The sequence below is a fragment of the Drosophila persimilis genome, unplaced genomic scaffold (assembly GCF_003286085.1).
Source record: "Drosophila persimilis strain 14011-0111.01,24,50 unplaced genomic scaffold, DperRS2 tig00000000-arrow-pilon, whole genome shotgun sequence".
Classification (NCBI taxonomy): domain Eukaryota; kingdom Metazoa; phylum Arthropoda; class Insecta; order Diptera; family Drosophilidae; genus Drosophila; species Drosophila persimilis.
Window position 1 is genome coordinate 10,965,394 of NW_020825288.1, and position 281,914 is coordinate 11,247,307.

The 281,914-nt window shown below is 45.0% G+C and overlaps 25 protein-coding genes and 2 long non-coding RNA genes across 40 annotated transcripts; 15 read left to right on the top strand and 12 right to left on the bottom strand.

Moving 5' to 3' along the window:
• The first annotated feature begins 4,893 nt into the window (after positions 1–4,893).
• LOC6587281 (E3 ubiquitin-protein ligase complex slx8-rfp subunit slx8) lies at positions 4,894–5,737 on the top strand. Its single transcript, XM_026995325.1, has 3 exons — positions 4,894–4,991; positions 5,051–5,218; positions 5,275–5,737. Exons 1-3 carry the CDS (start codon positions 4,901–4,903, stop codon positions 5,616–5,618), a joined length of 603 nt encoding a protein of 200 aa, XP_026851126.1. The 5' UTR covers positions 4,894–4,900; the 3' UTR covers positions 5,619–5,737.
• Positions 5,738–6,231: 494 nt separating this feature from the next.
• Positions 6,232–7,055, top strand: LOC6587409. Its single transcript, XM_002013218.2, is given in 4 exon segments — positions 6,232–6,437; positions 6,519–6,623; positions 6,625–6,715; positions 6,775–7,055. Coding segments are annotated over 4 exon segments (645 nt in total). The 3' UTR covers positions 7,018–7,055.
• Positions 7,056–7,237: 182 nt separating this feature from the next.
• On the top strand, positions 7,238–8,455 carry LOC6588645. 2 transcript variants are annotated; one of them, XM_026995186.1, is made up of 3 exons: positions 7,238–7,490; positions 7,564–7,705; positions 7,836–8,455. In XM_026995186.1, exons 1-3 carry the CDS (start codon positions 7,267–7,269, stop codon positions 8,034–8,036), a joined length of 567 nt encoding a protein of 188 aa, XP_026850987.1. In that variant the 5' UTR covers positions 7,238–7,266; the 3' UTR covers positions 8,037–8,455. The 2 variants fall into 2 exon arrangements, with proteins under 2 accessions (XP_026850987.1, XP_002013255.1); XM_002013219.2 differs by having other exon boundaries at positions 7,241–7,490; positions 7,564–7,768.
• On the top strand, positions 8,453–15,324 carry LOC6587314 (facilitated trehalose transporter Tret1-2 homolog). 2 transcript variants are annotated; one of them, XM_002013220.2, is made up of 6 exons: positions 8,453–8,513; positions 12,601–12,715; positions 12,776–12,970; positions 13,531–13,716; positions 13,773–14,017; positions 14,089–15,324. In XM_002013220.2, the coding sequence occupies exons 1-6, from the start codon at positions 8,487–8,489 to the stop codon at positions 14,857–14,859; spliced, it is 1,539 nt and encodes a 512-aa protein (XP_002013256.1). In that variant the 5' UTR covers positions 8,453–8,486; the 3' UTR covers positions 14,860–15,324. The 2 variants fall into 2 exon arrangements, with proteins under 2 accessions (XP_002013256.1, XP_026850986.1); XM_026995185.1 differs by lacking the exon at positions 8,453–8,513 and adding an exon at positions 11,947–12,263.
• Positions 15,325–17,434: 2,110 nt separating this feature from the next.
• On the top strand, positions 17,435–21,803 carry LOC6587433 (facilitated trehalose transporter Tret1). Of its 2 annotated transcripts, none has more exons than XM_026992872.1 (4): positions 17,435–17,487; positions 20,005–20,177; positions 20,250–20,663; positions 20,723–21,803. In XM_026992872.1, the coding sequence occupies exons 2-4, from the start codon at positions 20,033–20,035 to the stop codon at positions 21,637–21,639; spliced, it is 1,476 nt and encodes a 491-aa protein (XP_026848673.1). In that variant the 5' UTR covers positions 17,435–17,487; positions 20,005–20,032; the 3' UTR covers positions 21,640–21,803. The 2 variants fall into 2 exon arrangements, with proteins under 2 accessions (XP_026848673.1, XP_026848669.1); XM_026992868.1 differs by lacking the exon at positions 17,435–17,487 and adding an exon at positions 19,344–19,422.
• A 3,743-nt stretch (positions 21,804–25,546) lies between these two features.
• LOC6587226 (farnesol dehydrogenase) lies at positions 25,547–26,360 on the top strand. Its single transcript, XM_002013222.1, has 2 exons — positions 25,547–26,119; positions 26,184–26,360. The coding sequence occupies exons 1-2, from the start codon at positions 25,547–25,549 to the stop codon at positions 26,358–26,360; spliced, it is 750 nt and encodes a 249-aa protein (XP_002013258.1).
• Positions 26,361–27,797: 1,437 nt separating this feature from the next.
• Positions 27,798–28,799, top strand: LOC6587539 (farnesol dehydrogenase). The gene is made up of 2 exons (XM_002013223.2): positions 27,798–28,391; positions 28,456–28,799. Exons 1-2 carry the CDS (start codon positions 27,819–27,821, stop codon positions 28,633–28,635), a joined length of 753 nt encoding a protein of 250 aa, XP_002013259.1. The 5' UTR covers positions 27,798–27,818; the 3' UTR covers positions 28,636–28,799.
• Positions 28,800–29,461: 662 nt separating this feature from the next.
• Positions 29,462–30,334, top strand: LOC6587439 (farnesol dehydrogenase). The gene is made up of 2 exons (XM_026991676.1): positions 29,462–30,053; positions 30,118–30,334. Exons 1-2 carry the CDS (start codon positions 29,481–29,483, stop codon positions 30,295–30,297), a joined length of 753 nt encoding a protein of 250 aa, XP_026847477.1. The 5' UTR covers positions 29,462–29,480; the 3' UTR covers positions 30,298–30,334.
• Positions 30,335–30,556: 222 nt separating this feature from the next.
• LOC6587293 (protein dispatched) lies at positions 30,557–36,561 on the bottom strand. Its single transcript, XM_026994852.1, has 7 exons — positions 36,099–36,561; positions 35,012–36,013; positions 34,863–34,954; positions 33,465–34,016; positions 32,764–33,402; positions 31,718–32,704; positions 30,557–31,658 (listed from the first exon to the last, which is right to left on the bottom strand). Exons 1-7 carry the CDS (start codon positions 36,252–36,254, stop codon positions 31,421–31,423), a joined length of 3,666 nt encoding a protein of 1,221 aa, XP_026850653.1. The 5' UTR covers positions 36,255–36,561; the 3' UTR covers positions 30,557–31,420.
• On the top strand, positions 34,061–34,898 carry LOC6587459. The gene has a single exon (XM_002013226.2). It carries the CDS (start codon positions 34,097–34,099, stop codon positions 34,832–34,834), a length of 738 nt encoding a protein of 245 aa, XP_002013262.1. The 5' UTR covers positions 34,061–34,096; the 3' UTR covers positions 34,835–34,898.
• Positions 36,562–37,130: 569 nt separating the features above from the next.
• LOC6587592 (evolutionarily conserved signaling intermediate in Toll pathway, mitochondrial) lies at positions 37,131–38,424 on the top strand. The gene has a single exon (XM_002013227.2). The coding sequence runs from the start codon at positions 37,140–37,142 to the stop codon at positions 38,394–38,396; it is 1,257 nt and encodes a 418-aa protein (XP_002013263.2). The 5' UTR covers positions 37,131–37,139; the 3' UTR covers positions 38,397–38,424.
• On the bottom strand, positions 38,422–42,105 carry LOC6587202 (GTP-binding protein 2). Of its 3 annotated transcripts, none has more exons than XM_026994368.1 (4): positions 41,951–42,105; positions 40,003–40,676; positions 39,071–39,939; positions 38,422–39,015 (listed from the first exon to the last, which is right to left on the bottom strand). In XM_026994368.1, the coding sequence occupies exons 2-4, from the start codon at positions 40,670–40,672 to the stop codon at positions 38,743–38,745; spliced, it is 1,812 nt and encodes a 603-aa protein (XP_026850169.1). In that variant the 5' UTR covers positions 40,673–40,676; positions 41,951–42,105; the 3' UTR covers positions 38,422–38,742. The 3 variants fall into 3 exon arrangements, with proteins under 3 accessions (XP_026850169.1, XP_026850170.1, XP_002013264.1); XM_026994369.1 differs by lacking the exon at positions 41,951–42,105 and adding an exon at positions 41,058–41,291; XM_002013228.2 differs by lacking the exon at positions 41,951–42,105 and adding an exon at positions 41,013–41,291.
• Positions 42,106–43,208: 1,103 nt separating this feature from the next.
• On the bottom strand, positions 43,209–132,527 carry LOC6587254. Its single transcript, XM_026994772.1, has 18 exons — positions 132,344–132,527; positions 115,546–116,310; positions 78,260–78,392; positions 69,331–69,469; positions 69,182–69,251; positions 68,927–69,037; positions 64,847–65,053; positions 64,594–64,739; positions 64,201–64,351; positions 62,742–62,872; positions 62,487–62,646; positions 57,257–57,505; positions 56,664–56,789; positions 54,284–56,539; positions 52,279–52,413; positions 46,037–46,195; positions 45,669–45,937; positions 43,209–45,597 (listed from the first exon to the last, which is right to left on the bottom strand). The coding sequence occupies exons 2-18, from the start codon at positions 115,736–115,738 to the stop codon at positions 44,926–44,928; spliced, it is 5,307 nt and encodes a 1,768-aa protein (XP_026850573.1). The 5' UTR covers positions 115,739–116,310; positions 132,344–132,527; the 3' UTR covers positions 43,209–44,925.
• Positions 132,528–134,005: 1,478 nt separating this feature from the next.
• LOC6587261 lies at positions 134,006–134,797 on the bottom strand. Its single transcript, XR_003409436.1, has 4 exons — positions 134,566–134,797; positions 134,423–134,502; positions 134,204–134,360; positions 134,006–134,139 (listed from the first exon to the last, which is right to left on the bottom strand). It is a non-coding gene; the product is annotated as an uncharacterized LOC6587261 (long non-coding RNA).
• A 9,946-nt stretch (positions 134,798–144,743) lies between these two features.
• On the bottom strand, positions 144,744–147,314 carry LOC6587284 (general odorant-binding protein 83a). 3 transcript variants are annotated; one of them, XM_026991191.1, is made up of 5 exons: positions 147,239–147,314; positions 145,441–145,693; positions 145,292–145,367; positions 144,962–145,218; positions 144,744–144,897 (listed from the first exon to the last, which is right to left on the bottom strand). In XM_026991191.1, the coding sequence occupies exons 2-5, from the start codon at positions 145,612–145,614 to the stop codon at positions 144,880–144,882; spliced, it is 525 nt and encodes a 174-aa protein (XP_026846992.1). In that variant the 5' UTR covers positions 145,615–145,693; positions 147,239–147,314; the 3' UTR covers positions 144,744–144,879. The 3 variants fall into 3 exon arrangements, with proteins under 3 accessions (XP_026846992.1, XP_002013268.1, XP_026846995.1); XM_002013232.2 differs by having other exon boundaries at positions 147,235–147,312; XM_026991194.1 differs by having other exon boundaries at positions 147,249–147,272.
• Positions 147,315–148,026: 712 nt separating this feature from the next.
• LOC6587641 (pheromone-binding protein-related protein 6) lies at positions 148,027–148,665 on the bottom strand. The gene is made up of 3 exons (XM_002013234.2): positions 148,576–148,665; positions 148,443–148,518; positions 148,027–148,387 (listed from the first exon to the last, which is right to left on the bottom strand). The coding sequence occupies exons 1-3, from the start codon at positions 148,648–148,650 to the stop codon at positions 148,110–148,112; spliced, it is 429 nt and encodes a 142-aa protein (XP_002013270.1). The 5' UTR covers positions 148,651–148,665; the 3' UTR covers positions 148,027–148,109.
• Positions 148,666–163,552: 14,887 nt separating this feature from the next.
• On the top strand, positions 163,553–164,460 carry LOC6587394 (akirin). The gene has a single exon (XM_002013235.2). It carries the CDS (start codon positions 163,712–163,714, stop codon positions 164,285–164,287), a length of 576 nt encoding a protein of 191 aa, XP_002013271.1. The 5' UTR covers positions 163,553–163,711; the 3' UTR covers positions 164,288–164,460.
• A 9,005-nt stretch (positions 164,461–173,465) lies between these two features.
• LOC6587713 (ATP-dependent RNA helicase p62) lies at positions 173,466–181,023 on the bottom strand. Of its 3 annotated transcripts, XM_026984269.1 has the most exons (6): positions 180,980–181,023; positions 180,453–180,752; positions 177,420–178,559; positions 177,124–177,362; positions 174,523–174,701; positions 173,466–174,456 (listed from the first exon to the last, which is right to left on the bottom strand). In XM_026984269.1, coding segments are annotated over exons 2-6 (1,776 nt in total). In that variant the 5' UTR covers positions 180,455–180,752; positions 180,980–181,023; the 3' UTR covers positions 173,466–174,240. The 3 variants fall into 3 exon arrangements, with proteins under 3 accessions (XP_026840070.1, XP_026840068.1, XP_026840069.1); XM_026984267.1 differs by lacking the exon at positions 180,980–181,023 and having other exon boundaries at positions 180,453–180,902; XM_026984268.1 differs by lacking the exons at positions 173,466–174,456; positions 174,523–174,701; positions 180,980–181,023 and adding an exon at positions 175,206–176,511 and having other exon boundaries at positions 180,453–180,902.
• A 501-nt stretch (positions 181,024–181,524) lies between these two features.
• Positions 181,525–181,892, top strand: LOC6587774 (probable small nuclear ribonucleoprotein G). Its single transcript, XM_002013238.2, has one exon. It carries the CDS (start codon positions 181,593–181,595, stop codon positions 181,821–181,823), a length of 231 nt encoding a protein of 76 aa, XP_002013274.1. The 5' UTR covers positions 181,525–181,592; the 3' UTR covers positions 181,824–181,892.
• Positions 181,893–181,956: 64 nt separating this feature from the next.
• LOC113564909 lies at positions 181,957–182,463 on the top strand. The gene is made up of 3 exons (XR_003408378.1): positions 181,957–182,083; positions 182,144–182,395; positions 182,449–182,463. It is a non-coding gene; the product is annotated as an uncharacterized LOC113564909 (long non-coding RNA).
• A 113-nt stretch (positions 182,464–182,576) lies between these two features.
• On the bottom strand, positions 182,577–183,585 carry LOC6587700 (low choriolytic enzyme). Its single transcript, XM_002013239.2, has 2 exons — positions 183,471–183,585; positions 182,577–183,405 (listed from the first exon to the last, which is right to left on the bottom strand). The coding sequence occupies exons 1-2, from the start codon at positions 183,568–183,570 to the stop codon at positions 182,600–182,602; spliced, it is 906 nt and encodes a 301-aa protein (XP_002013275.1). The 5' UTR covers positions 183,571–183,585; the 3' UTR covers positions 182,577–182,599.
• A 28,900-nt stretch (positions 183,586–212,485) lies between these two features.
• Positions 212,486–214,888, bottom strand: LOC6587834. Its single transcript, XM_002013240.1, has one exon. The coding sequence runs from the start codon at positions 214,886–214,888 to the stop codon at positions 212,486–212,488; it is 2,403 nt and encodes an 800-aa protein (XP_002013276.1).
• A 16,180-nt stretch (positions 214,889–231,068) lies between these two features.
• Positions 231,069–232,602, bottom strand: LOC6587848 (putative odorant receptor 83c). The gene is made up of 4 exons (XM_002013241.2): positions 231,800–232,602; positions 231,551–231,740; positions 231,335–231,490; positions 231,069–231,283 (listed from the first exon to the last, which is right to left on the bottom strand). Exons 1-4 carry the CDS (start codon positions 232,600–232,602, stop codon positions 231,230–231,232), a joined length of 1,203 nt encoding a protein of 400 aa, XP_002013277.1. The 3' UTR covers positions 231,069–231,229.
• A 9,386-nt stretch (positions 232,603–241,988) lies between these two features.
• LOC6587776 (protein obstructor-E) lies at positions 241,989–253,817 on the bottom strand. Of its 2 annotated transcripts, none has more exons than XM_026994396.1 (5): positions 253,667–253,817; positions 247,179–247,388; positions 246,918–247,106; positions 246,636–246,846; positions 241,989–242,719 (listed from the first exon to the last, which is right to left on the bottom strand). In XM_026994396.1, exons 1-5 carry the CDS (start codon positions 253,707–253,709, stop codon positions 242,665–242,667), a joined length of 708 nt encoding a protein of 235 aa, XP_026850197.1. In that variant the 5' UTR covers positions 253,710–253,817; the 3' UTR covers positions 241,989–242,664. The 2 variants fall into 2 exon arrangements, with proteins under 2 accessions (XP_026850197.1, XP_002013278.1); XM_002013242.2 differs by lacking the exon at positions 241,989–242,719 and adding an exon at positions 246,175–246,329.
• A 6,674-nt stretch (positions 253,818–260,491) lies between these two features.
• On the top strand, positions 260,492–261,520 carry LOC6587734. The gene is made up of 3 exons (XM_002013243.2): positions 260,492–260,622; positions 260,680–261,009; positions 261,104–261,520. Exons 1-3 carry the CDS (start codon positions 260,572–260,574, stop codon positions 261,449–261,451), a joined length of 729 nt encoding a protein of 242 aa, XP_002013279.1. The 5' UTR covers positions 260,492–260,571; the 3' UTR covers positions 261,452–261,520.
• On the bottom strand, positions 261,425–263,148 carry LOC6587684 (general odorant-binding protein 99b). 3 transcript variants are annotated; one of them, XM_026994412.1, is made up of 2 exons: positions 262,643–263,148; positions 261,425–262,216 (listed from the first exon to the last, which is right to left on the bottom strand). In XM_026994412.1, exons 1-2 carry the CDS (start codon positions 263,129–263,131, stop codon positions 261,521–261,523), a joined length of 1,185 nt encoding a protein of 394 aa, XP_026850213.1. In that variant the 5' UTR covers positions 263,132–263,148; the 3' UTR covers positions 261,425–261,520. The 3 variants fall into 3 exon arrangements, with proteins under 3 accessions (XP_026850213.1, XP_026850203.1, XP_002013281.1); XM_026994402.1 differs by lacking the exon at positions 262,643–263,148 and adding an exon at positions 262,275–262,325; XM_002013245.2 differs by lacking the exon at positions 261,425–262,216 and having other exon boundaries at positions 262,489–263,011; positions 263,075–263,148.
• A 9,540-nt stretch (positions 263,149–272,688) lies between these two features.
• LOC6587653 (V-type proton ATPase subunit F) lies at positions 272,689–273,500 on the top strand. 2 transcript variants are annotated; one of them, XM_026994424.1, is made up of 5 exons: positions 272,689–272,742; positions 272,794–272,875; positions 272,940–273,145; positions 273,205–273,414; positions 273,473–273,500. In XM_026994424.1, exons 1-4 carry the CDS (start codon positions 272,689–272,691, stop codon positions 273,235–273,237), a joined length of 375 nt encoding a protein of 124 aa, XP_026850225.1. In that variant the 3' UTR covers positions 273,238–273,414; positions 273,473–273,500. The 2 variants fall into 2 exon arrangements, with proteins under 2 accessions (XP_026850225.1, XP_026850230.1); XM_026994429.1 differs by having other exon boundaries at positions 273,205–273,418; positions 273,473–273,488.
• Positions 273,501–281,914: the final 8,414 nt, after the last annotated feature.

A 281,914-nucleotide genomic window follows, 5' to 3' on the forward strand; every position in this document is an offset into this window, starting at 1 on the left:
ACATCACACGCATACATACACACATAAAAACAAACAAATACATGAATTTATTGACGAATCGATGTGCTTAGTTTTTGGTATGAAACAAAGTCTGATATACACACTAATATACAACAATACAGTATAATATTTATAAACATTTAAACATAATTATACAAACGATGGAAAAAACCGAAAACAAACAAACAAAAAAAGAATACAAAACTAAAAAAAAAAACAAAACTAAAGTTATATATAACTATACAATAAAGTAATAAATTAAAACACGCTTTGCGATTAAGGGACAGATTTTACATACAGCATTTATGTTTCCAAAGCTTTTTATATAATGTATGGCCAACTGTGCTTAATCTCAATCGTACTATAAAAAATCTATACAATATATCAAATATAATACAATAGAAATTACACCCCGAATTAACGAATGCTACGAAACTGTAAATACCCACAATTACATTGCAATGTAAGAGTACTTAAAACGTTTGTGCTTTAGCTAGAGTATCATCAGTCAGTCGGTCGGTTAGTCAGTTAGTCAGCTAGTCAATGTTTGCCAGTTCAAGAAGATAGTTTCTAGTCATAGTCATAGCAACCTATTCGTACGAGTATATACACCTAGGCTTATGCGCAGGCATTGCAGATATATATAAACATACACTAAAGCATAGAGAAAATATTATCATTTAAACTAGGCCAGTCAGGGAGAGATCTTAAGCAATAAATAGCAGATTAGCAGGCTAGCAGGAAAATCGAAGTATATATATATGTATGTATATGTATTTGTGTTGGCTACCAAAAAAAAAAAAACAAACAAAAAACACCAAGCATAATCATTCGTCTTCATGCAAAGTACAACTTCCTACAAGAACCCAACCACAAAACAAACGAAAATAACAAGCTACCATTCATATACGGAATTCAAGTTCAAGTTCAGATTCAAATTTCAAATCAATTATTAGAATGGTATTAATGTAAACCAATTCATAACCAAGATTGTGCATTATTTGATTTTAAATTAAAATACTGATTCAAAATATTGATCAAAGTGTTGCTGATGCGAAAGAGAGAAAGAGAGAGCTAGCGATAGATGAGGGGAAGCGTTAAGATTTTAAATAGATAAATATTCGGTTACTTGTTGTCAGATTTATTTTATACTGGAGAATGGAGAAACAATTCAAGTGTTACACATGATTCTCGAAACCAAAGAGTTATAAACCACAGCATAGGCAAACCAAACATATAGTTGAGGCAAATTGATTTTTATATAGTGAATTGTTAATTATTGCATATAGAAAGTAGAGTTTTTAAAAAGCAACAAACGTCAGAAAAGATAATGCAGACGAGGAGCAATGTTCATTTGTAGAGAGGCCAAGTGGGGCCAGGGCCGGGACCATCTCCGAACCGACCTAATAGCTGCCCATTGCCCATCCTGGTTATTGATTTTAGGATTTTAACGTCGTACGATTATTACATACCAAAGAAACGTCAATGTTACTACAGCTGTCGCCTTCATTTTAAAAATATTATATAGATACATACCTATTATATATAGATACCAGTACCCCAACCAGTTCTCTTGATTTGTTACCCCAAAAGCTTTAATCGTTGAACGACCCAAAGGTTACAAATTCGAAACATATTCTACATAGACGAGTAATAATACCGAATACTAGTAGAGGACAAACTGTACTTTGGTGGGAGATATCACAAGTACATACTTAGGACAAAACTTCAATTGATTTGCGAATCGTTGTGGCTTCTTAGTTGTAGTTAGCTTAGCCTTAAGATGTGGTGGCAGGGGGGTGGGGGGGAATGGAGGTGGAGGGACCTAGCGGTGGAATGATCAGTTAAGGTTTGGTGTTGGAATGAAACGGAAGCGGAAATGGAGATTGGTGTGGGTTTGGGTGTGGGCGTGGGTGTGGGTGTGAGTTGGGCTGCGTGGCATTTGTTCTTGCTTGTGCCGCTTGTGCGTGTGCTCTGGGCTGAACCCTGTTCGATATGTATTTGTACTTGTACTTTAGAATAACATATACTATGGAATATATATCACTGTGTCATATCGTACATTTAAACAAGTAAAGCAAAACCAAAATCCAAATTGACGCTGAATGGGATATATTGTTAATGCAAAAAGTATTCACGTATAGAAAAGTATGTATACAAATCTAAACCTAAATTAATAGCGGCAGAGCAGCAACTACATATAATATACATATACATAGTTACATACTAAACTAAAACTAAACAAAACATGATTGGCAGGCAACCAAGTACTACAAATTGTATATGCATTTAACTTAGAGTAAATACCTAATTCTAAAACAAACTAAAATAACTGACAGACAAAGCCATCTGTTAGCTGGCAAATGATGACAAAGACAAAGAACAAGAATATGTTGAGCAAATATGAATTGAATTGATAATTATGCAGATACACAGAGCGGCTGAGCGTTAGGAGTGATTGAAACAGAAGTGGAACGAACTAATTTACCGAAATGTATTGCACAATATCGAACACTCATTAATACGAGTATTAGCGAAAGTAACTAAAAACAACAACAAATTATATAGACTCGAATCGAATCGACTACGGGAAATATTGGCAGCAGCGCTAGACAAGACACACACAGATTCCGATAATATTCATGTTTCAAGGATCAGTTGTATTGCGGTTTGGATAAGTTGGATAAAGCGTATGCCTAAGTACTATATAAAACGAATATGTGAATTTGTGTATGTATTAAATGTGCCTAAAATTTCATTTACTTTTCTAGACCACTTTTCCACTGACTTTGAGAACCCTCTCTGACGCTTTACGGGGATTTTGTTTTGGGTTTTAAAGCAATTTCAAACAAAACACTTCTGTCGAACTTAACAAGTAAATGGAGACCAAATGCTCAGGGCGTTAGCGAGTTATAATAAGCATAATATTAACAACCAAAACAAGGGGAAACGTACTTAAGAACTAAGTGTAACAAATCATGAGCATGCTCCATCAAATGTTAGGCCAATACGAACCAACATTTTAGTTGAAAACCCGTAGCTCTTTTCATCAGGCAACAACACCGAAAGGATATCAGCAACAACTAGAAAACAAAATACACAGCCACAAGAACAATCCAGCAAACAAATTTACAAAATCCAAGCAATCAATTTGTTGAAAAGACTGAAAACCAAACAAAACTAAAACATAACGAAGCGAAGCGAAACGAAATCAACAACAAAACACTCCCTAAGCAGAAAAGGAGAGTTTTCATAGCAATCGACACACCAAACTACAGACATATTACATAAATAGTGTATACATGTTTCGGAATCCCATCCCCCAGTCATGAAATGTCTCAGAGTTTACTTTTATTGTTTTGATTTTTTTTTTTAACTTTGTTTCAGTTAAAACCTTTTCTAGCGCGTCATTGAACATAAACGAAGTAATAAACCAAACCTTAAGGTAATAGTGAAATATTAGCGGAAATAATACAAATATTACCACCAGCATTTTGCTACCTACTTAATATGCAAATTAAATAATAAAATGGAAATTGAAATGGTAAATGGTAAATGGAATAGAAAATAGTCTAACGAATAGTTAAAAATGTGCTGAGTGCAGATAGCGAATAGTGTTTTCAAGTAGTTTCAAGGTCAGCAGATGACTGTATGAACGAAACAGAACACAACAAAATGAATACCGATTACATTTAACTTTGAAATAATTTTCTAAAACCCACCATAACACGAAGCGGAAAGAACAAACTAAATTTAAAGTGTAATTTAGAATGTTTTAGTTTGCTAGAACTTCTTCTTTTTTGTATCCTCTCCATTCCAATTGCAAATATAGAGAAAACCCAAGCAAATTAAGCATATAATAAACTAACATATGTATATATCTATCTATATTGCGTATACCTACATACGAGTATGCATATACGCAGACGCAGCAGACAGACGGACAGAGCTAAACCGCAAAGGAATCCAAAAAGAAAACAAAAAACCCATACCTAACCAATCTGTAATGATCGAGTGTTTCGGGACAACATCAGCGAGAATACGTTAGAACGGTACTCTGATAATACTCTACTTACCACTGCCACAGAGAAACAAGTAATTTGTAACGTTAATATAGACATAATACAGCCGGTAACATACACATAAAATATATACTTTGCCTATGTACATCGTAAACTATACGATATACGCGTATTGAGAGGTGACTATTTCGCATAGAAAAGTGCATTGCAATTAAACATAACATATGCGTCGTCGACATGACATGACATGACACGTGTGTCATGGCCTAACGAGCAAGAGTAAACTTAACTTATTATTTATTCCAAACAAAATAACAATAAAATTATCTCATAATTATGAAAAGCAAAAGCAAAAACAAATACAACCTAAAACCGAAATCGTTCTTTGCGTGGGAATAAAGCGATGTTAAATTATTTAATGAAAATATATATACATATAAATACAAATATTTATTCGCAATGCGTTTTATTTACTAGCTGTTAACACATTGTACACTTCATCACACAGAACAAGAGCCTTGATTTGGCTTCTTATTTTGCGAATGTCTACAATCATATTCAGTCGTTATCAGTCGAGGACCTGGGCCACTTTTTGTGAAAAAGCAACAGCCAGAAAGCAAAATTGGATCTGAAAACTGCAAAGTTTCTTTGGCGATAACTTTATCACCGATAACGATAGCCCAAATAAATTTAAACATGGCCAGATGTTGCTTTCCAACACTGACAGATAGAAAGTTCGGCAACATTTCCTTTTATGTGTCAGTGCGAGAAGGAAAAAATATTATTCATTAATTTTTCAACCAAACTAGTCAATTGTTCGTTTCCTGGAAAGTTTTAGAATGAGTGATAATATAAATAATAACGAGCAAAATCGGGACATGAACGATAGTCAAGACGTGCCAAATCAGGCAAACGATTTGGTCGCTGAGGAACCTATAAACGCTGAAGATCTGAATCCGAACGATGAAGGTATGTAATGTGAAGACTGAAGTGAGATGTTTTCGTGTCAAAATGTCTTTTATTGCCAGCTCCCAATGAAGCAGCAGGCAATCATAGTACTTTACAGCAACCAAACTATTCTGCAATCGTGGACTATTATTTACTCAACAAGAACATACCCCAACGACCGATTGGGATGGACATCAACATGACCCACAAAATTGAAACTGGAACACCCATAACAATTTCATTCATTAGTAAGTAAACATGTGTAAAGGTATTGTAAGACGTGCTGAGTTTTTCTGGTTTTCAGGTGGTGACGTTGTCTCGATTACTACAACAAGCAACCAAGCAAGCATAAGTCTCAGGCCGCCTCATGATCCAGGCAGGGTTCGTGTGCACATCAATTCGCTTGAACCAACTCCTCGATTTCCGGTTGATCCTTGGAGTTGTAAGCCTTCCGGTCAGTTCCGCTGCGGTATATGCCTTATTGAAATTAACCACTTGGAGAATACACGCTCCACCACTTGCGGCCATATTTACTGTGACAGTTGCCTGCAACAGGCTCTGCGCGAGAATGGCTACTGCCCCATTTGCGGAAAATCCCAGGAATATGAGAGTTCCATACGTTTGTTTTGGTGCGGGCATTCTCCCTGAGGTCCAGCATCGCTTTCCTTGCATAAGCAGAAAATAAAGGCCAGTTAGAGAAAACGGCACATAACAATTCTTAGCACTGCCTACTGCATTACCGTATGTACTGTTTACACAAAACTACAATATACAATATACATATATCAATACAATCATTTGTATGTACAATAAAATGCACTCTTCAGTGTTGGCTTAAGAGACCACCAGATCCGTGTTTTTTTAATGTTTTTGAACGTTGATAAAAATGATTGCACCTAATAAAAGAGACCAAAATAGGGAATCGTACGATAATTAGTTTAGTTTCTTTTCCACCTTGTTGCATTTTATGAAAGCTGTAGAAAATTCTCTATTAGTTGCGAGAGAGTATACAATGCGTATATTGTTCCTCCAATAATTAAATTTCCAACTCATTTCCACTGAGCCCCACTGTTTAAGGTGGAGATATGCGATCCAGTTATGAGACACTGCATCCCGAACTACCCGGGAGTTTATAGAACCCGATGGTTCTATAAAAATGTTTATATTTTTGTTTCAAATTTATTGTTTAGAGTAGGCTATGGAATTAAAATAAAATTACATTACGAATATGTAGGAAAAACCAAAACACAGTCATTTAAAAATGGGAAGTCAAATTAATGTTGAGTTATTAGAAGAACAAAGGCCAACTATCGTTTTGCCCGTGTACCCAAAGCCACTGCCGGAGCGGGATATCAGCTATAAGCTTGATGATAATGGCTTTAGTATTTTGGAGAAGGCTGCACTGCGCAATGCTTGGCGTTTTATTGAGCCCTTTCAACGTCGCTATGGGCAGAACACATTTTATGAGTAAGCTTCAATATGCTTTGACAATCTTGTCGCATTGTCTTAACAATTAACAATAACAATTACCCATCATTTATGAACCAGCTTTCTTACGGAACATGAACTGCTGATCAACACCTTTCGACAACAGGGAAAAATCAGCATGAGTAAGCTTCACGGTCATGCCACCGCGATGATGAGACTTGGATATAACCTTGGATATGAATCTGCAGTTTCGCTCGAGCCTGGATGAGAATCTGCCGTTTCATCTGAAAGCCGACATCGACCTCGATGACATGAAGGTAAGAACCGTATGGAAAGTGCACTAAGTACATTTTGATACATATTTATCGTTGCATAGATGTTGGCAAATGCTTTGAAGGATTACTTGCTGTCCTCTCCGGTCATAGAAAAACACAACTCCTGCACTCTGACGACTGCCCTTGAAAAACTGGTGACAATTGTCGGTGGATATGCTGAGGCCGAAGAAGCCCGGAAAAAAGCCATGTCTGGGTTCTACCGAAACACCAATACCAGTGGCGAACCTAAAAGCGAAAGGGCATCCAGTGTTAAGTCAGCTAAGAAGTCTCTAATAATGGATTAACTCAGAGATAAAACAAAACCAACCAAAAACGGAAAATATAGTTCTTTAATTTAGTAATAAATTTTTAGCAACTTTATGAATGAATATTTTCTGAGAATGTTCTAGCATGCTGTGGAAAATCCACATGGAATAAATCACAATGTAAATATATTTTTCTGAAGCTTTATTTTTTCCGTTCCTTACACTTTATTCCGAGTCCTGTTCTGGATTTAGTTTTTCTTATTTATGAGTATTGATCAAAATTAATCCATGGCCGATATCGACGAGATCCCCAGCAAAATACGTTCTTCATCTACATCTTCAATACGTTACAATATTGCCAAACAAATATATCCGAAGCAATTGTTAACAATAAAGGCGGGGCCTATTAAGGATGAGCTCGGATTTACCCTCTGCGAAAAGGTGGCTCTGAGGCAGGCGTGGAACTTAATCAGACCTCGAGAGCGACGATTTGGCCAGGATGTATTCTATACGTAAGAAATGAGATTTGGGATCCTCTCTGATGCATAAAAATGTAATATTATTGGAGTATTCTATAATCTGCAGCTTTCTGAACGAGTGGTATTGGTCCATCTCTAAATTCAAACAGGGTGAAGATATCAACATTGCCCTCTTGCACGGTCATGCTCTGACATTTATCCGCTTTGTGGGCGCTCTAATCAATGAGTCGGATCCGATCATGTTCCAGGTGATGTTAAATGACAATAACCAAACGCACAGCCGCTGCAGAGTGGGTGGGGATTACATTGCGGTGGGTGTCAGGTTCAGTTTGATCTCTCAAATCTGTCTGACCTCTGTATCTGCCTCTGTCCCACCAGATGCTGGGCCAAGCCCTAACGGACTACATTCTCAAGGTACTCGACAAGGTCAGATCACCATCGTTGGAGCAAGGGTTGCAGCGAATAGTTGAGAAATTCAAGTCCTATCAGGATATCCAAACGGACAGATCCAGAACGAGCTACAGACGTGGTTTAAGCAAGAGTAATTTTAGCTTGCACCAGATCACAACCAAAAAATGAGCAGTCTGACCCTTATTGATTTCCATTTGGCACCATTCCCTCATCCAAAATTGAATGCGAGTGGTTCTCCAATCAGCAGGGACGTCATAGATTCGCCCGCTCGAATCCATTCCAACACCAACAAGGCAAATTCGAAATTATATCGTATACCGTATACGGCTGCGCTGCTGCCACTGTCACTGCTGCCGTCACAGTCGCCGTTGCTGCTGGCGTCGCTGTGGCCATCGATTTCGTTTCGATGTTAAGCGCGTTTCCTTTGAGAAATTCAGTTTTGCTCGGACGCTCAACGCGCATTCGCACGTTCCAGTAGTAAAAGCGCTTCTACAGAACTGGAGCCGATCACAATAGTTGTAAGAGCACTACCGAGTTATATACAAATCCCGAAATAATATAGCCGTAAATACGGCCTAAGAATTTGATTTTGTTGTTGTTTTTTATTCAAACTGGAACATGGTTGCCAGCGAAGACATTAAAAAGGTAAGAGCAGGTGGAATATGTATTGTAATATACGAATTTTACGTACACCAAATTATAAGAAAAATCACGATGATTTTTAAACGGAATTTTAAATCAACACTTAAAACCGGTAAGGCGTGTGAAAAATAAGAGCTGTTTTCTAGAAAAATACATTTTGTGTTCAACTAATGCAGACAAGATTGGGGAGCACCATTGATTATAAGTCAAGCCAATACAAGTCAAGAAAACTATTTCCCGAAGCAATCATTTCAGCATTTTTGGTTCTATATTAGAATTTCTAATGCTTCCATTTGGACAATCCACATCACGTGATACGTAATTATGTGTATAAAATAAATTATAAAATGCGATCCCCATTGGCGCTTGAGTACATTAGAACTCATATGTTCCATACTTTTTCGGACTAGATTAGTTAAAACAAATAATTATGGCTTGCTTAGACCTATCTTTCAATATGCGAACTATGTAATTTATTAGCCCCTAATTGCAAAATACCTAATCAGTATTTTGGGCTGCGTAGAAATGTACACAAAACATAAGGATTTATACAAGCTACTTCTACACATGAACAGCTCTCTTAATGATTTAAACCGTTTTCAATAGGCTGAGAAGGTTGCCAGGCCGAGTGTTTGTGCTATCAGAGGCCATAAACCAACGATTAGGTCTAGCAGAGGGTATCACAGCATCAAGAGTTATGTACTTAGGAAGTGTAGCAATTCGGGGGGTAGATTACTTCCCACTCAAAACTCGGCCAGGACTACCAAATAACTTGATTGGGAATTAGGCATCTATAGAGTCGATTGAGCACGGGGCCAAAAGATTCTTATCAAAATGGGGCGCTATCAAGGCTAACAGCAGACTGGCAGGTGATCGCCGTGCGGGTCACGCAGTCACTAACTGTTTTCGATAATGGCCAATTAAGTGTTTAACTTTGAGCGTGACACTGGACTCTTCAATTTGAGATTTTAGGCAAACGATTGCCAATTGCTTAGCCCACACTCGAATCGACTAAATGATTCACATGCACTCCAGCCCCCCAGATAATGGTCCGAAAAATGGCCTTATTTCGGCTAGTGTCCCCTATCGCATATATCACGTTATCACGTCGGGACAGTAAAACAATAAATATAACCAGAGCAGCAATATAATATTACGATAATGTACATACAGTAGTTTTTAGTCGCGTGCCCATCAGCCTCTGTATATTTACACGAGCTTATCTTTTGCTTGTTTCCAACTGTCGGGCAATCTGCAGTGCACAAATAATAATATTTACATATCAATATTTTCTGGCATTCAATGACCACTGCATCCGCCATAAATGATAAATACAAAACTATGAAACTGCCAAAGAATTTTTAAAATATTGCCGAAACTCTTTGAAGTGATTTTATGAATCATTTCATCCAAACCTCTTGTGATTCAGTTTAGTAAATGTGTTTCTTGTATTTCAAGGAAACTTGAGCAATGTTTTCCAGATATTTCATTAAGTACAAAAGACTTTCTTAAGAGAGAAAATGCATCACTCCTTTTGATTACGAGCGTAGAGAAAGACTTTGCACTGTACATATGGCTGTATGCAGATTAACCAGTACTCTTGTTTTTGTGAATAATAAAATTAATAAATAATATGATGAATAATGGAAAGCATGACTGAAACTATGTAAGTTGCTCACCTCGAAGAATCAGTAAAACCTGTTGAAAATTTTGTTTCAATTCCAAATATTTTGTATCCATTTAGATTATAATTTGGTATCGGAAGGGCAAATTCAAAGTATACATTTAGGCTCCTCAGAAAACCCCACCCTCCACACATACATAGATACTGCATTCATACATACATACATACATATATACATGCGAATGAATGCAAAACACACCTTGATGTATCCGCTGGTATCCCCACAACAATATCATTTTAATTACCGAATGGGCAATGGACTTGAGCGAATTAAGGGCATGCCGTCAATAAAAGAAATTGTCTATCGCCGACTGCGCTGCAATATGGAAAACAATAGAGACAAGAAAAATGTGGGCGTGTAAGAGGAAACATTGAATATTAAACGAACGGCCCCACGGGGCACCTGCTCAAATTTATGGGAACAATCCTCTCGAAGCCGAGCACAAGGCACAAGGCGATAGCTGAACTTGACATCGGGAAAACGACAAATGGCACTAAGCAATACGAAGAGAAAAATGATAACACCGGCAACCGAAGCATTGCATACTCTGTAGTCTGATAATTATAGCGATGTTATGTGTGAATAAGTCGCAAGCTGATCAGTTCTGTCTATTCGTAAGGTATAGCTTATCGCAGAAACAAGAAAACATATGAACCCACTTCTTCGACTGTGTGGCAAATGTATTATCATAATCATCATACCCCTTGTGGTATGGTATTAGAGAGCAATGCGAACAGAGCAAAACAAATGACGCCGACTAATTAGCATGTGATGGGGATAAGATGAGCCGAGCCGAGCGCGCCTCTATCAGTACGGTGGGTGTGTCTGTTTTCTTGCTGACTCTTTCTGGCGATCTCTCTCGTGCTCGCTCACTCGCTCTCTCTTTCTCTCACTTCCTCCAACCAGATGTGTATGCCTGTGTGACTTGTTTGGGTGTGAATCTGGCGACAGGTTTCTTTTGGCATGCACTTGACGCCATTAAGATTTACGTGTTTTATTTTCCAATTAAACATTCCGTTTAAATTACATTCTAAACGCTCGCTTGCACTCCCCCAAGGATTCATCATTTTCATAAGGAATGCATTTCCAAACATCGTAGTCGTCGTCTAATCGGAAACAAAAACAAGTTTCTATTTATAGCCGGGGCACAGCTGATAGATGCGGGTCGGTATCTTTCCTGGCATTTGGCAAGCGAGTGCAACGCATCGAAATGCATTTAGCAATTTAATTTTAACTGGCAAAAACATTGTCGGAAGTATTGCTGGCTTGTACTTTGTTCGGTTCAGGCGCGGGGCGTATGCTTAATATGTGCGCAGAATGATCTGTGGCATAGCTTTAAACTTCTTTATATTGGCTGACTATTGACCCGACTACTATGATATGCTAATAGATAAAGGTTCAATAGATTTATGTGACCCCAGTAAGACCTCTTAGCAGCATTACGATTAAAGATCCGATAGTTTCATGCGTCTTCTCCAACAGGTTGCCATAGTATTCTGGTGGCCTTCTTGACAAGCCCACCTTTACCCAATTCCTAAAGATATTTCATCTGTTTCTGACGTAAAACGTAAGATTCGTGTGCATCTAATGCGCGTAATCCGTTGGCAATACAATGAAATGCCAACAAAGCGCCAGGCCAAATAAAATAAAAGTTCTATGCAAACTAAAAGAATGTTCGCAAAGAATTGAGATCAAAATACGTTTTTTCGAAGAGTCCAACGATTCAGTCGTCTCGAGGTGGCCGCACGAGACAAACCGCTGCCCATGAGGCTCAAAAACTAAAATTAGTGGACGAAAACAACAAACAGCGAAATATTCAAATACAAATATATACATCTTTCTTAGATAATTAATGACAAGAGATAAAAATAAGCTCAATATAAACCAAAATATACAAACCATAAAGTAGTGTTTTTTAAGAAGAACAAAATTGTCATTAAATTGGGCAAAGTGCGTTTTGTGTGTGTGTTTGACTTACATAAGACGTTGGGAAAGAACAACCCGGAAATCGAGACAGTTTAAAATGGATTCGGAAAAAGTAGTACGCGCCATGGCGCGCTGGTGGCAGGTAAAGGAAAGCACTTGTATTCTCACCATCCGAAAAGAATTGTTTTTCATCTTGCTCACAGCATTTTTTATTGAAAAAATGTCAAATGATTAATTAGTCTTCAGATCATTTGGTTTATACAATGGATACTTTTTTAATGTTTTCCAAATTTCAAAAGTTGCGTGTAATGATTTAAGCCCAGTCCAACAAATTAATTGGACTTTATACACAATGGCACCTGTGGGCAACAGAAATTAAAATAACATTTAAATGCCAATTCAAATCCGAGATGAGCTTAAAATCATGTCGTATATTTTTAGTATTTTCCAGATAATAATTAAATGATTTCCTGTTACAGACTGTCAGTCAAGAGGATGCGGACCCTTCGGCTCGCAACCCAATGCTCTATGACCCACTGCAGGATGGTGTGGTTAAAACTTCGAAGACCCGTCAATATGTGGCTGCCCTGATAAGTGAGTGGAAGACATCATAGTGGTTTTCTTGTGAATCGATCGCTAATGAACAACTTACAGTGTGCTTGGGAGCCGTTGCCGCTGGCACAGCTTTGGCGTGGACCAGCCCTGTGCTAGATCAGATCAGTGTGCACCCGCCAGCTAACACCACAGCAGGGAACTCAACAATGGGGAACGCTACAATTGCCAATGGAACCAGCCCAATACCGTTGCCTCTGCCAAGCGAAGACCGTCTGCAACTGACAGCGGGCCAACGTAAGTAGCTCGAAGTATATTACAATTGATTCCTATCCACACTTTAAGCGAGATAAAAAAGTTGTCTGTCTTATATGATAGTAATTCCACCTGGTACTTATAGATCACAGACAGAGGGGTGTATTCAGTTCGTGTGGTTTCACCATATATTCTTGATCAGCATGAATAGAAAAGTCTGTTTTGATGATCTCAAAAACTATTATAGCTAGAGTAACATGATTTTGTATCCCGATTCATGCAATTTCACACTGAATTACGTTTATTCAGTCAAGTGTTTACTTTGTTTCCAACCTTCCAGTAATTCCTCCTAGAATCAAACTGTTTTCACTTTTGCTTATAGAGTAACAAATAAACAGATATAGTCACTGAGTAACATCTATCTTAATGTGGAAAAGTGTCGCTTTCTATGACTTAAATGGTCTTACTAATCTCTTGAAAAATTGGATGCTATAAACGGGTTTGATAATAAATTATAAGAGCTCGCTTGTTCAGTTCGATTACCGATAAGAGTTGTAGATATTGTTATATTTTCTTTGATTTTGTATTCTTTACATTTTCAGAGACCTGGGTCAGTTCCCTGCTGGCTATTGGCGCCTTTCTGGGAGCCATGCCCACGGGATACATTGCTGATGCCATAGGCCGACGCTACACAGCAATGGTCATGAATGTTCCCTTTATTTTGGCCTGGCTCTCGATTATCTTCGCCAATTCTGCTGGCTGGCTTTATTTTGGGCGTTTTCTGATCGGTAAGTTACTATCTTTTGAAAATAATTTACTGATTGTTAATCTGTGCTTTATCTAGGCATCTCCACGGGCAGCTTTTGCGTGGTCGCACCCATGTACATATCCGAGATTGCCGAGACGAGCATTCGTGGCACCCTGGGCACTCTATTCCAACTGCTGCTCACTGTTGGCATACTGTTCGTGTATCTAGTGGGATCTATGGTGTCCTGGACCACTTTGAGTACGCTCTGCTTGTTTGTGCCAATCTTTCTGTTTTTGGGCCTGCTCATATTGCCCGAGACGCCAGTCTATCTGCTCAAGAAGGTGAGGGAGTGCCCATCCATCCATGCCACACATCTTCAAGCCCCATATATCTCCTTTATCTTACCTTGTAGGGTCAACGGGCCGAGGCCGCCCTCTCGTTGAAGTGGCTCTGGGGTCGCTACTGCGACTCGCGCAGTGCCATCCAAGTCATCCAAAATGATCTGGACCAGGCCGCAGCCGATGCCGGTATCCTGGATCTTTTCAGTAATCGTGGAGCCCGCAACGGTCTGGTCATCTCCATACTGCTGATGTTCTTTCAGCAGTTCTCTGGCATCAATGCGGTCATCTTCTACACGGTTCCGATCTTCCAGTCCGCAGGCAGCACTCTCGATGCCTCCGTCTGCTCCATCATCGTGGGCGTTGTGCAGGTGATCATGACCCTAACCGCTTCGCTGCTGATCGATCGTGCTGGGCGAAAGATCCTGCTGCTCTTCAGCAGCACAGTAATGTCCATCTGCCTGGCCATACTGGGTGCCTACTTCGACATGAAGGATAGCGGCAAGGATGTCTCCTCCATTGGCTGGCTGCCGCTGCTCTGCGTGGTGCTCTTCATGATCACCTTTTCGGTGGGCTATGGCCCCATTCCCTGGCTGATGATGGGCGAGCTCTTCCTGCCCGACGTCAAGGCCACTGCCGTCGCAATCACTGTGATGGCCAACTGGCTGTGTGTGTTTATCGTCACCAAAAGCTTTGGCACAATGATCGAGTCTCTCGGATCGGACGTCACATTCTGGTTCTTCGCCACGTGCATGGCCGCTGCCACCATCTATGTGGCCACAATGCTGCAAGAGACGAAGGGCAAGAGTGCCAGCCAAATACAGTCCTGGCTAAATGGACGCTAATGGACTTTCCTAGTTCTTGTAGATTAGTTTAGCCAGGTGCTATTGTACTCGTAGGTAGATATGAAGTCAAGACCAACCAATGTTGAAAGAAAATTCTCGTCGGTTAGCCGATAGATAAGTTCTGAATGATCTTGCAAACACAAATGTCAAATCTTTTTTTGCAAGGGTATAAACACTTAAATAGATAGATAATATTGAGCAAACTGTACAATTATTCTTATCAATATTGCACAATGTTAATATTAAGTATACACAGTTCAATTAGTTCCTAAGTACCTATCTAGAATGTCTATGTAACGCCTTCCCTTCATTAGATAAGTTGATGGGGGACTTGGGAAAAGACCCTTCCTCGTCCTCTTCAGTATATGTGTAAGTATGGACAGAAGGATGGATGGAATGGATGGCAAAGACATATACTCTTATGTATATAGTTGATAATAAAACTAAACTGTACAGCAATCCCAATCCCAAGTGTATGCATGTTTGAGCCCATTTAGTGATAACGATAACCTCTGGACCCTGGGTACGCCCCTTCAAATGAGAAATTAGAAAATTATCAGGCACTGTCTGTCGCACCAAGCCCCGATTGCAGTCGTACGACTTCGCATTGGAGACAGGCCACGCCTACCTTTGGCGCCAGGGTTTGTCGCTACTCTCTTCGTTTTGTTTCCCTTGAGGCATGGTCAATGTGAAGGTCACCGTCGATTGATTGATTGATCGACATCGAAAGCGACGCACAAAATGTAAATTGAAATCGTGCCAGCAGCAGCTCGCCTGAGTCGAGAGCTGTCGCATTTCCACATTCTACTTCGATCATCGCCTGCCGCATTTCTATGCAAATATTTAATGCCAATTACAGGAAGCCTCCCACAAAGTCCGTATTTGCTTGGATATTTGCTCAGATGCTCGACAGGTTGTTGACAAATATCTATCCATATTTGTGAAAGCAATACTGACTGGTATATGGGAAATATGTTGTGGGAAAATGGATGTATCAATGGGATCGGTATAAAAACTGCCACTGGAGATTATTAGATAGGGGAAACATGTCGCGATAAACGCAATTACCGTTTAATTGCATGTTAAATAAATCGTCTAATACGGATGGATTACGGATAATCCCCTGCGAAAATAAAGTGCACATAAATAAAATAGTAAGAACACTTCTCTATACACGAGACCCAAATTAGATTGTATGCCTGTATGAGTAGATCGCATTCTCAATCTTAAAACATGCAACACTTCCAAATTCTGTTTGACATATTTAAAAACCGCGTTTTGGTGACACACGCTTTCATAATTTTGACTCAGCATTTTGAGCGCCGAAGTTAATATATAAATATTGGATTAAAAAGAAAATTGCCTGACCTTTCATAGGATTTTTTTATTTGTGTCGATTCAAAGGCTATTCCTGAAGACATATAGAGCCAAGATTGAAGTTTTCCACCATTTTTAATGTTTCTCAAACGTTGACCTTTATTTAAAGTTAACAAAAAAAGTTCTTGCAAAATTGAAATTCGAGGACAAAGTATAAATGGAATGCAAGACTCTTCTATACTCTTCTTCGAGTCATAGTTGTATAGCATTAAGATTTAAAAGGATAGAAAGTAGGTGTCAGTAACTATATATTTGTATCAATTGATTTAAACACTATTTGCGACTGTTGTAATACGTTTTATATAAAACAATACACTAAAAATTACCCCTGAAGCACCGTAAAAGCCGGATATTTATGGATCTATAGCAAAACATCAAAAGTGTACGAGTATTCAGCTTTTTAAAATACTCCTAATTAGTATTTGTGTCAGGTTATCTTTAAACGACTTGTTTCGGATGGGGGGAAACACCAACAAGACGCAGTCTCAAAAGACTTAATGTGCCTACCGCAGACACATTTCAATTAGCACGCACGTTAGCCGACTGGCCTAGCGACTTTATTATGTACTTATGTATGTCTTAACTGTATCGATAAGACATCGAAATAAGTCAATCCCCCGGGGAGTGTCCGGTGCATGCTAATGAATTTCCTTGAAGCTGAGTCCGATCAAAGTGAGGCAAAGTTTTCCACAGAATATCCGGAACTAGGGGGTCTTACGTTGCTGCGACATTTTAAGTCAAATACGGCTGCTTTGGAGAGAGCCAGACAATTGTCAGAAAGGCAGACAAAGTGCTGATAAAAATCCCACAAATTCCGAGCTCAGTTCTCTCGGCTCTGCTTTGTTCAATGGTCGCGTCTGAGTGGCTATTCAATGCGATATAATAGCCACGGATATCTGTACTACTAATATGTATGTATTTTCGTATGTGTCTCTCTCTGCTTATTAGTGCTTCGAGCTTGCGAGTATATATATTATATGCTCGGTCTGGCGACTAAGCAGAGAATTTAAATGCGTCTGTCATAATTTCCCGGCTTAATTTTGCATGCCCAATCGACAAAAGCGTCAAAACATTCTCCAATCGACATCATTTCAGTTCCGGCAGCCAAACAAAACTGTTAGCTTTGATCTGTCCATAGCCAGACACCGAGTTATTTTCCACAATACGTATACGCCGGGTATTACTACGAGCTCTAATTTGACAGTGCTTCATTAATTGTGTTCTAATTGAAAATTTCGGCTACCATAATGGGTGAGTGGACCTACTAAATGTGCTTTATCTGTATAGTGTTTTATGTTGTTGCTGTCTGTGATGCATTGCCTCGCTTCCCTGCGCCTAAAAATTGGTCAGAATGTTTACCCTTGAATACCAAATATAATCAAATATTGTTGTGCGTAGATTGGGGAAAAAACTGAACGTATTATCGCAACCACTGATTTCTTAAATCAAAATGGTAGCTTTTCTGTTAGTTTCGATTTGTTGCCGTTGAGTTCGGACCACAAGTTTTACCATTTTGGGCTAAGATCCCTGGCAAGCGAATTGATTTGCTTTATTTTTATTTCTTTGTGAGTAAAACAAGCCGAAATTCATAACCTTTTATTTTAAAGACGTTGTAATGTGCTGAACGAGTGGTTTAAATATGTTTCAAAAATATGGGTTTATATGTTTAACATTAGTCCCTTTTTTTAATTTTGCATTTATTTTCATATCAGATATTATATTAGAGTCATGTGAGAACCTTCAAGGACTTTATGTCCCGTCAACCCACTATTTTTCAGTGAACACCTATCACTCAGTTTGTCAAACCTCTGAATAGTCAAGGTTTGGAATCATATCTGTATTTACTCGATTGCCAAATAATATATAAGTATCTTTTCGTGGCGCCTAAGTACTTCTGACTTATCAAAATTACTTCTATTAAACGTTTGTCGTCTGTGTCAGCGCTTAATTGGAGACCGAAATCAAAAAAATGTTTGATCAGTTGGTGGTAACTAGTAAATAAGGAAAAACCCATGAAGTTCAAATGGAAAGTAAAAAAATAAGGTTGATGGAACGTGTTCAACGGTCTTTTGCGAAGGTGGCAACAATTGTGAATCGGTGATAATCTTTACAGGAAGAAGTTCATAAACTATGTTTTTTAATTATAATAAAAGCTTATCGAATACAAGAACAAGAAGTTTCATAAAAACGTGTTAATTTATGGAAAGGAAATACAAAGTAAAGCCAATACGTATGTATGCGTTTTTAGGGCTGAACTGAAAAAGCGACTTTTCATTTTTGAGCTTCAATCTTTCATTTCGATATGAAGGAGTAAACTTGAGTACCAACTTTTTCATAGTCATATGCGAGAGATACTCTTCCAAGGCAGATAGGGCTCTCCCTGCGATGGTGTCACACTCTATTCACGTGCTGTGCTCCATCTGAGTCAATATTTTCGACTTGTTGAGGCGTAACGCTGCAGAACTGTAATTAGCGGAAATAACTTAAGAACTACTAATCAAAGCAGCTATTTACGCCGTCACTCGGTGGCATTTGATTTGTTTGTCCATGTAATGTGGATATGGTTGGGCTGGTTATGATTAGAAGTGCCAGAGGCTAGTTGATGATTAGAGGTAAGTTCTTGGTATCCCACTCACATCCCCAATCAGCCGCTGGACGCCAATCCATTGAAGTGGGAGGCGGGCGCCCTTTGCCGTCGGGTCGTGTAAGCAAACAAATTGAGATTGGGGCGCCTTCTTTTTGTCAGTTTTTTCGCAGTCTTATCACACAGATGTACATACATACAATATGGGTAAATAGGCCAGTTCAAGTGCAAAATGCACACAAATGGCGCAATTTCAACCAAAACAACCAACGCAACAACAATAATAAGGTTTTGAAGAGAGATTTCGATTCGATTCCGATGCACGGGGGTTCGATGGGAGAGCTAACGCTGATGAATACTAGATGAGTTTGCCATCGAACGAGAGGCGCTGCCCCTGATAAGATAATACACGTGTAAGAGCACTTGTCGATGAGCATTATTGACTGAGTATTGATTTCGAATGCCTGTCATATAAGGCTAAAAATCTTTAAATTCGCGCGATTCGCCGATCCAATCACCATTTCAGTTCTGAGCTGAGAGGCTGACAGTTTTCAAAATCATTTTCCTAGTGCGGATCCTTTTTGCTTGACTAAGAAGGATATGTAAGTAGGGATGTGTAAAAGTCAAAAATATCATCTGACAAATTCCGTATCTGGCTACAACGTGAAATTAATGATAGCCAACAGAAAGTGTCAACAGTGATTGTTAAAATAATTACACAAATATATTCTCTAATGATAATTGCAGAAGAAAACATTTTCAAATTCGACAGACATTAATTTGATGTAGCTTTTTTCGCTGTGCAATAAAATTAATTTTGAATAATGATTACATAGAACGCGACTACTCTTCCGCATGCTATTTTTTTATTTTTTAGTAACTTTACTATTAGCTAATGTGTGAAGATGCTTTGATAATGTGATGAATGAAAAACGACACAGTTAATGTTGAGAAATGTGTAAGAACAACGTGAATGTGAATGGGTGGAACTCTCATATCTGGTTACATGAGTCATGCGCTTTTACAGAATGGACCGTCAACGAAACCATTCAAAACCAAGGGTCAAGTATAAGCCATTTGGACTTACAGGCGATTGAATTACTAATGGGGACAGCATCATTAATCCACGTCCACTGATTTTCTAATGAGATGCTTTCGCTTTTTTTATGGTTGTGCTTTTGCAGCTACTGCTCCACTCGCGAAACAAGCCAGATGCCGTCAGTAGCCCGCGAAGAAGAGACAGGAGTTAAATATTCCTATACGGAAGTCAGTTCTTTTCAGATTAGCGAAGTAAACACGCGAAATATGTCGCCAGAACCAGTCAAGACTGGACGCATTTTTATGGCCGCTGTGGCAGGTGAGTCAAGTTGCGATACATTTGTCTTAAAACATGTGCATAATCTGCATTCTTCGACTGTCCTCCTCTTAGCTAACTTGTCCGCCTTTGTGGTGGGCACCTGCCTGGGCTGGACCTCTCCAATTGGACCCAAACTCAAGACCGAAGATACCTCCGACTCGCCTCTGGACAGACCCATAACATCCGATGAAGATGCCTGGATCTCCTCGCTGATTGCCATTGGAGCGCTCATTGCTCCCTTTGTGGCTGGACCCCTGGCGGATCGCATTGGCCGAAAGTGGGTACTGCTCTCCAGCAGTCTCTTCTTCGTGCTTGCCTTCGGAATTAATATGGGAGCCTCAGAGGTGTGGATCCTATACCTGTCCCGACTGATTCAGGGCTTCGGCGTGGGGTTCGTGATGACTGTGCAGCCCATGTATGTGGGTGAGATTTCCACGGATAATGTTCGTGGAGCTACGGGCTCTCTAATGCAGTTGTTTATTGTGGGTAAGTGTGGATAGCAAGATCTTTGAGCTCGTTTGACACTAATTTATTCCCGCTTTTAGCTGGTATTCTATATGTCTATGCAATTGGTCCCTTTGTCTCGTACATGGCTCTTCAGTGGTGCTGTATTGTTGTGCCGGTGATCTTCGATGCGATCTTCTATTTTATGCCCGAGAGTCCCCACTATTTTGCCGGAAAGGGGCGCAAGACAGACGCACTGCGTTCGCTACAGTTTCTGCGTGGCCAAAGCGCCGAGGGAGTGCACAACGAGATGGCCGAAATACAATCCAGTGTGGAGGAGGCCATGGCCAACAAAGGCACCATTATGGATCTGTTTAAGAACCCCGGCAACCGCAAGGCGCTGTTCATCTGTGCCGGCCTAATCTCCTTCCAGCAGCTTTCGGGAATCAACGTCGTCCTTTTCAATAGCCAGTCGATCTTTGCCAGCGCCAACACGGGACTGGATCCCGCCATTGCCACCATTATTATTGGCTGCGTCCAGGTGGCATCCTCGGGCCTGACGCCCATCGTGGCGGATCGCCTTGGCAGGAAGGTGATGCTGCTGACCTCCGCCAGTGTGATGACAGTGGGTCTGACGGCACTCGGCGCCTTCTTCTACATGCAGCTGGTGGTGGGTGACATCTCCAATGTGGTGTGGATGCCAGTGCCAGCGCTAGTTATCTACAACATAGTCTACTGCACGGGCTTCGGGCCACTGCCTTGGGCTGTGCTCGGCGAGATGTTCCCGGCGAACATCAAGTCGTCTGCCTCGTCCATTGTGGCCAGCACCTGCTGGACTCTTGGCTTTCTGGTTACCTATTTCTATCCTGCTCTGGATGCCCTTGGTTCCTACTACGCCTTCTGGCTGTTTGCCGGATTCATGGTGGTGGCCTTCTTCTTTGTCCTTTTCGTGGTCATGGAGACAAAGGGCCTCAGCCTGCAGGAGATCCAGGATCGACTAAACAGCAAGCGCAACTAAGAGAGGGCCTATTTGTTAATATATGTATATGTGTCGTTTAAGTCCTTAAAGATCTTATATGTATATCTTAGGTCTAAAAGCAAAGTATTTTATTGCATAGTCTTTTAAGCTTAAACTCAATTCTGTTAAACATTTTGCCAAAATACACTTTAGTAATATGAAGAGCAGTGCTGTCTTTTTTATGAGCTTTATGAGCTAAAAGTCCGCAAAGCCACCAAAAACGTTTCGCAGAATATTCAACGAAATAAAAGCTATCTCTTTAAACCACAGAAAAACAAAAATTCTGGTTACAAAATTACGCTTCCATATACATATATGTACATATCTTATGCCGTGCGAGAATGAGGAAATCGAAAATATCAAAATGTTCTTACCCGATACTCAAAGAGTATAGGGGTACAATATATTCGATTTTTGGTGAAAGTGGATGGTTTTAACAGCCAGAAGGAAGCGTTTCCGACCAAATAAAATACATAATAAAATAATATACAAATGTTGTATGCAGACTACTGTGATATCACACTGCATTTTAAAATTTCGCTTCGCCCCGCATTACGTCCAATCGCTTGCTCATTTCCTCTCTCTCAGACACTCGTGCAGTGTGCTCCCTCGGGCGAATGGGGGCGAAATAAAAACTGGCTGAGTATAGAGTATAAAGGTAGAGTCGCGGCTCTAGCTGTGACTCAAAACGTTCCCGTTCGTTAGTTCAGAAGATACATATGAGCCTTTAAGAAACATATACTATATCTTTAAGGTTGAATAATAAGTGAAAAATGTATATTATGATTATCTTTTTGCTTTTTTATTTTCTTTTTTTAAGTATATTCGTTGTTATCAATATTCAATAAAAACCTGTTCTGTTGCATCGACCGTTCTAAAGGAAAATACATCTAATCTAATTTTTTTGATATATTTCAACTTGACTTACCTTTCAAAAAACCACCCCAAAGACCCCCGGAAGTTATTTTTTTTAACAAAAGCCCAACCAGCGATATAACTTATGCCATATCTCTCTTCTGGAGAGATTTACGTGTCGACACCTCGCACACAAAAAAGACGAAAGAAGCTTTACCACGAAGTCCCAACTGTGTGACATACAAGGCTCCGACAGTTGTGCCATTAAATATCCTCCTTGAAACAAAAACGACGTGTAAATATGAAATACATGTATTGTTCCATCATGACACAAATTGACGTATGTATGTTGACTAATACATCATGTATAAAAGCTTCGGCCGAATTTTTTATAAATCATCTGAAAAGTGTGCTCCACTTTGGTGAACTGCTAGTGTAGAACTCATGTACTATGGTGTGCCTGCCCCCCATGTAACTAAAGATGGTATATTGCGGACCGCTTATACAATTTCGGGCAACTTCAAGGACAAAGAAAACAAAGTGTGGAGACTGACGACTAATTATTTCGATTAAATAAAACCCGACGCAAATATAAAATAGCGATTTATAGTTTATTACGCGACATCCAAATTGCAAGTGTAGCTTGCTTGCCCTTTACGTTGCCGCACTGATCGCTGAGCGCAGCTTCGCTCGGCATACATAGATAAGCCAGACACAAAGCGTAGATAACACAGGTAAAGACCGAGCTTCGAGAGAACGCTTAGCAGGGCAAGCAAGCGCGAAGCTTTAACAAACATACTAGTAACAAATAAATTAAATTAGTAGCAAACAAAACAAGCGGCTGAAGGCCAATTCTCTACTATTGGCAAGCAGCTAATCGGCGGGGTTTTGCTCCGAACACAAAGAATAACTTACTTCAAAATATTATAAGCTTTTTAAAAATTGTATTGTATTGGCCAAATCTCTCCAAATATTCACTAGAAAACCCGAACACCAGCACGAAAAACTTACATATACTAATGCTGCAAGTACAAACAAGAGACATTTCTTCGTCAATGTTATTCGCATATGGGATCAGCTTCTGTATCACAAGAAAAAGATAATGAACCTGTCAGGAGCCCACCTAATGGATTAAAAGCAAATTTCTTATGTAACCATAAATCAGAAAGAAAAATTAATTAAATATATTTTTTATAGTTTGACAAAAACCAAATCAATGTTACATCTAGTGACTGGCACTCTAAGGATAAGCCCCTTGCGTGTAGCGCAGAGAATTAAAATTAAGAAAAAAAATGAAGGTAAAAGAAACTCAACAACGGCTGAACCGAATTGGCTGAAAATTGGTGGAGAGGTAGCTTAGATTCAGGAGACTGCTCTAGGATACTTTTTATCCCGTTCCCGTGTGACATGACAAAAACGTCAGCACAGAAGCTGTGTGTCACAGGCACCGACTTGGCTGTGTTTAAGTCCGCAATGGCCAAAGTTATGTCAGCATCGAAAATCATCTGGGACGAATGCATTAGAAGCACTTAACCGAACATTGAAAGATCTACGCAATGCCTCGAGATATTTTGAAGGCACTATGATTCTACTGAGCGGCGATTTCCGCCAAAAACTGCAAGTAATTCAAAGATCAACGCCTCAACGACTATGGCGCTTTGTGAAGAAACTTCAGCTGACAACAAACATGAGAGTTTCAGTGCAAAATGACACATCTGCTGACGATTTCTCAGGGCAATTGCTACCTATCGGTAATGGTCGAGTACCTGCCGACGAATAGAGCGGATTAATTTCATTTCCTCAGAATTTCTGTAACTTTGTCACAAAAAGGAAAAAGCAAAGCTCATCAACAAAGTGTTCCCAAACATCATTTCCAACTACAAAAATAATGAATAGTTGAGTGATCGAGCAATTTTAGCGGCTGAAAATAAAGATGTAAATGACCTTAACTACTTAATTCTGAGCGAGATCATTGGAACAATGCATTTATTCAAATCTAATGGCTGTGTTACAAATGAAGATGAAGCAACCAACTATCCAACTGAATTCTTAAACTCCTTTTTAAACTCACCTCACAATTTGCGCCTAAGGGTTGGCTCCGTAGTGATCATTCTTCGAAACATGAACCAACCAAAACTGTGCAACGGTACCCGTTTGGTGATAAGAAAATTTATCAAAAATTTGATTTGATCGGCGATACTCAAAGGAAAATTCGAGGGTGGAGAAATTCTCAATCCCAGGATTTCGATGATCCCAACAGATATGCCATTTAAGTTTAAAAGACTTCGATTTCCGATATGTCTTGCATTCGCCATGACTATTAACAAATTACAAGGCCAATCCTTGAAAGTATATAGTCTGAATCTGGAAAATTAATGTTTTTCACATGTCCAATTACATGTGACAGGTTCACGGGTCGGAAGACCATCTGCGTTGCTTGTTTTTGCTCCTGAAAATAAAACAAAATATGTTCTGTATCACAAGGTGCTTAACTGAAGAAAAAAAACCTATATAAGTAAAAAAAACCAATTAAAGAATCGTTAAAATAAAAAGAAAAACAGATTAAATCAAAAATCTACTTAATTATTGCCTCTAAGGCGGAAAAAAGTTTACCGGGTCATCTAAAAATTGTTCGCTGTAAATTAGCGACATTTAATTTAGAACATTTTTTTTTTTGCGTGCCAGAATAACGTCTGCTGGCTTAGTTAAAAACAAAATAAAACAATAATCGCCTTTTTTTGCAATTAATTAAAGTAATTTTCTCATGTACAGTATTACATTTAATAGTTTTAATTTTGTAGCCTGGCTAAGAGTGCGATTATGAGTTCTGAAGACTATTTCGATTGTATGAATAAGCATTTTTATTGAGATTACACGGTATACTATGTATAATTATGTACATATTATCTGATATTCTTAATTGACTCTTTTCCTTAATTGGGTGATGGTGTATTAATACCAGCGCGCTTATTGCCGAGAGCTCAGCAACATCGGTAGTCCTCTGATAAACCTACCGTCGAAGCGACAATTACAAAAAAAAACTATTGCCACAATGGATCGTTGGTTGAATCGTGTTGCCGTCGTCACTGAAGCCAGTTCTGGTATTGGATCTGCCTGCTGCAAGGATTTGGTTGCCAAGGGCATGGTCGTTGTTGGACTGGCCCGCCGCGAGGAACGACTTCAGGAGCTTAAGACATCGCTGCCAAAAGACCAGCAGTCCCGTTTTCATGGTCGAAAGTGTGACGTCAGCGTTGAGCAGCAGGTCGTTGATGTATTCGCCTGGATCGACAAGACTCTTGGAGGGGCCGACGTATTGGTCAACAATGCTGGCATCCTTGGTAAGTATCAAATCACAGATGCAGACAAATCTGCCGATCTTCGCGCTGTCCTGGACACCAAAGTCTTTGGAGTTTCGTGGTGCACCCGCGAAGCATTCCTTTCGCTACAGCGCCGCAAAGTCAGCGATGGCCATGTGGTGATCATTAGCAGCATTGTGGGGCACATCGTGCCAGTGGTAGAAGGCCTAAACTGGAACATGTATGTACCCTCCAAGCATGCTATCACCGATCTGACTGAGGTGCTGCGACAGGAGTTTCAGCGTAAAAAGACCGGGACCAAGATAACAGTGAGTGCAGATTTAAAAATTCTTAGGCCAATCAATAATACTAATTTGCGTATGTGCCTCTTAGAGCATTTGCCCCGGTGTGGTCGACACTGAGATCCTTGATATCATCAAAGCTGCAGTGACAGAACGCCCAATGCTCCGCTCAGAGGACGTGGCCGATGCGGTGACCTACTGCATCCAGACCCCACCTGGTGTACAGATTCATGAACTAAAAATCAAGCCAGTGGGCGAAACGTTTTAATTACTTGTATAACAGCAGGCAGTTGGCTGCTTCAACACAAGTTGGGAAGGGATTGCTGTGCTAAACATGCACAAAACACTACAAGATTCCCAAGTTTCATTTCGGTTGTGTAAATAAACGATAAGATTTTGATCAGGCTTCAAGATGTGCACATAAATAAAAGATCGTATCGTTATCATATAATAATTATTTTGGCACTTGATCATTTTTCGCATGATAATATTTACCATCTGCATACATACAGATATATTTAAAATTATATGTATGTTAAATGTACATAAAGTGGCCATTCTAAGTGTAAAGAGAGGCTACATTGATACATACCAAAAGCAATCCCAAACAGTTTTCTATTTCATCACGATGACACGACAATTCCGACAACCAATTATGCCGCAAAGCCAAACTGGTTTTCAGCTAAGAAATACACTTCATAAAAACAACAGAAAATAAAAGTAGAAGCAAATGTTTGCAAATAGACTTAATAATATAAAAAATTGTTTTTCTAATAAATTTAATACAAATTGATTACGAAATACATTTAATTTTTGTCTGAATACATACATAATTAATTGAAGACGAAGCTTTCATTTTGTAGCTGAGTGTTTTGTTTGCTCTCTATCGGCTGACTGCGAAGTACTCGGAGTATCTAAGGGTATACTGGGCTGAGGTTCGTAAATGTACCAGATAAGAATAACTACCGACCTCAAAAAGTATATACTGCCAATCTATCCATCTAAATCTTAGTATCCAGTATATTATAGTCGATTTAGGGTATATTCGATTTGTGGGGAAAATGAATGTGTGTAACGCCCAGATCTTCATCAGCATCAATAGCCGAGTCGTTAGAGCCATGTCTGTCTGTCCGTTTTGTTTGACGCCGAAATTTTGTATCCAGACTCCTGTGATATCAAGTTTGTTTCAAAGATTTACCAAGCCCGTTTTCGCCCCGATAAAAGGCGAAAATCTGTGGCATCAAATCAAAGCAGAAGAATCGTAGAGAATGAAGGTATTTTTTAGACTGTTGAATCTGGATTAGATCGGATATAGCCGTGCGCTTACTAATTCTCTCTCTTGATCTCACACACTCTTCGTAGTCAATGTGCATCTGGCTGAGAGTAGCCACTGTCACTGACTGCGTATCTGGTATAAATTGCGGCCGTAGCGGCGACACAAAACGTTCCCCCTCGTTACTTTTTGAATTGCTTCAAACTCTCGTCGATTCACATAGACAAACTATACACATTTTTTATCATGATACGCTATTCGCACACACATATGTATGTATATATGGAGATGTATCTGTGCAAATGGTTGGTCATATCATCGTGATAATGATGTTCTCTGAAGTTTAAACATTTGACCGGAGCTTTTTTCAAAAGTTCTATAAATAAGAACCTCTCCATAGGCACGAACTCAGTCGTATCGCGAATTCTCTAGAATAAACATACTATTTTCATAATGGATCGCTGGTTAAATAGAGTTGCCGTCGTTACTGGAGCCAGTTCTGGTATCGGATCTGCCTGCTGCAAGGATTTGGTTGCCAAGGGCATGGTCGTTGTTGGACTGGGCCGCCGCGAGGAACGACTTCAGGAGCTTAAGACATCGCTGCCAAAAGACCAGCAATCCCGTTTCCATGGTCGAAAGTGTGACGTTAGCGTTGAACAGCAGGTCGTTGATGTATTCGCCTGGATCGACAAGACTCTTGGAGGGGCCGACGTATTGGTCAACAATGCTGGGATCGTTGGTCAATTACAAATCACAGATCCCGACAATTCTTCCGATATTCGCGCTGTCTTGGACACCAATGTCCTCGGAGTGTCGTGGTGCACCCGCGAGGCATTCCTTTCGCTGCAGAGACGCAATGTCAACGATGGCCATGTGGTAATCATCAACAGCATTGTTGGTCATAAAATTCCTACGGTACCGGGCTTTAACTTTAAGATGTATGCGCCTTCTAAGCATGCTGTCACCGCACTCACGGAGGTACTGCGACAGGAGTTTCAGCAAAAGAAAACTGAAACGAAGATAACTGTAAGTTATATAGTTAATAATTCCAATTTGGCCAATAACTAACTAGTTTCCATACGACCCTTAGAGCATTAGCCCCGGTGCTGTGGACACGGAGATCATTGATGAGAAAATCAAGGAGGCAATGCCAGACTTCCCCATGCTGCGAGCTGAGGACGTTGCGGATGCGGTAACCTATTGCATCCAGACACCTCCCAACGTGCAGATACATGAGCTAACAATCAAGCCCGTTGGTGAAAAGTTTTGAATTGATTCTAGTCATGCAGGAAGATAGATATGATGGCTGCGGCAAACTTACGAAGAAATAAGGCTTTGTGGATGGTAAAACCTCATAGATACAAAGATCCAATGCCGCTTATATGGAATGGATACAAAAATAAGATTTCCGCGTGTGGAATATAAACATTCGAAGCATAGGACTATTATTAAGTGTAAGACTGGGAAGACTGCGGTTCGGAATATTAATTAGTTTTAAATAGAATTCGTTTGATAAATAAAAAAAAATATTTCAACTAAATGATGTAAAATCAATTAAATTTACATTGGTTAAATGATGTGAAATACTTTAAATTTCTGTGTGAACAGATAAAGAAAAGATAAAGAATATCCCAGTGTTTTGCTATCTCTTCTTGGTCTTAATCGGATTTTTACGAGGTACTCGGAGAGTCTGAGGGTATACTGTGTTGACGTGTATAAATGTAACAGGCAAAAGGAGTCACTTACGACCCCGAACAAAATATTTAATCGGTCGACTAAAGTTAAAGTTAAAGTCGACTAACTCATTCTGATTCTTTAAAGTGCCTCTAATTTTCACCGATACACATAGACAATAATTTCATCATGATGCGATTCACATATATGTATGTATGTACTTATTTTACATATGACTATCATCATGATACGCTGGTTCGCACACACCTATGTAAGTGTACGAATGTATATATGCCATATCATCGTGATAACGATGTTCTCTGAAGATTAGTTAAACATTTGACCGGAGCTTTTTTCAAAAGTTCTATAAATAAGAACCTCTCCATAGGCACGAACTCAGTCGTATCGCGAATTCTCTAGAATAAACATACTATTTTCATAATGGATCGCTGGTTAAATAGAGTTGCCGTCGTTACTGGAGCCAGTTCTGGTATCGGATCTGCCTGCTGCAAGGATTTGGTTGCCAAGGGCATGGTCGTTGTTGGACTGGGCCGCCGCGAGGAACGACTTCAGGAGCTTAAGACATCGCTGCCAAAAGACCAGCAATCCCGTTTCCATGGTCGAAAGTGTGACGTTAGCGTTGAACAGCAGGTCGTTGATGTATTCGCCTGGATCGACAAGACTCTTGGAGGGGCCGACGTATTGGTCAACAATGCTGGGATCGTTGGTAAATTAGATATCACAGGAGCAGACAACTCAGCCGATCTTCGCGCTGTCTTGGACACCAATGTCCTCGGAGTGTCGTGGTGCACCCGCGAGGCATTCCTTTCGCTGCAGAGACGCAATGTCAACGATGGCCATGTGGTGATCATCAACAGCATTGCTGGTCATAAAGTGCCAACGGTACCCGGCATGGGCTTTAAGATGTATGCTCCTTCTAAGTTTGCTGTCACCGCACTCACGGAGGTACTGCGACAGGAGTTTCAGCAAAAGAAAACTGAAACGAAGATAACTGTAAGTTATATAGTTAATAATTCCAATTTGGCCAATAACTAACTAGTATCCATACGACCCTTAGAGCATTAGCCCCGGTGCTGTGGACACGGAGATCATTGATGAGAAAATCAAGGAGGCAATGCCAGACTTCCCCATGCTGCGAGCTGAGGACGTTGCGGATGCGGTAACCTATTGCATCCAGACACCTCCCAACGTGCAGATACATGAGCTAACAATCAAGCCCGTTGGTGAAAAGTTTTGATTTTGTTCTAGAAATGCAGAAAGATGGATAAGATAACTACAGCATATATCCACCCGAAAGTCAAGCAAGCTACTCTGTGTAGAAGGCTTTGGGGATGGTAAAACCCTATGGATACGCAAAAACGAATGCAGCTTATGTGGAGTGCATACAAATAAAAGATTTCTTTGGGTGAAATATCGAAGCATAGGACTATTATTATCGCTGATTTTGGGCACCGCTTGATCTGAATATCCCTGGCGATAGTTTTAACAGGGATTCGTTAGAATTTTTACAATTAACATTTATTAAATCACTTCAACACATAAGTTCACTGAAGGAAGTACAGAGCCTTTTAGTTGTAGTTGATTACAATTCGTCATGGTTAGGGGGTATAGTATAACTCTTTGTCTGTATAAACGCCAATTTCTTTAGGTTTCTCATTTTCTGTATCACAGTTACATGGTTATTACAAACGTGAGTGTGTGTATGTGTGTTTGTGTTTTGAACGCATACAACTAGGATAGACAACACATATCGCTGTGGGATATACATATCTCTACTCGTATTACTAGCATAGGCGGGGGGCCCAACTTAACATCTAATAAAAGTTCCGAGTATAAATATTTTTGATTACAGTTAAGTACATAAACAGCATGGAAAACAGCGTGGCTAAAAACTAATAATACCGTCATCGTACAGTCCTACCGACAAAGACGAGCCCAGTACCTCCGCTAATTGCTTCAGTTTACAAATTGTATTCACCTGGCACCACCTGGCACGGAGCATCAAACGTGCAATGTATATACTCGTTCAAGCATGTTGCAACCGTTTGAAGTCTCTTGGAAATAGCACACTAAAGAGAGAAGTTTACAACTATTTCTTCTGCGTTCGCTTTGCTTAAATCTACCAAGTACACAAGTACACATAAAACTAGAATATATATCCATATAGAACTCGCACAACATACATAACATATGTATACATAAATGATATATGCTGGCACATATATGTACATGTATATGCATCTAAATGGGTTTCGGTGGGCAGGGCCTTCGAGCGGCCAAGCCCAGTATATAAAATGCAGTTGCTTCTCTTACTGTTTCCACTGGCAACAACAACTCCCTGGCCGGCAATAGTAACTAACTCAATTAGATGTAGACGGATACGTTTGATATTTGCACTCCCGCAGAGTTTGGAATGAGTGCTCAAAGTCTGTCGGCAGCGAGGCCAATGCATGTGCACTTTCAGTGCCCGAAATAGTTTTGATCAGGCTGTTGGAGTTGAGGGATTCCAATTCGTGTGTCTCCGAATTAGCCAGCTCAACGATGGCCGAACTGGTTGGCGTCAGGAGCTGCTCACTGGCAATCACCTGGCTGGGTTTACTGAAACAAAGAAGAGTTTGGTCAAAATGAGAACGTTTCTTTCTTTCTCTCTTTCTTACCGCTCGTAGAACTTGCCGCTGGCATTGTGACGTTTGCGCCACACGGGCCATGCCAGCTGCAAGAAACCATGCTGCGGTCCTGCCACCCTGAGCAGGCTCATTAGAAAGAAGGTGGCATATAGCCAGCTGATGATCATGACCACCACCAGGAAGACACCAATCTGTATGTAGGGAAGTATGTTCGATGCCATCATAATACCACCGGCCAGGCCCGTTGTAGCCGCCGCCATCACCGTCGGTCCGATAATGCGCGATAGCACAAACTGTGTGGCTGCCAGCCGGTCCTTAATTGGCGACATCCGATAATGAATGCCATAGTGCAAGCTGAAGTCCACCGCCAGACCAATAGCTGTGCTGACAGCTATGCTCTCCAGTATGTTTAGCTGCCATCCGAGGAGAATGAGAACAGCAACGGTGTTGAAAATGCTCAGGGAGACGGTAAGCACGGCGTAGATTGAGATGAGCAGATTGAGGGTGAAGGACAACAGCACAAGCAGTGAGGCGACCATGGCCAAGGAAATGGCCACGATTGTGTCATGAGAAAGCGTGTCCTGCACATTATAGAACTTCAGGTCGCTGGTAAACCATCCGCCACGCAATTCCATGGGCGCTGTGTTTAATTGCAGCTGAAACCAATGCTCCACGGTTTCGTAGAACTCATTGATGTTTGCATAGATCGTGCTGTAGGCTACATTCGACTCGAATTCAATTACCAGCGCCTTGACCGAGAGCGGTATGTCGGTCCCATTGGTGGGGACTGACTCCAAACTATAGTTGCCGCTAATCGCAAAATAATCATCCTCTTCTAGGTGGGTGGTCGCTGCAAACTTGGGTCCCGCCACACCAGGTTGGAAGAACATGGTTGTGTCATAGAGATTGGACACGCTTTGTGGTAGACACAGGTCAAAAATGTGCGGTTCGTACGGAAACTGGGCATCGCAGCAGGGAGAGCGATCCTTCCGTGTGATATCCATGTCATCGATACATCTGGGGACCGAAGTATCTCATAAATATTTCAAAAATTAATGGTTCAACTATACTCTCACCTGCGCTTCATGAAGTCTATGAGGTTTTCAATAAAACAATTGGGCAGCAACATTCCAAAGGTCTCTTGATAAAACGGCTGCTGGCGCACGCTCTGGCAAAAGTCGAGGATCCAAAGCTGCACTGGCTTGCTGGATATACTAAAATTATTGTCATAATGGAGGTTGCCAAGTGATTTGGGATTCGTATAGTCGCCATCGTCCACAGCCTGGACACCCCAAACAAAGTGCATATGCATCTTAAAGTTCTCGTCGACCTGCAGTGGCTTCTCGAACCAAAAATGCTGCTTAATACTGGAATAGACTTCGAACGGATGCTGCGAGACAAATAGCTGGAAATGTGATTTTTCCGGCAGCTGGAGTCCTGGATACCAGAACACAATGATGGCACTAGATGTACCCAAAGCACCAAAGAGCAACAGCCACATGTAGGCATAATTCATGATGCTGTTTGTTATGCATTCCTCGAGTGCTTGACAGAATCGATTAATTGACTTTTTGCAGGAATGCATAAGCCGCTGAAGCAGCGGCTGGCGACAGGAAATTCTGCTTGCAAAAAGGCGCTCCATTATGGAGACGGAGGCGGGCAGCCAAGTGATCATCAGTAAATAGTTTGTCACCACAACTGTTCCTGCAAAGATCCTGAAAAATCCAATTTTGTATTAGTTGAAAGCAAAGGTTTACGATGTGTCCGAACAACTTACCCAAAACACTTAATGGCCGTTATGGAGCTGCTGTAGGAGGCGTAAAAGGCGCCCGCCGTCGTCAGCGATGTGACAAACATGGACGCAGCGGCATGCCGCATTGTCAAGGCCATGATGTTCTCCAACGTTTCCGTATGCTCGCCCTGATCCAATGGTGCTGGCAGTGCACTCTGCGACTGGGCGTTGGTCAATGTGCCGCAGCGATTGCTAAATCTTTCGGCCAACACACAATGCCAGATTTTCAAAAACAAAAACACGTCATCTGCCCCAATGCCAATGATCACAATCACGGCCAGGAGGTTCATGTAGGGAAAAAACGCAAACTCCAGGACTATAGAGTAGACAAAGTAGGCCAGTCCCAACGAGAAGCAGACGGCAATGCAGGACATGGCTGTAATAAAGACGGAACCGGTGTACAGCCAAACGCTGGCCATCACAAATAGGCCGCCAAGCGATACCAGCCAAACGTCTGTCAGCAGCAGCTCGTTGAACAGTTCGTTCTCCAGCCCCAAGTCCATGGCAATCACTTCCACCAGCTCGTTACGTAGGTCTCTGAAAATACAGTCATTACTCATTACCTTACAAACAAACATTAAAGTACACAAATTCTAAATTTAAAATAAGTCAGCGAAATGGCGCCGAAAACGAGGGAAGCACAATTGGCGGAAATGGATCAGATTTTCCTGGAGGATATCCTGCCAAAGTGCCGCCAATGTCAAACCACCACACAGGCGGACTACGTGAATCATAATAAAGCCAAAATGCGGTCACGCGCTAAAAAAATACCGCAAGAAGACCCTTCGCTTCTCTCTGGCCACTATGCGAACAATCTCAAGGTTAACGGACAGGAAATGAAAACAAGGTCCTGGCCCCGTTCTATGGACTGGCGCGAGGAGTATGAACAGTTTGTACGGCGCAACAAGTGGTGCAACGAGGAGATCTACAAGCTGTTCTTTGTGTGCCCGCCCGTGCAGTACAAACAGATCGAGCAATATCTGAAAGACCTGCAAAAGACGGTATATATGTTCGACTACTCCCACAAGGAGTACGTGTCGCTGCTAAGCCAGCGCCGTAAAAACTTGAGCAAAGAAGACACTAAGCGTGACATGAACCACAAGGACTATTGGACAACCTATGGGAATTATTACAATCGCATCCAGGAAACGGAACAATTTCGGGATGCAATCTATCCAGAGCCCAAGCCAAAAGACATGTCGTTGGATAACTTTGCGAAGGCAATGCGTAAACTGTTTACAAAGTACAATCTAACCACCTACTTTGACGAGATATGCGTGCCGGCACTGTTCATGGCCAAGGATGGCATAATGCCATCGGGGCCCATCGATCGCTATACCCTACGAAAGTACTGAGTCCAGTTTCCACATCCACACTACTTACACATCTTCCCATTCATGAAATAGTGGCAGCACACGGTTGGACTGCGCCACAGGCACAAAGATCATAGCGTACTTTAAGTAAACATTCGAATTCTGCAAAATATTCTCATTAAATATTGTTTAAAATTACTAGAATCTAATGCTGCTTACGTTTGGCCTGATAAAACTAAAGTCGCTGAGGAAATTGAGTACGTTGTAGACTAGATTGTGGCGCTTGCATTCCTCAGGCGCATAGCAGCGAGAGTACTCATTGCAGTTGTTGTCTAGCTTCAGGTCGTGAAAGTATTCATAGCAGCCCACCAGCAGGGACTGCAGCGAGCTCACATCATCGGTCGTTAGGTCGAAACAGGAACTTTTGTTGGCCAGCAGTGCGGCGTAGTTGGGTAAAGACCAGGGCCGGCAGCAGTCGGAGGTCGACCTTTCGGGCTCGCAATATGCCTTGTAACTGGGAACGTCTCTAATCTGTTCCTGCAGCTGGCACATAGCCAATAGGCCGTTCAAATCAAACAGCGAGTCGGTGGCATTGGGTCCAATGCGCTGGACCACAAAGTGAGAGTATTCCCTGCGGGGCGACGAATCACAAAAGTATCCTTCTATAGGCTGGCGCAGGTGGGCGTCCGCCCAACTGTCGGTGGGCAGTGTAGCTGCCTGTTTTAGCAGGCGCCAAGTGCTCTTTTTAGTTTGCACGCGCTCGCGGTGCTCCTCCTCATCCACTGAAGTGGTATTATGCCCATACTGGATCTTTTCACTGCGCCGGGTCGGCTCCAGCGGGGAGGAGGCACTGTCGTTAGTTATCTCGTAGTCCCGAAAGACGCCGCTGTCCCCCATCCATGTATCTCGGTCGCCTTCACTTTTTGGGGCACTTGTAGCCTTCAGGCGTTTCTTGAGCAACATAATCTTCTCGGCCACCTCTGAGTGCTCGTGCCTCTTCTGATCCTTTCGTCGCTTATTCTTGTTTTTGTGCTTCCGCTGGTTCTTGCGGCGCCTATGATTCGGATGCAGTTGGGACACTCCATAACCCTCATCCACTCTGCGCTTTTCCCAGATAACCGACGGATTCGAGAATAGCACGCCATGTCGGTCGGTCTCCTGCAGAAGATTGTACCAGGCAGTCAAACGCTTCCCTATTTTGGTGCCTCGCGTCTCGAACCCCTGAAATGTAAATTGCGGAGTGGGAGTATGAGGATTGAGCATGCGTAGATATGGATGTGCGTGGACCTGCAGCAGTCATACGTACCAAGGTGGGGTCACTGAAGTCGGGCAGCTTGTTGAGGATGAGCGCCACTATTATGCAGGCCACGCAACAGACCGCAATGGAGACCACAACCAGGTACGGACGTCTAGCTAGGACGTGGTAGTACCAGTTCATCTTCTCTGAGTCAAAGCACAGCATGCCGAGGCAGCAGTTCCTTTGAACGTTTCAATAATTGAATCAACCTCTGCTTATTTGCTTATCATAGCGCTGTTGTTGTTCCTCCTAGTCCTCCTCCATCATATTATCGACGGCTGCTTGTGTCTCCGAAAACCAGGGCAGGGTCAAATGCTATTGTTTTGGTTTTGTTATAGATACTGCCTGGGGGTTTTTTTTCGGATTTTCAGGATCAAAAATCCACTTGTTGGCGCTTGGCTTGTGGAATTACATTTTAGCCAGACGAACGAGCAACTAACTTAGGGCTTGGAACTAACTAAAACAAAAAAGGAACCAAAAATTTGCGAACAAGGGTAATATAATATAATGCAGAAAACACTGTGAAATAACAACAAAAAGCCAGGATACGATAGCGCTGCAAAGGAATTTCGCGATAGATCGATGTTTTCTCCGACCATCGATACATCGTTTGTGTGATATCGAAGTCTAGAAGACTAATTATAGCTGTAAGACATTAGATCATGCTAAATTTGCAACTAGATTTTTGCAGCTAGTCAGTTAGCAAAGTCGAATGTCGTACAGCTTTTGGGCGCACCTTAAAATGTGCGAAAAATCATTCACCAGAAAAAAAACAGACAAAAAGAATACATTTTAATAATTTTGTGGGTAAAAGTAACACAAATCTTTATCAATAATTAGAATGAGCTATTTTTTTAGCAAGGAATTTCATAGCAGGATATAGATACGCTCCAATACTGAAAGCGGAAAAGCATTGAAACTAACATTAAAACTGATTTTTATAAATTTTCGATGAATATGTCAAGTTATCGATGGTTTATACCATCCCTAGTCTGCAATGTTTTGTAATCTTATTTACTATAGTTAAATTTTTAGATTTATAAATAAGAAATGCTGCGACGAGCCCAGTGCCTGCTGCGGATGCACAGCACTGGTCGCCAGTCGCTTTGTGCCGGACAACGCGTTCCTGCCGTTCTCCACAGAAACTATTCAGCCGACGAGACTAATTCCAACTCCGGAAATCCAAATGCAAAACGTGCCGGCACAGGTGGCTCAAAGAGCCTGCCCGCTGTGCGTAATGTGTTTGCAGCAGCACAGGACAAGACGAAGGACACCTACCTCACAATGGTGGAGATCTTCCAGGAGCGCGATGTGCATAGGCGCAACCATGTCGAGTTCATCTACGCTGCACTGAAGCACATGCCCGACTTTGGCGTGGAGAACGATCTGGAGGTGTACAAGGCCCTGATCAATGTGATGCCCAAGGGAAAATTCATACCGACGAACCTGTTTCAGGCCGAGTTCATGCACTATCCCAAGCAGCAGCAGTGCATCATAGACCTGCTGGAGCAGATGGAGGACTTCGGCGTCATGCCCGACTACGAAATGGAGGCCATGCTGCTGAATGTGTTCGGCAACAAGGGTCACCCCCTGCGCAAGTACTGGCGGATGATGTACTGGATGCCCAAGTTCAAAAACCTGTCGCCCTGGCCCCTGCCCAACCCGGTGCCCGACGATACGCTGGAAATCGCCAAACTGGCCGTCGAGCGGATGTGCACGGTCGATCTGCGGTCGCAGATTAACGTATTCGATACCAAGGAGCTCAAGGATGCCGTGGACGAGACGTGGATCGTGAGCGGCATGAGCCCGGAGCAGTCGAAGCTGTTGCGCGAGCACTCTCGGCAAAAGGCCCTGTACATTGAGGGCCCTTTTCACATATGGATACGGAATCGTCGCATTAACTACTTCACCCTGCGCGCTGATGCCGACACCGAGTTCCTCGCCCAGTTGGACGAGCGGCAGCTGGACGAGGATGATGTGTCGCACATTGAGGTGCCATTCTTCGGTCGCCCCCCACCGAGACGACACAATCAGCTTGGCAAGCTGCGCTCGGTCCATCAGCAGGACGATGGCACTATTTTTGCCATCTGCGCCACTGGCACCTCCACCAAGGACTCGCTACTCTCGTGGATACGTCTGTTGGAGGCGCATGGCAATCCTTCCATTGGCGAGGTCCCCGTTCTGTTCAGGTTCACATCCACAGTGCCTACCAAGGCAGAAGAGATCGAGGGACCTGCCTGTGTTCCAGCGACCAGCAGTGATAGCAGTAGCCGTAGCCGTAAGGAGGAGGAGCCGAGCGTAAGTTAACTTATTGAATAAATTCATTGTTGAGTAACTTGTTTGTCGTTGTCTTTAATTTGTTGGTTTTGATTAAGGTTTAGGTTAAAGGAAATTAACGATTAGATTACACAATTTCAAATTGTGAAGCCTGTTTGTTGCTGCTGTTGCTGCTGGTTTATATACGAGTATATACTGATCCGAGCTTAAACGAAAAATCACAGAACTCGAAACTAAATTTACAGAAGATCTGATCTGCCTGGGATTTCACGCATCATTTCTCTAACCTCTAATTAAGTATTTACATTTCATCTGAGTTGGAAATATGTCATATATCATAATATCAATATCCGGCGACTTTTCTGCCGGGATCGTTTCACTTTGTGCCAGTTTTGTTGACCGGAAACACCTGCGTGACAACGCCGATGCCCTTGCTGGTGCCCTCGCGGAACAGGATGCGCATGCCGGGACGCACGTATTCCGGATGGCCGACAAACTCAAACATCACGGAGGCGCAATCGTTGGTCCCCAGCTTCTCCCCACCCATTATGCCCCGAATAACGGCAGTCTGACGAATGCTTCCAATGTGCACGGTGGTCTGGAAGCCCACGTAGATGGCCGTGGCATGGAACAACACAGATACCTTGGCCTGCAAAGGAATCGATGCGTTTATAAGGAAGAATCAACACTTTTTGTCGGCTCACCTGAAAGAAGAACGTGCCGTATGGTTCGTCCGGACTGTCGCCCAGCAGTACCATGCCGCTTCGCAGATTTGGCAGCTCCTGGTCCATGGTAAACGAGAGCGAGGCGCTCTGGCCAGCGCGTACCACACGACATGGCGCCTTATTCCGATGGATGGTATTGACGCTGACGGGATGGAAGCTTCCGTTCGGCAGAGGACCTATTTTCAATGGCATATTCTCGGTGAGCACGCCTTGGACCAGGAGACCTCCCACCACGGGACCAACGTCCGTGACCCGAAAAATTTCATCAACCTGAAACTCGCAGGACTCCTGCTCGAGGCGATCCTTCTCGGCATTGCTTATGCCCGGCGATAGGACATAGAGAAACTTGGTGACCAGATTTAGGCCAGTTCCCGTGACATTCGAGACACAAAATATGGGTACAATGTTCTCAGACACCTGATTCGAGCCAGCGGAAATAGCCTCATCGGTATTGGTGACCACGAACGGCACCTTGCGGCACCCAATGTTTGTGAGAAGTGTGCGCAGCTCCTGCACGGTGGCGTCCGGCGACGTAATGTCCGTCTTGGTGACCAAAATGAAGAACGGCATGTCCAGGGCACGCACAATGGCCAAGTGCTCCTCGGTAGTTTCGTTGCAGCCGCTGCCCGCTGACACCACCAGCATGGCATAGTGTGGCGAATAGCCACTCAGCGCTTGGACCGTGGTGCGCATGTAGCGTCGATGGCCTGCCAGATCCATGAAGGTAACGAGCTTGCTGGAGCGATCGCTGATCTCCTCGGCCGTCATCATCTCATTGTACTTGTAGTTGACCACATTCCCCAGCGCATCGAAGCCCAGAGTCTCGTGGGAGATGCAGGATGTGCGACCTGCAGGAGGAGGAGGAGAGGTGTTAGTAAGCGGTAAAAGGTGTTGATATCCATTATGTTTACCGGACTGGATCTCGTGCATATGCCTGAACATGTTGAGCCGCGCTCGACCGTGTCCATTGTCCAGTTCGTCCTGCGTGAGTACGCCCAGGAGCGTGGACTTGCCAGCGTCGGCTCCGCCCAGAACCGCTACCCGCACCTCAATGTTATGCTGATCGTCGGGAATCTTACGCACCAGCACCTCGGCCACTGCCCGTCGAGCGGCGATGGTCTTGCGGCGAAGCACTGAGGTGCTTGCACCCAAGTGATGGGCCATCTGCTTCAGAGTCATCAGCGAGGCATTCATGTCTTTCTCGCTGAGACCCTGCAGATAGCCCGCATCGGACACACCGATCTCATAGATGGCCTCGCCGTTGCCCTCACGCAGACGCCACTTCATCTGTGTGACGAGATGCTCGAAGCGCTGCTTGGAAGGACTCACCAGCTTTAGCTTGTACTCCACATTGCCCAGCTGTGGCTCCGGTGGCAGTATTCCCTGCTCGAAATCAAAGATCAAATTTCCCTTGGCCGTGGCGGTGGTGGTGGCACTGTATGGACTGCACTCATTGGCGTTGGCATCCATCTCGTAGTCGCTGCTACTGCTGCCCCCGCCGCTGGAGTTGCCGTTTATCTCGGGCTCCTCGTCAAAGCCGTCGTCCTGATTGGGATCGAAGAGACTCAGGAAGGACTCCATCTTGCTATAAATATTAGTAGACTTATTGTTAGACAAGAGATAAACAGCAGTAACAAAGAACAATTTTCTATAGAACAAGAGTACAATATTTTGGCGAATTGCGACATTGAAACACACACACAGGGAAGTGTAGAAAAGTTTATACATATGTGCTTTTCGATGTACACATATGTATGTATGTATACACATCATATCTGTTTTTCTTCGTTTTCCTCTTTGACTTGCAGCGAAGCGACCTTGAAACTCTTGTTTATGTTTGCTCCGACTTTATGCAGATACACACAATGGGGAGGGATGACATGGGAGGGAGACCTACGCGGAGGAGTCCACATTTTCTTACCCGAGAATCAAATTATAGCGATATTTATGGTACTTAACGACTCACTTCTACAAATAATTATACACCAAAACTTGGTCGCAATTGCGCGCGACGCGGGTTTGCTGGCACAAATTATCGATTTTGGCTGCGCTTTTGCCTTCACCCAGGTCCAATCTGTTATTTGGCTATATCTCTGGCTGTATCTCTTCTGCTTCTGGCTCTGCTCCCGACTTGTGCTTTTTGTGTTTGGCGGCCAGCCTTTCGATTTTGTTTATAACTTGCTCTGCTTTGTGCTACGACCACGCGTTTAGAACTCGTATACATACTCGTACATGCACACATACATGTGTGTATTCACCCAAATAAAAAAGTTGCCAAAGCTTTTACGATACCCTACTCGGGTAGAGCCTGGAATGTAAGGTGACGAATTAGATTCTCAGGCGACACTTGCATCATTTGAGGCATATGTATATATGTTTTAGCACATCATTTATGAAATTTTATTTCTAAAAACAGTTAGTTGTAGTTGCTCAACTCCTTTTATTTTAAATTGATGATCATGTACACATATTTATTCTGAGGAAGCGCATGCAAATGTCGGTGAATATCGAGCTTTTGATTGTCCCGTATTCTTGTTTGCTTTTCGCATCTTTCTGGTTCTACACAAAACCGAAGGCGGTTTGTTTTGATCGAATCAGCTGCGACGCGCTGATAGCAAACGACGCGAACGATGGCACTATATCTTGAAATTGATGAAAAGCAATTCACGAAAAGCTTTTTTGGGTGATTACTGTTGTACGTGTCAAGTTAAAACGAATTGCAGACGTAGGTTTATTTCTATCATTGCATACATAGCATGTGACGTGTGTGCATATGTTGCACAGTTGCGTGGGCCAATTGCATCATATTATGTGTCCAATATTGAATTAAAATGCAGGTCAACGCACTGTTGCACTTACATTTCACAATTGTTGCAATAGGCCCAGGAAGGCCAGCGGAATATGATGCAATGATGATGCTCCGTTCAATAATGCCAGGATTGCGCGTAAAGAAGCTGGTACTTTCCTTGCTGGGCTGGGGACTGGTCTGGTCACTTAAATGCACTTATTTTACACGGACATATTTAATAGCGACATACAGCTATGTTCTAAACATTAAATTTAGATGTGTGTACGAGCAATCAAATTAATTTGTTTACACTTGTTGATATTTTATATAGATATATCGATTATACATTTCATAATATATCGATATGTTTAAATCGATACTCAAAACACAATATAAGCAGAGGCAAAATTTAAAGGAAAGAGCTTATCGAGGAGTGGCGCCACCTTATATCGATATATATTTTTGTTCATAATATCGGTACTTAGTGCGATACATAGATAGTGCGTCCCTTGCTTAATCTCATGTCAAATAGCTTCTGTCAGGAAGCATTTTAAATTGGAGACAACGGTAATTTTTCAAATTTGAATCGAGTCGTCAGTTGGTAAGTGCATGTAGTTGGGTTTTGTATACTTGTAGCAGAAAATCAACTATCAGAAGAATATCAACTAACCCTTTGTTTTATACCAAGTTATCCCTCCCATAGTCAGGGGTTCCCGATTGGTTGCTTCATTTAAATCAAATTCAGTATAATAATATGTTTACGTTTTATTTCTTATCATTAACATTATTACTTTATCACAAATATTTTAAGCATTTTTACATATGTAGATAGTTACAATGATGTGTATATGTATGGTATGTATGTGGGTTATCCTCTATGCTTGTATGTACAACGACGATTGCTCTCCTTGAGGCTCATAAAATACTTCTAGCACATTACGCGATATGATGCATCTGTGTGTTTGTCTGTGGTGTTTGTGGTGTGTGTAAATGTGTGGCTCTACAGGGTTCGGTTTTTTAAAAGGTTTAAACTACTCGTTCTCATATGGACTCGTTATCGGGGGAAGGATTTCCTATAAACTTGGAGGAAGCTTACGATTTGCTCTATTTACTCTAATTCAGATCAGACAGTTTTCTGGAATGCTACAACTTTTACATTTAAACATTATGACATTACATTGATCTTACTAATTGCTATAATTCATTGAAGATTTTTCATTATTCTTTTGTTTTGTTTTTTCCATTACCATTTTGTTGTTTTGTTTTTGTTTCGTTAGAAAGTCAAAACGTACATATGTATATCGAAAATAACCGAAAATGATATGACAAACTTTTGAACACTTATAGTCGTTTTTAGCCCTTGTCTATGATATAGTTTTTCGTTTTTCTTACGGCTTTAATATGTACTTCTGATATGATAATGCCTTGATAACAATTGCCAATGTATGCAACATTACAATAATCGAAAAAGTGTTTTGTGGCCAACAACTATATGAACTGCCTTGCCACGGTCTAGCCTCTATCCCAACAAAATCTCAATCTCTCATCACCATAAATTCCATAAATGATATTTACATATGTACATATGTATGTGTACCTATGTATGTATTCGTTGTGGCTAAGGTCCAGCTAGTAAGCACACTCCCAAAGACTCTCGGAGGACCAACAATCAATGAAGTGTCTGATGTCGATGCCTGACCAAAATCGTGCTCATCAAATTGTCATCGCCCGGCTGGCCTTGGTTCCTCGCTGTAGGAATCAGCCGAGCTCTGCACTTTTATTTCTCGACCCGCATAAATCATTTTATTAGCTTATTAAAAACTTTTCCATTTATTGTCATCATTTTGCGCTATCGTGCGCACAAATCCGTGCTCCAGCTCTGGGTTCTTGTCGCTGCCGCTTTTATTGTGCTCTATACCCATTCAATCGCTCGTGAGCTTATTATGCTCGGGGTGGGAGCTAGGGCTAGGACTGCGGCTGGAGCTGGAGCTGGAGCTGGGGTTGGTGTGGCGTGGCGTGGTGTGGGGTGTGGAATGGGATGGCTATCGCATATTTTTCTAAACTTTTCTTTATTGCTCACTTGTTGGCTGCCATGGCTGCTATTAGCAGGGACAGGGCGACCGACCGCCCGACCGCCCGACTGCCTGAGTGCCTGAGTTCTGGCTGCTGCCCACTCACATCTCTCGACCGTACCCATTAAATTCAAATCGGCTGCTGTTTTTGGCGCGTGTTTAAAAGTTAAATAATGGCCAGCACAGCAGTGGGCACTGGGCACTGGGCACGCAATGGCGCAAGACGTGTCCAATATAACTTTTCCCGTTTTTGGCTTTCGGGGTGGGGTCGGAGTAGAAGTCTGTTTTCGATACACTTGGCTTTGATCTTGTAGTGGTTGAAGGGGGAGGGGCGGGGCAGTTCAAATAGTTGCGGTTTTCGGTTTCTTTTCCGAGGCATAGGCTCCGTTCTCGGCTAGGCAGGAAGAGGGATATGTTGAGAATATGTCTTTGGCCGGGACACAACAGATTTAACAACGATTTCGATACGTAGCATTTCAACTATAGACGATTACTGTCCAATTAAGAGGCTCTGCTTTCAGCTGGCGTCAGAGTTTGGAAGATTTGTTGGGGTTGTTTGCTCCCTTCGTGACGCTGAGAGCAGGCTCTGTTGTACAGTATTTTAAATATGTATGCATATGTATACAATTATAGCTACGATTACACTTAGTTTAAACATTTACAAACAAACAGAGACACTTACTCACACGCATTACATATACATATACAAATACAATACAAATACGTGTACATATTCGTACTTTAACTAGGGGTTTCGTTTAGGTCTATGAATTTACTGCTAAGCGACGCCGCCGAATAGCCTTCATCCGTTCAAAGGATAGTTAGTGCAGACTACTACTCCTGCCCGCGCGTCCGCTATCATTGTCTTACTTTGAGTCGGCTTCTGATTCGGTTAGTGTTTGTGCGCCAGTCTTTTGTTTGATGCCAGGAATTCGAGTTCGTGCACCCTCATTCGTACCCTCATGCGACCGCGCTTAGACGCAGCTTTCGGGTCCGGGCAAGGTGTCCGTGATGATGTGATTGCGTCCGGCACTGGACTTGTGCGTGATGGTGTTGAGCTGCGACGGCGACAGGCTCGTCCCGGCCATCACCGAGCCCAGGCCCAGGCCCTTGGGCAGCGTCATGTGGGTGGGCATCGCCATCGGCGATCCAGCGGCTGCTGCCTTGCTCAAATTGTAGTCTATCAGACTGCTGGTGGTCAGGTAGTCGGCCAGGGTGAGTGTCGGATCATGGCCTCCCCGCTGCAGGCTGTGGCCCGATGTGGGCTGCTGGGCCATGTTGTGGGGCAGCGTATGATGCAAGTGATGGGCGTAGTGGCTGCTCGAACCTCCCCCTCCCCCTCCCCCACCAGCCGCACCGTTGGCCAGCGCATTACTTGCCGCGTTAACGGTGCTGCTGGCAGAGCTGAGCGTGCTGTTGCTGCCACCACCGCCACCCCCGCCGACAGCATAGTTTCCCATGTTGAGGCCCAGCTGCTCGTAGCGACTGAGCGTGGGCATGGCATCGTACAGGAGCGGGGGAGCCGTAGCCGTCCCACCCAACGATGACGTCTGATACCCCTTGGCAACGCCCGCGGCAGTATCGCTCTCCAGCCGGAGGGTGCTGGACTGGGAGGGCGGGCTGCTCAGGTGCGGTGCACTCACATCCTGCAATAAACAAATGGCAGAGAGTCAGGTTGCAACGCCTCTCCGGCATATATGATGGGCCTCGCACTTACATAATCCGTCGTTTTATGGCTCGCAGCGTTGCCGGAGCTGGGAGCGGCCGAAGCGCCGCCGGCACTACCTCCACCTCCACTGCCGCCGCCCATAAATAAACCACTCGGCCGATTTCCCAGCGGCGACGATGTGTCACTGCCAGTTGCGCTTTTTTGCGCACTCAGTATGTCCGGCTGTTTTTCAATGCCCTGCTTCAAAGTGTAAGCCACAACGAGCCGCTGATGACCAGCACCTGTTTCCAGAGGCGCCGTCACTGTCACATCCATGCCTGCCAAAAGGACGAAGGAGAGCCCAGGAGGACGCGCATTAGCTCCTAACCACCCATCATCTACGAGAATGCATTTCGCTCTTCGGCAGCCTGACTTACCCAAATGCTTGTCCTTGTCGTCGCACATGTTCCGGGCTCCTGGGCCGCGACGCCTACGCACAGCAATGACCACCACGGAGAGCACGGCTATGCCCACCGTGAAGAGGGTTCCGGCAAGCAGAGCTGCGAGGGGTAAGATTGACAGGCCCATGCGTCCGTCTGCAATGCAAAAGGTGGCTGAATAAATGGGGGGAAATTAATGGAAAAAGATGTATGTAACTTCTGCAGCACTTTTTATGCTTCAACTCTACCACGTTTCCAGGTAAACAATCCCAACGAAGAGTCGATTATGAAAGTCATGTTGGTAAGCAAAAAGAAAAGCAGAAAACTGGGACAAAAGAGGAACTAAGTTCCGTGACATTCCTTTCCTTTTTTTTAATATTAAATAACAAAATCTGCTGGCTTAAGACAATATTTCGGATCCAATAAAAGCGAAAATATCAGTAAAGACGTTTTTTAAGGCTATAAATTTATGAACTACTCGTAGTACTGAGACCATCTGGTTCATATATAAAACGCTAGAGTACGAGATACAAATGGAATGATATCTGTTTCATTTTTACTGGCCAGCTAGCAATATTAGGTGAGGGACCCCGACAAATAGCCCTTTGCTCGTTGAGATTCGAATAAACTGGGTGCAGCGGCCACTTGAATGATGCTCGCCAAGCTCTTTTTCAGTCGAGCCAGCATTCATCCGGGCAGCCCCTTCTCCCTCATATTAGGCGCCCATAAAACGCACAACGCATGTCAAGAGGTGGCCAACGGACCAGCGGTCGTTCACTGGCTGCTCCCTCAGTTTTATTGTGTTTTTTTTTTTCATTTGCAAATGCTTTAACATGGGGCGATAAGCATTTCAATTAAAATCCGTTTGACTGTTGCTTGCGTTTTGGGGCATTTCTGGGAAATCGTAATTGAATATGCATTACAAGGCCGCAAACATTGCGTATACGCCTGCCTAAACGATGCGACACGAGCCGTCTCTTTGGCTATATTTAGCATTCAACAAATCATGCCTGCGCCTGCGGATATGCCACACAGAATTTCAATAAGCAAACATCGGCCGAATGGCAGAGGACGAGAGAGTCGAGAAGGCCAGGAGACAGTATAATACCAGAACGACATGCTACCGAAATATAACAGGGAGGCGCATACACAGGGGGCTGTGGGCACTGCGGGAACTCCGACTGTTGCTAATTTATAAACCTGGGCTTGTCAGCTAAACGCCAAAGTTGCAAATCAATAAATATTCTTTTTCCGCTGTGCCAAATGTTGACGAAACAGCGCCGCTGGCGAAATTGCTCATTTATGCATGGCTGCGTCTAAGCGATCTCACACACACACACACTTCCACATCCTCCCAAACGTAGACACACACATCCACACCCCACACGGTACCCGTTTGGGTCCGATTTGTACGTGTGTTGTAATTGCTGGCACATGACTTTTAAAAAAATCGTAAAAATACATATGTATGTATATATTTGCTCATTCGTACAGTGCGTGTCGTGGGTGCAAGTGTTTCAAGTGGATATTTCAGCAAAGAAAGTTTTAGTGCGGAACAGATTAATACATATGTAGTTCCAAAAATGGGAGTGACTATAATTGTGCCAAGGCAGTTATCAGGGACCGTAAAAAGATTAAAAAATAAGAATTATTTTTTGTATTTATTTTAAGCAACATTTTTAAATAAAAATTGTAAATAAAAGTATATTCCGTTTTTGAATTTTTTTCCTAATTTCAATATTGATAAATAAATCAATTATGATATTTTATTTTAATTTACTTATAATTTCACTATACAAATCAAATTTATAAATAATACAAATAATAGCCTATTTTTTTGAACAACTTTTAATTGAATGGAAAAAGTTTCATAATTTTCTTATAAATTAAAAAAATTAGCAAAATAATTTAACAAAAAATAAAATTAATTAATCATAATTTTCGACGACATTAATTCATTATAAAATTCTTTTTCAAAGGACATATTATCAGATTTAGTTATTAATAGCTAATATAAAAAAAATGTTATTTAAGTTTTATATTTGTATTAAGTTGTTGTTATTAATTAAGCGTAGCTTTAAGCAGTTTATCGAATATTTCAATTTACGTTTGTAACGTTTTGTAACACACTGTATTTGGATTAAAAGCCCCATCGCAGCGGAAAAGCTAATAAGATGCAGACAAACAAGGTTTTTTAATTTTAATTCGATTTAAACAGCGCGGTAAATGATTGAATTGGAGCAGAACGAATGATTAGTGATCGAATGGACGATTGGTGATTTAGGACGGACATCAATCGGACTCCTGTGTAGATAATTTATATACCTCTACTATATTGAAATACTGGGACTGGGTGGGATGTTAGTTAGAAATTTCGGAGCTCTTGGTCACACATTCGTTAATGCGCTCCTTCACACAGATAAATAACGAATATTTATTTAATTTATATGCTCATCAAGCGCTTAAGTGATTTATGAATCGATTGGCAGATTGGTGCGGGAATGATTCAAATTAAATTCGAAGTCTATTTGGCTTATTCAATGTCATGCCAATGTGGAAATAATAATTCATTTTAAATTCATCGTGATATGCATTGGTATCGTATGAATATTCATTGATGCACCCACTGCGGATATACATAATACATACATAATTGGTACGTAAAATACTCGTACGAAATGTACTATTTTACTTATGAGCGAACATGCAGAATTGCTTCCTAAGACAGACACCTTTTGGAGCTGTTCCCACATCCATTCCCCGGCATTATACTCTTCAGCATGATCCCAGCCTCCTTTTTCAGCCATCATACGACAAATCCCCAATCGCATCAGCAAACCCAACAAAGAGCATAAAGGAATATAAAACCGAATCGAGCAATCGCTTGCCAAATAAAATATATATTCGGCACCCAGGAAGAAGGCACTTGAAACTGAAACTGAAACTGATGCCGTTGCGAATGCGGATGCGGATGCGGATGCCAGGCGACGGCGACGAGCACATAAGATGAGATGCCAAAAGAAAAAGAAATTTAATTTAAATATAAGCACAGCGGCGTAATGAAATTTTCACACTTGTGCAAATATTTACCAATAAAACGACCTGGAATGGGGTGCCTGGTGGCAGGTGCCAGGTGCCAGGTGCCGGTAGCCGGGGACTCTAGACTATGCACATGCCCCAACATAAGCAGATAAGCTGCCAGCCAACCAACCAACCAACCAGCAACCTGTGCTCACCAGTATACTCCAGTACTGTATACTGTGCTCACCACAAAACCACCGGAGGAGGGACGAGCCTGGTCCTTGCGTGCCCCTCATAAGCCAATTGTTTGCATGAGTTTCATTTGGATGAGTGCAGGACGAGGCCATCCCAGACCATCCCAGACCAGCCCTGAGCAAAGAAGACCCCGGCTATTCTCCTTCCGGCTGTGTCTTCTCATAAGCTTAATTCGATTTAATGCTCCCGTTTGTGATATAAATGATTCGATGAGATGATGAAAAAGTGGATTGGTTAAAATGTATTGGGAATACGTAAGGCAGCGCGTTACGTTGCTTTCTACATACTCGTACTCCCACTCCACCTTCCATGGTTACTCCCCGCCTGTCTTGCTCATGTGGGCTTCAGGTCGGCAATGCGTTTACACAAAGTAAGCATAAATAAAGAAAGCGTTGTGGATGCGATACATGCGATACACGCGATACATTGTGTGGATTCTGGCAAGAGGCAGACACGAAGAAAAGGAGACTGGGAGCCTGGGAGCCGGGAGCCTGTCATCTATTGCAATGGCGGTCACATTTCCGTTCCCGGCCCGGCCCGGCCCGGCCCGGCCCACCACTTCGATCCGCCGTAACATATAATTTTATTTCATTTTACTTTACTTTCTGCACCGTTGTCTTTTGGGGATATTGTATTCAGATAAGACATGTTTAATGTATTTTTTCTTGTCGTACAGTAATCGTTTATATTTTGTGCGCTCGGGATGGCATCGAGCTGGAGCTGGAGCTGGAGCTGGAGCTGTAGCTTTAGCTCCACTGTCTACCTGCCTTCCGCTGCTGTCGTCTGCCTCTGATACGTTGTTACCTTGACGCCCCAGTAGCGACCACAGAGTGTGGGTGGGTCTTATGTGTATGTGCGGGTTCGGGTGCGGGTGCGGGTGCGGGGGTTGGTTGGTTGGTTTGTTGGAATAATGTAACTCCTGGGGAATCTCTGTGTGTCAGTTTAGCATAACAAGATATCTCTTTTCTCTGTTGGGGTTTTGCCTTTCTCTTATTTCTTGCGTGTATTCCTTTTTTTTTGGCTAAAACATGAAATTGATTATATTTACATTAATGTGGCATCAAGTGTTGCAATGTAAAATGCTCCTACCAACGCCGCACCGCCCAAACTCAGTTTCGGCCCCTTCCCCTTCCCGCTGCTGACGAAAGAAAAGCTTTTAAATTTGCCGAGGTGCAAATATTGACACTTGACGTAGGCGGATTGCATCTCTACTTATCCAGATACATACATACATATGTACATATGTGTTGCATGCCTCAGAAATTAGGTCGCCCACTCACGAACCGAGTCTGAGGGCGAACTGTAACCGAACTGACTGAGATGTAATATGCTCGCTCGGCTAAGCTGCCTTGCCCAGCGTTCAATCTATACTCAGACTCCCCAAATAATGGCCTTCTGCCAGTGCCCCCTCCTGTTGCCCTGCCGTCTGTTGGGCTGTTGGGCTGCTGGGCTGCTGGGCAGCTGGTCGTCGTGGGTGTCTGGAGCGCATTAAGGAGATGATTGAGTGGATTTGTTGTTCATGGTGATTGGTAACCGGACCGTACAAATATGCAATTGTGCAGATAAACATTATTGGCTGACCAAGTGCGGACAGCATTAGAACGTAAGTAATACATAACTCAGTGCGGCCCCGATGCCCGCCTGATGCCAAAGATGAGAATGATGATGTTGGTCAGGTGGTGTTGGCACTGGAATTGTTGATTCAATGAAAGTCCCGAATGCTGGCTTCAGCAATCATTGTGCATAATTTGCTCATGATTGAATTAGAGACAACAAATGCAATTTAACCATAATATCAGATGACATAGCATTTGGGAATACAATTATAAATGCCTCTTCCACAGAACGAGAGAACGAGAAGGATGCCTAAGACAAAGACAGGGACAAAGACAGAGCCAGAACCAGAACCAGACAGAGGTGAGGTCAATCGTAATGGAAATCATAGAATTTATATGCAAATAGTGTGTAAAGGGAATGTTTGTAAATACTTCATACTTCATTTCGATTAAGTGAGGCTTAATGAGGCTGACAAAAACTTTGACCGGTCTGAACTTTGTTCTTTTTCGCACTGAGTAATGGCTAGTTGAACCTTTTCTTCAAAGAAAATTGCAGTTTTCAGTCCGAAAGTACCTATAAAATGCCTGCACGTACATATGTCTTTTACCAATGGTTCGAAAATGAATAAATCTCATACTTTTGTATACCTTTTGTTATACCTTAGTTTTAATATCTTAACTTGTATTTACTACAAAACCGATCGATCTTTAAGAGCATCGAATGCTTCGGCTTTTTAAAATGTTTCCCATTTCATTAATTGTTCAGTCAAAAGTGCGTGTAAAACCTGCTTTTCAAATACCTGAACTACCAGCTATAAGACTCGAAAACACACACACACATAACACACAACAATAGTAAACATACACGCACTTTCTCACTTTTTGCCTCAATTGTTGCAAGGAGCGGAAAAACTTTTAAAGAAAATTAGCGTCAAAGCTGAATAACAAAGCATGAATAAGAAATCTTTGTCACTACTTTGGACAGCTCGGGAAGTGGAGTTGGAGATGGAGATGGGACTGGGACTGAGGAGGAGGCGGAGGCGGAGGCTGGAGGTGGGACTAAAGTGGAGTTGCAACGTAAACAAAACTCGTTAAATAAAAGAGCAATTGTACTTACAACAGAAGCAGCAACAACCACAAGCCAACAGAAAAAATGAATGAATGAATGAAAGAAAGAAACTAAAACGGTTAAGCAGAATATGCAAATACTTGAATGACTTTTTAAAGGTGAAATGGTGCTTAAAAAGCAATGAATGTTCAGCTTCTCTCCCTACCCCTGTGTGTGTCCTGCTTCTGCTTCAGGAGAGAAGTTTGCCGCGTCCTACTACCCCTTGGGGAAAACTTTGCAGTTTTTCCCCCGTGTTTTTCCCCGTTTTTTTTTTTGTTTGCGCTCACCCAAACACCTACCTGAACGCTTGTCCGCCTCATTGATGGGCACATTCTCGAGGACAATCGGCTCGGAGCGACCCTTCTGATTGACGCTGTAGACAACCAAATGCAAGGCCGGATGGGCATCGGGAAAGTAGTCCATGGGCATCAGATCTGTGGAGGCAAAAATTCAGAGAAAAATGGTCATGAGACAGTGATAGAGGTGGAGGTGGAGGTAGAGGCAGAGGCAGAGATGACCTGACCCGATCATTAATTTAAAACTTGTATTGCAGTGCAAACTTCATTAGGCAAACAGGCATTTAATTAGCACGTCGCGGTGCGAAACTTCGGCTCCGAGAACGAGAGCGCGCATAAAACTGAAAACTTTCTCCCGTGTGCCTTCTTTTTCTTGTTCAGTTTTTCCCGTTTCCCGTTTCGCGTTTCGCGTTTTCCGTTTTGTTTTTCTATTTTCTGGTTTTTCTTAATGCGCGCATCAAAAGTTTTGTTTGTGCTCTCTCCCTGCACCGATAGCAGCTCATTAAAATGGCAACTACAAGTGCGCTATGCCATGCTACGCTATGGTAGGGCGTAGGGCGTCGGGCGTAAGGCGTTGGGCGCTGGGCGAGGCGTGTCAGAACTAATACGCATACATTGGCAAGCCGCAAGAACAAAAACACTCGGGAAGGGGGCAGGCGCAGGCTCGCCGATGGCTTACCCCGGCATTCCCTCTGACAGCGTCGTTAACACGCCTGTCTAACTAATCGTGACTTTACGCTTCGTTTGACTTTGCAAATATCGTTGGATGCACAGACCCGCGCGTGCCCCCACCGTGTATGGGTGATGGGGATTGGTGCCACTTGCTGGAGTCATCGATAGAGCTTACGAAAAAAGATGCCACTGCAGCACTGGGGAGCAGGGATCAGATCTGTTCTGCCCCACGCCAAGTTGCCAAGTTGCCAACTTTAATAATCCAAAATGTGGCTCATTAACTCGCCTCATTTTCGGTTACTTAGTCGCGGCTCTGCTCGGGCCGGGTTTTTGCACCACAGAATCAAATGTAATATTATAATTTTCGTTTCGCTGTTAGCTCTCAGATAAATCTTGCCGTTTTTTCAACAGAGCGATTCGAGTGTTGGCCACTTTCTGCTACTTCCTTGGCTGGTCGCCGTTGGCGTTGACGTGCCCTGGGGCACCCTGGGGCGCCTGCTCCTGCTCCTGCTTCTGCCAGCCAACGGGAATCTACGAGTATACCACCATCCAATTCCCCACCTCAAAACGCCATTGGCATAAAAGTTTTGCTGACTAGCTGAAATTCATTACAACAAAACAGGCAGCAGCATGTGCCCGCAATGGTCGGGGTGTGGGGCAGGATGAGGTCCTGGCAGCCTCAACTAATTAATCTGCGTACTGCTCTCTGGCTCTGGCTCTGGCTCGGCTCTCCTTTTTGCCCCACGTACTACACTCCTCCCCACCCCCACCCTAGTCCTTGTCTTGAGGCCAACGCGCAATTTTGCCAGCTCAACTTTTTGCTCAGTTTGTTACTTTGATTTGTTTTTGTTTTTCCTGTTGCTATTGCTGTTGTTGCTGCCTGCTCTGGATACTGGCCGCATGAAAGTCAAGTCTTTAGTTTGCGGCTTTCGGCAGAGCACTGTAAATATTGTAGCGCCAACACCAGTGGTAGGACCCGAGACTTCTAAGCCAACCTCATTTAAATATAATAATGCATAAGCATCGTGTAATAAAACAATGCTTGGGGCTGCGTAGGTCGGCGGAAATATTGGATTTCCCCCCTAAACCATTAAAGTCCGAGAGCAATTTAGTTTCCTAGGAAACGGACTGTTTAAACAAGTTTTGTTCAAAGAACATGGATTGCGGATTGCGGATTGCTCCTTGAGGCAGGACAGCTGCTGAGGAAATTCGCATAGGAATCGCTTTTGAAGACCACATCCTCTAATAGTTTAAAAACTCACTGTATCAAGGGATGATTGATGCCTGTGACTGAGCCTTGTGTGCACTCAGATTATATGCTTATCCAATCACTCACCTGTCAGATCGATCCGGAACACTGGCACATCCACGTATGTGCTGCTCATGTTCAGGCGCAGCTTCTTGGTCTTGGAGTCGTAGGCCTCCAGGAAGAACTGCTGCTGCAGTCCCCCATCGTAGCCGGGCATGCACTCCAGCTCCATAGTGGAGTAGATGATGTTGTCGTAATTATCAAAATTGATGGTGCCCCCACCGGACTGGCCATCGTGTGCGGCCGCTGCTCCAACTCCATCGCCACCCCCACCGCCTGCACCAACGCCCAGCAGGCTCTGCGTGACTACGCCATTGCTAAAGCTGTACTCCATGCGTGAATAGTCGAAATGCGGCTGCTGCCACTCGGCGGAGGCGGGTGGAGTGCTGGCCCTCGCCGGCATTGTGGTCACGCTTCTCGTTGGGGTTTTTGTTGTTGTTGTTGTTGTGTCGGAGGTGGAGAGGGCCACGCTGGCCACAAAGTCATCATCGCTAACGTTGTACATATCGTCGTCGATATCGATATCAGCATTGTCACCATCATCCTCAGCATCGACATTATCTTCGAGCGACTGCAGGTCCAGTTGCTGCTCCAGTGACAACATATCCTCATGCTCGACCGTCTCATACTCGGCCAAGTCGCTGGGCCCATCGGCCATGTACTCGGCATCCCTTTGCAGCTCGGCAACATCTTCATCCAGGTCTGCATCGTCATCATCCTCCGGCTCCACCTCCACCTCCACCTCTGCCTCAGCTTCAGCCTCGGCTTCTGTGTCTGCCTCATCATCATCATCATCATCGTCATCATCATCATCATTATTCTCATCCTCCTCGGCATTGTCTTCCGTCTTGGCAGGATCATTAGAGGCTGGCTTGTCTTTGACTTCTACCCGGACTCCTGTTGCTGTTGCTGCTGCTGCTGCTGCTTCTGCTGATGCCGTTGTTTCCTTTACATTGTTGCCGCTAATTGCTGCAGCCGCTGGCTTGTTGCTTATTTGCGGTGCATTTGGCGGCATCGACTGTTGCTGCTGCTGCTTGTTCACCCTGCTGCTGACATTGCTACTGCCAATGATGGCCAAAGATTTGCGTGCCCGTCTCATTGTGGGCATGTTGTCCTCGACTCCAACGCTGCTACTGCTACTGCTGCTGCTGCTGCTGCCTGTGCCCTCCCTTTCAGTTCCTATGGCGGCTGTGGCGGCGGCCCTTGTCGCAGCTGATTTTGTTGTAGCTGCCACTAAAGATGACGATGAAGATGAAGATGATGATGATGCTGCTTCTGCTGATGCTGATGTTGCTGCTGCTGCCACCGTTGCTAAGATGTCATTTGCTGCCTGCCGTTTTCCTCGCTTTGGCGTTGCATAATGATGGATTATATTGCTGTTGTGCTCGTTTACGCTTGCCCCCCGCCTTTGCTGCTGCTGCAGGAGCTCCAGCTCTTTCTTCTGTTTCTTCTGTTCGTGCATGTTTTTCTGTCGCTTATTAAAATACTTTGCTGGCAGTTTGCCATTGTCCCCATCCCTTGCAGCTGCAACTACTCCAGTCCGTTCTACATGTGACATTGATAAATTTGATTTTGCCGCCTGACTCTGGCTCGGCGGCATCTTCTGGCTTGTTGTTATTGATGCCCCGAGCCCAAGCTCAAGCCCGAGTCCGAGCCCGAGCTGGGTGCCGCCTGAATTCAGTTGTTTCTGTTGTCTCTTCTGTTGGCCTTGGCTACTGGCTCGTCGCGTGCGCTGCTTTGGCGACTTGGCCGGCAATCCATCAGCCTGTTTATCGTTGGCCAGTGCCTTGGACGACTTTCCAGTGTTCGCTCCTGGCGGCTGCTGTTGTTGCTGCTGCTGTTGCTTCCTCTGGCGCTGGCTCTCGATGGCTGCCAATGTCTGGGACGGTGTAAATGACGTTCGCTTTTTGAGGCGCTGCAATTGCTGTTGACTGAGGACATATCCCGCTGGCTGTGGCTGTGGCTGTGGCTGCGGCAGTGGCAGGGCCTGTGGTCGGGGTGGTGGCCGTGTCTGCTTATTATTAGATTTCATGTGGCCAGCATTTGTTTTGCCCTTCATATTTTTATTGGAAGCATTGTTCCGGTGGCCAGTGGCATTCTTGCCGCTGTTGTTGTTATGGCGCTCACGTACGTACTCCATATGCGGGTAATTCGACTCATGTCTGCCGTATTGTGTTTGCAACATTTGATTGGCATGCATTGTCGTCTGATTCGATGAATTCAGCGAGGCGGAGGTCACCACATACGGACGCAGCGTACAATTCCGTAATGCCCCCGGCTTGGCTGTGAGTTGATCGAATAAAATAAACACAAGTGGGATTATAAACATATTGCATATAATACGATACGAATGACAACACACATTTCTAAGAGCATACTGAATAAGCAATATAAAGCCGAGACTCACCTGCCGGCACCACCTGAAACAGACACGGGTCCGATTGCTTGCCAATAGCATTCCGGCCGTAACAGGCCAGCGTCCCGTAGTCCCGCTCACCCTTGGGTGTATAGATCAGTTCGCTGACCGTTTCCACTGTGCGAAAAGAACCAGGTAGCAAATGGAAAGTTGCAATTCAGTTTTGGGTATCTCAAATAAATGCCCGTTATTCCCGCATCCCCTTTTCTCTTTTCGGCCAAAGTTAAATGAAATAAGTTCTGCTTGCTTAGGCAGCTCAGTCAAGCCAACTGGGCCACAGCAGCAGATAATCCCATTTGCGATTATACTATGTACCAGTATGTGGCATGGTTTTGATAAAACTCTGCCCACACCAACACCGTACCACAGTCATTGTTCGGTCACACCTCTGGGCCAAGGTGGCTCTGCGAAATGTTAATTTCTAATGCCTGCTCAAGTGCAAGCACATGCAAATGCTTCTCCTCGCCTCGCCCTGGCCAGGACTACCCGTAATGCATACTTGTATGCATATGCATGGCCCTGGACTTGGACCCGGACCTGGACCTGGAGGTAGGCCAAAAACTATTCTAATACTAGACACCTACCATAGCTCTCGAAGTGCGTCTCGTTGGCCTCCACAATGGTGCGCCTCACATCGTTGGTGGTGGTCATGGTGGGGTCCTGTATGGTGGCATAATGTCCAGACGGCACCTCGAAATGCTCGCCGCTGCTTGAGAACGTCCATTCGAAGTCGATTTCGGGCGGATCTGAGTTGACGCGGCACGGTATGGGCACGGCCTCCTCCAGCGAGGCACCAATCACACTGATGCTGCTGCTGCTGCAGACGGGCGCATCTGTTGGAGACACAATTGAGAGATCGAATTCAGTCAGGGACGAGACAGGGAAGGAGAAGCGAACGAAATGCAAAATAATGAGCAGCTGCACTGGTACGAATGCCCGCATTTCTATATCGAGTAGTTATATTGGAAACATTGTGCCCGCCAGCCGAGAGGGGGGTGTCGGGTGTGGGGCGGCAGGGCCATGGCAAAGTGACAGCTCAAATTTTCAATTTAAACTAAACATCTGCCGTCCGTGTCCATGAGCAGGTGTAGGGGTTGTCCGAACAACTTTAAGCTTTAAGATGGAAATTCATGCAACAAAATGCCTCACAGATCCCCATCGTTTGCCCCACAATGTGGCATGACAGTGGTGAAAAGTTTTCCTAATAGCCCGAAGGGCATCCACAACTTGACTTATGATTTATTCAAAGTAAACTCATTTTCCGCTTTTGGTTACAAACGATTGAACTTGAAATTTTATGTCATACACGCGGCGTACTCAACATTTACCTGCCTCCTTCTTCTAATCTCCCACCTTTTCTGTGCCGCACACACATGCAAAAAAAGCAACAACTTTTCCGGAAACTTTTAAAACCTGCGCCAAGTGTGCGCCTCTCGTGCCTCGTACCCCTGCGGCAATGGAATGCTGCTATAAACAACCGCCAAGACAACACAACAGAAGACACAACAGAGTGCAACAACAACAAGAGCCACTCTAAGCACCTGGAGGCATTTATTACCAGAGCCGCAACACTTTTTGTTGCTTTTTATTAAAAATTATTCGAAAAGTTAGTGCGTGGCGTGTCACATGCGTAAGCGGGAAATCGTGTAACGTGTTTGTTTACAAATATTTGTACATCCCTGTCCCCCGCACGGAAGCCGCACGAGCACCCACTAGGCCGAAGTCTTTGATCAACAGTCGGGGGCACATTCTTTGAATGTTTGTAGCAAGTTAATTACTTTTGGCCAAAGGAGTTTGAGCTAAACGCCTTTCGAGGAAATTTTGAACAGTTTTAAATTGAATTTAGTTTGATAAAAAATGTCCTAAAACCGTTCCTCTATTAAACATAGCTTACTGATGTTCTGAGTGAGTGAAATTCTTTACGATCCAACTTATCATGGCACTAAACCCCATTAAAAATGAGCAGAAAAAAAATATGTATACCTATAAAATAAATGATTTAGTTTTTTATATGAAATAAATATATATTAATTGCTTTAGTTTTATCCCAAGAGCTTCGTTGTGGTGTGTTTTATGGGTGTTTTCGAACTAATTGAGTTAATCTTTATGAGCTTTTCCAATACGAATGTCATAAGCATAGACTGGGATGGAAGAATTACTCGTACGATTGTTACCACAGGAAGCACTCTGACATTGTTCTATCACGCGATCCCACGAGAAGCGTTTAATGGCATTATCAGACTGAATTTCTCGAATATTTTCAACTCAAGTTCAAGCCATTATTTGTATGAACTTTCGATGCATGCAAATTGCTGGACTCATGGTTCTGCCGCATAAGTACGCAATTTCGGATTATTATAAACATAATAAAGGATAAAGCTGCAGTGGATTGCCTGATTTTATGAGCTCTTAAAGTTGGATCTGCTCTGCAGTGAAGTGCTGGGTGTTGGCTAGAGCACTCTGTGAAATCACCGTGGTTGTCGGAATCGGAAAACGCACCAAGTTTATGTTTGTGCGTTTGTTTGCACTCATAAATTTTTTATAGCAGCGTCAATTTCACAATCGTAGAACGTCAATTTTAACGTTTGCTGATTAATTTCTGCCAAGATATCAGCCAACTGCTGGCTTCCATAAATCAATTTATCTCAATCATGCCCCACATAAAGAGGAGTGGCACCACCAACTTCCCCCATCCACCCAAGCCAACCACCAGAACACAATCCTCACTATCTCCTCCATATCCAATCAACCATCAATCCCTACACCCCACTCCACTCCACTCCACCCTCCACCCTCCACCCTCGACGGGTATGTAAATGTTTACGTGGCGTATGCGCGATGCTCGTGTAAATAGCCCACGTAGTATTTGCACAGCAGTCGGTGTGGTGTATCCTTATGCATTGTACTTGTATTTACTTTCAATTATCGTAATTATCAAAAAGGGTTACGTTACGGGTATTGGATAGTCGGTATTGGATGTATTCGGGTAACGGGTAACGGGTAACGAGTAACGGATAACGATAATGGCACGGCAGTGCAAACGTTTGCTGATGTCTTCGTTTTTCGTTTTTCTCTTTAACTGTTTTTCCCTTTTCCATTCATTCATTTTCGATTTCATATCCCTCCGTGCTGAGCCAGCAGGAAATGTCTGTTTTCGTCGAACTCTGCCCTGCCAGCTGTGGAGCTACTTATTTGAGTTGGAGCTCGAATCTCAATTCGATTTGGTCCCGCATCAATCCAGCGAGGCGCAAAAATCGGGGATAATTACATTCATTTTCGTGTGTGTGTCTGTGTTTTTTTTAGTTTAATAAACTATGTATAATGTTGTATTATGCTTAAATGGCATCAAAATATTCATTTGCCAGAGCAATTAATTAAATAATATTCCTTAACCTGCCTTGTTTGCATATGGAATGCAATGATTTTTTGCATTAAATATGCAAAATAAAAATTCAATTTTCCCACGAACATACACACATTTATGTATACAGATACAGGTGTGTCTCTTCACCTGACCTGCCGCATGTCCTGCACGTCCTGTCCGGTGCTGGGCTGCTCGCTTGCCTGACCTCACCCATAATTATAAATGGTTTAATAATGACTGTGAGTTTCAATAATAAAAGCAGATCATTCATTTTTATTACCCACCCTATGGCCTGGCCTGGCCTTGCCTGTCCTGGACGCCTCTTGCCTGACCCCCAGCTGACACGTTAAGTTCTGGGGCTAAACTTTTGCCCCCAATGGAACCGCTGGATGGATGGACGATGGGTGGCATACTTTATGAATACGTATGCATATTTATGCACAAACAAACACAAACACGAACACACACTCTCTCTCGTATCCACACTTACACTTACACTTACACACACATATTCATATTCGTATTTAAGCATCATTAATTATTTAGAAATACAGTCGGAAGTAAATGCTCTATAACGGTAATTGAGACATTTTCAATATGTGTACACAAAGGCTCCGAGCGGCATTTATCGTTTATAGTTCATTTATTTTTGTGTCGTCCGTTGTCCGTCGTCCGTCGTCCAGCGGTCGCTTTCAGTCCTGTCTGTCTGTTCAACAGTCCATCCACAAACTATAATTACATACACTTTTGGGCTCGAAAGTGTGAAAAAGCCCATATTGAAACCAGAGCCTGAACTCGACAATAGACAGTAAACGATACAATTAAATTATGTATCAATTGAGTTACCACTTATTTGATTAGGCAATATGGGCGTGTTATTAATATATGTTATTAAGATTGTTATGTCCAGATTCTCATAAAGTGTCTCTTTTTAGTCCATGAGAACTAGGACAGGTGCTTGCGGACACCCTCCGGATTTAAATTTAGCATGGAATGGCTGTAACATTATTCAAAGGTTTTATAAACCAACAAATGTTGAGTGCCATTTCCATTCTCTTTGCGGAAAAAAACAAAGAAATATTCTCATTTATTTAACATACGCGTTGAATGGATCAAGTTCGTAGAAACTTCATAATATCACATTTCACTGCATTCAATATACATACACACATATGTATGTACGCGTATGTACCTAGCACAATTTTTACACCCATTTTGCCATGAATATGAGAATTACCATTTCAAAGTGCATTTTGATGGAATAACCAAATTACAAAAGTGCTACCAAATAAATGGACGTCGTCGCATTACATGAAAACAATACTAGTGGGTGCTGGCTGTCTAAGGCTCAGGCCAGCAAATAGCCGAAACACCCTCAAGTGCATTGATATATTATTATATTATATTCGAAACTGCACGGCACTATGGAAGCCAAACCTTTTATTTAATATTGGTTATATGGGATGAGGAAGTGGGTATGGGATATGGGATAATAGACTTTGCTTTTACGATTGAAAAATTGTAAATTTCTATCTAAAGTTGAAGCCCTTGCTGGCTGCCCTTATCTAAAATGTTACTCCTGCATAGAAAAGTCAAATATGTATTATATATGTACATTTTAAACGCATTTAAACATATTCGAAACTTGGTAGATCACTTTTCATATATATTCATAAACAGAGGACAGAAGATAACACTAATCGGATAGAACTCCTTTGTAGAAAATGAAACGTGGACATGATTCTGGTCAAGTGAGTGCAGGCCCTCTCATAAAGGGTATCCCAGAACTGTGGCCGGCTGTCGGCCCCAATGGAGAATTAGAATTAAAATATTTACGTGCATTGATGTATTGTTTAACCGATGTAAAAATTTGTGAAGCTTGGTCATTTGTTTGATAAAATATCAACTCAAAAAGCAGCAGCCACATACGAGTATATTGTGTACGGGAATATGTACACGCATGACAGCAAAATCAGACCATGCAGCCCCTCTGCAGTGTGCATATTACGGATTTTTGCACAAAATATTCTCTGTCATTTTGGCATACTTTAGTTTTTGGTCATTGTTGCTGTCCATCCTTTGTGTGTGAGTGGTAACAGGCCAGGGGACGGCCGGTGGCGGCGCGATTTTGTCAAGTGCACTGCCGCTGCTGTTATTATTGTGGCAAGCATTTCTCTCTAGTGGGCGTGGGCGTGGGCGTGGGTGAGCCCCAGTCCATTGTCGAGCGTGCGAGCGAGCGGAGAATGGATGTGTAAATGTGGCTATGTGCATGTCTATTTGTGCATAAATTTATGCATATATATTTTTAATGCTCCGCTCGACTGACATCAACTGTCAGCATAATTTTTGGACAATTTTTTGGTTTTCCATTACAATAGTGTTTGTTGGAAATTTTCAGTAAAATTATTGAATATTATTTAAAAATGTTACTAGGGGATATGGGTACTCACAGCGTATCCTCAAACTGACTGGAGCCGACTGCGTCTCACCGCGATCGTTGGCCGCCGAGCAGGCGTAAAAGCCCGAGTGGACGCGTCCCACTCGCTGCAGCACCAAGGAGCGTGTGGATATGATGATGCCCCACGAGACATTCTGGGTGACCGGTTGGCCCTGTAACGAGATTAAGAGGGAGCGCTGATTAATTGCACCTGGCTCTGGCGGTGGCGGTGGCGGGGGCGGGGGCGGGGTCAGGGGCAAGAACCTACGTCATGCGACCACATGATGCGATGCTCCTTGGGATTGGACTTGATGTGGCACTCGAAATAGACGTCGTCGCCTTCCTTGATGTCGTCCGGACGCAGCGTTGAGCCCAGCGACAAGGTGACCTGCGGCGGATCTGCAATGCAGTGAAATGGGAACTTGTTAATAGTTAAGCTCACTTCTTAATTGCTTTTGCTAATATGGAAATTTAGGTTTTATCCTGTGCACTTTATATTCAAATTGCCGCGCTGCCTGTGCAGCCGTGCGACGAGCGACGAGCGCCCGCTGCTCTGATATAAAATATAAAATCGAAAAATATTATTGCATAATAAAAAGCTGAAATGTATGTACCGCCCACCGTTCGTTCCTTGTCGTTCGCCGCACCGAAATCCATAAAAGTTAACAACGGAACGACGGAACCGCGTTATAAACCCCAGTCCCAGCCACAGCACAGCCCCGTCCTGATTCTGATCCGACTACAAACAGGCTACAGGATAACCAATGAGTATGACAAAAATTTTTAAATTAAAATCGTTCCGTTGCTGCGAGCGTCGCCCCAATATCAATGATGGATCATATAAAATATTTAGTACTGTCTCATTCTCTGTTCTTTTTTATTTTTACAACATCATGATTGCGTGCCGAAGGTGGCAGCTACCAAATTGTAACTGTTTTGCAGAAGGGAAATGTCTGCGGAAGGGTTATGAAAAGGGTCTGAAGGAGTAGAAGGTAGTAGGAAACTGTAAAACAGTTGATTTTACGTAGTTGATAGAAATCGAAGTTCTCTTTCCGCTGAAAGACAGGCTTAAGATACAAACTTGTCTCCTTTAAGGTAAAGTTTATTTTTCTTCAAAGTTGGAGCCTCTATGCTCTATGCTATTCATTATTTATGGCTTTATTTAGCATACATTGCTGGGGGATCCATGTGTGACTTTAAAATTCAATAAATTTATGATTATCTAAAAAACACAAGGACGAAAAAACAAAGCGAAACTTCAGAATAAACTAGCCAAAGGGTCTGCTCTTTTTCCTGCCCGTTTTGACCCCATACATAGTTAAAGGGAACAGCAGGAAAAATTGCTTCAGTTGCGATTGCTGGTGATTTTAAATTGATAATCAAATAAAGTAAAATTTATGACATTTCGACGGCGTTGGAGGGGTCGCAAATATACGAAGCGAAGCAAAGCAGGCAACAAATTTTCCGGCAGCTTTTTTATGGCCACGCTAAAAGTCAACGAAATAAATATTGACATACGAGAATGAACGAACGGCAGCAGCCATACAGGACCATAGCTATAGCCTGGAGAAAAAAGAAATATTCGAGTATGTAAATAATGCCCTATAATTTAGACTTATTTGCACAAGCGACTTTGATTTGTGCGCTCGCTGCATTTATGAAAATTCTAATCGATTTTATAGAGTATATGGCTGATGGTTTATGGTTTATGCATTCGGTCTACTTACAAATGACATTCATCATGAGCGAGTCCTCGATGGCTGAGTTCTGCAGGCGTGGATTGGAGCCCTCGCACTTGAGCATCGTGCCGTCGTCCTCAGGTTGTGGATGAAATGTCAATGTGGATATAACTCGTCCATTGCCCTGGCTCGTTGACAGCTGCGAAGGAAGGAGAGCACCCAGAAAAAGATAAAGTGAAATCGATTAGAAAAGTGCCCGCTGGCTGTACACCGCAGGTCCCCCACACTCCTCTGACCATGACGGAGGAAATTCATAAATAAGGCAACATGGCCCGACACCTGGGCGTCAGGGAGGTGAATGTGGAGGTGGAGGTGGCTGGGCATTGAGATTAAGTTCGATTTTGGCCTCAGCCTCAGCTTGTGCAGAGAGAGAGAGCTTACCATGCCACGTTTGAAGGGCCGATTATTCTGTGTCCATCTGATTTCCGTGTCCGGCACCGAGCCCGCCACAATGCAGGTGAGATTGTATTGCGTGCTCGAGGAGAAGACCTTTAACTTATTGGTTAAATTGACTGATGTGGGTTTGACTGCGGAATATATAGTATGATATGCGCGCGGGTGTGCGTGTGGGTGGGGGGGTTTAAAGAGATTAGCTTCTGCTGCTGGGAATATTGACTTGCCACAAGCTACTCACGTAACATTTCGATGCGTATGCTGCGCTCCACGGGTGCCACCAGCTTCGTGTTGGATGCCTGACAGCGATACGTGTTGTTCAGGGCGGAGCGCGAGATTTGGTGTACCTCCAGTCGATTGACAGTCACATGCCGGCCCATCGAGACCCCGCTGCCAGCCTCCAAAGTCCGTGTGCCGTTCAGCCATGTGACAGTAGGTTCTGGGCGACCTGTTGCCCGTCATCGGATAGAATGGATAGAAGAGTCGCATTAACATCGAGGCACTAGCCTTTTCATTTCCAATTCAAATTTAAATTAATGTTTAATGTATAAATTAATTTTAAATTTCTGAGCACTGTTCTTTCGGCAACAAAACTTTTCCACTCATGCATTATTAACCCGCCCGCCTAGCGAGAGTTTTCCAAGGGGCTTATGGGGGCATGGATGGAACTCTAACGGAAGCGGCGTGACCACAGCGCCGCGTTCGAAAATTTATGACCGAAAAAAAGAAAGAAACTTTCAACATTTTAATGATAATGCGCATTTAGCAGTGTGTACCCAAGGCTTTTAAAAAAGGCTTAGCCAGCTTAACTAGCAAAGTTCGGGGGCGTCGGCCGGGACGGGACGCGACGGGACGAATGGATGGATGGATGGTCATGGTCCTGTAGGTGGTGGCCATGGGTAGGGAGTGGAGGGTGAGGGTTGCCAGCCGAACGCATAAGCGTGAATATTGAATTAGTGGGAGGGAAAAGAGGGTAAAGTTTGTTTGGGGACATGCTGATGACCCCTAAATGGAAAACAATTCGGACAGAAAAGAGAGGATGGAAAAGTGTATACAAAGATGTGCATATATTTATTGCTATGTTCTCTATCTTTAATATATCAAAAAGAGTTACATGGCCAACTGGAAAGAGCGATATTACTCATGATTAGGTAAAGCCTATCCATTAGGCTCTGAATGACTGAAGAATCATCTAAATTATATGTGATAATGAATTTTTTTTTAAATACTTAGGGTATATATACACACACGAGTATGTATAAAGTTGTGTGGGCTTTTGGACCCGCCAGTGATGGAATATCGATTTCCGTTGCAGCAGCCCTCTTGATGCTCTCGCTGCAATTGTTCAACGGTGCGCCCTCTCGGCATTTTCAATTGAAATTCTGCAATCATTTGTTCGCTTTGCTGGCACCGCTCAGTGCTCAATGCTCACTCCGAGTGACTGAGCGAGCGAGTGGCTGGCTGGCTGTCTGGCTGGCTGGAGGGAAGGCATTTCACTCGCTCACATATCAAATGTACGAAAATATTTTTAATCCGTTTAAGTGCCCAAAGCGGTTGGTTGGCTCGAGGGCTGCTGCTGCTGCTGCTGCCTTCGTGGCCATTAAGTGAGCCAAGTGAATGTGGCGGAAATGAGCAACAATAGCAACAAGCAGCTGAGGCAGCAACGAGTGGCACTGGGACTAGGATTGGGATTGGGATTGGCTATGGTCTATGAAGTTGGGGGAGGGCCAAAGTAGCTGATAGCTGAGTGTGGACTTGGGAATTTACTGCCATGGCTAAGCTGGGGCTCCCTTCTTCTCCTGCTCCTTCTCCATCCGGCCAGCCAAGCTCAAATGCTTGCTGATTGCAAAGGATACTCGGCGACGGCGACGGCGACAATAAGCCAACAAGGACGCACGCACACACACACACGACGGCAAACCGAAATGTCGAGCAGGATGGGAATGCAGGGATAATAGACAAATAACAGTTTCCCTGCGGCATTTAGCTGCCTTTCCCCTGTCTTGGCCTTTTCCTTTCATTCGATGGCCCCACCCCCATCCCTCTCCGGCATCCTTTGTGTAATGAAGACAGCGCGCGTTGCCATTTGCTAAGCCATACTTACGCTTGTTGACAATTGCTTGCCCCAATGGCCGGACAATGCCACTGTGCTCGGGAGCATAATATGCAAAGGACAGTCGGCAGGACACTGGACTGGACACAATGGATAAACCGGGCGGGTCTTTTATGGCGGAATGCTTAGATTAGCTTTTTATTGCCGGTATTAATTGCTATTAGTCGAAGTTAATAAAGTTGATAAAGCAATTTGGCATTTGGCGTTTATTGGGGCCCTGGCTATGATTAGTGGGGGGCGCCCATAAAAATACGCGTCAGGATTTGCATTAACTTTAATCAGAAATCGACCCCAGCCGCACACCCTCTGCCGCCGTCAGAGGACTCTGAGGCCTCTGCCACTCGGTCGACTCGACACCATGTGGCGCTGAAATTGTGATATTAGTTAATTTGGCGCTGAGCCCAGCAGCGGTGTTGCCGTCTGCACGAGCACAAAATGAAATATGAGCCTGCATTGCGGTCTTCCAAGGAGCTAAGGTAGCCGAATGGTTGTGCCAGTACCACAGGAGAGAGAATGGTGCATACAAATCCGTGGCGGAGCTACAGCTACGGCGGGTACCACCTGCCATGATGCGTGTCGCTCAGCAGGTGTCAAAAGCGAATGTTGTCGACATCATCCCCCATGCACCGTGCTCCATGCCCCCCTGTTGGGAGCTCGAACCAGCTCGAACAACTGCCATCTGGCTCATTCACATGCGGTTAGTCAAAGCAGCGACGTGACGCACTGCCAAACCAAACCAATGCGAGCGAATCACCAAGCAAATGCCAAGGCAGCGGCAGCAGAAGGCAGCCAAAGTCGAATCCTTTGCTGGAGAAATGGTGCACGTAAACAGAAACAGTAGTTGCACCATCACCAGCATCAGCATCAGCACCAGCACACAGGTGCCAGTTAGCCTTCGCCAGCTGTCATTCGAGAGATGAGGAGAACAATCAGACCAGGAGAAGCAGCTCCAATTTGCCAAGTGCAAGTATCACAAAGGATCGATGGATTGTTGGATAGGCCAGGCAAATATTCGACTCTTACAAGGAGACTGTTTAAGCTTTAAAGCATTTCCAAAGGGCCTCTTTAAGTGTTCTCCAAATAAACTTTTAAGGAGGAAACAGTTCAATGAACTGTACCTAGGGTCTGTCGGAAATAATCAGCTAAGTCCACTATGAAAAGGACTTATAAACTTTCCAGAGCATACCATCCAGCTGCAATCTCCGTTTTAAAGCTTTGTGCTGAACCCATTTAGTTTGGCCAAAAGAAGAAAAATTGCCATGAAATCGAGTTGCTAGTTGACATGGAAAATGTCTGGGGTGCATGCCAAAATATTGTTGTCACAAAGTTAATGATTTATAATGGTCGTGTCGGGGCATGGGATTCGTCGCAGTTCGGTTCGGTCGGTTCGGTTCAGTCAGGCGAGGAGACCCCCTTAGGCTATCCCAGTCATCCAGCCAAGCGAGTAACTTGTACAAAATTTTTCACACTTGCCAGCCAGGAAAAGGGAAAATCGGAAAAGAAAGTAAAAAGTTTAGACGATGCGGTCGCTTTTGATGGAGATGGTTCTGCTGCTGCCCTCACCTTGGTGACCTCTTTAAAGATTTACGATGCCGCATATGCCTACAGGTCATAGCTGGCCAATGGATGCCGTGCACAACAAAAAAGCCCAGACACACTAAAAATTGTTGCATTTTCTTCAAGCAAAGTGGCAATGACAGCAGCCAGAGCCACAGCCACAGCCACAGCCCCAACACCATGCCGCAGCAACAGCATCAGTGCCAGTGCCAGTGCCAGTGCCAGTGGCATACGACGTAGACGGAGGAGTCGTTCTGTCTGTGCGCCGGCAATGTCACCGCAGACTTTGACATACATTTATTTTTATTATTTACGATGACTTAGGCTGCATGTGCCAACCCCACCCCCACCGCCACCACCGGGTGTGGGGGGCCACAGTCAGGGACAGACAGGGGCCGCAGCCGGGCCTATCTAGAGCTTTTCATCTTTAATTCTTTAAATAGACTGGCAGGGTCGAGTGGAATGGATGGAACTGAGACTGAAACAGTTGCGTTTTTGTGCTGGCCCTGCTTGATAGCCTTTTGTCTGAGTGCCACATTTATGTGGTTGCCACTACGTGTGTGTTGGTCTTTCTGTGCGTGTGTGTGTGTGTGTGAGAGAGAGAGAGAGAGAGAGAGAGTGCGCTGGTGTCGTTTATCATGATTTACTTACCGCCACGCACTTCACATGTCAACACAATATTATCGCCCTCGAGCAACGGACCCACAGCGCCGGCAACATCGCGACCCGAGGCATCGTACACGAGTATTTGATGCGGAGGAACTGCAGGGGAGAAAATAACAGAGCAGAGCAGAAGAACAGACACATCCGTTTCGTTACAGGAGAGATTGGCACAAGGAGACAGAGCTGGCTTTAATGACAGTGCACTGTCTTATATGGGGAGAGATGTTTTTCTCTCTTACTCACCAATAACCGTTAAGTTAATTCTATGATTGCGCGTGGGTGAGTTCTGAAAGTCGACGCGACAGCGGTAAACCTGTTGACAGAGCCGAAAAACCCAATAAAAAATACACAATAAATGTAACACACTTCGGGGCGCCTTCCGCCCTACTTACGCCCTCGTCATCCAGCTGTATATTGTCCACAGATAACTTGGCCGGCTGCTGTCCGGTAACGAAATACGCACGTGGCCCAAATGAGTTGGTGTCCGACCAGTAGAGGGCCTTCTCAAACGGCCGCCCACGCACATCAAAGCTGCAAAAGGGACAAGAGAAAGAGAAACGTTTCCATCACATAAATGTTAAAAGTTGCCTAAGTAGTTCTCGTTTTTGGTATCTCCATCTCTGGGTGGGGCGCGGTGGGGGGACCGGAAAATGCAAAGAGAGACGTAAGTGAGGGAAAATAAGGCCAAAAATATTGACGATAAGTTGTGTCACCAACGGGATCCCAAATCATTTCTGATGTCGCCGCGTAGCTACGCGTAGGTCGTAAATTTTAATGCGTTGCGGTGTGGCAGTGTGGCAGTGGCAGGGAGACCAGACCTTATGTTTTGAGCATAAGAAATGGCTTTTCCTCGTTCAAGAAGCATTTTTCAGTTCAATGTTTTCATGCGGTGTACCGAAGGCCACCCTACCCCATCGAATATTATTCTTTTGGCTAGCCAAGTAATATTTAAAGCTGGCGGAATTCATTGTACAAGGAATACATTTTCATGCACATGGAAATAATCTTTTTTTTATTTCTGTGTAAAACGATTAAACTGCAGGGTATCTAAAGATGCACCCGAAGCCATTTTGCTCTTATTAAATATGCTACAGGCTTACTTCTACAGGCAATATTTGGGAATATCGGTCAAGAAAATGACTCACTTGAATGCAGACGCTAAAGGTAAGTCTAAGTACATTTCAAATTATCCCTTAAAGCACTTAATGCAATTTTTAGAAATGGGAAAGTTAGTTAGAACACCTGTCTAAGACGTTTGCCATACGTTTTTTAAGGTCTCAGGGGCGGGAGTCTAAAACATCCGATTTGATTGCTTAATACTTACAGAGGCTGACAGGCTTGCCTGTCTTACGGGTATTCTTAGACACTTATAAACTGTAGGTTAAAGGCCCAACAAGGCTACTAAACAAGCCCGGAAACTTATGAAGCCTCCAGCTACATTTATTTCTTAGCCAAACCATAAATATGCGATAGAAAATGGCTGGGGGGCTGGAAAAAATCCGCTCAAAAGTAGCAAATGTCTTGGGCCTGAAATTTCACGCGTCTACAAAATGACCCTTTTCCTGTCCTGCCCGCTGACCCTAGCGCTGGCCCGTGCCGGAGTAAAGAGTCAAGGGGCAGCAGAGGTGGCAGAGCCAACCCCGAGCATAAATTTGCACGCAACTAATTTCTTCCGTTTCGCATTATTTTCGCAGCCCGGCCACGGCATGGCAACGTTTGCAATTTTGCGCATTAAAAAGCCTGACGTGCTATCTTTGGCGCTTTTATTGTATTTGTTAATGTCCGTCTGAGGACTGCTACCCCCCCGGCGACACGCCGTAAATGACTTGGCGGTGGCCAAAGGGGGCCAGCCCCCCTTCTATGCCACACCACAACGTCTTTGCACAGTCATCGCAAGCAAGTTGTGTCCTTTTGTTGTTTCCGCTGTCGTCGTGCAGTCTGTGTGCTATCTGTGGGTCGGTCTGTTCTGCTCTGTTCTGGTGTGTCCTGTTTTGGGGGGGACCAGCCCAACCCCAGCCGGCTTCGGCCTCTCTCTTGCGGTTAGTCGAGCGGTTTGTCATTGTGCCGGCTGGCACTGCCTGCCTGCCTGGGCTGCCAGGGCTGCCTGGAGGCCGTATTGTTTGCGCCTTTAAGTGGTTTTTTATCATTTTGCCGCTGACACAATTTATATCCGGTGCTCATATTTCTTCTGCTTATCACTGGGCTCCCTTCCCGCTTGCCCCCCGCTCAACCAAACGGGCCCTGTCATGTGTTTTGGGCCCCAATCCCTCCAATTGTGTTCAAAGTGCAGTAAACCATGCGGCGAATAAATTACGCGTTCTAAGCCTTGCTTAAGCCATGCCCGGCGCCAAGGCACGTCCTCTAATTAGCCTAATTAAATATATGCTCGAAAATGAATACACAGCAATGGAACAGAGTACTTGCCACCACCTCAACGCGACTCCTACTCAAAAGGACTTCTTGAAATTTAAAAACAAAATTCCTTTTGAGAGCTGCGCTACTGTCCCTTTCGTTCGCTTTTAATTTTGCGCATTTGCAAACAATGGCGGAACGCCGTGCAGTCAACAATGGCGCCGAGCAGCGAGCAGCAGCAACAGCAGCAGCGAGCAGCGAGCAGCGATAAGGAAAGGTGGCCGGGAGTTGTCTTGGCGGGGCTGATTGGTGGGCTGTTTCGTCCTGCTTCTGGTCTTAGCCTAGCTTGCCCTCTGTTGACGTTGTGTTCTCCCGTTGTTGGCCTTAGGAAACAATAATGCCAAGTTTGCACAAAGAAGGGAAAAAGAGACACGGCAGCAGCACAGGGAGAAACCCCGAGAACAAAACAAAAAAATAAACGCCAAATGCTCGAGCAGTAAAAATTGTAAAGCAGAAAAAGAAACAGCAAGCGAGAGCAGGCAAGGACCAAAATAAAATGGGCCAAGCCAGGAAAAGGAGACAACATTGTGGCAGTTGCAGAAATGTTAACTGTCGTCCTGCTGGACGAGACAAGAGGATAAGAAAAGGATCCGCTCGCAGCAGTCCAGGGGACAAGTGGACGAAACCACGCGACGTCCGTTTGAGGAGTTTGCTTTGGGTCTTATTCATTCTCTCGTTCTTGTCTTTTGTCTATGGCGCGCTCTTACGCCTTCTCTTCCTCTCTCCTGTCCACACTCACACTCACGCTCGCTTTTTTCTTGCTTTTTTCCAACAATTAGTCGAGTTTTATTTATTTTGCGTTAATTGGTAGCACTTTATCTTCTGGCTGAATGAATGAGCTGTGCTCTTTAAACAAATCCCGGAGCGGACCTTGAACTGGTCATTGAATGGGTTTGGCAATTACGTTTTGGTTTTTTCCAGTGGCTTTGGCCAGAAACTTTCCTCCTAAATCCCCTACACCTCTCCCACAAGTCCCCCTTCCTCATTTGTTTTCCTGGGGAGGGAGCCCGACCGACCTCCGACCTCCGACCTGCGGCACCGCCCCGAAATCCAATATCAAAGCAAGCTTCTCATATTGCCATTTAATGTTTTTCTTTTTTGTTCGTTCTTCAGTTTGTAACGCTTACAAAATCCTATTCAAAAAGATTGCAAAAGGGCTAAGCGGGACAGGGACAGGGATGGAACAGAGACAGGGGCAGGGACAAGGACAGAGCTCGCCAGAAAAAGGACGAAAAACTTTTGCACTCACAATATCCATTGAATAATTTTATGACAATATGTGTCAGAGCGTGTCGGTGTGCCGCTATGCCCGCCCGTACGATATGTGTACGTGTGCGTGCGTGTGAGCAGCTCTGTCGGTATTTTCTGACAGTTTAAACAGATGCTGCTGTCGTGGGAATATTGTGGGGGGGACATGGGTCTTGCAAATATCTTATATCCCTTACTCGACCGTCCAGAGGACTGGTTAAAAAAGGCGTGTAAGGAAGAACAGGAAATGCAAGTCTCTGCAAGAAGTAAGGGCTTACAATGAGTTACATCCAAATTCTTTCTTCTTGATTCTCTGCAAATATGTCACATATTTTCCAAAAGGGGAGACAGGTAGGAATTGCACAAAAGTAAGTACAGGTAATTCTTCAATTCCATAAAATAAATACAAAAATGTCGACGATTTTTCTATAAAATGTGCCATCTAACGGGCGTCTCAAGAAAGCATATAAGTAGATCTACGAGTATTTTGTGTGAATGGCCAAATTGCCAGTCACGCGTAAACGTGAAAAGATAAACTTCAGGTCAACCATTTTTGCTTTTGCGAATAAAAATGTTATTCGAATATTCGAGGATTATATGTATTCGATGCAACTGTAATACAACCTTTTATTCCGCTACTACAGGGTATAACCAGCGTTTGGCTTCCCATAAGGGAAGCGCATGACAACGGGCAATAAACTATGGGGGCATGCGGGTCGCCTGTGCCACACACTCTTCACATGGGGAGTGGTGGGGGGCCTATGAACGTCCAAAATTAGACAGGTGAGAATAGGCTCTCGCATATTCGTATATTGTCTGGTGGCCCGTATAAAATTATGCATAAAGAACCCTACCACAAGGCAGAAGAGAAGCGGCAGCAGCAATTTCATCGCCAAAGCGCCAAAAAGTATGTTTCGTAACTCGACAAAAGTGGCAACAAATTTAAAATTGGTTTCCACACTCCCAAAACACACACACACACACCCACACACGTGCAAACAAAAGAAACACAGCACCGAGAGAAATATGAAACAACAATAACACCGAAAAAGGGGCTGTTTACACGCCCCCATATACGCGGGCACTAAGGGAAACAGACAAAAGTATGCAAATGGTTTTACTGCCCTATTGTTTTTCCTGTTTTTCTTCTTTTTTTTTGGTTTTCCTTATTTTTTTTGTTTTCTGTTTTGTTTTTTCCTGATGCCCAGTTCTTCCTTTGTGTGTGTGTGTGTGTGTGTGTGTGTATTGGTGCTATTATGGAGCCATGCTGTGTAATATCTGTAAATTTCTTTTGTTATTGCCAACAACAGTTTTTCTCCCCCCACCAGCACTCCAGCATCACCCCTCTCCTCTCCTTACCACTCCCAATTTCCCATCCCCACAGAGCCGTGTTGACATTTGTTGGCATCATTCCACACATTGTTGCCGCTGGTGTTGGTTTTTGTTTGGTTTTCGCCTCATCTTCTCCTTAACTTTTACTATATAATTTGTAGCATATGAATATATGAAAGCTTCCAAATAAAAGGAGACAAAAAATTGCGAGCTGATGAAAACAAAGACCGTAAACATCGCCATCGCCGTCGTCGTCGAGCTTGGTGGCCAAGTTCAAATTTATGCAGTGTCGCCCAATAAATTCCGCAATAAATTCAAAATAAAACTTTCATCTTGGGTTTGCCTATTCCGTAGCTGGTTTTTGTCAGACGTGCCCCCAGGTTGGGTTTCTTTTCGGAACGAACCCTATCTCTAGTCGTGATCTGAATTAAGAGTCAAATAAAGCAGAGAAAAACTGAGCATCGGATTATTTTCTCTTGGCCCGTAAGCAAGACTCCCCACATGATGTTCTATGGGAATGAAAGGTTTGATTATCACGATAATTCTTTGAAAGAAGATTGAAACATTCTAAAGAAAAGTGATAGATATAACAGTTTGATGCATTTCTTTGAGAAGTTTCTCGGATAAAACTCAAACCGATTTTGTAACTTTTAAATCATCCAACCACTCGGGCAATTTCCAATTAGAAACGAATTCTTCGTTTTCCAATTACCAAATCGAAGTCATTAAAAGTTGACCAGCACAAAAGAGAATTTTCGGTAATCTCTCTGTCGCCTTTGAATGCACAATCAGTGCAAAGATTCGGGCTTCGGACGGAACGTTCCACCATTTCCGGGGGTGGGGTGACCAAGTGGAGAGGTGACAAAGAAAATCCCGACATTGGCATTTCTCAGTCCCCAGTGCTGGGATGTGGTAATGGCAATGCAAACCAAAGTTTAGTGGCGGCAAAATCGATTTGCATGCGCCGCTTGCATTTCCGTTTTCACACACGCACCTATACACTCGCAATCGCTCTCACACACACTACATATATACACATATACAATTGCAACTTAATTACAGTTTTAAATATCCCATCTAACCTGAAATTTGCGCAAAGTGCGCACAGTTGCCGTGGATGACGCCGCTTGCCGCTCGTAAAATGCCCCGAAAATGCACTCGACTTAATTGCCTTTGGCTCGACTTTTGGTTTTCCCTTCGAAACTCCACCCCTGAGATCCTCTGCTCCTCTCTGCTAGTGTACCTCTCACCGTGATTCCACTGCGCCATCTTCAGCTCATTCGGCCTCTGAGCTCCCTTCCGTCTGCGTTGGCCTTTATTGCCAGCCATTTTGAATACCATTTTGTGGTTTATTACTTTTGTGGCAGAGCGATTCCGATTCTCAAGTAGCACTGCGGCATGCCACATACAAACTCAAGCGCACACACACACGACTCTACCTGTCTGAAGTGAATGCACTTTTGATGCCGTATTCCATCCCGGGTGTGGAGTCGCAGTCCGTATTTATGGGCAGTGGCACTGCTGCCGATTATGGCAGTTAGCGTGGCACACGGATTATCCAGCTTTTGACAGCCAGTTCTCTCAGCACCACCTCGGTAAAATTCTGTTTCGTCCGGACGAGACCAGACCAGTCCAGACCAGACCGGACCTATCCAATCCAGCAACACCGAGCACCGAGTCCGTGCTCGCAGCGAATTTCATTATTCATGCCTCCTCGCAGCCTACGGGCAGCAGCCAACCAGCTGTAGGTGAGCTTTAAAAATCAATTAACCTTGATTGTGGCCCAGGCTTAAAGCCCATTGTAACCATTCAATATTTAAACAGGGTGGTTGTGGGTATACTCGTGAGTCATTCAACATTTGCCTAGACTTCTGCTGACAATGGGTTTTTTTAAGTGCATCATCGTACAGGGTATTCCTTAGTCATTAGACATGTTCTGATTGTAGTGCTCTTATTTGTTTTTTGTATTGATTCTCCCATTGCTGTTGGCATTTCCGCTTGCCTTTTGTTTATTATGTAGGCTTTGCGGGAGAGTGGGAGTGGGGCGGACGTGGTGCTACGGTTGCCATTGCCATTGATGGCTTGCAATATTGAACGTGACAGTTGGCCTGTCGACCCAGAGAGAGCTCTCACGCCCTCTCCTCGTTACAGGTGGCTGTCATGGCAAATGTTAATTTTAATAATGGAAGGGCAGCCGACCCGAGCAACCAACCCCTGCTCCCTTTGTCTTTATATCGCTCACGATTCATAACAAATAAATATATAAAAATCTTATGAAAATCGCATTTCAAAGGTCAAAGTCAGTGGAAACGAATCCCAGCGAGAAATCCGAGCCCAGTCATAAAAATGAACCCGAAAATCCGAAAACCCGAAATAGCCTAAACCCTAACAACAACTGTCTGTCTGTCTGCCTGAGCCGCCTTTGTCCGAGAGCAACCAACAACAAAGCAAAAGTTAACATTATAATTTTTAATATTTTTGCTTTTAGCCTCCTGGGCAGGACATCATTTTTGTTTCTTTTTTTTTTGTTTTTGGGCCAGACCAATTCTCCAGTTCACTCTTTGTGGCTGGGTGTAAAGCTGTCAAATGCATGGCAGGGCTCCTAGAAAGGGCTTTTCCATGGGTGACTCTGTGTGTGTTTTTGTGTCGGTACGTGGTAGGTGAGGCTGCCAGCTGTGACGTGCCTTTGGAAACGTAGCAAAGCTTCTTCCACAGCTACACAGTCGAAAAGGATATTCACATACGAGCATCCCAACCATGGCAAACCTTGAGGGATCCCCTCTTTTTTCGCCTCTCACATGCTGCTTTCAATTTCAGCGCCTTTTCGGTTTTAGCTTTTGGTTTTGATTCTTTTCTAAGCCCCGTTTCTGCCCTACCCTGTCCCCATCCCATTCCTATACTGCCTTCGATTTCACGCAGCGCTGGCAATTTTATGCCGCAGCCAAAGTCCCCCGGGCCCCGACTCTCTTTCATATCCTCCTGCGCCCGACCACCCGCCTGTAGTTTAGCTGTCTCTTCGACTTGTACAGCTGCTGCTGCTGTTGGTGTTGGTGTTGCTGTTGTTTTCGCTCTTCTTATTTATTTGTTTAAATTTTCCTGTTTGCTGGAAGGGAAATCGAATTCGAATCACTTTCGGATATTTTTGGTTATAAAGTCGGAAATATTTGCGACATTATTGTTTTCGACATTTTTCTAGTTGTTCTGTTTTTGTTGTGTTCATTTTTTTTTGTTTGTAGAGAAACATTTACCTCCTGCTCTTCTTTCGTTCCGGATTTTCCGCATCCTTTTCTCTTTTGTGTGTGTGTCTGTTTCTGTAGCACTGAAATTTATTGCTTCCAATCGAGTGCACGAAATAGCAACAACAATAAGAGGCAGGATCTGGAGTAACAGCAGTATGACCAGGAGCAGCAACAGCTCGTGAACAGTTCGCGCTCGCCCTTGATATACACGTGCGTCCGTGTCCGTGTCCGTGTCCATGTCGCTGTCTTTGTCCCTGTCTTTGTCTCTGTCCCTATTTCTGTCTGTTTCCCTGTGAATGTGTGTGTGTGTCCACCCGCACATCCAAGCCCGCTGGTAACATATTGAAAAGGAAGCACATGTAAGCAAAATTGACAAGGCTAAAGGATATCGATGTCTGCTTATAATGTGCAACATATTAGACCTAAGCACACGTTCGCAGACTTCGCTCTATAAATAACAGCAGCAGCAGGAGGAGCTGCGGTAGGAGAAGGCCTCGCAGGACTCTCCCATAATCAAAGTTGCCGCCAAAACAGTTTTCACTTTGGATGCCATTATTTTGCTGCCCTGCCCTCCACCTCCACCTCCACCTACTCCTGCTCCTTTCCCTGCTCCTGCTCCTGCTCTTGCCACGGATGTCCTTTGCTTGGGGCCCTGTGGCTAATATATGAGTCCATGTCGCCCTGTTTGGCCTGGCATGGCATGCCGTTGCTTTTGTTTTGCTTTGACCCAGGCCCGAACCCCCCAGTGCTGGCCCGGGACTAGGACTAGGCATATGAGGCCAGCAGTAGACTCGAGTCGAGTTGAGTTGATATTGATGATGTTATTAAAATAATAAATTATTTGAAAATTATGAACTGCTGCCATTTCTCATGATGCTGTCGGGGCTCAATGAGGAGGTGGAGCAGCGCGCGTATAAATCAAAGGTAGCCAGGACCTTAAGCATGGGCGGAACTTCTGTCAACCGCACACGTACTCGGGGCACACTCCCTCCCACTCAAAGCTCAAAGAGACTATAAAATTAGCAGATGAATAAGCCTAATTCAAATTTGGGCTCCCTCGATTTTAAGGCAATCTTTGCTTTATCCTTACCTGTAAAGTGGTTTGCCAGCACTCTCACGAAACCATAGGACCATATACACACGATCGTCCTTCGCCTCCGGCTCTATGTCGCACGGCAGGGATGCGGTGCGTCCCAGTACTGCCTCCACGGCCACTGTGGAGACTGCAAGATAAAGGAAAGAGGGAAATATAAATACAATTATGAGCGTCATCATCGTCGTCGTCGTTCGAAGTTCAATTGAATGGAATGGCTAGCCTCTAGCAGGAGAGGGAGTGGCTTCTTGAAATGTCATGACAAAACTATTGCCAAAGTCATTAACACAATATGAAAATGTCCTTTTTTGTTCAGCACTGAGCTCGGTCGGGGTGTTGCCGCAATTACTTGGACTCCTTCGTCGATTTCTTACAAATGTCAACAAAACGCTGCCTTTTAAGTGTCACGTTGACTCTGACTTCTCAGAGAAGGTTGCCACAACGTTGAGCACGCAAGGCACCAACCGCACGGCAACCAACTTCAAGACCCCCGTACCCCCAGACATGGCCCAAGCTCAAGCCCAAGCCCAAGTCTAACCCCCTCCTAACCGCAATAGCCTCTCTCGGTACCGTTCATCGTCGTTGTCGTCGCTGTCGTTGTAGTCGCATAATCACAACCAAGTACGTGAGTGGGAATATTAATGCCAAATTGAAGGCACCGGCACCGACAACGATGACGTCGACAATGATGATGACGATGGCAATGGCTATGGCCGTCGAGGCGACTGGCTGCGATTTCACGGCAGCCTCATCTTTTGCATTTAAACTGCCAATTGATGTCACTGAAAATAGATAAATGCTAAGGGCGGCGTTGCTTCCGGCTCAGGAAACGCCGCCAAACAGAGTGGACCCCATTCCAAATCAAATCCAATCCAATCCAATCCAAGCAAATGACAATGGATTAAAGCTGGCTAAAACAGCCAACGTTAAAGTCACTCATACTAGCTCATAGCCATTGTCTGTGCCTCTAATTGTCCCTTGGCGTGAGGACTATCAAAGTGGCAGAAGTGGGTGGTGGTGGGGGTGGGGGTGCTCAGCTGTTTGGTTAGTTTCTGATAGCACAAGTCGTAAATTAATAAGAGAAACATGAACTGTAAATGCATGTCAATCAATCAATTCGATGAATAAAACATGAATGCACAGAAAAGAGTTCTGAGTCCTACCATATTGATTTTTGACAGTTTGTTAAGGAGCAAAATTCTTTCAAGCAAAATCTCAAATAAAGAACGAACTACTGTCACTATGATCGTGAAAAAGTGTCAAGATAGTAAACAATAAGCGAAAGGAAGGCAGAACGCAATAGGCGATTCCCAAATAAATGCAGAGAATCTGCAAATAAAATCTCTATACCAAGACGATACAATAGCTTGATCTTGAAAAGGAAACTCTGATCATTAACACTTGCGAGTAAGCAACTCCAATATCTCCAGCATGCATCATAAACGGCCTTTATCACTTATTTTATGGGAAGCTTTTACCACGAACATGAGCACTTTTACTTCAATTGAATTCCCTCGGTGTAAATCAGAAAAAAGAGATATATTCGCAGAAGATTGACGGTCTCTTTACGCCCACGCATCGATTTCTATACCGTATGTATAGGTGTACGTATGCACATATACGAGGAAAAATTGAAAATTCAATTGCTCACCTGTCCAGCTGTCAAAACCCAGCAACTCGAACACATCCATCATTAACCTATTTTACAGCCTGATGCTCATTAATACCCAAAAGGGAGCCTCGCAATCATGTTACGCGTAATTTAATTTCTACAGCCACCGACATCAAGCGAGAGAACGCCCAGAACGGGTCGGGTCGGGTCAGGCCGAAGGAACCAAAAGGACCGAAAGAAAAAGAATAAAAAGATGGTGCGAGCTCTGGGAACCAAACCAGGACATTTCTCAGCCTGCAGACGATGCCAAAAATTGTTGACATTTATTTAATATGCGCACGTTTTATAGAAAAGCAATTCCCAGTCGGATAATTTATGGCACACTACAGAAATTTGCACATGAAAACGCTCCCATTGCCCCACCAAAAACAGACGCACGAGCGGACGCCCACGCAGACAGACAGACAATCAGGCACACCGATATACACATGTACGTATATGCATGTACATCTATGTGTAGGTACAAGGATGTATCGGTGTGTGGGCTGTCGCAAAACATGGTAGCAATTTTCGTGCGTTTGTAATTCCCATGTAAGATGTCAAATGCTCAACGAGTAGACAGAGCACAGCAGACAGACACAGTTAGGCCCTCTATCAGTTAGCTACTGTGTCCCAGTCTCCCGGTCCCCAGGGCGGGTGGCGACAGTGGGCTGCAGCAGCAGCAAATTGACATAATTTGTGATATGCGCCTCCGACGCCGCCTCCATCATCTTCATCATCGTCCTCCTCGCGTGGTGCTTGTCAGCGTCAGCGTCAGCGTCGTCGTCGTCGTCGTCGTCAGCGCTGTGCGCGCAAGCGTAAGTGTGTAATGAGTGATTTGCCCGTGAGGCTCACATGGGAATCGTGGGGCAGAAGGTAGAGAGAGGGCGAGGGGGAGACCCTTCCATTTCCAAAGACCACAGAATCAGGCAGCTAAAACCAACTGCCTGGATTTGGGACAAAGTGGCGCGTGCTGCGGCTTACGTGGCAAGTTGCTTCTGAGGTCACGGGTTTGGTGAGCCACAAGAGGCAACAGTTCAGATGGACAAATGTCGATGTCCCTCCCGAATGTCTCTCCATCCATTCACTTGTACGCCTCTGGGGTATGGGCTTGCGTACGAGTAGGTAAATAGGTCAATTCAGGATTATTAGTGCAAATCGCAAGAAATAACTATTTAAGGCTAGTTATTTGCAAACTGTTATTTTTTCAATCTGTCATGACATGTCACGGCTTCGGTCATATCTGGCATTTACTTTGCAAAGTAATCTCTGGGGATAGATATAATTATGTTTACAATTAGTTTTCCAAATCAATGCTGATGGAATTTAACAATATCAAACTGTTTGTTTTCCATGATTTTTATATTCTCAAATTCTAGGTTTTTTAATTTGTCTGTTGTCTTAAGTTCATCCGCACACTATCGTCATTTTACAAACATTCAAAATAATCAAATAATAGGAACGCCAAAGAAAACAGATTGGAGATTTCCTTCATATTTCCTTTGGTTCCTTTGGTTGCTTTATACAACGTCAACTTTTCCTGGGTTACACAGTGTCATTTCACTTTTTATGCTGGCTAAAGTAGAAAACAAACACAAATTTCATTTTTTTGCTCATGCTCTTGTGGCGCTTGACTCTGCTCCATCTTCGTTTCTTATTTTTTGTGTTGGTTTTTTTGTTATGAAAATTGCCAACAGCCAGGCAACACATACTTAGCACGCACCGAGGCACACACAGAGACAGATACAGAGCCAGCCCCAGCAGTGGATAGAAAGGAGAACGCATACACAGGCTCACTCTCTGGCACGTCGTTGAGCGCACTTGGGTTATGCACATAGTATTTATATTTATATAGAAAAGTCGCATCGCTCTCTCTGTCACTCTCTCTCTCTCTCTCTCTGTCTCTTTCTCTCTCTTGCTGTATATAAACGAAAGAAGCTGTGAAACTTATGCAAATTGCATTTCAGTGTCTGCGCAAAAGCCAACTCGACACAAAACACAGCGTAGCAGAAGAGGAGAAAGAAGACGCGGCGGCTGTATCAGAAGCGCCTAAAAGTATGCAATGCTAACGCGGCCTGCTGCAAAAAGTTGTAGAAAATGCGCATAATGAAATCCATGGCTACGGCTACGGCTACGGCTACGGCTACGGCTAAGACTCCAGCAGCGGCAGCAGCAGCTTCTCAGCTTGGCTTGGCTTGGGGCTTGCTTGCCTTTCCACGTCCCAGTTTCGCGGCAAAGCTGATTCTGGTTCTGCTTCTGCCACTGCTGCTGCTGCTGCTGCCGTGGCTGAGTTTTCTGCTGCTGCTGTTGTTGTTGCTCAAGAGAGCGCCAAAGTTTTTCTTCTTGTTTCACGCTACAACCACAAGGATGGCGATGGCGGCACCGACGTCGCCAAGCCCTGAGCATGGTAATTTCTGCAGGTCTTGGGTGTGTGTGTGTGTATGCACTTAACTGTAGACACTTGTAAAAATAGTGTGCGACTATATAGCAGCCACTGAGGTTGTCGCTGCCGCCGCCGCCGCCGCCGACCCTGGCCAACGCCAACGGTAAAGCAGGTCACGTGTGGCATAAACGTGCCATTGCGTCAGTCGCTTCTTCTTCATATTCTCGTGGTTGTTGTTGTTTCTGTAGTTGCATTGTTATTGCTGTCTTGGGTGTAGGAAAATTCCTTAAATAAATATGTAAGAGTATGCCAGTGTGTGTGTGTGTGTGTGGCGTGTATGAGGATGAGTCTGTTTTTCGCAGCACTCTCACACGTGCATACTCGTGGCTCGTATGTGTGTTTGTGTAATTGAGATGAAAGTTAATGGCCAGCATAGCATACTTTTGAGCGCCCAAATCGCAAGCTAACAAAATGCCAGACAATGCCAGACTGTGCGTCTCTATAGTGGTGTGCGTGTGTGTGTGTGAAAGTGAATGCCAACAAAAAGGTATTGTTATTGTTGTTTTTGCTGCTACTGTAGTATTGCCTAAGTGGCACAAGGTAAAGTCGCATTGCTGCTGCGGCTCTGCATCCGCCTCTGCCTCTGCCTCTGGCTCTGACTGTGGATGTGGCTTCGGCTCTGGCACAGGCAGGGGTTTTCTGGCGCCTGTGCCACGCCCTCATTTGTGTTGGTAGTGCAAACGTATATGTGCGTGTGTGTTTGCACTATTTGCACTAATTTAGTTGAAAACAAACAAAGTCCTTTGTTCAATTTTCGCCTCTCAGATTGAAGCGCCGCCACGAGAGTGGAGAGAACGAGAAGGATTCTTGGCCAAAGGGTGCATTTGTGCTGTGCTGCAGAGCTTTGTGGAGCAAAAAGAACACGAAGAACAACAGCCGGTGGCAAGTGTTAACCTATTTTCCGCTTACCCCCACTCTTTCACTCTCTCTCTCTCTCTCTCTCGGCAGGGCGTAATTAGCAAAGTATTTTTTGTTTTCTTATATTTTCCATAGACCTGCAGTTAAGTGTACAATCTAGAGTCTAGAGTCTCTCCATTTGGCCTTGGGCGGGATCAGGCAATTACCATGTCAATTGACAGGCGCCCGAGTCAACAAATTCAAATTCAATTTCGGCATAATAAATAATATGCCAGGGCCAAGAACAATCGTGACAGTCATGATAGCAGAAGGCAGAGAGACAAGCAGGCAGTCAGTCCAAAAGTAAAGAAAACTGGGGCAAATAAGCAAATATGAACGTACTTGTTCTTTTCGGTAAATAGGCCGGGGGCTTGGACCCTCTCTCCACCAACACAAAACAATGAGAAAGCGAAACAACGAAGAATAATAACAAGCTGGCAAGCAAGCACGCTGTGGCTGTCTATATTATTATTGACCTTCGGCTTCGATTATTGATTTCACTTGCCTGCACAGGCAATCGACATTCCGATATGTATGTCCTTTAAGCAAATGACATTGAGGCGCCTTAAAAGAATTTCCACAGCGTATACTCGCCTATGCAGCTCACATTACACAGCATGCCGCCTCTGGGTTGCCAGAGGTCGGAGGCTAGCCTGGGGCATACGCATCAACTGGCAGCTGCCGGCCGAAGTTCAGATGCTTACCGCACAAACAATGACCCCAAGTCAGACTAGTCCAGCTCGTTACTCTCTCTTTGTCTGAGATACCCTGGGCAGTCTGATGCCTTGGATGCCAGGAATTACATCAATTACAGTGGAGACTTGTCTTCAAACCTTCAAACCGTACTGACCGAAAAAGTAAGAATAACGAGCCGGGTAGCGGCATGCAGAAGGCAGGACCTTGGGGCCGCCTTACAATGCCCCAGTTCCGTGCTCTGCTCCCTCGCCTCCCTCGCTCGCCCCTCTCCAACTAGTCACGATTTCACTACTCCACACTGGCCCAGCCATCGTTCCACTCGTTCGCACAGTGTACATTTGACCCGAAGTGCATTGGTCATCACGTGTGGCCATGTGTCTGCATTTGAGTGCACTTTGGTCAGCAATTATTTTACGTTGAGGTCGCATTAGAGGTGTGCGCTCTCGCTGCCAACAAAGTTGCCTTAGCCACGACGTATGTGAGCGAGGGTTGACTGACGAAAATCCGGCAAACACTCAACACTAAACACTAATGTGTGTATATGTTAGGGGATATCAACCTTTTGAGCAGCCCTCGCAAGAGGCCAGCGCACAAAAAGTCTCACCCGACACCCAGAACTAGTCAAGACATAAAGAACAGGAGCTTGGCCAGATCTGCCATCCCACCTAATGGTAGCTTCGTACACAAGGGATCGAAGAGCAAAGAGTCAGAAACAGAGTCACAGGCAGAGCTATCAGGATTGGGTTAGAGAGAGTGAGAGAGAGAGAGAGAGAAAGAGAGAGACAAAGAGAGTCTCTTTCAAAGTCGGCAACCCGCAGAAGTACCGGTTTTTTGGGCAGGAAGGCAGGCAGGGCACAGAGAACAGCCAGGGGCACTGGCAATGGCACTGGCACTGGGAGCATATTGAAGTACGGTTCGATGCCAGCATTTTGCAGCTGCATTGTCATGTCAACCGATAAATTCACACATACGTGCCCGCATACCAACAAACAATTGGCACCTTTGGCAATCTTTTTTGGGCCACGTCGCAATTGCAAGTTGAAGTTCGAATTGGAGCAGCTGCTCTGTGTCGAACTCCAGGCCCCAGACCAGGACCCAGACCCAAAAGAGGTCGCTTCTATCCTGGCCTGGCCTGTCCTGGTCTGGCCTGTTCTGGCCCGGCAAAGTGTGTGCACTGAACTGTTAGTTATGTTCGCTGGCAGGCAGCACACAGGTCGCATACGTTACGTTTCCGCTGCTTGACTACTGAGCGGAATGTCTATCAACTCAATGCCGGCAATATGGCTGCCCTGCCTCTGCCTCCCGGGCTGTGGCAAAAAGGCTTTTGTGTGCGTGTCCACGGTCGCAGTACAGTAGTAATCGCGATGGCAAGGATAACATTGCCAATTGACAGTCCTGCCCCAACTGTATGCGCTTAATAATATAAAAAGTGCCAACAGAAAAACTAAAATAGTAGCCCCAAAATACGTTTTGTAGTCACAATATAATTAATATTGTTTTTAATAAAATCAATTAAAAAGAAAATATAGCAAATATGACTAATTTATACTCTACAGGAATCATCTCAGTTTGATAGAAATAGAGTAAAAGTGAAATAAGAGAGACAAGTATCCGCATTTATTTATCAAGCAAGTGAATAAATTAGTTGAAAATAAAATTCGTGAATATTAAGTAAATGCATTAAAGACTAAAGACTAAAACCATTAAAACATCTTAGGATGCTTCGTTATGATCATTTATCATTTCCATTTAAAGAGTATTAGACATTTATCAACGAATAATACCCATGAAAAAATTAAACCGGATTGATTCGTAGCACTAATTGTCCCCATGCCAAATGTGGGCGTTATATTGGCATTATCCCCATTTACGAGTATAGTGGGAAATCCGTTTTTTGTTAATCAGTTTTAATTACTCCACGTTCGGGTTTTTATGGGTATGTGCACGAGTGTGTGCCGTGTCAGAGAGCTTACAATGTGTGTGTGCAACTTAAAGAACCGCATGCAGTGTGGCCGTATAAAAAGCCGCAGCATACTTATGCCAGAGAGCTTCAAAAGTTTTTGCCAAAATGCCTATGGCAAACATTTTGGTAAAGATTTTGCACAGAGAGCTCTGCGATTTGCAGACAGTTAGGCAAGGAAAAAGTTTCCCCCCTCCTCTTTAGTATCGCTGCGAATGTGTTTGTATAAGTGTGTGTTTCTGAGGGTACGTGGGAGTGCGGGTTGCGGGTGTGTGTGTTTGGTTGCAGTGGAATTTGCAATTATTGCCGCTTAGCACTAAAATTCCTTGCATGCCTGCGTGCCCCCACATTGAATGTAGCAACTTGGAAAAACTATTGTCAAGAGTTTTTCGACTCACACATACATACACACACGGCGAGCGACCCACACACAAGCACACGAAACACCAATGAATGACAAAAATGAATTTTAATAAAGTTGAGCAAATATTTGCATATTTGCATGGGCGCTAAAAAGTTTCATTGACAAACTTTACCCACTACCACGGCACGGCGTCAGACAATAAACCAATTCGAGTCCATTCGCTGGCAATGTACTGGAATTTCGATTTAAATGTGACCAACTTTTGATGCGGGTATGCGTTGGCTCTGACGTCGGCGTCGGCGTCGGCTTCGGCTTCGGCAAGCACTGTAATTAGCTTTCGGCTTCACAAGCCTCAAAGTATTAAAGTCAATATTATGCATATGCCCTGTCCTCTCCTGTCATGCCCTTGCCTGTCCCTTAGCAAACATTTGTCCAGGTTCCAGGACCCAGGCCCAGGCCCAGGCTCAGGCCCAGATCAGCTCAAGCTCTTTAAACTTTCTTTGGCAAATCAATTTTCCCGACCGTGAACACGTAGCTGGGCGTAATAACTTTAAACTGTTTTAAAACTCGGCGGGAAAAATTTCATTACCTTTTGGTGGTGGGATGGACGGGACTGGAATGGAATGGCCAACCTTTTTGGTTATTTTCTGCCGCTCTCAAAGTAAATATTTGACAAGACAACGGAAACAACAACAACAGCAGGCAGCGGCAACAGCCATCAGCATCGTCGCCTTCGTTGTCGTTGTCCTTGCCGAAGCACTTAAAACCTAATTAAATTTGCATTACAATTTTTTCGGTTTTTATTTCATTTTTTTTTTTGTGTTCCTGTTACTTTGTTGTTGCTGCCTCTAATTTTGTTTTGAAAAACATCCATGAGCTTGCACCCGAAGGCAGAACAGACAAAGGATACCAACTGGGCAGGCCCCAGTTAGACCCAGGACCAGGACCAGGACCAGTTCAGAACAGTCCATCCCCCGCTAGCTGGTCATCGGGAAAATATCAATAGGCAAAGGGCAAGGCAAGGCCGAGGAAAGTCATCAAAGCTTGGTCATATTTTGGAATTAATATAATTCATAATTTTGCTTTGATCTAGCTGCCAACGGAAAAGAGGAATGGGTTTTAAGTACGTTCGCAATTAAAATCGTCTTTGACTCTTCATTCCAATATGAATTAATAGGGAAGACAAGTCTTATAGGCTTAGTAGCCCTTTTTAGTTTCCAAATATTATGATTGTTAGGTGGTTTTTCTACTTTCTATCATCATAACATCATAACATAATTATCATAACATCATTAAGCTCTCAGCACCTCAATACTTCCCAAACTACAGCAAAGTGTAGGCTTAAAGTTGAATTTCCCTTTGAAACGTGTCGTTACCACTGCAACTCTCCGACTGAATAGGCCAAGAAGCCTTCTTTTTTTTTGCGCTTCAGCACAAAAATCAAGAAAAATAATATACAAAAAAGTAACCGAAGCAGACAACGTGAATATGAATGTACACATGTGCCTGCTTGCATTTTTTATTCTGCAATTCCAAAGAAACATTTAAACTCAACTTTCCAGTTTCGTCTAGAATTTTTCTGTCTACTTTTTGTTGATTTTCCCCATATAGTACTCCTACTTTCTGTTTCCTCTTTTTTGCGCTTGCCACCAAAAGGGTCTTTCAGACGCAGACTGTATTCAATGCAAATGCAGTAGAAGCAGATGTTCTGTCCAAATTGTATATTTATGAAAGATCTTTCACCGCTTGGCTGGACTTGAATACTTGGTTTTGATGCGGTCGCTAAGTCGGGTATTGAGCCTCCCAGAGCCGGGCTCATAAACACGTAGAATATTGGCCATCAAGTGGTGGTAGGAGGAGGGGCTTGGGGCCATTGATCAAGCCCTTTTGAGGCCACCCAGGAAATCATTTAAAAGACATTAAAATTTATTTGAGCGCTCGTTAAAATGTCAGCCTTACAAGTATATATACAATAAGCAATAAAAAGTGCGTGAGTCAGTAGAGTCCACTCCAGGCAAGAGGTGGGACTAACTGTAGATGTTATGTAAATGGCAGGAGCGAAACACGTGTTTCGGAAAAGCGAGGGTTTAAAGCCTTACGGCTTCATCAGGCACGGCGTATACGCAATAAGTTTCTTGAGCTGCAAACAAGACGGTGGGGTGGATGGGAGAGAGGTAGAGCCGGACAGCTGCAATAAAGTAAAAACTCAAAGATTTATTTCTTCCACGAAGTTGTGCTTGTGCTGCTGCTGCACACCCATACCCATACCCAATGGCCAGATATATAGATACAGAGTTTGTCTGGAGAGTAGTCCATATGTTGCGTGCAAATCACAGTGCAGGCTGGGATGGGGTGCGGCTCGGTTCCTCAGCAGTCTGCCTCAGTCTGACTGTCTGTCCAGCTCACTGTCTGGCTAGCTGCCTGTCCGCCACCGCTGGCTACTAAAGACGTTGCCAACAGGAAGTTTGCAAACCAAAAGCGGTAGCGGCAAGATTTATTATAAAAATGCTCATAGCTCAGGCAGGCAAGCGGCAGCATATTACGTTAAAAGTGCACACTGCCACACACAAACATTATATACCCATAAGAATTTACGTGTGTGGCCAAAAGCAGCACGAGCAGGGCAAAAGTTGGCAGCAAATTGTGCGGTCCAACACTAAGGCGGGCAGCTCTTAATTGCACATTTATTTAGGTTCGCCAAGGCAGTTCGCAGCGCACTCAGCTCGTGTCTGGTCTGCTCTGGTCTCTGGTCTCAGGTCTGGTATGGCTTGGCCCGGCCTGGCTAGTCTGCTTAGTAGTTTATCATTCGCTGTACTTAAATTACGCCCTCTCTCTCTCTCCTGCTGCCACCCACACACAATCAAACACACACTCACACAGAGATAAAGCTCTAGGAACTTCCACATATTAGCCGAAGGAAAAACTTTGTTCTCGATTCTGGTTCGCTGTTTTTTATACCCGATACTCAAAATGAGTATTGGGGTATATTAGATTTGTGGTAAAAGTGTATGTGTGTAACGTCCAGAAGGAATCGTTTCCGACCCCATAAAGTATATATATTCTTGATCAGCATCAATAGCCGAGTCGATTGAGCCATGTCTGTCTGTCCGTCCGTCCGTCTGTCCGTCTGTCCGTCCGTCCGTCTGTCCGTCCCCTTCAGCGCCTAATGCTCAAAGACTATAAGAGCTAGAGCAACGATGTTTTGGATCCAGACTTCTGTGATATGTCACTGCTCCAAAAATATTTCAAAACTTTGCCCCGCCCACTTCCGCCCCCCAAAGGGCGAAAATCTGTGGCATCCACAATTTCGACGATACGAGAAAACTAAAAACGCAGAATCGTAGAAGATGACTATATCTTCTAGAGTGCAAAATCTGAACCAGATCGTATAATTATTACAGCCAGAATCACGAAAACAATTTCACTCTTTCTCGCCCTGTCTCACTCTAACACACAGGTTTCATAGTCGGTTTTGCCAATTGCAAAATATGAGTTCAAGGATCTCAGAACCCATAAGAGCTAGAGCAACCAAATTTGGTATCCACACTCCTGTGATATCGGACCTTGACCGTTTTGTGTCAGAATTTCGCCCCACCCCCATCCGCCCCCACAAAGGACGAAAATCTGTTGCATCCACAATATTGCAGATTCGAGAAAACTAAAAACGCAGAATCATAGAGAATGACTATATCTATCCGGTTGCTGAATTTGGATCAGATCAGATAATTTTTGTAGCCAAAAGGAACAAATCAATTTGCATTGGCTACGCAGCGCCCGACGTCACGCTCAGACTGATTTTCTGTCTCTCTCGCACGCATTCTTTGTCGTGTCGTTTAATATTAGCGGCGTCTGCCGGAGGAGAGCCATACTGACTTAGTATCGGGTATAACTGTAGAGTTGCGGTGTCCGCAGCAACTCACAACGTTCCCCCTCGTTTTTTGTGTGTGTGTGTGTTATTTTCCAGGAAGGAAGCAGCAGAAGCCTGGCAAAAGTTTTCGCCCCTTGACGCAGAACGGAAATCTGTATATTAAATGACTAATTATAGACATTTTATTACCTTGAGCAAGATAAATGGCCAACAGTTGAGAGGGCCAGCCGAACTCCGGCACCCATTTCAGTTACTCACCGCTAAACGAGCAACCTTTCTAGCCAGAAGGGGAAGGAGTAGTAGTGGTAACAGTAACAGTAACAGTAACAGCTTGTCAGTTGGCAGTTGCCAGAACATTTTCAATTAAAAAACATTCCCGCTAACCTTGAGGAGAAGGATAGAAAGGATGCGCGGAGTGAAATGAAAAGAAAATGGGAAAATCCGCAAAATTAAAATGACAAAAGCGAGGCGTTTACTTTAAAATGCATTTCCACAGAGAGAGAGGTAGCAGAAGCGGCAGCGGCGTCGTCAGTGTTGTCCTCATTGTCGGCGGCTCCGGCAATTTCCACGTTACGTTTCGTTTCATTTCAGTTAGTGCCATCTGCTACTCTGAAACCCTGCTCGGTGAAGCACCCAGTGGCACTCGGCGCCCATGTGTGTCGTGTCGTGTCCCCTTCAAATGCTGCAGTTGTTGCCTACACTTTCTACCCCCATGCCTCACCCTCACCCTCACCCCGTTGACAGTACGAAAATTTTTTGCAAGTGCTGCAAATGAATTTTTTGCCTTGCCCGCTCTAGTTTTCGCCTTGGATGCCGGTTGCCGTTGCCGTTGCCGTTGCCGTCGCCCTCCGCTCCCTTCTCAGTACATTTAGTGGCATCATGAGATGCTATTGCAATTTCCTTGCTTGTCGCACATACTAATTCGCCCACAGACCGGATAGACAGGCGCCCCCAACGGAACTGCTCCTGCCCTCCGCTCGCTTCCCTTCTCTATAAGCAATTTTCTATATACACAAGGATATATGTATAGTATATGGATGGAACAACAGAAAACATAACCACAAACCAGCGTTAAAGCAAAGTGAGTGCGCTCAAATGCTTTGCATAAACGGAAAGTAATAATTTAACGCAAAATTTCCTTTTGCTGATGCGGATTCTGCTTCTGCTCCTTCGTTTGCTCCAGCTCCTGGTTCTTACGCTTCAATGGTTCTCTCTAAGGGCGGGTGTGTGTGCGTGTGTGTGTGTGTTTTTTTTTTTTTTTTTTTTTTTTTGTTGTTGTGTGACTACAGGAAAGCTTCATGCCGACTCAGCCGAAGCCGAAGTGAGGGACTCTAACCGCTCTAAAACCAACCACACCTATCCCGGATCCCGGCGGTACTGTCGCGAGATATTACTTCGCCGGGGGGAGATGCCCGTAGGGCTCTTCTCTTAACAATCTCCTTTATCCTTTATCTCCTAGCATTGCGTGCTCTTTCTTCGCGACGCAGTTTGGTAGCCATAGTTACGGCCATGAATCTAATCGCGGCCCAGTTTCCTTCCGACTCTAGCAGGCATTCTGCCAGGTTTGTCACCGCTGGCATTCTTCCAAGCTTGTTGCTTAGATCCTCTCGTTCTTGCCGAAATCTTGGACATTCGAAGAAGCAGTGCTCTGCGTCTTCGATGACCCCTGCGCAGACCACGCAGAAGGGGTCGTCCTCGTGCTTAAACCTATGCAGGTAGGCTTTAAAGCAACCGTGTCCTGTCAGCAGTTGTGTCAGGTGATACTCCACTTGTCCATGGCTACGGTTCAGCCAACTCTTCAGGTCTGGGATTAGCCTATGGGTCCATCGCCCTTTGCTGCTGTTATCCCACGAATCTTGCCATTGCAGGATTGTGCGCTGCCTTAAGGCACCTCTGGTGTCCTGGTCCGTAGTCCCCAGGGTTCGCTGTGCCCTGATTCCTGCGGCTTCTCTTGCCAGCAGATGGATGGGAATCATTCCTGCTACCACAAGTGCGGCGTCTTGGGATACCGTTCTGAATGCGCAACACACCCTCAGGGCACACAGCCTCTGGACTGCGTTGCATTCTCGGGCATATGTTTTATGCTTCATTGCATCAACCCATATTGGTGCCGCGTACATTAGCGTTGAGCCAACTACGCTCGCTAGTAGCTTTCGCCTTGGCTGTTTCGGGCCTCCGGTGTTGGCCATGATGCGGGATAGGGCCACTGCCGTCTTTCCTGCTTTGCTGCTTGCATACGCCATGTGATGCTTGAAGCTGAGTCTGTGGTCAATCATGACCCCCAGGTACTTCAGGCTTGGACTGGAGCTAATAGTGCAGTCTCCTACTCGGATCGTGGCCGTCTCCACTACTTTCCTACTGCTTATGAGCACCGCCTCCGTTTTGTGGGTGGCTAATGCGAGATCCCTCCCTGATAGCCATGTTCTGGCTCTCTCTACCGCGTCGTTGCAGATTTCTTCCGCCGCTTCTTTCTGTTTTGCCACTACGACTATCGCTATGTCGTCGGCAAAGCCTATCACCGTTGCGCCCATTGGCATATCCATCTTGAGGATTCCATCATACATGATGTTCCACAGCAGCGGGCCGAGGACCGATCCTTGGGGAACTCCTCCAGTGATTTGGTGCTCACGTGTCCCCTTATCCGTCTCATATATGAGCAATCGGTCTCTTAGGTAGTCCGCGATGATATTCTGCAGATACGGCGGTACTTGAAAGTTTCTCAGTTCTTCTAGTATGTGATCCCAATTGGCAGAGTTGAATGCATTTTGGACATCGAGTGTTGCCACTATGCAATACTCTTTGGTCCCGTACATCCACCGGGTGCCATCGATAGCTCGCTTTGCTATCTCACATACCTCGCCGATTGCGTCCACCGTGGACCTGCCTTTGCGAAACCCGTGCTGTCTCGGTGAGAGCTGATGCGTTACTGCCTTCTCCAGCCTGGTGTGGATTATGCGCTCGAGGATCTTACCCACTGTGTCGAGCATGCAGAGTGGTCTATAGGATGATGGCTCCTCGGTCGGCTTGTTCCCCTTGGGTAAGAGGACTAGCCGCTGTCGCTTCCATGGTCTGGGGAAGGTCCCTTCGGACATGCACGCATTGAATAAATCCACGTACATTTGTGGATTGGTCTCAATAGCCGTGCGGAGAACGGCATTTGGGACCCCATCAGGTCCTGGTGCTTTGCCGTTCTTTATCCGTTGTAGAGCTTCGAGGACTTCTGCTCCCGTGGTGGCTTCTATTTCAGGTGGCGGTATTCTATCCATCACCCTCTGGCCTGCCACTTTCTCTGGGAATAGGGTTTCTACTATGTTAACCAGCAGATCTGCACACATTGGCGGCGGGGGACTGAACACTCGCAGTCTCTTCATTACCAGCCTGTATGCGTAGCCCCAAGGGTTCGCATCTGCGTCATCGCAGAGCTTTTCGAAGCATTTGCGCTTGGCATCTTTGATCTGCCTCTTCAAGCAGCGTCTGCTTTCCTTATATTCTCCTTGGAGCCTCTCGAATTCCGGGGAACCTCTCGAACGCTGGTACAGTCGTCTTTTCCGCTGGCACTCCTGCCTGGCGCTACCTATTGCAGCGTTCCACCAATAAGCTGGCCTGCGGTTGTTCAGGCTTCTTCCTTTCCTTAGCATGGAGGCATCACATGCTTCCAGCGTATGTATAGCCAGTTGGCTTGCTCTCTCTTCAGCCGTACCGTTGGTCTCGTAGTCCTCAAACATGGCCCGGACCATATCCGGCTCTAGCGTTTCGGTCTTATAACCGATCCGCTTGCCAATGAACGGGTTAGGTGCGCCCGCTTCCTGGATTTCACATATGAGGGCTTGGTGGTCACTCCCGGTGTATAAGCCACTAACTTCCCACGTTGTCCTGCGGCTGAGGCTGCTGCTCACGAACGTAAGGTCTATTATAGACCCCGTTCCAGCTCTGCCGAACGTCTGCTGTGTGCCTGTGTTCAGCAGTACGGCATCCAACGTCGCAAAGCATTCTAGGAGTGCCTGTCCCCTTGGGTTCGTTCTCGGGCATCCCCACTCCGTCGCCCAAGCATTGAAATCGCCGGCTATGAGCGTAGGGTGTTTCTCCCGCGCGTCTTCAGCAATCCTTTCCAGTGCCTGCGTCGCCTGCTGTAGGCTGAGGCTCGGGGGCAGGTAGCAGCTATATATGTGCACTCCATTTATCCGGGCTCTGGCGAATCCGTCTCCGACGTATGTTTGCAGTAATTGCTGTGTGGGACTCGCACAGCTCCATATCGCTGCCTTCTTGCTCGAGTCAGCAATCCACTCTCCCGAGTTGCGATTCCGGTATTGCTCGCTTATGACTGCTACATCTATACGGTGCTCCCTTATTGTCTGGTCCAGCAGCTGCTGTGCCATCTCGCAGTGGTTGAGGTTTAGTTGGATGATTTTCATCTATCCTTCATTTGCTGCATCGCCTTTTGGTACTGCGGGCACCTCGAACTCGTCGTTTGGTGCTTCGGGTCCTTCACCCGGTGGCGCTTGCAAAGAATGCAACTTGGTTCGTCTTTGCAATCTTTGGCCTGGTGGTCGGCTCCTGCGCAATTGTAGCAGCACTTCGTGAAGTCTTGGCTGCTCTTACAATTAGGCGCGATGTGGCCAAACTCCATGCACTTGTAGCATCTTCGGGGAGTTGACTTGGGTCGTATTCTACAATACCCCCACCCCAGGCGAATTCTTCCTTTCTCCAGGAGTGGCTTTGCTATAGCCGGTGGAACTTTCAGGGTCAGGGTCTGCGTGCTCCTATAGGCTGGTCTGATGGAGATGGCTGCGGCCTCGCATATTTCCACCCCTGCCTGCGCTTTGAGTTCCGCTAGGACTTCCTCTTGGGTGGACACTTCGTCTATGTCCCTTACCTCCAAGATGACAGTTTCGGTAAGACTCCTTACTTCAACCGTGCTTCCTAGCGCTTCCTTGACTGCTGCCTGCATCTCTTGGGTTCTCGGGTCCGCCGATTTTTCCAGCATCAGCAACAGCTCTCCTTTTGCTGTGCGTCGCACCCCTTGCACCGATTGCCCTAGCTTTTTAAGACTTGGCTCTGTCTTGACCTTCCTTAGGATGTCTGCATATGAGACAGTGCCGGTGGCGGCGATGACTATTGCATCGCTGCGTGGCGGTCTTGGTCGTTGCTGCTGCTTTGGCTTTGGCCTTTGCCTGGCTACGACCTTCACCCACCCTACCTCTCGCTCATTTGGGGCGTCCTCCGGTCCCTTGCGAGCTACGGCGTCCCTCATTTGGCCTTCCTGCGGCTTCTCCTCCGTCTTTTTTGACTTCTTGGGTCCATGTTTTGGCTTCTTCGGTCTTGGGGACGGGGACGGGGACGGGGACGGGTGGGTGGTGTTCCTGGGCTCTGGCCGTGCCCTCTTTCCCGCCCTCTCCGTCACTGCCGGCTGTGCAACCTTGGCTACAGCCTGCTCCGCAGAGATCGCCTGCCAGCACGATTCCAACTCTCGCTGCAGATATTCGATCTCATCCACCAGATCCCTCATTGGGTTCGTGATGGACCTCTTTGGGAGCACCATCAGCTTCCTCAACTCTCTGGCCTTTTGGCCCAAGCTCGCCAAATGCGCCATGGCCCTCTCCTTCGGGTCTGCTTGCTCCTCTTGGGGGCGCTGCAGCGTTGGAGGAGAGGATCTTGCGCGCTCCTCCACTGCTTCCGCCGGCTGGTTTGGCGATCGCGCCAGAGCATTTCTCCGGCGAAAGGGATTCTCCTCATCCCAGGCGAATGAGCTTGTCAGCGGAGTGCTGCAAGCCGCAGCTTGTTCCCGCTGATCGCTCATCTCCGATCTGGCCGTTGATCTGGCAACTCCGGTTGCTGCGGCCGCGCCCTCTATTGGCCAGACGCTGTCGTTTTCCAGCACTTAGCCTCCAGTCAGCTGTTCTTCCGTCGTTTTCCAACACCACTTGCGGTGTGCTTGGCCAATTTTGCCCAAAAACAAAAAGAAGGCAGCAACCAACAAGTGGCGCCAAGAATCACAGCGAAGAAGAATAGGAAAACAGGCACTTACCTGCTCCTCCTTCCCCCCCCTTCGGCCTATGGCTCGACGGCGTCCCACTGGGATTTCGGCCAGTACTATTGGCCAGGTGGCCGCTTCTCTGCTTGCGGACTTGCGTTCCGCGCAGGTAAGTAACGCAGCACTACTATGGCTCGCGCTAACTACTCTTTGCCTCTTTTCCAGGCTAACTTCCGACGTTTTCCACTGAATTATACGGAACGATTTAAAAACACGACCGCACTCACTAGAATACACAGACTGTGTCTGTGTGTGTGTGTGTGTGTGTGTGTGTGTGTGGATGGGGGTGTGGGTGTGGGTGCAAATGCCTTTGCAGCTATTGCGCAAATTGAACTTTTAACTGTAGCACGAGCTTCCCCAGGCATCCGGTGCCAGCTGCGTGCGTCGGCAACTGCTGTTGCCACTTGCTGCTTGCTACTCCTGCTGCTGCCACAGGAAACGACAACATGACCTTCGGGCGGTTGCCGTTGCCTGCTTTAAATTTGTTTAGCATCTTCCGCTTATGATATGGCAATAGCCTCCAGATGCATATCATCTAAATGGTGCAAGTTAGTGGCAGAGTTCTGCCAACTTATTAGCCTTCTTGGCTGCTGCCTCGGCATAATCCCCAATCAATGCCCAAGTGCTGCGACTTCCCCACCTAACAGTGGTCGGTGTCAGGACTTTCGAAACATGTAAATCGCCTTAAAATGCAATAACACGTGCCCCAATGTATGCCCCACTATGTTCGCTCTTCTCCTCTCTGTTTCTTTCGGGTTTTTTCTCGGCAAACAATTCTTTTGGTGGCTGTGCTGCTGTGGCCCCCGCAACATAAAACTCTTACACTAAGTCCCAAATGCATGTTTACACTTGAGACGAATGTGTCAACAGAGAGAGACATGGGCGTAGTTGCCGGGAAATTGGGAATTAGCAGGAGGAAATGGAAAACTGTGAGAGGTTTACCTAGTCCGAAAAGGATTGAGGACAAATTAATTCGACCTCAGCTGACTTTTCGGAGATATTGTAGACAGCGCTCCCCAGGGAGCATCGCAGCGCCACTGACAAATGCAAATTTCATTTTCATGCTAGGCCAAATCGTCTTCCAAGCTAGAAGGGAAACGGAAAAACGAAAAAACGGAAAAACGGAGCTGGGTACCGCAAGCAACCAACTCCCAAGAAGATTTCAACATGTCCAAACATGCAAATTTTCCAGTCTGTCGCTGCCTCCTTGTTTTTCAACGTTTCGTTTCGTTCTGTTTTTCTACTTGTTTTTCCCAAGCCGAGCGCTAGAGCTAGAAAGAAATAAGTAAGAGAGGAAGCTGGAAAAATAGCAAACCCGGCAACCGGAAAAACGGAAGCAACGTGCGTGCATGCGTGACACAATTGAAGCGCCTAAAACGCCGAGCTCCAACCTCCAAGCTCCGTGCTCCGAGCTCCGAAAGCCCGAACTGAACTGAACTGAACTGAAGTACATTGGACCTGAAGACCAGCTTCTGAGCTCCGTAGCTCCAGCGTCAACCCAGAGCCGAGAGAATATGCTTATCTTTTTCATACTCTCCGGCGTACTCGTGCTATCGGACCCGGAGGAATCGTTAGCCTGCCATTTTGGTCGCATTGCCTCCACGGGCAAACAAAACAGAGAAAGGGCAAAGCAGAGCAGGAACCAGCACCTAAGGCAACAATAGACTACAGCGAAAGCAGGAAGAAAAAAAAATCAGCAGAGTGACGGCGAGGATGGAGAACGCACTCAAGTGATTTGACGATTGATTTTGCTGTGCTTTTGATTTGCTTTGCCCTTTTTCGGATGAGAGTCGCTCGGGTTATTCAGCAAAACAATGTAGAGTAGGGTCGGGTGGAGCTGGAGCTGGAGCTGGCGCTGGAAAAGAGCATTGCCCGCAGCCGGCGACAAGTGCATAAAAATACACAATCAAATGGGAAAGGCAGCAGTAAAATTGTTTGGAAAATTGATTTTTCTTACATTTAACTGAGCATTCAATTGCTTATTTTCATTGGGTCGCAGCTCCAGAGACAAGGATAGCGACACGGACAGAGGACAGGCCAAGAGTGCAAACAAGGCAGTACGAGTTCGAGTAGCAACAAAAAGGCGAACCATCAAGTGAAGTGGAAATATTGAATTATTTATATTCGTTGCACTGCGTTATGTTCTTTCCTTCTTCCGTTCTTCCGTTATTTCGTTATTCCGTTCTCCTGGCTCGCTTTCTTTTCATCCCACTTCCGGGCTGCTCCTTTTGTTCTCTTTGCTGTTTGCTAATTTCTTTGATTGCCTTACCAGTTGGGGGGCCCGGCTCTGCTTTCTTTTTGGTATTGTTTGCCAATGCGCTATTTACTCTTCACGCACAAAAGACAAAGGCCATGGGTCCCGGCGCACTTGAAAATTGCCTCAAATATTTATACACGAAGCAAGCTTCGTTAGGTTACCTGCGGTTATTTGACTGCTCTCTCCCCCCCTGCCCACTCCATAGCTCCCATGTCGCACTTTCCCCCCATCATGAAGTATTCATAACACGGCAACTCAATTAATTAAGTACAAGTAAAACGCGCTGGTAGACCAGAATTAACCTTCGGCTGGCACATTCTGATATGAGTACTACATAATGCTAATTATTTTACATTGCGTTCGACGGCGACACCAATGAAACAGAGAGACCGACAAGCAGGAGGAGCGGAGAGGGCAGGCCACCGAATGGAAGTTTCAATTACAAGTTTAGACAAGCGAAGGGCGGACGCCCTTTGACATGGGTAATGTGTTGCCAAAAGGAAAATGAATAATTATCAAGGGAATAACTTTCATTATATAGTATACATATATATGGGCGGATGTGTATTGTAATATTGACTGCTCAATTTAATTAAGGGAAAGCTGAACCATCAAAATGCTAAATTCCAAACAATCTGGCACTCACTTCCTTCCATCAGAAGTCCTCTCTCTGCATAATATTTTGGAAACGACTATCACTTGCATGGCTTCAATTTATTTAAGATTTTCTTTATTTTATATACGTAGATAAGTACCCACATCTGCATCTATTTTAGTAGCGATCGCAATCTGAGTTCGCGTTGCCCCAAAGTTTGAGGAAGAGAATTTTAATAGACCTTCAAATGGAACTTTCTTTGATATCTGGTAAGCTTGAATACAAAGTGGACCTGTAATAATTATGACAGTTTCTTTGAATGGTGTCGACTTACACCTTTCCACCATCCATCCTTTTGGTAACAATTCATAATGGGTCAATCCTTTGACCACATTTTCACGAACCCCCTTTCGCGCACCTATTGATGTTGATGTTGCTGTTGCTGTTGCTGTCTTGTTGCCACGACTGAACCACGCAACTTATTGTAGGTCCCGGACATGGCCCATGCTGGGCGACTGACTCCGTCCTGCCGTTGCTTCTGCTTTGTTTTTGGCACTGCTTTTGTTTTAGGCAACATTATTAATTTTAATAGAAAACTTTGCAAGAGCCGGGGACCGCTTGGGGGCTGGCGCTGGGTTGAAAATTAATGAGGGTTGTCCACTTGGCGCTTGTTGAATTTGTAATTTGTTGCTGGCCTCCCAGACCCTCCCGTTCCCATAGGAATAAGCGATGCGATGCTCTTCCTCGACTTTGAAGTGGTTTTTGTTGCTTGTTGTAAATGTTGCCCTGAGATAAGCGCCAGCGCAGCGACAAAGTGTAAGCGTGGCAATTATTTGGTGATTTCTCAATGCCCATCGCCATAGCTCCAGGCTGGGGCTGAGGCTGAGGTGCCAAAGACAAAGGCTTGCCCATATCGCGGCACTAAACTTAATTTAATAGGCACTTGGCAGCAGTAGCCGCCGCAATCGCAGCAACAGCAACGCAACAGCCCAACAGCCCAAGTGCGCATCAATTTTAAAGCCTGGGAGCACTCTAGTCAAGTGGCTGCTGCCACACATAAAATCACATAAATAAGCATAATAACTAATGTAAACAGGGCGAAGAGGAGCGGTCGCCGCGTAGAGTCTCGGTTCTGCATTTGCATTTGAGCGCGAGAAATTGCCGCAATAAATTGTGCCGTAAAAACACATCGACGTGTGGGCAGGAGGAGGAGGACGAGGACCCCGTAGTATATGGCGTGGCGTGGCTGACTGGGTTGAAGGTAAACTCAAATTGACACGATAGCGCATTAAAGGCAAAGTGCACACAATTACAATGAGTGGGCGCCAATTCCTGCGAAAAAAGTGCCTGTCGCTGGTGGCACTGGAACCGAGTGAAATAAATGCGAAAACTTCAAAAGCCGCTCAAGGTAACGCCAGCCAAAGGCTACAAATGTGGCCAATATAAATTCTCAATAGCTGAAGCTCAGCTGGGGGTTCCTGCTTGCCGCTCACCTTGTCACCCATCCAAGTCCGGAGTTGTATGGCTTTGAGGTTTCCCTTTCCCCCAGCGTTCGCTCTCTCTCTTTCTGCCTTTGAGTGTGTGTTTGATTTTTATTACTCTGACAAATGGCGTGGCGCATTTAAGCCAGAACCCCTTTTTGCGTTCGGTTCCGTTTGGCAGTGAAAAAATTTGAATTTCAGCTAACCAAACAGCCAAACATATGCGTCGCCGTCGCTGCTGCTGCTGCTGCTGCCACTGCCACTGCTGCAGCTTATGTAGCATACTTTTGAGCTTAGCGTGTAAGGCGCATAAATCGTGCAGCATTTTCTTTGCCAACCCGCGACATGACAGCTCCAGCCCTTCGCTCTCGGCAACCCTCCCGGAAAATCCATTTATTAGCCCTGCCTGAGCACAAAAAATTGAATAAAACTCGCGTCGCGCACCTAGGCTTCATTGATTTTTCCCCAAAATTTTCGCAGGAACTTCAAGGTTACTTTAAGGCGAGGGGCGTTCTGTTTGCTCAAGATCTGCCCACTTGACTTTTGGCAGGAATTTGTTTAATTTGGCGTAAGACAAAGACAACCAAGCCGTCAAGACACCGTCGGCAGAAGCAGGAGAAACAATGGCGCTGCCGCCTCGTTGCCATGCATCAAATTTTAAACAGCAATCTACTCCGGCAATGTAAATACAAACCACGCGCTTGAGATTACGCTTTATGATACGTGATAACGCATTGCGTAACCTTTTCGCAGATAATCCTGTTAGGCGGTGTACGCCCATCCCCCGCATAACCCGCCTAACCCCCTCCTCGGCCACGGCGTCAACGTCAAAAAGTGTCTTAGACCTTGGCAAAAGGTAAAAGGATACAGAAGCAGACCCTATTAGGCCTTGAGTTTCGTTGCTTTTGTCTAGTTGTTTGCAACCCCAAATATAAAGTGGGTTTCGGTGCTGGAGAGAGAGAGTTTTTTGATGAAAAAACTTGGGGAAACAGATTTCCGAAAATTATTTACATAGTTCTCAGGGAGTCACGTCTATTTTGATTCATATTTTCTGCCTATCGGTGGGCTAAGCTACGAGTAAAAATTAACCTTGTTGATAATAAACCATCTTTATTGCCAGTATAAACTAGAGTACCTTTAGGAACTACATGATCATTTGAGAGTATTCAAACTTCAACGTGCGCAGGTCTTTTCCCCCTTTTCTGTTGACATCTTAACACTTGCCGCTTAAGAATGCCATGCCACATTTGGCAATGGTGACAGGTGCCTTTAGTTGGGTCTGGCAGGGCGTAAGGCATAAAGCTCTGATGTCATCAAAAATGTCACTCAAAAATTTATGAAAGAAAAATGTAAGAGAACGCATACTCGTAGACGAGACAGCAGACAAGCTGCGTTTGCTTTGCCTTTGCCCCTATCTCACACTCTCTTTCTGTGGAGGCGTTGCTGGTGGTGGTGGTGTGTGTTTTGTCTGTGTGCGTGTGTGTGTGTGGGTGAAGACAGCGTGGGAACGCCAGCAGCGGAACCTGGAGCTCTTTCTATCGCATATAAACTCACTTAATGCGAGTGCATATTGATAAGAGACAAGGACGCGACAGGACAGATAGCGTGGATGTTGGTGTAGGGGTATGTGGGTAGGGAGGCTCTGCCTTCTCGTATCAGCAACAGCTGCAGGAAGTGCGCTTAAATGTGTCGTCTGTGCCGGATAAAGCGTTAAGCCTTTGCAAGGACAACGCATGTGGCTATGAATTATTATTGTTTGGGCCAAGAGGCACGGCACGCCCATTCTGATTCTGTCAGGCTCTGAGGATGGGAAGTGAGGCTGTCACGTTTGCTTGTGTCGATATCGATTACCGAGGCGCAGAAATCAATTTTTGATGTGCTCTCAATAAGCCGCCACTTCCTGATTATCTGCTCCACATCCCCTATTGTTGTCACCCCTGCGTATACGCAATACTTTGCATATATTTTTTCCTGATTTTTAAGCTCTTCCCCGCGGCATTGTACGTGGCCCGGCGCCACAGGTGAATGAGTTTTCCAGCTGGTTGTCATGCAAATGAATCGCTTTTTTGTTGCTTTTTTTCGGCTGCAGCCACAATCAAATTATGGGTGGAGATTGTTGGCACAGGCTATTAAAAAGTTTTCTGCCTAATTGCCAGCCACCAAGTGCTCCTCGATCCCATCTTAATTCAAGCAGTCAAACAGAACAGCAAAGGACTGCCGTCAGAGGCAGACATGCATGCAATCACTTACAGCCCTCCACTGATAAGAAACTTTTAAAGCCAATTCCTGACTCTCTTTTGGCTCTCTCTCGATGCGCTAGGGTCGCACTTCTCTGCTCTGGGATTATCGCATATTTTTCATAACTGCGACGTGACTCCATTATAGGTCCCGAGCTGGGCTCTGCAGGTCCCGGGGCCTAGCTAAATCGTTCAAGTTCGTGTAAGGACATAAACGAATGCCACAGGGGTCGCATATTTGCGTTTGGGTCCAACCCATGGCTGGCACTGGCTCTGGGTCTTGTGCATGTCGCTCGCATATCTATTGATTAAGCCGAGCACTTTTGTGCAATTTAAAGTTTCACAGGTTTATTGACAGGTTTATGCCAAGGAACTGCAGCAAAACTAAAACGGAAAATCCGGAAAATTCCAAGGCTACAAAATTCCTGAAAGTAAAATCCCACAAGCTTGAGTACGGAGTTTTCCCACAACTCACACTTTAATATTCTATAATATGCAACATTCTTCTACCGATGCCGTAGACTGATTATCATTTAAGCACGCATCGATGCTCAGAGTCCTGCCGTTTCAATTAGGATCGACTAAAACTTTTCCAGTTCGAATATGGAATGTAAGTACTTTATCAGAATCTTTTTGCTGCTACCTGCCTGCTTTGATGTCGCACATGTGCCACTCTCTAATGCCTAGGCCCCAAGCAACTCGTAGTTGACCTGCTGCCAAAATATTTATTTTCATATCATATGCCTAAACCAGGCCTAAAGCTACAGACAGAATGGGGCAGAGACAGAGAACCCCTGCTAATGGGATGCCCTTTTTTTTTGGCGTTGCCAGGACAACGACGGCACAGGAAGAGTGGCCTCAGGTTAATGGCCTTAGTCATCATCTCTGCCTCACATGCACAGCAAATTACGGAATATACAATTACAAAGTACACTTTTCTAATTGTAATTGTAATTGTAATGCAGCGGCCAAGCAGCCCACAGCAAACAGGAGCAGCTGGAGCAACGCCACCAACAACAATGCAAACAGTTTAAGGGGCCCCCAAGTCGGAAGGTGAAATTATATGCCTATGCATACACACACACTCATACACGCCCACACAGAGACACACACAGAGACATAAAGCTCAAGTGCTCATGTGTACATGTGTGCGTGTTGACATATTGTCCGGGTCCTGAGCCATGCTGTGGTCCTGGAGCCGGCTCCTGGGCGGCCCGCCTTTTGCTACGGCCTTGTTTTCATGTTTATTTGTTTGCCAAGTTAGTGTTAACTTTAGTCATTCAGCCAGATATCCGTCGCTGGCACTTCAGACTGCCTCCATTTGCAGTTGCTGTTGCTGCTGCTGCTGCTCTTGCTGCTGCTGCCACTGCTGCACGTCGTCATTATTATAACGTGCTCGCCCAGCCAGTTACAATAACAACAACTGTACCTGGGCTAACAATGGCTCCAGCCAGACCCGGAGCAGAGCTAGAGCCGTAGCTGGACTGGCAAACGTAGACGCAGAGGCAGAGGCAGACCAATACCCAGACCTCAGACACTAGGCTACACCGCATCCGTCATTGGCTCTTAGACATGACCTCATTAGCCATTGAAACGTGACTTGTTATTTGACTTGTTTCGCGAGCATTCGCTCTATCTCTCAGTAGATATTCATGTGTACGAGCATACGAGTATGTATGGACTTGTATACCATGTGCATGCCCGCTCAAACTCTAATTAAATTTGCTGTTGGTGCAATTTAGCTGAGCTCAACCACAGGACCGCGCATATGTTAGCGAAAAATGTCATTTCCAGCGCTGGGGCAAGAACGAGGACAGGACGACAGTCCTGGCCTGGTCGGAGCTAAACAATTTTCGGCTATTTCCGAACGGCAACGGTTGGCTGACCTCAACGTTTTTACTGCCACCCAACCCCAACCGATACCAAATGCCGTTGCTGCTGCTGCTGCTGTTGTCGCAACTGGGATTAGGCGCACCAGGCACAGCAATTTGCATTGCAAACAAAGTGAAAACAATCAATTTTATTGCAGTTGCATTTAGTTAATTAACACCAATGTGCAGCAAACGAACGGATAGGATAGACCTCGGCATCCAAGGATTACTGGTGGCCCAAATGAAATTCGTTGAAATGGAATTCAAGCAGATTTTGCCGCTTTCCCGCTCGTAAATTAGCCAGAATTAATTACTGCTCATTAATCAGGCGCAAAGACACAATCTAGCAGCAAGGAAATGCCAATGCAAGATCATACAAAAGGCGGCAGTAAAATTCAGTTCATTCCCCTCTTTGCTGTTTTTTTTTTGCTGGTCAACACTCATCAACGGCCTGCCGCCCGGCTGCTGCTTTTGTGTGTGGCATGGCATTCATTCAATTTCAGTTTCTGCCGAGTATACCAAAAATCTGAACACCAACGCTTGCCACAACTAATTATGCCACTAATTGAATTTTCGCATTAAGCGCTGGCCAAGGGACGGAGATGCTCACGCTTTTGCTGATGGACGATAGACGATGCTGGCCATTTGACCAGGACGATGTCTGTCTGCGTGACTGTCCTCTCGCTGGTGGATAGGTGGTTGTGTGCATGAGTGCCGCCGGAGTTAATTCCGTTGCCTCGATATCGATTTTTTTTTTTTTTTTGCAGCGTCCATGTTTAATTACTATATTCACTGGCGGGTAGCTATGCCCGGAAGCGAAAAGGCCATTGTATGCCATTATATTGATTCAAGCTAACGAAACGCTGCAAGTGCAATGAATAATCCAACCTTAATATGTGTGCATATTTGGGACGCTTAACCCCTGACCAACCTAGCAATTTCCTAGGAATAAGAAAGGAAACAATATACTTTCGGTATTAGACCTTTGTTAAATTCATAATTAATCAAATGGATCAATCTCAATCGGTTAGCTGCCACTGCAAGACTTCTAATCTGAGCTGAAACAAATAGAAAATGATTCATAAATTACGGGCATTTCGAGAAATCCATACCGAAGCCATTTAAATTCAATTTCATCAGTCATTATTCTGGCTAGGTTGAAACCAATCCAAACACACGCATGTCAAAGTTCATCGGCTGCTGCTACTCGCATTATTTACACTCGAAACCAGGCTCGGCCGCTGTGCAAATGTTTGAATTTATGTAGCGGTTTCAAATATTGAATTGAATATTATGGGAATATCTGAGAGCGTTCTGCTGGCTGGTCAGCCGTTCGGGCCAGCTGGGGCACGGCACACATGCATTGTGTTTGCTTGGTCCGGCGGCGGCAGTACCAGTAGGAGGGGTATCGATTGCGTTTTGCTGTTTGTTTGCTGGCCAGGTTTAATAGCCACTGTTCTGCATGCATAATATGAGTTCGGCCATAGTGCAATTTTCCATTAATACCCTTCAACCTTACATTTCCCCCATCTCTGTTACGAAACTTAATTCAAGTTGCATGCGGCGTCGTTACATTAATTGAAAACTTTGATTGAACACACACAAACAGATGAGGACAAATCTAAGCCACCACACAGATACACAACACCCACACACACACACCAATACAGAAACACACATGCTGGACTGGCTAACCGAGCTGCCCACATTCTGGTCTGCCGCTGTTCGGCTCTCCAACTTTGTTTGGCCTTTCCTTGGAACTCGACTCTACTCTACTCGACTCGACTCGATTCTGTCGCTGGACAGGCATTCATTTCCGTATGACTTGAACATTTTGCGGCTTTTCACTTTGCGGTTATCCCCAGCACAAACCGCAAATGTAAAACTAATGGCATTCCAAAATTTATGAATGCAATGCCCCGTGTATGCTCCTGTGTGTGAGTCCTTGAGTGGGTCTTCTGTACAGGGCTTTGATAATTATTTTGCCATTAGAATCCGATTAGTTGCAAAATTTCCGTGCCGCACATATGCAGCTTCATCTGTGTCTGTATGTGGACCAAACTTGGCCTGTGAGTCGAGTCGTTTGATTCATTTCCGCTGTCATGTGCGGTTTCTGGCTCCATCCCCGTTGCATTCCACCAACCACCAACCACCATCCACCATCCACCGCTTGGCTCCGCGAACTTCTGGTTGCAGTTTGGCTTTAAAAATTTAACGCCCATAAGCGCGATTATCAGAGGCATTATGAGCTGCCTGATGAAGTACAAACAGCTAAAATAAATAAGTTGCTTCTTAACCCTATGCGCTCCAGCATCCAGCTTCCAGAATCCCGCATCCACCATCCGCTACTTGGACTGGCAGCTTAAATATTTTCAGCGTCAATACGCTCGCAATTTCACCCATTTGGCATCAATAAACTATAAAAGCGAAATGCTTGCGGCTCTCTCTGTCTGGTGAGTTTTTATGGAGGCCAAAGAGAGGGAGACATGGTTCCGCCGCTGATGCTGCGGGCTGTAGTAAATATAAAAGTAAACGCCAAGTACATAGACAACACACAGTCAGCGCAAGTCAATGCCAATGGTCGGGTATGGTGGAAGGGCTGCTTGGCTTCATGGTTATATGCAGTGTACAATTTATGACTTGAGCGCATTCCACAAAAACATTTGCGCCTCGGTCTAGTCAGCACCAAAAAAAAAAAAACAGCAAGGCACGAACAAAAAAAACAACGAAGAATGTGGTAGAGTGCTTAGTGCTTAGTCAAGTCGGTGATGGAGTGCGGTGGCTATTGACGTGGCTGCTTCTGGGGATGCTGTTGCTTGCATTTAATGTCTTCTTGGGTGCATAACTGGCGGCGTAAATAAAGAACCCGTACAATCACAATAACTGCAAATTGGTTTAGGCCGTAAATTTATATTTCAAGAAGAGAATATTATTATACGAAACATATATATTTTGGAAGTCTAAAAATTTGGAATTTAAAGCTAATTGCCTTATTTTACAGATTATTATATATGTAACTATAAGGCAATGACTAATAAGCACTTTCAATAGGATTGTACTTCTCTTATTGATACCCCTGGGTAAGAGTAGAGTCTCCATTGGCCCCTAGACAGTTGCAAAACGGTCTCGGTGAGCCCATCAATAATTGATCTAACCTACTCGAAGCTCAAGTAATACTGAACTGAGTTCTGTGGCTCCTTTGACAGGATTATTTGGCAGGTCAATCAATATAAAATAAGTCAGGCGCACTGATTACAAAGGAATGCATCATTAGTCTGGCGAATAATCTTCTTCTGTGTTTACCCTTCATTTGCGCTGACAGAAAAACCTTCCAAAATCTCTCTTGAATTAAGTGCAGAAGGTCTGTTCTGTGCAATCATTTGGATCCATCCTTAAACTGCCACAATCTCTGGGACGAAAAGTTTTGCTCTGAATGACTTTTCCTTGCCTTTAAATGCTAATTATAAGTTGTTTTTGTGCACAGACAGAAACAAAAGTTTATACAAACTAGATATGCATATGCCAAATAAACATAAATTCATATGTACGGTACATCCGATGGAAAAATTACTGAGTGTTTAATTCAGAAAGCATATGAAAAGTTTATCCTTCAGATGGGGACTAAGGGCCAAAGAGCCGGAGAATAAAACATGATGTCTCTTAATAACTTTTTGCTAGCATTTTGTTTGCTGTTTTCTCATTTTTGTTTGGCTCTTTCTTGTTAGCATGCTAACACACACACAGATACACTCAAACAGCCACACACACTCAGCTCGGACGAGCGTGGAAGCGGGCGTGGAAAAGCCTCTGGCAAAACTCTACTTTGACATTGTCCTAGTCCCCCTCCATGTCCCGTGTCCATTTCCATGTCCATGGTGGTGATGCCGGTTCTGGTGCTATTTCTGGCTATGGCTTTGGCTCTTGAAGAGCTGCTCGCTGGGCAATATTCTGTGCAAATTAACTTGTTTCAATTAATAATCCCCCAGCAAATATGTCAACCACATGGGCCCGGGGCAAGAGGTCCTGTAGCTGCTGCTGCTGAAAGTCAAAAACTATGCAAACTTTTAGCTGACTTTGACATTTATGGTTTTCCCCGGGGTTGGCTCAACTTGCTACCGGGAGAGATTGGGAGCTGGGGGAAAAGTTTTCCATTGCCCCATTGGATTTTCCGATCGGACCGGCCTTTCTCCCTCTCTCTCTGTTGACTGTTCAAAGTTTTTGGCAATACTTTGCCCAAACATACGCTTAGTTTCCGGGCTTCATTTGGCTAATGAGTTGACCCTGTCCAGGGCCTTAAAGCCGACTGCCGCGTGCATTTTGGCCCCTCGCCAGTCACTCGGCTTTGTACACATTAACAGATATTTGCAGTCGTTTTTGGAGCAGGATGCTCGGAAAGGGGTAAACGGCAAATGGGATTGGAAAGCAGCAGCATAACAGAATGGGGAGTGGAAACAAGTTGGCAAGTTGTGTGTGACAGTGCGTTGCTGTTGGCCTGGCCTTATGGCCGCGCTGGTGCCATCTTTTTGGTTTAATCCAATTTATGCTACTCGCAAAACTTTTGTAAAACAACTTAAAAGTTTTGCGCTTAAATAGCATCAAGTCAAATCGAAAAAAAAGAAAATAAAGTATGAAATGACTTTACTCCAGGCGCAAGAACAAGAGAAAATTCCATGAAGAAAGGTCGCCTTTCTTGGACAGGCTGTGTGTATGTCTATGTGTGTATAATCTGTGTGTACTCTGTGTGTGGAAAATTAAATAAATTGTTCATTTTGACACATTTTGCCACGTTGACTTATTCCCCATCGTCCCTCTAGGTTTCTGTGTGTCTCGCTTTCTCTCTCTCTCTCGCCGGTCGAAGAAACTCATTCGCCCTGTTGGCCAGCAGCCTCGTTAGCCAGGGTCTCTGCGCCGCTACTACTGCTGCTGCTGCTGATACTGACGACAACACGAATCAGCTATAAAATAGTTTTTGACGCTGACGCATGCCGCATAGCAATTTCTCGACTTTCCCTAGTCGGGGCTACAAGCTTGCCTTTTATTTATTTGCTTAGAATTTTTCGCACGCCTCTTCCAGGAAGCGAACCCTTTTAGGTTCGGGTCACTCCGTCCCCAGCCAGGGCTAATAAAGTTGTCGAAAAAAATTGTTTAACCATAATGATATGCTTTGGGGACAAGTGTTGTAATCCTTTTTGTGGCATAACCCGTTTAATATGTATTGAAATTCACAAAAGAAACCCACATTAAGTGTTCCTGTCCCAGTCCCAGTCCCAGTCCCAGTCTCTGTCCCCAGACCCAGACGTAACTTTTCAGAAAACTTTCATAAGTTGTAAGCTTAACAACGGTTGACGGCACAATTTGCTTCGCCACTGCAAAAAGCGGCAAATTTGATCAAAAAAAGAAGCCAAAGTCAAAGATGCAAAAGTCAAATGTGTGCCAGTGGCCAATTTCCATTGGTCGGATGGTCGGTTGCTCTGATGGCTGGTTGGTTAGTGGCCATGCAAGCAATCATGTTACAAATTTCGTACTGCAGAAAGCAAAACCAAGCCAGTCTTCCGTCTCCCATTTCCCACTGTTTATCGACGGTGGGAGAGCCGCGCCCAGCTGGTGCTTCTACAGTTGGCATACAACTCCGGCCATTCTTTTGCCCTATGACCCCCCTTTCTGTGCTGTGCAATACGGCTGCTGTGTTTAGAGACTTTTACAAGTCTACGTGCCAAAGAGCTTGCTGTTTGTTGTGTTCACTGCGATTGCAATTGGAAAAATGTTGAGTACGGAGTACACGCCATAGCCAGTCGCAGTGCCAGCCACAGTCCAGCTGTGGCGGCGATTAATCAAAAATTGTTTACTCCAAGTGATGGATGTGCAACATGGTTTTGCCCTTCAGATCGGTTGAGGCTCGGTTGGCTACTGAAATAGCTAAGCAGAGGCACATTTTTGGCGTTCCCAGGGTGCAGATACGGTATACGCTAGAGGGCCATCATATTTACATGTGATATATAGAAAATGTTGCAGTGGCAGTGGCAGTCGCAGGCAGCCGCATACAGGGAAGCAGTTCTTCTTCTTCCATTTCTTTTTAGCCGTTTTTTGTCCTGTCAAAGACTGCACCAACTGTTTGGCCATTTGTTCTGGGAGACAGAGAGATAGTAGAGAGCGGCAGCAGCAGCAGCAGCGACTAGAGACTGGTTACACGACGAGCTTCGTTTTCATTTTTCCATGTCATGTGTCAGCGCAGCGTCTCGCCCAGCGGCAATCACAGACGTTGCAGGACGCACGCTGCACACCACACGCCACACGCCGCACGCCGCACGGCACTCGTTCTATGCAAATGCGAGTATAAATGGATAACTCCATCATCGCAATTCATGCCACTGCCGCTACTGTCGCTGCTGCTGCTGCTGCTGTAACTGCTGTAACGCAACTGTAACTGCCGCAGTAACAGCCTCACTCACACTCGCACTCACAAAGCGCTGTGGCAGTAGTCGTTGCCATTGTGTTAGTAAGTAGCAGTAGAGCCATGACCGCGAAGCGACAGTCGCAATCGCAACAATTGTGTTTGCTCTGGTCGTCCTCGACCATCCGCTGCCACCAGGCCTCTGTCGCTTTCGCTGTCGCTGCCTCTGTCTCTGTCTCGGCCCTTTTCCTCCCCGCTGCCTGTTCCACTGCCTCTCTGACGACTGCTATTCTTTTTTTGGCCCTTCTGCTGAGTGCAATTTGGCCAACAGCAGAAATTATGCAAAACGAAAAAAAAATGGCATGCAAACTTGGCATAAATCAATAGAAAATTTATACGTTTCGCAAAAGTGAACAGTTTTAGCGTGTCTGCAGCGGAGGTCTAGAATTTCGCGTGTTCTCCTCGTACTACGAGTAGTTTCCTTTTTTTGGGTTCTTCTCTTTTAACATGACATCTGAAATGATATTCCCTTTGTCAGGGAAAATTTCCCTGCTGAGTTTAAGTCCCCTAAATCACTGGATAAGCACATTGATGTTGTCAACAGCCGGGATTCGGATTCTCTTTAGTATGCAAATCAGAGATTTCACTTTGCAAATTAAAGTCGTCGACATTTTTGGGTAGTGGGATTTCAGTTTCAAAGAAAATCAGGGTTTAATGATCTCAAATTAGTTGATATCTTAAGCAAAGGTTGCTATCTAAAGGTCCTTCTATATTTATCATGATAATTATAATAAAGAAAATAAATAGACTCATAATACGTATTATTAGTACTCTGCATAAATAGAAAACCCCTTAAGCACTACATTGTACATAGCTTCGAGTCGCTAAAGCAATTAATCATCCATTGATTTCCCAGTAGGATTTCCAACTTTCGAGTAACTTAGCTCGTCTAATGGCCCCAAGGCAGGAACAAACACACGGAGAAGGCAGAGAGAGAGACAGAGAGAGAGGGAGAGTCAAGCCTTACATTGTCAAGAGGAATCGAGGCGCTTTCCCATTAGTCGGCTTAGCTAATTATTAACTGCATTAGATTCTGACAAATGACAAATTGCGTTGCCATACACCATACACCTTGTGTGGGCTCCGTGTTCTTGATTCTGCTTTCCTCCTCCATGTTTTCCTTGTAGCACATACGAGTATGTATGTACTCTGTTGCCGCTAAGTATTTTTGACAGAAAATTAGTAGCTCAGAGAAAGAGAACGGTAGGGAAACACACCCAACACATAAACACCATTCAGGTAATATATTCGGCATAAGCTCCGAAAAATTTCCAACACTTTGGGCCTGGTCATTTATCATTAAAAATAACCATACTGCGAAAAGCGAAATGCGTAATTATTGGCTTGCGGCTATGTGTGGCGGGGGGAAATGTAGGCGAATGATTGAATGTGTTTCATCAAATATGTAACATGAATTATAATTTTTACATATTTGCGACCGCCGTCTGCTCTTCATACGCGCCACAGTGTCGTTCTATCGGGCAAAGAAATGGAAAGCCCTCGCGTGCCTAGACCAAATCCAACATATTCCGGCGAGCAGCGAACGACAGCAAAATGAGCTATGGAGAGCGCGCCAGAAGTGCCGATTTGTGGTTTGGCTTGGGGCAGCAGCTGTGGCAGGGGCAAGGACTAAGTGTGCGTGTGTGTGTGTTTGTGTGTCTGGAAAGGTGCCGGCCTTCTATCTGCATACATTGTACATTGTGTGTGATATGGAAGAGATCTAAAGTAGGCACACTTGTAGGGAACTGGGGCATAACGCACTCAACGCGGCATAAATTAAAATTTGTATGCCAGCGCGTTCTCTCTTCCGTACTACATACGGGGCTGTGCTCCGATTTTTGCTCTCTTCTTTTCCATTCTGTTGTGTTTCCTGATGTGTTGTGTTATACTAATTCACAGCTCTCAGTCCTTAGTCCCAGCGCCGCAGCGGAGTCGGGATTGCGTGGCAAGTGAAACACAACACGCACACGGATCGGATCGGAGCAGAGCGTGGCACGAGACAGAGGCGAAAAGCTCAGTTTTTAGTGGCCTGGCGGCGGCGCGAGTCACGTTATAATTCGCTGGCTAGCAATCCAAGCCGCAGGACCGACCGAGTGGCATTCATTTGCTAATCAAAACAAATGAAAACAACATGAATTATGGCCAGAAGAAGCAAAGGCTAATAAGGGTTAAAGCCGCAGAGTTCAGCAAATGAAATACCACCAGAAGGCGTCCCACACACATGTGGCTTCCACACATGGGCCTGCGTGTGTGTGTATCACATTTTTAATGAAATTGTTCAAATGTGGTTTTGCCTCTTGCAACATTCTCCAAGCTCTGTGACATACGTAATTTGAATATATGGCACTAGGTCTTTGTCCCTGCCACAGGTCAATGTTGTTGGGTTTGGTTATGGGTCTGGTTCGGTGGTGCTGTGTGGTTGGAGGCTCAACTATTTCTATTCGCTATCCGGTCTCCGCTCATTGCCATTTGAAGCTTTCAAGCCTGCCAGTTTGATAAATAATGAAGTCATATGTCTAGAGTTGAATTTTATACTATCACGCAATTGCCAGAGCCATAGGCAGGGCCAGAGCCAGAGCTAGAGCCAGACCAGACCAGACCAAGACTCGCTGAACGCTTCCTCCCTTTGTCTAACAAAACGTCGTACATTGTATGTGACGCCCACATTTTCGCAACTTTTTATGTAATCGTAAAAATATTTTTATGATTTCATAATTTTACAGTGTTCGCCGGGGGCCGGGGAGCCACTTGTTTATGACCCAGGGCCCAGTACCTTGCGCCCTGCCCCCTGCCCCTGCCCCCTGCCACCCCTACGCTGTCTCTGTCCCCGTTCCTGCAAATTTGTGGCATTTTTATTTTTTTTACTTTTCTCTTCTCTGGATTAATTTTGTAATTTTCCAGTGCGGGCATGCAGCAGTATCATCTCTCCCCGGCTAGTGGTACAAAACGGTGCTTTAAGATCAGGCCAAACCAGGCCAGGATCTGGCTACCGCGAACGCTAATCTTAGCCTTGACTCATATCGCAGCATTTTGTTTGAAATTTTATGCAAAAAAATACCATAACCCAACTGTAAAAAGTTGCCTTGCTACAAGTACGAGCACGGCATGCTCAAATGGAATCACAGCGGGTGGCCCACAGCCCGTACTGTGTCCTGTCTGATTCTATTTCTATCTAAGCATACACACGTGTGTGTGTGGGGAATAGACACATACACATACACACAGACACACGGATACACATACCATACAAGATACAAGCACCAGCCAGCATGTATTTGTTTAAGGCTCGGCTACCTTTCAACAAGGACAACAGCAGAGCAGAGCACACCGCTCACAGCTTGAAAAATGTTTGTTGTCAACATTTTCAGTTTGCATCGTTAGCTTAAAAGCGTGCGGCAGGGCCCCAGCACAATGGGGGCGAAAATCGATAAATGAGACAAACCGTGCGATTTAGCCCCCAGCACCACAGCACACAAAGGACTTTCGTTTTGATCAGAAAATAGAAAACTGAGGTTACACCAAGGCCACTCCATTGGGTGTGGTTCAAGTGTCGTGAAAGCTGTGTCGTTCGCTCAAACAGAAATTAATTATTCCAATGAATTTGTTGAGTGAAAAAAAGTGAAATAAAAGTGAAAACTCTGGGAAAAGTTTATGAATATTCCTGTTAATGGCTTGGCCTCATCCGCAGTGGGGCAAGGGGTGTGGCAAGTAGATGGGCTCACAGCTTTTGGCTCACAGCTGCGTTTCAATCATAACAATTGTAGGGAATAAATAAATACATAAATAAATGTACATGTCCAACAGGTATCAGCCGCAACGCCTCTGAGCGTATCCCTCGTCTTGTGCCAAGGAGCCAGCGACCCGCCTTGGATTTAGAACTTTCTATAAATATTTCTCCTCACTGATGGCAAAGTTATGGCAAACTCTTGCAATTAAACTGTCAGACTTATGAATTCATTAAATATTTTAATTGTAGCTTTTGAATAATTAAAATTCCATTTATATGGCCGCACAGACACACCCACTGCACACAGATACACATACCTCAAGCCATAAATCTGCGATTAATTAAAAGCCCCGTTGCCGTTCCCATTCCCTGTCCTCCGCCCTCTCTGCTTGGCATCCAACTTTGAACATCCCGGGTGTATACGTAATAGCAATTAAACTTAATTACAAAAACATAACCCAAAACTCAATTGCAAATCGCTTCTGTGGTGGACTCTGCCACTCATTGCGCCCTCTATTGAACTGGAGAACTCGTACTGAACTGTCAGTGGCACGAGCGATTTGCAATTTATGCAAATCACTGCGCTCAAGGTGAGCGCAGGATAACAACGTAACCGTCAAAAGGGAAAAGGGGTAAAAAAGGAGTAGCCAGCTCTTGCTGTCGTTCTGTGGATTGTTTTGCTTAACTTTGCATTCTAATCACATTTTCATTCATATTCGAACTCGAATTCGAATTCGCGCTCGCCACCACTCACCTGGATCGTCGTCGTCGTCCCAATCGATTTGACCGGAAGTTATATTGATGTGAGCCGCAAATAGGAAGAGCGTGAATAAAGCCAAATGGCGCTGCCAGCAGCGTCTGCTGGCATTGGCATAGGAAGTTGTTACGTGCATTGTGGAAGTCCTTTTAGCTCGGTTCGCTCTGGCTTTCAATTCTACCAAATCCATTGTGTAGCGTATAATAATTTATATGCAGGTTGTGCTCGTTTATTTTGCGGCTTTCGCTGCTTTCACTGCCGTTGGGGCTGGTGATTGTGTGTTGCTGATGTTGTTTTCAATTTAATTTTCTCAAAAAAATGCAGCTACTCTCACCCACACGCAGGAACACACTTATACACACAAAGAGACGCGAGCGCGAAAACAAAAGTTTTTCCTGCTGCTACTGCTGAGGCTCAAAGGATGCCTGGGTCGGGATCGCATTAAACCTTTCGCTCGTTCTAATAAAGCAGCATGGGCAAGCGAATATTTCCTAAAATTCGTTGTAATGCCGACCGACTTTCTCCTTCTCCTTGAGCTTGAGCTGGAGCTGATTCTGGGCACGGAGCGCGTGCCGCTTTCCTCGAGACCTGCAACTACTAATTAAGTTGTTTCATTTACAGTTTTTGCCCGGAGCATAACTTTGGCAAGGCTGCTGCTGCTGATGATTTTGCTGCCGTGTTTCGTGGCATTGAAGTGTGCGAATTTCTCCAATTCTTGCATTGTTTAGTTCTTCAGCTTTTCAATTTTCCGATTCCAATTTTCTGCAGAAGAGGGAGTAGAGAAAAGGTGAGAAAATTGTAAGAATTGTATTTATAATTACATAAATTATAAGTTGTGTGTTTTACCAAGGGGAAAATACAGAATCATTTTTAAGTGGATTAGCTAATTGCCCGATTGCATGTGCCCTCATGAGATAATAAAGATAATTTTCTCTTGACTCGATAGTTGTGTTTCCTTAACCAATATTAAGCCAGGAGATATGTATATGTGTGACCTAAATAAAAACTGTGCCGAAAGTATCTCGAATACTCGTACTTGAACTCGTAAGACTTCAGCTTCATTCTGCTCAACATGTTGGCCCCCCGCGAAAACGGAAATTAGTTTCACTTTCCAAAGCCAACAAGAAACACAATACCGTCGGCGACTTTGCTCATTGAACTCCCCTGCACTCTTCACATCATCAACGCCCCCTCTGGTGCAGACTGTTGCCTACATTTTGGGGGACGGCACGGCACTATCTGCAGTGCCTAATTTGGCATAGTTTGGGGCACCTCTCTCGACGCTCCTCTGCCTGGCTTATTATGCGCACTTCAAACTTTAGACAACGCTGCAGCAGCAGCAGCAGCAGCAGAGCCAGAGGCAGGAGCAGCAGGCACAGCCAGTGGCAACAACACCACATTGTTGTACATGTTGGCAAACATCTCACGCCACGGCTGCCTGCATATCCCAGACCCTTCCTGCCTCAGCCTTCTGCCACCCACAGGCTGGGTGCTTCCTTATGCAGGCAGCCACTCACTCAAATTTCGAGTGCAGCAGCAGCAAGGCCGCTGCAGCAAATTTTGTATACATTTCGTTTAATTTGGCCCGCTGCCGAGGGCCTCTCCCCGAAAACTTTAGCGACACTGTTTTGGAAGGGAAATGTAATACAGAAAAAACCCAACCGAAACAAACCAAAAAACTGAATAAAACGGTGAGGAGTGGAGTGGTGGGTAAAAAAAGAAAAAGTTGTCTGCCGAAATCAACGCCACTTTCGCCACAAGCATTAAGCATTGCATGCAAAATTACCAGCGAGTGGTTTGTATTTCCACTCTGATTGCTGTTTAACATGGTTACATTGTCCTTGGAACTGAATCCTGAATCCGAATCTGAGTCCGTTGCCTCACTCGTTTCACTCTTGTTTTGATGGTTGTTTCGGTAACGATGCATGTGCATCACATCTATGGTGGCGTGGCCGTGCATCATGACATGCTCTAGTTGCAAACTTTTCTGTTTCTGCTTCTGTTTTGCCACCACTCTTTCGTTCGTTCTCTTTTTCGGGGCATTTTTTGTATCGCTTTATTTATATGTATGCATATGGGACAAGTGGCACGAAAAACACAACAAAACTGAACTCAGCTGAACAGGGGTTTGCTGCATGTTGCACTAACCCAACCCCAAACTTTTATCCCCACAAACATGGCCCCTCTGCTAAGCTTCTTGCTGGACAAACTAATTTGCGCTTAGACACCGGCCACACACAGCCCCTACACAGAAGCAGAACAAAACTTTGCGCCTAAACACCCACTTGAGGTGAAGCCAGTTTAGGGGGCACGCAGCAAGCAGCAAGCGGCAAGCGGCAAACATGTGCGGTTACTTCATCAACATTTTACGCTCGAGTTGGCCGGGCCAGCCAGCAGAGGGGAGAAAAACAGCCAAGGCACGCAGCAAAAATGTATGCAATGCTGGCTGCTGTTGCTGCTCCTTCTGTTGCTTGCCTCTCACCTGGCCGGCCAGCCAACAGTAGCAGCAAAATAAACTCAACTCAACTGTTGAAAATCAACTAGCTCCTGGCTGCTACCCTACCCCCCTGCCACCCTGCCGCTGTACGTGGAGTCCGGAACAAAGTTTGCCTTTAGCTTAATGTTTTTTTACTCCACTTCTCCCTTTCTCGACCAGAGCAAACACTTGAAAACGTATGTGAGCATTTGTACATATATAAACGTACGTGTGTAGGTATATACGAGTATGTATGCGATCATGTTGCAATTTATTGGTCAAGGCTCTTCATGTGACCAAAAACCTTTGCCCAGGGCAGGGCTGAATGTCTTCTGTGGATTATATTTTGACTTGGAGATCACACCCAAGCCTTCCAGACAGGCAGTAGAATCAAATTTTGAGGATACCTGCTCTTGAAGTCTCTGCTTTAAGTTGAAAACAATACGTTCTTCTTTTTTTTTCTTGTGGGAGCCCACTTTGTGGCATCAGTATCAGCTTTGTCAGTTATTTCTTATCACCAAGCTGCTCGCTCTGCTCAGGCCATGACAAGTCATCGATTTGACAGCACGTTTTGTTGGTTAGCAATCCTCGCAGACCCCCAGTGTCGTGCAGCTATTTGGACAACGAGTTGAAGTGTTTCGCTCCACGCACTTCAATAAAAACACCTACACGTACACACCCATCCACCCAGTCGGCACCCAGGCAGCCACCAGCCACCAGTAAGCAGCTAGTTGCGTGACTAGCAGCTCCAGCGATACGCATACGCAGTGTGAGCCAGCACTGGAGCCTTGCCAGAGCTTCAGAGGGAAGTAAAGTCGAACGGTCTGGATCTGGCTCGGGCTCTGGCTCGGGCCCGGTCGATTATTGTATTTGCACTGTATTCAATTTTGTCTGTCTGGCAAAAGTTTTTGTGGGGGAGCATTCCATTCGGTCTGGCCAACTAGGCATCCTGGCTCTGGCTGTGCCATATGTTGGAGGGTTTAATAACTAAACGCCAAGTGGCTGGTAGCTCAATCCAATAAAATATTCTGACAAATGAGTGTTGTGCCCCTCCCCAGAGATTAGCGCATTAGTCACACACCGCAAGCTTGCGGTGGTCTCCATTTAATACAAATTGCATTCATTCAAGGATAATTAAAAACCGATACCAAATCCCCCTAGCCCCAAGCGGCCTAAGCAATAAGCTTCTTTGAGCCATTTAATCTTCTCCTCATACCCACACCCAACATGAAAGTAGTCAAAAAAAATACGTTAAACAATTGCGTGGGTGTTTTGCAGGCACAGACATATTGTATGTCAGGCGTTGCTTAAATTTTTAACATTTATCTGGCACTCATGCTGCTTCTTCTCTAACCCGCCCAATCTACTTGTACGGCCCGCACCACTCAGGTGTCAATGTCGCAACCCCTGCCTGGTAATTGCCAAAGACACCGAGGCCGAGGCCGGCGCCAGCTCTCTTTTGATTTTCCTATAGCAATTTCCAGATGTACGAGGCTGTGTAAGGCCAGAGAAACAGCTTTGGGCGGGGAGCCGAGGCCTGTGGGCCACACAGGCGAGCAGAAGCAGCAAATTGGCGGTGACATTGACAGGGGCGAGGTGGGGCGAGAAGGCAGTCAGGCAGGCTGGCAGGCTGGCAGGCTGGTTTGCAGGCAACTACGATACAGACTCAGCTCCAGCTACAAAGTACACAAAAAGTTTTCTAATTATTTTGTCATTAAACGCACACAGAGACACAAACATCCCCACACACACACAGCACACACACGCGTATGTATATACGGGAGCCTTGTTTACAAGCATACACATGTTTGCCGAGCTATAAAAAGGGTTGGGATATCCAAAAAACCCACAGAGGCGGGGCGGGCAGGGATTGAGAAAGGAAAGGGTCCTTAGCACGAAGCAACTTTTTCTCCTAATTGTTTCATTTCATGAAAGGAAGGTAAGATATTTCGGCATCTGTGCGTGTATTGCCCTAGGACCTTATACGCAAACAAGCATACACATACACATACACATACAAGAGAGGACGGTTATGGGCAGGGGTATGGGAACCAGTGGCTGCATTAAAACAAGACATCTACCCGCACTCGTGCCTCGTTCTCGCTGCATATAAAGCGATTAACACGAAGCGCGGTGCACAGAGAGAGGCTTGAGTGGCACCCACTCCAGAATTCGCCCGACTGCGGCTGTCTCTCCTTGTTAAACAACAATTTGTTGAATTATTATCATACACCCACACAGAGTGGAGGATCCTTCAGCAGCCGACAAGAGGTGTCCATGTGCGGGAGAGAGTGTGTATGTGTGTATATGTTTTGCTCACTTCGACGGCAAGTCAAATACGTTTAATAGCTAACTCTCTCTCTCTCTCTCTGTCTCTGTATTTGTATGTCAGAGTTACACATACATCAGCTGTATGATTATCTGGGACTGAGCGAGTGGGGGTGTTGTAATTTCATATTTTATCACGGAAAAGCCCCAACTGACTGCGACTAATTTTGCGACAAAAGTTCTAGCAATGGAATGTGCGTTTGGCAATAAAATACCGCTTGAAATCGCTCATCTGGTAAAATGTTATTAAACTATAATAGTATCACTCGATAAATTTGCATACATTTGCTAATTATATTAACTCAGTGAACGAGAATGCATTCATTGAATTCAATATATTTTTTTTGTGTTCGACTGTCCAATTTTTCTTTACAAATAAAAAATGTAACATGTCAGTATTGGTAGTTTGGGTACTTGTACTTCTTGTCGACTAAGTGCTGGCTTTAATGGCAAAAAAAACAATGTAACATAAACAATACAGATTATGAGTAGCATTGAATAAAGTTGATCCTTTGAAATTTAGTTTTAATGACAAGGCACAAATGTTTCCCACTAATTAAATAAATGGATATAAAATAAAAAAAAAACCTATTCAAATTCTATTCGTTTTACACATTTACGAATTATACGAGTATAGTTTTTTTATAACAGACTTTTGATTTAAATTTTCAAATTATTAATAGTGTAATTCAATACACAAGGATGTACATTAACCATTATGTTGTATCTGTCCATCAAAGTTCCATCAGGTCCGTGTCAACAACTTCGTGGAAGTATCTAATTTCGAAATTGAATCTATCCCTTCTCAATTCGGGATCCATTATGCTACTTAGATATTGTATGCTTTTGCTACTCCGCGGGGCACTTTCTGTTTCTGTACTACCCGGGCGGGCTCTTCTAGCCAAATTCACATTTAGATTATTCCCATAAATATTTAATTTGGCGCTCAGTTTCTGGCGAATGTCGGGATACATACACACGAAAATGTATATGTATCTACGTACAATATGTATGTATGTTTGTGCGGCATGCAATCCACAAAATTGCGCGTTTGTAAGTGAAAAAGCTGTGCGATTACTCAAGAGAGTAACTTTCTGATTCAACTGCAACAACTGCTGTCAAAATGTCATAAATTGAAGCGCTTGCTGCTTGCCGCTTCAACGAAAAAAGCGAAGCAAATACTGCTACTGGTACTGGTACTCGCAAAATATCCAGCTGTACCCAAACGGAAGCCATTGCATAACACACACCCACACACCCATACAGCGGCAGAGGCAGCGGCGACTGCGGCAGCAAGGAAACAATCAGAGAGCTTACACGGACAACACACACACATACACACATAGTGTACACAAACACAAACACACACACATTCAGGAGTAGACAATTAAAAAGCCCAGGAGTATGCCGACTGTTTCGAGTGTATTTGCTGCGCTCGCAAATCTCTTGGGCCTGGCCTATGATTTTAGATTTGTTGGCTTTCAAGAGGATGGGTACGGGGAGCGAGAGAGGCGAAAGTTGTGCCTCCGTCGCCGCTGCATGAAAGTTATTGTTAGTTTTCATTGTCGCGTCGTGGCTGTTGCTGCTGCTTCCATAGCTATAGCCATAGTCATAGCCATAGCCAGAACCACATCCAGACGCAGACGCAATATATCGAAACATTTGCCGAACGTTCGCTTCTCAAGTGGTTCGCTCGCATTTGTACCGCAGCAACTTTACTCAATTACGTGCCTTGCTGCCTGCTTCCTGGTCGCCATCCCAGCCCAGCCCATCTCGCCTCGTCCTCGTCCCCGTTCCCGCCCATCGATTCACGTCAACTACTTTGGCAGACTTTTTGAACGAGTTGAGCTCACCTCTCAGCTATGAAATCAACGACTTTAGTGCAAACTTTCAACAATTTGCGTTTTGGCCACGGCCTGGCACCGACTCGGGTTCCACGGGCACGGGTACGGGCCCGGGTACGGACATGGGTATGGCACAGCACAGCAAATCGAAAGCGTAAACTTTTTGTGACTAAAGGCTCGCCAGGTGAGCTGAGGTTGCTGCCGCTGTTGGAACGTACAGAGTGGCAGTGGTAGCCGACAGAAGGCAGCCGTCAGCAGGCAAAGTTTACCAAAGCTTCAGCCCCAAATACCCAATGGGCTGTTTGATAAAAGTGACTCCCAGGGGCAGAAGCGGACCCAAAGCGGCGTCGACGTAGCAGCATTTACATCTACATTAGCGATGACGTAGACTTTAGCTTCAGCTTCAGGTTCAGCATTGACTATAAATACAGTTCGGCATTGGCTCCAGTTTTGATGAACTGTTGTAATAATATACGGTCCGAAACGTCGTAACGCGTCGTCTAGAGCTATGGTAAGTCGGCCCACCACACAGGTAGAGTCACAGTCCCCTCCCTAGAGGTGGAGCCCAGCATGCGATATTGTGCAAACAGTTGGGCAAAGTTTTAAAGTTTCCGACAGCCGACATCGATTGCAGCACAGCAGTACGACGAAGCGACAAAGGTGGCAACTAAATTATTTTGATTTCAGGCTTTTGGGCCCAACGGGTGGAACGGGGATCGGCATGGGAACGGGCCTCCTGTGATGACTTTGTATAAATTCTGTGCTGAAAAGTTAAGTCTCAACTTGAAGGCATGCCTCAAGAGAGGTATAGCAGGGTGTTGTAGAGAGAATCAAAGGAAAGGCGAAGGGCGTGAATGTTAATTAGTGGCAAAGTTCAATATTTCAGATTATAATGAAAGAGGACGGCTCCTTGCTGGTGAAGATGGTGGGGAGGCTTTAACTGTTCAAGGAAATACAAATAAATCAATAGTCGATCGGATATGCTATTTAATGAACGAAGTTTTGCGGAAAACTTGCCTTCCATCGAGGGAATGGTTGATGTTGCATTCATAAACAAACAGGCGGCGATTCGCTCTTTATGATATTCCCAACTTATTGTGTGTTATTCTCCCCGTTCCCGCCTTGTATTTCATTTGCCCCAACACAAATAATAACATTTCTATTAGTTCGGAAAGTTTCATTTTAACTGCACAATGCTTTGGGGGCGGCTAAGCGGGTTCTGCGGATCGACTTCCAGTCAATTTCACTCCGATTCCATTGTTGACAGAGCCGAGGAGTCAGGCAAATGGCGAATGGCAGAAGGCAAAAGGCAAAAGAGTAATAAGTAAATTGGCCACTTTTGACACTTGCTAAATTGGATTTTGGCCTGCACGGGACGCTGCAGGCTGTCAAGCAGTATCCCACATTTCGTTTGCAATAATTAATTGGCTCAACGATTATCCTAATCATGCCACATGCACACACACTCACAAAATCAACAAACACACTGGCGCTCTTCAATAAACCCATATACACTGCAATAAGAACTTTGCTAGTCACTTTCAGAGTCAAACAAGAAAACGGAGGTTGTCCAAGGCGGTCTCATAAATTTGCACAATAATAAAATACAGCTAGGATTCTTGGGCTTATCAAACGCCATTGATCTTCCCAATTGAGTTATTACTGACAACCCAATACGGTGTATCATCATCATCATCATCATGAGCAACATTATCATGCCCATCGTGAATGGAAATCAAAGGCAAACAAAAGGCTTCTTCAATGGGGGCGACGGTTGCGTGCTGGTAGCTCGTGCTATAAATGTAGCAAGCACATTTTCAATAAAAAATACAAACAAAATACCCTCTCTGCGAGTGTTTGTATATCAAGATAAAGTGTAGCCTATACAAAGGCCAGCTGATTAGGACACACTCGAATCGACTCGGTCCTCCTTCCAGTGGGGATCGTAATTCATAGTTCCTGTCTCTGCGAATGCAATAAAATTCTCAAATGCTCGATTTTGATTTGTATCTAGCATTCACAATGAGCTCGAATGTCATGCAACACCTCAATAAGGGGTTGCCCTCGGGCCAGGCCTTCGCTCCCTCCACTCCTCCTTTGGGATCGTCCTGCTTCTGCTGGCTGTCAGTCATTTGTTAACATTTTATTGTTATTGTTGTCGTCGATGGGATTAATAAATTTTCCATTATCAAGATTTTGTGCTCCTCAGAGCTTCTCCATTTATGCTTATACGTAGATAAGTCTGTGGAAATTCGGGCCATTTGTCTACTGCCAATATTTTCTAGCTGGTTAAATTTATACACAAAAAACAACGCATTTAAAGCTGTGTTTTGTAAGTGTTACTTTTTATCAGCGCATAAATTATACCGATATCATTTGATTTCTCAGTGTTTAACAGCATCATTCAGCTGCATTAAGCTCATTGGACTCGACTAATAACATAAATCACTTAACAGTCTACGCAACAAAATAGAAACCAGCTTAGCGATAGTTGGTCTAGACCCTGTCCAGAACGGCACGGCGCGGCCCGGCCTGGTCTGGCTAATGCAATCACGTCAAGCGCTCAGAGCAATGGCTGCAAACGGCGCTGGTCCAAGGATCCGCTAGCCATCGCCATCAAGCCGCTAATAGTTTTTAAGTATAATGCAATAAAGATAGTCAAATCATGCTTCATCAACATCAACGTCAACAATATAATCAACCCCCCACTGCACTGCGACGGCGACTTTCTGGCGGACTTTCTGATGTCCGGGAGTATGGGGGTGGACGGTGTGTTCGTCAGTCCGTCAAGGGCTGCTGCGTAGCCTCTGGTTGACAATTCAATGTCCTGCTCAATTTGTCCGCATGAAAAGTAGGTGGCAGACACCCCACCCCACCCCACCCCACCCCCTCTCGGCTGCGCAATGTCTGCCTCTGCCTCGGCTTCTGCTTATTTGTCAGCAGTGAGGCGGCGTGCGGTGCGGCGGCAGCTCCTGAGTCGCAGCTGCTGCCCACTGAGCTGATGCAGCTTAGTCGCTCAAGTGCACAGCAGAACGGACGGACAGACGAGCGGACAGACCGACGGATAGCCTCCTTTGTCTGCTCGTCCTCTCTTGCTGCTGATACTGCTGTTGCTGTTGCCTCATGTAAAAAGCGCAGCCAGCGGCTCTGTTGGCCCTGTCGGCCTGGTCTGGCTCTGGCTGTCCCTATGTCCGGTTGTCTGCCGGTGTCATCGTCCATGCTGACAAACAAAAGTGCCGACAACGAGCTCAAGGGAAGTGAGTGACTGTGGCTGACCCGGAAAACATTAAAGGCCTGCCTGCCTGCACTGGCTGCCCTGTTTGCCCTGGATGCCCTGGATGCCCTGGTTGCTTTGTGCGTCGAGGTCTCAGACGGCATCAAAGTCGGAGCTAAACTAAATGCCCTTAGCAGAATCAGAATCTGCCCCTTCTGCACCTTAGCTGCCGCATAATAAAGCTGCATAAATATTTATGGCTAAAAATTAATCAAAATCATAAAAACGCAGTGAGCAGCAGCAGCAGTAGCCAAATGAAATGAGCCACATGCAAAACTAGTTAATTAGTTTTTCCCACGCACGCACACTCACAGGAATGCCATTGCAATTGCAGTTACATATGGATATGTATGTGGATATGGCCGGCAGTCATATAACATCACATAAAATTTGCTGCCAGCTGCCATGTAGCCATTTAGCCAGCTCCGTCTCTGGCATTCGTTCTGTCGTCCTGTCCTGTCCTGGCTCTGACTCTGACTCTGACCGTGGCAAGGACTGCTGCTGCGGCTGTTTCAGGCTCCGACTCTGGGATCCGGCCAATGGAATGAATGGTATGTAGTGGCCATTACTGAATTATTAACAAACTCAATTAAAACGAGCACTAATTTTGCCGGCGCTTGGGCATGGACACATGGACACTGGAGGACTTTTAAAATGGCTCCGTGCATGTGAGTGCAATGTAATTGGGAAAGGCCTGGCCTGGCCGAAATATCTTTACTGGCAATTTATGGTCTGAAATAAATTAATGAAATTAAAATTAAGTTTCAAACAAATGACCGCACGAATATTTACAACAAAATTAAATTATTAGTTGGCCTGTCAGAAGGACTCTTCAATAATAACTCATGAGGAGACAGAGCAGCTGCTCGGCTGATTGTTGGCTTGGTCAAAATTGAATTTAGCCAGGCAAATGTTTGTGTCTTAAATGCATATTTGAATAGTTTAGTGGGCATCTTGGCTGCTGTTTGGCTGCTTCTTGGCATGCTTGCCTCGGTTCTCCCTACCGGCTGACAGCCCGACTTAAGCTGCCTCAACATTTGTTGACTCTGATAATCCTTCAAGTTTGTTGACAATGTGGCTGCGACTTTTGCCCTCAAAAATATTGCGCATACGCCCCCAGGGCAGCACATGCAAGGAGGAAAAAATGCCACAAGTCTCCCACACTGACACACACACACACACGAAGAGTGCAACATGGGTCTTGCCTTGCATCATCTACCGCAAAGAGCAGCACTTAATAATTACTTGAGCATTTTGTGATGTAGTCATACAGCCTCAGACCATGTTTGAGGGTACGAGTACTATCTTCTCCCAGGGTCTGTGTACGTGTGTGTGTGTGTGTGTGTGGGCGCTGTAAACATGTGTTTGCTTTGGTGTTAAGCAAGAGCCCAAAAACTTGTTTGTCAATTTTACGTAGCAACGACACCATAAGATGCAGCAGCAACAGCAGTGGCACTGGCAGTGGCAGTGGCACTGGCAGTGGCAGTGGCACTGGCAGTGGCGGTGTCAGTAACCGTCCCATGTGCGCCAGCCTTAATGAAGAAAACTAAATTTCATCTCAGCCTAGCACTTGAAATTAAATTTATATCTGGTTTTGATAGCTTTAAGGACCTCGTACATTCTTGTATAATTAGCATGAGAATTTTCCTGGAGCTCTCTTAGCGGTTTTCACAGCTAGCCTCCACGAAATGCCTGTAGCGAATGCTTTTAGCATTCTGGCTTATTTATTTTTAGTTAAGTCACATTTTATGCGAACGTGTATACGAGCATGTGTGGAGGGTTGGATAGCAGCTACAGAGCTACAAAAAAAACAACAACAAAACAAACCAAACAGAAACATGGCTGGAAAGGCGGAAACTTCTCTGTTGCCTGTTGTTTGCTGCTGTTGCTGTCTCTGGCTGAAAGTGTGTACGTGTGAGTGAGCCACCGTCGTCTGCCTGCCTGTACACTCACGTTTTTTCGTTCTATTTAGTTTGGTTTGGTTGCTGTTGAATAATACATTTTCACGGTTTGTAGACCGAAAGTAACCCGCGAGCTACCTTCATATCAAATGTGTCTTACCCACACCACCACAGGGCGTATGCTTGATGTGTTTCAAAAGTGTGTGTTTATGCCCTGCACAATGGCCTTGCCTCGCCTCGCCTCTCGTACGAGTATGATGTACGGGTATGCATGTGCACGCCTTTTGCTTGCCTGCCGCATGCCGCATGCCGCCTCCGAAAGGACTACGCGAGGCAGTAAAAAACCCTTTTCATTGTTGTTTACAGATCATTGACGTTGATTGTTTAAATGAAATGTTTGCCGTGCATTATTTGCTTTTACTTTTAGGGCGGGTCGGATGTTTGGCTGGCCTGGCTTCTGTGTGCAGTTTGCGGTAACATAAACCGCCGAGAATAAGCTAAATATAAACACAAACGCTAATGCCCGAGTATTTTGATGTGAAAATGTGTGTAGTTGTAGAAGTGATGACCTGGTAAGCCCCTCTCTAAAGGTATGCAATGTTTTATTGATAGGGTTTAGACATGGGCCGGGAAGGAGTTGGCTAAAAGTCGAACAAAAGGAAAAAAAAACGCGGGGACAAGTGTGTGGTAAAACGTCGAACAGTAGGCGTTACCGTCCGCCCGCCCCGCCCCGCACGTGTGCTAATATTCCGTACAGCCCCAGAAAAGGGAGGCAAGGATTTTTTCGTAAGCCCATACAGCCGTAAACCTCCATCAACCTCCGACCACCAACCGCCAAATGGCGGATCTATTTTCCACCCACTTACGCCCGTGCTTGACTCGACTCAGGTTATACTTAATTCACGACCCGCCCAGTATACGCCCATGCTATTGCCTTCACTTAACTTCCTTCGTTAGCTTACACCTTTCTGCGTTATTAGGGCTTCAAATTATAATTTTCCTCGAATTCCTTGGTTTGTGCTGCCAGCCATGCAATTATTTTCAACAGCTTTTGCAGGCGAATACAAAAATATAATTGCTTTTTTGCATTTCCACACAAAGACGTGCAATTAACTGGGCAACTAAAAAAAACATAAACTAAATTAAGATAGACAATCGAAAAAAGTACAGTTTCGGCTTGCCTCTCTCTCTCTCTCTCTCTCTCTCGCTCTCTCATTGTGGCAATCGTGTATTACAAAGCAGATCATACTCGTAAATTATTTATACACATTATATGGTATAAGTTTTTGGGGGGAGGTCAAAAACTTTTTCACAAACTGTTGACTGTTGCGAGTAAATTTTAGTTTCACTGCCGCTGCAACTGATGGACACAGGCAAGGGGCAGGAAGGAGCAATAACAACTTTTCACAGTACCCACATTAATTTCCATATATGCTTAATTTCCATCTGGCCCTTTCATCTCTACAGTTGGGCATATATTTTCTGTATGCTGCTGTACTGTTATTTTGTAGAATTTGTTGCCGCCGCTGCCGCTCCTTCTACTCTGTGACGTGTGTTTTTTCATTCTTAATTGTTGTACACTGCACAGGGTATAAGGTTTTTATCCGTAAAGATACGTTATTTTGAATTCAAAATACGGCCTTCCATGCCCATATTGCCTTGTGTATTCGTTCCTTACGTGCCTAAGTAGTATATGTACATTTCTAACAGGATCGTTTTTGCAGTCTAATCTTTATATCATAAAATACTAGCATAATCCAACAAATCAATTAGAAGAGTCATATTTGAAATTTTTGTGTGCGAAATTGGTTTAGTTAATTTATTTTTAGGAACAATGTAAAACAATGTCATATCTAAGAAAGTGGATAAAGTTTCCTCTGTGGTTGCATAGCCCAACCCCAATAAACATAGCTTTTACTATAAAATAAAATCGACTTAAAATAATTGTATCACACGGCGGCTATCAATGAAAAGAGGACCTTTAAGGGTATCTTTTGCTTCGGCACCTGAATGTAGGCTTCTACCTTCTAGCTTTTCAGTGCTTTGGTTAGAATCGGTTTGGTTTTGGTTCTGCAAACGCGTTCGTCAGCAACAACAAACAAAATGCAAATACAAACAAAAGAATTCATTATTTTACTGTTGTGCATTTAAATTTGATACAATACACGCCATTTCAAAACACGTACACACACACACGCTAACACATCGCTACCAACCCATTCGCACTTTCAATTCGGACCCGGCCTCTTGCAACGGACGTTCATCGTGCGTTTTTTTCTCCTGCCTTTGTTTTGCTTTGTTTTTTGAGTTTTGCATAAATTTTCGTCTCTTTCATTCTGTTTGCTTTGACCTGGTTTTTCGCCAGGGCGGCCATATTCCGTTCCCAACAGCTTGTGTATTTTTGAGTCCTCCTTTCTCTCGTTCTTCCCTTCTCACCGCTTGTGCGAGCGAGCATTTTTCGGTTCTCATTAAAATAGGTAAACAAAATCGCATAAAATTTCCTGATAGACAACAGATAAGAGTTAAAACTTTGCGCAAACTCTGGGTGGGTGTGCTCTGCGTGTTCCAGTGGGTGGGCGTCGGCTTTTGTCGACCACTGTGTGGCTGGCCAAATGAAGTGTAATACTCGACGAGAGAGTGGATGCGCTTAAAACACACTTTCACGGGACTTATTTGGAAATAAATGTCGAAAGGCTGCAATTACAGGTCAACTCCCTTACTCGATAAGGTTAAGTGGGGCTATTTGTTGGTACTGAAATATTAGTACGTGGGAATTTTAATACGAGTATGGAATGTTGCATATTGCAATGCACGAAACGAAATCGGATATTCCCAGACTTGAATTTATTTCCCAACTGATACCAGGAGACATCACTCTATTTAAGCCAGCAATTTTTATGGGGTACACAATAATTCGAGTCCGACGCCTTTCCGCATTCACATGAGACCTTTAAAGCTTTCAATGGCGACTCCTAGATCAGCCTGAGAGCCATAAAACTTCTACAATTCTTTCAGTTTCTCTTTTTCCTCAACAGAGCAGGAGTTTACTAGGTCAACACAAATCAGCATAAGCTACACAGCTCCATATCGGACAATAACATTTTTATGTGTTAAAGCTGTATGACAAAAGGTCACTTGGAACCAGAAACCAAGAACCAAGCACAAGCCAAACCTGAGAGAATGCACTGGGAAATACGGGTACGTGGAATGTTGCTGCAAAAGTTTACCGATTTGTTTTTTGGCTATTTTCCTTTGGCTAGTCATAAATCTGGACAGCTGTAAGCAAGCAACAAATGGGGAGAAGCAAAACAAACGATAGTTCAAAGCAAAAGCCAGGGACATTCTGGTCCGTTCTGGACGAAGGAAACTGCTAGGAGGAAGACTTTTTTACGAAGTTGCCATGGATCAGTCTTTGCAGCTGCTCGCCTTGTGCTGCCACCAATCCACATCTCCCCACATGAGCCATGGGCTCTGAGAGCACACTCTGTTCTGTTCTTCGTGTGAGGATGCCACTGTCAAAAATGTTGAGCTTGTGTAAACATGCAAACAGGCAGGGGCTGCCTGAATTCGGAGCCTGCTCTCCGGGTCCGGGTCCGGGTCCGGGTCTGTCTCCGTTCCGCCTGTAAAGCATTCACATTTAATTCCATCTCATCTCATCTGAACTCTCGTCTCAACTCAACCATTTTGTGCGTGTATTCTCGGTTGCACTTGTTCCTTGCTTGACTTGTTTTTATTTTGTTAATTCTATTGTTGTGGCATCTGTTGCCTCTGTCACTCCCACTGTGCCACTGGCACTGGCACTGCCTATTTTGTTCCATTCTGTTTTTCTTGTTTGCTTAGATGTCTATGTATTTACGTTAACCCCTGCCAAGTAAAATATTTTAAATGTAATTTTCTGATGCGCCTACCACTCTGGCACTTGGATTTGCATCGTTCCGAATGCTGTGCCCTGCTGCTGCTGTGCTGTGCCCCACTTCAGTCTGGAGTGTTACTTTTGGCAATGTCGAGTGCCTACGATGTGTGCTCTACACACACTCCAATCCAACAGACCTTGGTGACTGCTGGCTGCCTTTTTTTTGCCCATTCCAGTTCCTGGCTGGAGCTTCCCTTCAGGAGTGCACTGGGCCTCCTGGCTGGCTGGCACATGCATAAATATTATAAAACGTGCAGCGGCCGCAATAGGTAAGTGCAGATCTCAACTGTCTGGCCAAAGTACTTTCCCTCGGCTCTTATAAATAAGCCCACTTGCCGACTGTATGTCTGTCTCTATGCCTAACTGTGCGGCTGAACGTAGGCCAGGATTTTTCAAAAATGCTTTGGCTTGATGTAAGGAGCTTTTATGCACGAAAAAACGAATGTGAACAGATGGCACTTCTTTGCTGTGGTGCAATAAATTTCGGTCAAACGCTGGTCAAAATCTCGGCACATGTTCATGTTTTACTAGACGAGACTCGTAATAGTTCTTCATATATTTTATAGATTTTTCCCAACAGAAAAAAGGAAAAAGTAATAAATCCCTCACAATCATCGAAATCCTATCAGATTGCTGTAGTTTCTTTCTACCAGAAATAAGTGCCGTCGCAAAGCTTTACACAAGTGTACTTATTCAAATCATACCGATTGACCATCAGAATTTCGTGCTCAAAGATAAGCTATCCCAATAGGAGATATGGGGCGGGACAGTGCTGTGGGAGTGCGCTCGGCTCAGAGCAATTAACTGCCAGTTAAATGCAATTAACTGCAGAAAGCAGAATGAATTCCACACGAGAACTGTATTTTAAATGACTGCAAGGCGATAAAAATTAAAGATTACCAAATGGAAATCACAAAAAGAGGAGAAAGGGACTCTTCCCTTCAGGTTTCAGGTTCAGGGCGTATTATTAATTAAAGTCGTTTCGTGTCCCTTGTGTTAAGCCTTGGATTTGTCATATGCAGAACAAAATGCTGAATTAAATTGCACTTTCATACGCACTTGTCGGATAAGTTGGTGGACGCGCGTCGTCTGTGTCCGAGTTGTAGGCACGTTGCAGATGTGGAGCTGATGTATGTAGGTGGTAGGTAATACCCTCTGGACTATGTTCGAGAGCCGCGCAGTAATCGCGATAAGCACAACAACAAACGAGTATGAAATCTGGAACGAGCACCAGTACAAGGCGAGGCGATATATATTTATGAAAGTCCACAAACAATGTGTAAAAACGGCAAGTTGAACACGCGCGTTCCACGAGTATGTACTTTCGATGTCAGCAGCGATGGGGGATTTAAAATTTTAATAAAGTCATATACACGCACACCCGGAATGATGAGGGCGAAGATGCCAGAGAGCCAGTGGCAGTGGCAGGGCCAATCTGAGTGGTACTGGATGCCAATGTCGATGGCAAACGTCGTTCAGAGGTTACTCCTGGCTATACTCAGGCCTCGCCTGACCGGACCGACCAGCAGCAGGTCTGTAGCCGAAATTTGTTGGATTGCATCAATTTTTAATATCTGTTTAACATTTCAATCGAGAAACAAACAACAATAACCGACAAAACAACACTTCTCGCGGAATCGTTGCATTCGTAGCTGGATTCGTGTGCAAAATTTAATTAATATTTAATTTTTCATTTATTGTATTTTTGTGTGTATTTTGTCTGCCATTTCCATGACGCATCGCGGCACGCTAATAAAATTAAACGGCCCGGACCAAAACGGCGGCACACACGATCCGACCCGCTCACAAGCGCGCACACACACACATACACTCACACGCAATCTCGCACACGTTGGCAGTTGGCAGTTGTGCTTTTCTGGGGTCCCACACGTTTCGTTGCTTGATTTGCCTGGTTTCCGCGTATCCTTGAGCAGACCGTAGCGCCACGTTCCGACACGAATACGAAACTGAGCAACGGCATTAACAAAAACTGGCACGAGTACCAAAATGTCCTTTGGCTCTCGGTCGATGCCAGCTCGTCGTCGTTGCAGGGACATTTCTGCTCGTGTCAGCTCTTCGCCTCATCATCTTCGGCCGCATCGTTTTCACTCAATTACGAATGAAAGTAAAATTGCACGAGCAACCCCACGCACACATGCATATATACACATACATACATGCACATACATATATATGTGCATATACGGATGGCAGGCTCGGGATTTTGAGTTTGTTTTGGTTTAAGTTGCATTGACTTGAAAGCTGCTTGAGAGAGTGCTTGGGCCCTGGAGAAGTGGGCCTATCCCAATCACATTTTCCTTTTGGCCTTTGGCCCGTTTTCTTCTTCTTTGGATGCTGGGGACACAAAATATGGCTGGATTTTGAAACATGGTCATTCAGAAAAAAATTAAGCGACGAAAGAATTCGCATGTTTATATTTGAAATTTCCCCATAAATTGAGACCGTAGGCATTTTCGTTTATCAACAATTTTTGGATGAGACTCGAGCTAACATCTAAACTCTGTGGTGATCATTTGGGATTTTCTTATTTCAACCGTAAATCCGCTTTATAACCGTACAATTTACCACAAATTTACCTTTTGACACAGTGAGCCATATAGTCAGGTGTAAAGAGAAAATAGCCCACTCTCTCAAATGTGCTGCCTTTCTCTTCAAGGACAGCGCCTGCGCTTTGCGCGCTTTCCAGTCAGTCCATCAGGGAATTATAAGAGTTTTTCTGTGTTGGGACTTTTTCGCTTTATTCAGCGCCCAGCGCGACCAAAAGATTATTTTTATTTTAAATCATTTCCGAACATATATGTAGAAAAAAAATCAAACATTGGGGTGGGCTGTCCCTGAAAAAGAAAATGAATCATAATTGAAATTGATAATGTTGAAACTGATATGTTGGATACACACCATCACCATCAAATCTGCAGAGAGAATAACGTGTTCTTAGATCGGAAATACATCTCGAACGCGTTGGAAATCTTGACCTTTGATGTGGATTGGTACATATACCAATTAAGAGGTCGAATTATAGTTACCATGGTTAGATGGTCATGGTTTTCAAAATCTGTAGAGTATATGTAAGCTGTTAGGATCGGAGCTTCATGTGGAACCCATTGAAAACCTTACCCGATCTTGTTGATTGGTAGATATACCAACCAAGCGGTCGAATGGCTTCATCATGTTTACATTTTCATGATCTTCCAAATCTGCAGACATGTGCGGTTAAGCTCAGAAATATATCTCCAAAGCAGTGTAATCGTAAGCCTTACCCGATCATGTGTATTGGGTCGGGATGTTGGGGTACGTGTCACAGGATGTTGCTTAGCCGCAGTCTTGTTCTCCTTGTTGACCTTGGTGACTGGCCTGTCGCCCTTGCTGGTCACGGGCTTCGCTTGGGGTTTCCAAGACATTTTGGTGCTGCTGCTCGAAAATACTGGTATGTATCGAACTTTAGTGTGAATTTGTTGCGAATGCTTTGAAATAGCTTCAGTTTATGTATACATATTGTGAATTTTATGTGGCTGCCTGCTAGATGCTCAGGAATTGTTATCACATTCGCACTGTGACACGACACGAATGTCTACTCTCTGTTAGACAATAAGTCTGACTCGACGGCTCCTAGTCTACGAAAGGGGCAAAGGCACGTAGCACGGGGCACTGCCAGTCAGTCAGTCATCACTCGTCATTCGTTATGGAAACGCACAAGTATGGGAATTTGTGTGTGTGTGTGTAGGTCTGTGAGGGACCATACATCATAAGTGTCAGCGAGTGAAATTACGCACAAAGCCATATAAATGAGTCTACTTCAAGGCGCACTATATTTATGTACTTTTTCGCGAAAATTGTCGCACTTGCATGATATATGTCCGTGTCCGACGATGGCTCCGACAATGATTCGCCCTCCGTCTAGTGCTCTCTTGGTTCTTTATAAATTAATTTGCATAAATTACGTCATATGAGGGAATCCGACTTTAAGCCAGGCCAAACGTTTGCTATTTATCAAAGCAAATTCCGCTAAATGTCTGGCTCAAAGCAGCAATCATTCATTCATTCATTCATTCCATCACTCAGCCGCCTCATTCCCACTTACCACTTGCCCTCCCCTCACCGACATTTCCATTTCCATCCCCACTCGCAATTTGCATTTTTCGCACGGGCATTGTCCGCCTCGGCAACGTCGGAGTCACCAACCAACCAAGCAACCCCCTGAGGGGGGCAGCAACAATGTTGATTGTCTGCTAAAGAGCATAAAGTCGTAATGGAGTGAAGGCAGATAAACATAAAAATAGCATAGAATTGTGGGCACACAAAAGGGAGTCAGAGCCAGAGCCAGAACGATGGGAGGTGGGAGTGTCGGGAGTGTCGGGAATAGAGAAAAGCGAAAGGAAATAGAAAAGCCAAACTCGTAGAATGGAAAATGCACGCGTACGCGCAAATGTTATGGCCAATCACTTTATTTCACTTGTTTTCAATTTCCTTCAGCGATGTACATTCCCTTACATTCCATTCTATTCCTTTGCGAATCCCTCTATCTCACGATGTCTTACAGGCGGGTGGTTGGGTATCACGTAGAAGCAACGGTCATGCTAATCAGTGTGACAGCTGCCTAAATGGTTTCATCTCCATCTCAAGAACTGAAAATTGAGACCCCGAACCACACCCCCTGAAGCCGCCTGGAGGAGTGTAACCACCAAGTTGGCCGCAAAAACCATCGAATAATTGAGTCATCAAATGTTCGGCGCACCCTTTTACTTTTGGCTGCCTTCGTCGCTGCTTTGACAATTAACCAAACTATAAAATGTTTAAGTTTGAACACCTGACAGACGCCGCCATGCCTGTAGAAAAAGATCCCTCTGCCCAAAAAGGGCGCTCACACGAACGCACAAACTCATCAACATTCCAGCACACACACACACACACACGCACACAAACAAATACATTTAAGCCAATTAGCATTTATGTGCGACGCTGGGTGGCAAGGGGCCGCAGGAGCACAAAATGCGTTACATTTTCATCAAACGCACGACACTTTGTTTTAATTTGAGCAACCGCACGCACACATACACACATGGTTACAGTCACCCCCTCACAGACACCTACACACGCATACATACATACACAGTGACAGGCTTTGGTTTGGTCTCGTCACGGTTTGGAGGCCACATTCTCTCGGGCGCTCACGCATTTACAGATTTTCTATTTGTTGCTGTCGCTGGCGCTGCCGCTGCCGCTACCGCTGCCGGTCCCCGAAGGACCTTGCATGGGATATTACATTGTTTTGGGCAATTCGCTTTTACTGTGATTAATTTAAATGCACCCCCCACTCCCCTCCTCCCCTCCTCCCCTGCGGCGCGCGTTCCAAAGCTGTGACGATTGTATTTTTTGTGCTTGGAATTACGCCGGCATATCACGTGTTTGCCCTTCATAAATATCCTTGAAGCCCGAGCCGCAATTTTAAATCGAATTGCTCATAGACAGGCATCCCAGGCGACAGGGACAGGGACGGTAAAGACAATTAGCCCCTTGGCAGACAACGCCTAGAGATGTCGTGCTAATGAGGAATACCCTTGGCCAGGCTAGGTTTGGTTTTAGGACCGAAGGGAAATACAGATTCATTGTGGGTTCGGGATTAATGTGGGAATAATTACCATATTTCGAGATTTGTGTTGCCAGCAAAAATTCAAGAAATTTAAGGCATAACATTGTAGTAAAATAGGGGTACATAAGCGTGGTGTCCCATCCGTCACTCACATCAGATCCATCCGATACTACACTCTTTCGTTTCTTTGTGCAATTACTGAAATGCATTTTGGACCTGGACATCATCCACTCCTCTTTCTCGCCGCAGGTGTAAATCAATTCACTTTTTGGTTAGTGGAGCACGTATAGGGTGTGGGGCGGTGGGCGAGGGGAGAGAGGAAGTGCTACATGTAACGTTACCTATCTATTTCAGTGCGTGTGTGTATGCTAGGATTTTCGGTTCGGGTGTGCGTGCAGGAGCATACATGATCATGCATCATAATCCAAAACCCAAAGCACAGGAGAGTATGGCCCCGTACAGGCAGAGGCACAGGCACACAAATACACACACCCACAGATACACATCAGTTGCTTTGTAATTAATTACTTCACACATTGACGCCGGCCAGCATCGGGTGCGGGTGCGGGTGTAGGAGTGGATGTGGATGTGGGTGTATTCCCAACACCCAGACACCAACACAAATGTAAAGTTTACTCTCTGATTCTGTCGTTGTTGGTGTTGCTGTTGCTGTTGCTCTTGGTGTTGTTGTTTCTGCCGCTCATGCTAACTAATATTGTTACCAGCTTTTTGGATAGTTAGCTGCATGTTTGGTTAGCTGCTTCTGTTGCCGTTGTTGCTGCCGCTGCTGCTGCTCCAGCTCCAGCTCCAGCTCCGTTGTTCATATCGTAAATTATGTGCCATTTATGCGGCATTGGCTTGAAATGGAAATTTGTCCCATTTGTTGCTCTGACGACGACGAGCAACAGAACCGAGACACTTGAGTATTCATATGGGACACAGCACATACCCCAAGGCATGTTGTTTGGCATTGATTTATGTGACCGAGTAAATTTGGCTAAATATTAAATGAAACGTTAAACACAACAGGCTCTGGGTTCGGGGTATGGGATGTGGGGTGAACAGGGGATGGTATCTTGAAGAGATCAACTTTATTTTTTACTCATAATTAGTGATAGCTGAAAAAAGATATCCCTAGAGGACGCCTCCGGCTTCAACTCTGACTTGAAAGCTCATTCAAGGCATTCACTTTGCCTCTCCTCTGTTACCCAAATAATGATGCCCTCAATTAAGCCAACAAAAGTTCTGCCAACAACTCGTCAGAGCCCGGCTGCAATTATACTCGCAGGCAAATTAAGTTAGCGCCTTCAGCTTCAGCTGCATTGCCATGCATTCGAGCCGTCTTGGCCGAGGCATAGCAGGGCGGGGGCGAGGCGGGCCTAGGTCCAAGGATTACATGTACAAGAATTATATGAAATTTCCTTACAGCTGTAAGGTGAGAGCGGTTTGTTTATATAGTTGTTGCTGCTGTTGTTTCCCCGCTTGCACCTCGCTGTTATTTTAATGAGGCAGTACGGGTGAAGAAGAAACCCTGATTAGGAGCAGCAGGGAAAACGCTAGAAAACGCTAGAAAAAGCCAAGTTGCAAGTGGCTTAATTATGAGTTCAAATTAGTTTTGGCCTAAGTTGACTACGGGCCACGTCTCTTCCTTATTACATTTGCAACTCTAGTTTCAAAAAAGGGCACATTGAGCATACGCCCTGCATGTCCTGCATGCCCGAGCTGGATCAGGGGGAGGGCCACAGCCATATTAAGTGCTGCACATGCACATGCGGCATGCGGCATGCTGCATTCTGTACAGCATGTGAGATTTCTAATTAAACTTTCATGCGGTTGTAACTTGCTCCAAAAAGTTGCACATTTGATTATGCTGCTGACCAATAAGTGCAATCATGTTGCTGCATCAACAGCAACACCAACAACTACTCTAAACAGCAACAGCAATTAACTAGCGGGCACATTGGGCACTTCGTGCGAAAGAGAAGTGTTGGCTGACCAACAAACAAACTGTTGGCTTAAACTCAAAAGCGGCAACAATTTATGCGGACGGCAACGGCAACAGCAACAACAACAGCAACAACAACAACAGCTAAAAACATTTGGCGATTCGCGTGGCCAACAAAAACAAAACGACCAACCACCATAAACATCTCACATATGAGGATTTTGGCCAGCACTCAGTATACGCCTGTCCCATCTCTCCACGTACATTGCGGTTGCCACATTGCAACCAGAACAGCCCCAAAAAATAGTGAACTTTTACCCCAGAAGCAGGGGTTTGTTGCTGGCGAAAACCTTTTCATGTCGGTGGTATGCAAACATTTTCAACAAATAGTTAACTAATATTTCGAACGATGCAACCAGATATGCTTTATATCTCCCCTTCTATTCATAGAAAACAATTCCAATATTGCAACCATTTGGCTTACTTTACTCATAGCGTGGTACGATTTTCATAGTTGTATATTTGCAAAACTGGCCCAGAAAGAATGAATCTTGTGTATTTAAACCAACCAATTTTTTTCTGCGTCTTTGTTAAGAAGACTTTAAGCTACTAAGTAAACTAAATAGCTTTTCAATTTATAAGAAACACTCTAGGAATTAAGAAGACGACGCAGCGACTATTCTTTAAACGGCAAACATGAATCTCTGGCTCTGCGGCCAGCTGTCTTCAAATGTTCCACTAGAAGTATTTTCACACACAAAAATTCCCATGCTAGTACAAGTGGCAAGCAGCAAGCGGCAAGCAGCAGCAACATCAGTGCGAGCAGCATCAGCAAAAAAGACGAAAAAATATTATGTAATTTTACATTCAAGTGAGCGGAAAATATAAATAAGCAGCAGGTGCTCATTTCCTGTTCCGCAGCAAACATGGTACAGCCAGCCAGCGAGCACACAAGCACTCGCACTCGCACAACATCTGCCCGCCCTCCCATGTCCTGGCGCCAAGAACCGAGGACCTACAGCATAGGAACAGACAAGGAGAGAGACCCAGAGAGAGAGAGAAAAAGAGAGATTGCGATGCATGCACGTGAACTATATCCACACACTCTCAAACATACACACACACACACTTGCGATGATGCCAGGACTGTACTACGACCGCCACGAGTTCATTTATATGAATGCCTCAAAGTGGGCGGGCTGGCGCTGAATGGCACGCCCATGCTGTAATGAGCCCGGAGCAAAAACTAAACAACTTCAAAGTGGACAAAGGCAATTACTTTGCCAGGTGTCAAATGTGAGAGTATATATAGTCGTATGAAAGTGTGCGTGTGTGTGTGACGACAGGTGAGTCCGAGTCGGAGTCCTGTACCTGTACTTGGTCAAAGTCTATAATTAACAAATGATTAATTATGCATGACTCTGGCGCGTTCGCTCGTTATCAACACGCCCACATCATGGCGAGACGGGGGCCACACTCTGCCCTAACAATCCCCGTCCCAACTATCGGACACTGCTCCTACTCCTCCAGTCTCGACGTGTGCTTCCTGCTTTTACTCCTCGCACCTTTGTAGTTTTGCCGAAAACTTTTCGAACATTAGACCAGCCTTTGATTCATTAACATTTGGCCAATGTGACTCTGAACCGAAGGAAGGTCCTGTGCTGGAAGTTCCAAATCCAACTCCAATCTAAAGTACGCCTAATGACCTGGCCAGGTTTACGTTTGTGTCCTGTTTTGCATTAATCACTCGTCTTATTTACATAGAACATAAGAACAGCAGACAGCAGGCAGCAGGCTCGTCCACAATTTGCATACAATTGCAGAGAGCGGTAGAGGAGATGAATTGAGTCACATTGAACGAGAAAGGAAACTCAAACCAGCAATTGTTAAACCACTAGATGTAGGATCTCACAATCAAATCAAATTGGAGATAAGCTATAAGCACTATATCTTCTGAACAATACGATACGAACGATCAGCTCACGAAACCATGGTTATCATAAGGTCTAGACTCATGGGAGACACACAATCAATGTGTTGTGTCATGGCGCTTGGCTCTGTAAGTGGTATTCCACAAGGGCTGAGTCGACTCTACTACAAGTACATATTAAACTATGGAGGTTAATTTGACTAGAGCCGCTGTTTGTGTCGCTTTTCGCCGTCCTGTTGGTAGATGAATCGCCACAGGGCTTCCTTGGATACAATGCGGGGCACATTGCTTTCATGCCGACAGAGACAGAGCTGCAACAAAAGACAAAGGGTACAATATACGAGTATGTGTGCAAAACATGCATAGAAGAGGGTGAATACTCGTACTCGTACACGTACATGTCTTAAAATCTTACAGTCTCGGATTTTGTATTCCCATTCTGTCTAATGTGTGTATCTTGGACTGTTGCGCCATTGTTTGCAGTGTCGCCCAGGCCATAGATAACTTCCACTTGAAGTTGCAGGCCGTCGCCTTTAAGGGGCAACGTTGCGTATGCGCAATTATTAAATGCAGCATAAGGCCATTGGGCAATGGAAACGCAATGCAATTGAACATAATTGCTGCCAGCCCCAGCCCCAACCCCATCTGACACTACGAATGTTTTGTCAGCTTCCGTTGATGCTATTAACATTTACTTGTGTCAAGTGAAAAATGCGTTCCAAATGAACTGAGTAAAATCCAGAGAAAATTACCAGGAAAAAATGGTTTGTTTGGTGAGGCTAGCCGATTCTTAGAATACCCTCGAAAAAGGTGTTTTTGTTTTTGTTTTATTCGTCTTGCTAATCCCCAATTAGTCTGTAAATTTTTCTTTAATACTTTTATTCGAGTGCCAAATCTTTGATAAAATTCTTGGAAAATATTCGTAATCTTTTCAATCATCGTTAGTTATATCCGCTGGCTAAATATTTTGTGGTCTTTCTAGCTTTTTGCCATCTACCGCACAAAACAAGTTTCGGCACAATTTGAAACAATTTTTTTCGGCTCCCTCACCCTCTATTTGTATCGACATGCAAATCCGATAGCAGCCTCGTTGGCCAAAAACAAAGAATAGTTGCCATAAAAAAAAAGGAAAAAAAAAAAAAATCGGCAGCAACATCGCGGATGCAGTTGGGGAAAGGTACGAGGTTGATTGCTCTCGGGCCCGGGTGACCGGACCGTTCCGATTCGATCCCATTTGGAAGGGAAGGCCCTTTGACGCTTCATCGTTGCCGTTCAATTCAGTTACTTTGCTGGTGTCGCTGCTACTCTCGTTCACCATGCCCATGTTCCTGTCCCTGTCCCCGTCCCAGGAGTTGTCCTTGTCGATGCATTTCTGCTCGGCACACTAATTTGATTTTTTATACAAATCGACACAGGGCACTCTCTCTCTCTCTCTTTCACTTATTTCCCTATCGAGTTTTGTTAGTTAACGCTTAGCTTGGCGATTTTCGCGTTTGTTTTCCCCCTTTTCTGCCACTTCGTTGCTACATTGAAAAGAATTTTGATCCGCTACGTTGTGACAAAAATTTGCATTCAATGTCAATTTATGCAAATCTCATTGCCCCATGGGGTGCCCCGAGAAGGGGTTGCCTGTAAAAAGACAAGACAAAACTGTGGCCAATCGTCAAGTTATATGCTAATTATGTGACCATTGAAACTAACCTAAATTCTCAGAAACGAACAGAACAACAAAAGCGGCAACAATCAGCGAGAGCCAAGCATAGGAAAATTTAATTCCATTTGAATTACTTTGGTCGGGTAAACGACAAGAATAAGTTCTGCAAAAAAAAAAAAAAAGAAAAAGTACAGGAAAAATATGAATGGGTCGACCGGTCAGGCAGCAGCCAGCCAGCAGGCCGAGAAAGTGAGTGCTCTGCTATGGACGTGGCCAACAAAACGAACAATAGAGCGTAAAATAAGTGCAAAGGCAGTGGCCAGCGGGACACGGGCATTTGGCGAAGAAGAAAAACTTTGCGAACGCGCGGAAAATTCAACGAAATGAAAAATGAACAAAGTGCCCTAATGGCGGGACGAGGCAGAGCTTGCCAGAGCCGCTTGTACTCATTTCAAAAGAGGGAAAGCGGTGTAAGCGTTGGCCAGAGGGGAACGGGACAGAAAGGCGACCAGCATAAAAAAGTCAGCTCCAATTGAACAGTTAAACTTCCATTAATTGTGCGCCCGGTCAGAGCCACGTGGCCGGGCTCTCGGCATTTGTTGCCAATCCAATCGTGGCTGCTGCTGCTGTGCCAACTGTGTCAGTTTCAAATTACAAATGCATGAAATGCTTACCCAAACAGGTCAGCCTGCAAATTCGCGGTGAATTGTGGAGCACTGAAACTGGAAAGCACAATGGCACAGCGGCCCAGGGCACTGGGCACTGGACACTGGCAAATCAATTAGATGATTATATCATTAGGAAGAAAACATGCTAGCCAGGAAATTAACCAACATTTGGGTAGCTAATTGGCTGCCTAAATGGCTCAAGTTGCTCGTGTGGAAATCCATTGAGGAGCGAAAGCGGTTCGCTTTCCCCCTAAATACCCAATCCCGGCTTCAATGAAGCGCAGAACGTAAAGTGTCCTCGGCCACACTTCATTGAAGGCTGTCAAGAAATTTTCAATTTACCAAATTAGTTGGGCCCCGGTCCGGAGATGGACGACAGATGTGTGTTCAAAGGAAATATCCCAGCAGGCCAGCAGCAGGAAAAGAAATTAGTATTAAGTGAAATGTAATGATGACAACGCCGACGACTGAAAATCGCCAGCTGACAATAATGAGGCTTGCCAGCGCACAAAGGATCTTCCTCTAAGCTCTTTTAACAGTTGCAAGAATGAAAATGGTGTGGGAAAACCCATCGCCCCACAGTTGAGCGCATTTTTTGAAGCAAGCGAAAGAGAAAAATGAAAACCAATACGCATAAATAATAAAAAGAGCATAAAAGCAGAGGGCGGGTGCCAGTGAAAACATAAATCATTGACTCCAAAATAAAGAGCTTTGCGCAACAAGTCGTTGAAACAATAAAAAAAAACCCACCCAGGCCCTTTCCGTAAACCCAAACCCAAACACAAAACCCCAACTGCCGGCATCGGCGGCGGGTATTAAAGGTGCCAGAGCGCGTATGACCGACTCCAATGAAATAAATGAAATGTTCAACTCGAAAAAATTAGAATTAATGGCTTTGCTCTGGAAATATAAAGCCGAGCAGTGGGGGAACCCAAAGTGATGACCGCGAATCCGATAATAATGTTTTATTATTTACGAGTAAATGTACATATAGTTTTTAAAGAAGAATCTGGGCATTAATTACATATTCTGCGAACGTTTTATGCATATTTAAGCTGGAATCAATACCCACTTTCAGTTGAATGTATTTCCTGTCAATCCCTACTCATGAAAGTGCCTTTTGCGCATCATTATGTTGTATTAATACGGCATACTCATGCGAACTGATAAATGCTTGGTTCATAATTGTTAGCTCCACGAAATCCTGCCGTACAGTGCAATTCGAGATGATTAATGCTCAAGCGTAAGGTATTATGTTTTTCTGGCACTGCAATTTGAACATTTTTTCCCCCCCTCGACTAATGACCCTCAGAGCCCTTCAAACAGTTTAAATATTTGTTTTGACATGTTTCCTTTTTTCCTGTATTCGACTGAAAATTTAAAGTAAAAAGCGCAAAACAGTCGAACTCGTACTCGTATGTGAATGTTGCCACGTAACACGCTTGTCGGCGTCAACAAGCCTGGGAAACTTTACGCATAATTTTATTTATATGCTGTGGCATACACACACAGAGCTCTACTCTCTGTTGCACAATGGGAATAAATTATGTCAAAAGCGTGTGTGAGAGAGCCTTTGTGGGGCCCTTTTTGCCGCATGCTTTGAAACGCAGTGAGAGTTTCCCTTTTGGCGACAAATAATTGAAAGGTTCGCTTGCATGCAACTCGTCTACGTTTATTACTCAACAGCTATGAAAAAGAACTACTTATTTAAAACTAGGCTTCTACCCGTATATAAATATTGGAGGCCATCAATGGGCTAGTCCGAGAACCAGTAGAGCAGTAGAGCTTCAAACCAAGAAGTAGTGCTGTGGAGAAACAATGATCTCTGAGCATGCAGTTGCCCCAAGGACATATTGTAAGGGGGTGTACCTTGGGATCGGCCTTTTTCCAGCACTGATGGAACCACCAGGCCTTCTGACATAACGAATCCCCCTCGGGATGCACGCAATCCTTGGACATTTCCATCAACTTATCGCGAATGGAGAGTGGCACGGTGTCGAAAAGTTTTTCCAAATGTACATCCCCATTATCGTCGACCACTTCGATCTCGTGGAAGAAACAATTCATGTAGCACTTGAGTTTCTCGTCCTCGTGTATCTCCCCGTCGCTGAACTCCTTGATGGCCGCTGGCAAATAGGAGTGCAAATGAGGCAATCTCAATTGCTGCAATTACAGGTTCACTTTCGGTCGACTACTCACCCTCGCTGACGCCCGTTTTCTCCACACAGGAATCGTGGAAGGGTTTGGCCATTTTCATTATGCCCGGCGGTGGATACTGCAATTAAAAATTGTTGCTTAAGTAGGCGTGGCAGTGCACGGCCATCACAGCCAGCACTTCATTAACCCACGTTCTCGTCACGCTGCGCCGCAGCCGGTGGCAGCATCAGCGGCTCGCTGAGCAGCGACAAGGCGATTAAGAGGACGGCTGCACTGACAGGACGACGAAGGCGGCGTCCAAGTCCAAGCTGCTGCTGCTGCTGCTGCTGCTGGGGCTGCTGTCGACCAAAGCCATTCAAAGCCATTTTAATGTAGCTCGTTTCGTGTCGTTTCGTTCAGTTCCGTTCCGTCTGTGCAGTTGCAAAAATTGCTCCGTCGCACGGCCTTGTTTGTGAATTGTGAATTGTAAAAAAAACGTGAAACAAAAGCGACGATGCATAGCGGAGTACACGGCTCAGGACGAGGGCAAGCGTCGCGTCGGAAGAACAAGGATGAGAATGGGAATCCGAATAAGGATGCGAATGCGAATGCGGATGAGGATGCGGATGCTGTTGAGGACGATGTGCCACGCGTGACAGCTGGACAATGACAATGTGTGTAATTGTGTGTGTGCGTCGGAGTGTATTTGTGCGACGGTTTTCTAAGCCCTCGCGTTTTTCTTTTCATTTCAGTTGTTTGTATTTTTTTTTTTTTTTGTATATTTTGTTTTTGTTTCTGTATTTTTGGACGCCATGGAGAAACCAACAAAAAATCATTTGTTTCTTGTTGGCTCAGCGCACGCTAAATTAATTCCAACCGCTGGCTGATGGGCGAACAAAAAACGCTCCCCAAAACGGAAACGGAACTGTGCCCGAGATGTCAGCAAAGTCGTCACAAGTCTACAATTGCCGTGTTACTTCTGACAAACACATGGTCTACGTGGCATGCCTCATGCCACAGTCCGTCCACAATCCTTGGTCTGTACTACAACGTGCCTTAGCTCAGGTCGACCCTAAAACATTGCCTAGTTTAAGCAATCGTTCGCACTATTTTAAAGCATTTCTTCTGATAACAGCATATGCAGAATAAAACATATTTTGTTTTTGCTTTCTTGGGACCGACTTTGGGTTTCGTGAAAGACTGTGTATTTTGTTGTCAGAATCTACGGACGAGAAGTTAGTTTCCTCTGCGCTTCAATAAAGACTGTGTTTATTGTTGTTGGATTCTGGGGACCGACTCCGCTTTTTTGGGCCACACGCAATTAATCATTAATCAATCAAATTCATTATTGACGGATTGCTTTTTGCTAGAACTCAATAAAAACTGACTATTTTCAAAGCATGCCACATTTGGAAGGAGTAAAGTACGCAATCTACATGGTTTGAAACGATCTATCATTCCAATATTACTATATACCTTCATAATTCCAACGAACGGAGGGTATCAAAATATAAAATTTCCCATCGGTTCGTTCTGTTCTTTTGAAATTGTAAAACCGAAATACACAAAACAAAGACTTCAACTTGTGCACAACTGTCACTTTTGTTTCATCAAATGTCATCGCAGAAACCGGAACAAAACCACAAAACGACATTGCCCCCGTCGTCTCTCTTTCTCACATACACATACACACACACACACACACACACAACACACAGAAAGAGGACGAATGAAATTACAGCAACAACACACACACACACATCTTTGTGCTACACACGGAATGTATGTTCGTATCACAGTTGTGTGCGGCATGAACGATGGATGGTTTTTTAATTGCCGTTTCAATTTTCGTGTTGCAACGCGTCCTTTGCCTATGCTTGCGCAAGCTTCCACCTCGCACTGGAGCTCGCCTTCGTCCTGGTCGTTCTACTCCTGCGCCTGCTCCTGCTCCTGCTCCTGGCCGTGGCAGGGCAAGTCCTTTACCCTTCTCCACTTTTGTGCTATACCTACGATGTAGTACCAGTAGTTAAGGGGGAAAATTCGATACTGTACACGGCACGCAAGAACTGTTTGACAGCCGCAGTCACAATTGAATTTGCTTTATTGCCGTTTTCAGCATTCGGCTTTTATATTGATTTTGGCCAAGTTCTGACGCTGCCGCTTCCGCTGCCGTTGCTGCTGCTGCAGTTACCGAACCAATTGACGCCCCATGCCGAAGCGAATGTCTCTATTCATTCCCCCCATATGCTATTGCGAGTAAGGTGCATGTACAACTCGATTGCCACACCCACTGGCGTGTCTTTAATCATTAGGTGGAAAATTTTGAAGTTCTGCCCCACCGACAAGCCCATACAAAATGGAAATGGTTTGTGGGTCAAGTCAGGCCAGACGCAGACGGGGAAATGAGAAAGAGAAAGCTGCACAGTATGCAAAAGGTAATCAAGGTAAAGCCAATCCCACAATTGCAACCAAAGCCTTTGTTAACTAGCCCTGCACTCAGTCCAGACTAGACCAGGAGCAATGAGTTCGTCTTAAGTGAAAGCTCACTTGAACTTGTTCGAATAGCTACAGAAGTGGGCCAGAAGGATGCTGCTTCATTATCTAAGCTACCAGCAGGTAAACACAGTCGGGGAAGAAACAGAAATAAACTCGAGAGCTGTAGAGCTTCGTAACCAATTAAGCCCCAATTTTAGTGAACATTTTAAGATTAAAAAATTGCCTCTCTCTCTCTATCTCTTTGAGAATCTCATCTCCTATCTGTAAAATCTTCATATCTTCATATAAGGTACTGAATAATGTTTAAATGAACCTTTAACCATTTATTAAGCTTAATATAAACACACATTCACATAAACATAAATATTGCAAAGACATTTACATCTTAGACCAAGAAATAGTGGACAGGATCAGCCTTCTTCCAGCATTGATGGAACCACCAGGCCTTGTGGCACAAGGTGTCGCCCTCCGGATGGATGCAACCCTTGGAGGCCTCCATCAATACGTTGCGCAGCTTTTCCGAGGGAACGGCATTGAATAGCTTCTCCATATGTACATCGCCATTATCATCGACCACTTCGAACTCGTGGAAGAGACAGTTCATGTAGCACTTGAGATTCTCGTCCTCGTGTATCTCTCCGTCGCTGAACTCCTTGATGGCCGCTAAAGAGACAGAAATTGAAGAGTAATCGAAAAAATGGTAAAGAGTAGGACCTACCATCAGTGACACCAGTTTTTGGGGCACAAATATCGTGGAAGTGTTGGGCCAATTTTAGAATTGCTGGCGGTGGATACTGCGGCGAGAGATAATAACTGATAAATGGCACAAGTGTCATGAATCCACTACAAACCTCAGCATCCCGTCTGGGTCCCTGGGCAGCTACACAGCCAAGTAGCAGCATGAGAAGAGCAACAGATTTCATCATTTTCAGGCAACAAGTTTTCAAAAACACTGAGCCGACTGACGGCAAAGGACTGGCCTTTTATGAGATTTGCAGCCCAATGCTACAGATGCGATACGATATTGAACCATGATGACTGTCATTAGAGACACTCCAAACGCACACTAATTGCAGGTTGCAATTGCAATCGAATTGCGAATGCATTTGGCAGCACGCGAGCGCGGACAAATGAATAAATGACAGCATACAGAGCACCAATTGATGGCGAAATCTCAAATGAAAACTAAAAACCAGAAACATATATATTAAGCGATGATTGTATGTGGCAGCGACTAAACTTTTTCGAATATCGAATGTGGGCGGATGCATCCCCAGGAGGCTGGGCCGATCCGAACACTTTATTTTTTGTGGGCGTTGCAGCACGCACACGATACGAGTGGAGTGTAGGGAAAGTGACTTCTGTTCTGCTCTGCGGAGGGAAACATGTCATAAAAGTCAAATAATGCTTGGCAAAAAAAAAAAATACATGTCAAATTCAATTCAAAATTGCGTTTCTTCTGACATGCCCGCATCAGCGAATTCGCGCAGACAAAAGTGAAATATTTGAAATGCTCAACATAACTCAATTGCCTTGAAGTGGGGCTGGGGCTAGGGCTAGGGCTGGGGCTAATGCTGGGGCTGATGTTTGGCTGTATGGCTGCGTGGCTGCGTGGAACGCAATCAATCAACGCTGTGCTCCTGCAAATTTATTACAATTTTTTCAATATACAATTTGAAATATGAACAGTAGAATTCAGTAGCTTCAATCCTAGCACTGATTATGCTCTCTTTCTATGACCAATTTTTATACCCAATACTCAAAATGAGTATAGGGGTATATTAGATTTGTGGTGAAAATGAATTTATATAATGTCCAGAAAGAATCGTTTCCGACCCCATAAAGTATATATATTCTTAATCAGCATCAATAGCCGGGTCGATTGAGCCCTGTCTGCCTTTCCGTCCCTATCAGCGTCTAGTGCTCAAAGACTATAAAAGCTAGAGCAACGACGTTTTATATCCGTACTTCTGTGATATGTCACTGCTACAAGTATATTTCAAAAATTTGCCCCGCCCCCACAAAGGGCGAAAATCTGTGGCATCCACAAATTCACAGATACGAGAAAAACTGAAAAAGCAGAATCGTAGAGGATGACTATATGTTCTAGAGTGTAAAATCTGAGCCAGATCGTATAATTATTATAGCCAGAATCAAGAAAACAGTTTCATTACTTCTCGCTCTGTATCTCTCTAACACACAGGTTTCATGGTCGGTTTTGCCTATTGCAAAATGTGAGTTCCAGGATCTCAGAGACTATAAAAGCTAGAGCAACCAAAATTTGGTATCCACACTCCTGTGATATCGAACCTTGACCATTTTGTGTCAAAATTTCGCCACACCCCCTTCCGCCCGCGCAATGGACGAAAGTCTGGGGCATCCACAGATCTCAGAGACTATTAAGGCTAGAGCAACCAAATTTGGTATCCACACTCCTGTTAGACCTCACTATAAAACGTATATCTCAAAATTCAGCCACCAACAAAAGACGAAAATCTGTGGCATCCACAATATTGAAGATTCGAGAAAACTAAAAATCAATTTGCAGTGGCTACGCAGCGCTTTCGCACGCACTCTGCGTCGTGTCGCTTCATATTACCGGCGTCTGCCGGAGGAGAGCCATACTGACTAGGTATCGGGAATAAATGTAGAGTTGCGGGGTCCGCAGCAACTCACAACGTTCCCCCTCGTTTTAATTTATAATGTGTTCCCACGAAGGGTTAGTGCAATTTAGCTCTTCGATTCTTAGGTCAGAATCTTAACATACATTGAGGAAGGAGTGCATTTTCTGACTAATTGGAAAGCTCTTTGCTTTGAAATATCCTTCTCTTTGTAAGTTTCTCCTCCACTTTTGCTCCTTAGTACAATGGCAAATAATTCCCTACACTGAGGGAAAACTCCTGAGGAAAATATTCTAAAGGTAACTAGAAACTGATAATAAGATCATGCCAAAGACAATGTGAACAAAAAATAATGATTTAGATGAACTTATTGCTGGATCCACTTTTTAAAGCCCCGCTAAGAAATTCGTGTACCAAGGAAATGGTACAACAACATTGTTACAAACACCTCATACACAATCTTATTGAATCATTTTCTTTTGGGACACTATACATTTAACTTAATATTTTTTCCATAGTGTATTCAATGCACTTCAATGAACTGTGAAATCAAAGCAATTTCTATGCACTGCTCTCAATCGGCTTTGCATACGTAAGAGTATTCATCGCACTCGTGGCAGCACTGTTGCAGTGCCAGCTGCTGCTATGGAAACTGAAACTGCAACTGCAACTGCAACAGTACTTCCAGTGGGGCGGGAGTGGCATATAATTATGGGAAAAGCACAGCTTGCATGCAGTTGGGGCTGTCGGCCACATATTAATATTATTATGACGCCATTAATGCTTGTCGATGCATAAAATTATAGATGCGCTCTTTAGATAGTGCTAATTAAATAATTAAATATGCTTTAGGTCATTGCCAGTCAGCCAATTTATGAGCCCCATCGATCAGGCGCGACAATTATGCATTTCCAGATGGCAGCAGCTGCTTGGAATATATTTATCACTTCTTTTTTTCAAGCTCCCCGCTGTCTGCCCCTTTATGCATGTTAAAGTTATATTTGCGAAAATTTTATAATAAAAATAAACTATAAGTCCTAAATAAATCCCAACTGGCTTCAACTGATCCCTAGTCCACGTTCAAATGGCAAAATAATTCTGCAAAGTAATTCATTAGGAGCTGCTCCTGCCGTATCTGCTGGGGCAATGCCCTACCTTGGCGACAGCCTTGAGTCCGACATCCTCTGCTCCTGGGATGCATCCATTCCTCCCTTTTCAAGCAAAGTTTTCGTTGCATTTCAGCATTTACTTTCCCCTTCCAAAAGCCTTTGAAGAATTAGATACAAGAGAACTCCCTCAGTGACAGATGGCGTTGCGACCAAAGTTTCACTTCAGCTACTGGCGAGGAGGCTAATTTGGATGGCATTTACTCGTACAATAAATGTACAAATTTCATCAGCTTTTCTTAGGTAATCGTTTCCCCAGATACTGCACCGGTGGACAGTGCACTCAGAACTCTCAGAACCCTCAAGAACTCTAAGCTGTGAAGAATCTGAAGGAAGGGAAAATTCCATCATTCAATTGGACACAATTTCCGTATGGTACAAGGTATAAGTAGTTGGCCAAAATGTCAGCATAATATTTTAATCCGATGAAGCTTATTTCTTGGCCATGTTTACCGTAACCGCCGCGACTCCGCAACCAACATGCCAAAAAATGCTAAATGTTGAGGACAACTGACACAAGCGGAGGTCACACGTGACATCGATAGGAAACCGCTGCTAAAGGGATTGAAGCAGCTTAAGTAGCTGTAAGCTGGCTATCGATGCACGTGAGTGGCGTGGATGTCAACGGGGCTTAGTGGCTCAGTGGCAATCACGTGCCAAAGAAAATTGAAAGACTTATGCGGGAGCCGGACTCTGCCAAAGGCAGCTCCATCGGACCAATTATGGTAAAGGAATCGCTATAATTAACCTCCTGGCATGAGGTCCGTCATTTGCCAATCAAACATCACTCTGGAAGGCGCGAAAATGCATAGCCATGAAAGGAAACTCGAGTAGCAAATAATAATCATGCGCCACGTTGGCCAAGATGGCGACAACGATCTATGGGAAAATGGCTTTCTTGCATGAGCACGGACGGTGGAGGCAACAAGTTAATAGTAATAGCCCGCTACAAATACAAATACAAATACAACACGCACAAACCCATTAAAAATAATGTGAGGCAAAACACGTCCCCCCGTCACACCCCAGCACCCGGCCAGAAAGGAGTCTGAGCACCATCATTTGTCGCACACGAAACGCGTTAATTATGGCCATTGCAGTTTTTCCTCTCTCCCGCTTTCCCCACCCACAGCATTCATTAATTATTATGCAAGCTAAGCGCTCGGCAAAAGTTTTTGGACAGGGCCCTCTCGCATACTTTGACATGCAAGCGCAAAGTGTCAAATTAATTTTTAATCGCCCACCCAAGCCTCACCTCACGCTTGAATGTTGCCAAATAATAGATTTAGATGGGGAACGAGGCAAGCCAGGACAAAGGCAATGGCAGTGGCAGGGGCAGGGGAAGTGCCAGGGGCAGTACCAGGGGCAGTGCCAGGGGGAGTGCGTGCATTGTAATTAAAGCTTTTGGGTCAGCAGCAGGAGCAGGAACTTTGGGTCAGCTCACAGCAGCTGGCCTCAGAATTTAATGCAAATAGCCCCACAAAAGGTCTGACATCAAGTTGTACCCATTCAGGATGACATGTGTGTGGTCACTGACCAAGGATCTTCCATCGCCCTAGCCACCATTGCAGCCTCCTACCTCCATATGGTTGATTGTTTGACTTGAGCTTAGTCGGTTTTGTCATCGCCACAACCAACACCATCATCATTTCATCATTGCCAACCGCTTCGGGCCATAACAACGCTCTTTAATGCAGCGACAAGCATCTGACAGCAATCTATTGACATTTGACACTTGCAAATTAAACGCTTGAAGGCAACAACAGCAGCAGCAGCACCAAACAGTAGCAGCAGCACCAGCAGAAGCACCAACAGCAGCAGCAACAGAATTTATTGACACCTTATTTGGGGCCCACACACACACACACACACACACACAACACGGGCCAACTCGTTTTGCGGTCTGCACATGCAATTTACATGTGTAATTTTTTGGCCGGCCCATCATGAAAAGTTGCAGAACCGCAGGACCATCAGCAGCAGCAGCAAAAGCGCACATGACAGCTGGACGACAACTTCGTTAAACGAGCTACAGTCTGCAAGCCCTACACTGAGCCAAATTCGGCAATTTTCAATGGATTTTAGTAGAAACTGTTTGCCATTTATATGAAAATTAATACTTTTGTAAGAATTTATCTACAAAAGGTAAACGCTTTGGCCCTCCATTTATTCCTTGCTTTAGATTTTTCACGTGTACAGACTGCCGAAGCTGGTGAGCCCAGCTATGTGTGTGAGTTAGGGACCCTTTTGCTTTTAGACATAATCGATTTAGTGTTGCCAGGATTGTGTTACCATATTCTAGGACACGCATTTCATCAACGCAGTGTAACTCTTCTTCTCACGGCAACTGGAATAACCATCTCCAATGAATTATAATTAATGGTTGCGGCTTGAGCGGCGGCTTAGCATTTGTAAATTTATAGCGGGGCCACTTGGAAATTGCTTGGGCACAATAAATTTAAATTAGCACTAGGCACAGGACGGGGCCAAAATACACACAATAAATAACTTGGGCAAGGTCGTCCTCGTCCTTTGGCAAAGGATCCGTCAGCCCATTGGAATTTAGTGAAGAAATTATATATTTTTATTGCCTCTCATTATTGTTGTGATTATTATTAATGCCGAGAGCCTAACTTTTTTGCCACCTTTTCACGGTTTGGCTCGTTTCGGTTCGGTTTGGGTTCTAAAAACGCTTCTCAAAGCCCGTCAAAGCGCACAAAACTTGCGTCATTAACATATTCACAGTCTATTAATTTGCTGAGAGCGTGTTGTACTCGCCATTGCATTCCAGTCTCAAGTCGCCTTTGCCGCCGCCATCGCCATCGCCATCGTCATCAACATCAACATCTCATGCCCATTCTCGTTGGTTAGTTTCTCTCTCTCCGGGCACATAATTAGAAACTTTTGCACTTAAATGCAAGTTGAGCATGCGGGCCACTCGAATGAAAGCATTAAGCCAGAGTGCAAGCCAAGCACACATTTCGAAAAATGGTGCTCTAATAGCTGTGTACTGTATATGGAACTAGAAAGGGAAATAGAACTGCAACTGAAACTGAGACTGAAACTGGGAACTGGGTCGGTCTTCCGCCGAGGATTTCTTCGAGTTATTAGCTAATGCTAATTGACCCAAAAGGTCAGTAAATAATTCAAAAATTCTGGAGACTTTTAGTAGCAGCAGCTTCGGTTACAGAGCTCCTGTTCCTCCTGCTTTTATCCCTGCTCCACTTAGTGGAATAATGAGAATGACATTGATTCATTATAAAAATGTCCCATAGACGATTTGTGGATATAACAATCAGTATTATCAGCGAAAAGCTAATAGAACTATGGATACCCAAGGGGCTTTAACAGGTATGCCCAGGCGAATTTCCAGATTTATAAAAGCAATCAGATGGAGGAGAACCCACCTTTTACGATCAGCATAGCTCCCATTAACCCCTTTTTAATGACCCTATGGTCCCCTCTCCCCTCTAGGGAACACTCCATTAATCGTACATGACTATGGGGAGTAGTATGGGGAAATTTAGAGAAAATTCAAATGATTTTTCGATAATTGCACTAACTGGTTATGGGCGAGTGGTTCGCCTCATTTTCTGACCACTTGGCTTGCAAATTTACCGTTATGCATTTTGGCATTAAATTTGCTGATAAATACATACATGAAATTGTGTGACATTAAAAATTAATTAAGAGTAAAGCATATACAAACGCATTCAATTTGCGAGTATGTGCAAACGCCAAACAAAGTAAACTTAATTTATTTTTATTAAATAAATTGTCAAACGACAATGAGAGAGAGAGAGAGACTTTTCAGCTGTCCATCTATCTCTCTTGCTCTCGGAGAGAAATATATTTGTACGCAGAAAAAACATTGGAAATAAATATGCAAAAATTCATTTAACACTTGGACACTCTCAAATTTGATACGCTAAACTGAACTGAGACCAGGATTGAGCAGAAGAGTTGAGCTGGGTGTTGGGTGCTGGGTGCTGGGTGTTGGCTGCTGGGGGGAAACCGCTTAAAAGTGTCCTAGCTCAGGATTGTCATTGATATTCATGAGCTTTTGGGCGTTTGAACTTGACAGTGATTAAGATTTGGCTGCCCCACAATCTAAGCGGTAAAAAAAAGGGAGAAAGCACGAAAAGCCTTCTGGCCTGGCATTTGCTTTACAAATGTAAATTAGACCGCCATTTTTTTGGCCAGATATTTTAATTTAGTCTGTAAAAATGACAGGGCCACAAACAAAAAGCAAAAGCAAAGGCTGTGCTGTGCTGTGCCGCACAGCAGGGGAGTGTAGAAGGGCAGAAGGACTCGCTACCGGCAGCCAGCAGCTGGAGCAGCGTTTGCCTTTTGTTTTCCGTAAGCGAAACCATCTTGGATCTGGTGGATGGAGGATGGTGGATGGTGGATGCTGGCCCTTTTTTGCATTTTGTGGCGTTGATTTCGCAAGTCAAAAGCTTGGTTACAGCAAAAGGGTTTGCCCACGCTATGGAAATTTTTTTGTTTCCCTAGCGAAGCCCCATGTCCTGTTCGTCCACCCTCCTGTCGAATTTCTATGCTAAAATGTTTGAGAAAAAAAGATTGGAATGAAACCAAATAAATGCAAACGATGTCAATTTAATGGCTGCTGTTTCTGTTGTGGCGACTCCGGCCTAGCCCCTCCTAAGCGTAATGTGTAATGTCATTTTGGAAAGTCCTGGCTAGGGACAGACTTTACCTTTAAAGTTTTTTATCTGGTCTCTGCAGCACTGCCGCTGCAGCGGACAGGGCAAAAAGTAAACTCTAATTATAGCTGGCCAGAAATGTTTATAATGAATGAGAGTTTTGCTGCGTTTTCTATTTGCCCACTACTCAGGAGGGCTGCTCTTAGTATTTGGCTTTTTTGTTCTTCTACTTTTCGTTTGCCTTATTAAAACTTTCTGTCAACTTGCAAGGCGTTTACTGGCTGGCCAGGCACTCGTTTCTTTCCCGGCTTTAAGCTTACCCCCGCCGTTCATCTGTTGCCATAGGATTGTACGACTGGGCCAAATGTATGTACCAAATTTATTTGGTTTTGCATGACAACAAGACAAGGCGGAAAGTCAGCCATTTAATTAGATTTAAATGCTGGGCGGACTGTCTAATGCGCAACCATTACGGGTATGGGTACGGGTATGTGTACGGGTATGAGTACGGGTACGGGTACGGGTACTGGTACTGCTACTGGCTGCTGCTCCTGCTGCTGTTTCTTCTGCTTCTATTTTTTATGCAATTTGTCCTTAGAAGTTCGTTGCTTTTTTTCGGCGTTGCCAGGCCAAAAATTGTTTAATTAAAAGTTTTGTGCTGGCAGTGGAAACAACAACGGTTGGAAGATGTTTGGTTTTTCTTCTTCCTTATGGACCGCTTTCAGTTTCACTTTTTGCTGCTTGCTGCTTGCTCGCCCCGCGCACTTTAAGCATTTCCATGCAACGCGAAATGTTTTCATTAATTAAACGCTTGGCAACTCAACATCGCGTCGGCTGCCAGCCATCTCAGCCATCAGCATTTGACTAATATTATTATTAAATGCCTTTTCATTGAGCTTTTGTCCGCACTTGTCCGCCTTTTGTCAGGGGCAGCCATTCAAGTTGAAAGTCGGCCCAATTGTAATTAAATAAATACGCAACGCTCAATCCCCGAATATGCCTTTCAATATGCATTATAATTATGCCTACTTAAGGTCACATCAAAGCAGGCCCAGCGCGCACGACAATGTGCGCTGCCAAAATGATTTTAATTAACAAATTAGCAATTAATAATAGACCGAACAGACGTTACCCAAAAACACTCCCTCAAAGTGGGAGTGGGACGCTTCGATTGAAAACTTACCTATAGACTGACACAAAGGAAAGTTGAGCCAAATGGAGTGCTGAAACTCAATCCTTATCACCTGTTAACAAAAAAGAGGTCTACTCTGATTGGAATTGCCTCTCTGGTATCTGGAAAAATAAGAGAAAACTCACAATCACATCATCATCTCCTTACTCTTTGAGCTCTGCAGACTAGAACAATATTTGCTTGAATTTGTTTTCTCTCACATTCTACCGCCAGCCCCCTCCAAACTCCCCCACAGAAAGTGGTGCAAAAATGTTCAGTTGGCAATTAAAACGCAAAGAGAACGCCACCTGAAGTCTTTGTAAAACCAATCAAAAAATACCATATCAGTGCGTGGCCATGGGTCAGGCGGAGGGGTACTGCCGGTTCTGCGGGGGGGTGGTAAAAACTGATAATGGCAAAAGTTGAGGCACGGCACATAAGCCCACACAAACAAAGGCAATAAGAGAGTATGTTGTGTGCGATACGACTGTGAGTTGAGGTACAACCAAAGAGCAGAGACCAGACTGCAGACTTTGTGCTGCAGACCACACACTGGCCACAGTAGAAACTTTTTGCAGCTGCCATTCCTTGCTGCCAGGGTTGACACCCATTTGAGCTGGCGCAAAACCTGTGTGAAAGCGAAACCGATAGGTAGAGTGGGTGTCAGTGCGGGGCGCGGTGGAGGTGGAAGCAGAAGTAGAGATGGATGGAGAGAGCAAAAGAGACGTCCACACAAACAAATTAGCAAAAGGAGCAACCCGAAAAGAAAACAAGCACAAATAAAGCTCTCTGTGGGCAATGTAGGACAGTGTCTCCGGTTCTATTTTGAATACCCTTTCCAGAGGGCTATGACGACCCCATGTCTGTTTCTGACAAAACTAGTAGTTCCGCCAAATACCAAAATCCTTCAAAGCTTTGGGAGATTCCAATGGAACCATATACTCAAAATTCATTGTCATCGAAATGATACCCTTAGATCTGCCAGGGTATCTATACATGCGGCTTTCGATTGTGTATTTATTTTTTGATTTTTTTCGGGGAGTGGGCGGAAAGTAGGCGGGCGTACAGAGAGAGAATCATCCAGCACGACTGTGCGACTGGCGACTGCTGCAAATGTGCCAAAGTTAATTAAGATCGAAATCAATATTGGCCCTTTAGCTAAAAGCATCAAACAATCCCAACATGCCCGCTCCACTCCGGCCCGGTCCGGTACGGTCTGTTCCGTCTGTCCACTCCATTTCCAATGCGCCCTGGAGGCGTCACCAACGTGCCGCAGTCCTCGCCCTCGCCCTCGCCCGCCCACGCCAACAGCATCTACAGAAACAACAACAAAAATGTGTCAAAGTGTGCCGAGGAAAAGTTTCGTTTGGACCCGAATACCAAAATAATTTAAGATATTTTGTGTCTACTAATTCGAACCGTCCGTAGCTCCGGCCATGGTTAACACATTGCCGCATCTTTGATTTGGTGTTTTCGGTCCTGGTCCTGGTTCTCGTCCTGGTTCTGGACTGCGGCGGGACCCCCACTCAAGTATGTAATTTAATTTGCCTAAACTTGGATACTTTTATGTTTGCACGAGCCAACTATAGTCGGACTCGGACTCTATTTCTTGCTCTCGAATAGCATATTTGCTGGCCAAATGGAATGTCTCTTCTATGCCCATTCCATTCCCTGGCCATTGTAATTAAATGACGAGCTTTCGTGCTGAAAGTGCGAAACTAGCATTGAATTCCCCCAAAAGAAACTATGCCCGAATGGAATGGAAATTAAATCTGTGTCGCTGGAAAAGTTTCCTTTTGTTGGTGGAGAATAATGAAATAGTTGAAAAGATTCATCACAAGTCGAATCAAAGTAATATTTACGGGCTGTCTTGAACCCAAACTCAGTTCCAAAGAAGGGCGAGTCTCCGTATGATAAATTAAGCGGTGAGATACATATGTACATATGTAATGAAGAGAGAGAGAGAGAGAGAGAGTGGTGGCGCGTTCTTTTTGAGTAAATGTCTAAAACCTGATGAAAACTCATCCGTTACTAATAAGTTATTCTGGAACAGAAAACCCCTTTCATAAGAAATAAAATTAGTCTAGTAACTATTTCTGTTTATATCTCTGCTCTGAAAAATCAATTGGAATTGCCAGTACAAAAAAAGATGCAAAGTAAAATCCACTAATCCGCCACTATGTGAACTGTGTTTTTATACCCGATACTCAAAATGAGTATTGGGGTATATTAGATTTGTGGTAAAAGTGGATGTGTGTAACGTCCAGAAGGAATCGTTTCCGACCCTATAAAGTATATATATTCTTGATCAGCATCAATAGCCGAGTCGATTGAGCCCTGTCTGTCTGTCCGTCTGTCCGTCCGTCCGTCTGTCCGTATGTCCGTCCCCTTCAGCGCCTAATGCTCAAAGACTATAAGAGCTAGAGCAACGATGTTTTGGATCCAGACTTCTGTGATATGTCACTGCTCCAAAAATATTTCAAAACTTTGCCCCGCCCACTTCCGCCCCCACAAAGGGCGAAAATCTGTGGCATCCACAATTTCGACGATACGAGAAAACTAAAACGCAGAATCGTAGAAGATGACTATATCTTCTAGAATGCAAAATCTGAACCAGATCGTATAATTATTACAGCCAGAATCACGAAAACAATTTCACTCTTTCTCGCTCTGTCTCACTCTAACACACAGGTTTCATGGTCGGTTTTGCCAATTGCAAAATATGAGTTCAAGGATCTCAGAACCTATAAAAGCCAGAGCAACCAAATTTGGTATCCACACTCCTGTGATATCGGACCTTGACCGTTTCCTGTCCAAATTTCGCCACACCCCCTTCCGCCCCCGCAAAGGACGAAAATCTGAGGCAACCACAAATCTCAGAGACTATTAAGGCTAGAGTAACCAAATTTGGTGCACACACTCCTTTAAGATGTCACTATAAAACGTATATCTCAGAAGAGAGAATTGAAACTCCACGCACCTTTCGTCTAGGGGATATCACGTAATACCCAGCCTTAGAACAGGTAATTGGTGCCTCATGCAGCAACTTGGTAATTGTAGTCTCTGGTAAAACTCTCTTTAATTTAAATAGCGCATATGCAGCTATAAAAAGTAATTTCATATTTTGGAATCAATTAAAAACAGTAATCCCATAATGGATTTTTCAGAATGTAACCCCTGACTTTTACATCAGGTAACGCTCTTATCACAGCCCATACACCCAGAGCCAGAGCTCCGCCCAATGTTTCGCACGCTTAACAATAAATTGATGCCGTAACATGTGTAAAATCTGTAAAATCTGCTTACTAAATGCACATAAATCGGCGATTTGTTGCGGTTGAAGAGCGAGTGAAAGTGGGAAGGGGAAAGTAGCGCAAATTAACATAATCCCGGTGATAATTGAAAAACCCATTTGCGGCCATGTTACATTTTTTCTTTTTTGTTGAACAAACAATTTTCTGAATATTGAGTATCAACGATTTGGCTTGTCTATTATTGCATTTTAATCGCGTCTGAGCCGATGGGCTTTAACAAGACCTGCTGCTGCTGAAGCTCTGCTTTCGGCTGTGATAACCGATGGCCAACAAAGTTGCCACAAGAGCCCTGGATACTCTCATAGATAAGGATAAGCTGGCGGCAGCGGCAGGTGCAGGTGCATGTGCAGCACTTCAGCACTTCTAGTACATCACAATCAATATTAATTACGAAACGTAAATGTGGCACAATGTTGCTGCACTCATGGCCATTAACCTGCCAATGCAGTTCATATAATTAGGGCAGGTGGCCCAAAAGCCGGACTCTGACTCGACCCAATGCTCATAAAATGCTCGATAGACAGCCCGAAATGTAGCTGGTCTTGGGCCTGAGACTTGGCTAAGACCCGTGTCGGCCGGGAGTGGACTGCTGTTCTGCTGCATTGGCTTCGTATTTCAGCCGCGCAGAGACCGAAATAAAATTAAAAGTTTGTGTTCGCACAGGCCCCGAGTGCTCGTACAGACAGGCCGTTACCCCACTCTCCCGCGGCTGGCTAAATGCATAAAACTTGATATTTTATGTAGGGGGCCCAAAGCTCCCGCCCACCCAAGTGCAATCTCTATGCTGCTGCCGGAACCGCCCTCTGCCCTCCTCCGTTGTCGTTGCCATTGTCGTGGCCGTTGTCGTCGTGTCCCATGACAATTGCAACCGGAAACGCGCATAAATGTTGGCAGCTAACTCGATTTTTTGCCCCGTCAGTGCTGCAGTGTGCTGCTGCTGTAAAATATTGCAACAACATTGTTGGGAACCAAGAGGAATACTCTTCTAAAATGCGGGTGCTTTCAGTTATTTCTGAATTAGCGGGCGTAAGGACACATTTTCAGGGATAATCAGCTTAATAGAGTATCCAGCTATCACACAGAGCCTGCAACGGAAGCGTTCGCTTCAGTTTTTGGCAAATCACGGCACGCATCGCGGAGCACACACTTAACGCCTTTGGGGAGTCGCGAGTCAACATGCCTTTTTGTTGCCTCTGATGTTTGGGGCTGCCACTGGAGCAGCCACTGCACGGACCATAAGTTGGAGGCATACGCCCTGAACAGGGCAATGTTTTGCTTATTTACGGGTTAATTGGTCGTCGGGGCCTGCCACATTACTCATAATCCATAAAAAACCGTCATCGAAATAGGGCACAGCGCACACTTCATTAAAATGGCTAAACGGAACGGGGAGGCATAATTTTCGAATTAAAATTCAAAAGTTTGCCATGCCAAATAATGAACTCGCTCCACAATCTGTTGCCAATAGTCAAAAAGTCATAAATTTCAAATGCAGCAACAATAGCAGCAGCAGCAACAGCAGGAGTGGCAAGCGCAAAAACGTATGGCCCCAAGAAATGTTGAAAGAGGCGAGCGCAAGAAATTTGTCGTTGTCGTTTGTCGTTTGTCGTTTGCCGAGTCGGAAAATTACTCCTGAATTCATCCATGCATTGTTGTTTCGGTGGGCCATTGGGCGGGGGGCGCTGCCAATAATAATAATAATCATAACGGCAGCCGAAGAAGCAGCAGCAACGGCATCGGCAACTTCACGCCAAAAGTGCCAAAAACATTTCAATGATGGTGCCTCTGCCTCTGGGCTCTAGCACCTCTCCTGCTCCTTCTCATTCTCCTCGTCGCCTCGTCTGCTGCTGCAATAATTTTCAAATTTTCATTTGCCATTGCGCCTCCGAAAACACAGCACAGATGTTGCTCTCTGATGGCTGGGCGAGGGGTAGGACCCGAGAAAGTAAGAATATATAGCACCTTCCTCCCCAATACACAACTCCAATGGCAATGGCAATAGCAATCGCAATCGCAATTCAAACCCTCCGGCCAGCATACTCGTACACACACAATTGAAAACCGATTTTTCTTTCATTCTTTTTTCCGTAAATTATGTGCCAGAAATTGGACTTTTGGGTTCGTTCGGAATTCCGAGGCTTTGTATCGGCACGGCTCCAGTTGGAGGAGGTGGCTCTTGGCTCCATGGCTCCATGGCGCATGGCACATGGTACATGGCACATGGCTCTGGCTCATAATTATGTTGGACCCCGGTCGCCTGGATAATTTGTTTGTTATGCAAGCGCTGGGGCTTGAGTGAGCAACGACGTATTGTTGGGCACCTGTCAACAGCTGCAGGAAATTAATTGGTTACACTTTGACTCTGCCTTGTGGTCCAAACATGCACTAATCACGTGTAACAGATCAAATTACGAGTAGATAATACCTCAGAGGTCTGGCTACTGTTGAATTTACGGAGTTTTAGGCACACCTTTCACTCTTCCAATTGTTTCGATGAAGGCTTCGTTCCCTCCATTGTTCGTTTTCGCCCACAATTTCCACATGCCACCTGCCCCCTGCCACCTTCCGCCCTACGCAGACACAATGGGAGACTGGAATCCCTGTCAGTTCTGAGCAGCAGCAGAAACCTTAGAGGAACTGCTCCCAAAAATTCACTACCATATAAAGTTTTTCCTTTAAATTTTCTTAAAGTGAACACTGATTTCAGTGTTTACCTACACGTTTATAGCAGTATATTTTCCCTGAGTATGGAAAATCGTCGTCCAGAATACGTTATGAAAACATAATCGAAAATTAATACCAATTTCAGTGGCCTTTGCAATACGGCTCAAATAGCTAGCAATCAATACCATAACTACCTTATAGGACTTAATATAATCTGGATCATTTGTACAATAAAGCTGGTGTAAAGTAAGTAGTGCAGCAACTCGACAGGTAACTCATAGTGCAACGCCGAAAAGCCAATTGAAAAGCCAACATCAGCTGTGAAAAGAAGCCAATTTACACAGCTACAAATTTACCAACTTTTCACCGAGAACCCTAACAATAGCGATGGCCAGTGCCACACTGAAACGCGGCTTAGACCGGGAGTCGATGAACCAGCGGCCCCCCAAGCGTAGGCGTTGCAATCCCTTTGGCCAGTCGGCGGTCCCGTCGCGAGACCGCGATGGACCCACCATCTCTTCGGTGTTAGCGCAGACGCCCAGCAATCGCTTCGCCAAAGACCGCTTTGAACCGAGCCCATTCTCGGAGGCCGCGCTGGCCCAAATGTCGCCTGACAAAATGGCCAAAAATTTGTGCAACGAAATCAAAAGACTGCACAAAGGCAAGCAATTGCCTATCACGGCGGCCGCCATTGAGCGCATGCAGAACTCCGAGTCGAGCGGTTCGGAAATGGGCTCGGACAGTCCACCGAACCTGATGCGGCACTGCGAGAAGGCGTTGTTCACATTCCAACAGGTGCAGCTCATATGCGAGGGCATGATCAAGGAGCGCGAGAATCAGCTGCGCGAGCGCTACGAGTCCGTACTGACCACCAAACTGCACAAGCAGCACGATGCCTTTGTGAAGTTCACGTACGACCAGATACAGTGTCGTTACAAGGCAGCGCCCAGCTACTTGTCGTAGGGCACACCAACAAAAAATGTAATAATAACAATAGTTGCAACACCATCTTAAGTGACGGTAGATCTACCGCAACAACAGGAGTCCTCATTAAAACTAAGTCAAGAAACATGGGAAACTAAACAAGAAAACCATAGCTTACAGGAAAACTACCATACAAATTGTAAATTGTGTTTATTGGGTTTATGATAAATATTTTGAAATAAATGTAAAGTTAAAGTTTACGACTTGAACTACATTATAAAAGTATTTTTAATAATTATATTACATAATGTTGTCTGTGTTAATTGTTATTATTAATAGTAAATGACCTAATCAAACAAAAACTAAAATTAAATATAAAAAATGCTGTACAGACCAGGGGAAAAAAACATGGCGGCAGGCAACAGCGACAGCCCACAAAACAAATATGCTCATATTTAAAACAAATAAAAATTAAAACCTTCAAGCTAAAATATATCGATCAATAAATTTCGCTCACACCCAAATAAAGTAACAAAGGTACATCGCTGCAATACTACATATGTATATACATATATATCCATTCGATGTACACAAAAAACGGAATCTAAACCATTATATATATATATTATACTGCTCTTAACTACAAATGTATCAATACCTACATATTACATAAATTAGAATACGATATACATCTCTGCAATACCAAAAAAAAAACAGCATGTCATTTCGATAATAAAAAGTAAAAATAAATATATTTCAAGTTTAAATAAAATATTTTAATTTTTAGATTAAATATCTTTCCTACCAATTGAATAAAATTGAATATTCATTAAATATGGAACGTATTATATACATAGCCCGATATTAGCCTTAATATTTCGCCTGATATTTGAATTTGGTCTTTATATAGAACTCACTTCCCGCACATCGCACAATGGATCTTCAATCTGCCTCAGTCTTGACCCCGACCCCGACCCCGATGTTCAATCCGACCCCATCTTGAATTGATCAACTTACTCATCGCTAAATCGCGATAGCTATCGCAAACATACTCTGCTGAAAAAGCTGAGCAGGTTTACTATGTCACCTTTACCTTGAGTGTATATGGTATTCACTGTTTAAATAGTTCCAGCAGTTGATTACTGAATGACTGCATGACCAGGCAATCTGTTTAGGTCAATCCATTACTACAGTGTTTTCCATTCAGGACAAAAAGAAAAACACGATCAGCTACGTCATCAATTAGTTACTGGGCTATTTCTTTCAGGCAGTTTATTCACTTCGCATTTGTTTCCAGCTTCTTCTGTCATATTTATTTTCAATTATAACGAATGCCACTTTGTAATGGTCTTTTATTATTTGCACAAAATATTTTTTTATGCTTGTACTGGAGAGAGCTTTTCTTACTGCTGTTCTTCTGTTGTTGTGGTTTTTCTCTTCTTTCTTTTACTACATACCAAACATTTTTCATATTTTCCGCATTACTTGCATTTATATACAAAGCTTCAGACTGCCAAACATACACATACGCACACACACACACACACACACACACACACACACACACACAATGTTATCTCTCAGCTTCCGGCTGAAAGCATTTCTTACTTCGCTTCCATTCCGCAGTCAGTCTTCGGCGCTGCGGCGCTCACTCCCTCGCATCATCAATGGGCGGCAACGTGACCACCAAGTTGTCTTGGAAAATGGTCAAAAAATAAATGGATGATTGAATGAAAACCCCGCCAGCTGGCAGAAGGAGCAAATCTATATGTACGTCGAGGATATGCAGGAACAAAAGTGGCCATCGCCAGCACAAGTCCAAGTCATCCCGAGTCTTTAAAGCCATTGGCGGCCGCCAATTTCCGGCTCTGCGTTTTCTTCTTCTTCACTCTCTTCTGCTGGCACTTTTGCTTTGCCACGGATATTCTCTTCTCCACTTCCGTTTTGGGCAACAAGATGCTGTGTGCAACGTCTTGCATTCATTGGCCATAAGCTTGCAATTTGTGTCGTGCCGTGCCTTGCTGTGCCCTGGCCCCACTCTTACTTAAAGCTCACTCACTTGCCCAGCCAAAAGTTGGTTGGCCCAATTTGGCTGGACTCGGACTCGGCTTCGTTGTTAGCCTCAGCCGCCGCTTCTTTTGCTCCAAATCCAGTTGGAGCTGCTTTATTAAATTTAACCCAAGCCCCAGCCCCTGCCCGAGCCCCAGCCGCAGCCCCATCAGCTGCCCAAGACCGAAACCGAATTCGAGATCTCTGTCCGTGTCCGAGCGATGACTTGAAGTCAATTGCCGCGCTAAATTTTAGCTCCAATTTCGCGAGCAGTCGAGAAAAAGACAAGCCCGAGTCCCCGGCCATTAAAATGCTTGTTTTCGCTTGGCCTTATTATTACATACATATTTTCTTTTTTGCTCCCTGTCATCTCGTTTCGAAGCCATACAGCCTTCATGGGCCCCTCCTCCAGGTCCCAGACAAGCAGTCTGCAACGCGTCTTCGGGGATAATTGAAATTGTTTGCACAATTTTACACTCCAAAGGCTAATGGAGTAGTCGACCGAGTCGACTGACTGGGCGCCTAACTGAAGGCGAGGCCAACGAGATGGTCCAACAGCAGATACAGTGGCCCCCACAGTTTGCTAACTGGAGGCCATTCTGTGTGTAGGAGCAGGCGGAATCTCGAGCACCACAAAGCAAAACGCCAAAGCCACTGCCCCACTGCCCACTGCCCCACTGGCCCAAGGCTGCACCGCCAGAAGTTGTGTTGCCAGTGAAATGTTAAGCAAATTGAATTTCTGCATAACAAATTGCAATGCAGATAATTTGTGTTAGATAACAAAAGAAACTGAACTGAGGCAGGCCACAAAGCGAGCCACAAACAAATTAAATAATAAGCTAGATGACCTTCAAGGCTTCTCTTCAAGGATTTCTCAAGTATTGCCAAGAAATTGAAGTCCCAGGGGCAAATCCTGCAAAGCTGAAAAATATGCAGTACATTTTTGAGGGCATGATGGGAATTACTGACAAAAGGATAAGAGTACCACTGCAATTACCAGAAAATTCTTGATTTTCAAAGGTAAGAGAGATCTCCGTAAATTTAAACCCACATTGGCCTTTCCGCAAGAATGCAGACAAAACATTAAAAATCCATAAGAACATCATATATTTTTCTGTCTCGATAATATTTTCTTAACTTAATAAAAGTTAAATAGTTTAACCAATTAACTTTGATATTTCTGTAGTCGTGCTTTCCCCGTATAAAACAGATGATTCTTGATAAAAGTTATCCACAGATTCTCCGCGAATTTTATACAAAAAAACAGGGAAGGTTTTACCATTTAATAGCTTGGAAAATCAATCAATATTTCATGTATGTACCTATTAGTACAACAAGTATTACAGATAATGAGTTTTTGAGATTTCTTACCAAAGGTCAAAAACCACTTCTGTTTTTAGTAGCGTATACTCGTATCTGTCTGTCTCTTGATTGGAATGCAATTACAATTGTAATTACTATTTTTACAGCCTTGGCCTTGAGTTGGACTCCTGACAGACACAGAGACAGACAGAGGCAGACACCTGTGCCAGCGAACCCTAGATGGCAAGAAGGGTGTCAAGAAAAGGAAAAGCCATTTGCATATTAGAAGTGTTTTTCACACCTCAGACACCCACAGACAGTGCAGACTGGAAAGGGCTTCCCTTCCCCTACCCTTTCCCCTTTCTCCTCTTCCCATTGCTGCTTATTGTTTGTGTACGTACGCATAACGCCCTGCAAATAAAAGAAGAAATTACAGCTCATTAGAAATATGAAACAAAAATGTAAATAAAAAAAGAAGGCAAAGCACACGCTGCGGGGGGAAAAGGTCTAGAAGAGCAGTAAAAGCAAACAGCAGGAGGCCAACAGAAAAGGATTCAGACACAGCACCAGTGGCTGTGGCAGTGGCAGTGGCAACAACAGGATATGCCAAGGCAGAGACGAGTGAAAAATGTAAATAAAATATTGCACATGGTGTGGGGGGAGAGCCCAGGAACCACTTGAACACGTTGTCAAGAAGTGTGGCTTGCTACATACATAAATATGTATCTTGGGGGATGGGTGTGTCAGCAGCAACAACACCAGCAGCAGCAGCAGCAGCAGCAGCAGGAGAAGGAGCAGAACGAAGCAACATCAGCCAAGACACATTATGCGTCGTTTAAATAGCCATAAATCTTGCATAAAAGCACGCGTCCAGCAACAACAATGGAGACGGCACTTGACTGCAACTTTAATATGGAAAATCAGTTGGCTAACGACAACGTGGCAGCAACAGCAACAGCAGCACCAACAACACTGGATATTTGCAAAGCTAATTTAGCATCAAGTCAGAAGTTGGGATCTGAGAGCTGAGAGCACACGGGTCATCAAGTCATCAGGCGGTATGAACACCCTCCTCCTATTTTAAGTTTGACCCAAAGTCTCCGGAGTCGCCGAGTCAAATTGAATTTTGCCACCAAGGCGCTTTGCCGGCATCAATATGGACTCAAAGGGGATCAGCGCTAAATGCTGCACGCAACGTCAACGCCATCCATCTTACTTAATGTCAGCTGCAGCGAGGCAGCAGCACCATCCCCACAGCAGGAGGAACCTCCAGCACTTTCCTCATTATGCGATGACAAAACAACAACTATTAAGAGGCGCCTGCAGAGGCAGCAGCAGCGACAGCAAGCGGAAGCAACAGCAGCGTCCACACTTTTATGATTTGCTAACGACAAGAGCTGCGTCGCTGGCTGCGTTGGCTGTTTAAAAATCAATTTCAACGCCGCATGCAGTCCTTGCAGTCCCTGGCCTTCCACCTTTAAGGCAGCAGCATCGGGGGCCCGTGTGCCTTCTGCTTATATTCCTGTCAGACAGCGAGGACGAGAACGAGGATGAGAACGAGAGCGACAACGCCTCATGCGCCTCGTACACAACAAAAGCCAATAGACGTCAACGTGATGGGAACAGGCTTCAGCAGGAGCAGCAGCATCAGCAGCAGCCATCATCGCACATCTCCCATCAGACCTAGCCCTGAGCTCCGTAGTCACAGAGGCACACAGGATGAAGCAAAAGCAGGGACAGTGGCAGTGGCAGTGGCAGTGGCAGCGGCAGCCTTTCTTTGGCCTGGCAGCCGGCATGCGTCAGGTGTCCCATTTTAATAAATTATGCAGCCTGCTAAATGCTTAAACAATTGAATTTCATATTTACATAATATGTAATGTGCTGCGACATCATTATGCAGGCATCGGGGGTTCTGTTCGGTTCGTTTCGGTTCGGCATCGTTCCACTGAAGGCGGCATGTGGCCCGCCCACAGTTTATTGAATTATGTTTCGGGCCTTGAGAGAGAGTGGCAGCCCCGGAAATATGACACAAATTGTCGCAACTTTGGGCCCAAAACTAAATGCCAGAGAATGGTTACTGTCTCCCTCACCCAATTCCTGGGTTTTCTGAGCGGCAAAATTTCATTTGACGTTTAGAATGGTTGGAGTAGACTTTATTAATTATTTCGCACTTTAACAAATGTTGGGTCATTCATTTGTGCACTTTAATATGGCTCTTGGAATAGTTTCGACCAACACAATCCCTCCTGGAACCAGTTCTCTCGTGCGAGTTATTTATGAATTTATTCGAGCTCGGAAAATTTCTGCAAAATTAAATCATGTGCAGGGAGCATTTGCCATATTTTATTACAATCTGAGGAGCGCCCATATAGTTTATATTGCCCGCATATGTACGGGATATATGTTTGGGGAATTTTCATTCGTTTCGTTTTATATTACGCATACGCCACTTTGGCCGACACGTAGGCTCTGCCTCTGCCTCTGCGGCTGTTGAGATCTCAAATCCCATATCCCCGACATCGGAACACATGCATGCCCAAGTGCCTAATTACGAACATGTGTCAGAGGAGCACAGGCGGCAGAGAGATTGTGTGTTGGGTGTGTGTGTGTGTGTATGGTGTGGCGGCGTCTAATCAAAACTTTTATTTGCATGAAATTAAATTCAAGCAATTGCACTTAATTTGCCAAACAGGCAGCTATGGTGAATAAACAGACAGCGCAAGGAGCGACCGGGATAAGGAAGACAGGAAGAAAAAAAAAAAACCGAAATTAAAAATCAAGCAGGCGTGGGGGACAGGGCAGGGCAGGCGGGTGGCATGGGGAAGACCCTGGGATGGAATGCGGGACCTCGGCAGAAATTATGAGCACGCTGGAGAAATCTAAGACGATGTTGGATGCTACTACTGCTTCTGCCGTTGGGCGTGCCAGTCGTAGTCGCCTTCGGAGGAGTGCCAGTCGTTTGAAGTGCCTAAGGAAGCAGACTCAACTCACACACACACACACACACACACATGCACCCACTCCAGACGACCATAAATAAAGTATTTGATGTGCATGAAGTTAATGTCTTATTATGCCCAAGTTGTCAAAAACAAGCGACCCCCAGACCCCACCCGACCCGACCCAACCAGATCGGGTGGCCTTCCTGCCTGCCTGCCTCGATGTTAGTTAAGGGGTGCTTAATGTGCGTGCGGGCGGTTTTATGTGGGACGCGTTTGGGCCAGGCCAGGAGAGGGCGTGGATTTTATTAACTTGAGCGCAGTGTTCGCGCCAGCTCGGTTCGGTTCGGTTTTCGGGCGCTCGACAGACAGCGAGCGGCTTGAGTTTTGATTTGGCTTAAGTACATCAGCCGGCGCCAGTTTAATGATAACAAACTCAACACAAGTGATAACGCGTCAAATTACCAAACAGACCGAATGGGTGTATGTGTGTGTTAGCCAAGATGAGAGGAAAGGAGAGCAAAAGAGATGATATGGGATGGGGTCTTGGGCTCAATCAATGAATCTCAACTGGTTGTCTTGCCGACCCAGCCGCCCCGTCCCCGTTTGCGTCGTGTGTGTATTTGTGCATGTCTGGCAAAAACGAAATTAGGCAAATTTAATGAATTTATGCTGGTGGCATCTCCTTTGTAATCCGAGTGCGCGCACACCAAAGTAAGTGACCTGCTTCGTTCTCGGTTAAGTGGCCTTGCTCGAGCGAATCCCAGGGCCTGGGCCCTGCGTCGTGTGTGTGTGTGTGTGCGCGTGTGGCATGGGTAAGAATGAAAATGAAAATGAGCCAAAGCCAAGCCAACGCCAGAAGCTAGAGCTGGATAGGAGGAGCAGCCTACAACCGCCTAATGTGGAAGTGGATGCAGCGAGGTGTACGGTCTGGAGGCAATTTCCCCGGCAGTTGTAAATGCGATGAGTGCGTGGAGTAAATGTTGTGTGGCTGCTTAATGCCCCACCGAGTGCCGTCACCCAGGAACCCAGGAGGGGAGAAGCAGACTAAGTAATCCAAGTCTTAAATTACAAGAAGAGATTAGGTAATACACTCGTACTTTCCGATTCAACCGAATTTCTTCATCACAATTATTAGTTCAATTATTATGCTGGGACAGTCAAGTGGCGCCCATTAACTTACTCCCGAACTTCTAATGCTTATAGGAGTGTTCTTATTGAGAATTACGTACTTCTACGCAGGACAGGACTCTGAAGTGTAGACTGAAAGGCCCCTTAACTCTTTAGTTGGTTTTATTCAAACATATGGATTCCATCGGAGCCTTTATCGAGTCAAATTTTAAGCTTTTTGCATTTTTACCCATTTTTTCCCAATAAAGTGCTTGAAATGAAGAACCTGAAAGCGACAGTTATGCATTGGCCTGTTTAGGTGCGTAAGGTTGGTTTTGTTATATGTAAACATGGACAAAGAAATGATATCTATCGATACTTAAAGGAAAACTCCTTCATACTTTCCAAAAACTCGGGAAAAACGATGGTTTTTGATTCTATCAGGAGAAAAGCTCTCAACATTAATTGGGATACTCGGATCTGCCCAATTTAACAATGTCCCCAGTTATTGACGCCGGCGTCCCGACTCGATCTACTGGTTTAAACGCTAAAAATGAATTTTAAAAAAATACTTACAAGTGGGAAAAAATGAGGCCATAATCGGTGCAAACAGGTCGCAAAAAATAATAGCAAATATAAATCTATAAACGTTCAATTGAAAAAAAGCAAATTCACAAGAAAACTGGTTCAAAAAAGCTGTGCGATGGAAAAAAGCAATAGTTTTGTTTTAAATTGTTAAAACTGTTGACAATAATTTTAATAATTATACAAAGTTTGTTTTGTTGAAGATAAAATATTGGTCCATCAGCATACATACATTTGAGCCACTGTATGTACATATGTATGTGTGGATACATAGCAGGAAGAGGGGTATGATGATAAAATAGGAATAAACGAGAATTAATTATTTTAAGCCCCGTGAACTTTTTTATGTAAATATATGGTACATAGTACTGTAAGCATAAAATGATAACTGTCCACTGACCACCAGGACAAACTTTTCCATTTGAACTTCATGGTAAATTTCCTCAAAGTTGTTTCGGTCTTCCATATCGTCCAATCATTGCTATGGCCGCCTTCCGCCAGCACAACCCCCAACATTATCCAATTCAAGCAATTTAACAAATGACTTCCTTCTCGGCTCCACCGCAACCGCAAGTACGCGACGTCCCATCAGCAGTCGGTTGTGCCACGAATCTAACCACATTCACGTCGCCTACAGCGTCATTATCCAGCCCAAGCATCTGTACGGATGGACCAAGTGGAGCGGGGCCCAACAGCCTGAGAGCCAAACTTGTCATAAGAAATATGAGCAAAGTAGTACGAAAAAGAGAAAGGCGGAGAGGACAGACCGAAGCCAACATTTCGACCGTGTCCGCCGTGGAGGGAGAGAGGCAAAGTCGAAAGTGAATTGGCTTCATTGCGTCTAAATGTGGTGTCAGACACGGTTGACGTTGGCGGTGTCCACCCTCTAGCCGGGGCTGCCTGCAACCCACGCCCGCTCCTGCCACTGTCGATTTCTTATCTGACGCTGTCAGGGTGGTAGGAAGGTCGGGAGGGAGTGCGCTCCTCGTATTGACACTGCTCCAGTGTGCCCCAAGTGCTGTAGTACTTAATGATGTCTGAAAAAAAAAGAATTCTGCAATCACGATTGCTGTGCACCGACACCCGTTCCCGTTGTGGGACTTTTATGGGAATTCCTGGGAGGAATGGAATTCCTTTGTGTTCCAAGCTTAAGACTTAATTGAATTTAATACATGAAATGAACCCAGAAGTGCATTGTCTCGCCCTTGGCGGTTGTTTTTTCGGTTTTTAGGTAGTAGTAGGTATACACACGTTTATTATTTTTCCAAAAAGTAAAATGAAAGTGAGAAATTCTCCTTGTACATACAGATTTCTTTTGTATTTAGTGTTAATGTGTTTCTGTTTGTTTTATGTTCTGTTTCGGTTTCTGTTCATTCTTACTTCTTTCATTCTCTGGTTGTGCCGTAAAAAGGTATCCAAAAGTTAATGTTCCAAAAAGTAAATTGAAGAATTTATCAAACAAAGGCCGCCAGATACAGCGGGATGTCAGCCTTTGCTCATTGTCATCAATGGGACAGACGGGAATGATCCTTACACTTCCTCCTTCTCCTTTACATCCTTACACTTCTCCTGTTGCAGCATACACACACAACGCGCTACTTTCTTGCTTTTCTTTTCTTGGTTTTTTTGTTTTTGTTTAGTTTAGTGATAGGTTGTTGCATTAAATTAAGAAATTATCACATCATATTTGAAAATTGGTTTTGCGTTTAAGTAAAGAGTGTTTGTTTTTGATGCAGTTTTTCAGATGGAAAAGGTCTGCCCCTTTGGGTGTGGGGCAGCAACAAATAATTTACACTTCACAAATCATTTAAACATAAAGATGCTATGTTCAAAGTGCGGTTTGTGTCGCTGAGAGTCTAGTCCAAATCCGGGGTGGTTCTTTCCTCACAAAACGATGAAAAGTACGAAAACTTAAACTTAGGCTACGAACTTAATTTAACTTAGGGCCTAGCGCTGTTTAGTTTTGCTACTGATGAAATCTCCTGTTTCTAATAGTTTCTGCTTGCTTTAGTCGAAGCGCGTGTGCCGACCACCGTCGCCGCCGCCGCCACCACCACCGCCGCCGCCGCCGCCAAAGCCGCGTCCATTGCTCAGGCTGCCCTTCTTGAAGCCACCGCCGCCGAAACGACCGCCGCCGCCGCCACCACCGCCATATCGGGAGCGTCCGCCGCCACCGTCGTAGCGGGAGTTGCGGGCAAGATTCTCCAGGGCAGGATTGATTTCCTATAAAACAGCGAAAGAAGAAAATTAAATTACTAGCTCCTTTTCCTCCTTAATGACTGGACTCACCTGATTAGCCTCTCTGAGCACGTCGACAAGCGCCTTGGCCTGCTTGGCATTGTTCTTGGTGAAGAAGGCAAAGGATGTGCCCTTGGTGTTGGAACGTCCTGTCCGTCCAATGCGATGGATATAGTCCTCGCTGTTTTGTGGGTAGTCAAAGTTGATGACATACTTAATGCCATCCACATCTGTTTGGTTCGGAAAAGATGCGAAAAATTGTTCAAATTAGTCGGATGGACGAATGGGTATCAGAGGGAGAGAGCGATTAATAGGGGGGGTGGATAATTATCATAATTGAACAACAGTTTTTCAAATTGCCAAATGTTTTTCCGCTGTGGGCGATCGGATAATCGCTTGCAACAATTTGTAGCGTTTTTTCGAGATGTTTTACACTTTGAACACACTTATCTTTTTTTGGGTTTGTTTTGTTTTTTGGTTTTTGTTTTTTGGACTTTAGCAGCATATACTTTTTGTTTGGTTTTTGGTTGAAAGTCTTTTTGTTTGGGTATATGTTTTTAGAAAAAAAGAAAATGTTTCAAAATGTACGTTACCTTCTTGGTGCTATAAATTGTTTCACTCAATTTTCTCTCTCAATCAAAATCTCAAAGCTTTTGTGGCGTCGCGCAGCTCGTGGTCCAAACTCTCCCAAAAAAAAGAATCGCACGGCGAAGCGAGCGGCGAGAGTTTGTTGCATTGAGCCGCGTGCGCCTCTCTCTATATACGCGAGTAGTGGTAGTACTCTCGCGTGTGTAGGTGTGTTTGTGGAGGCGGCCAACGCCAACGGCAACTGTCATGGCCATGGTCAACGGTAGTATGGCCACGGCACCGGCAGGCAAACCGCAGCATTGGCACCGGCAACGTCAACCGCATCCTCCGCATAGACAGGAGGACAGGACGGAGGCGCGCCGCTAGATGCGTTGGCCAGGAGGGGTAACGGTAACACAACAACAAACGGCCTGTCCAGTAGCAGTCGCCACCACACATTATGACGGGCCATTGTCGATGGCGGCGGCGCAGGCGCAGGCACAGGCACAGGCAGTCAGGCAGTGGGCGTGGTAGCTAGGCGCACTCAGCAGCAGCAGCAGTGACGACGAGAACAGGAGACAGCAGAACCGTCAGCAGAAATTCCGCATCATCTTCAACCCACAGCCCACATATCGCTCCGATCCGATCCGCTCCCTCACTCAATCCCGCACACAACGCTCTCCTCATCGTTCGGTTCAGTTCTGTTCGTTCTCTCTCCACAAGCAACTACGAGTAGACTGTGGGCGTGCTCGGCAGGTGTCGGTTGGTTGGTTGGTTGTTTGGTTGGTTGTTTGGTTGTTTGGTGTGTGTGTGTGTGTGTGGGGTGAGGATCTGATCTGATCTGATTTTTGTGTGACTTTTGTGGCTGGTGTGCTGTTCAGGTGCGTGTGGGTGGGTGGGTTTGTCTTTTGCTTGGCTGCTTGCTTTTTGGTGGTGCATCCGCTGGCAGGTCAGGGCAGGAATGGCAGGCAGGGCAAGGGTCACACCTTGGTGGTGGTCTCTGTTGCTGATGCTGTCTGGGCGCCGCCGATGTTTTGGCAGCCTCTGTCTGGCCTTCTGGGGATGTCTTTTTATTTGTTTTTTGCCTGCTTTGTAGCGCCGCCTTCTAACTGCTAACTGCTGGGGCGGCTGCTGGCAAGTGTTGGCCAGGGTTGGGTTGTGTTGTGATGGTTGCCTGAGGCTGGCTGCGTTGTTGTTGATTGATTGATTGTTGGTCGCAATTAAACTCTTTCTCAATACAGACTGCAGAGGCCACATATGATGCATGATGTTGGGGATATGTCGTGTCTCTCATGCGCGTATCCAAGCCGAAACGAATCTCGATCGTCAGAAACTTTCATAGATCCTTTTGCCCAAATTAAAATTCTCATTGGAGATTGGCAAAAGTCGCTCAAGTTACGAGTACTCGCAAGGGTCGCACGGGTCGCTCATTTATCTCATTTATCCTCCCCATCATACTACAACAATCGGCCTCTGTAAACGAGAAAGAAACAGAAAGAGGGAGAGAGAGAGAAAGAGGCAGAGAGAGACACGCACAAAGACCACGTTGTGTGTGTTATACACACACATACGCGTGTATAACAACATACATGTATAACACATACATATGTATATTGTTGATATTTTTGCAAGGGTTGGGCCGGGACGGGTGCAAGGGGGGTTGCGGGTGGGTGGGGGGTGGAGTAAAAGTTCAAGTTGATTATTTAAGTTTTTCGATTGGCATTTTGTTGGCTTACTGACTAATAACTGTTTTTTTTTTTTCTGTATGGGCGCGCTCTATACGATATTTATATTGGGTGCGATTGGGAGATAGCGGTTCGGGGGATCTTTGCGGAGTACATTCGCATGTGTGTGTGTGCTTATGAATGGATGATCTATTACGTGAACTTCTGTGAGTGATATTTTGGGGATGGATGGGGGGTTTGGTTGGATTGGGAATGTTTTTGTATAAGCAATAGCCCTACTATAGAATGTGTGTGTCTGTTTTTCTATGCTCTAAGAGACCTTGTTCGTTTTCATTCCAATAACTACTACAAGAGGGTGCTTTGTTGTGCTGTGGCTGTCTGGCTCACGGCGGAAACTTACCCAAACCACGGGCCGCCACATCGGTGGCTACAAGAATGTTCGATTTGCCCGAACGGAATTCGCGCAGGACAAAATCACGCTCCGACTGTGACTTGTCGCCGTGAATGGCGCCGCAACGCACGCCGAAGCTGCGTATGAATCGCACCAGATTGTCCACGCGTCGCTTCGTCTCCACAAAGATGATGATCTTGCCGGGATTCTCGCTGGTGTCATAAATGTCCGACAGGAGACTCTTAAGCCTGCGAGGGGATTATGTGTTTAGTATGCGAATATTTTTGGAGTGAAAGAAAACCTACTTCTCTTCCTTGCTAAACTCATCGCACACTTCCACCACCTGGCGGATGTTGTGATTGGCTGACAATTCGAGGGAACCGATGTTGATCTGGATGTAGTTGCCGAGGAAATCCTCGGCCAGCTGCTTGACCTCCTTGGGCCAGGTGGCGCTCCACATGAGCGTCTGACGGTCGGGACGGATCTGTGAGACAATCTTGCGGATCTGGGGTTCGAAGCCCATGTCCAGCATACGATCGGCCTCGTCCAGCACCAGGTAGGTGCATCGTTTCAGATTCGTGCCGCCCGACGAGAGGAAATCAATGAGGCGACCGGGCGTGGCGATAACAATCTCGCATCCGCGCTGCAGATCGCGCATCTGGCCGCCCTTAGGGGCGCCTCCGAAAACGCAGGTGTTGCGCACATACGAGGACGAACCGAACTCGGTGGCCACCTGCTGGATCTGCTGGGCCAGCTCACGCGTTGGCGCCAGCACCAGGGCAATGGGTCCGTCGCCGCGCTGCAGCGGCTGCTGGTTGTTGATGTGCACGATGGCGGGCAGAATGTAGCCCAGGGTCTTGCCCGAGCCGGTCTTGGCAATGCCCACAAAGTTCGCACCGCTCATCGCGATGGGCCAGCCCTGCGCCTGAATGGGTGTCGGCTCCTTGTAGCCCTGGCGGCGGATCTCCTTCGTCACGTATTCGGGCAAGTATACCTCACCGAAGTCCTGAATGGGATTCTGGGCCTGGCCGCGCACAGTGATCTCGTGCTCGTCGCGATACCGCTGCACCTCGTACGGGGAACGGGCCGCCACGGTGGCGTGCTCCTGATAGAAGTTCTTCTTGAACGGCGTCAGATTGGAGAAGTCAACTGGACGCATTGGCAGATCCTGGCTACCGCCGCCTCCGCGACGATCGCCACCGAATCCACCGCCACCGCCGCCAAAGCGGTTTCCGCCGCCTCCACCGCCGCCGCCGCGATCATCGCGACGCTTCTCAATCCGTCCATTGCGGACGCCATGGTAATCGCCTCCGCCGCCACCAGCGCCAAAGCGGGATCCTCCTCCTCCGCCGCCGCCGCCACCTCCGCCGCGACGGTCTTCACCGCCACCGCGGCCATCGCGACCGCCACGGGAATTTTGACCGAAATCACGATCGTGTGGTGCCCTGGAAAATGGAATGGAATTTCAAGGGAATTAATTAATATATCTGCCCCAAATTGTTGCTAGTTGTGAAAGGAAGGCTCAAGAAAAGAAATATCTCTTTAATCTTGCTCTTCTCGCAACACTTTTGGCGCTGAAAAGCAGTCAAGGTTGTTGGCCTTAATCTTTAAGACTAGTATTTTTCGATTTCGGATTTTCCTTGACAGATAGTTGCATCATTTTCTTTTCTTAAGTATTTCTTTTGGGGAGGAGTGGTGAGTGGTGGTAAAGTAAAGGCTTTGGCGGGTCTTACTTTGCTCGCATGCTGCCGCTAGACGTCTGATGTCTGAGTCTGAGTCTAAGACTTGGCTGACTTTCTTTCTGTCTTTCTGTGTCGGTAAAGAGCCGCTAAACAGCCGACAGAGGAGTTATGCTAGTGTGTGTGCTGTGTGGCACCGGCCTGTGCCAGAGGGAGACGGCGAGAGACAACCGCAATAAACTTAAATAAAACTAATTGCGTGTTATGGAAATTAAATAAATTTCGGATAATACAAACAGTAAAGCAAATTTGATTGACAACAACATGCAACTCTCCCACCATATATCCTTCTACCCATTTCGAGCGCCCGCGGATTGCTCAACTAAACAACTCCCGCCCCTGCAACACACAACTGGGGCTCTGGGCTCTGACATTAATCAATGTGGGGTTGCACCCAAGGACTGATGCCACGACACGACTCGACTCGCTCCACTCCAATCCTGGCCTGCCTATTGCCCTGTCAATTTGGTCCGTTGCCCCTCTGTTTGTGTTTGTGTTTCTGTGTCTGTTCCGTTTTGTTGGCCTCTGGCACGCCAACTTGGCCAACTAGCAGCAGAGCGGAAACGGAACGCTCCGAACGTTTATGAGACAGCCAAATGTCTCGAACGGGTTAGGGGGAGACCAGCGGGAGGGACTTGCTGTGTGTCTACCTGTCGCTTTTTGACATGCAAAAGGGCACAATCGCAGGCGGAGGGCTCATCATAATCAATTGGCGTCATTTGACATTTTAAACTAATAGCGCGTACATACGTCGGCGTATAACATGAAATCCGATTACAATGAATCGCGATACTGGTATCTTTTTCATATCAAATTAGCGTCGTATTATTGCAGATAGCGATATAGATGTTTCTGCAATTTGCGAACCATATTAAAATTGCTTTTCTCCACGTGCAAACATGATGAAAACCAGAAAATCGCTGTCTCGATACATTCCGCGCATAAACGAAACACCAGACAGAACACAAAGCGGCCGTGCGAGCGGGACAAAACTAGTCAGTGACAGCCGTCGACTGTGCTACGAAACTGTTATACATGCGGCCGAAGCACGCGAAAAATGCCGCCGTCAACAGGCAAGACCCACTCCTCTCACACTAGCGCACGCCCTGTGTGCGTGTTCGTGTTTGAACATACAGACAAATTAAAATGCTATAAAAAAGCAAACGAAGCAAAGACACGTTTCACAAATCAAGCAAATTCTCTTTATGACGTGCGCTGTCGTTCTTGCCAGTTAGTTGTTGCTCTTGCGGATGGCTACATAAGAGAGAAAGAGTAGAAGAGGAGAACACTGGGAGCACACCACTGTCAAAATAATTATCGGACCATGTGTTTTTGCTTTGCCTTGCAGTGGCCTCTGTCCCGTTTGCCCGTTTTCACATTTTGCTGTCTTTGCTCTTTCTCCCTGCTTTTTCAAGCGCAGCCCGCACATAATTACTCATCACAGCCCGTTTCGTAGGTGTACAGAAATACACGAACACGCCGAGCGCAAGCAAAATGGCGGCGGAAAAAACCAGCGGCCCAGCTGCTGCCCCGTACTGCGTTTCATAAGCCTTTTATATTGTTAATTATTTCGCCGTCTGGCGAATGGGGATTACTTACATTACTCCTTCAATTTTGATTTCCTCTGTATTCACGTGTGGATCAGTAAAAGGCGATTTCCTCGCACGTTTGGACACAGTGTCTTGCTCGTCTGCTTCTGGGAGAGAGTATGTGGATGTTCTTGACGTTTCTAGTAGTCTGGGTGACAAACGAAACGCACGCTGTGCCTGGTATATACTGGGTAATAATACTCTGGGTATACTGGATACACTCGACTCCTGGCGACTGGGGCTACTCGGACTCCCGTGGAACTGTTGTGGGTGTTCTGTGCAGAGCAAAGCGAAACTGCTGCTGGTCGTTCTGTTGGTCGAGGAAAAAAGAAAATGGCGACGTTGCGTTATACATTTTTCCGCACTGCTTGGTGAAATCAATAAGTTGCCCCAGCTGCACGCCGGACGTGCGACGGTCTCGCACGACTTTCGCGTCACGTATTGCATTAACTTTAGCATATTTATTAAATTTTCTTTTGACTAGTACAGCACTTCCCACAGATTATAATTCTACTTTTACCGCAGCGCGTGTCTTACCTAACCTCGTCCAAAGTGGAAATGAGGAAGAGCGACTCGGCGGTGTGACCAAATAATCTTTTTCGGCCTATCTGGCAACAGTATTACTATTTTACAGGATCTGGCAGCCCTGATAAAACATTGCTAAGACACCGATGACAATAAAATTAATTTCTTTTTCAAACAATAACAATTGCAGCTAGTTTTTATTGAATAATGTGGGCGGACCAGAATGCATCCAACGGAATTGCAAAATGAGCGAATATACCACGAAGTCTGGCATGGTGTGGTGGTCGTATGACACTAAGCTCCAGTCGCTTCTTCCAGTTATATGTCGCAGAGCAGTGGCACTCTTAGAGTTATAATCATGTCAAACTCATATCTGCAAAGTTTATCAATATAGAATTTTTGTCGCTTTGCATATATGTCTCTGTCTTTAGACATGAAAAATACATCAGTATAGTGTCGGACGACCATAAAAACGTTCCAACCTCCGAGGAGGATGCCAGACTGTAATACGCTACACGCGTTAGAGTTTTTGTAACCACGCGTTAGGAAGACATTTTTGGCGTGTAGCCGGCATCCCCGCTTTTTCTGCAAATTTGTTTGGAAAATTGGAAAATATTAACTAAAAATGTCGAAAGCACATCCCCCAGAGCTGAAAAAGTACATGGACAAGCGTATGATGCTGAAGCTCAACGGCGGACGCGCTGTGACCGGCATCCTGCGCGGCTTCGACCCGTTTATGAACGTGGTGCTGGACGACACCATCGAAGAGTGCAAGGACAAGACAAAGAACAACGTGGGAATGGTGGTCATCCGCGGCAACAGCATTGTCCTGGTCGAGGCCCTAGACCGGGTATAGTGCCCGCTAATGTGCGGGCCCTACCAACAGTCGCCGTCATGGCTATCACCGTAGCTTTTATATGTAGTCTTAAGGCTCCAACAACCACATCCACTGTATACCTTCAGAAAAGCCACAAAAATCGTAAATAAATTAATATAAATAACGAAACTATAAATACTGCTCGTGAAGGAGTTGGTTATCATATTTAGGATTAGAATATGGATTGTGAAATGTGTTCCAGCACGTTTTTCGCGCCAAATTAGCATTTCCTATGAATGGTAAATAGCGTTATTATTATGTTTTTGTGCATATGAACTAAATCAATTGATAATTTTCAGATTGGCGGCGAAAAGCCTTACCACAAGGAGACCTAGGATGTGTCAGGCGATAGCAGGATAATAATTTTTGTTGCAAATGAATTACATTGCCCTTGCCGTCGTTTAATAAAATAAATCATTTACACAAGCAAAAGGACATCGTTTGGAAAATGTAGAATATTTTAGAAAATATCCTCAAAATCATCAGAACGATAATAAATATGTTAGTTCTTGTAAACACGACGGCAGCGACCCGTTTTCGTATTTACATATGTAAGTGGACATCGCGGAACTGTACCTAATAATGATTTTTAACATATTTGCAGGGCTCCCATTTCTCAACAAAAAGAAACCACTAAGAGTTAATTTTCGAGTTTCAGGGCGATAATTTATTATAGTCTACGGATTAATTTATGAAACTAGCAAATCAATGTGATTCATATTAAAGGGGGAAGCGAGAGCAGAGCTTAAAGGAATCTACAATCCCAGCAGGTGGCAGAAGCCACGGTACATTTTGGCACGACGGCCCTGAAGGCAGCCGTACAGCTCGTTGATCTTGAGGCAGTCGATCTTGCTGATCGTCTTGCGCTGGCCGATGCGGACGCCCGGTTGCAGCGGCGTCATGGTGGGCTTTTGACCCTTCTTCTTGCTGAAGTAGAACTCGCCGTAGTGCATCACCGAGTTGTAGTCGTAGTCGAAGGCATATTTGCCCTTCTTGCGGGAGATCAGCTTGAAGTTCTTCCGGAACCGTGGCACAATGTTCTCCCAGTGGATTTTCACGAAATTGTCGCGATCTGCGCGCGACTGCTCGTGGTAGATGCCAATGGCGTGCATCAGCTCGTGCATGATGCGGCCCTCGCTGCTGAAGCAGTGTGCGCTAGTCTCGTCCGGCCGCTGAAGCGACACGATCTGCTCGCCGCCTCGCTTGCCCACGTAGGACCAGCAGCCCTTGGGCCCTTCCTCGGGCGGCTCAATCAGCAGATAGTCCTCGACCTCGCCGTCGTAGGGAACGAACTTGATGCAGGTCAGCGAGTTGAAGGTCTTCAGGGCCTGAACAATGGCCTCCCGCTCCTCGTTCACGTACCGTGGACTGATCTCGAAGGGTATGGTGCCGTTGGGCCATAGGCGCTTCGGGTGTCGCATTGGATTAACGCCCAGTCGCAGGGTTATGTAGGTGTACGGATCGATGGCTATGTCGCCCTGGAACAGGCGGGGCATCGTTTCCGGATCATCGATGCCCAAGTCATCGTTGCCAATGTCCGGCCCATACGGATCGTACTCGTCTGCAATAGATACAGAATAATTTTATTCGAGGAAATATCTTTCTTAATTGAGGGACGGGACTCACCTGCTGCTACGCTGCTGAACTCGTGCTCGAAGAAGTCCACTCCTGCGGGATATTGGCGCGTCGGTAGTTTGGCACTTTCACTGGATGGTGGCGAGGCCATCACTAGCACTAGTACCACCACTACCACTCCACTTAATTGTGCACACATTATAATACGCCTTGGATTTTGATTTTTCTTTTCTGTGACTATTTCCATTGGATCGTTATGTGTTTACCGCGTCTACGCCATGCCATGCCGCATCCAAACCGAACAGCTGCACACAAAATTGGTAACTGAACCCCGGGACCCAAGCGGCGGGCGACTACCACTAGCGACAGCAGCGGCATCGGCGGCAGCAGCAGCAGCAGCGACTTTGCATTTTAATTTATGCAAAATGTGCGAAAATAAAAGCTAAATAATGTTGAATGTTGGGCATCCGATGGCCACGCAATCGCGCCGCATGCAAACAGATCCAAAATCCATCAGCTGGTAGGCATTGCATCTCTGAGCCGAGCTGAGCCGTGATCTCTCTGCTCAAACACGGCCCAGAGACATGCATGGGAGATCTTGTAATTTGATGCCAACGCTCGATGGCCTACTGGAAATGGAATACACACTGGGAAAGAGTATTCCAACTGCGTTGGGGGTGTTTGATATCTCTCGGATTTTGTTGTAAAAGCATGCACCATCGTGAAATGGGATATCTCAAAGGGTTATCACCCTGATTCTAACGGGATCAGGCTGATGGCGTGACCATATGACCATATTCATTCGCATTCATTCCTCAGCTCTAACATGTAACGTAACGTAACAGGTAACGTAAGGAACTGTTTAAACGGGCCATCAGCAGCCTGATTGAAACTTGTTCCATCAAACAGTTTTGCATCGTGGCTATGTAGTTGGTGTGTAAATGTGCTTGTATGCGTCTGTGCTTCGCGCGACCATTGTGGATAACAAAATATAAATATTCTCGTGGGTCTATTATCGTGTCTAGGAAGGGTATCAACGCTTTGGCTTCGTGCATGATTTGGTATTATTATTTTGTTGTCGTTGGTCAGGTTCACGTTGGCGCTAACGTTTTAATGTAATAAATTTCGCAAAATTGATTTCAACGTGGCTCCAACAGCCCCTGCCGCTGCCTAGAGCTCTGCCGGCACGGAGCATTTCGTAAACGCTCAAAGTCAATTTTCAGCTGTCTCTCTCTCTCTCTCTCTCACTCTCCCCCCATTCTCCCATTTCCATTCCCAAGCCGCTGCCAGAGTGTCTGACTATCCGGCTGTCTGTCTGTTTGGTTTCCAATTCGTTTGTTTGTCGTCTCTGCTTGATGGTTGCTTGCTGGTTGCTCTGTCGGATGGGCTTGATATGTGACACCTTGGACTCTGAGGTGGGACTTGGAGTGGTCATCGCAGCTCTGGGCCTGCACTTTGCACCTAGCTGGGACTTTCTTGGGGGCTTCAATTAAGCTGCCAGTGGGAGCTATTAAGTCGGCCTGTCTGTCTAATCTACATCTCTGTGTGTGGCTTATTTGACAGTCCATTTTAATCGTTCATCATTAATTAGGCGAAATTAGTTTCCCTGTCTTAATTTGCATATTTGTTGTGCAGCAACACCAAACAACAACAGCATCTGCCCAAACGCATTTCATCGCGATAAGTTCGGGGCCAAAATGAGTTTTGTATGTGATTTGGGAATTTTCAAATTAATTAAGAGATCTCTATTGAACACATTTGGGTATGGCTTACAAATCAAATAAGTAAATCAGAATCATAATTATTGGGCGTTAGGCAAGGATATCTATCAATCCCATAAGTCTCGTTCAGTTGGTTCCCTCCTTCCTTGATCACAAGTGTTTCCAGCTTATTTATGAGTTCTTGGACTCTTCGACTAATATTGCCCATTCGTTTGAAACATAAACATAATATGAACATACATTTTAACCATTATAAGTATTTCAACAATTCAGAAAATTCACAAAAACATAAAACTACATAGTGATAACTAACTGAAAATGGACTTTCATGAGATTTCATTGTGAGTAGAAATAGTTCAAAGTTAAGCTCCACTATGGAGTAAGTCTAGGAATCACTCTTCACTGAAGTTACCTTTGTTTATTCCCTTATTGTTCCCATGCCCCCATTCAATCAGTCAGTTTAGCCAGCAATTGTCATAATTCTCCTGGTTGAACTCGTAAACTTGGAGCCGCTTCCCCACACGGCACTGATCCACCCATTGAAAGAGCCCAACGATGCGCCGGCGGGTCTGTCGTCGAATGAGTTCAGCCACTTGACTTTATGTGTCAGCTGGGCAATAAAAATGCGACACCGAGTAATTTTGCGCCACACACAGAGCAACACGGGGACAGGGAGAAATAGAGGAAGACCCCACTTGGCCGAAATCAAAAGCAGGCGGGCATCAAATACAAAACAAAACAAAACAAACCAAACGAAATCCAAATCCAAGTCCAAGCCAGCGACTAATTCAAAGTTGTCACGTAATAAAACACAGATACAACCGAGAAAGAAAAAACAATAAGCTACAAAAGCGAGAAAAAATCGCTCGACAAGAAATTTGCATTTTTTTTTGTCAGAGAGAGAGAGAGAGAGACAGAGAGAGACATGGAGAGAGAGGGGCGACGCGTCGTCGAGGGGCAATCGATGGCGACAAGAAATTTAACAAAGTACAAATTGTTATTTGATTTGATTACGTAATGACGTCACAAGCATGAACACACACACACACTGCGTCGCTCCACCTCCTACCCATGAATTTCTTCGCCGACATTTTATCATCAACTGGCATTTGCTATTGTTATACTCTTGCAAAATATATCATACATAGGCTTGAACAAGATGATTTGTAATTCAAAGAAGGAAGCATATCGCAAAGAATTCATAAAGGGTATAGTACATACAGTGCCGGACTTAAGTATTAGCTCAGCAATTAAATTCCAGTTTAATTTTATCCAATAAATAAAACAATTTTCTATAAGATAAGGTATAATATTGGGCAAACCAATGTATTTCCACGCTACAACGCTACAACTAGATATGTAAGCGTTTGGAGATTGATCTGTCGAGTCGTGCAATTGGAACGATGGATCTGCCAGGGTATCTAAGGCTTCGGCTTTCGGGCCCGGCTTTCTTGTTTTTATTGTGTTTGTTTTCGTTTTCGGTTTGGTTTATTTTGACACCCAAACTGATATCTTCAATTGGATTCAAAACTGAATTAATTGAATTGCATTAAAGCGGTTTCCGTGATTTGTGGCTGCGTTGATAGCAGGCAGCCTCTCCCAACCCTTCTCTAAATCTGCATAATAGAAAGATAATAATTGACGTTTGTAAAGGCTGCTTAAATGGAAATGCGTCTTAGTTGAGGATTCCGAAAAATGAACAACACAAATTGCTGAATTTTGCTTTTTCTTTGTGTGCTGCAGCGATGGTGGCGTGGAGATTGTCATGGAAGATGGTAGGAGAATTAATTATAATGTTCGTTGAAATGAAAGTTTTTTCCCCATTCTGCCGCATTTTTTTTGTATTCTTTGCGCTTAATAAAGCGGAAGGAAGCGCAAAACTTTTATTCACAAAGATTTCCACCGCATGGAAAAACTTTTAATTCCGCTAATGTCGATTTTGAGATGGCGAAAACTTACCGAGATCGGGAATATGCGTGCGTGGGGCGTTTGGGTTGTGGATTGGAATTGGGATGGGGATGGGGATGGGAGAAACATGTTCCCCCTAAGTTTCCATTAAGCCGCATCAGGCATATGCTCTCGAGGAGGGTGTGGGTCGCAGGAAAAAATATTTCCCCTAAGACGGCTTAACTATGAAAATGAGAATAAAAGCAAAGCCGAAGAAAAGTTCAATCTGGAATGTCTGTCAACAACGATGACAGTCAAATATTCAAGTTTCGTTTAATAGGAAATAAATGAGGAAAAAGGACAAACAAATAATGGGATGATTTGTATTAATAAGTACATTTATAAAAGAAGAATGGTTTTAATTTGAACAAAAGATGGCACAAATGGGCTTCTCTTTCTTAATCAAAAATATGGGTACAATGCTTGCGGAGTCTCTAAAAGAATATTCCACTGTAAAGCGATCAAGAGACTAACAAAAACTCCAATATACCATATGCTGTTGTAAAAATATAAATAGTCGAAGTTTTTCACACAGACTGAATTCAATTTGTATATTTCCATAAATTCTTTGAATTGCCAGGGAATATGCTATATAAATATATATATGAATGGACACTTTTATAGTTTGCTGACATTTGATGGCTCTTGAAGGACGCCCCCGCGTTCGCCACCGCTCTCTCTACATTTCAGTTTCGCTGGCGCTGGATGGGACTATTATAAACATTTTCCCACATCCGCCCATGTACTCCTCTATCCATCCATGCAGCTGCTATTCGAGCAAATAATAAAAAAAAGTCCAACGCTGTCGTAGGCATTTCCTGAAGTATGCAAATCGATTTCAACGCTTCCCCATTGCAGGCGTGTGGCAAACTGCGAATTGCCGGCGATTGTGATAAATAAATAAAAAACAAAGAGCATCAAAATGCTTTGATAACACATACAAAATTCAAGGATTTGCATTTCGCCAGGGAAGTGTCAGACAACCCAGGTCGGAGGAGCTGGAGGACCAAGAACTCTAGTTTCTTGCGTGGCAATTATAAATTATTTACATTTCTAAATGTTATCATATCAATGTGAGAGTTGGCCTGTTGTCCCCAGGGCTCTGTCACTGACTCTCAGTCCCGTGCGCCCTTAACTGGTGCCCCTCCTGCTTGTAGCTGGCCAGCACGCAAAGTTCATTTAGATGCATGCCCCCAGATACCCGAAGACCCCAACCCACTGCCCATTGCCCACTTTTAGGCAAATTGCTGGAAATTATTGTAGGCCGCAGAGGCAGAGCAAATCGCCAACTGCTTGAGTCGGAAATTAAAAGCAACGTTTGAGCTGCTCCCTCGCACCAGACCCTACTCGTATCTGGGTAAATGAATCAAGTCCAACCAGGCTGACACCCAAAACGCTTAGCCCTGGCTATAAATTCAATTTGTTGGCTGGATGCCTCGAGTCAGCTCTCAGCTCTGGTCTGCTCCGCTCTGCCCTGCTCGTTGATGTTCCCTTCTGTTTCGCCCCGGACACGTGCTAATGCACAAACCTGGAAGTCATTTGTCTTTCTCTGCTGCGCGTTTATCACATTTTATCAATTGTCCAAAGGTATCCGTTGCTCAATCAGTCGTCCTTCCAGTCAGGCAGCCAGACAGTCAGTCAGCGGGTCGACACACTCCCTCCTAATAGATAAATAGGCACAGTCCTCGGTCCTCAACTGACAGACATTTGTATGCGGCACCGCACAATTAATGACAAATTTCGAATTTGCCAATCTGTAATTACATCACAACTTAAAGTTGTTTGGCCTCTTCTTTATTGTGGTGTGGTTTATAAGTGGGGCAGAGCAGCAGGGCTGGAGCATCGAGTAACGTCTTCTTCGAACTGTTTCATGAGATGGTTAGAGAGAAAAGTGTGACAGAATGAGTTTAAGGATTTATCGTCCAAGTCTAGGGTCTTATGGGATATTGAAACCCAGACATGGAAATTATGAGCTTTTACCGAAGACTATACAATTCTCAATATGTTGCATGGGGTATCAAAAAGATGTTCTAAGGCCGGGTTTCGTAATGCTTTGGGCAGCTGAATCGCTCCCCAGAATCCTCCCAACAATATGCTCAATCTTTGGCGAGGCGCAGAAAATAATTACTTTTCGGTCCCCAGAACAACAAAATACAGAATCTTTGTGTAGCTTCTTTCCCAAGAAGAGTGTTTAGCTAGGTAATTTATAGCGGTACCATCTCCCCTATAAGTAAGCGAATGTAATCTGAAAGTGTCACATTCCCAATGATTGATCTCCGTCTGAAGGATTTAAGTATGATTTCAACCTGCCGCAGCTCTCGCTGCTTAACCCTCGGTTAATGTCATTTTGCAGCCCTAGTTTTTATTTGGAATTATATTGCTGCGGTTGGCTGCCTCATTTGTCGGTGGAGTTGTGGATGAGGAGGAGTGACAAAGGCCGGCGCCAAAATCAAATGAGTTGGCAACGACGCAGCCTCAGCTTCAGCCCTCCCCTCCGTTCGCGCGTTCCCCTGGGAGGCATGAATTTGAGTTATGACTGGAGCGGAACTTTTACGGGCAACCGTAAATTTTTGGAGTCGCCGTTGACGCTGACGCTGGCACTGGCTTAATATTCACACCTTTCGTTGATGGAAGTTGGAACGGGGCGGGAGATGGCCAAGTTATTTATGCGCACGCATTACGGCTGATAGTGATGGGGGGATAGGCTGGAAGTATGAGTTAGGGGAAGGCCCTTTTGCTGGCTGATTGCTGATGGGTCATGGTTTATTATTTACTTTGTTGTCTGCCTGGCCTGGCCCCAATCCCAGTCCCAGACCAAGTCGCAGTCGCAGACGCACTCCAAGTTCGTGCCCCACTTCCTGCTGTTATTGTAATTGAAAGGTATAAATAACATTAGGCTAACAGCAAATAAATTTATGTTGTTTATGCTCTCTATATATCTGTGAGTGTGCCTGGGGACTTCCCTTTTGACCTTTGGCGCTGCCAGGACTCCTCTGCCCGGTAAGCACTCTTCACGGCTGTTGCGTGCCGGGCTAATCGCTCATGGGCCCATCAAGGACCGGCACGCGGTCGACTCATCATCTTTTATCAATTTATTGGCATTTTCCATGCCCCACAGCCACAGCCGCACCGGTACAATGTTATTTATTATTTACACTACACATTGATTACTATTATTACTAATATTATTATTTGTGGTAAGACCCCGACCACCCACTTTACGCAAGTCCCGCTCGCTTATCAAATTTTGGGCTGGTTACTGCTGCCCTGTGCATTTTTCGGATGATTTTTGTCCATTTGGCCCCAGTCCCATGTTATTTATGAACTCCCGATGTTTGCTACGGCCTCAAGGTATTTTTCAAATAATAAATATTCCTTTTGGTTTTGCTTCTCTTGCTGTTTATCCTATGATTTGACTAATAGCAGAAGGGTATACTTCTTTTATAAGGTATTGTGGAACCGAAGATATTGGAATATCCTGATATACATATGTAAGCAGAAGCTGGAGAGGAAATCAAATTAATCCTGCAAAAGTTTATACCAAAATCAATTTATACCTAAATCGACAGGTAACACAATTCTGAATATTCTTGATTATTATTCTGAAGTAGATTTAAGATATCATATGCGAATATCCTGACCTAACCAAGTCAACAGATGAATTTGCTTAGGAATCAAAATTCATTTTGGAGCCCCGCCTGCATGTAGGGTATCTGAGTCCCGAATGGAATTTTCCTTTCCTTTTTCGGTTTTTATCTCTCTTATCTCCTTTGAATATAAACATTTTTTATTTATTGCGTTTTTTTATAATTGAATTTGAATAATACATAGACACAACACTTGGCCAAAAAGGCGACTGGCTTCGAGAGTTTGTCTGTCTGTCTGTCTGTCTGTCTGTCTGTCCGTTCTTCCGTTCGTCGGGCTATATGTCGCTAGGTTTTTCCTATGAGAGTATGTCTGTCTGTTGCTTTGTGGGTTATTAAATTATTGTTGCTTTTTCTTTCATTTGTTGCTGCTGCTGCTGCTGCTATGGGTGGGGCTGGACTGGGAGCCAGACAGGCATGCAAATACAATAAATGTATTTAAAATTGACAAATGGTTAGCAGCATTTGTTGCTGGCATTGCTGTTAGCTTTGTTAAGATTTATGTTCAGGCAAACAAATATACACAAACACACGAGTACGAGTCTATGCAATTGCATAAATTAAGCAAAAATCAATTGAGCGAGTGTGAGATTAGAAATAAAGTAACTCTTTAGGATTTCCATTTCCTCATGAATTTCATTTGCAAAACTTAAACTAGATGTTGGATTTAATTCTTTGGCAATTAGTAATGTTTTTCTGTCAAATTGATAGAGCCCACTCGAAGGCTTTCACAGAAATGATTCAACACTTTTCCTATTTACAACTTCTTGTTTCCATAATCTTTAAGTAGGCATCCCTTCTCTAACATTTAGGCTTAGATGATTGACATTCTTTGGCTTATACTTTTAACAAATAGAATTTCCGCCCCATAATTGGCATTGGAAATATTTTTACTTCCATTTATTTGGATTGTTTAAACATTCATGATCCCTTAATTAGCTTTCTGAGCTCGAACAGACAGAGACACTAAAATCAGCTTAACTGCCACGTAGCCTCTCTCCTGTTGCCTGCCCCTCCTGTCCCTCCTGCGCTTCTGAGCTCTTTCTATTAAATATGTATTCGAGAGGTAGGTTGATGCGGATGCCACCTTATGGGACGGGACGGGACGGGATGGGATGGAAGGCCATGTGTGTGTGTGCCGCCGATTGCATTTGTTTTTGCGGTTATGCGTGTGCGAGTTGTGTCCACTACCACCACCACAGTAGAGAAGTGGAGTCCACTAAACGGCTATTAGTTCAACTTCTCCGTAGGTGGCTGGTTGGTTGTGCGTGTTTGGGTTAGTGTGTGTGCCCCGACAGGCTCATGGAAAATGCATGACCAACGACTAGACGATGGAGAGCACTCTCGACGGTTAATGACTCGTCCCCATGGAGTCCAAAGTGATTGTGGCTAATCAGCGTTGACCAAAGAACAGGTTCTCTGTGCAGACTTCCTTCTGTTCCAAATCCAATGGGATCTCAGTTTGTGGACCATTAAAATTAATCACGAAAAGTGACGAAAAGTTTTGTATATACGGGAGATACCTGCGGACAATGTGTTAATTAATCGACGACTGGCGTCGTGTGCATGTTTGATGCCAACTAAAGATTTGTAAGCAACACTTTAACTGCTACTTCCCGCGGGAGTTGTGTCTGGCATCTGGCATGAGGAGGATCCTTTGTGGGACAGGCATCTTTCAGGAGACCAACGAAACCCAGGAACAAGGGAAGTGGTCATGCAAGTGGAAAACGTGACGTACACACACACACAGCCCTTCGAATGGATGGTGATGGTGATGGTGCTGTGCAGTGGAATTGGGGTTGGGGTTGGGGTTGGGGTTGGGGTTTTCGGCCGAGCCTGCTAACCACAATTTAGCTGAGGAGAAAAGGTTAGTATGTTAAGCATTGATGTTCTCGCTGACGATGTGCAAACGTCGATGAATGAAACTGCAACCATGGCAGCCCTCGCACTGCCAGCCACTCCTACTGCTACTGTTCCGCCCATCTATCCGGCGTTCGGACCATCCTCGATCCATCCGTCCTGTCTTTCAGGGCGTCCATCCGCCGCCTGGTGCCTGGTGCCTGGTGCCGCTGCAGGGTGTTTGCTATTGACTGGTCCGCGCACTCATCCATCGCTAAATGAGGTACGCTCGTAATGAGTTACGCAAAATGCATTCGTAGTTCTCCTCCTTTTGAATCATCCCGGGCCCAAAATGTTCGCAGCTCCGGCAGGGCTGAATGTATGTATTTTGTATGCCTCTGTGTTGTGGCCGTTTGTGTGGGAGTGCGGGCGTGTGGGCTGGAGATGGACCTGGTGCTGTTCCATTGGAAATTGTCGGGGCATTTGCCTTGATTATATGCGATTCAAAATCCGGCAGTTATCCTTAGGATACATCTGCGCGTCCTAATTGAAATCGTTCCTGTCTGGTGCTGGTCATTTGCGGTTGAGGTAAACAGTATTCAGACTCTGCGGAAGCGTGCAGCTGAATCATTGGGCAGTCTGGTTTAAACCTTTTCCATTGAAATTCAGGGTTCGATTTACATAGCTGAACTCGTATAATTATGCAGTACTTATACCTGCCCAGGCATACATCAATCATCTGTCCTTTTAGCCACCTGAAACAATAGCCAGCTATTAGATCTTTATAGTTTTTTAATAGCTGTTAATATGTGCTCTCCAACCACGCCCCTGTGTGTGTCTATCCTGACGACCGTGTAACATCTGTCATTTATGTTGTAATTATGGTTTTTATTACCTTTCGACCATCGTTCACCAACGGACCCGATTACCTAACTCCTCTCTATAGACATCGACACACACACACACAAACACACATGGTACATGGTACATGGTGGATGGCAGTGACAGGGTCGGTGGGGCGTAAACCGAATTGGTATTGGTATTGGTATTGGCACTGAGCGCTTTTCCGCCATTTAAGCACAGCCATACATACACTTGGGATACACTTACGAGTGGCTACGAGCTTCAGCAGCAGGAGCAAGAGCATCAGTCAAATATTTTGGACCTTTTCAAACCTGTCTAAGTACGGGGGACATTAGGTTCGTTTGCTTCTGGTGGTGGTCGTTCATCTGGTATTGGCCACTTGCTTTAAATTGTAAATCCCTGGCACAGCAGCCAGTCGAAGTCAAATGTCATTTGACAGCAGCATCCAGCATCCAGCATCCAACAGCCAACAGCCAGCAGAGCCAGCAAAGTTCTTCCAGCCATCCAAGTGGCACCCAGAAGAGTCCAGTCCATAGCTGCTTCAGCTGCTGTCCCTGTGTGTCACTCGACTTCTGTGCGAGTGTGTGTCTGTCTGCGTAATTGATTCGTGTTAACTCTTGACTGGCAATAGACGAGCATGCCAAGCAAATGCGGCTCGCAGTCATCCTCCCAGCTCCTAGCTCTCAGTGGGTCCACGTCCTCTATTCCCTCACCATGTGGAGACGAATCGGGTGGCTGTCTTTGTGCGGGACACATTTGCTGTCATAGATCATGCACTTGGTTAAATCAAAAATTCTTGATGTCAACTTTCGTTTTAGCACACGATTGGCAGCAGTCAATGGCTGGTCTGGGTCTGGGTCTGGCTCTGGCCCTCCACTCGGTGTTCTCTTTTGGCATTTGTAATTTGAATTTTATTACGTGAAACCTCTAAGCATCGTTTAATTACATTAAACTGATAAAAGCCGAGAACACGAGAGTACAGAGCCGCGCTAAACTATTCAGCAGCATTCCCTGGAGCATCTGTAAAATATTCATGAATTTGTATTAAGTGCCGCGACCTAACCCAGTTTATGCCAACGAGAACGCAAAAATATGCAGTTTCCTTTTGAGCTTTCCTCCTGCCTTTGGCAACTTTTGCAACTTCAGATATACCTCCTCCTATCCCTCGTTTGGTTTCATTTTTTTTTTGGGTTTTCATTTTCTATTTATGGGTCTGTTTGTGCGTTTTATTTTACGATTCGGCTTACCTGGCTTGTCTACCCCTGCCCCACGTCACTGGGCAAAGGAAGAGGAGAGAGAAGGCTGCTTGCAACGGAATATGGTAACTAACGATGATTGAACGCTTTCGGTTGGTTGATTTTGTCGCGCAGATACAAAAACCTGGCACCGGAGTTGACACCTTGAACGCCCCTCTCAACGGGGGAAGTACGAGTGCGCCGCCTTGCGTTCCTCGTTCCTTGCGCCACATGCCACATGCCACATGCCAAGGCATACAATTTGCTAAAGCTTCAGCCTCTGTCGTTGCTGTTGACGACTGCTGGCTGAAGCCTTTCCATACGCACACCCCCAACCCCAACCCCAATCCCACCGCCACCGCCACCCTCACTCCCACACTGGGGCAGACAGACACACACATACACATGCTGCAGTTGGGGAAAGTTTTGCATGCATTTGGCGCATTTAAAGGATTAACGTCATAAGCTTTGGCGCTACACACGCGATGACAGATGAATTTTACACAGCTGCCAGTCCATGGCATGTGTATGTGTTGTGCTCGTGTGTGTGTGTCAGTGTGTTTGAGTGTGTGTCTGTTAAGTCTTTATGCTTGTGGTATGTTTTTTGATGCTCGACTTGCTTGCCACTGCCACTGCTGCTGCTGATGCTGCGGCTCCCTCTATATCCGCTTCTGTGCTGCATTCCGTCAACGCGTTGTATACCCCGGTAATCGCGCGAAGAGCAAGGGTATATTGTATTCGAAGAAATCTATCCAGGATGCCAGTACGGGAGCTGTCTAGGCGGGTATGCTATGGTCGGAAGCGGTCTTACTTGTTCGAATTGCAAACAGGTCTAAGTGCGATTGCTATGCGCTGTCTGTAGCCAAGAAGTGGGGTGGGTGGACGAGCTCCCATTCTGTTTGAATCTTACTGGAGCGAGGGTTTCGGCCTGGCAGTCTGTCATCAATCAATAAGATTAAATGTCAGCATAGCTCAAGTCCTCCCACTGTACTTGATGTCTTCAAAAATTGTATAAATAAGTTATAATTTATATGGACAATATTTTGCGTTAAATGCCTAACGATGATTCATCGGATAATCAATACCGAATTCCTATTCATTAGGTTTGGATTTTATTTAGTTTGAAATCAAAGACCTGTACGATGCTGGACAGGCATTGTAATGGAATTTCGCGGTATCCGATTTTCAATGATCGGAAGTCAACTATCTATCATTATTTCCAAACAACTTTAACTCGGTAATTAGGTAGCATATTCACTTCTTAGAAATGATCGAAAAATAATTTTGCAAGCTATTATTCCAAGGCTTGTGCTAATATTTCATACATCCATCCATTCATGCATCCGCTATCCCCAGGGCGAAAGTCAACTAGTTGTGCAAATATTTTGCAATCATTCATTTGGCACAAGGCTATCATTTTTATGTTTAAATATTTCATTTTATTTAAATCGAATACGGTTTTATTTAAATCGAAGGTACGTCTACTTTTATAAATACATGTACACAAGTTCTTTTTGCCACACAAATTTGGAGTCATTTGGAGCATTTTTACGGGAATTTGGTTTTTGGCAACAGCAAATGTTTTTTCGTCATCTACTGTGACTGGGGCTATGTTTCTGCTCCTGCTGCTCCTGCTGCTCCTGCTGCTGCTATTTGATGATTTAGCGGGTGCAATCAAAATGATGTGTATAACAAATTTACGGTTATTTATGCATACAAAAATTGCACGGCAATTAACTTTTGTGTGGGTGGTACTCCTGGTGCTCCCCCATGCCACCGAATGCTCTCCGAGATTTCTCGTGTTGATAAAAAATGCAACTGACTGGATGGCCATATATAAAATAGCCATGTTGCATATTGACGACCTCCCCCACACTCTCTACTCTCGACTCTCCCAGCCATGCTGAACAAATAGCCGTGTGGCAGCCGCAGTGGCAGTGGCAGCTGGCCAGCTGTTGCCCCGTGTTGTTAGCTGCCCGACTCCCGTTCCAGTTGGAAATATTATTGGTTTAGTTACATTTGCATTTGTAACTGCGATTTACACAGCGGAAATAAAACACAAATCGCTGCAAACTGAACGTACGAAATTGCACAAAAAGAGTGGGTGCAAAGGAGGTTTGTGGGAGGGTGGGGGGTGCACTTTTTGCTTTTCTTCTATTCTGCGAAAGGGAACGTCGTAATTGCAAATGTCTGACAATTGGTTACCATTCCACTAATGGGTGATCCTGTAAATGGAACACGTGCTCTGTAGTTTAAGAGACAGTTTCGTATCGTTGCCGAGTCTTTAATTTAAGTACTGACTATCTGAGGAACATATATTTGTATCCCTAAAAATAGTTCAGTCCGAATATGTGTGTAATTTTTTCGGAGTCTTATATTTCCCATTGGACTCCCCTGGGCCGCCTGTGCCACCTGCTCACAAGCCACTAATTGTCGAGCCATGGCTTTGAGTCGGGACTTTGCATTTGGCGAGAGAAGAGCCAAAGCAATTAAAATATTTATACTGCTGTGTTGGGTTATGTTCTGCTGGGATTCGCTGTTGGTCAATAGCTGGCTGCACTCCATATTTTTTCTCCCAATCGACCAAGGGCGATTAGGAAGCGATCAGGTGCATGAAGATTGGAGTAAACCTTTCGTGGCTAGGTATCTGGTATGATGCTCGTTATACAGGAAGAAAATTCCTTGGCGTACTTTGCAAAGCCAACACGAAAGGCAGGCCCGGCTGTCAGGCAGTCAGTCAGACCGTCAGTCCGTCCGTCCATCAGTCTTTTTTCGTCCTGTATTATCCTGGCAGCTCGCTGTGTTCTTAGCTCCAGCTCCCATGCATATCATCAGACAACGAAAATTGTACTGTGATGGGGCATGAGGCATGGGGAAAACGGATGCCGTCTTTCCAGGTCGCAGTTGTAGCCGCTGCTGTAGCTGCCGTTTGATGATGATGAAATGGCGTGCCAGCGGATACTATGCACATGCCCACGCACGGCCTTCCGCCCACACCCCTCCCATCACTCGATCCCTGTATCTGTAGCCGTGTGGCTGTGTATGTGGTGGGGAGGGGGGCCTGCCAGAAAGGAATGTGCAATAGAAACCAAAAATATGCGATATAATTCCAAAGCACAATAGCATGAAGTACATCATCAGTGTGGATTTATGGTTGACTGCTAGAATAGGTCAGCTGCCGCATTTACTCCGAGAGCTGCAGCAGCAATTGGAGCCCGTACCGGAGCTGGGAGCCTGTAGCTCGGGCTTGAGGTAAATTACATGCCCCACCAAAGTTGAGCACATATGCCACGCCCGCTCCAAACACCCGCCCACATGCACCATGCATTTCGCCCTCTGCTGCCTCTAGCTGCTGGTGTCTCAGCTCGGCTGGTTCGAGAGGGCACTGGGAAATATTGAAATCTCTCTGACTGACTAACCGAAACAGAACAGATCCGTGCGCAAGCTGAATGGAACGGAGGGTCCCCACCTCTCTCTAATGACGTGTGTTTGAAATGAAATATTCATATGTGCCACAGTCAGATAGAGTTTTCATGTTTCTGCCTCTTTACGGCCAAAAAAGGAAGGGAAAAGGTCTTTAAAGTGTCACCAAGTTTCAAGCGCCCGCAGGCCAAATGCAAAGCTCAAATCACTTGGCATTAGCCTAATGGCCAGCCCAACTGGCGCTCAACCCATGCCCATTCCCAGACCCACAACCAAGATACCCAAGTTCAAATCCAAGACGATGCGGAAGTCAAGCGCCAGCCCGCACAGAATATCGTTTAAACGTCATCAGCGATGTCTTAACTTGAATTCCTTAGAAGCGACCTTCTTTCTAGCCTGATTTGTAATTCAAAGCCAGTTGGATGAGGCCGTGCCGTCGGCCAAGGCGGAACATATGTTACGAATTATAAGGAATTAGATTCATAATAAAATAAAGGAGCCGCCGTCAAGCTGTAATCAAAACAAAATATTTCCCATTTTGTTTCGTACAAACCCAACGAACCCCTCCCTTTAGCACGCACGAACGCATTGTCGCCCCCACCAACAAATTTTGCTCTGGGGCAGCAACAGCATCAGCAGCAGCAGCAGCAATCAGTGCACAGTGTGCGCATGGTTTTTGGTATATTTTTGGCTGCCATCAGGTGAAATTTGATTAGGGTCGTAAGGGCAATGATTGAGAAAACGTGATCAAATATGTTGCCATAAATGTTTAAATGTTGCTCCTAGCTTTTGTCCCTGCTCATCCCCCAAAGCTGACCCTTCGCTGTTCAACCCACGCGCTCTGCGCCTTCGCCCTCCCACTATTTGATTGCCATTGTCCGAGAGCAGCGTGGCCGGGATAGGGGCAGTGCATATGGAAGGAAAAACTTGGGTTTATTATGTTGATGACTTCTAGCTGTGATTATCGTAGCCCATTTATGCTTGTCGTCGCTCTAACGCTTATAAATGGCTTGGGCATTTCCTTCTTATCTCTTTCACTCACTCTTTTAAAATCAGGACTTGGGCGCCCTTTTTCCTGGTATATCCATTCACAGATGGGGGTGTTTAAAGAGATTTGTTTATAATTAGAAGGTAATGCTCATTTAATACCAGGAGTGTTGCATTATCTGATTCCCTCCTATACAAAAGAGTAAATTAGAAAACCAGTTCAAATCAAAGTTTAGTACCAATTATAGCAGTAGTTTTTGCCTAAACTTATTCAAATGGGTATAAACTAAGCTGCATTTTCTTGTATACAGCGACCGGGAGAACGAAAATGCTAACGATTATATTTGTTTTTAAATTATAAAAGTACCAAATTGATGTCGAAATTTTGAGTAGGCAGTTTTCTTTAAAGTCCACTTACAAATAACGAAATAACCTTCATACAAAATATTTGTTTAATTATTTATGAATTTATTTATTGGGTCCTTATCCTCGTGATAAAAGATTTAAGTATATTTATATATATTCGAATATTTCGGGTTTGTTTTTATTTTATTTTATTTAGTTTATTTTTTTTTTTATTTTTTTTTTATTGTTATTTACTATGTTCGATTTTCGTGTATTTAACGTTAATGTAGAACTAACTGTAGTAGTAAATATTTTTCCATTAATTTGTATAATTTTGTAAAATTGTGCATAAGTTATAAAAATAGTTATTTTGTTTAGGTAATTCGAGGTTGATATATATTAAGGTGTGTGGCAAAAGATAACTCGAGCTATAAATTTCCTTTAAATCCTGTTTGGCTCCCAATGAACCGAATCTGTTCTATGGATGTGTTTACCTAGCTATTTCTCATCGTTACTATGCCTAATTTAATTCGACGCATCGGACACTTGACACGTGTTAACATTGCTGCCGTAAGCGAGTGGCCAAATTAATTAACAATAGTCAATATGGACGGGGAATGAGTTTTATTGGGCCGCTAGCTGGGCTAATGCAAGAGCACACAGACGGACGAATACGCCTCCAGGTCGGGTCATGCGCAGGGGCGTGAGGGGCAAGGTCAGATGGATTTAGGAACCTGCGATTGTAGTATTATCGTGAATTGACTAGAATCTCAGCGATGTTGTGGTTAATTAAGGCATGGATATGAGCGACCCCAGGTATGTGGTTCGCCCTGGGCGGGGCCCCACGGCCCCACCCACCCACACAGACACACACATTGAGTGGATTTTAAAGGACTGACATGGCAGACAAGGTCCTTGCCACCCACTTGCCGAGAAACTACTAAACTCCGGTTATAATTACGCTAACTAAGTGCCGGGTATGGATTACGGCTTTATGGAATAGCTTTCAATGCATATTGCATTGTGTGCGGCATTAATTTGTGATTCCTTAATTAAACCAATTAGATTGTCACGGCATCTTCATGGTGATAATGATGTTTTCGGTGCCAGTTAGGAGGTAGGACGATGACGAGGCCAATGATGATGATGGCGGTGATCATTAGCCGCATTGACTGGTGTCCTCAGGCTTTTGTCGCGAGCATAAGCGCATTTGCATAACTTATACTGAGCCCCCTCTCCGCTGCCGAACCCCATCAAGAGCTCTTCTTTCTCTCTCTGTTTCGTCAAAGGGTATTGGAGGATGTATTGGACTTGGAACAATCGTACTTATTTGGACAAAGCTAGTCGGTCCCTCTTATTAAGGGAAAATCTATTGGGCTCGATTTTAAAATGTAGATGTTCTCCATTGGGGAACCACCTCGAAACCCTAATTGGTATATCAAAGTCGAGGATGCTGGGACAGTCGACAGTGGCTTTGGGGCATGGTTCCCATCATTTCTAATTTATAAACCTAATGCGGTGCTGACGCAGAAGGAGCGAGCGCATTGCGTGGCCACATCTTCCAGAAGAAGGACCAGCACCAGGACAAGGAGTAGCAGCTGCATTGTCTTCACTATTTAAAATCATTTAATATGCAGGGGTCTTTGTTCCATGCTCCGTCCCGTCTGGGTCTGCTCCTCCTTTCTCCCGAGCAACCCATCTCCATCTCCATTGCCGTCGACTGTCATATTTATTTTTCATTTGAGTGCAGCGCAGAAATAAAACTTTGCCATTTGCCAAAACAAGGGCGCGAATGTCGCGCTTCTTGGACGCACGTCAGTTGGCTTCCTTCCTCAGTTCCTTCCTTCCATGCTCCATCTCGGTCCTGGCTCTGGAAAAAAAGGACATGCATTTTCATATAATGCAGCAGCTCCATCCCCATCCCCAGCACTATCACCAGCACCCAGCAATTGTACATTATTTAGCATCCTTTAAGGATGCAGAGGATGCCGCGCCTGAATAATTGAATAGGACTTTCTGCGTAATAAATGCTTTCTGGAAATGTGGTAAAAGTTTTGGCACCGTACCCACAGGACCCATCGCCAGCCGGTATTTGTATTTATTGCTTTTGCTTGGCGGAGCGGGGAGAGGAAGAACTTAGCTCATCGGTTGCCGATCAAGCCTGCTGTCAAGTGCCCTTCAGAAATGAATTTTTCAGCAGGATACTTAGGCAACATAACAATTTTGCCGCACGTGTTCATTTCCATTAAATTTCTATTAGCGCGGACCGAGGGGCCACACACAAACGCTCCAGCAATTAGGCAATCCTCCAAAGAGACGCGTGGCGCGGGCGGCCAGGAAACTGAATCGAAATTGTTCATCAACATACTGGGTGGCTTCCCCATTGGGTGGGTATGTATGTAAGTATCCGAATTTTTCACTTGCGAGGTATTTTCTTCCGAAGAAAGTTTTTTTGCTGCCGACGTAAAGCGTTCCAGGGCCCGAGCTGGAGAAAAAGGAAATTAAGTAGTGTTCCCGGCGAGAGCCAGCTGGAAATATCATTCACAGCTGTGTCAGAATGGTACATTTTTGAGGAAGTGATAGGAGCTTTTTTTATATCAGTCTATGCAAATAAACCAAGGAATTCTCGATCAATTTTTAGTGAATTTATCCAAGATTGTTTTGTATCGATTTGTATCATTGTTGGCGGGTAATTATAAAACTATTAGAGTAATTCCATATACAAGATCCCACTTGGGTATTCCGTTTCCGTTCTACTTCCTAGAAGTCGAGTGTAAATGATAGCGACAGAAAAAAGAGCAAGAGCAACCAAAAGTTAAATGCAAAGTTCTGAATGTGAAAATGAGCTAAAGTGAAAGTTTTTTCTTTACTTTTTTTGCGTTGGCTCCCGTTGCCGATACCGTTGCCGTTGCCGGTTCTTCATATTATTATTATCTGCCTTAATTGTTTTTCTTTCGACTTATTTACTTCGAGGCCCTTTTGGCTCTGTCTCTGGCCCTTGTTACGGTTCGAGTGGGCTGAGGAAATTTTAACAACTTAGCTAAAAATCTATTATTACGCTCGCCACCTCAATTTCCCCGACTTGCCGGCAGGGAGGCCAAAGGACCAGCTCATTTATTTCCGCACGGAAATTGCCCTGTGACAAAGCGCTTTTATGAACCCGCTCGACATGGCTCAACTGACACAGCCCCCAGCCGCCCCATCCGCCCAACCACAGACTCCCGAACTTGTTGGGCCTTTGCCAGAGCAAGACATCAGGTGTTTGGATGATTTGACAAAAAGTGTTTGGCGTTTTGTCGAAACGCGCCCTGGAAGATTAGTGTGGATTTTATGGACTTACGCGTCGTCAGCTAAACTGCGTGCAAATCTCACGGCCAGCGGCGGCGGGACCCTCCTCCTTCTCCACCCGTCTCTCCCCCAGAATTTGCGTGCACCTGCCGAACTTCTGTCGTTTCATGGCTAAAAGTTTTCCATGCCTGTGGTTGTCGTTTTTTTCGGCCACCCCCAGCTCCCGCCTGCTGTCTGTTTTAATTTGTTTGCTTTTATTATTGAGAGATGCCTGCTGCTCCGCTCCCTGGGCCATGTTTGATTGGCCCTAAGTCCCTGGTCAGGTGCTGTCTGTGTGGGAGACGCTGTCAATTGGTTTTCTTTTGGGTTTTTCTGTGGGCTTTGACTTTCGGTTTGTTAATTGATATTCATACAAGACGTGCAGATCAAGATGTCACTGGAGGTACACCTCTCCCTTGGTGGTGCAGATACAGCGTCAAAGATTTTCTGGAGTGAAGTCTGACTATTACTATAGCCATTGAGGGTGCACAAACAAAAGCACGTTCCAGATTCATTAATAAGTTTCGCAGTGTGCATAATTATATATGTACATACAACCCAGGCACCAGGGCAGCGGAAATTGCTCAAAAAACTATGTCCGCCAGCGAGCGAGTGACCCTCCTAGTCCAGTATTTTGAGGAACGATGTCAGCGACAGCGCCAGCGATGACGCACTTAACTTTTAGTGTAGCCTGCAGTTTTTACTCCTCTTCGCTCAAAGAGCCATCGTCAGAGGGCGTCATTGTCGATGACTGCGCTCTGCCACTTGCGCTCTGGCGTGCAACTTTGTCCGGCATCAGAAAACGCTTGGCGCGGTCCACAGCCAGAGCCAGTGGCAGAGCTAATAGCCAGAGCTAGCTGGCGACCATAACTCTTTGTCCTGTTCAGCAGTTATTGAACATTTTCAATTACTTTCAGTCGAAAGCATAAATTTTTAATAATTTGAAACATGATAAAGGGAAATTAAAGGCGAAACTTTCCTTCCCAAAAAAAAAGAAGCATAGTACGAGTATGCCCGTCATGGCGCAGCGGCAACGCACAAAGCACGGAAGGGATGCAAAGCGGGTCTGGGTCTGGCCGTATCGGGGGATTGCTTGTCGCGCAGGATGTTTTATCAAACTATTATAATTACGTTGGAAAGACAAAAATTTTAATAAATGATAACTTTTTTGTCGTCAGCTCGTCGTAACTTATTAAAAGTATAACGCACAACGTGAAGGATCTCCACTGGGGCGGATGGAAGGGTGGGTCGGTGCTTTATTAACGAAATGTTGCCAAGTAAATTTTGTTATCAAAGTTTATTATGCCATCGGATGAACAGCCATGTTTGGCTTTGTTGCTCCTGGTCCTGGACACGGCTGCAGTGCGGATATTTAAATAGATTTTTTAATATAACCCAGAGGGTACAGGATCTGATTTGACCACCACACAGTAAGCACTCTAAGGAATCAGAGCCACTCTAACGGATATTGGATATTGCTCGACGTTGTCCTACAAAGTTTTACGTGAGTTCAGCTGATGTTTCCTGTGAGGACAGTGACAGAAAACTTAGGAGCTCATGACGTAAAAAGAGGTGCAGAACCTGCTGAATCCTCAAACAAAAGAAAAATTAACCTAATCCAAACATAGTATCTTAAAATACAAATACCTCTGAGCTGGTTTTCTTTAAGAGCTATGTATCTGTATATATCAGCCTTCAGTTCAAGTCTTCCCTTAGAGGAAAAAACCCTGAGACTCGAATATTTACTCTGTGATTTAAATATTTATACCAATATATTTGCACCAAAATTGTTAGTCCTAATGGTAAAATTAATATGAAAATATTTGATCTAAATATATTTAATATTTAAATTAAACATTTTTATATCTAGATTATATATATTTCCTACAAATTAAATATTTTAAATTTATTATTAGGTTTTCTGTGCTTACATTAAATATGGGTCTCATTAAAAAGGCTTTAAACACATACATAAACAAACCCGAACTTAACTTAAATTTCCTATTTTTCTACTAATACATTTTATTGTAAATTTCCTCTTAATGTGCCATTTTTCTCTGAGTGATGGTTCGGAAGTACATTTGTTTCTTATTTTCAAAAACTTTTAGTAACAAAGGTTCTAAATATCCAATAGCTACATTTCGTAGCCAAAATCCACATACTCACATACACATGCATTGGGTATTCATTCATTTTTAAGTAGACACACAACATTTGGGTCATTTCTTATGCTCCGCTCTGTTCCATGGGGAGATTCCAGAATTGTAGAGATGCCAAAATGGCAAAAGTTTTTCGCAAATTATAATGGAGGCGGGCGCACATAGGAGTAGGATATTTGAATTTAATTTCGAGACAGCGGGCGGCTGAGTCAAGCAATGGAATAACTGCAATGGCGACAGCAGCTGTTGAGCTACTTTAACAGTCTGCTAGCTCATTAAGTTTTCCCGCACAATCATACACATATACGTACAGGAAAAGAGAGAGAGAGGGAGTGAGAGAGAGCCAGAGCCAGAGCCAGAACCAGAACCAGAGCAATATAATGCGGCACACAAATAAATTTGTCACAGAAAATTCTGCAACTTTGTGTAATCCGCGGGGGGAATGCGACGCCGCGGCGACAGTCGCCGTTTCGTGGCCACCAAGGGAAACCACAGCGCCGAGAATCTAGAAATCAACGAGTTTATCTCATTAAAAAGTTATTTTCCGCAGCAGCTGCAAACATACACCGAACGGGAGCGAGGCGATGGAAAATCTTTTCCTACACATGCCCAACACCAAGACCAAGAAAAGCGGAGGAGCAGAGCGGAATAAAGGATATAGGAGGAGCAGAGCCAAGCCGAGCCGCGTCCCGCCATGTGTACTTAAAAGTACAGCCAGCTACGAAATATGTAAATCCACTTCATTTAATTTCGCATTTAGCCAAAATGCTAACAGCAAATGACAAATATTCTTGTTAAGAGGCATAAATGCAGTCAGTGGGGAGGGGAGTGGATAGACAGCCGGGGCTGAAAGACTTTTCCATGACTTGGGCGAGCTTCCTTGGCGTCTATCCAAATGGGCCTTCGGCAATGGAGGAAGCCGAAGCCTCGTGGCGAAGCCGTCGTCACGGCTGTTGCTGTTGTGGTAGTGCCAGTGCTCGACATACTTTGCTTCAAGTATTTTCCAACTACGGCGTCGCCGCCAAAAAGACAAAGTACATTTCCGTTGGCAGTTTCCGGTTTCCGGCACTGTTTTGATCCAGCGCCTGGCTTAACTCTTTGCCTGCCGCTCGGCATGGCTCATTGTGGTGTACGGCACACTGTAACAAATCGAAGCATCGATTCGAAAATTAATATATCTGAGTGCAGGCGAGAGCGAGAATTGCAAATCAAACAAACAGGATTCTAACACTACGTCTAGCACGCAAATGAAGTGCCCGACCGAAGGCAAAGAGGCAACTTTGCCACCTCACCAATCTACCCCAATCTTTCTGCTTGGAGTGGCACGGAGGAGGTGGAGGAGGTGGAGGAGATCAGACTCAGACTACGACTGCACGTTGTAGGCGTCCTGCACGGATTTGGCTTCTGCTCCATTGTTGTTGACCATTCCTGAATGCTTTAGCATTTTGGTCAATATTTGTGCTGCGCTTTTGCGTGTCCTGCTCTGTTGTGTCCTGTGCTCTGCTGCCAGCTTGGCCGTGGTCTGTCTGCATATGCAGATGTGGTAGATGCAGCAGCATGCGTAGCATGAAGTGCTTTTAGCCAGTGCCATGCCGTGCCTTGCCTTGCCTTGCCTTCCTCTTCCTCTGGTTTTCATTGCGTTTTTCGAATTGGTTAACAACATAAAAACGGGCTTACACCTCGCTTAGACCGACACACACACAACCCTCAGCTTCAATTGGGACTCCGTTCACTTGTGCACTCACTCTATTTACCTGCTTGTGCAGCTCCATCTCTTTCTCGAGCTGGGCGCCTGACTGCCTTTGGTGTGTCTGTCTGTCCGTCTGTCCATCTTGGCTCTTCAGTAGATTAGCATGCTGACCGCTTCAACTGACCGTGTTCATAAGCCCAGGCCGGCCCCCCACATCAATAGCCCCTAATAAAACTGGTCTCTATTGGAAATTCGTTTTCGACCAATTTCTGATTTCTTTCAATTTCTTTTGCCGTGTGCTCTCATTGGGCGTAATGGATAAAACTTGTCTAAAAGTTATTGAATGTTTTTTCCATTTCATGGATGGATATCTACAATTTGTGATGGTTTTTTGCTCTCAATTGTTGTTTTTCTGTTGAATGCGGTTATTTGCCCTAAATACATCAATGGCCAAAAGCAGAAATTCATGCAAGCTTTCTGGCTATTCTCCTAATATGAGTCCAGGTGAGGGCACACATTCGACAATATGTACCTTTGGTTGTGGCTATTGTGCTGTTGAAAATAATTGTGAATACTCGTATGATGGCAACAGGCTGAGATACATTTGCAGAAGACCAATTTTATTAGGGATTTTAAAAGTTTTGCTAACTGAAATTCCTGATTAGTAACACAGTTCGGAGTGGAAATTTGTAAATCGAATTAGAATTTGGATCGATGGTATTTCAATTTCGGAGTATTCACATAACACTCCGCTTGCAAACAATCACTAGTAACTTATTTTGCTGCCAATTAAATCCACTAAAGAACTAACGCCTAAAATAATACCAACACATAAGCAAAGTTGAAGAAACATGAAAAATGGCAAGGAAAATTCAACTTAAGGTCGCTGTATCTTCAGGTATATCCATTCTATTAACACAAATTAAAAGTCCTATATTGCAAATTCTAAGTATAATCAAGAAATCGGCTCATCCGGGCCGACAACCTAACTTTTGTCTTGTGCAGAGCACATTCAAAAGTTTTTCTTTTGTAGTTAGTAAAAAATGTATGTCTTTTTAAAGATCTGTAAACCTGCTTTAATTTAAATGTCGAAGGTTAAGGGGAATCCATTGCTAAGCGAAAACTTGAACAACATTCAACTGATTTTTATCGGAATATTCTACAAGCAAAGCTTATAGGAAGGAGCCCCACTATGTAAAATACGAGACCGAGTGGGCAATCTCCCATATTACTCCTTAGCCACTAAGAGGTTTTAACTTATGTTTCGACACAACTTTCAAGGCATCCATATCCCATATCCTTGCTACCAATCAAAGGTCAACCGCTTCACTGGCAAACGCAGACTAGAACCACACACACATGCTCAGTCAATCTGGCACCAAAAATCCAAAACTTTATGCATCATTTGAATGGCAAACTGCTTGACATTTTCAAAACTCGACGGACTGTCAGCTAACTCTGACCCGACCCATTGGGTTTTAATGGAAATCGATTCGCTGACAAATTAAAGCAAACTTGTACAAAATTCTTCAGAACTTTCGACCCTTTGTCCGACAGCCCAATGTCCCGTGCCTCCATTGATCATCCAAATGTTACGCATCGCACAACATTATTCACAAATACAATTGGAGGACTTTGGCAATTTGCCACCGCCTTTGAGTTGTTCTTGTGTTATTTACTAAAAACTTAAAGGTCTCAATAAAAACGCCCTGGGATGCACGGGCTACCTACCCTTTTCAGTCCCTCCTTTAGTCGGGCTTTTTTGATCCTATGCAAACAGGCAGATAAAAAAAAAGTTACCCAGTTCAGTAACTAGTCCTGTTCTACCCCTGTCCCTGTCCCTCTACTGACAAAAGCAGAAGCAGGTCGTCTGTGAATCTGATTCGGACTCAGAGTCGGACTCGGGGCTCTGATTGTGAGAGTTTGGACTGCTTGGGTGTTTGTGTGAGTTTGTGCTGAAAGGTCAGCATTTGTGTGTTTCTCTTATGTTTGCTTTGTAATTTGTTTATGCAAAATTGCCAGAGCAATTTCATAATGGGTCAAAAGAGAAATCAACTTTTGTCGAGAGTGCTTTAAAATGCATGACAACCACAGCCAGTAGCCCGGTCCAGGATATGCGCCTGATTGTTGCCAGGTTGTCGTTACCCTGCCGTCATACACCAAATGGACCGGATGTTAGAAAACTAAAGTTACCAGTTTTTTCATCACAGACACAGACGCAGACACAGTCAGACAGACAGACACACACATGTCTGATGCAAACAGGCTTGACCCGTTGAAGAACCATTCCATTCCCGTTGCGAATAACCGCCATTTGCTGTTTGGACGCCGGACCGTTGGGTTGATTTGGCTTTTAGTTTGCTTTAGGCACCCCTCGGGAGTTTCCCTTTTACCGGGAAGCTTTTCTTTGTCCATTTTAGTTTCCTTTCGGCCAAATCCCAAGTTTTGCATAGTATAAGGCTTTTAATTTTTGACATTTTATTTGACAAGTTTATGGTCAAAAAACTATTTAAATACCTAATGTAAAAACTTGGTAAAGATATGATGAGTGGTCTTATACTCAATCCAATCCGCACTGGCAGCTTTGGTTGCAATGAGGTGCTGGAAAATTGCATTCCTGGAGGGATGTTTGCACGGAATCAATACAATATAGAAATCGACTCGTAAAAGTAATTGCAAATGTTTGCAAAATTGCTATTTGATGACGGAAGTGCAATGCATTTCCCGTGTGCGCATACAGACAGACAGGTGGCGGTGGGGCACTTTCAGTTACTTGCCACCACGTGGGGTGGGAGGTGGGTGAACGTTGGGTAGCTGCGGCAACGCAGGGGCACGCACGGGTATATACTCGCCAAGCAACAGTTGAGCTGGGAAACCGCAACTCTTCAATATGGGATGCCCCAGAGTCGACTACTTGTTATAATTCTTATAATTTTCTGCATATACGTTGGCTTTTTGCTGACGCCAGCACTTCCGTTTTGATAAGGTGTCGTCATGCAGATAAGATTTACTTATATTCCTTTAATGGAGTGATATATTTCCAATGCTACTTTAATCATTTCAAAGGAGGCCATGAGTTACAGAAGAAAAACTCGTTGCATATGCTATACAATATGTAAAGGCATATTTATTCACCCGAATGGATGACCAGCGATTACAAGAATCTCAGACGGAGTGCCACACAACACCAAGCCAATGCCCATTTGCTGTTGCTGTTGCATTTCCCTGTGCAACATTTCACTGTCACTTATGCATGTCCGCCTGTCATTTAAGCGCAGCTTGACTCAGGCTCATACACACACTCACACGTATATTCTATTATATACATAGGTGGTGTATATGGTGTATATGTATGTATGTATATGCAGGCTATAAATGTTGTTTTATTAACGACCAACTGTCGTTAGTCGGACGGAGTGGGCTCCTCCGGCTCGGCTGCTTGGTCCAGTGAATTAAATTGTAAAGATTCCTCTTACATTCAATGAGCTCTTACTGGCTGGGTTTTTTTTTTGACTTTTGATAGTCCTTTACATTTTTCTGCTTTTAATTTTTCCTTTAATATCGTTATTAAACTTAATATGACGTTAAATATTTCGCAACAGATGCTAGTCATTAAAATCGTTCAAGGACTTTTCATTATTGGGATACTTTGCATAAGATTCATTGTTTGAGAAACCAAGAATAGCTAGCACGCGCTATCTGATTTTCAGCTTAAAAAATCGATGTTAAAGGTTAATTAAACACCCAATAAGGTGCGTATTTGTTGAGCACACCCCCTTAACCAGGACCAAACTCTGGTTCGACTGCTTAAGCTCCTGCTCGCAAAGGCAAATAAATCGTAACCAAGGTAAACTCGGAGATTCACCCTTAGCCATTTGGCAGATACGTCGATGCGCTGCATTATTAGGCGAGAGAAAGCTTTCATTAAACTGACAACGGGTGAGAAAACAAAGCGCGAAACTTCCGTGGCATTGCGTAATTGACTGACTGTCTGCTGTGCAACATTTTCCCCTGGACCGTCGTCGCCGCGACCAATGGGGAATAGCTTATAAGGCAGCGAAAGAGGGCGAAACAGTGCTAAAAGTTGCGTCCTTGTCATAGTTTCATAATACCCTCTGCAAAGTGTATTTATGATTTTCAGCAGATATTGGCGAAGCAGTGAGTTGATAAAGACAAGTCTTATTGATCCTGTCATCTGTTCGACATTTTTCACAGAGATCGGATCTGATCCAGAAATCGGATCGGATCGGTTCCAGGACCGGCTATAATAGTGAAAATGTGATGGAAATAAGGGTATCTTAAGCTTCGACTAACGACTCTTCAACGCTTCTATCCTTTTCATTCCGGGCTCCAAGTACAGAGCTGCCTTTAACTTGTGGCTTCACTGCGTTCCCCCTGGTTTTTTCTTCGACTTTTTTCGGCGCTTACTTACGATAACTTTATGACGCTTATCGCTACAAATGTGCTTGTATCTGGGAGCTCTGTGTATCTCTGTATCTGTATCTTTATTCCGCTTGCAAGTACATTCCGAGGGCGCAACATAAAAGTAAAGTGTAGCCAAGTTGATGCTGTCAGGGGGAGTTGCGCTGGGACAGGCGTGGAGAGCAGGAAGCAAGCTTCACTCCTAAGTAACTTATGCCATAATTTCACCCGCCCGCTCGCATTCCCACAACGCAAAAGCCCTGTCGCTGGCGCTGGCGCTGGCGCTGGCGTTGGAACTGGCACTGGCCACACTGGTGGCGGCGTAATCGCAAAAAGGAGTCGTCTGGCAAATATTATTTTTTATATTTATTCGACTTTTTTCGCCTTTTGCTGCTTAATGTTTATTATGAATGTTACTCGTGAGCGTATTTAGTTAATTTTATTTCACACAAGAGAAGTCGGAAAAACGGCCAACCAGTGCGTCCTCCCTAGAAGCACTGCCTAGTTACGACTGAATGTTTTTGCGAGTTTTTTCCCCGGACTTGAGTCGACTGTTGGCTGAAAATTAAGTTAACGCCGTCAACGCTTCGCCAGTGTCTCAGTTCGGTCTACTGGTGTAAGTATATGAGGGTGTCTGTGTATGTGTTTGTGGTTTTGCAAATTAGAAGCCAGTAAACATGGCAGAAGGCAGAAAAGGCATCCGCTTATCTGCGTTAAGTAGATGAGAAAAGTTTGTTGCTTGGCGCCACGTTGATAAGTTGAATTACATGCGCACACATATTTCCTCCATGGGAATCCTGACGAGATGGAGTCATGAACTCCCAATCTTTCATCTCCCATCCATCCAAATTGGTAGATATAGAGACACACTACCTAAGGCGATCCGGGCATATGCATTAATATGTTTATATTCACTGAGCTTTGGCTTTGTTAACAAGACGAACTTCGCATTGGTCCTCCATCCTGACTTGGCTCTTTTATGGCTCAGTGGCCAAGTCAGCGCCATTGACTTGGCCAACAGGAGCGGAGCAGAAGAAACTGCAGAAGGAGAAGGCAAAAGCACCAGCAGCATTAAATTGGCGACACTGTTGCCCAAATCTGCGCAGCTTAAATGCAAACAGCTCAACTTTGTTGCACTTGCAGCGGCAGTCTCCGCCTCCGTCTCCGTCGCTGGGCACTCTACGCTGCTCTAAAACGACCTTCAAATGAGGTGTGGCCACGGAGTGTGGGTGTGGCAGCGACTTAATTAGATTTCAGTTTACGCCAGCGCTGCACTTTATGGCAAAGGTTTAAAGTGACCGTTAGGTCGAACGACATTCCAAGCCCTTGAGATTGTGGCAGGAACGCTACTCGGGTAGATAGGATGCCCCAGTAGATAAAGAGGCGGATGGGAGAAGTATTTTATATTGTTTAATGCCACAAAGGTAACCAAATTTAAGAGTTTTATGTTAAAAAATCCTTCATTACTTCATTCTGTTTTTCTTAAAATAGAAAAAACGATTGGATGGTCCTGGCAAATCGACAAGTTCGCGAAATTGATCCAAATTAAATTTGTTGGGTTCATAGACGAAGGGCTCCTCTAATACCTCGGAGGTTTCGCTGGATTCAATCTCTATTCTAGTAGTTTGGCGGGTTGTTATGCCCAGTATGGCCCAGATGTCGTACTCCTCCTCTTCCTTTTCCTCGACCACCTCTTTGATGGACGAAATCCTGCTTCTGGGCAATGAAGGTCTAGAAATGAGGCACTCCTTGTATTTCCTATAATCGCTCTGCACATTTTCGATTAAAGGATGCTTTCGATTTTTAATCAGATCACATATCTCGTCGATGGGCGGGTTTTTTACCCAGTAATTGTTGCGTCGCACTATGATGTCCACTTGGAATTCTTGGTCCGAGTCTAGATCGCATTCGCGACAGTCGAAATATAGAATCTTTCTGTTTTGCTCTAGGGCTCGTATGAGGGCTAGTCCTACTGCGGGACCAAGGGGTATCGCCGCCATTTCCAGGCGACGCAGAGGATTATGGCTACGCAGCAGGATCCCAATGACTCTACCAATAGACGCCATGCTTGTTCTCCCATCTATGCCATTAATGTTGAGGGAATGCACGTGGCCGGTGCCATGGATCCAGTGAAAGAGTTTTCCCAGGGCATTGTCGCAGAGGGGATTGTGGGCCAGCCCTAGGTACTCCAGGAAATCATCTTCAACTTTGTGATGCGCCAGAGCCATGCCGATCACATCCATGCTATCCACGCCAAGACGGTTGTATTCCAGCTGTAATGTCTTGAACATCGTTGTGCGATCCATCATTATTTGCAGGGCATTACTGCAGTCATCCTGCATTTGGTCGTACCCGAAGTCGATCTCTTCCAGCGAGTCCATGAACCGAAGAGCACGAGCCAGAATGCCTAGATGTTTGCTGTCCATGAGACTGTTGCGCAGTCGAAAGATCTGGAGCTGCTTTAGGTGCAACAAACCCTTGGCCAGGTGCGTCATGTCGTCGTATGAGAATTTCAATTGGTAACTCTTAAAATGTTCGTGATTGGTGTCCGGTGTGCCCAGGAACTCCAATGTGAACGAGGTCAGGTTCTCAAAGAAGCGCACAAAGCCCAGATCAATGTGGTGACACAGCTCCGTGGGATAGTTGAATCGCTTATGGTGGCGCAACAACAGTCCCCTGTTGCGCATGTCGGTTTTTTGGTCTTCGTGATCGGATGGCTCCGGCTCGACGGGAATGTCGAAGACACCCTTTATTGCCTTTTTTTTTTTCTTTTTCTTTGTTTGCTCAACTGTGCGCCTGAACTCTTCTAGCATCTTCTCTCTTTTAAGGCGACGCTCTAGGTGTTTGGCATATTTCTCGGCAGCCAAATCCCGCAGCTGTTGGCGTGCTGCGTTGCGGAAATGACGCGCTTTGCGCCGCTCTGCAGTCTCGTCAAAGCTCTCCTGAGATGTTGACGGCGATGCTGATGATGCTGGTTTTATGTTTCCCAAAAAGGCCGTCTTTCTCTTAGAATCAATTGCAACAGAGGAGTCTGTCTTGTGCTCAGTTTCACTTGTACGGGGGGTCTGCTGTAAGACAGGTTTCTCCAAGACTGCAGAGGAGTCCTTCTTTGGCTCAGTTTCACTTGCACGGACAACGGGCTTTCGCACAGGCTTCTCCAGGACTTCTTCCTCCTCTTCACCCTCGTCCTCGCCCATATCCTCATCCGTATCAGGTTCGTCGCTGGATATAGGTTCCTCCTCTGAGGACTCCGAGGAAACATCTATTTCCCCCTCGCTCAGATCGTACTTGGCGAACACCGTGTCCGGCAGCGCCTGCAGTCTCTTTATGTGTATGGCTGTCACATATTCTTGGATCAAAGCAGCCAGCTCGGCCATCTGCGTCTCTGGCCAGAACGCTGCTGGGCAGCTCTCCACCAGCTCCACGTACTTGAGACTCAGACCTTTGGCTCTCCAATCGTACTCGTGCCAGCTCTTCCTGCGCAGCTTCTTGTCTGGGCACTTGGCGAACACAACACGTTGCCAGTAGCGCTGGTCATCGATAAAGTAGCAATCACTCAGCGGCAATTCCACGTCCAGTGCATCGTAAAGAACTCGCATCAATTCTGGTCTCTCCGCCACAATTTGTGGAGCGTTCCTGATACCCCGTTTGGCCAACGCCTTCACGCACAGGTTGGCCAAAGTATCCAACGAACCTTCTATGAAGGCCTCGGGGAAGACCTCCCGATTCTGTTCACTCTGAAGGCGCAGGGTATTCACCGAAGTCTTGTAAAGCTCATGCACTGCCACCATTGATGGATCATTGGGAAGGCGTATGATCCGCGCATCATGCGGCTGTACGACATTATCATCGTCGTTCAAGTCCATCGATCAAGTTTTCGCTGCTGTATGGTAAAAATAAGGAATATATTAGTATAGTATGTCTTTTGTTAGGCAATGTGGAAGTATGTTTAACTTCTCGAAGTTTATTTAGAAGATAATGTGATGATGTGATCTGTCTTCTATGGCTTTGGCTATAGACATTTTAATTCCGGATTACTGCATACTGCCTGGAGTTATTTGCTTTATTTAATAAGTGCTTGCCATGGCTAATTTGTAATAACTTACCGGAACTATTCGCAATTAAGGAGAACTTTAAGCATTTGCTAATATTTGCTGCTAATGTCCTAGCCAAGCACTCGGCAAGCACTCGAACCAAATTTAAATTAAGCTAACCTAATTGAGAAGCAGAGAACGGTTTCTTCTTGTGGCAAGACATAGTCCCACTCCCAGTCCCAGTCCCAGTCGCAGTCGCAGTCCCCTCCCCTCTCTATCACCATCTCCTTCCGCGGCTATGAGCTCACCTTGCTTCAGAGTGCTGCGCTTTGTTTTGATGGCGGAGACGCCTTCGGCTTCGCCTTGCGGGCTATTTTTGTACCTAATGAAATAAAAATAGATGTTGTTAACTGCTCGCTCGTTCAGTCTGCTCATCTTGTCTGTGTGCTTTTGTACTTTTCACTCAGATCGGTGATTGCCCCTTAGTCCAAGGATACTCCAAGTATGCAAGGACTGCAACTCGCAGGAAATCTTTCGCTTGTGAATCTATTCAGGGTTGATTGTCTTCTAAGAGTAAAACCCTCAGCATCTCCAACTCCCAATACGGATTAAGTGCATGCCAGAACGGATTTCTCGCCCTGGCTATTTCCCCTTCTCCCCTTTCTTTCTCAGTCAACGACAACTGCATTGCTAAGTGGAATTTTGGCCATGACTTTTGCTTTCGCTTCGTCAATCACCTTTTTATCTGGGACGACATTACCAAGCCAGCCAGGCAGCCACCGAGCTCAAGCTGGATTCGTCCTTACCAAGATGTCCTTCCTCGTTCACTTATGTCCTTCCTGGCCACATGCATGTGGCTTTGTATGTGTGCTTGTGTGTGTGCCAAAATTTATTACAACCTTTGGGAATTCTTTTAAGTAGTTGCTCGATTCAAAATAATTTTCCATTTATCACTGTGATAACAAAACAGTTTTTCCCCGACCAAGCGCGAAAATGGCAAAATAACATCAGAAGCGGCAATAGCACTAGCAGCGAACATTATGAGTGGGTGTTGGGCATTGGCAAGGAAGGAGCAAGAGTGGCAAGAGGCGTGGCAATGGCTTGGCCAAAATAAAGTGCTCTTTCGCAAATCTTGCTCTCGTTGTAGTCGCCCTGGGAGTTGGGCTGAAGACTTTCTGCGGTCGTTAGGGAGCCAGCAGCTCTGGCCTGACTTGGTGGGGGAATAGCCATCCGATGGAATGGGTATCTACTGGAATGTGGCGCTGCTGGCTGCTGGCTGCCTGGCTGGCTCTAATGATAAATGCGGGGCAGCAGGTGATTTAAAATAATTTTGGTCAGCGCGTGAAAAATACTTGTTGTTGCTGTTGTTTTAAAATTTTTGAAATTTACGAGCTGCCGTTCGTCTCCGAGCCAGACGGTCGGACAGACAAACCACAGCAAAGTAAAGTTCCACGGGCCGCCTCCAGGCGAGTCCAAAAAGTTGGTACAATTGCTTAGGAGACATGTTTGCAACATTTGCCCAAGGGATCCCAAATACGGGTGAAGCAGGAGGGAAGTCAACCCAGACCATATCTCCGGAAAAAAGAAGACATTTTCGTCGCGACACGTCCCAGTACACCTATAGATAGCATGGAAGCCACAAAAGAGTTTAGGTGAAACTTTGCTTTTGCATTTGCCGCATTCAGCCCAGTCCCAGCTCCAGCCCAGTAGCATATCCCGGCTTCTCTCATCGCCATTTCCGTACTAAGAATTTTTGGCTTGTTGACTTTACAAAGCTATGGCCCAAAAAGAGCTTGTCAGTGGCAGGAGCCAGGCAGACCGACTAGGCAGGTAGTGGTTCGGTGGGCCACGGCCAGACGCCATGCATCTTTCATGGCTGCGGCACAAAAACTTTCATTTGTGTTCGAACTAACTTTGATGAACCACCCGAAAACGTAGGGCGTAGTCCTGGCCACAACTCTCAGACCTCTACAGCAGCGAAAGCGGTACCGGCAGTGGCAGTGGCATCGGCAGATGCGAGAATTATGTGCTCGGCCCACTGAGCAGCTCGTGTTGCGCCATTAAGCACACTCAGAAGGGTCTCCCCTTGGAAATGGCAGTCCATCGACATCGATCCAGACAAGTGCATTTGCATAATTTGCAAAGTTTCCCTCTTGCATGTTGGTCAAGTTTCGTATTAATTTTTTTTGCATGTTGATTAAGTCATCAATTGTAAGGAACATATTGATTTTTATGGACATTGTGGGGACAGCAGATTCTTCGGAGTGTGATGGTGCAATGTCCACGGTCCAATGTTCAACCTGGAGCACAAAGGGCTGGTTGACAAATATTTGTTGATGCTTAGTGCTGTCGCTCTTGAAATTCGTCTTCATCAACTGATGATATTGGCTAAACACTGCATGGAATCGAGTGTTCGATAAATAGCTAAAATGCCGGACGGGCCTTGTCTCGATTCGTGTCCTGTGTCATGTCGTGCTCCGTTGTAAGCGATGCCCTTGCTTGTTTACGCAGGTCCTTGTCCAATCTTCAGTCGTGCCATAATTTGCTGTGTTTAACTAGCTTTCTATGCAGATTTATCTGGAAGGGGGTATAAGATCTCAGTCTGTGGGGATCCGACCCTTCGCATAAAATCTAACGACATCGGTGTCGTTCGATAGTTGCTGTCGGTAACATTTACATACTTTAGGGGAATTAAAATTCAGTCAAAAACAAAAAGAGAACCAACGAAAAGAATCTATGGAAAATGGTAAAAGTTTAGCATAAACTTTTGGTGCTTTACATGCAAAACTTGCAATTGGCAGTGGCCAAAAACGAACATGTTTTCCAGTCTGGGACTGATGCTGCTGCTGCTGCTGTTGGTGCTGCAGCAGAGTTTCTGTAAGCCGATAGGGTTCTTTGTTTTAACGACTTACTTTGCGGTCGGTCGACACTTTGCCTCGCTCCATGCAGTTCTTCTGCAGAGTTGCAGCGATTTTTGCTAGTCATTCATATCGAATAGAAAAATGTCCCCTCAGACAGACAAATGAATACTAAAACCAAAAGGTAAAAATAATAAATAGTAAGGGAAGAGACTGATTCTGACAATTGTTGATGTTTTACCCAAGGAGCAGACATGTGAGCTCTCAATTGAATGCTCCTGACATTACTGCTAACTTGTAGTTAATTTTAAGCACTGAACACACCTTGCCAACTAGCTGTCTTTCACTGATACTCGTCCCACACTGATGGGTGTTGTGTGTATGCAAACAGTCACATGTGTGGCATATTTTTTTTCTCATCAGACCAGATGCAATATAATCTCCTTAGCCACAACGCATTTGAAATGTCATCCTCGTTTTGCCCGCTGCTGTTTTGTTCTGGGCCCCAACTGATGAGGGTCGTCGTCGCCGTGCAGCTGACGCACGAGGACGCGGACGAGGACGAGGACACAAGCGCGCAATGTGACGGTGTGTTTGTGTGTGTTGGTGCTTTCAATTAAAATTTCAACGTGCACGTAACAACTTTTATTGAAATTACGATTGCAGGCAGGTGCACACACACACGCACAGAGAGAGAGAGCAAGCGCACACAGAGGAATGCGTCCAGGGGCATTGCATACTTTATGGCATACTTTTGTCAGAAGAGATGACATAGGCATACCATGCGGGCAGGCATTTGTAGAACATGGCTCTAATGAAGCTCGAATCGTGTTGGGACAATCCGGGTTGCCATTCAAAAGGCGAATGAGAGCAGAAGCACTCGCACTCCGGACCGAGGGAAATGAAACTCCCCATCACTGTGGCAGAGTTCCGCATACCGCTCCACAATGGAGGAGTGCAACGAGCGCCATGTTGAGGTCACGTGAGCAGCATTTTGCACTCGAAAACATTATCAGCGTCAATTAATAATGCGGATATTTGATTAATGTGAACGCGTCGGACTACACAGCTGGCGGACTCTTCAGCATCAGCATCAGCTTCAGCCCTATAAAAGGAAAAGGAAGCAGCAGTGAAACGAACGAACTTCAACTGTCACAATAAAACTTGGCACTCTTCTTTCTTCCTATTCATGTATTCACATAATCCAAGATGAAAAATAGATTTTACCGAAAAATTTCACTGTGCAAAATGCTGACAAGGACATTCCGGAGCAGGGCTCTGCTCCAACTGGAGCTCAACGGTGTCTGACGACAGTGGGGTGAATGGTGGTGGTGCTGCTGGTGCTGCTGGTGCTGCTGGTGCTGTAGTCGGCGGTCAATGCGGCGGTCCCGGCTGGCTGACTGGCTGAGTGGTTGGCTCCTCCTTGCCCTGGGTTGTTACATCAGCTAAATGGTTAAGCGCACTAGTAGTCGAAGTTCGAGCATAAAAAGACTGCTACAAATTTTATAAAAAACAAAAAGGACTGCAGACCGGCGACGGCGACTGCCCTAAATGCTCCTGAAATTGCCGTTGGTTTTTGCTTTCGCTCTTGTCCATCGACCGTTCCCATTACCCCCCCTCCCACTGTCACCCTGTTTGCTCTTCTCACATTGCTCTTTCGGGGCCCGAGTGACTTTGCTACATGACAATGAAAATCTGCATTGCTTTTATTTCGTTTGCCTTTCGAATGCTCTTTTCATGGAGCATAAGAACTTTGTCAATGATGTGGAATAATCGATTGCCATTGGGATTTTCTTCTTTAAGTTACTGTCGAGTTTTTCCTCTTAAAGGGTAAGAGTTTCACGGTGTACTCGAAATTTTCTTTAAAAAATTAATTGAAATACAAACAGTTTATAGCTGGCAAATCTTAAAATGGTTAACAATATATAATTTTTGCTTTTCATCGATCCCTGCAAGTGCATTTAAGGCCTGATCAAACAAAGAATCGAATTCAAGGCCTCGTTTTTGCCCGTTGGGTGGGTGCTTCGTTTGAAAATTGTCATTTTAGTATTCTGTGTTCGGCATTCTCCAGTTTGGCTGATTTTCTGCTGTTTCTGCAGATTCTCAACTTCGTTTTTTGCGCTTCTTCCACTACCACCCAACAGCACCCACCCACCCATGGCCATGCCAACGCCCACTGCCCACCAATCGGTCCATTTGGTTGACATTGCTGAATTAAACCAATCACTACTATTTTCACACTTAACTTGCAATTTGCATAAAATATTACCCAAGACCCAACAGTCAAGCTGCCGGCGAGGACAGGACGAGGGCGCCGTCGCCCAATGAGAGAAGACGCTTGGGGCAGTGTGGCATGGCGAACCCTCCTTCAATAAGGGTCGAGGGCGGGACGAAGGGTGTTGCTGAAGTACGCAACCATTGACAGTTGCGTGTGAATTTATTTTATTTCTTTACGTATATTTTACATACACACGCAAACACACATTTGCATTCGTGAAAGGCATTGAAATCGTATTTTGTGCATTTTCTTTTGCCGAGCGGAAAAATATGTGTTGCCCACTCTTGTGTGCCGCCATGTTCAACACGTTCCGCCATTGTGGAGGCCCAGGCAACGCGCGAGAGAGCTCTTAAAAAGACACAAATACATTTTAGTTAAAGCGCTCGGCACGGGTCTATAGCGTGTGTGCAGTCATTAGTCCAAATGTTGCCTAAAACTGAATACTGAAAACTGAAAACTAGAAACTTAACTAAACACAACTCGAAACAAAGCATTCCGCTACATTTAACAAATGGGTTAGAGGGCATGTTTGAGGAGCGACATGTGCGCCTCCCTTTGAGGAGAGTGTCCTCGCGCCTAGGAAGTTAAATGCCCGTTTTGCACATGTCCAAAACAGAGAAATGGCATCGTCTTTACGGTTCCCCCTTTTTTGGATGGTTTGTGTGAGTGCGTGTGTGTGTGTGTGCTCGCGTGTTTTTGTCGTAGACAAAGGTAAAGTGCGTGGAGCAGCAAATCCGGTCCGGAAATTTGCATTTGATGTAAGCTTTGAGGCAGGCAGTTGGGCAAGTGGATTCGAATGGTTGGTGGCACTTATTCCAGGAGCTCTTTGAGAGAACTCCTTAAGAGCCTCCGCGGGGATTCAGATTCAGCCACATGCAAACATCACAAAATAGCTTGAATTGGTAGGGAAGAGACGATCTGAACTTTTTCGCTGACCTCTTCACTCGGCCCACTCTCGTTCATTATCTACGTCAAAAAGAACATCATTAGAGCTCACAAAAAATGGCTGGCCAATGGCTGTACTCATGTCGAGCGCTATTTAAAATGTTGAAAATTGAATTGTTACGCTTACATGCACTCAAAACACACACTCTCGACATGCATGCTCTCTGGTACTCCAACGAGTGGGTGTGCGTCCTGGCTGTTATGTGGCATGGGGCTGAGTGCAGTGTGTGGAGAGCGAGCGAGGAGCTTTTGGCATTGTGTTAACAAATACACTTAGGCAAACACATAATTTCGAGTATTTAACTAAAATAAACAGGATGTAAAACATTTTATTGCATGCGCTGGCCCCCAGCGACAGCAGCAGCAGCAGCAGCAGCATCGCTTTGCATTTTAACAGTTGCACACACACACACACACACACACACACACACATACGAAGGGAGATAGAGGAGCGGACGTGCAGACAATTGCACACACAGATACTCGTGCATTTGCATTTTAGTCACTTGCACTTTTGGCTGCTGCTGGCGATGGGGATGGCGATGGGGATGGCGATGGCGATGGGAGAGCAGTGTGAAGAAAGAGAGTGGAATGTGCATGTGGGTGGTGCGTTCAAAGAGCTCAAAGTTACTGGAAGCTGCATCTCGCCAGGCCAGGCCGGCCCAGGCCAGTCTCTTTATCTGTCAGTCAGTCAGTCAGCCCGTCGGTCTCTCACTCGTTTGGCGCCTGGCACTTATGCACATTTCCATTTGCAATTGTTATTTCCGTCTTTGTGTTCATGCATGTGAATGGCTCGAAGCGTTTTGCTTGCCGCTTGCCGCTTGCTCCATGCTACTCGCTCTTGCTTCATTCTACTTGCTTCTTTGCCCCAAACAATATGCCGCTTTAAGAGCACGCGTAAATTCTCATAAAAACTTGGCATGCAGCTAATTAAAAGAGCTGTAAATTATGTCTCCCTGCGCGTGTGTGCGTGTGTGTTTGCAGCAACTAAATGCAAATTCCAACGCTAACTAGAAGAGCAGTTGCTCTTTGGCGGCTTCTACTTCTACTTCTATTCGGCTGCTGGGTGGCTGGCTGGCTGGCTGGCTGGCTGGAACGGTCACCGTCACCTTAATTAAAATGCACAATTTTGCACTTTTGGCCAGCGCCGTTTTGTGCTGCATTTGCATTAAAAGCAGCGGACTGGTCCTGGGCCCCGTCCCAAGTCCCATACTAGCCTCCACTCCACCGACGGGAACCCCCTTGGCGACATCGTTTCCTGGCCCACTGTCATGCAATTTATTTGCCGACTACTTTACACTTTTGGCGCTGCCTTCGAATTGGGTTTTATCTTTGTACCTTTTTTATATTATTTATAACTTTGTCCCAGCAGTCGGGAGGCTGCACTACAGTTGTAATTTTGGTGTGCGGTCTGCGTTCATTTCGCGTGTGAGCGAGCTCGTCCCTCTCTCTCTCTCAATGGTTCCATGGCTGCAATATTCACAATTAAAAAGCTCAACACCAAATTTACATTGTCGCTTGATGGTCACAGGCACAGACCAGGAACCGAGACAGACATCATCATCATCACCAGCGTCCACAGCAACAGCGGCCGTGTCAGAAGTGGCAAGAGCTGGTTCTGGCAGCAGTGGCAGAATATTTGTTTCGGGGCATGCCAATTGCTTGGCATAACATGCCGCAGTTGAGAAATTGGCAGTTGGGAGACCAGGAGACCAAAACCGTACAGGGTAATTAGTTGTCGATTCATTGTCCTCAATGTCTTCGCTATTTTTATTTTGTTTGGAAGAGAGAGAGGGAGGCTCGACTGTGACTTGGGTGCACCATAAAATCGTAACGCCACTTTATGCGTTTTATGCTTTATGACCACAAATGAGTGCACACAATGCAACAGTCAGACATCAGAAGCGCCCCGGGAGTCTACGAGTGAGAGTGTGTGTGGTGGAGTGCGGTGCAACTTTTATGCATGCGCACATAGAATTTGATTATGCCACGCTTGGCATTTGCTCTGCACTCGCTCATTTTTTGTTGGCCTGCTGCTTTTTGTGTTGTATAAATGCTGAACTTTTTAATTTTAATTGTTAAAAGCTTTTTTGTCAGCGTGGAGCCAGTAGGTGGACACGCAGCCTGCTTCTGGAGCCCCACTCTGGTGCCCCAACTGCTTGCCTTGGCCATAAAAATTAAGCAACTTAAATGCATTTAAATGCATTCCCACAATCACAGCAGCAGCAGAACAGTAAATCCAGTGACCAGGCTGGACCAGGCACAGCTCCAGAGACTCCACATATGGCGGTCAGTGATGTACAGAGTACAGAGTGAAAAGTTTGCCAGCCATGTGCAACAGTTTGCCTTGTCTGATAAATTAAACAGCAGACGCGAGCAGCAGACGAGTCGCGAGGACTCTGAATACATGACCAGTGCCAATGCATTGGCTTCGTTGCCACTGCAATTCTGTCGTTAAACTTCTGGCTGGCCATAAACCACGCGAATTGGCTACCACTTCGCCTCCTGTCAGCCTGCTGCTGCTCCTACCTGAAACTGAATCTGAATTTGCCTCATACTCATGCTCATGCTATATTTAAGCGTGGTCATGCCTGCGCTGCGATCCATAGATAAATTGTCGGCGCGTTTAATATGAAAAGTTATGGTTGTGGCAATTAAAATCTGGAAAATGAAAGCCTCTTTAAAGGTTCAACCATATCGACGATGAGTTATCTTTGAGAGAAAAGGCAAGCGAATGATTTAAATTTCCAACATTTTTCAAATTAATGAATATATTATAATGAATTTTGTTTGAATTGTGGAATTTGTTCCTCATGCTTGTTGGGTTGCTCTCATAATTATGTTAGCTCTGTTTTGTTGGCATTCATAACGAATAACTATATAAACGAGACAGACTTACGCTCTCACATGCTCGACAGGCGCGTGCTCACAAATTTCGTAATCCTTTAACAAGCCTGCAACTTCCGGCTTCTGGCTCTGGCGCACGACTCCACAAGCGCTTGCCTGTTGTCGCCTCCCGCTGCTGTTGGTGTGCTGTCATTGTCTTCGGCCTCATCATCGCATAATTAATCTTCAAAAAATCATCAGCCGTCGCAGGCATTAATCTTTGTTAAAACGTTTCACGCAACTTTTAGTCCATTGTTACATATACGCCGTGTGTGCCGCATACAAAACGAGCGAGCGGGATGTGTTTCCCTCTATCTCATCTCATAATTGTACAGCCCTCGCCCTGCTAGATGCTGCTGCTTTTGCTCTTGGTGCTGGTCCTGGAGTAATTTAATATGTGCTCCGAGGCGTGCTTTGTTTTTATTTACTAATTTCTTTTGACAACAGACTTAAAGCTCGCAAAAACAAGCCCCATTTAAAGGGCTTTTTGTACGCGATGGTTCCGGGCACTGTCCTTGTTTCTGTCCCTGTCTCTGTCTCTGTCCCGGGCATATGCAATCGAAGTCAACTGAGTTCACTTGACTTGCCTGGGCTGGCGGGCTGTCTGGCTGGCTGGTTGGTTGGTTTTGTTCCTGCAATGATAAATGATATCCCAACATAATGCAATTGTTGACAGGGGGAAAAAAGGGTGTTTGAGGCAGCAGTCGCGTCGTCAGCATCTTCGATGATCCGTGTGGGTGATTATAATAGAAAATAAATGAATGATATGTTTTTGACACGTCGCTGCTGTCATTGCTCTCTCTTCATTTTTACATTTTGTGTCGTCCTCGGGGCACTTCTTTAAGTTTCAGACCCCGCGGCACGCACACGAGTCAGTTAAAAGGAAACGGCATCTTTGGCATTGACAACAAGCATCTGCAACAACAGCAACAACAGCCACCTTCTTCGTTCTGCCTCTTCGCCTCTTCATCATGCTCAATTTGCGCGAATTGTGTTGTCTTGTCGTGTCTCGTCTTGTTGCTGTCTGCTGACTTGTCTCGCTCGCTCTTTGTTCGGCATGGCATTTTCCTCGCCTCACAATTGATTTAAATATTTTTGACACTTGTGCCAGATAATTGCTAACATTAATCATGGGCTACCAGCTGTCGTATCCCCTTCCCGCTGTCAGCTTCTCGTTTTTATGCCTTGCCTGCTCTCGTGCGCTCGTGTGAAGCCTTGAAAATTACGTCTTGTCGCAGTCATAAAGCACAAAATTCTTCATATTTATTTTTGTAGCATACTTTTGTGCGCATACCGCATTAGGCATTGTCTGCTCGGTTTTCTCTGCGCTGTGTATATGCTCGTGTGTGTGTATATGTGAGACCTCCTTGACCTTTGAGTCACTTCGAGGCAGCAATTAGTCGCAGGTCTTCCGACTGTCCCACTCACATGACTGCAATCTGCCAGCAATCTGTTCAGGGCTTCAGTTGCCACCCACCTCGTCAATTTATCACCAAATCAATCAAATGCTTTAGGCAAAGCTAACATCCTTCTCTTCCTTTTCGACATAAGAGTGAAAAATGTGTGCGAACCTAGTCCAGCCATGGCTGGCGTTTGATCGTTTGCCGTGAAAATTTATTTGATTGCTTGCTATAAGCAACTTCAGCTAATATGATACAAGCCGATCCCCCGCCTGGTCGGAACCAATAGCGAATAAATAATGCCAAGTGGCTATGTCTATCCGTTTGGTTGGAGGCGAGGGCGAGGGCTAAGGCGTGGCTGTCGTCGCTGTTAGTTGAGCTTTATTAACTGTCTGTGAAGCTCTGCACAGGAGCACGGCAGACGGGAAAGAAGCGCACGCAATCTCGGCAGAGCATCTCTATGCCCTGGATTTGGTCCTCTGTGGATGGGTGTGTTTGCTGGCCAAATTGCTTGTGATGAAGACAGTCAAGCGTCAATCAGTCAGTCACTGGCGATGGCAATGGCACTGGCAATGGCACTGGCAGTGAAGCTCTGACTGTGTGCCTCAGTCTCTCTATGTCTCTGTCTCAGTCTCATTCCCAGTTACCGTTTCCGTCGACTATGTATGTATGTCTTTCCAAATGTCCTTCTGGCTGTCAGTTAACATGCCTTTTGCGTTTGCCATGGGGCAATGGTCCTGGTTGGCCATGGCAGCAGGCCCCGCCCGTCTCCGGTCGTCTCTCCTCTCGTCTCGTGGAGAGATAATCACTTTGGGAAATTGCTCATGAATGATTTGTTGGCATAAATCAATTTGATTGATGAGCGTCAATATACTTATATGCCGCTTTGATGTGGGCAATTCCAATACAGCATCCAAACAGACATATCCTACACATAGGGGCAAGTACGAGTACGAGTAGGCGAGTGTGGGTGGTGCGTTTTGTGGGTGGGCTTTGTGCAGGGACCAACTAATTGATCAATTAAACATCAATTGCCTGGCCACGGAGCTGCGGGTCGTCTTCGTTATTCGATTCTTTATAGACATTTTTTCCTCTTGGGCTACTACCCTCATCATCAAGAGAGTGCGGTGCGGTGCGGTGCGGTGGTGCGGCGGGAACCGAGCCCCTGCTCCATTAAGCAAGAAACTGGTGAAAACTTTCTGCTATTTCAACTTGAGTTGTTATGACACTTTTAATAACTTTATTATTGCATTTACATAGTAGCAAGACACGCCAAGAAGCAGCACCAGCAACTTGCCCTGGTTAAGTGTGGCGCTGCGACTCCTGGGCTGCCTCCTAGCCCCCTTGCCACGGTGCCACCTTTTTCCACCCTGCATATGCTGCGAGTTGCTTTTAGGTGAGTGTATGTTTTGGTTATGTGTGTGTGTGTGTGTGTGTGTGTGTGTGTGTGTGTGTGTGGTGGGATGTTTCTTAGCTGTCTACGCAATTAAAAGTTTAATATAATTAAATGGTTTTATGACTTTGACTGTACCGTGCACTCGGGGCACGAGTCGCCTCCCCAAATGCATCCGCACGGAGACATGTTTTTTGAAGTCGCATCTTAAGACCCTGTCTGGTAAACACGTGCACTTTAAAATCCCCCCAAAGCAAATAACAAGCTGATGGCGAAAACTGGAGCAAGCGCTCCCCATAGCTCGCCTTGCCCTCCTCGCTCCCGTCAAAGTGATTAAGCCATCAAAGTTTGCTTTCGACACGCAGCATTAACGCTTCGACTTTCCTTAGCTGTAGCTGTGGACCAAGTGTGGGGCTGTAGGGCTGACTATCATTTCGTCTTCCCGATAATTACTTGGCCAGCGCGAAGTTTCGGGCAGACATCAGCAGAAATTAGCTTGCAGTAGTAGCCAGCAGATGAGAAAAAAGATTTTCTGGTAATGTCGTCGTTCCAGTAGCTGTTCTTGTCGCTACAAATCTCGAGCGACAGCCCGTACGATACTGGGCGTTGCTAATAAATGATGGCAGCGGGCACGCCCCCATTCACATGAGGACATGCGATTGCCTAATTTATTTATGCCCAAGTCATGTGTTCGATGAAGACAGAAATTTGGAAAAGAGTCGGAGGTATAGGAGCCATAGTCTGATTAGTATTTGAATACATTTCTCTAGTATTCATTATAACTTAATCACTGCAATTATTTCAGCATTTAAAGTTTTGTTGAAGCCTTGGCACTGCCCTCGACCAAATATTTCATTCATTTGCATAAACATCTCTAGTTACGGCACAATCCCAAGCCCATACAAAATGGAATTTACCGCAGAATGCAGAAGGCAGAGGGCAGAGGGCAATTCTGTGAACCGATAGCCGGACCCAGTCTGGGTGCCTAAAGCGATTGTCCCATCAGAAAAATGCTCCACAAATCATGCATAATATAAATTAATAGCCATCAACTCTTAAATTTCGGCAACATTTTTAAATCGGGATTCAGCCGAACCGCCTCGGGACCAGGGACAGGGGCAGGGCCAGTGCTCGGGCTTGGGCTTGGGACCGCCACCCGCCGTTTCATGGCAAATTAGTAACTCGTGGGCATTTTAATTGCGTCCAGCAGTAGATGGGGATGGTACGGACGGGAATGGGAATGGGAATGGTGATGGGATGGGACGGTCGGGCAGGCGCAGTTATGTGCGTCAAAAAATAAAATGAATTCATTTGTACCCTTTTCAAAGCCGCATAAAAGAAGGCTAAGACACGGAACGCGGTTACGGGCCCCAAATGACTTAACTCATTTAATGTGGCTCTAATGGGATACAATTTAAATTTAATTGATTTGCCCGACATGCTTTTTATGGCCGCAAGAATTTCTCTAAATTAAAAATGCCTTTTTTCCGTGTGGTTAAGGCGGGCGCGGGCGTGGGCCTTGGCGTGGCCGTTGTGTCCAACGTGTAGGGCAAAAATGTGCGGCGCTCAAAAAGCGGCAAGATTAATTCCTGTTTTGTGCTCTCCATATTGATTAAATATGCAGCGGGCGACGATGGCGTCCCAACGAGTGCCTGACAACACTACTATGTTTTTTTCAGTGGCTCGCTGATTTATTGGTTTAATGCACCCGGCGCAGTCCTGCCACCCGCATAAACAGAGCGCAACAAACCGCAGTGGGCGTTGGGACAACAATGGTTGTGGGGGTACTGGGGGACGAGAGAACCTTTGCTGCCCGCAAACATTTCTTAGCTTGGCAGCTAATTTATGTGCGCACGCGGCAGGAAAATGCTGGCAAAGGATACGCCAGGCAGTGGCAGGAGCCACCAAGGCCGTCCCCCATTTCCCGCATAGTGAGAATTATGTTTCAAGAAGTAGACGGTAGCGATGGAGCTGGGGCCGGGATGGAGAATGGGGCGCAAGTGTCAGCGAGCATAAAAATTCGCATTTTAATATTTGCCAGTAAGCTGCACTGCGTTGGCAGCTGATTTGCCATAGGTCCCGGCCCCTGTCCCGGTCCCGTTCCCGTTCCCTCCACCGTCTATTCGTCTACCTTCTTCCTTGGGCCATCCTGGCCATCTCCCGTCTAGCGACGCTGGTCCCTCCTCCTTTGGCTTGTTTGCTCGCCATTTTATCTGTGCCCAACAGCTGGCGTTTGTTTGCGGTTCCATCGCGCGTTGCGTGTTGACTTTTGTGTCTGAGCCACCTTTCAACTGCAACTAATTTATTTTATTTGCCAGCTGACGATGCCTTCTACTCGCCTTCCGCTTGCTATCCTAAGTCTCATTTACAACTGGCATGTCTCTAAATATGATTCAAAACAAGAATTAGAAAATGTACTGCTGTTGGTGTTGCCGCTGCAATTGACACTAAGTGCTTTGACGTTAAGAGCGTAGAGTGCTTGCCGCCACGGTGCGGGTCCGCATCAGTGCCTTGGACAGGCTGTAAATGAGTTTTGTTATCTGCGAGCCAACAAGCAAAAAATTGCATTAGTCGTGCCACCTGAAGCTGCAACAGGATGGGATGCGACTGGACTGTCGCCGGCTTGTCGGAGTGGTTCTCACGGAGAACGGCGTTACGCCAAGCAGTTGCATACTTAGTCTGCTCTACGGCTGCTGTCTCCCTAACAGTATGAGTATAAGTATCAACGAGTCACTGGTCGCTGGCTTTCGGATTAATTATTGTACAGTTACGCCTTTCCAGGTATCAATAACACTTAGGGAGGGGCGAACCGGGACGTTTCCGCTTCCAAACCAAGCCCGGGATCTTGGCCAAATCTTGTCCAAGCCTCCGGATGGGACTACCCTATCTGCAATAGTTTGCTCTGCACGGTCTAGGCAGTGAGAAGAGGCATACGCCCATGCGGCAACAATTAGTAGGTCCCAGTGAGCTGTGGGAGGTTTCCCCCCTCCCCGGCTACCGACATAACCTAACCTATTGTACAGTTGACGGCATATTTAAATAATCAAAGTCACATTTTACACACATTAAAATTAGGTATGGATACCAGCAATTAAGTATGGAAATCCACCCATAGTTTAATACTCAAGTTAATCCGGACTGCTACGAAAAACCGCTTTGTATTTTCGAGACATATATCTGTGATGAATTTATAACGGATAGTGGGATTTTTTTGTTGAATTTCGTGCTAAATAAAAGCGGAAACCCATGCTCATTCCGTAAAGAAATCGGCCTTGAAATTGGAATTTAATACACCAAAAAGTGATGGGTTTTTTGGAACCCCTGATGACCTCAGATTATGTTGATCTGTTTGCTGGTTCTTTTGGGACAGTTCGCCATAGAATTATGGAAATATTTTTACCAATAGCAATTAAATGTTGCTGAACTTTTGAATGGTTTTGGCTTTCAGTGCTGCTAAATGAGTAAACAAAAACTCAACCCGCTTGCTCCCATTATTTAGCATAATTAAATAGCGCATGGAAAATAAGTAAATTATGGAATGTGAAACGCTCGTAAATTTCCCGCTTATTGCGTTTCGTTTCACATCCGAAAGGTCGTTGAGTGCGTTGACCAAACTGTTGCTCTCGCACTGCTCCTGCTCTCCTACTCCTGCTTCATGCTTTCCTGCTTTCCTTTTCCTGCTGCTGTTGCTGACCTTCTGACTGTTGATTTTATTAAAATCATTTCAGTTTTAATGTTCATTGGACAGGAGCAATAACAGCAAAAAGAACAGCACACTTGATTACTACTGCATTATTATAACGTTACAATAATGATTATTCTTTTTTTCCCAGCAGCGTAGCGTCCCAACCACATTTATAAAATGTGCATTAATCATGGCCTGGTCGGGGCTATTAATGTCTGCTGGCGAAAGCCAAACAAGAAGATGCAGACCAGGACCATTTCAAAAATAAATTAAATTTTTATGCGTATATGCGAAATATATTAAATGTTTTGTGCATAAGAACTCCCCTGTTAATGAGACGCACAATTAATGCAATCCAGTCGGAGGCTCAACGAGTATAAACTCAATTCCATAAATTCAGGAATTCAGCGTTTGGTAATTAGTGGCCAAGGTTAATGTGCAGACGGGGGACCTTACGACCGGAATCCTGGCAGGCTGAAGACGGGTTCATCATGGTTCCAATAACAGCTACAAAAAATTGAATCTGAAAGTTTTTCAAACTCGGATTAACGTACAGAACGCCTCTGTTTTTCCAGCTCTTTTTCAATGGAAATCATTATGCTTTTTTTCTTGCTACCCCCAATCCCCTAGAGAACTAGTTAAAGCTCTCCATTGCCTAGATCTATATCCCCATCTGTTAATTTCATAAAAAGTGCTCTAATATACGGAGCATAGGAATGAGGTGCTTTCTATGTGCGATTCTGCATCATCATCATGGACAGGCTGTAAATGAGTTTTATTATCTGCAAACAAATTGCATTAGTCGCACTCTCGATGGCTTGTCACAGACTTGCCTGCAGAGCGGTTCTCACGGACAGCGGCAGGATGCCAAGAAGTTTAATACTTTGCGGATTCTGTGCCTCCCGCAGCATCGGCCCCAATAGTTTGCGCTGGTCGCAGCTCAGCTCCTGCCAGGACACACTGCAGATGCTCTCGTAGACCTGGTCGTACTGTGAAATATGAAGGATATAGGATAGAGGATAGATACATCTAGATATGCTAAAACTGACTGCGAATTCAATTTTGGTGCCCAAAACGCAATAGACAGACATGCTGTAGGCTGACACCAAAAAATATATTGCCGATGGCATGTGAAAACTAGTCAGTATGATGCAGAAGCTGAGCATCACCGCCACGGCCATCGACAGCACCTGAGTGGCAATCAGATCATGGTAGAGTTCATTCACAGTGTGGCAGTAGCTGGAAAAAGTATATAAGAGCAATCTGTAAGCCTGTAATTATTTATGTTCTCTGCCTACTTCGTGAATAGCTGATGCCACTTGATCACATCTAAAAGCAGCTCCTGTCGCCTCTCCTCTCCTGTTATGGTGGCACCCAGACTAACCAGAGCTCTGGCCTCGGTCTTGCGGTCCAGAGCAGCGTTAAGGTCGTCAACCTTGAGCTGTAAAATGTCCGCAAACGCAAAGATTTGAGAGAGACCAAGAAGGACAAACAGGTCGCCGGCATAGAAACCGCAGCCGGCGACACCGATAGTCACCAACTGAATGAGATAGGTGATTGAGTAGCAGGCGTTGTTCTCCAGCGGCAGGCCAGGGATTTGGTACTGCATCACAGTGACCCGAGTGCCATCATACAGGAGCATTGCCATAGGAAGGATCGTCATTAGCAAAAACGTGGCCATGTACCCGTTGCGTATGCCTCGCATTAAGCCCAGCAATCGATCGATGTTCATGTCCAGCGTTCGATAATGTACATCTGACTTTCCCTCGTACTCTTCATATACGTTGCAGGCAAAAAAGGTGAGTCTCTTCATGGTCCGCTGCTTCAGCAGACAAGTTAAGAACTTTCCCAAACCATGGAACAGGCCTCCCATCATCAGACTGGCTTTCAGGCTCACTCGCCAGTCGCCGCCATTGTCGACCATCGAAAAGATTGTGAAGCCTGTGTAGTTGACAATTGCAAAGGTTGTGGTCCAGGTGCGGTAATTGAACTTTACTTTAGGGGCCAAAACATCAACCCCCAAAAGATTGGTCCAGATGTTAATGTTTTTGGTTAGCTGCCGAAAGCGTTTGGCTGGATTCACTGCCACAGGACTGCTCATGGTGGACTACTCGTAACTGAAGGATACGTCAAAGGTTTGCGCTTATATAGGACAACATCTATTTGTTTTTACTGAAAGTTCACAGCAATTATCCACATTACTGGATAATTATCGTTTACAGCGATATTAAACAGAAATGAAAATTGATTTTTTAATCGGAGCAATTTCGTGTTAACAACTGCATATTATCTCTATCACTTTGATTGAACCTTCCACCTGATATTTCAGAAGCCGTTGGATTCTACTTTAATCTAAGTTATGCATCCATATTCTATATGGAAACCACCATTCAGGTGTTTCTCATTGTTGCTCAACAAAGGGCATGCAAAGGGAAGAGATAAAAAGAAAGAAAGAAAGACTATTTCGCTTTGGGTTATCCGACCATCCAATAATAATACAATATGGTTTGCTTTCGTTCTCTTTGTTCCTGGTCTATCAGTCTCTTTTTTCGCTACCCATTTCGCACACAATTATTCGCCTTTGTTTCGAGACTCTTTCGATAGCATTCATCATACGCACTGTTGTCTAATACACTTCATAGTGCGGAACGTTATTAGTCACCGCATCGGTGAGGGCGGCCATTCTCTCATCCTCTTTCCCACACCATCCCATTGCTGCTGCTGCTGTTTCATTGTGTGCCCTTTGTTATTAATTTCCAAGCTATAAATTTTACTTTGCCACATTTCTAAAGGCCAATCCCCAGTAAAACTACTCACTTGTACTTGTAGTTTTCCCGGCCTAAGCCCGAGTTGGGGACTTGGACTGAAGCTGGGGACAGGGCGGGGGCCTCACTTCACCTTTTGCACGCTCCAACAGCTTTCGGTTTTTGTCTGCGGTATTTTGTTATTCTGGCCGATACAGCTGCTTCGCTCCGCCCTTCCATCTGCTGCACATCTTTTGTTTATGCCTCACAATGGCCTGCCGCAGGTTTTTACTGCCTGCCATTGTGTGAGTGCTTCTGTATCCGTGTTTCCGTGTGTTTGTGTGAGTGCCTTTTTCTCATCTTGGTTGCCACCGGCCTATAAAATGCAATGGAATTTCATATTGTGCGAGTATATCGGCATCATCATAATGCTTTCGTATAATATTCTCAGACATTTTTGCGTTGCGGCACGTAAAAAATGCAACCTATACACACACATCGTTACATGCTTTTCGGAATGTGTGCGCGTGTGCGAGTGTGTGTGTGTGTTTGATGTTTAATCAATTGAAAATGCGAGTGCCATTGATGGGGCCCGCACTCCGAATACCTCCTCCTGCTCGGGCCGCCCACCTGAAATCCTCGCGTAGCCAAGTCAATTGTCTGCCTGACATGCTGCATAACATGCCACTGCGGATGTGGATGCCGCATGCCATAGCCGATGTCAGAACGTAAGCCAGGGTCGGATCGCCTCTGTTCCTGCTTGACTTCCGCATTGCCCTGGCGGCTGTTTGCCCAGAACAAACTGCAGTCAAGGCAGCGTCGGCAATCTTAAGACGCGCTGCTGCCTTCCAGTATAGAAAAACATTAGCAAGATTGCAAGGTGCGTGTGCGGCTTTCGCCTGGATCCTTCCGCCCACCTCTACTTACTTCCGTATTGAAAGGGAATTGAACGCTCGACTGGCAGCCCCGGCTTCCTTTGGTGGTTCTGTGCCTTTGCCGCCTTGCCGCATGAATGGCACAAAGAGGAATAAAAATTACAATATTGCCGCTGCTGCCGACGACGACCACGATGCAATGTGGGAATGGAAGGCAAACAACAGACACAGCAACAGCAACAAAAACATCCTCACGCACACACATACGCAGCAATACAGAGAGGGCGAAAGAGGAAGGAAAGGAAGAATGCCTCAAGCTGCCTATAGAACCACTCATGCGTGTGTGTGTGTGTGTGTTTCTTGTATTGAAACTTCCTTTAATGGCTTCCGGTTATCATTATTGGCACAACGTATTGTCCGTTCCAACTCTTGCTCTCGGCTTTCCCCTGCTTCGCTCTGCTCTGCTCCCTCAAAGCTGCGTGTCTATAAAGATTAAACGCATTGTTCTTTGTTGATTCTTTTCGTCATGCAAAGAAATTAATATTCGCAATCCATTATCTTTTCTAATAGCACACATACGTCCGCCGACACCAGAACACGAGCACACTCACACGTTGGAGCAGAACAAAGAAGCATATTTAATAACCTTAATGGCCAGCTTAAAGCCTTAAAGAGCGTCGAAACCTTTGACCAAGGCCCCCTCCGAAAGCATAATCAATCAATCGAACGCTTTAAGCTCTTGACTAATATGCATCAAAAAGGGCCGAGGCAGGGCAATATTTTAAAGTGGCCCCGCACACACACACACACACACTGCCACGGAACGAAACTCACACATTGATAGATTAGCAGCAGCCACATAAAAGCAGACTCAAGCCGTACTGGGCCGTCATCGTCATTCGCTCTGGCTAATGATGACAAATTTTTTATGGGCATTATGAGCGCTAGGGCCGGACTACAGCAGCGTATACGCTGCGCTGACTTAGAGCGTGTGTGGGGGATTGGTAATGGGAGAGGGGAGCCTCATGGGAGGCTGGCACTAGGCGTAGAACGGCTGTCTACTCTCCCTTACAGAACCCACCAAACCAAAACCCTTGGTCGGACAGTGCTCTTTATTAATTTGACAGCATCAACAGGAGCTGCCTGACTTGGCGCGCTAATGATTGAAATGAACTCCTCCATGACAAAGGACTGCGACGGCCACGGCGACGGCGACTGGGAGGGCGACGGCAACTCCGGCAAAAGCCAGCGTCGTCCGTTGTAACGCCTACCATCTAACCAGGGTGGCCCGAGCCCGGCAGCAGCAGCTTGATTGATGGTTATCACTCACTGGACGGAGAGAGCCACTACAAGGACGCCAGATTAAATGCTGTAGGTGTGTCATAACTTTTTTCTCTGTGCCTGGGATGGCTCCCTCTATTGCCGGCTCCATTGTTGTATTGCTCCTTTGTTGGGTGTTTTGGGTACTTGTCATCCCTTGACACAAATGCCGCACCCAGACGCAGCTAAGTATGCAAAAGTGAAGCGGAATCCAAAAATATATATTTGCCATGTCACTGGCAAAAGGAAAAAGAGGGCAAAAAATAAACCGCCATTGGTCATGTTTGAAAGCAAATAAGGCCAATTAACAAATGCAAATGTGCAGAATATTTGTACAGTTTTCTCAAAAAAAAAAAAAAAAAACAGGAAAAAGAACAAATGACATGAGGAGAGTAATCCCAATCCCATACCAATCCCTTTTCTAAAGTTAAATCGATGCTGAACTATTATAATTGAACATTTAAGAAAAACCCCACTTCATTGACTCCCCATCCCCAGCCACCAGCACAGGTAATGTTCTGGCAATTGAGACAGGTGTGGGAAGTCGGATATCATCCAATTGCCACCAAACTTTTCACTCACTGAAGTACCCCGAAATCTCAATACAATTGTAGGCCACAAATGTTCCCAGTGGCAGGACACAGCTGCCACCACACCAGCAGCAAAGTCTATTTTATGACTCGGTAGCAGAAAAAGAGAAAAAGTCCCCCATCAACATAGAGAACATAGAGAGCGGAGGAGAACTCACTCCGTGAGAGAGAGTCGCTACTTCCAGTCCAAGTGCCATTTAAGGGAAATTTACTCTTCTTTCATGGGGAAATTCCTGCTGAATGGAAGTATAAGAGTCTGAAGGATACCCACTCAAATTGGGGAAATGGAAGAGAACCATTCTTCGGGGGCAATTTTCACTTGAAGATTTTAAATTGGGCTAACGGCCTGAAAGTGGAATTTTGTAAATTGCACTTGTTGCCAGAGATTGAGGCTGGAAGTTTACGCAATCAAATAATAGGTTAGTGGCTACTATCTTGTTTGGTGTCAGGACATTTGCGAATCTTTCTAGCAATTATTTAATTTACATTGATGGCCCAACGGGCACCCATATATTCGAGTCGTATGTACCCAAGGAGAACGAAGCCCATAAGGCCGGACGATGGGCTGGCATTGGGCGGCAGAACGGAAACGGAAAAAATGAGATTTATGACGTGTACAATGGGATGTCGGATGGGCAGGTGGGGGGGTTTTGGGCGGGATGGCAGGCAGGTTGTAGGCATTGCGGCAGGCACTTATAAATAAAAGTATGTGTGTACATACCATAAATGCTGGGTGAATTATTAAAATAAAAGTGAAACGGAAACGTAACAAAGGTTCGGCGGCAGCATTTATGACAGGAAAACGCGAAACGCAACACAAAGAGATTGCTGTGGCACGCATCTAAAACGAGATATGCCACGCCGGAAATAAGCCCACCAATACAACACACACAAGCACACACACGCACAGACGAACAAGCACACGTATAATGTTTACGCACTGCCAAATCAAGATCCCCCATAAGTAGGCTTCATTTGCCAAGCAAACGATGTCTCGAAAAAATAACAAAATATTTGGAGTGTAGCAAAAATAACGTGGCCTGCCAGTCTTTTAGGCTGTGCTCTATATTAGCTAAGTACACATATGAATACTCGTAAAGCTGGATAAGGGCAAAACATTGGTGATGGGTAACTTGAGTAGATTGTTTTCAATCTGATGAGATCGACCCATGCTTTGTGTTTTCAATATCCTGTCCTTCTTTAGGACAAACCATTAATAAACTTCCTGCCGAAGGGTATGAACTTACTATTCCACGGCAGTGTCTGCTCTGCTGCTTCTTTTGGGCACAAGTTAAATACAAATGTATGCATGTAAACAAGCGTCTACTTAAGCAACCTGCTCCGCCCCGCTCAATCTCCCCCTCCCACCCCAATCACCAGGCCTACCCATCCTGCTATTCCCTTTCCTTTCCCTCTGTATTAATGTTCATTGAAGCGATCAAAATCAAGTCGACTACGGCTAATGCTACGCACATTTCTGGGGTATTTTTTTTGTTCCTGTTGCTGCTGCTCGATCCTACCCGACGATGGCCAAGCAGCCTGTGTGAACTTTTGCTTGTTACTTGCAATTTGCCTCGACAACCGTACTAGTAACGAAACACGAAAGGAAGACTGAAAGTCCACTACCGAGAATATTGATACCCTCAAAGATCCATCGTTCAGATGGCAGCTGTTTGATCCAGTGATATGATTTTGCTATTCGGAAAAACTTTTCTACATATACTCCGCGATAGTCGATATTCTTCAAACCATTTTCGAACAACTTTTGTCGCCTCAAATGATGCAAACGTCTGGTCAAAGTCGAAGTACCATCGGCTAAGGTATACAAAACCAGAACCAAACGAAAAAATGGAATAGGAAGCAGGATGGTTGTCGGTTCGCTTTTGATTTTATATGTGTTGGCATTTCTGTTTGTTTTTGCCACTCGTCTCTGCGTCCTTAGCCGCGTCTCTGGAGCTGTTGGCTTTCGTTTTTTAAGGTCGTTTACAGCAAACATTTCTTTTTCCAGGGGATGTATGGACGAAGAAAAGCTGGGAAAACGCTGGAAATGTATGTTATTATTATGGGGCATGTTGTTAACTACCCATACGCAAAACGCACTTTTTTCTCTGCCCTGATTTCGGGGTTGGGTTTGGGCATAAAGCGGATTTGTGAAATCGTTTGGAAAAAATATAATCAAAATTGTTTTCAAATGACTTACAATTGCTGTGGCATGTGGGCGTGGGCGTGGACGCGAACGGAACGGATCCAGAGAGAGTGGGAGCCGGGACTGTTGCCAAAGCGGGGAATGTAATTATGCGTCTGGGTCGTCTGGGGTGTCAACTGTCAGCCAATCGCCGTAACTTAAGCCACGCATTTGCCGCTGACAACTGGAAAAATTGCCGTTTTTATGGCCCCCAGGATCGGGACTGACCCCCGGAATGTAGTAACGGTGGTCGCCTCGACTATTTTCGGTATGCGTTGAGTTAATAGCCAAAGCGGCGAAATGCCAGCAGTCAAGGTCCTCTGGCAATTACTTTGTGGTCCATTATTTGCCAGATGACCGGACCTTTCAGAAGCGCTCTCTTACGCATTGTGGGTCCGATGCGAGGAAATAAAATAATGGTGGATACACTTCTGGGATCATTAAGGTTGTAAGTTGATCAAAATTCTTCTATGGAATATATTTGTATTACAGCCAGCCCTTACTTTGCGAGTATTTCCGAGCTTCTAGCGCTTTTGGCTGCTTGAACTCGTACTTTCCCCATTCTCAGTGCGTTGCTTGTCAGTTTCAATATTTTATGATAGCCACCATTGAACTCTGCATGAAGAGCACATAAATTCACCAAAACGTAGCCAATGCTGGACTGGACTGAAGCCACGACCATCTCGTGTATCGCTTCTTGAGAGACCAGACCGCCCAATGCAGCAAAATGTTGTAGAAAAATGCCATATCCCCCATTCCCCATATCCCACTAGGAGGAGTCCTTCTTGTCTGTGCTCGCATAAAGAGCGGAGAAGACAAAAAACTACGTACACATCATCATTGTCAATTGCCGGATGTGGTGGATGGGTATAGGAAGAGCGGGTCGAATAGATCGAATGGGGAGTGGAGTGGCGACCAAGCGAGCAATCGCTGCTGCTGTATTCTGCTGTATTCATTGTTGCCACGTAATTGCATTTCGCTATCGCAGATATTTATAGCTCCACTCGGTCAAGAGCAGCTCCGGCAGTGGCCATACTTTGGCAGCAACAGATTTTTCCGAGCAAATGCGGTCAACCGCAAAAGCGCAGCAGCAGCCACGGTGGCAACAGCAACAGCAACAGCAATAGCAATGGCAACGGCAATGGCAACGGCCACGGCAGCAACAGCATCGCCAAAGTCGTTACAAGGATAAGGGCGTTAGAGCGCATTGCATGTTGTTGCTAGCAGCAGCAGCAGTTGTTGTTGTTGCTCTAGCCCGGGCATTAGTCCTGGCCAGGCAAATAAAAATAAGCAATGCCTGGCCCCGGCTTCGCGTCGTTGTCATGAAGCACATTGAACACCGAACAACTCCCACCCTGAGCGCCGAACATTGTCATTGCATTCCGCGCACCAGAAATATCAGGAGCAGGAGCAGAAGCAGTGAAGGAGGCCCCTTGAGCAAGGACCTGCAGCGACACAGCCACAGCCATGCTTCTGCCTCTGCTGCCACTTATTCGGAAAAGTACTTGCCGACGGTGCCGCATTAGTGGCCCGCTTAACAATGGAGGCCAATGGAGGAAGCCAATTTTTATTGAATCAAGCCGGGCCTGGCTTTGATGACCAATGACTAAGATGACTTGAGCGGACAGTGAAGTCCTGCCAGTTGTCGATAAGCTTGGGAGAAGTCAGAGAGGGGGGAGCTATGATATGCTATGATGAAAATCTTAAAAAAAATTATCGGAACCACATTAAAGGTCCTCTCTGCTCCAGCATGCTGGTGTGCAATTTTCAAGTGCACTTGCACTTAAAGTAAAAAGAGCTTTATATACCATTTATAAACTTATATTTGTATTTATAAATTACTCCATTTACAGGTGCTTTCAAAAGTTATTGACTCTGGTCCGTTGTAGGGCTAAAGTTTTTACGTTTTTGCTCTGATTGGATCCAGACCCATGACTGACTCTGAATATCAGTTTACCTTTAGTTTTAATATGGATACATGAATGGACTGCACTTATCTTGATTACCCTCTGGCCCACATCCAGTTATACGCGCTGTCTATTCTCGTTTCAATTATTTGTTTTTCTATATTCCTCTTTTAATGTTGTCGGGGAAAATGTTTAAAATGAAAATGTGTGTCCTCTGGCTTGTTGGCCACCACAAGCGACTATTGGCATATAAATTTGGCACACACTTACAAAGATAATACTCGGACACGCAGACATGTAAATGTTATTGCAAGCATAATTTTCTTTGCTGCCATTTGCCGTGTATTGCTATTGCCACTGCCTTTGCCTCTGCCTGTGTTGCTTCTGCTTCTCCTGCTGCTACTTCTGGTACTGGCCGTGTTTTGCTTTGTTGTTGCAGTTGCAGTTTTTGCACGTTATACGAGCCATTTGCAGCAGCAACTACATGCGACTGCATTGCGGCAGTTGTTGTTGCTGGGTGTCCTGTGTGCGCCGTCAGGCCGAGGCCCAGAGTCCTTGTCGGTGTTGGAGTTGGAGTAATTGCCATCACGTCGCTGCAGCCAGGAAAGGCCGGTCTAGTCAAGGCAAGACAACACTGGAACGGAACGGAACGGAACTGTCCGCATCCGCATCAGAGGGAATGGGGCTTAGGTGGAAATATTCTAAAAATAACAATGCATAATTTACGTCTGGCCAGGTCCACAACTAATGTAGCGGCAGCAGCAGCAGCTGGCAATGGAGAAAAATGCAACTGCCATCTGCCTAAATAATAAATAAAAAAGGGATATGTGAGAGAGAGCTGGCATTGGTGGCATTGGTGAGGCTGCCCAACTGGTCGGCGAGGCGGTTCATGCTGAAAGTTGTTGTTGTTGTTGCTGTTGCTGTTGCCATTGCCATTGTCATTAGCCGTTGGGCAAATAATTTACTTTACCACATTTACTTCGATAACTAACCATTGTGTTGTTGCTACTGCTGCTGCTCTGGCTGTGGCTCCTGCTCTTGTGCTGGCTCCTCTTTTGCTGCTCTGCGCTCCATTGTTGTTGTTGTTGCTGTTGCTGTTGCTGTTGCAGTGTCTATGGCGCCTGGTCGCCATTGTAACCACACAGACACAGAGTCCTACAGATACACATTGAATGTACAGCAATGTTCAGGCTTGTGTTTGTGTGTGAGTGGAGTGTGTTCCACTTATTGATTTCAATTAACATGCAACAGCATGTCTTCTCGTTGCATAGTTGCAGGCTGGCTGCAACATTCACTTGTCCTTTGTCCCCAACTGTGTGTAGGATGCTTTTCAATCTTTTCATAGGCTAATGTTGCACTTGTGCGTCGTTATAGTTTGCCCTTTGCCCCCTGCTGCCCCTGATGCATGCTGCCAGCCGCTCCCCATGCGTCCTTTGTCTGCCGTTTCCATTGTGTTGCAAGCAGCATCGCCAACCCCCTCCGATGGCCAGCTTTTCAATAATTATCAATTTTGTGTGTTTGTATATTTTGTATTCCTAAGTTTATTTACTTGTTTTTTGGTTTAAGGCCTTTTCGTTGTTATTTCCTTGGCAAACAGTGCGTATGCGTGTTGTGTTTTGCGGTCAGCAGCAGCTCAAACTGCTACAGCAGTTGTTGTTGTTGCATAGTAAATTGTGGAAAAGAATTTGTGGAAATTTGGAAATCTGCCCAGAAGCCAGTCCGCTCCGACTGGCTGTGTTGGATGCTGACCTAATGAAAAATCCGATCCATTTGATTAAAATATACGAGTACATACGGATTGTTCTCCAGATTAGCACTGAAATAAGTTAAATGCACTCAATACTATTTATATAAGTCGTTCATGCATTGTTCATTTATATGCAAACTTAAACCTAAACTGAATCTCTATATATGTACAATACATTGGAAGTTATTATAGCGTGAGGGGTAGGTATGTATGCGGTTTCTGAGTATTTATTTAAATAAGTTAAATTTGACTTTTGTGGCGGCCGCTGTGGTAAATGTGGAATTCGCGGAACTCGCTGCTGGCTCATCAAAGGCTTTTGGCGAACCTAAGTCGGCCGTAAGGCTTCCGCTCTATGGGCAACGGGCAGATTCAGATTTAGAACCAGAGAAAATGTAATTGACTACGGGGTCAAGCGTTATTTCTTTGTAGCTTTTTCCTCCACTTAAATGTGGCGGAGGCATCGACTATTTCTTCATTGGGTTTCTGCTTCTGGGTAGGTTTCTGGTGTGTTTTTTTGTGCTCAGTCTTTAAAGTCAACTGTACGATTCTTGTATATTCTGTATGCATACTTTACGCTTGTGGCAAGTCTGTCTATGTGTGTGAGTGTGTGTGGCAAGCATTTTAAGCCCACTGTTATTGTGGTTTCCTCCTGATCCATCCTTTGCTACGGGCTGCTGCTCCTTTTGTCGCCTCTCCTGTTGCCTGCCTTGCATTGACTTTCAGGCCTCAACCTCTTTATGACTTACATTCTGTACGAGTATGTGTTGGTGTTGGTGTTTCTCTATACGAGTATTTTTAAAAGCCCAACTTTTTCAGGGCCTTCAGGTCTACATCGCCATAGTAATCCTCGCTGTAAAAGGAGAAACAGGAAGTATTAAATAAATATAAATTCCTTGCTTTACGAGTACAACATGTAAAGGAACGTTTCTTTCTTGGGGCTGTGGCTCTGGCCTGGCTTTGATTTGTTTAATTAAATTGTTTTGTCTCTTGCCAGTCATGCTCTGAGGAATTTCTGTGATGAGTAACAGTAGATGTGGGTGTGTGGAGTCAGGACTTGGTTAACAAGTCGACAAAATGTGATTAGGTAGCGCAAAGAATTATTTTCTCCATGCTATATTTTTCTGCGACCAACTTCTGTTTAATTTGTTCCCTTTTTTTGTGATGCCGTGAGGGCCAGCCCTCAGTTTGTGTTGTTAATTGACAAAGGAAATATTTATTAAAACCGTAATTAAAAATAATATTGTTAAAATCTTGTTACGAGCAGTGGACGAGATAGAGAAAGAGAGAGAGAGAGAGAGAGAGCTGGGATGGAGCGGAGGGCTAGCAGGATGTACACAAGGATTTGTGGCTTGGCCAGATAAAATGGAATAGCGAAAGCGAGAGCACAAAAGCAACAGGACGTCAAGGATTAAAAGACGCTTGCTGGTTGGGTTGGGCTGGACTGGACTGGCCTGGGCTGCCTTCTGGCCGCAATAACAACATTATCAGCGAACAACAAATTGCCTTTAAAGCGCAGAAAACAAGGACAAGTACGACAGCGAAGCACGCCTCTTGCTGCAGAACATGGCCATATATGGAGCTCCCATCCCATTCCCAATCCCATCCCCAGCACTAGTCTTAGTCCCATTCCCGTTCGCTTCCGCGGCTCAGCTTTATATAAAATGCGCGCTGTGTGTGCGGCTCTGGACAGCGAATGACAAAAAGCGCAAGGCTATTAAATTAAATTAAATGGAATTGACCAAAAACCAAGGACAGCTATGGCTCTGGGCCAGCCCTGACTTGGTCTTGGACTTCTGCAATGGTTGTTGAGAAGTCACCACCATAAATGTTGCGGCTTATTCCTGGGAGTGATGAAGATGCGGATGATGATGAGAGAGCAGGGAGAGCAGGAAGAGCCCAAATAGGATAGCTCTGAGGATTGGGAGTTAGCTGCAAAATATGGCTCTTGTTTAGTGGACCGAAATTGTTTTCCTTTTCTTTTATTTACGTTCCATTTTGAATCTCTTCACCAACTTAGAGCACTCTACTTCAGCTTGCCACTCTGCCCCCCCCCCGGTCGCCGTCCACGGCCTCTGTGCCCCTGTGCTGAATACTCGTATTGAGAAGCAGTTGCCGGCTCATAACTTTTGCCCGCAGTTGGTGGCAGCAACCTGCGCTCTAGTTTTATGTGCTTTCTGGGCGTTTATATCGTCATTAAAATTAATTAGAGTCAAAATGTTAAAGGGATTTCTTTGCCTGTCCGGGCGAGGGCTTGGCTATTATACATCAAGAGTTGTACAATACTCCACCCTACTCAGATTCAGAGTCGGAGCTGGTCTATCCAGTGTCTGCCCTTCTGTAGCGGTTTGTGGACAGTTGTGTAACTTTGTTTTTTGTTTAATCATATCTGTTTATAAGATAGTTCTATGTGCAGTGCGTTTGACGAGCTCCCTCTTCTTGGTTTGGTTTTTTCTGCCAACCTCAGCCACAAACATAATCAGAGCTCACAGGAAGGCAAAGGATTTGACTCATGAAAGCGGAAGGACGCTGCCCTGGAGCAACAACTTTTAATTGAAGATTGCATTCTTGCTGAAAAAAAGAGCTAGCCACAGCAACAACCATAGAGAGAGTGAGAGCATTCTAAAGGTTATTAAAGTAAAAGATGACATCCAGTGGTTGCTCTCTGACTGTATTGCAGAGTGGCATTAAGAGCTGAGCCCGCAGCAACGACGAACTGAATGGTTGCAAGCGACTTTATGCTTATATTTGCCCCAAAATTCGAGAGCTCTTTACGCGGCTTTTCTATGCCAAAAAGAGCTTAAGAGACACATACACAAAGCCATACACATGCACATGCACATACACAGAAACACTCAAACGCGAACACATACACATTCACAGGACACAGCAGAAAATGTCCTTTAGCAGCCGAAGAGCAGCGACAACTTGTGCCTTGAGTTTGTATAGTTTTATAATTTTTATTTAATTAGTTTTAAAACTTTTTCCCAGGCTGTACGTGTGTGTGTGTGTGCATGAGCGAGCCATAAATGCACACAAGCACAGGTTCACCCATACAAACAAGAGCACACACAAACACACAGTAAGGCACTCCTACCCTTTCTGGCAATGCCAACGTTAAAGTTGCCAGCTTTTATGAGTTAGTGCGGGACGAAGCCATGCCCATGCCCTAGACCCTTCCCTTTCTTTATCGAGGTGCCAGTGTCCTTTCTAGGACCCTCTCTTTTCTGTAACCATTCCTTCTCTATTCTCTCTTCGGTCGTGTGTGTGTGTGCCTGAGTGTTTCTGGTTCTGCCTGCAATTGTGTTGATAATTTGAAAATTCATTTAAAGTTTTTGTATCGCGTTTTTGTTTATAGAATCTAATGAATAATTAACAAAGTTCTTGTGCATTTGAAAAGACGTCAGCGGCGACGGCAACGGCGACATTGCCAAAGACTTCCTGGTCGCTCCCGAATGCCAGCCAACTTTTCATTTGCGGCAAATATGGCTGCTTGGCCTGGCTGGCTGGCAGGCTGCTTTGCTTCGAAAAGTTTCATGTTTACTTATTATTTACAGACTCTAACAACAAGTCGGCCAGAAAAAAAACATCTCAAAAGTACACACACATAGACCGCAACTTATAAATAATTTACGAGAAATTCTATTTCGACAGAAAGTTTTTGGATTTGAGGAGCGCACTTTAAGTTTTAGTCGGCCCGGGAAATGATAGAGACTTACTGATAGATCAGTGAATGATACGTTAAATGATGTAAGGAAACGGTGAGACATTAGGGTGTTTTCTACGAGAACAACATGATTTTGGTTTTTCGTTTTTGTTTTTTTTTTATATATATTTTTTGTTTTTCATTTTTATGTATAAAATAAAATTATAAGCTTATAAACAAGGATCACTTAAATGTACAAATCTCTAAATTTTACGCTTCATTTTTTCATTCCTCGATGTTCTTTTCTGTTCTGTTCTATTTGTTTTTGTTTTTTCTTTTTGTTTACCTTTTGAATCTAAAAACTTGATTTGAAATTTTGATAGCAATGATTTGACGCAGAAATTGGTCTCAGATTGCGAATGGAAAGAGAGTTCTAAATTAGAAATACAAAATGGAATAGAAGTAAGGAGAAGAACGAGAATGGCAGGGCAAAAGATCTGATGCGATTGGATTTATGATTCGAGGCTGGCTGAGTATTCTTTTTGTTTTTGATGTTGGGTGGGACAGCGGAAGGAGGTGGTGGAAATGTGGAAATTGGGCATTGAGTTTATTGATCTTGTTGTATTGTAGTTGTTGTTCTTGTTGTAGTTGCTTTTGTTTAGTTATTTGTTGTTTTTGTTGTTATTATGTTTATGAGGAGGAGGAGGAGGCAGCTTTGGTTTTGGACGCGCCCTTGGTGCGACCTTCACTGTTCAATCCAGCTAGAAGTTCGCTCTTGCGGATGCTCTTCAAATCCAGATCGCCATAGTAGTCTTCGCTGTAATTGTAAAGGTAAAGGACCAAGGTAAAGAGATATGTCAGAACAGGCCAAGAGATATGGATATGTGATCTGTGATCTGTGATCTGTATGCAGTGGGTGAGGTGAGTGAGTGAGTCAGTGGAGAATGAAAGTTCAGACAGAGTAAAACGTGGTGTAGAGAGTGAGGAGAATGTGGCGTGTAGAGTGTCGAGTGGTGCAAGCGTGGCCAAAAATCTCAAACTCAAACAGCGCTCCCAAAGCAAAACAAATCAAAACCAGGTGCTAGCCTAAGAGTAAGGATATTTTTGAAGTGTCAACACTTACCAGCCGGGAACATCCTCGGGATCCTCGCAGTTGCCAGTGCCGTCACTGTCGCCGATCTTGAACACAGTACCGATGGGGCAGCCGTATTCGCGAGCAACTCCCTCCAGGCAGATGTAATATTTGCGGCAGTCCTCGGGATGGGCGTGGCGCGAGAAAGAGCCAGCATTCGCAATCTCACCGGCAGCAGGGCATGCAAAGCCATTGGCAACCTCTGCGAAGGAATATCGATGTGTTTATTTAGTAATCATCTTGTTTTAGGGGTAAATAAATTAATTTTCTCACCTTCGTTCTTGCACTCAGGCACCTGGTCAGCCCACATGCAGACGCGGGCGTCGCGATCGTAGGCCAGACCGGGCGAGCACTGGTATCTAGAGGGTTCGCCATTCCAGCAGTTCCAGAACACATCGCACTTGTTCTCATCGGGGAAGATGCCGTACAGCCGAGAACAGTGTGGCGTGGTGATTGGGGGCTCTTTTAAAATAATATATAAATTCCGATTAGTCCTCTTTGGTCTATTTTTTTTGACTTATTTGGGAAACTCACCCAGCTCTGTGCGCTCGCCGCACTCAACATTGTGCAGATAGTCGCAGTTCTCGGTGAGGTATTTCGAGTCTGTGGCATCGAAGGCAAGGCCGTTGCCGCAGGTCTTCAGCTCGGAGACACCGTTGTCGCACTTCCAGTATTTGTCGCACGAAGCATCGTGTGGGTAGAATCCGAAGTCATCGGGACATTTAAAGCTACTTTGGGCCGCGGCTGTAATAGATGCAAACAGGGATATGTATGAGTACAGACGAATATTACACTAATTTCTAATCGTTTGTCAAATATTTAACCCGAGCACGCAACACATGAGTGGCGTATGTCATCGGCCCAGAATTGTCGGCTGAAAATGACTTCGAAATGTCCATGGAGTAGACATTGTTCCAACAATTGTTCGTATCAAACATACACGTGTACGCACATGCATACGCATATTATCATTATGAGGGCAAAGATAATGACGATGGGCCCAGGTCCAAGCCCAGCCATTTGTCATCTTTCCCAAAAGGCATTCACTTTAAAAAGTCTGATGTCTGACAGAGAGAGAGAGAGAGACAGAGAAAGAGACAGGGAGACGACGGTTGCCAATAAATCTCGAAGGCAACTTTCAGCAGAGACGTAGACACACACACAAGGATTGTTGACAGCTCAGGGCCAACTGCATTTACTTTTGCTTCGTCTTATATTTTTTTGCTCGTTTTTCGTCTGTCTTTTTGGATATGAAATTACACCGAACGATCCCTGGGACAGAGAGTTGAAGCACCTGAAACGCGCCACCAAGGACTTATCGTGGCTCCATACCCATCCCCATCCCCACTCGTATGAGATCTCTTTCGCTCTCTCTCATTATCTGTATCTCTGTGGTAGCTCTCGAGCTCAATGCAACCGCAGAGCGTAACGAACTAAATTGCATTTGTACAACTAACTAATGTGGTATTTGACGGCACTGAAATGTGTTTTCTATGGATGCGTAAATCAAATGGCAGCAGTCAAAAAATAATTACGACGTGTAGTCTGGCACTGAAAAGAATTCCTGACAAAATGAACAAAATATCCCCTGTCTAGCTGTACCATGCCTCATGCCCCATGTGTGATAATCTAATTGCGAGGCCACAGCGTTGCGGTCACGTTTCATTTCCAATGTTCAATCAGAAGTGAGCATCAATTGCCTGAGCCATGCCGAGCCGTGGGCCTGGGCCTGCAGATAGTCCTGCTCCCTGGGGGCATCAAAGGCCTGGGCAACCGCATGAATGCAACAATTGATTGTAGGGGGGGAAAAAATCATAGAAAAATCAACTGATTCGCTGGCCTACTCACACACACCGGCATAAACAGCATGCAATATTCATGTTGTGTGTAAACTAATCAAATATCAAATTTTAGATACATTTACGAGAGTACCACTGCGCGCACACACGACGGGACGGGCGAATAAATCAAAACTGTGGCATCGCATCGATAGAATTATACATAGAGTTTAATTAAAAACTGTTATTTTCGCTTCGTATTTATTTTTACCGAATAAATGCTGTATGGCCATATATGGCCAGTCGGGTTAGTCACTCATTTAGCCGGTCCGACCGCCCTGGCCGGCCGGGCTAAAACCGAACGGGAGCAGAGCACTGATTGTTTATTCGTTTTGCATTTGTTTATTGTAATTTTGTTAATTACGCAGTTTGTTCGTGCTCGAATCGAATTTTCATGAAATTTAAATGGTCATTTAATCGCTTGATCCACCAGTTTTGATTTAATTTAAAAATTCGAGGAATTTTTTACCTATTTTTGCCTCAGCCTTGGAATTTGTTTGAAATCGTATGGGTCGAGCAGGCAGACTACAGCCATTCCCAAGCACTTAGCTGAGCAACATTCACCCAACTACGTTTTCCATAATAATTTAGTTTGGTTGCCTCCGAGCTGCATCTGTAACTGTGCGGAAAAAGTGCAATCTAACAGAAGGGCTACAATGCGACCAGCAGTAGCAGTAGCAGCAATGTTGCCCAAGCCACAGGAACGAACCGCAGCCGCGGCCCTAATGCGTTCGCACACCTGCCCAGGGTGATGATTGTGCACTTGCCATTGTGCCTGTGCTTTGTCGCGCTCGGTAAGTACCACATGTTATCTAAACAATTACGTATTCCCCAGCACCTCAGCACCTGGCCAACGGTGCGAATGTGAAATATGTTTGCCAGGCCGTACCATGGAGGACGATACCGTACCGGAGCCCGAAACAGCAGATCCAAAAGATTTCTTGTTATTTCACCAATCGTCTCGGTCGAGAGCTCTGTTGACATGACATAACATCACATCTATATTCGTATTTGTTCAGTGGGAGCCCGCAGAAGCTGCTGGCTAAACAAAAACGAAAGCAAAAGTATAGTCTAGTCCATATTCTGGCTTATTGGTGAGGAACCGGTTTAGCTGGATTCTAGACCAACTACTAACCCACTCTGGCCGGCCAGGCCGGTGTCTTTTGTTCTCGCCGTTGGCACACCTTTCAGTGGAATAGTTGGAATGGCATACAAGTCTGCGCTCACCACGTGATTCGGCGTCGAATTATTTATATGCTAGTTAGACAGATTGCCTGGTGTTGCTTGCTATTTAATTTAATTTACTGTTTTGCAATCATTGTTTTATCTATCAATACCGCTCTGTTAATTACATTTTTTGCTCGTTTTGCTCAAACAATGTGAACGGAAGGATTCAATCCTCTGCAGCAGAATACTCGTAGGTGTCTGTATTGAATATCTCTGCATTTCCCTGCATGTGTTTGTGCATTTAAATAATGCATTTTTATTGACATTTCAACGGTACAACCGACATTTGTATTGGTCTTTTCGGTCGATTGCGCACCATTAGCCCGACCCGACCTCCCGCTGTCATTGTTGTTTATCATTTGTACATCCGCTCGTCCATTAACATAATCATTTAATTAACCAAAAATGTACACAGCAGTCACACAAGCTACAAACTTTATTAAGTAGCTCTATCACAGGGGGAAAAAACTCAATACCATAATGAAATTAATTCATGTTTCACTTAAATGACAGACACTGTCAAGATGCAAATGTACTCGTTGTAAAACAAATAAATTCGTAATTAAAAAATTAACAACTGAATGCGTTTGGCAATTCGCAAATTGTATACATTTTCAATAATTCAAAGTTATACTATATTTTATAATTAGGAGCGAGTTCATTCACGCAAAAGTTCGATTCCCATTTGGCTCTTTTCTAACTTCTATCTACAATCGTCGTGTCTTCTGGCAAGTATGGGTCTGCATTGTGTCGCCTTCCCAGAAAATATCATGACATATGATGACAAATTTTCATTGCATGCCGACCAACTCAGTTGTCAGGCAATAAATAAGTATGAGTATCAACCGGCACCGAAGCGCATTGAACCCAGCATGGAAGACCGGAAGGGGAAGGGGAGAGGCGAGAGCGAAGGCGTCAGCCTTTGGCATTCCAGCAAACAAATTCTGAAGCATTATGAAGGACTTCTGTCTCTGTCTCTGGCCTCATCCACATTATGACAACTTTTGGTGGGAAGACTCATAATCGCCGCCTCTAGAGCGGATTGCAATCACAGGTTGGAGCCCTCTATTCTATGCAGCAAGGTGTTTTTTGTCTGGTGTGGTGTGGCACTTGTAAGAACAAGTATGTATCTATCATTTGCCTGTGGCAAATTCGCAAGTGTTCTTGTTGCTGGTGGTACTGACGTTACTTTTATCGTTGTTGGTATTGTTGTCTGGCCGTGCCACGTCTGCCGGGACAGCACCAAGACATTGCCGCCATATAAATCAAGAAAATTGCTGACATTTAAGCACGTTTCGTTAGAGTTTTAGCCTTCCAGCCACAGCCCCAGCCCAAGCCTGGTCGGGGCTAAGGCTTGGTATTTACTCAGCCAGCAACAGCAATACCAACAACAGTCTAGCATTTCCGCTAAATGTTGCTGCTGCTGCTGTTGTTGGCTTTTTCCAAAAACAGTTTTTGCATATCGAGCCGCAGACAACATCGTAATGATATTTAAATATTTACCTACACTGTTGTCGGCATGTAGCCACCCGTATGTAGGTTAATCTGCGTTTGAATTGCTTGTCTATTGTTTGTCTATGGCTCTTGTGCTCTTGTGGGTTTTCTGAGAGCCGAAGAGTCGATGGTTGAGAGCTGAGTGCTGAGTGCCGAAAGCCGCCGCATGTGCGTCATTCATTCCCATCCCAGCCCCAATCTCCAATAGTTTTAGCTTGTCATATATTGAGCAATAAATCCGTTTAGCCAAAGAATGCGACTTAACCGCTTTGGTGGGCTTTCCGCCAAATACATGCATTTGCTATCGAAAAGAGTTTTTTCAAATTTAACGCATCGACGATGCAGCATTTGAAAATTGATTTGCAACATTCGATGTGTGAGTGTCAGTCCCGTGCCGTGCTGTACAGCTGTACCGTGCCGTGCCCCACCAAAAGTGGCATGCAAATTGAGTTTTAAAAGCGTTGGCTTTCCTTGTTGCTTGCCCCACCATAAATCACCATAGATAGCCCTGGCAACACTGTGTGAGTGTGTGTGCTTGTGCTGCCCTAATGCAACCTATACAATATCCCTCCGCCACTCCGCCACTCCGCCACCCCCCACCACCCCGGGCAGCAGCATGTCTGCTGCGGCCCTTTTCATTTGATTTTGTTGCCACAAAATAAAAACTTTTCAAGCGTGACTCGCTGCGCTGCTATTGTGTGTCCGTGTGCCCCTGCTGCCTGGTGTGTGGCAATAGCGAAATGGCAAAATTTATATTGTATGTCTTTTGCCACATTCTTTCTCGTTTTTTAACGCCGCTGCGGTTGGTGTTAGTTTTCGATACCAAACCGCAGCAGCAGCAAATGCAACACGAGAAACGAGAAAAACAACAAAAAGCAACAAATAATCAAGAGTCACAGCACAACGCAACAAAATGCGGAAATTTATTGTGTTTTGTGTGTTTTTCGGAAATCTTTGGAACACTTAAATTGTTTATCGCCGTGATTAGCAGTAGTCTTGTTGCAAGTTTTTTCCTGCCACTTAGGAGAGAAGTATGTGGCTGTTTGCCTCTTTAGCTTTTCGAGCATTCAAGCCGAACAATAAGTGTACCAATGAACAAATGAGCGAGTGCCATTGCATAATTAATGCCAACTTGAACTTGACAATGCGCCGTGCCGCACTCCACTGCCAACAGGCACTACAGGCAGGCAGTTCATCAAAATGGGCCCATTAAACATTTATGTTTTGGCCCGTTGTTAAGTTTAATAACTCCCAAATTGTTGGTAATTAAAATTGAGCAGTGAAATTGCTTTGTGGCCATGCACGACTTGGCTCTGAAATGCATGGCACGCAATTTGCAAAAATTTGAGGTTGAATAACCAAAAAGCGATTGGCATTTGAAACGGGTTTTTGCGGGCAATCGGGGAGCGGCTGCTGCGGCGTAGTTAAAATTCCTTGGGCCTAGCCTCAACACGAGCCCCAGCCCCGGCTTCTGCTTATCTCCCCCATTAGCTGGGTCTCGTAAACATCTTTTGTGACGATGATGATGGAGAAGTCTGAAAAGCATTTCAATGTCAATGTCAAAAATTGGCATTCGTCAACGATTCCGAACAATTTGATGCTCGTGACCACACCTCGTAGTTTGATGGAAACCACAAATTTTAATCGAGAAAAGGCTTGCATTAGATAACAGACAGGCCAGGCCAGGCCAGGCTTGTAACTCAAATCTTAATATCATTTGCAAAGCAGCATTACGCCAGCAACATTAACGGCAGGCAGCAGCAGCAGCAGAATTGGTTGCAAAACTGAGTTGCAACGAAGCCGAACGATCCAGCGATCGTCTCTGTTGTAACTTCTCCCCCTTTTTAAGGCGTCGTCGATGAGGTAATGAAATCGATGCAAACCAATAGATACTCATTTGAGATACAGATACATATAGTAGATACGAGTACGCTCCCCATTTGTGTGTAAGTATATCCGTAACTGTATCTCAGTATCTTTGTGTGTAACAAGGCAGGGAAAATGCAAGCTAACGTGTCGGGTTCGAGTTCGGTCTCTGGCATGGTCTCGGCTTTGCCTGGGTTTGGCTATTTTGGCCGCTTGCTCAATTATGTACATTTCCCTCTGGTTTTGCTTTTCATTTTCATTTTCATTGGTTTTTGCTTTTGGCTTTTGTCTTTGCTGTGCTGTGCCCCCTGCGACTCCGTGTATAAAATTGGAGCAGCAGCAAATGGGAGATAGTTGATTTACTCGTTGCACAAGCAGAGGCAGAGCTTAACATTAAAACACTCTCGATTTTTACACTTTTCATCACTGCTGCCGCTGCCGCTGCCGCTGTCGCTGATGTTGCCACTGATGCTGCTCAAGTGTCCTTCGTGTTACGCAAGCGGAAAAGCTTGATGCATGACGTATGCTGTATTTTCCCTCAGCTTTCATTCTTTCTTTCTCTCATTTGAAATAGCTAGGCTAGCAAAAGATACATACCGGCTCCGAATAATGCAACAAACACAACGAAAAACTTCTTCATTTTGCGATCGATTTGGGGCTTGGGCTCTTTCTGTGTGTGTTTTAAAAACTTGTTGTTGCTGCTGCTGGCGACGAGACGTAACCGCACTTGAAAAAATGTGTGACAGCGGGACCGAACGACTTGGACTGTGTGTGGCTGCCTGGCTGGTGCGGGAGCTTTTTATACCGCTGCGCATGCGCGCCCGCCGCGAACAATCCAGACGTTGGCGTTGGCAGAGCAGTCGACTAGCAGACAAGCAGACTAGCAGCAGCAGCCAAGCGACTGAGGCAGCGGCAGAAGCAGCGACAGAGGCAGCGTCACGTCCACTGACATTGCAACGGTACAGCGACTGGGCTGGCTTCATAGCAGTCAGCTTTGTGTAGGCCACGCATTAACGCTATATTGCGCTCCCTCTAATGCTTTGCCTCTCACTCGCTCTCTCTTTCGCTCACTCTCCTTCTCGCTCTGTTGTAAACGACTTTTAACTGTATTTGCCTGCTTTGTATGCAGGGTGGCAAAGTGTTGTCGCCGCAGCGCTGCTAGCAGTGCAGTCAGCAGCGCAGTGCCGAGCTCGACCATTGTTGTGGCTCAAGCCATTTGTCAATTGATCTGCTCTGCCGGCTGCTGCTTGCTCTTTCTTATACCCTATTGCAGAGGGTGTTATGGCTTTGACGAAGCCATGCTGATTTGCAATCAGCATGATCGTCAACATTTTGGCCGATACTTTACAACTACCAAAGTCATTGCTGCACTTTCGTATCACAGTAAGTTCGCTAAAATATATCAGATTACTGCCACGGAAATGATCGATCTGCTAGGGTATCAATAGCTTCGGCCCCCCTAAGTATATCCGTTTTTTGTTTTTTTTTTTTTTCGTTTTACTTTTGCTGCTTGCGCTTTGCATTTTTTACTTTTCTTTATTGTTTTTTTATGGTTTTTTTTTAAGGTGGGGGTTGAAAATGGAATTTTGCCTGAAAGTTCAATTCATTGCGAGTGTGAGTGTATTTGGGAGTAGTTTGAGTGAGTGTGTGGGCTACTTGTAGCATTCAATTTGTATCTGCCGCTAATTATATCCCAGGGTTCGGCCTCCTTCAACTAAGCCAAGAGACACACCAAATATCAAAAATATCAGATTCATAATTGAACTTCACCTTATTGGTTTCTGATCTTGCCTCAGTTAGGGGTGTGTGTGCGTGTGTATCTGTATCTGTATCTGTATCTGAGAGTGACTCATGTTCGTGGCATTTTTCGTCTGATCTAGTCATTGCTCATACGTCCCATGGTCCCTGCATCTGCTCCATAGAATAAAGATTATTAAAAGTTAATCTACACAATTAACATGGGATTTCTTAATGTGAAATGCAATGCGATGGTCAACCGGTGGCGGGCAATGCAATGCACGTCTCCATTCCGCTCTGAATGCAACTTACAATATACATATGTATGCACATAGGAGTAAACAAATAAACTAACATCGAGAGCCATATAGCCCGGTAGTCACTCGCATGGATGGCATTTAAAACAGGCCGTCATCGGACACAGCCAGCGCCAGCCAGCACAGCTCGGTGCGTGCAAGTAAAAGGTAGGCCAGCCAGTTGCTGTTTTTGCAATGGAAGTTGCAGTGGCAGCAGTAGCAGCAGCAACAGCTATTAAAACTGACCCAGCCCCAGTCCCAGCCCGGCGGTCAACGGCAGCCAGCCACTCAACGGCGCCTTCAAGAGGCAAAGGCAACGGCAACAAAAAATCAGAAAAAATGTGTGCAATTAAATGCAAGAAATGTGATTCAAGGTTTCGGAATGCAGGAAGAATATGAAATTAAAGCCAGGCCAGAGACGGCCGCAGCGCAGAACAATTACAGCTGACTCTCTGAGGCGAAGTCGAGCTCGAGTCGAGTTCAGATAGGAGTTGAGTTGAGTTTGAGCTCCTGCCTCTGTGTTATTGAAGTGGAGGCTAGAAGACTTGCTTGCCACTGCCTACATGTCCAGACACAGACAGCCAACCAGTTTTAGAAGTGCAAAAGCGACAGCAGCCACAACTACAGGTACGACAACTACAGATACAGATACAGGTACAAACCTCCAACTAAGCCACCTTGTCAGTTATGCTTTCGCTTTCGATAGCCCGCCCCACTGTTGTTTGGCATCGTTCCATTTGCGGCTGCTGGATCAAGTATCGAGTATAGATAGAGAGCCTCACCCGCAGTTACTCATATTAGTTGTTGCTTTTGTTTCAGGAGCCAAAGCCCAGATTGGTATTCTTTTGGGGTTGGTTTCTCTGCCACGGGGTAGCTGGGGCAAGCCGAGAAACGTGTTTGCCATGCAGCTGTCAGGCGTCAGGCTTGTGGGACTTGTTATGGATTCGTATATTTTTTGGCTCTGGCATTTTCAGGGAGTGCAACAGCAGCAGCGGCAGCCAGTCGACGAGGCGTTGCAATCGAATTGAATGCCAAATTATGCCGCAGTAGTCAGAAATCAGAAATCAGAAATTCTTACCCAGGCAATTGCAGTGGAGTAACTAGCGACGAAGGCTCCAAAGCCAACAGACAGTGAAACACCTACTAATATGTAGTCCAACAAATTAAAAAATATTTGAAAAATGCTAAAAATTGCATCAGACATGGAAATCGCCGGAGATTGTGAACGGTTTTAATTGTTGATTTTTGTAGCCCATTTGTGGGTGGGTGCGGCAGCAGCCGCTACGTCGCCATAAGCGTTGAAGTTGACGTCTGCGTCGCTGTCTGCATCGCCGCCGCCATCGCATGAGCAACGCGGAAGAAAAGTGGTTTGGCTTGGTCCACCGCTCTCCATTCCCCACTCCACCACCCTCTGTCTGCCACCACACGTGGTAAGTGCATGTCATTTGTATCTGATTCGTCGTCGATAAACTCACACACCATTCACAGAGAGTGAATTCCGAGTGATTGTTATTGTGAGTGCGGCGAGTGATCAGTTATAGTCTCTGTCGTATTTGGCCAGGCAAGTTCTTAGCCCAAAGCTGCTATTTGGCAAATGCATTTACAGTGAAACGGTAATCTGTCGTTAGCTGCGACAGCGACTGCAACTGCGACCGCCGCGGGTTCGTGACTGGAATCTTTCGTATTACGCACAACTGCCGCCGAAGGCCCGTTAGAACGGTTTCCAGTTAATTATGCCTATATGTATACAATACAATGCTCATGCGGCTACTTTATTTCATTCAAGTACCAGCTGTACGCGTATATTGGCTGGCTGACCTAGTTGGGTGGTTGTTGGAAAGCGCCCAATGGAATGGGGAGGTGTCACCTCCTAGATGTCACCTGCATTTCATCTGTGAAGGTGGAGCGATTACGTATCTATCTAAATACATGTAGAATATAAACTAAGGCTAAATGCAAATGCTTTCGACAAGGTCTTAAACCGACTTGACCTACAGAAAGTTAATAGATTTGTTCTAGAGTGAAAAGCAGTAGAAACAGGTTGCAGAACACTTACTAATAGATCAATTAATGCTTCTTGAGGCCCCATTTTTTCCAAGTCTCATTAAGCTTACTGATCTTCCATCTGATTTCGACTGATAAATCTAACTGCCGGATGGGAGCCATTATTTTTAAACAAATATTGAGGAAACCGAATGCTATTTTTGTTTGTTTAACTATCCGTAAACGGCTAAACGATGACCCTCACAATATTATACAAAATATGCTTTTGCCAGACATCTAAGCTTAACTTTAAAACTTTTTTTGAAAAAAAACTATGACTAAAAATAAAAAAAACTTTCCAATTCCGTTTGACAATTATTTTGCCCATTGACAGATCATTTTTACATAAGCAAATTTAGATTGTAATCCTCTTGGGGCTCACTAAACGGTGACCAAAATGCTTCGGGCCAAAATGAAACTGCAGCTTGAACTGCATCGGTTAAGCGTTTTATTCAGACGTAACGGCATATAGATTGAACAATACTATTTCTCATTTCTCATTTCACAGTTCACAGTTTTCATTTATTAACTAATTTCGGATTTACGTAATCCCCCAAAGTGGCAGGCCCAGGCCTTAGTGGCGGCCGATTACACGCAACCGCAGTCCGAGGTCAATGCTCAGAGAAATTTCCTTTCAAACACACATAAGATCTGCTTTTCTGTCGACTGAAAAGTGCTTACTTAGTTAACGCTTCATTCGGGGCGGAAGCTTAAGCGATTTCGGGATTAATTTGTAATGCCCTGGAAAGATCGAAAATGAAAATCATGAACAAACACAAACACAAACAGAAACACAAACACAAACAGAAAGGCACTTGAGAAGTTGAAGAGCTTTTCGTAGTTTGTTTTGTGTGTAGTTACCCCAAAATTGGGCACAGCCACAGACACCGCCCCAATTCGTCATCGTCATCATCATTGTGATTGTCTGAGCGTGGTCCACACCTCCATTAGGCCCGAGCCGAGACGGGCTGCATTTTACCACACTTGAAATCGCAATACAATGAATACATCTGCATAATTAATTCCCACCTAACGAAGATGCCGAGCTAATGAGTTGGATGTTTTGCACCAAATTGAAGGCAACAAACACGCACAGGTTGTTGACTTCTACCTCCCATCAAGCGTCTTGGCCTGGGCTCACTTTCAATTTCGATTTCAGCTAGGTTTCATTGTCTTAGGACAATGCTTCTCTCCGCTCGGTTTTGGCCAGTTGGACACACATAAAATCCACATGTTGCGTAGATGTATTTTTAATTATGGCCATTTGAAGACGGTCTCCATTCGATGCATACTCCCCCTAAACGGAGCAGAAGCAACGGAAACCCCGTTAAGTGGAATTTTGATTTGCATGCGAAATGTGCCAAAAATTGCACAAGCTGCGCGCAATAAGCTGATGTGTTTTTAATTATATTTGGAGTGGCCAGCAGCAGCACCCATACCCCAGAAGAGCGACAGATGCCAGATCCAATTTGTAAATGTCATTAAAGGCAGCTGTCCTACCCTGTCCTATCCTGTCCTATCCTGTCCTGTCCTGTTCTGTCCTGTCCTGCATTTCGTGGCAAGTTCAGCTCTGGCACTGGCAACTAAGCCAAGGACGCACACAGATATTGTTATCGGAACATCTCTTAGTCTCTCGTCCATCGTCCATCGTCCATCGTCTCCCGTCTCTCAGCTTTTATCAAAAGGCTTGCCTGCAGTTTCATTAATGTATTGAACACGCACCAATCCCATCGAATCGAATCGGATCGAATTCGATTTAAGTTCCAGTTTCTTTCCCACAATAAAACACTGCTGTTGTGTTGCCAATAAAAGCACCCTGGCAAAAACTGGGTTATAACCTTGAAACCAGACACAAAAGAAACGTTTAAAATGTCCAACTTCTCCATAAATTCAGTCAGCTGCTGCGACACAAAGGGGACTGGACTACACCGCAGCTGAGCCGATCCGAGCCGAAGAAAGCCGCCTTAACGAGACTCTGATCAGGCCCCATCAAAATGTATTCAAATCTATGCTAAGCTCAATGAAAAATGCTAAATGCTGACCGGGATCATTTTGTAATCGCAGAAACAAGCCGAAAGAAACATCCCACCGCAGTGTGAAGTGTTACTAAAGCTGCAGATTGTCGGTCCAGGCCCCAGGTTGTTGCATTTTAAATTGCCAAAGGTCAGGCGTCGGACCATTGGTGCAGTGCAGTGCAGTTCGGTGGTTCGGTGCATTGGTGCATCTCCAGGCAACAGGCGGACCGGACCGAACCGAACCGAACTGTTGATGCTGTGTCGTCATCGTTGTCATCACCGTTGCCCCACCGCCGCCGCCACCACAAAAGCTGTTTGGCAACAACAAACAGAGAAGAAATAAAAACAATTAACTATATAACGAAAATTTGTACAAATTGACAACAGTCCAGTCCCGTCCCGTCCCGGTCTAGCCCGACCCGGTTGCTGGGAGAGTGAAAGAAGAGAGGAAATCGAAAAACTGGATTTGATAATTTTTACGGCCAAACACGCAAGAAAACGAGCCAAGGTCACTGCGAAGAAATTGTGGAATCTTGTGGGGGAAACGTGGCCGCCTTGCCGGTGCCGTTCGAATCAGTCGATAGTTGTGGAGATTGTTGTCGCTGACTCTTGGGCCGATCTGGCAGAACCACTTTGAAGTTATTTGCAATTGCGGCGGATGGAGAAGATGAAGATCTCTTCATTGCTTTGGGCTTGGATTGCGCTGCTGCTGCTGATGATGATGATGATGATGCGACATGTTAAACACGTTTTCCTCACTCTCGATACTCGAATCCGGTTGCTCAAAAATGCGTAAAGTGGGACGATGTCGCTCTTTTACAGGTTGGGCCAAGCCAACCACAGCACCACAAGCCCCACCAGCAACCACAACAACAACAACAACAACAACAACAAATAATATTAAAAGCCTGACAAGTGGTCGGGCAAAATGCCAAAAAAACAAAAAACAAAAAATGCCACATCAATTAACAACCCTCAATAGCAAAATGATTCCAATGACCAGCCTGATGTGGCACTGCGATGGCAGGTGTTGATCGATACAAAAATGCAACTGGGCATCTGGCATCTGGCCCAGTGATCGGATGGGGTTACGTAAGAGGCATCGATAGGTGTGCCCCGACGCGTCGCAACAATCGTTTCGAGATTCTTTTCGCAAGCGAGGCCTAAACTTGAACCATAAGTTGATAGTGCGGGAGCTCTGATTGTACCTCTGTTATCAGCAGCCCACTCGGAAGCATTGGATTGAACTTGAGGTAGCCAAAAAATGGGTTATCAATGTCCAGAGCCCAGAGCTAGAACCATGATAGATCGATCGTTAAATTCTCAGTGAGATTTTTGCCTCAGGTTCAGTATTCCATCGGTCGCAGAACGTGAAGGAAATCACCACCCGCCAGAAAAAGCAAGCAAGACAATGTCGAGGCAAATGTGGTCACTGCTGGCCTTCATCCTGTGTATAGGAGTGGTAAGCCATGATAACAATCAGACAGAACCACAGAATTACTCTTCCTGTACTTTGCAGCTGGAGAGCCTGGCTCTGCTCGACCACGAGACAGAAAGTATTGAGAAGTGCATTAAGAACTACGGAGGCCTTACCTCTGAGACTGCTGAGCGTCTGGAACGGTTCAAGGAGTGGTCGGATGGCTATGAGGAAATACCCTGCTTCACGCAGTGCTACCTCGCCGAGATGTTTGAGTTCTACGACAATCGCACGGGCTTCGATGAGAGCGGCGTTGCGCAGCTCTTTGGACAGCCCGTCTACAACGCCTGTCGCCAGAGATTAGAGCTGGGCGGGGGTCGCACCCAGAGTAGCTGTGAGCATGCCTACGCGGGCTTTCACTGCATCACCAACGTGAGTAGTCGATAAGAGAGATAATGCCCAGTCACCCAGTCACCCAGTCCAGTGAACCCCCGATACTGATACTGATTCTTATCAACATACGCAGCTGGAGGGGCATCCATTCATGCAGATCGAGAGCATGCCCAACATCACGGAGTCTGCCAAGACCGCCATGAAGGATTGCCTGCAGTTGGTGGACCGAGACGAGTGGAGCCGCTTCCAGGCGTATCCCGAGTTCCCCGTAAACGAGCCCATTCCCTGTTTCACGCGCTGCTTCATATCGAAGCTGCATCTGTTTGACGAGCGCACCCGCCGCTGGCAGCTCCCGATAATGCGGCGACACTTGGGTGTCCCAGTGCCTGGCGCCCATGTGTCCGCGTGCCATCAGAGGCGTGGCAGGAATCAGTGTTCCAGCATTTACCAGCAGTTCACGTGCTATGTCATGGCCGCTTAGATCTGCCATCTCTATTATAACTGAACATAATCAATATCTTCTAATACAAGTGACTTTATAGTTACGCTATTAGCTCGTCTCTCTACTTTCCTCCCCGAAATCATTGCCATTGAGACGCTCCCAGCACTTGTATTCCTCGTACATCCAGGAGCACTTGCTGGTGGCTTCCTTCCGCTCTTTATCACTGCGTCGGCACTCGCTGTAGTCTAGTGGCTGTTCCTGCGTCTGATTCTCCATGCGACTGGGGCCAAAGGCTTGCTGCCAGTTGAGGAGACGCCAGTCTCCCGTCGTATCATAGAAACCCATGGCATCAGCGAAGCACTGGAACAGGCATGGAATCGGTTCTTCGGTTTTAAGCTGATTATACTGCAGCAGCTCCACATTGGTGGCATTCAGAGTACGCGCGCAGTGGAGCAGCGTGCTGAGACTGGTTCCGGCGTGCAGTTCCGCCTGCTTCAGGCAGCGGAGTCCGCGATAGGCGAAGCTGCAGCCGTCCCGTGACTTCCGCATCAGCTCGAACCGGCAGTAGTTGTAGACATCGGCGCCCATGTCATCGGTCAATCTCTTGCCCTGCCATTTGTTCTTCACGATATCAAACCAGCCCTTCTCGCTGGCCAGACAACGCATCAGGCAGGGCACCTCCTCACTTGTCCATTCGGGGTAGCGCTCCAGCTTCTGCAGATCGCTGACAATGCGCTCCGGGCTGCTGACTTTCTTCAGACAGTTCTCCAGAATTTTGGCTTCACCCGCAAGATCTGCCAGAACCTGATGGAAACACGGATTAGTACGAGATCTGGGATGGGTTCGGGCCAGTTGAACACACCAGGCTGCTGACGACGAGAACGCCTGTTAGAATAATCCACAAGGAGATCATCTAGATGCCGAGAATGCACAATGTAAACTAAATATGAGATCATGCGCCTATCAGTGCTCGTACCAGGCACCGGAGAGCCGAAGCTGATGCAGTGGAGGTGGAGGTTATCAGCCTGGCGAGATTAAGTCTCATGTGGGTTCAATGAATGACTGCGTAGAGGCACTACAGAGTTGTAGAGATGCACAGAACAGAACCACTAGCCCGCTGGGGCTATCGCCTTGGACTAGGTCAGTTCGGTACCGTTTTTATTTTGGAGTAATTCAAAATACAATGACTGAAAAAATTCTTATATCACATTGGACGACTCAGGCGTAGACCTTGCGGACTACATGCCGGTTGATGGGCAGCCAGCAGGAGAAGACGCGGTTGGCGAATGTGCAAACATCCGACTCTGCCTCATTGTGATCGATGCACTTCTCCAGGCCATGTTGGACCGTGTCCAGATCCTTGGGGGTCTTGACCGTGAACTGTTTAATCATTGCCTTCTCGTCGAAGCCCCTGCTTTCCGAGAACAGACCCATCTTCTCCACAAAGCACTTGACGAAGCAGCTGGTGCGACGATGGGCGGGGAAATCATAGTTCAGGAACTTTTCGTAGATGTCATCCGGCACGTAGTTGTCCTCCCGGCAATCTTCGAAGGCCTTGGCCGCATCGTCGTGCGTTCGCACCTGGAACTTGGCCGATGTCTGCAAAGTAATGGGGGGATAAGGTGTCACGTCCGCCAGCAAGGGCAACCACTGGGCACTGACCTGCGACACGGCAGCAGCAGCTACGGCGACAATCAGCAGGAGAGTGAAAGACTTCATTTCTGGCTCGGACGAGGGCTCGAGAGCAAATGTGGCAAGCGACTAAGTCCGGACGAGATTTTCCATATTAGTTATATACCCAACCGAAGCGAAGGTGGGCTCTAGATATCAGCGGGCGAAGCCAAGACGGGGCAGATTTGTGGACCAGAGTGAATAATAACACGCAAAACCCGTTGCTGGCACATGCCTGGCTCCATGACACTTGGTGCCTGGTGTGGCTGGTGGTGCTGTGGCTGTGGCTTGGTGGTTGGCTCTTGGCGGTACCCTTGCGTCAGTTTGCTCTTAAAAAATAAAGAAACAAAACGGTTAAGTGAAGCAGTCGCAGCAGCAGCAGCAGCAGCCGCAGCAGCAGCCGCAGCGTTGGCAAACAGGTTTGAGCCAGGCTGAAACCGATGCCGACTGCGACTCCGCTGTCAACATCATTGTTGGGCCGCGCTGGGGCTGGATGGTTATATAATCGGGCAACGGTGCGGCCGTATAATGGTTACGTTTTGCTTAAGCCAATTAAACGATTTGTTTTCGTTCCACAAATTCAGTTGGCCTGTGCCACACATATTTCTGCCCCATTCCTGTCTTTGGGAATGGGCTCTGCCATTGTCAGCACTGAAAAATGTGTGTTTGGCATTTTGGTGGCTTGTTTTTAAAATTTATTTCCTCCCTTTTTTTGGGTTGCACCAAATTCTAACACCTCGATGTCAGCTTGCTGCACACTTCCGTATCCCGACACCTGGAAGGCCGGGCCGGGTCGTATTTTTTGCAGCTTTTTGCCCATCTGCCACATGGGGGCGGTGGGAAAATAAAAAAAATTTGTTTGTTTACTGCTTTTTATGTCACGCGGCAACAGCCCCTGAAAATAAATTAAATAAATTATTCAATTGAATTTATTTATTACCGACCAATTTGGTCGCCCAACAGACTTTTGCATTTGTGTAATTAACGGCAGTTCGTGGAATATTGCACAGATTGCACATAGGGCCGCACCCAGAGCACGGTCCCTGGTCCACTCATCCAGACATCCTGCCCACCCGGGTCACATGCTAGCCCTCGGGCAGCGCTCGATTGGTTTGGCTTTTACTTTCGTGGCATGTCAATGACATTGGCGTGGGCTCTTGAACCCATCGAGCAGGGACACTGGGATGTGTTGCATGTTGGCCAAAACAAGAGTAAAGGCTAATGAAGGGCTCAGCCTTGGCCCAAGTTGTTACTTGAGATGTTGAAAGCTTAAGCTGCTACACCCGAGACGTGAAAGCAGTCTGGAAACAGATGTAAATAATCGGCAGCGTATCTACAATGAATAAAATTTTTCAAATACTTGCTGATAAGATAAGAATAAGAATTAATGTTTGAAATTCCATTTGAAATTTCTTGATAAATTTATGATTATTCCATCTTAAGGCTGACCACGGTAGATTCGGCAAAGTGCCGGCACCAGAAAAAACGATGGCCATTTCCATCTCCGGTGAAAAACGGAATGTTTTTGCAGAGAGTGAAAAATGTAAAATAAATACTTGAATTTGAAAACGTCGACACACGGCATTGGCTTCTCAGTTGCATGGGGCCTGCCATTCCCATTCCCATTCCCCATTTCATATTCCCAGTTCCATTCACCGTTTGCCAAACCTCCAACGGATCTCTAACGTGAACGAACGCCATTTTTTGGCTTCGCTTTCGTTTTAACTTTTTCTGCCATAAATTGAGCCAAAGTGCAGCTGCCTGCCGGCATGTATTTATTTAAAAGTGCTAAAATATTTGCAAAACGCTTCACAATTGCATTTATCCCATTCCGAATGGGCATCCATCCCACCCATACCACCCGTTGCGGTATTTTATATTGGCTTAAAAAAATATTGAATATACATACATCAAATGTGCCTAAGCCCATGCACACCCCCTTTCAATAATTGCGTTAATATGCAGGCAGCAAAAAAATGGCAACAATATTTAATTAAATGCCAGGCAGGGCATAATTGATTTTTCAGCATTGCCACGGACCCAGGGCACGAAAAAATAGCAAACCACATGAGCTGGCCAGCTCGGTAATCGAAACTAACTACTAAATGTGCGGTGTGAATGCACACAGTCCAGAAAAACGTATCTCGAACAAACGAAATCAGAGCTGCGGTGTGTTTTGTGTGCAGGATTTACGCAGATTATAATTAGGTCGGTTCCTGATTGAATTTGTTGCCTTTGCGATGTCCAGATAGGATGTACGCTCTTTGACTTTAAAGCATTCAGGAGAGGAGTTGAGCTTCGAGTGCCATCGAGTAAATATCATAGAATTTTATTATTGTTGTCCCAGGGTGTCCTTCAAAAACACAAACAAACTTCTAGGTCAATTAAAAAAAAAATCATAGCAATGACAGGCAGAGAGGGAGAAACGAAAACAAATGACATAAAGTTACAAGCAAAAACTCTGTACGAGGCTTGGAGTACTCGTATTTTTGTATTTTTTAGGTACAACGAAATGTAAATTCAATTGCTAGGCATGTGCATGTAGGCTGTACTCGTATTTCACAGGATATCCGGCAGCATCCATTTTTAGGCATATCGCACGCCTTGACCAACAACAGCAGCAGCAACAGCTGCCTCCAAACTAAACAATAAAATTTCATGGCCTTTGGTTTTTGAAATGCAGCAGCAACAGAACAGCAGCAATAGAGCAGCAGCAGCACCAAGAACAACACTTGCGAGCCGGCACACACTCTTTCAATAACCGAGTGGTTTCCATTTCTTGGCTTCATGCTCTGGCCCGGGCTCTGTCTATAAATCACAAATTGAGCTGCGGTGTCCACTCACTTTACCCTGCCCCGGAGCCTGCCACTGCTTCTGCCTCTGCCACTGGACTGTGCCGGTCCATGTCCCTGTCCCTGTCCCTGTCTGTGGCTCATATATTATGAGCTCATATTAAAACATTTTACACACAATTTCGTTTGCAGTCGCCTGGTGAGCAATGGGCCTGGTCTACCAGCTTCAACTCCAGGCATGAATTATTATGCACCTAGGCGTATACGCAATGTTTAATTTTCAACTCGACTAACGGGTCCGTCTGGCGGTGGAGACGATGGAGACGATGATGGCGACACGCTCCCTGCACACATAAATTCCTAGGGCAGCCGACAAACGACTTGTTCAATTTCCCCATATATATTTACCCCGCTCTGTGTTTGCCCCCCTACCACCCTCAATCCCCTAAGGCCACCACCACTACCACCCGAACAAGACACACTACACAGAAACTGATGCAGGTTCAGGAGCAACTATGGTGCAACTATGTCAGAGCGTAGGAAATATGTGGGGGGAAGGGGAAGGATCTCGAGGAGAAATGACTTTTTCGCCTGGCTCGGTACTGGTACGCCTGGCACTCAGTGCATGCCCAGTGGCTGCTGATGGCGGGCCACGTACACATGTCGAAAACTAACTGCAGCCGCCGCTGCCCAAGGGCAGCCATCGCCATCTCGGCCTGGCCCTACTCATCCCACATCCTCATCAGGAGCGCAAAAATTTCAGCCATTTGTCCTGCATGCTTGCGGCATAAAAATATGCCAGGGCCAGCATTTTCATGCGGGTCATCTACTTGCAGCTCCAGTCCCAGTCCCAGTCCCAGTCCCAGTCCCAGCTTCAACTGAAACTCTAACTCGAACTGCAGCTTCAGTTTTGGGCGTCCCAACGTTTCAAAGTCATGCACCCCAGATCCGTGTGTGTGTTCGTGTGTGGCCTCGGAGAGTTTTGAGCTGTTTTTTTTCTGCTGCAACTTTCCGAGGTATGTTTGGGCTGGGACCCGCAAAAATCATGCAAAAACAGGACCAAAAAAATATAAAACTCTTCCTACTAGTTGGCCAGAAAATAACAAAGGGAGGAAACGTTTACCAAATGGACTCGACTCTGGCTAAAAATGCTGCTGGCACTTTCACAAAACATTTGAAATACAAATAAAAATCTAAAGCATGTGTGGAGGCGAGGAGACAGTCCCAGACAAGTCATTGCTGCTAGAAATCACTTCAAATGCAAAATAAAATTTCATTTTGTTTTAGTTTTCACTCGGCGTACCATTACCCTCCCAACAGCCTCCTAACCTCCCCCCACATCCGTCACCCAGCTCGTCCGCCGCCTGTCTGCAAGTTGGACATGCTTGTTTACGCTTCATCATGTCGTCGTTAGTTGCTGTCCCAACTGCACCTCGTCCCTGGTCCCTGTTCTTTTGGCCTAGTCCCTTGGCCTGTCCAGGCTGCCATGGCTCTGAAGCAATGACACGATGACATTTTAATATGGCCCGTAACTTTTGTTTAGTCTGAGATGCCGCCTTTATTCGGATCTGGCCCAGCTTTGTCAGTCATCGTCATCACGGTTTGGCTTGGGGTAATTTCCTCGGATATTTCCAGCTGACGTTGCCGAATGATTTGTGCGATATGCGACTGACTGGATCGGGACGGGAATGGGGACGGACTAATTCAATTTTATTAAATATTTTTTACGCTTTTCACATTCATTTCCATTTTTCCATTTATTATTTTGCTTTCTTTAGGTAAATTGCTGCCTGATTTGTTATGAATTGAAATCAAAAGGTAATGTAGCGCATAAAATCAGAGTCATACAGACATGAAATACACATATCGCTAGCCAAGCCCGCCATCCCAATCCCAGTACCCCCTCTTTTCTCCCACTATGGCAGCGCAGCACCTTTCGCCTGGCCGCCTGTCTGCGTCCGTTGCACGCTCAATTTTTCATTACTCATGCCTCAATCAATCAGAAAAAATGCGATTTTATTTCATTTTGATGCGTATTACAAGCGTTGATCTGATGTATGTAAGCCTCTATATACTCCTCTACCTTTTTAATTTTATTTCTTCAAGCATTTCTTTACGGTTCGAGTGGTGCGCTGTCGGATTGGGTTTTGTACGGTCCAACATGTGGTGTACTTATTGTATTTTGCATACTACCAAACAAACAATCATCAGCAGACATACTCGTAAGAGTGTGCTGCTATTTGTGTACATATGTACGATATTTGAATTTTATATTAATTTAAATGACCAATTAGGTGGATTTCGCGAAAAGGTCTAGCCTAAACAACCGAAATGATATACGAATATGGCAGGGCTGTTAAAATCGAATCACCGATATTTGCCATGTCATGCTATCGAAAGTCAGTGAAAATACGAGATGTTGCAAGTCAACAAAACACACCATTTGACGAAAGAATCGCAAGTGCCTCAGACCCTGTTGCTGTGGTAAAAATTCTCAGATTAACAATCACATAATTGGCTTTCATCTGGCAACAATCAGTCATTATCTTCTTCATTCACAGGCCGGGAAACTATTCATAGAAAAGAGACTTAAGTACAACGATTCATTAAGTTTTTTACACACGCCTGCTGATGTCAATCTATGTATATGGCAGGGGTTTATATACGAGGTATAGGTATAGACTCGCCGGCAATTTCTAATGCCAGCACTCCCATTAGCAGATGGAGGAGCAGCACCACAAAGTGGAACCATCATCTTCCCGACCCGACCCGACCCGCCGCGCCAGTACCCGTACCAGTACCAGAGAGTGACGTGTCGGCGGATGGCGATCAGTTCCTTAGCCTCTTGGGCTCTGCTCCTACGCGTATGTCAAAAACTGTTTACTCAGAGGACTGGCAACAGCTTTTGGCGTTGCTTTTGTCGCCGCTTCGACAACGCCTTTTGTGATTGGAATATAAAATAAGATACAGTACAAAGAGCGACTACGACGACGGCATTGACGACGAGCGACAGCGAAATCTGTGGAAGACGATGGCGATGGAAACAGGAGAGAACACACAAATCAAACGCATCTGCTGGCGGAGTCAGCACACAGACAGCTGCTGGGAATTTGGAAAGAAGTCGCAAGTGGAGATACATGGCTCTGGCTGGGTCTGGCTGTGGCTCTGGCTGTGACTGGGACCCTGTCTGTATCATCCGACTGTCAATGTATCTTGTAGTTGGCGTTGACTGCTTGGTAATTACGTGACGTTTTTTTGATAAATTGTGATTCGTGGCGTGATTTGCAGTCAGCCATTACTTAAGACTAATGTGCGGCATGCTCTCAGAATTGGAACAAACGCCAAAACGTATTTGATTTTAATGCATTTCTATTAACGGTTTCGCTACCATCGTCCGCTCGCTTGCCAATAAGACCAAAATGCCGACAACTCAGTCGCCGCCACATGCTGACCCAGTTCGTCAATTGAATCGACAAATGCGCGAGGGGGGCAAAAGAGAGGAGAGAGGAGATTGCTCGGGCGCAGACCAGAGGTTATCAACCCACAAAAGTGGCGTTCAATGCATTGGCACGATTTTTGGCTTAGGGCCCTGCATAATAACCAACTGCACATTAACAGTTAACACCCGCACACCCAGCCACTCACATACACAGCGAATATACACTCTGATATGCGGTCTGCAATGGTCAGCACAGCACCGCCCATGGCCAGAACTTTTACCAATTAGGCATTGAATTTGTATCCCCTGCGGCCGTCAGCTCTTCCTGCTCTTCCTGCTTTCCTGCCGTTCCTACCATCCTGTCGAATGTTGCATGGGCTGAATGGCCTGCTGCTGCTGCTGCTGCTGCCTTCCGATCATTTGTGGCTGACGCTGCCTTTGCCTTTGTTTATTATATTGTCATTATGCTAATTTTGTTTTACAATTCGATTGATTGGGAGCCACCAAAAAAGAGAGTGCATATGTACAAACGAGTACGAGTATATGCTCCGCTGGCAAGTGAATGGCAGTGAGATATCGGTGGATGTTGTCGCCGTGACGTTAATGTCGATGTCATGTAGTCGTACTACCCGTGTCGCATATACGGACGTACTCCTCTCTGTTTTCTGCCTGCATTTGACATTTTGCACATTGCTTTCCTTGTGATTTTTGCTCTTGTTGCCTATGTTGCTGATGTTGTAGCTGTTGTTGTTGTACGCCTGTTTACCTTTCAATAAAAATTGTTGAATAATCAACCACAGCAGCAGCAGTGGCAGTAGCTGTGGCAGCACAAAACATCACAAGCAGCAAGCAGAGCACTGAAAGGTTCATTACATTTCACTCCAATATGTAGAAGAAGAAAGCGTATTGCGAATTTGTGTTTTTTTTGCTTATGCCTTGATTTGCGTGATGTGCATACGGAGCAGCGACAGGTCTATGGATGGCGGCGATAGCAGTTTCGATTATATAATCCCGCAAATGTTATGGTATTTTAAGCACTGTATAAATAAGAGGCGTGCTTGCACTTAACCAGGCTTTTGAAATGCCTTCAAAAGTTCAGCAGAGCAGCAGCCAGGCAAAATGGAAGGGCGAAAGGCGTATGCCGAACAAAGCCAACCAACCCAAGAAGGGCCTACCAAAGAGTAAATCGTGAGGAGGGAAAGAATATGAGATATCTGATATTCGAAAAACAGAAGACCTGGGCTGACAAACACAAAATCTGAATGAAGGGACAGCCAGCTGAAGCGACTGACAGCTGGTGAGCGAATGACTTATGAATGCATGAACGAGTAACCTGATTTGGTAGAATGTTGCCGACATCTACACAGCATTGGTAGGCCTCAGGGACTGGGGACTATGATTCATCCGATTTTCAGTCAATTACTTTCCGAATTTCCGAGAATATTCGGAGAAAAAACCCTATTTTAGAATCCGACCTAATTCTGTGAAAACGCACATAAACACATGCATGTCACACAATCTGGGCAAAAAGAGAAACTTAGAACCCCTCGAAGGGAGCAAAGAACTCCACGCTTAAAATCCAAATTAAAATTTTCAACTATTTGGAGGGCCTGTGACCCAAAGCGGGAAAATAGGCAGAACGTGCCGGGCATAAGTGAAAATTTTCTGCCAACAGCATATTAAATGTCACCATGGCCATATTTAAGAAGCTTCAGCCAGCAAAAGTCAATCGAAACATTGTTGGCGTTCCCGTTCCCCGTTTCCCGTTGCTGTTGCTGTTGCTGATGTTTCTGTCGCTGATGTTGCCCAGTGGTGTAGTCAATAAACTAAAACCGGTAGCATGAAATGCCGGTTGTGGTCGTCGCTTTGAGGCTGGCATACCAACTCTGGCTGGCTTCGGCATCGGCATTAGCCATAGCAATGTGTGGAAAAAGGTCAGCGGGCCAAAACATCGATGGCTTGGATAGCTCTGGGCTTGGTATCGGATTTGGATTGAGTTGGGATGGGCTCAGTGTGGTTGCAATTTACGTGTGTGCCCTGACGTTGTTGCAATGACAGTTTTTCCCCTCAGACACAAAAGTTCAATGCACCTCGGGGAGTGCAACTTCATAGATGTGTTTGTATCTGCGTCGGTCTCTATGTGCTGCTGCTGCTGCTGCTCCAACTGTCAATTAATGGCAAATGTCAGGGGCTGGCTTTGAAGCATTAATCATAATTAGTTATGCCACACGACAGCCAAAGCAGCGGCAAAAGCAACAGCTACGGCTTCAAATTGGTTATTGATATGTAAGCTGTAAACAATTAGAGCTGATTTGAAAAAATGTTAACTGAAGAATTGTTGGGTTCAAGTGGCAGCAGCCAGCCTGGCACCGGTTGTGTCGAAAGTTTGTACAACAATTAGCAACATTTAGGGACTGCTTTCCGGCCCTCTGCCACTTTGCCACTCTGTTGCCATGCAACTACGTAACGCAAATGAGTTAGCAGCAAAACAGCTAAAATGGAGAAATGGAAAGCAATTGTGGTGCACAAAACCGGCTTGAGCACTGGCTTCGGCCTAGGATATGGAGCGATTCACTTCGAAAGAGTGGAAACAGACAAAAGACAATAGGAGCAAAGGTGATCAATGCGTGGAATACGTCAAGACTGTAGGTGTGGGCTAAGCCCTTTTGGGCAGTTATCTAATCCAATTAGGAGCTGTCGCAGCATAAACTTTCAGGCGCAGCGCATTACATAAACTACACAAGAAGTGGGTGGTGTATTTGGGAGGTTTATGAGGTGGGGAACTGTTTGGACACTCAATTTTGTTGATGCTGTTGCCATTGTTTTCGATTAAGTTTTGAGCAGCAACTGACAAAAATTCGTTATAAAATTGCATTGCAGTGGACAGCGGTAGCGGCAGAGGCAAGAGCAACAAAGCAAACATTTCAAACAATTATAAAACTTGTTTTACGCTTGACAAAACAACAAACAGCAGCAGCAGAGGCAACAGAATGTGGCAGGGGCAGCGCCAGCGAAGTGCAGCCAGTGTTCTGCCATCAAATCCGGCGTAGCTGTCAAGTGCAGCTCGCATTGCCCCGAAAGTGTTCCGCTGCATCCTGCGTGCTGGCCAGTTTCTGCATGCCACTCGTTCGCAGATCTCAATTCTCTAAATTCTTTTCACTCAAACAATTATTTCGTCATCAGATATGTTTTATTCATACATACATACATATATGCGCTAGAACGGTTGGCCGGGAAAAGTCTGCTTTAAATACGGATAGTATGGAAAAATCGACTGTGAGTTTTAGTTTCCATATAGTAAGCGTTGGCAATCCCATCATTACCTTTCAGTGTCGTTGTAACAATTTATTTCCGTGCTAGAATTGAGCCTGAATATGTCGATAAATTCGGAAACATTTGGTAAGCTCATTGGCGTTATTGGCGATGAGGTAAGAGTAATACCATTTTCGAATAAATTCAACTAACCATATTTTCCAAAGGACACTTGTGTAGGCTTTCTGCTTGGTGGCATTGGAGAAGTCAGTGAGGATCGTGAACGGAATTTTTTCGTTGTGGAGAAGGGTAAGTCCCAGCAATGATAAATAGTCTATCAAACACAAACAAATCTATCCCTATCCTCAACCAGATACCACTGCTGCCCAGATTAATGCCTGCTTTAAGAAATTCCTAGAACGCCCCGACATAGGTATTATTTTGATCAATCAGGTGTATGCGGACATGATACGCCCCACAGTCGATGCCCATGTGGTGCCGGTGCCGACTGTGGTGGAGATTCCATCGAAACAGCATCCGTACGATGCCAGCAAGGACTCGGTTATGAAGAGGGCCTATGTAAGTTGAGTCTGCCTAAACGTCCATCTTCTTCCTCTATTTAGTGCCTACCGCCCTAGGGTATTATCAATCCGCCCAAGAGGCGCCACTAACGGCTCTACTTTGGCAATCAACTGTGGCTGTGGGAGAGCTTAATGAATGATTTGCATAGTTTTCAAAAGTATCTACAAAATGCCACTGCCAAACTGAGAAGTACCGAACAAAGCACGCTCACAAACGCCAATAAGGGCAGACGGAGAAATAAGAAAATAAAGCTTATAGATGTACGAGTATGTATGTGTGTATCTATGCGTACATCAGGCAACTTTTCAACTTTTGCGTTTTAAGGAAATTGCCAAAAAACTGCAGCAGCAACAATCTGAGACGGGAGGAAAACAACAAAAATGCCTTGCGCTTGCAACAAAATTGAAAACAGCAACCGCAACAACAACAACAACAATAACCAACACCAGGAGCAGGGGCAGGAGCAACAATAGAAGGAGCACAGCAGCAGCAACAGCAGCAGCAACAGCAACAGCCATAACAAAAGTAACAACAAAGTGAACGAAAACGATACAAATAAGCGCTGAAAATGCCAATACATGGCAAAAATGTGCAGGAAGAAACCCAAATAAAATAGAAGCCCAGCCAAACCCAAAACCAACCAAACAGAATGAGGAGCGAACCGAAATAAAAGAACGCATCGAAACAAAAAACAAAAATAGAATATAACAAAATAAAAACTCTTCAAAAGACAGTACACAATGATACAATTTACGTTGCCTGCTAGGGTCCGGGCTGGAGGGTAGGGGTAGACGAGTACTATGTCTTCTTATGGGGTGCCTGCTTAGCGCAACAAAAGCGTGCGAAAACAATATTTGAGCCAAGTATTTTGCGCCAACTTTTCGCACCAAGAAGTTAACGCCAAGAATGCATTCAAAAACTTCCAGCCTCGGCTTTAGTGACAAGTTTGTTCGCATTGCATCCCTGGTGGCTCCACAAAAGAGCAGCCTAAAAGCAGGCAGCTTTTGTGGGGTCACACTGCCGAAATCCGCCCAATACTGGGCAATAAAATTACCGAAATTTTAGAGCTACAAAAAACACACCATTTTTGTGAAATTTTGCAACAGCTGAAAATGGCTTAAATGGTTGAAATCACATGGATATACATACATATACAAAAAGGAAAGCTATATTTTATAGGTGGCTGTTTTGAGCCCTTTTTAACCCTTCATGTACCCAATATAGTACTGCCAGCAAGAGTGTTAATTGAGTATTAATAAACTCTTAGCTCAGTGATATTTAATGAGCCATGACATTTAGAAGCAACCAATTGGCTAGCTGTCAAATATCTGGCACAGGCTACGGATGTAGAATGCACGCCAGGCCAGTCAGGTTTTGACAACAAAATGGCGTTTTAGGTATAATTAGCTGCACATGCCATTTACGGGAACACGCCCCTGTCTTGCCCTGCCCTTCCAGTGGGGTGCACGCGGCGTATGCTTAATTGCATTACAGGAAATCTGCCAAACTCACTTGACTGTGAAACTCTAGGGGCTGTTCGAGCATCAGCTGCCAAAAGCATTCAGCAGATGGGCACCAAAGATTCCAATGAAACTTTTGCATCCACAGATATGTATATTGAAATGGATCACCTTTTTGCTGGTGAAGAGCTAAAATATAGATCAGTGTCCCTTACATTTGCGAGACTTATTAAGCACCGTTTTAATTAAAATTTAATTAAAATAAGAGTTAAGATGCGTTATCTACGTTTGGAGTACGCAATGATGGCACCATTGGCAAGAAGTAAGGCAAAGAAGTGAGACGAGTCGAGACCTCTTTCAGTCCAATGCAGAACTTTTGACACAGAGCGACAAGTTTTGCGCCTTTTTAGCAGTTTAGAGAGAAGAAAGAAAAACTAAATAAATAAGCGACTAACAGACTGACTGAAAAAAGACGAGGGAGAACTACAGACAGGACAGCATCAACTGCAGCGAAACTTTAGCGACGAGCAATGGGGAACATAAATAAATGAAATTATTCAAAAGTAGTTTGGAATTCTCGTGACAGCGCATAAAAACAAACAGCTGAATGCAATTTGGCTCATTCTAAGCCATGCGAGAAAGAAAAGTGAAAATAAAAGCAGCAACAGCAACAGAAGCATCAGACGATGACGAAGATATACCCAGAGTCAGAGTCAGAATGGGACTGAGACTGAGACTAAGAGGCAGCGGCAAAAGCAGAGGCAGAGGAAAGCTGAAACCGAGCATTTCCCTAGCCAGTGTAAATGAAATGCATAGACCCAAAAACGCATCGAGCAGCAACCAGAAAGCAACTCGAGAGATCCAGTGCAACTGAGACTGGCATAATTATAATTGGAAGTGGGAATGGGGAATGGAGAATGGAGAACTGAAAGCAGAGAGATAGGAGATTGGGGAGTACGGATGCAACACTTTTGGCAATTCAATTTCGGAAATGAAATCGAGACACATGCACCCAGTTAGTGGGCCGATGTTCAATGCATCCTCCTATCTGGTGGCCAAATTGAGCAGAAGATTCCAAGCAGAAATTAACAAATGGCATTGTTGGTCAGCAAATTAACAGACAACTGACGGCACTCGGCAGTCCAACTAACGTTGGCTGGCAATCGTAAAATTATTGCGTTTGAGAGTTGGTTAGTTCAATCAGTAAGTATTACGACGCATACCAAAGCACAGATACAGATAGTCGTACAGGAGGATACATAAAACGCCCGCACAGACAGGGCAGGGGGCAGACGGCAGGCACTTGACATCGGAAGCGGAAACTGTGGCAGCACCAGCGAGGAGGACTCGACGTGCTCGAAAACAAAGTTAATTAAATGATCTGATCTCCATTATTCCCAAAGAGCTAATCTCAATTACAAAATTGGAATGAACAGAACCAGTAGCTGGACGAGTGCTGGGACGGCGATAGAGCCAAGCCCTTAGGGACCTCAGCCGGTTCTGCACACGAATTGATGAAACTTGGCAAAAATGTAACTCGAATGTCAAAGAAAACGGGAAAAGTGAAATTGACAAACGAACGCGGGAAGATTAAAGTGCAGCAGAAACTAGCTGGAGGGATTCGGTCACTATTGTTGCGAGATTAGTTGGTTAGTTCAAGGAAAGGTGAGGCACCGCAATGCAATCGACACGGCACAAAGCGTTTCATTAACCATCGCAAATTGGCATAAATTTATTGAGAGGCATTCGGCTCGAACAGTGTGTGTGTGCGTGTGTATCCTTAATTTGCTTGTGGCACGTAGCATATGGTTAATACGTGTACGTACTAGTACGAGTACATACTCGTATGTATGTATGGCATCAGCCGAACTCAATTCTCCGAATCACTGGGCTAAACAAAATCATTGAAATTGCCATTGTCTGGGCATTGAGTGGATAAGCACACACGGCAGCATGAGCTATGCCATTGATATATGGATATTGGTCACTTTGCTGGTCCGCCCTGTCTCTGCCCCCGAGGGTTTCCATTGTGCGTTTGATTAGCCTTGGCTAGGGACAGAAGCAGACACAGAAGGAGAAACATAAACGGAGACAGCAACTGAAACTGGGACTGCGACTGGGACTGGGAGAGCGACAACTGTCTGGCGTATAGATTGGATTACTTGATTTGCCAACCAAGTGTCTAATTAATTACTTTGGATTTAAATTAACTCCCATTTTCATCGGCTGCAAACATCCAAGTCATTGGCAGTGGCAGTGGCAGTGGCACTCGCAGTAGCAATGGCTAGCACCGACTGCTTTGTTGGGGGCGGAGGCGTGGCAGCTGCATGTTGCGGGGTGGCCATCACTTTGCCTTATTTGTATTCAAAACACAGAAAGCCGTGTCAGTGTTTCAATTGATTGAATGAGTCTGGGCACTGCCCCTCAATCCAATACCTTCTCCGACTCCAGCCCCCATCTGGTGTACGAACTACACAGATGTCGAAAGATTAGAAGCCAGCGTAGTGTTCACCTTACTTTGACTTGGACTTGGGCTAATTGGAAGTGACAAATGGATGCTGGCCTTTGCTCTACCACATTTGCATTGGTACAAGTAAACGATGTTGATCGATGAAAGGCATCGCCCATTGAGTCTGGAAGGATTTAAGAGCTTTGGGAGGACTAATTTTAAAGCTCAAATAATACATATACACATTAATTTGGCATTGCATTGGGAGGGTTCCCGCAACGGAAACCACTAATTTTGCCTAGAATTCTGGCTGGCTTCACCACACCAATACCATTTCTAACTATCAAAACTATTCTTTTGTTGTCGCCAACGCGCCACAGCGGCAGTGGCAAGAGCCACAAAAGCTACAGCAATAAACCGCAACACATTTTCGGGGCTACTTCATATGCATAACAAATGAATAACTTTCGTATTATTCCAAAGCCAGAGCTGCAATAGCAATCCGAACCGAAAAAAACAACGTCGGCACAGATAAACAATTGAAATGATAAAAAAATAACAGCAAATGAATATTTAAATATGTGTATGTATAGAGGATAAAGGATAAAAGATTCGAAAGTATAGTTTATTCAAATAACAATTGCCAGATACTTATTTATCCAAAATAAAAGGCGGAAGCGAAACTTTCTGGCTTTGGGCTTTGTCGACGACTGCACGGCGCAGCGCAGCACAACGAAGGCTACAAAATGTGTAAAAATTTGTATAAAAATGCCAGAACAAACTGTGGCACACACCCACATGCCCCATTCCACGGTAAGTGCAACAATAAAATGCCTGCGAAGCGCTGACTTGGGTCTGGGGTCTGGGTGTGGGGTTTGCCATCATTTTGGGGTAATGCAAAATTACGTTATAACGGCATAAATTTAAATAAATGCCGGTCTCAGGATTTTTATGCATTTTTACCGCATAACAAATACTTTTGTTGCCCTGCCTCTACCACCTACATTTCTCTCTAATGTGGCTTTGCAAGGCCCCGTGCCACACGCCCCAAACACCCGCACACACTCCAGGAATCCATAGGCGGCTGCGACTGCGGCTGCGGCTGTGGATGTGGCTGCTGCAGTCAGCTAGTGAAATTTCCTTCCGTTTTCGCTAGGAAGCGAAATGCTTTCATTGGCATGCCAGAGACTCTGTCTATGTGTGTGTGGGTGTTGGTGTGGATGTGGGATTGAATGTGAATCCCATGGCTGTTATTTGTATGCCCCTAAAATTATGCAAAGTAATCCTGTCTGCCGCTGCCCCTGGCGCTGCTGCTGCTGCTGCGGCTCCCACTACTTCCACTACTCGTTGCCGTTGCCGTTGCCGTTGCCGAGCGCAATCCGCGCCGATATTTGCAATTGTTAACGTAATAAGCGGTTTTAAGTGCGAGCTGCACCTGTCCAGGCAGGCCCTTCGTCTTTGCCTCGCGTCTGTTGCATGAGCAAATATTTGGCCACCTTAAGCGGCACACTGTCGCTTCGGTCGCTTCGGTGGCCGTGCAGTGCAGTGCTGAAAAAAGTCGGCCAATTAAATGGGCAGCCACAAGCGACGCTGCCGCCTCGCAGCTGGAACTGCAGCGCTTCTGGAGGGATTCCTTACAGTGTAGCATTTCAGTATTGCCATGCCGCATGCCACATCCTCCTCTCCTCCCGGATGTGGCTGCGCCATGCTTTTCGGTTTACGTAGTAAATTAACTTCCGTTTTATTTGTAAGATTTCCTTTCGCTTTGCTCGTCGTTCGTTTGCCTTTTTTGCCGGCTGGCCTTGCCCCGTCCTGCTACCTTGTGCTTTTGTTCCACTATTTGGGTTATGCTTGGTCTGAGTCGGGTCGCGTCTGAGTCGTGGCTGGGACTGGGAATGGGACTGGGACTGGGGCAGGGTCTGCTTTTGTATATTTTTAAGCGCTTTTTCATTCAATTTACAAAATTGAAGTGGGAATTGAGAAATAAATTCCGTTTCGTTGTGTTTCGCCTCTGCATTCGACTCCTGCTACTGCTCTGAATCCTGCTCCCCAGTTTGACTCTCCGTTGCACTGAATGACTGTGCAACTACGAGCCCTGGCTTTGCGTGTTGGCGCACGACTGCAACGGATGTGGCTGGCACCCGACTCCAGCTCCAACCCACCTAGAAACGCCTCGACCAGACGAAATTAGGTGAAATGCAAACGTTTAACTTAATGAACTAATTGAGGCGGCAAGTGAAGGTCGGCACAGCACAAGTCGGAGTTGGAGTTGGAGTCGGAATCGGAGCCAGGGCCCAGCCCTCACCGGAAACGCGGGCATTTAAATGCTGCATAAAGCGCATTTCCGCTTGCTGTCCTGCCATGCCATGTCTCTCTATCTCTTTCTCGGCCTCCGTATCTTCCTGCTCTAAATTTAGCTGCACTTGAAAATGCCGCGGCCAGCAAGATAAATAGCTGCCGTCGCAGTAAATCTCATGCAAATTTTTTCGTCTGACATTTATGCATAGCATGGCCGCTGACTAGGGCGGTACATGGGTGGCACAGTGGCACTGGTTACTGGTGGATGCTCAATGGGTTAACACTAAACCAATGCCAAGCGAGATCTTTGCGTCGCCTTGGTAATGTGATTGGCTTATCAAGCTTCAGCGTACAATCTACTTCTCCATTCAACCAGACAATCGTGTAGCCCACTCATTTGGCCACTCATCTGTGTATTCATATGGCAGTTACCAGAGCCAGAGCTGCCATCTACTTATCACAAGTGATGCTCTGCTCAGCATCTTGGATGCTTGGCCTTTTTGTGCGTCCGTCCAGTTAGAGCCACCATCCACCATAGTGGCTCTTCTCCTCCACTGCTTCAAGTATTTTCAATTTGTATTAAAAGGTTTTCGGAGGTGAAGGAGCTTTACATATGCGTTAAAGTGAGGAAAGAAGGATATGAGAAGAGAGCAAGTAAAACGAACCTGCTCCTCGTTTTCGACATCATCGTCCAATTTGTGTTGATAATTTCACGGTTTGTTGACAACTCAGGGGGACTCAGGTGTGTGTGTGTGTGTGTGTGTGTGTATGTGTGTCGCTAGGGGTCTGTCTGACCCTCCTGACTCCCTCCTGAAGCGAGTAATGCTCTTGAATGCCCTATCCCTCTGTCCCTCACGCTCAGTGCCCCTGCATTGTCATGGAATTTACATGCACTACTGATTGCCACTAAGCCAAAACTACATGAAGACGAACACAGAAGAAGGGAGAGAGACAGAGAGAGATATGTATGGAGAGAGAAAGGCAGATGGACCTCCCTTTGATTCAAACATTTGAGTTTTGTATCAAATGATTGCCTTGTCAATTGGTTTATGGTTCAATGTGCTGGCAAATCTATTTAGGCCGCTTTTACCAGGCACTGTCGAGCTCCGTTTGGTTACGTTTAACAAGGACATGGGCACAGGTAGGATAGCAGATCCTAGGGATTACAGTTAAAGAGTTCTCCTCTGGAATTAGCAAACGTTTATAGAGTGTGATTTTGTGGGCCCTTTGCATTTAGGGCCAGGCTCCTTTCTGATAGACCCTACAACATGCATCCCACTTGGCCCCATCTCGTTACACTTGTTCAGCAGTCACTTAACTCTGTCGCTGCCTGACGCTATCCGGCATATCTCATTACAAGCGCAACATTTTTATTTAAGCCGATTGAGTGATTCATTGTAGTTTATTTCATTTAAATCGTTTGTCTGACACAAGCTCAGTGCAGTAAAGCAAAGAGTAAAAAATGAATGAAAATCGGGAAAAAGAATGAAGGAAAACCCAGCACACCAACAGTCAAGCCAACAAAAAATCGGGCATTTTACAATGCAATTTTCAGTTGCCAATAGCATACACATACGCAGTGTTGCCCGCGGCCAGAGGCTAGTCCAGAACAGACCCGAACAGAACAGACCGTAGCAGACAGTTGCCTCTCCAATACGCTTAAAACCTGGAAATCGGAAAACAACGATGTTGCATGCGACGTCAATGTCGCCCGCCGTTACCTATGTACATATATTACACTCTATTACGGGGAGTATATTTTCTACCCTCCAGAGAGTATGCATCAGTTTTAAACGCTGACTTTTCGTAAAAGCTAAACTTCGCTTCGTCGTTTCATTTATTACTAATAACAGTTTTTGAATTTTGTTCTAAATTGGTAATTATTCTACAAATATCCGCTTTCGAGTGCTAAGTATTGAATGGGTCTGTAGTCGCCTCGTCACTACCGCTTTCACACTCATTGGAGTCTCCTTTTCGATCTCTTGTGTATTGACTTCATTTTAAATTGGCGGTTAAATCGGTTTGAAATTGTCACGCAATCACATCAACGCACACACACACTCTGCCAGTCGGTCGCAGAGAGTTCCAGACAAGCATACATCAACACAGATACACAACAAAGACAGAGGCAGAGGCAGACAGTCGGTCTGGCAGTCGTTCGGTAGGCATCAGTCAGCCACGCCACAGTCTCGGCCTGAGTGAACCTCAGATTCGGAATCAGTTTCCGCCTGGAAATGTTTTTAGTGATTTCACTTCGCGTTGCATACTTTCGCGCGCACTCTCAACGTCGACGACGACAGCGACAGCGACAGCGACGTCAACGGCAGCCGCACTCGGCGCAATCAACGCAACGAGGCATTAATTTGTTGTACACTGTACACTGTACCACTGTGCTGTGTGACATAATTGGGTGACAGTGCGGCAAAATAAAAACGAAATAAATAAAAATACGAAATACGAAAAACACTGCTGGCCGGTACTTGTAGCTGTACGCTTCTAGAACTCCTTCTCCCTTCCTATTTTCCATCCGCTGCGTGCGTCTGGCTCCAGCTTCCAATT

Coding starts and splice junctions, on each gene's coding strand:
- LOC6587281 (XM_026995325.1), top strand. CDS start 4,901: ATGAACGATAGTCAAGACGTGCCAAATCAGGCAAACGATTTGGTCGCT. Junction 4,992..5,050: donor TCTGAATCCGAACGATGAAG/GTATGTAATGTG, acceptor TTTTATTGCCAG/CTCCCAATGAAGCAGCAGGC. Junction 5,219..5,274: donor CATAACAATTTCATTCATTA/GTAAGTAAACAT, acceptor TCTGGTTTTCAG/GTGGTGACGTTGTCTCGATT.
- LOC6588645 (XM_002013219.2), top strand. CDS start 7,267: ATGGCCGATATCGACGAGATCCCCAGCAAAATACGTTCTTCATCTACA. Junction 7,491..7,563: donor GGCCAGGATGTATTCTATAC/GTAAGAAATGAG, acceptor TATAATCTGCAG/CTTTCTGAACGAGTGGTATT. Junction 7,769..7,835: donor TGGGTGGGGATTACATTGCG/GTGGGTGTCAGG, acceptor CTGTCCCACCAG/ATGCTGGGCCAAGCCCTAAC.
- LOC6587314 (XM_026995185.1), top strand. CDS start 12,219: ATGGATTCGGAAAAAGTAGTACGCGCCATGGCGCGCTGGTGGCAG. Junction 12,716..12,775: donor ATATGTGGCTGCCCTGATAA/GTGAGTGGAAGA, acceptor AACAACTTACAG/TGTGCTTGGGAGCCGTTGCC. Junction 13,717..13,772: donor TTTTGGGCGTTTTCTGATCG/GTAAGTTACTAT, acceptor TGCTTTATCTAG/GCATCTCCACGGGCAGCTTT.
- LOC6587433 (XM_026992872.1), top strand. CDS start 20,033: ATGCCGTCAGTAGCCCGCGAAGAAGAGACAGGAGTTAAATATTCCTAT. Junction 20,178..20,249: donor TTTTATGGCCGCTGTGGCAG/GTGAGTCAAGTT, acceptor TCCTCCTCTTAG/CTAACTTGTCCGCCTTTGTG. Junction 20,664..20,722: donor AATGCAGTTGTTTATTGTGG/GTAAGTGTGGAT, acceptor TCCCGCTTTTAG/CTGGTATTCTATATGTCTAT.
- LOC6587226 (XM_002013222.1), top strand. CDS start 25,547: ATGGATCGTTGGTTGAATCGTGTTGCCGTCGTCACTGAAGCCAGTTCT. Junction 26,120..26,183: donor AGACCGGGACCAAGATAACA/GTGAGTGCAGAT, acceptor TGTGCCTCTTAG/AGCATTTGCCCCGGTGTGGT.
- LOC6587539 (XM_002013223.2), top strand. CDS start 27,819: ATGGATCGCTGGTTAAATAGAGTTGCCGTCGTTACTGGAGCCAGTTCT. Junction 28,392..28,455: donor AAACTGAAACGAAGATAACT/GTAAGTTATATA, acceptor TACGACCCTTAG/AGCATTAGCCCCGGTGCTGT.
- LOC6587439 (XM_026991676.1), top strand. CDS start 29,481: ATGGATCGCTGGTTAAATAGAGTTGCCGTCGTTACTGGAGCCAGTTCT. Junction 30,054..30,117: donor AAACTGAAACGAAGATAACT/GTAAGTTATATA, acceptor TACGACCCTTAG/AGCATTAGCCCCGGTGCTGT.
- LOC6587459 (XM_002013226.2), top strand. CDS start 34,097: ATGGCGCCGAAAACGAGGGAAGCACAATTGGCGGAAATGGATCAGATT.
- LOC6587293 (XM_026994852.1), bottom strand. CDS start 36,254: ATGCTGTGCTTTGACTCAGAGAAGATGAACTGGTACTACCACGTCCTA. Junction 34,955..35,011: donor TTAGTTTTATCAGGCCAAAC/GTAAGCAGCATT, acceptor AATATTTTGCAG/AATTCGAATGTTTACTTAAA. Junction 34,017..34,862: donor TTTCATGAATGGGAAGATGT/GTAAGTAGTGTG, acceptor CTGTATTTTCAG/AGACCTACGTAACGAGCTGG.
- LOC6587592 (XM_002013227.2), top strand. CDS start 37,140: ATGCTGCGACGAGCCCAGTGCCTGCTGCGGATGCACAGCACTGGTCGC.
- LOC6587202 (XM_026994368.1), bottom strand. CDS start 40,672: ATGGAGTCCTTCCTGAGTCTCTTCGATCCCAATCAGGACGACGGCTTT. Junction 39,940..40,002: donor TATGCACGAGATCCAGTCCG/GTAAACATAATG, acceptor CTCCTCCTGCAG/GTCGCACATCCTGCATCTCC. Junction 39,016..39,070: donor ACGGCACGTTCTTCTTTCAG/GTGAGCCGACAA, acceptor ATTCCTTTGCAG/GCCAAGGTATCTGTGTTGTT.
- LOC6587254 (XM_026994772.1), bottom strand. CDS start 115,738: ATGGATTTGGTAGAATTGAAAGCCAGAGCGAACCGAGCTAAAAGGACT. Junction 69,038..69,181: donor AATTAACTTAACGGTTATTG/GTGAGTAAGAGA, acceptor TCTCCCCTGCAG/TTCCTCCGCATCAAATACTC. Junction 64,740..64,846: donor CATACGCATCGAAATGTTAC/GTGAGTAGCTTG, acceptor TATATTCCGCAG/TCAAACCCACATCAGTCAAT.
- LOC6587284 (XM_026991191.1), bottom strand. CDS start 145,614: ATGGCTTTGAATGGCTTTGGTCGACAGCAGCCCCAGCAGCAGCAGCAG. Junction 145,368..145,440: donor CGGCGCAGCGTGACGAGAAC/GTGGGTTAATGA, acceptor TTTTAATTGCAG/TATCCACCGCCGGGCATAAT. Junction 145,219..145,291: donor GAAAACGGGCGTCAGCGAGG/GTGAGTAGTCGA, acceptor CCTATTTGCCAG/CGGCCATCAAGGAGTTCAGC.
- LOC6587641 (XM_002013234.2), bottom strand. CDS start 148,650: ATGATGAAATCTGTTGCTCTTCTCATGCTGCTACTTGGCTGTGTAGCT. Junction 148,519..148,575: donor GACCCAGACGGGATGCTGAG/GTTTGTAGTGGA, acceptor CTCTCGCCGCAG/TATCCACCGCCAGCAATTCT. Junction 148,388..148,442: donor AAAAACTGGTGTCACTGATG/GTAGGTCCTACT, acceptor CTGTCTCTTTAG/CGGCCATCAAGGAGTTCAGC.
- LOC6587394 (XM_002013235.2), top strand. CDS start 163,712: ATGGCCAGTGCCACACTGAAACGCGGCTTAGACCGGGAGTCGATGAAC.
- LOC6587713 (XM_026984267.1), bottom strand. CDS start 180,901: ATGCTAAAGTTAATGCAATACGTGACGCGAAAGTCGTGCGAGACCGTC. Junction 177,363..177,419: donor GAGTTTAGCAAGGAAGAGAA/GTAGGTTTTCTT, acceptor ATCCCCTCGCAG/GCTTAAGAGTCTCCTGTCGG. Junction 174,457..174,522: donor TGCTCAGAGAGGCTAATCAG/GTGAGTCCAGTC, acceptor GCTGTTTTATAG/GAAATCAATCCTGCCCTGGA.
- LOC6587774 (XM_002013238.2), top strand. CDS start 181,593: ATGTCGAAAGCACATCCCCCAGAGCTGAAAAAGTACATGGACAAGCGT.
- LOC6587700 (XM_002013239.2), bottom strand. CDS start 183,570: ATGGCCTCGCCACCATCCAGTGAAAGTGCCAAACTACCGACGCGCCAA. Junction 183,406..183,470: donor GTTCAGCAGCGTAGCAGCAG/GTGAGTCCCGTC, acceptor TATCTATTGCAG/ACGAGTACGATCCGTATGGG.
- LOC6587834 (XM_002013240.1), bottom strand. CDS start 214,888: ATGGACTTGAACGACGATGATAATGTCGTACAGCCGCATGATGCGCGG.
- LOC6587848 (XM_002013241.2), bottom strand. CDS start 232,602: ATGAGCAGTCCTGTGGCAGTGAATCCAGCCAAACGCTTTCGGCAGCTA. Junction 231,741..231,799: donor TGGCATCAGCTATTCACGAA/GTAGGCAGAGAA, acceptor TACTTTTTCCAG/CTACTGCCACACTGTGAATG. Junction 231,491..231,550: donor GCACCAAAATTGAATTCGCA/GTCAGTTTTAGC, acceptor CATATTTCACAG/TACGACCAGGTCTACGAGAG.
- LOC6587776 (XM_002013242.2), bottom strand. CDS start 253,709: ATGAAGAAGTTTTTCGTTGTGTTTGTTGCATTATTCGGAGCCG. Junction 247,107..247,178: donor CGGCGAGCGCACAGAGCTGG/GTGAGTTTCCCA, acceptor TTATTTTAAAAG/AGCCCCCAATCACCACGCCA. Junction 246,847..246,917: donor GCCTGAGTGCAAGAACGAAG/GTGAGAAAATTA, acceptor ATTCCTTCGCAG/AGGTTGCCAATGGCTTTGCA.
- LOC6587734 (XM_002013243.2), top strand. CDS start 260,572: ATGTCGAGGCAAATGTGGTCACTGCTGGCCTTCATCCTGTGTATAGGA. Junction 260,623..260,679: donor TCATCCTGTGTATAGGAGTG/GTAAGCCATGAT, acceptor TGTACTTTGCAG/CTGGAGAGCCTGGCTCTGCT. Junction 261,010..261,103: donor GCTTTCACTGCATCACCAAC/GTGAGTAGTCGA, acceptor CAACATACGCAG/CTGGAGGGGCATCCATTCAT.
- LOC6587684 (XM_026994412.1), bottom strand. CDS start 263,131: ATGAAGTCTTTCACTCTCCTGCTGATTGTCGCCGTAGCTGCTGCTGCC. Junction 262,217..262,642: donor ACCGGCATGTAGTCCGCAAG/GTCTACGCCTGA, acceptor TGTTTCCATCAG/GTTCTGGCAGATCTTGCGGG.
- LOC6587653 (XM_026994424.1), top strand. CDS start 272,689: ATGTCGATAAATTCGGAAACATTTGGTAAGCTCATTGGCGTTATTGGC. Junction 272,743..272,793: donor TTGGCGTTATTGGCGATGAG/GTAAGAGTAATA, acceptor TATTTTCCAAAG/GACACTTGTGTAGGCTTTCT. Junction 273,146..273,204: donor CGGTTATGAAGAGGGCCTAT/GTAAGTTGAGTC, acceptor CTACCGCCCTAG/GGTATTATCAATCCGCCCAA.